The following is a 221,085-nucleotide window of genomic DNA, read 5'->3' as shown; positions in this document are numbered from 1 at the left end:
TCCATTTGTAACGGAAGCAAAACGCAAGCACACGCGAGCCTTTGGCCATCAAGGCGACTGACTTGGTGGGCCAGTGGGTGTCGTGGCGGAGAAGGTTAGATAGTTAGATGGGTGGGCAAGGCTTCGGCCCGCTCTCTATCCCCCAGCGTCTGTTTTATTCGACTTCTCTGCTCTGTCATCTTTCGACAGTGTCTCTATTACATACAAACATATGTACACTTCTTCGGCGGAGTCTTTGTTTTTCTCTGGAAACTCCCTCTTTCCCTCTGTATCTTTTTCCTTAGTATCACCAGACAACAGTCGCTTCTTCCCTTCTAACTCCCGCCACCATATCATTGTGTTCTTCTTCACCATTACTCCCTCCTCCCCTCCTTTGACTCTTGCTCTTCACCAGACCACTATCGCATGCCTCTGACCTGACACTTCTTCCCCACTATAAGCATCATATCATCCTCATCTTCTCTCTTTATGCTGTTGCTGGTTCTCCCTCTTCCGTCTCGCTCTTTGTGATTGTTTTTCGTTATTTTATTATTACATACATATGTACATATGTATGTATGTATGTATGTAAAAAGTGAGTGGCCTCAGGCCCAACGTTCATTGTTGTGGAGGAGACGACACAATTTTCTTTAGAGTCTTGATCAACGTTTTATAGTTGCGGCCATGTACGTACGTACGTATGTAATTAGCCAAAGCGGGATATCTGGTCAATAGTTTCACTTTGAATTTAGGCTAAGTAGATAGAACACACACAGAGGCAGACACATGTACAGAGTAGCACAGGTAGTGTGAGAGCGAGTGGGAGGTAAAGAGCAATTGCCTCATTGCGAAAACAGAAAGAATGAACAAATCAAAACAAAACCAAAATCAGTATCAAAGCAAAGCCTCAAAGCAACCATTCACCCCTACTCTACCCCCTCGTCTAACACATTGACAATATACAGTTTTAGAATGTTTCCCCAACAACAATTCTGAGGTCAGTTTTGGCAGCCATGAGAGTGGTGTGAGTCCAGTGCGCCAGTGTTCGTGTGTGTGTGAGTGTGTGCTCTCACACAAAGAGACAATGCAAATTTGCACTCAAACAAAGAGACAAACAAAGATGAGTAAGAGCGAACGAGCAAGAGAGTTCATGAGTGTGTTCGTTTTGAGTGGGGTGGTGTGTTTACACGATCTTTGTACTACGAGTATTAAGGCGGAGAAGGATGATTGTTACCGTTATTTATGGGGCGACACACTCATCAAATGGTGCTCCCCAATCGTGTTGTTTATCAGGAAATTAAATTCCCCTGAAAAGGGGGAAACACCATAACACTCTCTCTCTCTCTCTGGCTTATCTCTCTCTCTCCCTCACTCGCCGTCTTTGTCTTTTGCATTTCTTGCAGTACAAGATCAATTCAAATTACGTAATTAAGCAACAAGCAAACAACCAATTAAATATTTATTGCTTCCAATTTTCTTTCCGATAACAAAAAAACTAACACGAACTGAAGCAAAAAAAAAATTGAAATGAAACAGAAATGAGAAGATAAATACAATGAAAAGCCACACACACACACTATCATACATTAAGGCACGCGGCTATTACCTGCGTGGCGACAGCGTTGACGTTGACGTTCGACGACGTCGGCGCTGAGAAATCACCGCGATTAATTTGGCGTTTTTTTTGTTTTTATTTGCTCAGAGGTATTCTCTTCGTATACATATGTATGTACATATTTATGAATGTACATCATTTCTGTGATATACTCGTAGGGGTACTTCAATTTTAACCAGATTTTTGTAACGCAAGTTCGAATAACCAACCCACAAAATTCGGGCACTTCCCCAAAGTGGACACCAGTACAAAACCCGTATATATGTACAGTACATATATAAATACATATGTACATAGATGTGCAAGTTCATACAACAAATATGTCGCAGCTGGGATCTTTGCGGACTATATGCCACACAATATAAGAGGTCTTCTTGTGTTTTTTGTATATTCTTTATACGCTAATATACTTTTAATATAGAATAAGCACATGGGTAAACGGATACAAAAACATAAATATTCATAACGTATATCATAATTGACCTCACATTCGAAAAATGTTCAATTAGGGTATTCAAGGTGCGACGTGCAACTTTTTTTCTTTGCATTCGCTAAGAAGTCGATATATGGACAAGAGATATGGAAAATATGATGCGCAAAAATAAACTTAAAAGTGTAAAAGTAAACGAAGTGCAAGAATTAACATTAATGCATAAATAGTGGTCTGTTTTCCTCTCTTATCTATTTGTTTGCCATCTCTCATGTCGAGTGAAAAAACGAGAAGGAACGTGTGAGTCGCTTCTGTGGACGTGACTCTACTTTTATACCCGTACTCAGTATATAAATTTGTGAGCTTATGTAGAAATTTAAAATATTTTACATTTCTTACATTTTTTTGCTACATATGCTATCTACATCTACAATGTCGATTACACATCTAAAATGTAGATTCTTTATACAGAATGTAGATTCTACATCTTTTCTGCGAAAGGTCCCGCACTGCAGCGTCAGCAGCGCCGGATGAGGTGGGGGAAGCACCTGAAAATTAATTTCTTCATTCTGGCTATAAAAAATATCCGATCTGATCCAGATTCGGCATCCTGGTAGATATGGTCATTCTCTACGATACTGCGCTTTTAGTTTTCTCGTTACTTCAAAATTGTGGATGCCAAAGATTTTTTGTCCTTTGTGAAGGCGAAAGAGGGCGTGGAATAATTTGGAAACAAACTTGACTCAGTGTGATATCACATGAGCCTGGAAACAAAATTTGGACGGATGGACGGACTATCGTTTCGTTCTCTGCGTTACACACATCCACTTTTACCGCATCTCTAATATACCCCTTAACACTTTTTGAGTACGGGTATAATACTCGTATAATCATATGTTTAATATGTTAGTTATATGTACATATCTATGTATACATGCAGGTTACATAAATCGCAAGATTGCATGCATACCGACTGTGTATTGAGTATAAAAATAGAGCCGCGGCCTTGCCTCGGCTCACTACATTTCCGCTCGTTGCTATTGTTTTTGTATTTTTGTCACATCATTGGTAAGCAGGGTTGAGTGAAAATTAAACTGTTGCAGCGGCAGGGATGACTGTGATGTTTTATTTGCTTCAGCTTTGGCCGCTACCAACTCTCACTCACTCTTTCTCTTTCTGTAAGGCAGCCGCTCTTTTTTTTGGCTATGAGCGCGTGCTCTCTTTGTGGGTGACAACGGTCTTGCATTGGTAGCAAACCCAGCGCTTGGGGAGTACAGTGGGATCTATGCGATAAAAAACGCTTTTAATTGGGATAAATATATATTGTATGATATGTAAATTATATGTAAGTATGTATATGTGCTTTACAATGCTACATAGGTTCATGTACTTCTACTTATTATATCTGTTGTGCCAGTCTACTAGCTCATCCATATCCATATCAGCCCAATATCTCGCCCAATGTGTACTTACATATATCTTCGATTTATTTTGTATTTTCTTGTTTAGATTTATTATTTTAATTTGGAAGCATTAACAGATTAGGAGGATTAGCCAGTGACTGCTTCAAAACGTATACGTACATATCTACATACATACATATGTATTTATGTATGTATGTACATACCCATTGTCGAACCATAAATGTGTACTGGTAAAGGTGTTAAGACTTAACGTAAAACATCCCCAAGAAGAACCCTAGACTACAGCCCTCTAATACTTTCCCTAAAGTGTGGCAGCAGCTTTGTTTGAGTTCTGTTCGACTTGGTTCGGCTCCATTCCACTGTGCTTCATGTGAATGAACGTATAAAAAGTGAGAGCGTCGCCTGCTTTTGCTGGCTCAGGCCGCATAAACGAAAATCAATGACTCCATTGCGCCCGGCTCTCGTCTGTCTCCCTCGTTGGCCTGCTGTGCCATCTCCGACTTCTTTTGCTCCCTGCTCTGCTGCCGCTGCGGTGGGCCTTCCTCTGCAGCCCACTGGCAGCAGTTCTGCTGCTGCTGCGGCGGCCGGCCTCGATGCGTCCCAAGTAGACCCCAAAAGCAGTGCTTCTCGTCGTATAAGCAAGTGATAAATGCTTAGCGTCAGCGGCAGCGTCGTCAGCCTGCGCATGTATGTATGTACATACGTACATATGTATCTCCGTACTTATGTATGTACATATTTCCACAGACATAGATACATATCCATACATACATAGATTTGTATATGTCTGTGCATTTGGCTGCATTAAGAAATGACTTTTGTGTGTTGGAGCATTGTTAGATTCGACTCTATTTTAAGTTGATTTCGGTTTGTTTTTTTTACTTGGTATGATATTGCTTATGCACTCGCAAACTCACAAAAACACACACAGTCTCACTCAGGCAGTGGCGTCAGCAGCGCTGCTTTGGGTTTCTTCATTTTCTCTTCATTTGTCGTTGCCATTTTTACAATCGTTTTTTGTTTGTTTGTTGCTTCTGCCTCTAACTGGCCTCTTCTTGGTGTTGCTTTGGATGTTGTCAAGGGTATCGACCAAGAGGTGGTTGATTGTTGGTGTATATTGTTGCATTGTCCACACAAATACCCTTCCTTCAGGACAGAGCCATGCGATTGCTCGATTACGAGGATTATTATGTACATGCCTATCGTAAAACATATGTAAGATATTACTGGCTACCATTCAGTCTACTATGAGTCTGATATCCTTAGGAATATATTTCAAGATTATGGTACGAGCTACCCGGAGCCAGAACATGCAACACATGTTCCAGTAACGCAAGGCATCACAGAATCTATTCAAAAGGAAAGAAGGATAACGTAACCTAATACAATTTAATATAACGGTTAAGCTGCCAGCATTTGCATTTCTTTCTGCCTGTTCTCGCTGTCACTCTCGGGCTCTTTGTGGTTTATGCCTTTAACATTGATACGTACCGCAGATAAACGAACACACACACACACACCCATGCAAGCAGAGAGTGTCTTGAGCTTGGTAGGGGGCCGGAGACAGTTGGGGTAAGTTTGTAATTAATTGCGGCCTTGCCAGACACCCTCTTACCCATCCACCCACTCAGGGCAGCTGCCTCCCTCGGACACCATGTGAGAAAGCAGACGCCAACAGTTTGTTTTCTTTTCTCTCACTCTCTCTGTTGGTCTGTTGGGTGAAGGAGAGTGGTCGAGGGGGCACTGCTGCGCCTAGTCCAATGCTCCACACTCGCACTCACCACCGCCCGTTCGTGCTTGTTCGTGTGCTGTCCAAAAACGGACAAAGCAGCGGCCGAAGCAGAGACCGAAGCAGAGAAAGCGCGCTAGTTACAGTTACAGAGAGCCAGAGCCAAAGACAAAGGCAATGGTTCGCTTAACGGTAATTATGCTGGCAGTGGACGAACTTTTTTTTTGGGTTGTGGAGAGGGGTGTGACGCGACGTTAATTGAGTGGGATGAGCAGACTCTAAATGTGTAGTGTATCGCATACCTCAGCACACTTTCTTTTCAATCCGATTGCCCTGTAAAGTAACGTACATACATATTCAATTAATTGAGAGGCGAGGATTGTGTCTGTTGTATGCCCCTTGAAGGGCGACCTATTAGTGTGACCAGAAGTTGGTAACGGAAGCAGTTTCGGAGCTATAAACGATATGCATGCATCGATGTACATACATACATACATATGTATGTATGCATGTGCATAGTCCTGTTCAGTATCAACTGTTGTGTAGCCACGTCTTTCAGTCCATTGTCCAGTTGCAAAACGGAAATTCTAAATTTAAAAAAATTAACTGATAGCTTTACATCAGTGGTCGGCACCCGACCCTGCCATTGACATGTCTTACGTGTGTTTTTGTGCGTAAATCGGAACAAAAAACTTCGGAAAATTTTATGGTATTGTATGTATATACAGTATATACATATATGTATGTACATATGATCAAAAAACCGTTCCTGTGAAAATTTTACCAGGTCGTAGGATCGGTCCGATTTTGTACTCCTCACTCCGTGTGACTTATGTACAGATATTGTTTCTGTTTCATGCTGTGACGCTTCTCCCTCTCTCTCGTCGACTACTTCTGTATTGTGTTCAAAGTGCTGTCGTCTACTGCTGCTCCTCTTTCTCTTTCTGTTTGCTATTCGTTCGCTTCAAAGTCGAACAAATGAAATGAGCGAAAAAAAGATCAACAACGAAACGCAAAGCGAAGAGCAAAGCCAATACCAGCAGCAAACGCAACAACGCGGACAACAACAGGTTTAAACTACGCAAACGGAGCAAATTACAATAACAGAAGCTGCCGACGCGACATTAACGAGAGCCGGCAGCGACGCAAACGTCGACGTCGACGTCAACTCCAACTCCAGCTACAAATAAAACTACAACTACAACAAAGGTGATAACAGACAAAAAAAAGTAAGGCTGACAAGTAAATACCCATGCAGATACATTCATATGTACATGTACATATGTGTATAGTTTATACTTATGTTCAAACAATTTCTATAGTGTATCGGATTTTGAAGCTTCGTTGAAAAAATCTGATCAAACTCATAGTACCATAACCCCTGCAAGAGTATAACAAAAATCACAGTCAGAGCCCAATGACGTAGTCGGAGGAGAGTCAGTAAAGGCGGATAATAAAATGAAAACACACACATACGTGCATGCATACAGAGTGTGTATGTGTGTACGTGCGAGTGTGTCTTGAAATTGCCCCGAACGATGAGTCCGAATTGTTGCCAAACGAAAACCAAGTTGACAATAAATTGGAGCACTAGCACTCCACTCACAAGGGAATCTGCACACACACGTCTACATATATCCCTCCATCGCACATTGGGCCAGACAGCCGATATTTTGGCATAAATTCGAAAAATTCTTAGAAAAATATCTCATTTTAAATGGTACATTTTCATAGTGCACACCTTGGCTAGAATAAAAGGGTATATATTTTTGATTTTAATGCTGCACTGAAATTTTTGCAGTCCATCAAAGTCAGATGTTCGGTTAATTACAAGTTGGTATACGAAAGGCGGGAATCTCTTTCTTAACTTTGTGAGCTTGTAAGTTTTGTAAATTTTAAGAATAGGTGAATGTAAAATATGGAACGTAAAGGCCCCCCGGCCTTATTTCTTATGTCGAAATTTTATATAAAAACGTTTTTTTTATATGAGTCATTTTGTTTTTGGCGCGTATTAATTTGGGTCTTCCAAAATTTGACAAAACTTAACCAACTTGCCTGTCTATTGTGACTAACAACTAATACCGCGGCAGCTAGCGGCAAAATCGAACTACATATATCAAATTAAAGTATGAAGTGTATATTTACAAATGTCTTGTAAATTATTGGCGACCGGTTTGCGACCGTAATACTTTTACGGGTATTTTCATCTTGTAGGTTAGGTTGAACTTTTGTATGAAACGCTGCTCAATATTTGGATTGATAGAATTAAAAGGATTGCATTGATTCAAGCTTGATATTTTACAAGCTGAAGACGTATTTTTACCTCAAGAACGGATTAAAATGATAAAAGAAGTAAAAATACCTATCTTTGAAAATTAAATCCAAAGGAGCCAGCAAAAATGCGGTGAACTATGAAAAATTTTAGGATATAATAATCACAATCAAATAATCAGGTTAATAATAATGCAATATTCAACAAAAATAACTAATAAAAAGTGCACCTTATATGGGCGGTGGGAGTGGGCGGGGGCGTGGTCGGTTCGGTTCGAAATTAATCTCAGTTTTGATATACATACATACATATATCACTAGAATCAACTGTACCTAGTTTCAAGTCTCTAACTTAATTTTTCGAATTTATGCTAAAATTTTGGCTTTCTGGCCCAATGTGCATCGGTATATTTGCATATGTAAATATGTACATATTTATATTTACATATTTACTATAACGGAAACACAGTAGGACAAATACGTATCTAAACCTACAATCAAAAAATATAATGTGTAAAAACAACCAATTAATATCCGAATTATCTTCACAAGCGGTACCAATACATACATACATATGTATGTATGTATGTACATTTTCTGCATAGGCAAATGAAAAAACCCTGAAACATACTTATGTATGTATGTATGTGCATATTCGGTAAAAGAAGGAAGGCTAGCGATTCAGATGCCCATTGTTTTTATGGTACATATATACATAAACAATCATATAATATAGTCAGCTGATTATGATCAAATGTGGCTGAATTACAGCTGGTAATATGGTCAGCTTTTATTCAATTTCTGTAAGGAGTACTTGTCGGGTGTGGAACACATATGTACATAGATGTATGATAATATACATATATGTAGATTAAAGACCGTATGAAGAGGTATGTATCTGTATCTTACCTCTTGCCCCTGCTACCACCCACACACAACTTGCTTGACAGAGTGGGGAAACGTATTGATAGGCCACTTGTGATGTCATCACAGGCGAGACGGCCATTTGAAAGAAAAAAAAAACGAAATGCACAGAATGAAGAGAGGATCTGTAAAAGCTGACATCACTTAGCCGAAGAGCGGATAGTGGCAGGGGGAACCACACAAATAGCGATATTAACATTGGCCAAGGCATAATGAGTGCATGTTAGATCTTGCTTATTGAAACAAATTGTTTTAATTGCTTATTTAATATGCAGACAGCAACAATGAAGAGAGCAGCGTAACAAAAACAGAAAAAATGAACGGAGCGGAGCCCCGCAGCGAAAAATGCACACACAACAGCAAAATGGAATTTCCGAAAATCATAAGAGAGACCACAACAGCCGACGGACGCCGAGGTCGCTGGCGTCGCTTCCCTAACAAACGAGCGTCGACCTGTATTCGCGCGGGCTTTTTACGTTTGGATTTTTATTCCCGGTCTTTAAGGGAAATAAGGGTATATTCGATTTGTACAGATGTATGTAACAACAAGGACTGTATGCCAATTAGTTCGTAAAAAGAAAAAGAGAGAGAGAGATATATTCAACGTACGGTGCGGTATGGAAACAGATAGAATATTAGTCACTACATAACTCTCGAGCTGGCTCTCTTCATGTTTCCCCCATCACATCTCAATTTTTGATAGAAATGCGCTGTAGGCTTTGCATATGTCCCGGTAATAAATATCGGGTGTTTGCGCATAAAAAGTTAAGCTACATACATAAATCATTAGTTTACAGTTTAATTGCTGACCAAGTACTGGGTATTAATGATGTCGCGACACATGTGCCGCGACTCACAACGTCCCGTCTGGTTTTCTCTCTTTCTGCGTTCTATGCCCTTCTCTTCCGTCTTCGTTCCCGCACTGCTTTGATGTTTGTATGTTTGCGGGGTGCCCCCTTGGCCTAAAGAAAGTGAATACATGTGCATACCTGTGCCTCCGTCTGGCTTGCGGGTATGTGTGTGTGTGTATAGTTGGTAGACACCTTCCTCCAGTACCAAAATACCAGAAATGTAGGGAATCCACCCCACCGCTTGGATTATCTTCAATAAGTGGTTCAGAGTCGAAAATCATAAACCTATGTATGTATGTACATATGTATGTATGTATGTACCTTTATATTTGTATGCTTTTAAATATGTAAATATCCGCAGCAAAAGTGAGTTGTAAGAGCTAAGAGTAATCAAAATTTATGTGCAGATTCCCGTGTGACATCACACTGAAAACCGATGTCGCTTAAACGTAAATCAAATGTGCACCGTTAAAGGATACATAAATATTTACAAGATGATCCTAATTGAAAAGTTTATCTATTCATTTTAAATATTTCTCTTAAATATGTATATTGTACATACATATATACATACAAATATAAAATCAAACTGATATCTTACTCAATGTAGATTTTGGCTTATTTCGCTTAACAGAACTAACAGCTGATCCAAAAGCAAATTCAAAACAAATTCTGGCAATGCGATTATATGTAGTTGTTCTTAGATACAAATTTCGATGGGTCCATCGATCAGCCATGGGTAAATGGTAGCCTGTAATCGATTGCAAATAGTGGCAGGGGGGAATCCACGAGCAAGTGGTCATAAAGGAGCAATCTCTAACCTCCATGCCGCAGGAGGTGGAGCTGGAACTGCAACGGCATGCCACTGCAATACATACACACACATGAAAGCCTGTGTATGTATATGCTGCCACTTGTATACGCGTATACGTACATGCATGTTTCTGTGTGTGTGTTTGAGTTTGTGGCATCTTTGTATTGCTGCTGTTGTTGTCAGACATCTCCGTCTTCGTTTCGGGCTTGGAGCGGGGTGTGAAGCAAGGGCAGCGCCAGGCCAACACACAGTCAACAGCTGGCGGCCAAAGCGGCTTTATGGCCATTAAAGCCATAAAAAAGCATTGAAGATGGGAAGAAGTCAGTCGGCTGGCAGGCTGCCAAGCCAAGGCAATGAAAATTGAACAGCGCCAAAGGCAGAGCCAGAGCCAAAGCCAAAGAGCACCAAAAAAAACGAGCGCCAAAGGCAAAGCCAAAGAGCAGTAAAAACACCGCGCACATTCAGCCAAAGAGCGGCGCAAAGAAAGAAGAAAAGAGAGGGAAAGAGAGAGAGAGCCAGCGAGAGCGTATAATTTTATTTGATTTGCGAAGGGTTCGTTCTGCTGCTTAAGAGTGTGTGTGAGAGTGGGAGTGGATTGGATCGGTGTGGCGACAGCGACGAGCCACAGCGGCCTCTTAACGGACAAGCATGTGGCGCTTCCACTCACTCCCTCCCGCCCCCACCCTCTTCTCCACACTCCATTGGATTTTGCGTGTGTTTTGCTTTGGTTTTTTCTTCTTTATTTTCGTATTTTGTTTTATTAGCACTTGCGTGTGCTGCCATTTAGCGCATTTAATTTAATAATTAAGTTGCTGATGAAGACAACGCGGACTCTCTTACGGTCTCTGCTCTACAGATGTGTGTGTGTGTGTGTGGTGTGTCTGCGGGCCAGTGTGAGAGAGTTGTAGGGCATCCAAAAGACAACAGAAATTGAACAGCAATACGTGACATTGAAAATGCTACGCTGGGAATACACATAGATACATAAATACACACATGCATGTGTACATGTGTACATATCCATGCATTTTGTTGCTGTTGATGTTTCTACATTTGCTTGTGCACAGCTGTGTGTGTTCGTTTAATAGGCTAAGTTTATTTCGTGGGGATCTACAACAAAACAAAATTGGGTCTTTCTTTAAAAAAATATGCACATTTGCAAATGTACATACATAAGCAGAAAAATTCCACATTACGGAAAAGTTACCACAGCCGGTAAGAATTGGTTGAAACAACAATACATATGTACATACTTTTCTACTCATAAAAGTCCATTCATAGATATATGTATATGTACATATGGGTACATACATAGATATGTATCCAAATGTATGTGCTCAGGTGCAGGCTTAAATGAGTTTATTTCAACATAAATATGCACATAGACGTACATATGTATTTGAAACATTTACAGTGGCCACAAAACATTGATAAAATGCGAGTCGAAAAAAGAGCCCCAAGGCCCGCAGGCGGAAAGAAAGAAATAAAACCAAACTATGTTACATACCATAAGAAAATCAATCTTAAGATGGGGGAAGCTTCAAATACCCTGCCAGGGCGATTAGTCAACCGATTGAGCTTCAATTTGGGAAGCTACATATGTACATATGTACATTATCTAATCATTGGTTATTATCGATTATCTTCAGAGCTAAATTATTTCCCAAATATTAATCTCAAAAAGAGCAACAGCTCTACTGTTTATATGTATTTAAATTTGAATAAAAGAGGTTTATCGACACTAAGTTTCAGCACGAAGTTCAGCCTAACATACATACATATGTTCATGTGTACATACATACATACGTATGTATGTATTTAGTTTTTCCTGTCAATAGGTTTTCAAACCTACATAACCTACATAAACCTACGCATTCTGAAAGAAGATGCACATAGTATTTGAATATATACAAAGACGTACATACTTATACATATATGTACCTAGATGGGTCAAAAAGAATCATCATCGTCTCTGCAGGGTATAAAAGGCCCAAAAAACCAAAGACCCGTAATTGAAATTCAGCTCAGCTGATAGCAGTGCTGCAGTCATTGCAATGTTCGATGCGATGCGATCGAGCCGAACCAGACAGAGCACACCGAGACGAACCGAACATGCTTGATTGATGGTCTCACACTGTGTGAGGAAGAGATACATACATACATATGTTTGTATGTATGATTGTGCTGTCCATATGTGTAGGTAGATAGGGGGCTAGGGCTAGTGCAGGAAGGTTTGGATTGCTTCCAGCACGGTCATATCTATGTACATATGTATGTATGTACGTACATATGCACAAATGTATATCCGGCCAATGCCCCAAATACTTTGCGTCTATAATAAACCTAACCTTGAATCATTTTCAACCTTTAAATCGCATATCAAACAAATATTATGAGGCTAGTGCCCCAAAAAATGTATCTACATACATGTGTATGTTGATAATATATGTAAGTGTATGGGTGCATGTGTGTGTATCTCTATCTCTATCTGACATTGACTTTAAAGTGCTGACTGAGTCAAAATATTTGGTTAGCGGTTAATCGCACGCCACTCCACTTCCCGCGGTTCGCTAAGAGATTGTGCATGGGGTCGGTCGGACTGTCAGTCAGAGCCCGAAGGTGTCCCATCGCTGATACCCCGTATTCCCTATTCCCCTTTTACGGATATAAGCACACACACAAGCAAAAACACTCGCAAATGTACATTGACTTGGCAGATGGCGGTCGTAGCGCATAATCCAATATTGGTCAGGGGTTGGTCATATTGTCGCTCATACTAACTTTGCTGCGAAAAATGAAATAGCATGAGCGCAATAATCAAAATTAGTTTTCGTAGACTTCGCTAGACACGTCAGTCGAATAACTCGGGCACTATTTGTGAAAAGATTATGTTTTCAAACACACACAGCCAGCCAAGCCAGCAAAATTGGATCTTAAAAGTGTAAGAATCGATAGTTTCTGCCTGCTCCCAACTCAACTGGAAAGCAAAGTTCACGGATATATACATACGTACATATGTGTGTATGTTTATATGTATGTACATATGATTCTCTCGCCTGCATGATTTTCCCAAAAAGTTGTCTCTGTTTTTGCAGTTAGTCAGTTAGGTTAGCAAAGTCTAATGTCATATCACCATCTTGAGGGGACAGGGTAACAATTATCTTGTCAAATATCTTAGTTGGGTGGTTATTTTGCACACACAAACGCACACACACACACTCGCATACTTCACTGCGCCACCTCCACCCGTACTATTTCACTCTTTTTACGGTTACACGTGCGCTGTCGTTTCGCCCCTCCCTCCTTCACCATCAACGAACGACCGATGTTCGTTGGTTAGCCTCGGACCAAAACCCGAAACAGAGCGCAACATTTTGCTCGCTCCCGCTCTTGCTTGCTCGTTCTCTGCTCTCCACGACAAAACTTTTTCCGATTTGAGTGCTTTGGCTGCAATAGTCACTGGACACCCTTTCCTTTTGAGAATGTAAGCGGCCATGAGTTAATTGTACTCCATATGTACATGTAAATATGTATTTAAGTATGGACTGATATTAAAATGAACACACATCAATTAAACAATTAACTACTTAATAGTATGAAAGAGAAAGAGAAATTCCTTTTCATATTATTTGGCTGAGAACACTCGAACACTGGGCTTCTTGTGTGGGCACATTGAACTTAAAACTATACCAAACTATATTAAATGGATTCATTGGACGGGAAAAGATTCGAATTAAAAGAGCATCCAATTTTGAGTGTCGAACTTGACTCGATTTTCTTCTCTCTTTATTTTATTGCGGTTTTGCATTTAGAAATTGATGATGAAGCCGCTTGGCGCGCGTGGGCGTGTGTGTGTAACTGAGTCTACATACATATACATATGTATGTGCACATGCACATGTGGTATGGTGCGTGTGGGAAACGTTTTTCCTTTTAAATTGAAACTGTAACACAAAATGTTGTGTGTGCGCCCCTTTTCTTCTCTTTCATTCTCTTTTATTTCTATTGCCCTTTTCCCTCTGCCGCGTGTTCGGTTATTGGCGTGAACCAAACATTTTACGGTTTTCTGTTTTGGCTTTCGAGTGTCTCTAAATGCGTTATTCGAATGATTTTTATTAGCTTCTCTCCCCAAGGGGCACCAGGCCCACAACAACCTACTCCTAACAGGTTTCGCAAAACGCATTTTTCATTTTGTTGCAGTACGGTACGTGTCGTATTAACAATAACGAAAAACAGCAACAATTGAGATGAGCAAGAGAAATGCCGGAAGTAAAACGAAGACGGGAGCAGCGCTGCATGTGTCTCTGTTTGCGCCTCGCTCTTCTGATGAGCAACGTCGTTGTTGTTGTTTTTTTGTCAATTTTCATTTCAATTTCAAAGATCAACAAATTATTGCTCTCTGCCTGCGGCTCTGTCCCTGCCACTGCTTTTGCCTCTATCTCTGCCCGCAGCGCACAGCTGCGACTGGAATTCCTCTGCTTCAGCTGGCTGCGATGTCCACATCCATTCATACATACATATGTACACACATACATGCATAAATACGTTTATGTGTGTGTGTGTACGGGTCGAAAACAAAGTAATTTTTGTTTAAACATAAACAAATTCAATTTTTCTCGCATTGAGCGTCTGTTGATTTTATTTTGTTTTTGGGAATTTCAGAATTGCTCAAGATCAGCTTTAGACTGGAATTGAGCGACATGGAGTGGGGGGGAATTATAGAATCAATAAAGAAAACCTCTCCACGAGGTTAAAACCTAGTGACGAAAGCATATCATATGTACATATATTTGTACATAGTACGTACAGTAGCTCAAATCTGAAATTTCAAACTTCAAAGTGCTATAACTTTTAAACCCTTTCAAATAACAATGAAAATCAGATGTACATATGTATGTATGTATGTATACTGAAATAGAAATATACATAAATACATACATACATATGTATGTATATGTAAATTAAATAATTTAAACTACCTTACGTTTTTTAAATATTCGTTCTTATTTAGCATTTCCCCCCATATTGTGTATAACCTTTGACTTTTAAAGTCATTAGATTGAATGAACTCTTTTTAAGAATCAATTTCCTATTAACGTATACATACCTATATACATAATACATAAATACAAGGTATATATGTATGGACAAATGTAATTTCTTAAAATGGCTTTTATTTTTAAATTTTTTTGCATTTGGGTCAAAACCTGTTGACAAAGAACTCGCGCACGCATACCCCACGCACAGTGACGGGTCTAAATGGGTTAAATACAATTCCAATACAAAAAAAAGCAATGGAGAGGGGAAAAAGAGAGGAGCAGGAAATAAACTAATAAAATTAAGCAGCAAAAGTATGACAACAACCACAAAAGAAACCGCTAAGTTACAACAACACAAAGTCACTCATACGAACATACATACATAAGTACAGATCTGTGTACATACATACATATGCACGTGCGACGATTATCTTGAAATAAGACCATAGCACACGCACACACAAACACATACTCCAACACGAGTCCATACACATGTACATTGTATGTATGTACGTACATAATACAGACAAGACACAAAGTTAAACGGCCGCGCAACAATGACGACGCTAACGCCACCGTAGACGTCAACGTCGCTGCCAATGTCCCACAAAGTCATTGCGCCTGAGAGCCAAAAGAGGCGGAGGCTCCTCTCCTCTCACCCAACAATCCACAAGCCACCGCTACACGCACAAACAAGGGCGGAAGCTAGCCGACGGCCAACAGCAAAGAGTGAGAAACATACATACAAAACGGCCAGGCCAGGCAAGAGAACGAAAGCAGTACAAGCAAAGCAAAGAGAGCCCCAGACAGCTAAAGAGACGACAACGACGAGGTCAAACACACAAACAATTGAAGGAACATATTTTTTTTGCTTTTCGGCCGCGTGGGAGCTGCTGTTGCTGCTTGGTGCGGCGCTGACGACTAGCGTCTGAAAGTGTGACGAACCATACGTTTGCTGATGAGGTTTTCAGCTTCCCATTTGGTTATTACTTTTTTATTTGCTTATTGCTTGCTCCTGCGGCCAAAAAATAAAGTAAAAGAGAGCGCATTAACAGCACAGCGCCCTTAACTTCACACAGTTCCCCGTCTGTGTGTGTGTGTGTTTGTGCAATTATACTGGTTTTCGCCCGACAATCAAATGTTGCTTAAGCCAAGAGCCGCCGCGTGTCCCTGCTTTGTATAAGTTTTTTGTGTGTGTGTCTGAGGAGTGCCATGAATATGTTTGTGCCTCCCTGTCCATCCACCAGCAAACACTGCCTGCTGTGTCATCACCTATGCACCAGCCTCAGCTGCAGCCACAGCCACTGCCTCTGCCTCTGCCCTATGCCGTAGCCGCTCCTTCTACCCACTCTACCATCTTCTCTTGCATTCGAGGTCTCTGTAAAACTTAAACGAATTTTGCACGCTCGTCTCGTTATGTTTCGAACATGGTTTTGTCTGCTGCTTCCGGCTCCCTCTGTGCATTTGGAGGTGAATAGGGGTATTCGGTTACTCTGTCTAATCACAAGACCAAGCTTCAAGATGGTCAGGTGCCCAAATTCTCCTCTCTTTCCTAAGCGAAAAAGAGAGAAAAACTTTCTGAAGCTTCGACAGCAGTTATCATCCATTTCGTCTCATAATTAATAATCAACGTTTTCTGTATCAAGCCCTCCTCCAGCTACATACATACATATGTATATACTGACGCTGTCGACACCCCCCGCTATTCCATGTCGATGACTGCACTCCCTGGCTGAACACCCTACCCTATCACTGAATACACCGCCCCAACCGACTATGACTCTGTCTATACAGTATGTATGTATGTATGAATGTTTGTATGTATGTGTTTCGCACTCTCTTCGTCGCTCTCTGCTGGCTACACTCGGTACAAAATGTATCTGTACACGTGCTCAGCAGCAAAATTTGTTGGTCCATGGCTCGGTGTTGTTGGGTAAAATATGTACATAAATATATACATAAATTATATACATACTTATGTAAATATATGTATATTCTTCTAAGCCTTAGAATCTATGGATTCTTAGATTCATTATCTAAGGAATCTTAGAATGTGTGCAGACTCCTGTGATATCACACCAAAACAAATGTAGTTGTTTCTTATAGCCAGAATGAAGAAAACAATTTACTGTGGCTGACTCCCCTGCCCTGCCACACCATCGCTCTCTCACACAACGATCGGATTATAAATCATTGGTGGAAAGTGAGAGAAATAGAATAGAATATTACATAGCTAGAGAATCGGATAAAATATAATACTCATATAGGGTATTTGTAGGTCTAATTTTCGACGGGTGTACGATTACATACTGGGCCAAGTGTATGCTTGTGTGTATCCGTTTTGACAGCCACGTCGAGGCAGTAAAATAAAGGGCCAAAGCGGGCAAACAATACAAGCGATGACTGCGAAGAGGGGAGTAGTAAAGAGGGTGGGTGCGATGGAGTATTTTGTTTGATGGGACTGGGGAGGGGTTGCTTGTACCGGTCGGTTGGTTGGGTGGGGGCTAGTGGCGGAGGGTTGTCATTTGTGTGTGCCTCAAACCGGGCAGCAATTAAGCAGGGATTATGTTAAAGAGAGAGGCACCCCCCGCAGACCAAGTGGGTTGAGTTGGGTGGGGTATGGTGGGGTGTGGTGTGGTGTGCTGCGGTGATCTTTGGTCAATGCTATTAGCTTAGCTAGAGGGAAATCCTAAAATGTTCCCATTGTCAATCGTCTTCGATATATGTACATGAAAGGAAGGCTATCGTTCAAGATAGACTGTTCCTATGCGTATAGTCATTCGACTTTGATCTTAATTTCTTGAGCTATGTAAAAAGAATACGATAAAACCACAACTCATTACGTGTGGTTGTATTATGTCTAGATAACCCAAAGATTATCTCACAATTACAAGTGTAATATTTACCTATGTACCTATACCAAGCCGTTGTTGAAAGTTTTGCACTACGTGCAGAAAAAAAACATGTCCCCAAATGTATCAAATTTTCAATGTTTTGAGGATCTGACAATGTAAGCACTAGATATCTGCGTTCACTCACAATATGTATACATACATATGTATATGTATGCATATGTACATATACATATGTAAGTAACCCCAATATAATGCATTCGAATTGAATTGAGTGAGTCCGGTGCACACAGTGAAACGAGTTTATATATGAATGCGAGTGGGTTTTTAGTCTCACAGCATTTTGCATTTAGTGATACATATGTATGTACATATGTATGTATGTATGTCTGTATGTATGTACATGAGTTACAATGATGCAGTGCACAAAGCGAAATGAAAGAAATGGCAAAGGCCAAAGACATTCGATTTGCTTAAATTATTGCATGGCCACTTTTTTAATTTTTTCATAGCCACATTAATTTTTGTTCTTTTCTTTCCTTTTGACCTTTGCCGTTGTTATTTTTCTGCACAAATGTACATACATATATATATAGGTATGTATGTATGTAAATGCATATATGGCAAAACAAAAATTACATAAGTGCATTCGAATAATTCGAAAAGAACCCCTCATTCTCAATCATTCGTGCTTCTTCGCTCAAACATTGTGCATCCGAGTCGTTTTTAAAAAAATGAAGGTAATTTACAGTCCAACTCAAATGTTCGTTATTTTAGCATAAGCAGGCCGTCAGCCATTCGGGTGATACAGGGGGACTAACGGATAAGGACTGTCTCGCCATTACTGTACCCTCGGACTAGGGGTAGGGGCGTTTCGGGTCAGGGCTTGCCCTGATCCAATGCGGCCTTTCTCCTTTCTAAACAAAATTCATTAAACGGTTTGGTTCGTTGAGTAATAATGATGTTTCATAGTGTTATTAGTGCTATTTTTCTTGCTGTGCCATTTCGCACTTTTTTCTGGATAATGGATACTGACAATGTTTTGAAACAATAAAGACTGTTTCATATACCAGTGCTATCTATAAATATAGATTTAGTTTGTTTTGGAATATGTTGATCAATTCTTAATTGAAGTGTAGCAGTGCGGAGTAGCATTAACTATATTTAATTCATTACCTCCAGCACCTATTCATCATCATAATACCCGCAGGGTAGAGTGAAACTGCGCATTCTGGTAAGTCATCGAGACAGTTCCCATAGCCGCACAAAGTTCTTGCACACAACAATCATAAGATGGCTCTCTCCATAAAGTTATACCTCACATATGTATGTATGTATGTATGTAGTCCGACAAACACTGCGACGGTGGGTGTCTGGCTTTGGGGAATATCACTGTACATACATATATGTATGTACAACGTGTACATATGTATGTATGTATATTCAGACACCGATACCAAGGATAATCTCTCGGCAACTCTCTCCGCCTCTGTTTCTGTTTCTGCTTCTCCTTATTTATCTACTTCTCCTTCTGCTGCTTCTTCTTCTTCTTATCTTACATGTGCAGCTGTTCCCGTTTAGTCAATCGTCAATCACAGGTAGTCAAAGACACAGCACACAGCACGCACACACACATGGAGTGGCACAATCGTCAGCTGTTATCACTGCACTGCACTGCATTCGAGAGACACGCAGGAGCAGAACAGAACGTAACATAACATGGAATTGAGCGCTGACAGTGTGGGGGGGAGACAATGCAACAACTGTTATGGCAAGATCAGACCCTGCTCCCCTCGCTCAGAGACAAGCACTCGGAAGTCGTCGGGCCGAACCGATCCCAACCTCGCAACAAGCACTGAGAAAGGTAAGAAAAAAAAGAGAGAGGTAAAGCATCGGACTCCAAAGCGAAGAGAGTGGATGTGTCGGTCGAGGGTAAAGAGAGCCTGCCGAGAGCCGAAGCATGGCCAGCGACTACGACTGCGACCGAGGCCGAGGTTGTGTGTATTCGACGTCATAAATTTCAAATGCTATCAGCTGTTATAAATTCATACAGCTGCTGCATGCAGGCAGCATCTCACTCTCCCCTCGCTATACATCTTTCCCTTCTCCACACACTCCCCTCTCCACCTTTTGGCACACACAAGCACAAAGTGTCATTGTCGCTGTGGTCGCTCTGGGGGGTTGCTCAGAAACCAATTAAAGTGGAAAAACGCATTTCGTTTCGTTTGCCGACGACTCTGACGCTAAGGCTGACAGCGACAGCGACAGCGACAGCGACGTCGGCGCAGACGCTGATGCTTCTTATCGCCGTTGATGAAATCATTTTCGGCTTGTGATTTTTTAATTGAAAATCACTTTCAATCAGCCCAAAAATGTAGTACTCAACCTTTGAAATGATATCGCTTAGATTTCGGTTTGTATATTTCGGATTATGGGAATTTTTTTTGTGTGCTGGAAACGCCCCTCTGTCCGGACTATTTGCTACGGAGGGAAAACCTCGATCAAGAGAAATGCTTGTCCGACCATGAGAAATATCTCCCCAAGAGAGCTCTCACATTTGGAAAGTCCAGCAACGGACACACTATAACACATGTACATACATATGTACTATGTACGTTAGCATCGGATGACAATATCATAAGTAGCTACCAATACAGCGATTTAATTAAAAATGTAACTATGTGTACATATGTAGGTACATATTTATGTATCTATTAGGTATCTAAATCTGCTCAGCACTTATAGCGTTTTATTTATGGTATATACGGAATTTTTAAGTTTGTTTAAAAATTAGGTAACGCTCCCTCTTCCGCATTTCCAACGATTTATATAAGGGCTGAAACACTTTTTCGTAAATCCTCAAAACGTAAATTCATTTATTAAAATTTATTTTCATGCAGAGCTTCATACGTACACTTTCGGAGCTACAGGAGACTAGGCAGAAAACCATAAAGGGGGACGAGAAAGATGTCCATCCGAGACATAGGATAACATTACTTTCATTTCGTGTAGAAAACTCTTTTTTAATTAGTAATCTACCACGTACCTAATATTCTACGTCAAGTTTAACCTTAAGGCCGTAAATCGGGGTCGGGCTATGATGATGCTACAGCAAAGTCGTAACTTATAATTTGATGTACTAGAAATAGATGCACGCTAATGTACTTGCTGCACATGTCCGACCAAAGGAAGCTGTCCGCTTAGAGTGCAGTGGAGCAGGCACTCTGCATGCATTAAAAGTTTCCCGTTCGCACTAAATCAATTGAAATGCCTGGAAATAATATCACCCCACTCGTGTCCACAAATTCTAGGCATCACATACATACATACCAACATATACATGGATGCACTGCACTACTTACCCGTCTAACGGGACGCACTTAAACTAATTAAGCCCCGTGATTGCCGGCCAACCAGAAAGAGCAGAGGGGTAAAATGGAAAGCGGCAGGGGAGGGTGATTGAATTAGTGTGCGTGTGTGCGCGCTGGAGGTAGAAAGAACTCCCAGGCGTTATGATAGCCTACACGAAAACAAAAGCCCTGTAAACGTTTTTGCAGAGCTTCTGCATTAAAATCCCGATGGAGGATACAGCCTTCGATATATGTACATATACATACATATGTACATGCATATGTCCTATACTTAACAGTAAAAGAATTTTATCTAATTTGCGTTTCTAACTAGTAAAAGTCCTCTTCAGGGTACAAATTGTATTTCTCTGCGCTGTAAAAATCCGAAAATCATATACCCCTACCTGCGGAGGTCGCATCGCACTGTAGTTAAGAAGAGAACAAGAAGATACTCAATATATTGGGGCGAACTTTCCTGCAGAAAGTATGCCTCCAACTCCTCCTTCGCCTTCTACTCCAACTCCAACTCCAGTTTTGGTTGGTACAGGGTGCAATGGTAATAATGATGAGGATAATAAAAGCCTTCTTGCTGTTGTGCTGATGGTCCTCTATGGCGCAGTGGCTTAGCCTCACTGAGTTCTCTTGCTACCGCTCCATTTGCGTTTAAATTTGTCTTTGCCTGACAGGACAGGCGCGACGCAGAGTTGCCGTCGACATCTCCCGCTGCTTCCATGTTATTCTACTGCGTTGCTGGCAATCTAGGACACAAATGCGTTGTACTCATCAGGGATGGCCTGTGGGAGGGTGAGAAAAAACTGCCCTGGGTGGAAGGGGATGTCGTGGACATCTATCCGTATGTGGCTTCGCAGCAAACTGATTCCATTAGATAAACGATTACGAATTGATCCGGGCCTATACCAACGGAATCGGAAGAGTTTATTGAGGATCGGGATCTGAATCTATCCAATCTGAATCGATTGAGATCGAAATGCCCTTGGCAAGATTATGTGAAATAATTGTTGGTGCCGAGGCTATTATGGAGAGTTACAGCATTTAGTCTTGTATTCCGGGGAAAGTAAGACTACACTGAGGCAGGAGGTATGACCCGATATGACCCGGTTAAATGTGATTTTCGAAGGTTTGGTCAAACGGCTACACGTTTAGATGTTTATTGGAAGATTTTTATAAGCAAAAAGGCGTCTTATTAACGCGCCCATGCGAATAAAAAAAGTTTTTAAGTTAAAATAAATTTGGAAAAAATTATCTCAATATCTCCCATACGAATAAAAACGAGAAGGAACGTGTGAGTCGCTTCTGGGGAAGCGACTCTACTTATACCCGCGTACTCAGTAGCATGGGAAAAGCAACAGAACATTAATTTCTTCATTCTGGCTTAAAATTGACCAATCTTAATTAGATTGCCTCTAGATATGGTAATATTCTACGATACTGCGTTTTTAGTTTTATCGTATCTTTATAATTGTGGCTGCCACAGATTTTCCTTTGTCCTTTGTCGGGGCGGAAGGGGCCGGGCGAAATTTTGAAATCACTTGTAACAGTGTGATAGACTATGAGTCTCTGAGATCTAGGCGCTCATCAAGACGGACAGACGGACGGACAGACAGACATGGCTATATCAACTCGGCTATTATACATGCTGATCAAGAATATATATCCGTTATGGGGTCGGAAACGTTTCCTTCTCTGCGTTACACACATCCACTTTTGCCACAAATCTAATATACCCCTTAAATCTTTTTGGGTACGGTTATAAAAATCGAGTTTCTCGGCAAGGTTATTGTTCCTGCAACTCCTTCAGTTTTGTTTTGGCTCGTTCCGTACGCGGTTTTTTTTTCAGCTCAGTTCGGGATCTCTTTGGTCTTCTCTAAAATCCTCTCCCCCCATCCAATTGCTTACCATTCAATCTCTCCTCCATTCACTCATTTTTCCTTGCCTGCGACACCTATTGTTGGTCGCTGCAGGGGAAAACATGTCCCGGCAGGCATACACACACATACATACATATGTACATACCACGTATTCCGCTGTGATAGCTGTCGAGTGGGTCGATTTGCTTTCAAATTGAAATGGTAAAAATATGGATGTAATTATTGCCACCCTTAAATGATGATGGGAACAACAAATGAGTTCGTTCATCTGCTTGTTCTGTTCTTTATAACCATGCGGTAGGTATTTTGAGCTTGACGTGATCTTTGCAACTCAGAGGAGGAAACATAATGCTTCTAAATAACTTAGCAAATATGATAACAAATCGGATGATAATATATACATTTTTATGTATGCATGTACGGCTATTTTCGTGTACATAGTATGTTGTTATATTATGTATGCTCTTAGTATTGGCACTACTACTATATGTACACACTTTCCACTTCTATCCTGATATTATAGACATTTGACATACAATTTCATTACTTCAAAGTTAATCTGAAAAATCCTGTTATTAGAAAAAGTTAATTAACTTCCCGATAACCTGAAATCCTGTTATTAGAAAAAGTGAATTAACTTTCTGATCACAGCCACTACCTACTGCACCTACCACGGAAGGACAGTAGGATGCTGGTGGCACATGCAGTCAAACTAGGCATCATCAACAGTGGCATGATGAATCTGGAGCTATAGAAACCCTTGAACATCTAATCTGTAAATGCCCGGCTCTCTCACGAGCAAGAAACAAATACCTTGGCGCCCCGGTGCTTTTTTCGGTATTTTATACTGATATACTGATTCTTAATAAAAGTTCAGCCCAAGACTATCTAACAATCTTAAAAACATCCCAGGTGACCAACGCCCACCGGCTTATTTTTATACCCGTACTCAAAAAGAGTTATATTGTAGAGTATAGTAGAGAGTATATTGTACTTGTGGTAAAAGTGGAAGTCTGCAATGCAGAGAAGGAAACGTTTCCGACACCATAAAGTGTATACATACATATATTCTTGGTCAGCATTAATAGCCGAGTCCATATAGCCATGCCTGTCTGTATGTCTGTCCGTCTTGATGAGCGCCTATTTCTCAGAGACTATAAGAGCAACCTATAAGAGCAACATAAGAGCAACCAAATTTTGTTACCAGACTCATGTGATAGCACACTGCTACAAGTGTATTTCAAAATTTCGCCCCGTCCACTTCCGCCCCCACAAAGAACAAAAATCTGTGGCAGCCACAATTTTAAAGATAACACTAAAAACGCAGTATCGTATCTGAATCATAATTATAGCCAGAATGAAGAAATTGATTTTCAGTTGCTTCCCTCACCTCCTCCAGCAAGTGACCCGCTACTCATTCTCTCTCTCGCTCGCACACACTCTGCCCTGTGCAATGCGCGACCTTTGCGGAGAAGATGTAGAATCTACATTGTGCATGTATAATTTACATTTTAGATGTGGAATCGACATTGTAAATGTAGATGTAGATAACTGATGTAAAATGTTAATCATAAGATCATAAGCTTACAAATTTATATGCTGACTGAGTACGGGTATAAGAGTAGAGTTCCTTCGCGTTTAACTTACATTTATTAGCCCAGGAATTTTGTAACGTACCGACAGTAACGTATGTACACATGTATGTACATGCCACCGCGAATTGAATAAAAAAAACAGGAAAGGTTTTTATATTTAATGACTGACAATTGGCACTCAATATTTTATATATATATGTATTTGTATGCAAAACTGAAGCAAGGGTGACGTTTGTAGATAGTTGATAGTTGTTGATCCGCATAAGCTTAACGATTCCTTTTAGATCCTTTTCGCTTTGTAGATTTAATTATTATATTACATATGTATGTATGTCTAATACTAATTACCTTTTTCTTATTTAATTACTAATACTTACTAATATAGTACATATGCACAAACCTTTACCTGTGATATAGTATTGCCCCTCTGCACCGCTCCAGCGACAATGCCCACCCTTGCCGGGCGTCTGTGTCATCTCGTCACCCTGTTCTTCTTCTTGTTATTCTTCCTCCGCCTCTTCCTTGGCTCTACTTTCACCTTTTTATTATCTTTTGTAAAACGAGTTTTAAAACCGAAAATAGAATTCAACACACGTCAAATTGATTTTCATCTATTTTACATACAAAATAAGAAAGAAAACAAAATAAGATGTTAAATAAAGCGAATTATGTACAGACATATGTATACATACATATGTATGTACGTATTGGGAAAAGTTAACTAAAGGGAAATTCTTTGTGCATGCATACATATGTATGTATGTATGAACATACTTTAATGGAAAGATGGAGAGAGAAATGTCAAGCGACACGTTCGTCTGCCGCCATCTGGGTGTGTGTGCGTGCGTATCGGGCCGTGTACGTTGCCATTCCGTTCTCACATCCCTCTTTCAGGCACAGGCCTCACTCACACGCGTGGCGTCCGTCCTTCCTAGTTTGCATGCGGAACGCTCTTAGGCGACGGCCTCCTCTCCCTCCCTCTTAAGCACACACCACACCACTCCGCTCACTTATTCACAGCAGAGCGGAATCAATCAGCAGAAGAGGTGGGAGAGCGGACTTGAACTCATGTTCGGGCTGGGCTCTCTCGTTATCTTTAAGAAAACTAAAAGATTATTGGGATTAGCCTTGTCGCATGTGTGAGCTCTGCTTGATGTGTGTCACACCTCTTCCCCTTTTAGCTTTTCTCTTGTTGTTGCTTTTGTAATGATTATTCTCCCTCCTGCTGTTACCCTCAGAGTAGACTATATTGTAATTATGCAAATATATGTATGTATGTACATACATATGTATGAAGGGGCTTGAAGTTGACATTTTCCGACGCCAATCAAGTATGGTACAATTATGCATTCAAACGGGTATTTATTCGTTCCCCCCTTGTGACCAAGCCTATCTAAAATCTAAAGTTCAGATTTCTTTCCCATTGTTCTTTTATTGGGACAAAGTCAAAATCCATCACGTATCCTCAAAACCTCTGCTGATTGATATTTTAGTTCAAAACCGCACTGAAAGTAAGTCGAACAATCAAAATTTGATACATGCATATGTATGTATGTATGTATATTACATTTTATTAAAGATTTTTCTCTATTCATAAAAATATAATTTTAATTTTCTACTTTGGTAGTCTAATAAAAATTAACTTTAGCTAAAAAGGCGAAGATATTATTCATACAGTATTCAGGTACTTAAATTAATATTCGAATATTACAGCTTCAGCCCTAATGATGTCTGTGCATAATTTTCGCCAAGGTGTTGGTGTCCTATGCACTAATTTGTTTCCGATCAGGTTAAAGATTCCTTCAATGAAATTTAGCGGATGTACATACATACATACATATGTATGTACATGAGTATGTATTAGAGTAGCAGGTATCTTTTAGTCGGAATGTCGACTACTCCTCCTTCGCTATGATAATAATGTTCTTGTTGTTTTTGTTACACTTCTTCTCCTGTTCTGCTGCTGCTCCTGCTGTTGTCTTGATGGCCCTCCCTCCTCATCGCTGTTCCCGTTGTTATTCTGACTGTGAGTGCGAGTGAGAGATTTGATTTGATGGCAACAATCCCATTTCCCATTTCCCATTCCCATAGCAACTTGTTGGCCTTTGTCTGTAAACACACAAAAACACACACATACACACGCATACAAATGCGAGAGTTTGGGTTGGGTTGGGCATTTTTTTTCCTGTCTTTCAGCTGTTCAAAGATTGTTAAATATCAAAGGAAACTTCCACTGAAGGAACTGTGTGTTTCTCTGCTCCTATTGAAGATACATATTTTTTTGTGTATATATATATATGTATGTACATGCATACAGTTTTAGGTGTAGGGTGAAATATAAACGTGGAGTGGGGCGGTTGGAGGTCCAAGCTAAGATGAGTAGAAAACATTTTGGACCCCTCATCATAACCCCTTATATTTGTCAGGTGGCACATTCATGTGTGTACATATGTATGTACATTTTTGACGAAATCTAGTTTTTAAAAAGGGTTACAAATGAGTCCAACTCAATCTGCAGCAATACGACATATTTCACTTTAAAAGTATTAAATTCTTATTATTTTCGTTGCCAAATTTGCGCACAACCATTGACATATAGAACAAAAGCTGAAGATCTAGCAGTGTCCAAGGCAGGAGGCAATGTAAAAGTATTGATCCAAGCAGTGGGCGCAGCTGTGCGAAAGTGCGGGCAACCTGTCATGTGCATAAGTCTCAAAATTGCTCGCTACATGGATGCCTTTGTAAAAGACATATCTGGGACAAAGGGGCGAATTTTTTAGCATAAGATATTTTTATAGCCGTGCTCAAAGAGTTAAGGGGTTTATTCGATTTGTGGTCGCAGAGAGGGAGACCTTTAGCTAGAATTATTTGTATATTACCATTCAACTAAAAAAAATCATTTGTGGCAAACAACATTATGGGATAATATTTTTAATTTTAGGGTAATTATTTTAAACACGTTATACTCTTTTTTTATAATATTTTAAAACATAACATTGCTAAAAATACTTCCAGTATTTGTTTTTAAAACATTCAAAGCCAAAGAAAATAATTAAAAGATATACAAAAAATTAAATTGTTTTTTCTTGCTTATTAAATGTATGTACATACGTATGTATGTATAAGCCCAAAAAAATTAAGCAAAATAGGCATTAAAGTTACCAAAAAGAAGTTATTATTTTTTGTGCATCGTTTTACTTTCCGTTCTTACCTCTATCTTGACGCTTTTCGGACTCCATTTCAAAGTTGCATTTCCTAATCTCCCTGCATATTGTTCACCATACTGTTTATATCCATTATCCTCGACTTGGTCCCTGTAGGCTCAGATTCAATCCATCGTCAACGCCATCATCATCCGTTCAGCCTGTGACGCTCTCCTGATAATAGACTGACGATGGTCTTATCGGGTGCACGCCCACTCTTGGACAGACACACACACACACACTTACACATTTACATATGTATGTACATAGGCAAGCGAGAAGGTGTGTGGGACACATTTCACTCAAAAACTTATCTGGCACAATTGAATAATTTCTGGCAATGACTAGTGTAAAGTCGACACGACATTTCCGCTGTGGCCCAACATGACTTTTTCTGATAAATTTTGGGTTTTTAATTTTTTTTAAGATTTTGGTTTTTTAAAATCTGGTATTTTTATTTAGTTGTTTTTTAAAGAATTTTTTAAAATCTGGTTGTTTTTTTTTTTCAGAGGTAGTGCTTCTATTCTTTACATAACCTTCTTCTATCTGGTAAAATTTCGGGAAAAAATGCCGCAAAAAAATTATCAAATTTTAATTTGAAAGCTTAATATCTTCCAGACGTTAAGCTGCAGCTACAAAGTGTGTGGGTCGGATTTATGCTGCATTTGTCAGCTTTTCAGAACTGCAAATTCTACCAGATATAACCAGGTATAAGATACTTAAGTTATGTGAAAAATAGAAAAAAACATTAAAAAAAATACCATAAAATAAACCAGAATTCTTTAAAAAATTTAAATCCCAAAATCGATCAGAAAACGTAATTTTGGGCCACAGCGGGAAAAAAGTTAAATTTTGTAGTCTTTTATTATCACCAGTCAATTTTTCCTTTTTTCAACATAATTTCTGCTCACCTACATATGTACATATGTATGTACATATTTATGTATTTAGTTGTTAATAGCACGCAATTCTGAAAAGCTGATTATTCTAATCAGCTAACAATTGGCTCTTAAACTTACCGTCTGGGACTTACGTATCTATGAATGTAAATACATGCATACATATGTACATATGCGTTGTTTGAGGTATCGTGTTTAATAATATTGTAACTTGCTTGAATTTCTTGCATAATGTAACCACACCGCTCACACACCCAAGGCCCTATCAACAAATGTTCCTCCAGTCAAATTTTTACCTTTGATTCTACGATGAAAGTGTGTGGAAGAATCAGTCGGCAGGTGTGCTACTTCTCTTTCTTCTGGCAGTCGTGTTGCTGTCCCTTCGCTTCTTCCTTTGTTTTTGGCACTTCTACATATGTAGGTACATATGTACATACATAGTTGTACATTAAGCAGAAAGAGATCCAGAAGTAGCGCTGGAATTTTATCTATGTTTGTACATATGTATAACGATGGAGCCAGAAAAAAGAAAACCAAAAGAAATGTAATTTCATTCTGGCAGTGCAAAAGCAGTGGCAGAGAAAGCAAATGCTGAGGACAGCAGCATCAGTAGAGGCGATAAACAGCAGCAGATACATACATAAATATGTATGTACATACATATGGATGTGTTTGACAATGAACCTTTAATAACCCGTCAAGAGGACGCTGAACGCATGCACGTCCCCATAAATCGAAGTGGAATGAGGTTACAATGCGGGAGAAGGTGGTTGAATAAAAAGGGACTACACACAGAGCGCCCCTATCCACAAAAAACATAGCAAGATAAATTAATAGGATGGGGGGTTGGGGGAAAGGACAGGACAGAGACAGAAAGAGAGAAGGACCGGCGACAGACGTCGCTGGTTTCAAAGTTGGCAGCAAGAAGAGAGCGTAGCGCGTGGAGTGCAGAGAGCGACGAAGCCACAGACAAAGCTGGTCAGCCGGCTCACTCTCGCAAACACACACACACACACACACGCACACGCACGCATATGAAGAACAGCGAATGCTTGGTGTGTTAAGCGTTACAGTTACATACATACATACATATGTATGTATTTATATTTCCCTATAAGCCAAATTATAAAAATATCGGGATACTATGCATGCTGGTAGGCAAAGTCGTTGTGCAGGCGAATATTAATCATTTTAGAGAGCTGTAGAACGAATATTTACAAGGGTATTAAAGTTCGGTAACCGCATCTAACATTCCATCAACATTGCTGTGCAACTGCTGTTCATTCAGTCTATTTACATGTACATACATATGTGGTTTGCTGATGCAGCGCTGCTTGACTAATGGTGGGGATGTAAAGTGTCTCCATTTATATACATATGTATGTACATAATTCGCGGTGATAAGTTGCACCTAGGAAACGATTAAACTAGGTAAATTAAAAAACTTGACTATGCTTTCATAATACAAAATACAAATACACGGCAACGTCATTCTGACGCCAGTAACGCCAGAATGACGAGTATGATGCTGAAAACTTCTTTCTCTACAAAGAACCTCTGGTGGAATCAGAACAAATCCAATATGGCAGGCAGTGTTGGTTGCAAAATTGGAGCATCATTTTTTGTAGTTTTCCTTAGCAGCCTCACGAAATTTTAAAAGAGCAAAATGAATATACACTCAAACGAACACGCACACACACACAGAAAGGGAGAGAGAGAGACACGGAGAACATCTGCTTTGGAAAGATGAAAAAACTTTCCACGCTCCAAAAAGGAGGCAAGCGAAATGAGCAGAAATATTTTTGTGTTTCCTTCACGCACTTTACTTCAACGTTCTGCTCATCATCGTCCTGTGATGGAGGGTGGTACGGCCAAAGATGTTGACCCTGTATGGATTTCATTGCGGGTAGTTGAACCGCATTTGTGGCGACCGACCCTGCGAATGAGCCTTGACCCCCTCTTAAATGGGGGCAATGATCTGAATTGCTCCAAGGGAAATTCAAGAGGAGCCAGAAGGGCATTGAATTGGGGCTATCATGTGGAGGGGGTATGTGTGTGAGGATATGACCTGATTTGAATTTGCCGTGTTAAAGAAACGTTAATTGCTGCACTTAAGTGGATATACATATGTACTTGTACATATGTATGTGTGTACATATGTCATATCATACATATGTATATGTATGTAGGTAAGTAGGATCTGATTCAAGCATACATTATAAAAGCAATGAAAACTTTCGAAGGAAACACTCGAAACGGTCATTAAAGAAATAAACTCATGGATGTTTTTGATAGTTACCACAAAATTTCTATACAAACAAAAAATAGATGTACATACATACATACATATGTATGTATGCAGATACAAATGGGCATTTTCCAGATATCGCATTGAATATTCGTATGCATTGGAAATGAAAAAAGTCGAAACAAAACGGATTTGTACTCAAACTTATAAGTCTTATTGGCCATATAATTAGTAGAAATAGGGATAAAGGGGAATTAGGCGATTTCAAAAATATAAAAAAAACACGGACACGCACAGGACAAAACGAGAGGTTTTTTTTGCGGCCAACGATTTAAGTGCTGATTTCAGTGAAACCTAAGGCAATATTTTAATTTCCCAACTCTTTTTTTTCATAACTATAATATGTAAGTCATTAAAAACAAGAAGGTGGAATGCAATCGCTAAGTGATTTCCTCTGTTTACTAATGCTTACATTCAAGGCTTTCTAAAAAGATTTCACTTGTTCAATTTGCAGTACTGGAAATGTCTCAAAAAGAGTTTTGGACACTTCTATTTCAATGAGCACAGCTGTACATATTTTCACATCGCATTCCAATTGAAATATAATTTCATTAAATATAAGTAGACAAACATGCCCTCCAGTATATCTGAACAACATCAACATTCCACAAACCACCGAAGTAACATATGTACCTTGGTGTTCATCTGGATAGAAGGCTTACTTGGCGTAAACACATCGAAGCAAAAAGAAATCTACTTAAATTTAAAGCTAGTAATCTACATAGGCTAATAAACACCCGTTCACCACTAAAACTGGAGTACAAAGTAATTTTGTACAATGCAGTTCTCAAACCCATCTAGACATACGGCTCCGAGCTATGGGGAAATGCTTGCGTCAGTACTTTAGAAATAATCCAGAGAGCTCAATCGAAGATACATACATACGGAATGAAAATATCCATAAAGACCTAAATGTAGGATCAGTTAAAGATGAAATTGCCAAAGTGAAAGCAAAGTATCAGACCAAGCTTTAAGCCCATCCTAATAGACTGCGCAAGTCTTTAAGTTGGCACACAAGCCATACACGACTCCGGCGAAGAGACCTCCCCACCCAGCAATAATACCTAGCTAGGGACGTACTCTAAATAATTAAGTGTAATTAATTAAATAAATATATTAGGCTAAGATTTGTATACTTGTCGAAAGTCTCTAATAGGGAAGATTCGATAAATAAAATCCCGTAATAAAAAAAAAAAAATTTAAGTATATGGAAATGGGATTTTATTGACTTTTAATTTTTTTGTAAAATGGCCGAAACAAAGATTATGTCCAGTTTGTTTTTAAATCCGCTGAACCGTTGCTAATTATCGGATTATGAATTTTTTACAAATACTAATCTGCAGATGTTTTTAAACAGAGATTAAATAAATTTATTTTCTGAGTAAAACAAGAAGTGTCCTAAGTGAGGGGAAGTTGTAGATAACTTATGTATACATGCATACATACAGCTGTGGTCATTGAAATAGTAGTGCCGCACCTCACCACTTTCAGGACTGTTTTTGAGACACTTCCAATATTCCAAAGTCAACATGTAATACCTTTTTGGAAAGCGATATATGCACGCGGTATAACCCTAAAGAAATCCTATTGCATTTGCATTCCATCTTCATGTTTCACATGACTTAAGAAAAATTCCCATAAAATCTGCTGTTCATAGAAATAGTAGTGCTGGGTGTAAATATTTAACAAAAATAAAAAAAAAACACAACAAATTAATTTAAAAAAGTCACTATCAGTAAGTTTATTTCAGCGATTAAATATTTTGGAGCTTAAAAGGAATCATTGCTTGGAGCAGAAAAGGAGACTTACGAGCTAGACTAAAAACTGAAGTCAGGCGGCATTATGGAACTGAAAACTAGGATTTTTCCACTCTCACTATTGTACTTAACCCAATTAACTATAAGAAGCAGGCTGAAAATCGATTTTGTATGCAAAAAACTTATCTTTTATGGGATGGTCGGCGATGGTTGAAGGCAAGACCATACCTTCAATATTCTCAAAATTTATGAAAAATATTTTAAATCGCTCTGCCAGTGACGTGACAGTTCGTAGACGGTTGATTAAACATTATTTGAATGCAAGAATTTTCAGAAAGCTCCGCGTTTGGGTCTGAGAGTACATGGGTGCACGACTTCAGGTTGGAAAAACGCATGTGGAATGGCCTGTGTCACAGTGACAAAAATACTTTTTACTGATGATAGTAAAGTTGTATTATTTGGTAAGATAGACTCCAGATAAAAAATTATGAAAAAAATAGCATTGGGCATGCTGGGCTGAGCCCTATGAGGCCAAGCTCATATGAAGTGGTACCGCCTATTCTGGCGTTTGAGTATTGACCAAAACGTTTTATGTAGGCAATCTTTATATTACATAAAATTCATATATATGAGTTGAAAAATGGCTCTCAAAAAAATCTTTCTACAGGATATGTGGATATGTGAGGTCGGTGTAAGGCCGTAACTAAAATAAAATTGATTTAAAACTAGATATAAAACCTCAAGAAACATGAAGAATCTGAAATATAGGTTCTAAATTAAGTTTCGTTGTTTTTTTTTTTCTAAAAAAAAATCTACTATATCTATGAAGAGAAGATTTCATGGGTAGTTGTCTAATTTATTTTGTTATCTATTGTTTACATTCCTGTCTATTCAAAAAGATATTACATGTAGAATTTGAAATACTGGAAGTGTATTAAAAACAGTCCTGAAAGTGGTGAGGTGCAGCACTACTATTTCAAAGACCACAGCTGTATATATGTATGTATGTAATTAAAAAAAAATATAATCATTATACATAAAACACTGTGTACCCAACTGATAATTTTCCTAGTCCAAAGCTGTGGACCTAGTGTATACCTTTTTAAATTTACTGGCACCCGTTAGCATTATGAACCGAATGAATATCCATACATTTGTACCTGTTCCTTCCACCGGCATGCATTACCCGCGTCCCTTATAAAATATGCAGTTCAACTGATGTTATCGCCGCCCTACAATCACCGTTGTCTTAAAATGACCGATTGCTGAGCCACATTTCTTTGAAAACATTAAGCAAAATTAAAACCGTGGTCAAATCTCCGGGTATAGACTATTCGGCTCCGCAAGCAAGTCAGCTGTGTTGAGAGCGGTATTTGGAATAATGCCACGCGTCGAAGATACTCCTTATTTGCGTGGGTCCAGACCTAAGAGTGCTGTCTAGTGGTCACGAATGACAAATATAGCGAAACCCAAAATAATATTAATCCAAAAGCAACATACTCGTATGTAAATATAAACACCTGCGATAACTTAAAGGCGCGGTCGTAGTTTGACCAATCAAGCCTAACTTAAAAGCAGTTTCGTGACCGGATTAACGTGGATTAATGTAACTAGTAACGCAGGATTAAAGTGGTTTAATGTATTTAGTAACGCAGGATTTTTCATATAATCTAAGACGGGTATGGCCTTTAATTATGAATTAAATATATTGTTCCCGAAGGAGTGCCCGTTTGGATCTAAATGCAATAGTATTTTTTATAAAGATCGGAAATGAAAGTTTTTATATTTTATCTATAATACTTTTGTCTTGATAGAAATTCGCTCATTTATGGATAAACACTATAGATATATGTTTGGATTAAAAATCCGATAACCTCCTTTAAACAGCCATCCCCAAACTGTCTTAACAGCATGGTTGACTTACACAGTTTGAGCGCTATGGATTGGGACATTATCCAGTTGAAAACGACACTTCAGTGTAGCGGGAAGATTACCTTAGCTGTAAACCATTGTAAGATAATATAGTATATATTACATTCAAATGACAGTTGAAAAAATTCTGCTAACAAGGTTCAACTTATTTAACCTGATAATGACTTAAAATACCCAGAAAAGCCCTCGCTTGGACATTGATTTTACTTTCTTGAATCGAGGTTTTTCGCACGGCCAACTGTCCAACTGGATATAAATCTCATCGAAATCTTATGCTGGAATACCAAATACATTGTTGCATACCAAAATGTTAAACAAAATAAAAATTTAAAAAGCGGTTATTAAATAGTTACTAAATATATTAGCCTTGGCAAAAGACCAAATATAGCCGGCCGGTAAAAAATCGCAATGAAAACTTCAAATTAATTAAATCTCAATTAATATAAATACTTAAAATAATAAATAAACAATAAAAGTTATGGAAATCTATTTTTATTTGTTTTTAGTTGTTTTTTTGAATTTTCTAAAACACTACACATACACATATTTTATGGGATGGTTATGACAGACTAAACGGCAGTGGAACTATGTATGGACATTTCCATTGGTTTTAGATGGCCAAGTCCAGGCTATTATCATTTGCTCAATTCGGATATCTAGAGTGTCTCAAAAAGCCGATTTGAAAAAACCACCACCTTTGGAAATTCTATACGAACCTAATTGCCCAACTGTATGTACTTCAAAAATTTTCGGGACTAAACACCAGGTGTTGCCAAATGCAGCAACGGCTATAACTTAAACGCAAAGTGAGACAAAGTTCCCGAGGATGTTCGCCGCGTCACTTGCAATGTATTGCAAAAGCGCTTAATGCAAGTCAAAACCAGATGATACGTTTGAAATCGGTGCGAAATTTGCCACGAAACTATACGAACTCGTCTGATTATCAATAATATCGACACAAAGGTGAAAGTGATATAATTAAGTAGCGTATTCTTTTTTTCAGAATTTTAGAAAAATGTTGCATCAAGAAGTCAATATCGGAAATTTTCAAAATGTCGCTTAGGATTATTTTGGAACATGTGTCGCTATTGATACTTAATTATATATATATATATATATATCCAGACAGATACATGATATCCCTGTGCTCTTTCAGAACCGGGAATGAAAAGAATTTCATTTTAAAACAAATGAATTTACATATATATCAATCAAATTGTTTACAACACTTACAACGGTATATTTAGCTTAGTTCTAGACAATTTCTGATACATTTAACTTTCTCGATTCGCCTTCCTCGAAGCAGCCCATATCGGCCCTGTACAAGATGCGATTGATTTGGAACTGAACTGTGTGCTTGGTGCGAGTGGAATAATTCCCAAACTTGTTACCCAGATATTGAAGAAAGAAAGCGTCGTCCCCAGAGAGGGTCGTGGACGGTCCGAGAGCTAAAGAGGAAGTCGCTTGAGCAGAAGGTGAGCTGGTCATCGTCAAGGTCGCTGCAACGGGCGGCTGTGACTGGTTTAGTGACTGTGAGTAGCGCACCTCATCGTCATCGATCAGTTGGTCGTCTGACTGATCTACATCCACTATATCTGGTACCTCCGACTTCCCAATGAAGATGCTCTCGAACTGTTGACTGGAGAGCCTGCTGCTAGAGGCGTCCTCATATTCGTCGCCCGTTTCCATGGTGGTGGTCATTATCGAGGCAGGTTCCTGCAAAGAAATTATAAAGAAATTATAAAGAAGAGGTTTTTTCCTACGTATGAAACATACAATTGTGTTGAATAAGGGTTGTCCAGCGCCGCACGTCAACTTTCAAAACTCTTTTTAAGATAGTCTAGTCTTTCAAATTGAACAAGTGATACCTTTACGGAAAGCCTGGAATGTAGGCATTGGATAACCGAAGAAACCCCGTTACATTTGCTTCCATCTTCTTGTTTTACATGACAAAATGATCCCATAAAAAATGCTGTTCAATGAAATAGTAGTGTTTTTATGATAATTAAAAAAAACAACAAAATGAGGTTAAAAAATCATAACTCGTTCTTCATGTTTCTTGAGCTTTAATTTGTAGTTTTTTATCAATTTGGTTTTCATTGAACTTAAACAAGCCGTATATGGGTCATTAATCTCTTCCCAACGCTTCAAAATGATTTCCGGGATAATCCATGAACCACTTGCTAAAACTTGGCTCTGGTTCACGGATTTGCAGTTGCAACAATGTATTTGGTATTCCAGCATAAGACTTCATGAGATTTATATCTAGTTGGACAGTTGGCCTTGGAAAAACGTCAATCTTTTCCGATAAAAATCAATTCCTAGCGAGCTTTTCTGGGTATTTTAAGTCATTATCCTGTTAAAAGATCCTTTTAACATGAATTTTTCAACTATAATTTGAATTTAATGTATTCTAAAGTATACCTAATACACAGTTTCGCTCAAAACCATACTATACTCAAACGCCAGGCTAGAAAGTACTAGCTTATATGAGCTGGGCCCCTAGGCTGCCTTCCATGCCCAATGCTATTTTTTTCATGATTTTAAGTGGTAATTGAATTTCTTGAATGCCAAACATATTCTTTTGAGTCTATCTTACATATAATACAACTTTACTATCATCAGTCAAAAGTATTTTTTTCACTGTGACACAGGCCATTCCACTGCGTTTTTCCAAACTGAAGTCGTGCACCCATGTACTCTTAGACCCAAACGCGGAGCTTTCTGGAACTTCTTGCATTCAAATAATGTGTAATCAACCGTCTACGAACTGTCACATCACTGACAGATCGATTACAAATTTTTTTCATAGTTTTTAAGGATATTCAAGGCCTGGTCTTGCCTTCGACCGTCCCGACCATCCTCTAAAATATAAATTTTTCGCATACAAAATCGATTTTCAGTCTACTTTTTTTAGTTAATTGGGTTAAATACAATAGTGAGAGTGCATACAACTTAATTTTCAATTCCCCCGCCTTAAGTTTTTAGTCTAACTCTTAAGTATCCTCTTCTGGACCGAGCAATGATTTCTTTAACGCTTCAAAATCAAAAGTACCGCTATGTCCAAAACTTTCTTTCATCAAATTATTCAATCACCAAATTGAGTTACGGATGGTGACTTATTTAGATTAATTTGCTTTGTTTTTTCATTTTAAAAAATTAATTTAACCCAGCACTACTATTTCATTGAACAGAATATATCATGGGTAGTTATCTAAAGTCATGAAAAACAAGAAGATGGAATGCAAATGTAACGGGGTTTCTTCGGTTATCCCGTACATTCCAGGCTTTCGTGGTCAGGTATCAGCAGGTTCCTTTGAAAGACTAGAACTATCAAAAAGAGTTTTCGGGGTAGTGAGTGCGGCACTACTATTTCATTGACTGTTGCTGACCGTGCAGCCGCTGCACCGGTGCAGCCAACAGCGACGACAGTAGTTTTCCTATAAGAAAGATGATTCTCGATAAAAGTTATTATAGTTATCTCCAATAAGAAGGATGATTCTTGATAATTATCTCCTATAAGAAAGATGATTCCTGATTAAAAATCAAGCCTATCTTACATATTCCACTATCTGAAAAAAATATTAAAACAAATGGCACTATCTCGGCCAACGGTATGTCTTTTAAATTTTATTAACAAAATAAATCTGTATCCCGGGCATATCCCCTGCGACTTTGGGTAGAATTAAACCACTTGTAATAGACATCAATGCACAGGCACACCCGTGAAAATACCTTGGCTTCAGGCAACTATCTTGAAAACGTAAAAAGTTGGGCCCTTGGTATATGCTTTATTATTCATTGATCTAGCTGGTGATAAATGAAGCTGTGACAAACAGATTATCAAATTCCTTGTATTTTTATGCAATTATTTCGTTCAATAAATATTTTTTTTACAATATCGTATGTACACTTGCTGCGTCTAAGCCCATAAAAACATAGCGCGCGAAAGCATCGTATGTTTAAAAATCCTAGTTTTTTTTAGAACACGGCGCCATTCCGTTATTGGCAACAATTAAGTTGAAATTCGTTTTTGTAGCTGAAACAATACAACCTTAAAGAGTTTTACCTTTATTTTCCCATTCTAAGATGAGTAATCTAAAAAAAACTTATCCTGTAAAGTTTGGTTTTTTCACATACGATATTTTCGCGAAAATGCGCCGATATCTGCATAAGTTGCCATCCAGGTTCTGCTCGACGTCTTACCATTCTGATCATTAGTTTTTTAGCTTCGGAGGAAAACTGAAACATGGAAGACAACGGCACGGTAAGGGCCTCTTGAACGCCAGCATAGTTATCCGTATCGGCCGGCGACTGGTTCATGCGATTATGGCGTAACTGCCTCATCTCCATGAGCTCCGCGTATGTGTGGTGGTGCTTCCGTTTAAGATGGCGCATAAGGTTCTCCGAATGCTTGCCGGCCATGTCGAAAAGGCACTGTAAGCAGGTGCTCTTCCGCGTGTCCTCGTTGTATACGAAGTATTTACTAACAGGGTTCGAGTACTTTTTTGGCATTTTATCGGATCAAAACGGGCGACGCGTTGCATTCTATACGACGCTCGAATACTGAATAAAGCAGTCTCAGTTGAGCAAAAACAAAAACACAGACACGGGAAGAGAGCTGAAAACAGCGTAAACCAGAAACAGAACCGAACCGAAACCAATTTGCCTCTCATACTCGTACTCTGAGAATGGTTCAGTGGCGGTTCAGAGAGCGACGTAACACATGGACATACAAATAACGTAAACCGGTTTCAGACTGTCAGGGCTGTGTGCGAAAAACTAATCAGATCTTGTTGTTGCCGCAGAGGTTTATACTCGATTTTAGTCGGTTTTTACTCTCAATTTATGACGCTTCGCTACTTCTGTTGCCCCTGCCTTGGTTTTGTCTACCTACTACCTACTCCATAATCAGAGCTCAAGGGTATATGATATTCATTTGAATTTACGTAATAGCGTGAATAAAGTGTTTTCGGGTTAAAAATATGGTTGATGGAAAAAGTAAAAATATACATGTAAAACAAATACAGCCGAGGTTCGAAAATTAGCACCCCCACAATTTAGAATTAGAACCGGCCATTTAAGTGCCTGTCGTTCTAATTTCTAAGAGATTTTTTTGTTACCTGCACAGTTTTGCATTTTTCTCTGAATTTTAATAAAGAAAAATTGTTTTGTCTAAAAATGAAAACTTTTCAGATATTGGAATCACCCCAGGAACAAAGTGGTTATAATTTCTGAGCTTCAATTGTACCGTTAATGCACTAAACTATGCGTTTAATAAGACATGAGAAATGACAACATTGAACATTGAAAACGGTCCGTTCTGCATGTACATACATTTAGGTATTAGCGTTGTATTTATGGGTAGGAGCTTTCTTATATCTAAAATATCGCTAACGAAATACGCAATTCTTTGTTTTCGACTAACGTGATGTGACTGCAGCACTTGGTTGACGTTAATAATGTTAATTGTGTGAAAGCATGCATAGACGAAGTTTTACTTACTATAGTTAGATCCGATTTGTTTCGACTGCGATTCAAGTGCTTCCTATTCTCGACTGGAGGATTGCGCGGCGGCCGATCCGGTATGTGCTGGGGGTGAAAGTTCTTGTAGTGACGCCGCACATTACCGGAGAGGTAAATGAGTGTCTTGTCGCAGATCCGGCAACGGCAGCGCTTTCCATCCGGCTGCAAATTAACCAGTGTTCGCGTGTCCATAATCGGTGTTCGTCCCATCCTTGTTATCGCTGTAACTGTAACTGTAACCAAAATCAATTATTAATGACGTATATATAATGGGTATAACCCTTTTATTATATAAACACATTTTACATCACCAATTAAATCATTCCCATGCGAAGCTGGATCACACAAACATACATAATGTACATATGTGTATTTAACTTTGTTAACAACAAACATGTCGTTTCGTAAGCTTATTCTCAATGCATTTTGGCTGTCCTACATTCTACATTGTAGATGTAGAATCTACATTGTAGATCTATAATCCAAATTTCATATGTAGAATAAACATGTAGCAAAAAAAAGTAAAATATAAAATATTTTAAAATTCTACATTAATCATAAGCTCACAAATTTATATACTGACTGAGTACGGGTATAAAAGTAGAGTCGCCGACCATAGAAGCAACAATCTTTTTTTTGGCTCAGCATAATTTACGTAGTAAAATCCATTGCATTTATATCGATATCATTAATATCGTCATCAATCAATGCACTACTCTACAAAACCGAATTTTACCACATATACTTTTTCTGATAGATTTGGGGTTTTAAAATTGTTTAATATATTATGTTTTTTTTAGTATTAAATAGTTTCTAAATTTCAATATTATTTGAAAAAATCGAAATTCATAGTTTAAAAATATATATTTAACAAAAAAAAATTTTAATTTCTTTTTTTGGTAGCAAAGAACCAACAAAGAATTAAATAAGGATGTGTCCGATTAAAAAAAAAAATTTGGTCAAAGTACATACCTCATACTTTTTTTTCGTGATTTTATAACTATCTAAAAGGGGGGGGGGGGGGGGGGGGGGGGGGGGGGGGGGGGGGGGGGGGGGGGGGGGGGGGGGGGCGGCGGGGGCCCACCCCACCACCAGTAACTGAACTAGCTTATATTTTTTGCAAACGTGGCATGAACTTTGTACGTCCACTGTGTCAATTTGAAATATAAATCAGTTTTATTTTTAAAAAAGAGGACAACAAAAGAACAACCATTTCGATACATAGTTTTTTTTTCTTGAAGTTGACATTTTTGGTAGCTCTGTCTTTCTCTCTGTTTCCAAAGAGTACTCGAAAAGTCAACAACAAATCTGTTTGGAGAACGGTATACAAATGAGTGCTTAAGATGTTTAAGGTACGTCAAAGAGGGAGCAGGACTGCATAGAACATTTTTCGTGTTGTAATTGAGGGATCTCACAAAAATTTTAAATTATTTCATTGTTCAATAAGCGTATGATAAAACGAACTTGTAACGTAAAACTTACGTAACTTACATATATTAGCTTGAATTGAAAGTTAAATATAATGGTGGTTTTGAAGTTGAGGTGGGATGCTTCTTGAAAAGTTTCATAATACTCTGTTTATTTTATAGAACATGTGGAGCAGAATATCGAAAACATATGTTTATCGGCGTTGAGAAGTGGAGTGGTAGCCAGGAGCGACATTATTCTCAATATTATGATTATTACAACTGTTGATTTCCGACAAAGTTTTATTTTTTGGTAAATTGTTCCTAAGACGGCTATAATGTAATTTTGTCAACCTTTGGTTCCTTCTAGGGTTAATTTGATCAGTTGTGCCAACACAATAATTTGCTTCACACAAAGCGAGGGCAAAAAGTACAGTTTTGATTGCACTGCGAGAGAGCGAGTGTGAGAGAGAGAGAGCCATTTGGCTCCAAGTGCGACACGTTTGGTGCATTGGAAAAATGACGCTTGCCTCTTGCTTTACTGTCTTACAGCGTTTCTTTTGTCTGTGATTGTTATTTATCATTTTCACTCGGGTTTTAAACATAGACCGACCTGAGTTATTCGTTTTTCCTGTGCCTTGGGGTTGTGGCAAAACGACTTCCGGATGCAGCCGCTGGTAATGCCGCTTGATGTTGCTCCGCAAACAGCCAGCGAGGGTCCTATCGCAAAGCACGCAGCGGCAGAAGTTCTTATCGGGGAATATTACCACCAAGTTGGTTACGTCAATGGTGCGCGGACGTCCCATGTAGTCTCAGAGTTAAGTTTAACAAGTGAACTAAACGCGAACTCGAACGCGAATGCAGACTGCCGCACCAATCGGAACGAGCAAAACGAGACGAAACGAACGCCGGTACGAAACACCCGGCCACTCTCTTTCGGGGCGCTCTTTGTTGTCGGAGCTCTCTTCCAGCGAGATGGAACGATGGAAACTGTTTCGAGCACGTGTGAGAAATCAGAGTGTCTTTCTGTTCAAACGAGTTTTTAATGCTCTCTGTGCGGGCAACGCGAGAGGCTCTGAGAAAAAGCCTTGTATGGCGACGCAGTTTCTATTAGTAAGAAACACAGCTAAATACAAGCGATTAAAATGAACTACTCGCGAATATTTCACGCAGCTCGTGGAAACATGACGTGTAGGCACTTTTTGTTTTTCAGGGTAGAAAAGGGGAAATATATACACATGTATAGATGTATGTAACACCCGGTTAAAGTCTCCATGCTCATACAACTGTGCATGTATTGATAGTGTTGAAAGACTGTAGATGGCATTCTGGTGCAGCTAATGAAGAAACTATTCTTATTCTCTTCAGCCTCTTCTCTTTTGCCCACACGAACACACACACACACACACTCAATCAAACAAATACAAATTCAGATCCACCCTGGAATTTGTACCCAAAAACCTTAACTACGCATAAAAGAGCAGTATGAAATGAAACAAGAAAGGGTGGGGAGGTGCGGCCGAGGTAGACGATTGATACTCTAGCAGATCGATCGTTCGTATGTCAGCATACAAGGGACAGGCATTATTTTTTTAAAGTTATGTTTTAATCAACTTATCCGCTTTTACTGGCAGAAGGAACATACATATGTATATTTGATACATATGTACATTTTCCTTGTTATACCCGTACTTCAAGAGTTGAGGGGTATATTAGATTTGTGGTAAAAGGGGATGTATACAACGCAGAGAAGGAAATGTTTGAGACCCCAAGAAGTATATGTATGTACATATGTACATATTCTTGATCAGCATCATTAGACGAGTCGATATAGCATACATATGTATGTATATAGTTTGTTTGTCTGTCCGACCGTCTTTTTTGTCGCCTTGATCTCAGAGACAATAAGCTAGAGCTAGAGCCACCAAATTTTGATTCCAGACTCATGTGACATCACACTGCTACAATTTCGCTCCCGCCTCCATCCGGCGCTGCTGACGCTACTTATTCTCTTTCTCGCTCGCGCACACTCTGCCCTGTGAAGTGCGCGATCTTTCGCGGAAAAGATGTAGAATATAAATTGTAGATGTAGAATATACATTTTAGATGTAGAATCGTCATTTAAGTGTAGAATATGAATTGTACAGGGTGGCTATAAATAGCTGTCGCACTTGATTAAACTTTAAAGCGATACCACTAAAAATCAAACATGCTCAGACTTTCAACTATTATGAATTATTATTCTTACATTTGTTGGGAATTGAATTCACATAGTTATTATTTTGACCAGTTGATATTTAAAGCTTTTGAGCTGTAGAAGTAAAACTAGCCTTTGTTCAGAATTTAAATTTGCAAGGAAAACGAGAAGGAACGTGTGAGTCGCTTCTGGGGACGCGACTCTTCTTATACCCGTACTCAGACAGTATATAAGTTATTGAGCTTATGATTTATGTAGAATTAAAAAAAATTTTCATTTTTTTTGCTACATCTGTTATCTAAATCTACAATGTTATTATACATCTAACATGTATGTACATTAGGCTGGGCCAATTTTTTTTTCGAAATTCAAACGGGACACCCCCTAGTTTTGTTACAAGGCATTTAATAGTAATTTACATGTTTTTATTTTTATTTTTTAGAGGTTGCTACCGAGTTTTAAAAAAAAATTTTTGCTGAATGAGTTGGATAATTGGTGAAATCTATTGCATATATATTGATACCATTCATATCGTCATTAATCAGTTATTGGCAGTAAAAAACCTGCACAAGTTTTGGCGAACTAGTTTACTAAATATATCAACCTCAGCTGAACTTCTTGATATTCACCAATCGTTAATTTTTTAACAGTAACTAAAAAAAAAATAAAAATACCTTATTATCAATATGAACTAGTTTCTAAGTTTCAATATTATTTGAAAAAACCGACGAATTCAATTTTTTTTAATGTATATATACCCAAAAAATTTTATTTTCTTTCCGTGGTAGCAACCCCCAAACATTAAACCAAAAATTTGAAAAAAATTTTATAATTTTATTGAATAACAAAGAATAGAATTGGGGGTGTCCCCTTAAAAAACGAAAAAAACCGTTTTTGCTCAAATTTTGGCCCAGCCTAATGTACATGTACCATTTAAATTCTACATCTCCGCTAGAGGGCGCTCGCGTACATAACGAGGCAGAGTGTGCGAGCGAGAAAGAGAATTAGTAACGGGTCTCTTGCTGTAGGAGGCGGGGGAAGCAACTGAAAGTGGCTATATCGACTCGGCTATTGATGCTGATCAAGAATATATATACTTTATGGGGTCGGATACGTTTCCTTCTCTGCGTTGCACACATCCACTTTTTCCACAAATACAATATACCCCTTAACTCTTTTTTGAGTACGAGTATAATTAAAAATAGTTGCGCAAGCATTATTTTAATACAAACCAGTTTTTATTTATTAATATATAGTTAACTAAGTACATTAAAATTTATAAAAAAACTTATTAGTTATTTTAAAATTTTGTTATTTTAATTTTGTCAGTCATCAACTTACAAAAATTTCCGCAGGCGTATGTACATATGTACCATGGCAGCCCTATACCCTAATTGATACCGATCCGTGTTTAAGAGTTTTAAATTCTTCCAATTGGTGTTTATTGGTCTTCGCAATATGCTGAGTACCACAAAATCAGGGTAGAAAGTATTACATTTGTTTACAGGCTATGTTGCATGGTCCCAAGCGACTAGCATCATCTTTGGTAGGTATGTATGTACATCCGGCTTCGATAGACAAGGAACTTTTCGTGGTCTCTTGGACTTAAGATATTTACATAGAAAGCTACACGTATAATTCATATTAAAAAAGGGTTTGCCTTCATGGAACATTTTTATTTCCGCCGTCACAAAGAAATTGGGGACGCCACACAGATTTTCCTCCTTTGTGGGCCGGGGCGAAATTTTGAATTACACTTGAAACAGTGTGATATAAAATGAGTCTGGAAACAAAATGTTGATGCTCTAGCTCTTATAGTCTCTGAGATCTAGGCGCTCAACAAGACGAACGGACGGACGGAAAGACAAACCCCTTAACTCTTCAAGTACGGGTATAAAAGGACGATACATATTTTTTTCGACCTGAAAGATGTGGAATTTGTGCTTTAAAATTATGTTAATTGCTGTTCACTGCAAAAAGAGAAAAGGTCGAACAATTTGGCATAAATGTAAATTTTTTGTGTTCAATATTTGAATGAGTTAAAAAAAAAAAATGTCCCTAAAAAGTTCATGTCTAAAAACAATACCATACCATACAACAAACATTTTTTTAGATGCCAAAGTTAAAGAAACATTCAAAATTATAGAAAACTTCAACATTGAGTCGCTATATCTTCAAATATATATTCCTGTAAAATGTAATAAATTTTTGTTGTCAACCTATTACGTTTTGTGGATATCCGGCGCTGCAGGTTTTGAGCAAAAATTATGAGAGTGCAAGCAGTCAGCAAATTGCGGTTCTTGAAATATTAAAAAAAATGTTGGGATGAATTGCAAATTCTAAGTATGAGGAAGTAATCTACTCATCTTGGCCTACAACCTCATTTTTGTCTCGTGCAAATTAAAAATTGATTGTCGCACAATCAAATGGTATTAATACTTTTTGCTCATTTTAGTTCGATTTCGGGAAATTTTACATTTTCCAGGTTTCTATGAGCTTGAGGTTTGGATCAACAACAAACGCGAAGCAGACGCTGTAAAATTTTATATTTTAGAAAATATTGATGAAAACTATATCACTGAAGGCCAATCCATTTCAATTTGAAAGGAACTGAATAATTTATATCCTTTGTAAACAACCACTTACCGAAATGCAATCGTATATTGGAGCGATTCAAATAAAATCGCAATCAATCAATAAAATATATATTCTATAAGCTCAAGTATATATTTAAGTATTTTTATTATTATTAATGGTATAAACCAATTTTGTATAATAAATACGGCTTAAATGGCTTTTTGTTTGTATGGGGACGGAAAGAAGGTGTGGTCCAAAAGAGTAAATTTGTTTTCCTAAATTCTAGTTTAGTCTAACGTTTAGAATAAATGCCAAAATGTTGGAGTTATTTTCCATAGTGCATAGTTTTCCACGCACACATTCACATGATTTGCAGTGCGTTTGTGTACGGATTCCATGGATTCCACGGATACGGTGAGCGGCAGCGGAGCAACAGTGCCCTTTCCTATACCCATTCTATAGGGCCATGCCGAGCCCTTCTAGTATTCCAAATTGAACAAGAGATACAAATCCTGTTTCATTTGCATATCATCTTCATGTTTTTAAGACTTCAGAAAAATACCCATGACAACTGCTGCTTCATAGAAATGTTAGTGTATAGTAATAAACACTAGTAGTACACAAATATTAAGTAGTATTTTTTCTTATTTCCTAATGTAAGAAACGTCATCAGATAAATGCAAAAAGACTGAAAATATTTTTCAATAGTTTTCAAACTTGAGAGAAATGAATTATCGCATATCTTAGTGTGGTTAATTTAGTTCCAGGAATTCGGCGCAGGACTCAAGTGCTGCCCGAAGATTTATTTCGCTGATGTGATGTCGGCACGAAAAGTATAAGAGGTTTCGCTCTAATAGTGGATGTAGGAGGGTGTCTAATGGATTTGGGAGGGTCAACCGAGCCATCTCCCACTGCTGCCATCTGAGATGGAAAGCAATTTAATTGTAAAAATATATACCAAATAACTAAATAAATCGTTACAATATTGAAAGATAAAGCGAAGGGCGGAAATTCTATATTTGAATACAAGCAATTGGTATACAAATGTACACTTAACTATAGTTATAGCTACTATGCACATACATATATCATGATAGCTATCACTTGTTGGCTTTTGTGTAATAGTTATAGTTGTTGAGCTCATTTATTGATTCTTTTCTCTTGTTCCCCTTGGACATTACACACATATGTATGTATGTACATACATATGTTACATTTCAGTTTTTAAGATTTATTCCCATTCATTTGGGTTTCATTTCACAAGCTCTAAAATCAAATTCGTTTTTTGGGGCTGAGTGAAATGAGAGCTGCTTTGGTGCCTTCAAACGACTCCTCCATATGCGTGATGAAACAACGTGGCCAACTCTTACTTGTGTGGGTGGAATTTTCCCTGTCGGTTTCTGTTTGTCGAGCTCCTTTTGGGGTTGAATTTATCCTTATAAGACTTCTGTTGACTAGCCAGCTCCTTTTCCCCGCCCCCACTCTCTCACTCTCTCTCTGTCTCTCTTTGAAGACTGTTTGGAAAAGTCCTCCAAACAAGGGTTTTGCCTTACAACCCCTCGTGCACCCCTCCTGTAACTGGTGTGGGGTTGGGCAGCTGTGGGTTGGTTGGGTCGCTAAGATTTAGCTGATGTTCTAAGGCTTCGCTGGGAAGAATGAAAAACGTGTGGGAAATGTTCAAGCCCGGACTTTAAACCTAAAGCCGGCTAAGTTAGTCTGGTGTCGCTTATCCTTCCAACCTGCCCTCACCGCTCACCCCACACCCACTGCTGCTCTTCCGTTTCGACCCAGACATTGTGCCCTATACGTTGGGTACTTAAGACTAATTGTTCTCTGGGAAAACTATAGGTAACCAAGATTAGTATTTATATTTTCTGAGGCTAATTACTAAAACAAGTTGCGTATCGGTCATACTGCGTGCACGAACAGGAATGAATTATCCATCGGACGGCTGCAAGAGAGAAAACTTAAGAGTTCTCACAGTCGTGTGGAAACGTCTCAGAGCGTAGTAGTCCATTTTTACATTTTCCAGCAACATCAAATTCTCAAATGCCTATTCGACAGGACGGCACTCTGTAAGTCTAGTATAGTGCCAACCGTTGACGAGATAGTCGGTCCAAAATATAGAAATTTTTGTATTCTTTTGAAAAATCGAAAACAAAAAACAAAATTAATAAAATCCATCGAAATTAATCAAAATTGGGAGGCTGAAGCTGATTTAGAGCTACAAATTTGAGATACAAATTCATTGTGCGCGATTCAGTAATGGCCCAACGGGGTAAACTCGGCCAGTGGCTTCGGCACTCGTTCTCGAGTCTGAAGCGGGTCTTTCAGGGAGATCTGTCTATCAAGGGCCGAGTGCAACGACCTTCTACTGAGGTAGGTGATACAGCTCTTATCTTGCCGCGAAAATGATTTCCAAGGGGCTCTACCCCAAAACAGGTCAACACTCAATCGCCGTCGGGAGAAGAAAAGCCCAGCCCCGTCGTTGAAGAGCCAACAGTGCCAGTGCCAGCACCAGTCCAAGGAATATCATTTGTTCAGAATCTGTTTCGCAAGGCCAATGCAGATGAGGTGTCCGACAAGGTGACGGTTGCAAATGCAATGCCGTTTGCAGAAATAAGTCCGGCCATACCCGCGTGCCGAGAGGATTTCAAAATGCTTTCTGCCCCAAAAGAGGCTTCGAGCAGTAAATCGCCATCGACAAGTAACAGGGACAAAACTGAAGCTGTAGCGGTTTCAACAGTTTCCTCAGTAGACCTTTTGGTGGACTTCTTCGACTCCAAGTATGGCACACGAACTGTCGAAAAAGATTCAATGGAAAGCGCAATTACAACAGCAATTCCAAGGGATCCCCATCCCGAAGGGGAAAATAAAAAAGCGAATTCCGATGTGTGGGAAAACGAACGCGCACGCCGCACTGCACACGCCGATCGCAGGCTCCAATTGAAAAGGATTGCTCAGTCAAAGAAAATCTGCCTGTCGAAAGGATTGCCCGAGAAAGACGAATTAGTGCAGAAGACCCTGGATGAAAGTGGGAAGTCCTCGAAAGCTGGCTTCAGTCGATCCATCTACTACAAGCGGCTCGGCCCCAAGCAATAGTTCGTCAGCAGTGAAAATATCCAAATTCTAGTCAAAATTAATTCAAAAGAAGTGGAGTAGCCCTGAGATTGGCTAGAACTCTGTTCTTTTACCTTCCATCGTTTCTTTTAATTCCATTTTCTTTGTCTTTTCGGTTTCAATTCAATTCAAGGCAAGTAAAAGTTAAGGCTACAGCAAAAGTAAGTAACAGGAGGAAAAGCAGTTGCTTCAGTACGCGTAGATGTGAGGCCTGGGACCCTTGGGGAAATCGTCAGAAAGGTTCATCCTTGGACTGCGGTGAGCGGTAAATACTCTTCCTTTGACCCTAAAATTTTACCAATGATTTTGTCTGCAAACAGGCAGCTGGACCGAAAAATCTACTGGAATCTGCAGTAAGAAAGTGAGCTGCACTGGAAGTGGAGGTAGATTTAATCAATTTATGCCGAACAGCAGATATATTTGCTCCCTACAGGCAAAATATCATCTGCATCGACCACTCCAGAAGATGGACTCAACCAAGCAATAGCAATAGGTACCGAAAGGCAATTGGAGTCGACCAATCCAAGTATCTGCGTACAAATTCAGTTTCGGTTAATTTCCAGAGGGTTTATCGGTAGTGGGCCAAGTATTAAATATGTGAAATTCAATCAAAACTCTTTTAGTGGTCAGCTCTTTTGTGCTAGTATGGAGGCTCGGAGGGATTCCCTTGTGTGTCAGATTTGCACCATCATTAAAATCCTCATCGTCAGCGTTTGTAATCTAATTTGCAATCATCATCCCCCCAAGCCCCCATCCCCATTCAGCCCGGGTGTCCAGCCCGAGTGTGGGAAGCCGAATAGGGTGGCAGGATAGAATGAGCACGTGGATGGAGGAGGAATCCCTTAAATTTTGCATGAACCCAACCCTCATCCGAGCACCCGAACACCCGAACCCCAACTCAAACCTAACCCAAGCCATGACAATCTTCTTGAATGCCACTCCGAATGGCTGTCCCGTTTTATGGGCCATAAAGCCAACAATAGAGGCGTCAAATGAAGGGTGGCAGCGGAGTGTGTTCTGACATGAACTCCACGAGTATCTCCGTATCAACTCGAAATAAAGGTTGTCTAGGAAAGTTTCAAGTGGTTCCGTTTCGGTTTCGGTTTCGGTTGCGGCAAAGAAGCGGAAATTGAAATGAGCTGAGGAATCAATAATATATCAATTTGAACTGCATTTGCACAAGAGAAATCGGATGGTCCATGGAGAAGAGGTTGTTTCAAAGTAGACCCTAATTAGCATATTCACATTCACCTCAGGTTGACCCTATCCTCTCTCTCAATCAAGTACAGGTGCAGTCGAAGTACATAATAAGTAAGAGTATATTTACGATTATTTGTATAAACGAATATCAGACGGATGTGTCCATAACAAAGTGGGCATTTTCCTAGACGGATTTCTCGCATTCGCATGTTTATTTTTACAAAGTGCAATTAGAGCGTAGTTTAAATTAATGGAATATACTAGGTGTACGTGTAATCTATGTGGTTTTAGATGCTGGTGCTTTTCTGGATGCTGTTGCTGCTGGTGCTGCTGGTGCTGCTGGTGCTGCTGGTGCTGCTGGTGCTGCTGGTGCTACTGGTGCTACAGGTGCTGGTGCTGGTGCTGAACAGTATCTGGATACTGTTTCAATATTTATGTATGCAGCTATGCAGCTATGCCCAGCTTGAAAGGGTATCTGGTGGCTAGTGCTAGATTTTTCTTTCAGTTTTCACTTTCGGGGGGAGCGCAGTACTGCTTGAGCTCCGTGTAGTTGCACGGACGACTGCAACAATCGTGGGTGGGACCGTTCTGCAGTGGCCTGTAGAATATCTCGTCGGGAGAGAACCGCTTGGTGCGACGCCCAAAGCTGTTGGCTGTTCGATGGTAAACGCATTGATTATTTGATCTTAGTAGGACTCTCAGGGTCTCGGCGGGAACTCATGGAAACTTACGATAGGCATCGGCCAGCGAGCGTGTGCGATTTCTGCAGATAAGTTGTATGGACTCGGCCAGGATGTCGGCACAGCGCGTGCGCACCCCACCATCCTCCGTGGTCACGGACACGGGACTCGCCTCGGACAGGGAGTTAGACAGCGACAGGGCCAGCATGACTGCGGCCAGCACTACGATAAGCTTAGACGTTGCCACTGCGAGAATCATCTGCAAAGGAAGAAGGGTTAGGGGTAATACTAGAAACACATTTCTCAAGAGTTCCCCATGCTTCCATCCAGGACTACTACCAAACCATTTTCCCTGTAAAGAATTCTTAGATATCAAGACTACTTGTAAACTCCAGCTTGCTTTTGAGCTTCAACTATGGAACTATGTTTGGCTTACACCTGTTCCAAAAGTTTATATTCGTCAAGTCTGTCATCCGCAATGCTTTTCCGGGTACCTCCACAGATATCGCTCGGTACCACCCGCTTCTCGGTGTTTGGGATGGGACCCCAGCTCCTCGTTTATCAGTGTCAAATATTATTGTATTTTTCAACTCAGATGTTTTTGTCTGGCGCTGGGTCGAGGCTTGGTCTGGGGGCTGGGGGCTGAGGCCTGATCTGGGGCTGAGGCTGGGGATGGCCAGGAAATATTTACATAAACTTCAGTGTTTAAAAATAAACCCAGTCTGCCTCTGAAGCGGCTTATCATTTGGAACATGAGTTCCTTTTATACACAATCAGCAACGGGAGGGAGCCATGGGAGAGACGGGGGCGAGAGGCATGCCCCATGCGGCTTTGTTTTTGTTTGCTTTTGAGAATCAGCTTCCAGCCGCCAGACCCGACCCTATATATAGTATGTGGTTCAATGTTTTCCACTTCTTTCGCGTTCGCGTACACTGCACCGAGTGGGAAATAAACAAGAGGCGGTCATCCTGTCCTGTCACACAGTTATCGTATTGCTGCACCCAATCCACCACTCGCATATACGAATCGAAGCTTATGGAATTTCGATGGTTTGTTCGGCTGGATTGATCTCGAATCCATTTCGGATTTCAATTGAATCTTGATCGGCCTGTCGGTAAAGATGAGTGTTCCTCGAATATCAATAAGAGTCGATGGCAAATGGATCGATAAGGCTTTCAATTCATTTCCAGCATGGGATCATTTTTCAAGAAATTTTTCATTGATTCTAAGGAATCTCGATTGAGTCACTCACGGAAGAATTTGACTCTATCTCTTGATCATATCATGTTCAGATCAAGTTCGCAGAGCTACCCATGAAGTGGATGACCAAGCCTAGGCTTAACTAAGCTTGGTGTAGGTTAGGTTAGGTATGACTAGGACTAGGACTAGGACTGACTAGGAATCAAAGTCAGATGATAGATGCGTCGTCCGTCTGTTCTCTAATAGAATGGACAACCATTAACCCACGAATCCATTATTCTTCTCAGGTATTAATCCACATTACTATAAAGCCACCCCAACAAAAGTAATCCTGGTTGTTTTTACTCACGTTTGCATGCTGCGTGTCCTGGGCGTGGATAGAGTATAGTATTCTCCTTGTCTGGACCTTGCCTTATGTTGTTATGCACGTAGATATATGTATGTATTGTGGATATACGTAGGGTATATATATATGTGTGTGTGTGTGTGGTGTGTGTGGTGTGTGTGTGTGTATATTGTATTTTGTGTATATGCGTGCACTCTCTAGAGTTCTGTCGTAGTATCACTTGCCTAAGGAACTTTCTTTTTGGTAATTTGCAGGTTAATTATTTTGCAATCACACCGTTTCAAAATCACAATCAATTGACGAAAACAGAAAACAAAACAAAACAAAACAAAATCGTTAACACTAACGTTTATCTTTTTTTGGGGAGTTCCCTATGTGTTTTGGGGGTTTAGTTATGGGGTTGTGTTACGTGCAAAAAAAAAAAAAACCGAAAATAGTTGGGGAAGCTTCCGTTGTGCGGAAAGGAAAGAACACGATTGCGCACCGAAGCGGATCGACAGGGATCTGAGCTGTCTTTCACTGAGCTTTCGGGATCGATAGGCGATTGGTGCGAGCGTCTGGGCCGCGGCTGGGGCAATCGAACTGTACTCGGGGGGTGACACGGGCTTCTGCTTCTGCTTCGGCTGCTGCTGCTGATGTGCTTGAGTGCTGCTGCTGCTGCTGCAGTTGTTGTTGTTGCATCTCGTGTGGCGTCGTGTCCCTGAGCAGAATTCGATTTGAGTGCGAAATGCGGCCGACGCTGACGTTGCCGTTGCCGTTGCCGTTGCGCTACGATGACGTTTCACGTTGCGTCTGGGCTTGCAGTTGGATGTGGATTTGGATGTTGAATCTCAAAAGTGGGGCGCGCCTTGGCCGGCCCGAGCCAACTCAATGTCCGGCCAATGAGTGATGTTCGATGCTCGATGCTCGATGTTCGGTTGCTCGTCATGTGCGCTCTCTCTCAGCCTTTCCTCTCGCTCTGTCCACTCAGGCTGCTCGCATTTTGTGATGGCTCCTTGGCGTTCTATCTGTCCCGTCCCGCCTCTGTTTCCGTGTATGGCCCGCAAGCTGCGCCTGCTCCGTACGATCCGTTCGATCCGTTCGCTTCGTTCGCTTGCCGCCCTTGCACCCTTTGGCGTTGCCGCTGATTTTGGGCTATCGCTTTCCTTATCACCAGCCAGCGCGCTTTTGTCAAATAAACAGCTGTTGGTCGCGCGCGACACTGACGAAAGCGAATTTCGAATCGAAACTGCTTTACACTTCTCTCTGATCTGCAGGCTGCTCTCAATGGGTTTGTTTGCCCGAGTTTGTGGTTGTGTGGCTGTGGAATTGTTGCTTATTTTTAGACATCAGTGCGCTATAATTAGACTGCGATTGGAAGCTGTTTGCGCTGCTGCTGTTTGGCAGTTATCTCTCTTTGTCCCACTCGTTTACTCTCGCTCTCTCTCTTTTAGTGTGTGTGTCGCTTTCGCTCTCTAGTTTGGCCACTTCCTGCCGTTGGCTTTGCAGTTGCTGTTGCTGTCACGCATCCACATCCACTCCATCCAATTGAGTGCCTGTGTGTATGTGTGTGTGTGTTCCAGTTGTTCGAAGCTTACACTGCACCAAAAAATAAGTGTGTTATAAATGTTCAAATGCTACACTCCCTGACACTCCAATTGCTCCAATTGTTCGAAGCGAAGCAAGCCCCTCAGTGACTTCAATTAAGTGAGTGCGTTCAAAGCTTTCTTTCACTGCCTCAAATTGAGTGTGTTCTAATTAATTGTGTCTCTCACTTCCGCTTATTTAGCCTGCTCTTCGTTTCACTTTCGTTGCACATTCGCCTGGATTCCAGTTAGCTCCGCTCTGCGTTTTTTGTGGAATCGGTTCGCGATTGAGAGGAATCTGATCGGATTGGATTGCTCACGTTCTTCGTTGTTTCACAGCCAAATTGAAAAAGAACCGTTTAAGTGCGGCCAGCGCTCCGCGAAGCCGAAGCCGAAGCCCCGCTCTTGCTTGCCGTCGTCGGCAAGTCGTATTCGTTCCATTCGTTCGCGTTCGGGTGTGTTTCTTATGAACGGTACACGAGGAGTCCAAGGTATACTCTATTCGTGGAGAGGCATGCAACAGGCATAAGGCATAAATATATGTACATACATACATATGTACACATGTGATTCCCCTCAAATAATTATGATTGTTAGCTTCTAACGGACTGAATGCCTGAATGGGATAAATCCCATTGAGAACCACCAGAACGAGTATACTCGTACATACATATGTACATACATATATACGTATGTATGTGCTTACGTACGTTCAGTGGGTATCCCTATGTTCGTAATATGCAGTTAAATGCAGTTACAGTTACACTGCTTCCGGGCCCATGGCTATACATATGTAAGTGCACGTGAAAGCCACGGTCCAGGGAAGCGGCCCAAGCGAACCCCCGTTTTAAGCGTGGAGCCGCATGTTTTGGTACAAAACAAAATAAAGTAAACAAAAGTTATGAAAGAAAACAAATTTCTGGCCATGACACATCCATCCAATCAACTTTGGGTCACTGTGGTGCCACTGTATCTGTATGGGCGGGATTGTGAGTGTTCAGCATTAAGTACGGCCGGGTACACTGACAGTAACATTCACGAGATTGCCTTTGAGCGAAGTATGTACATACATGTAAGTGGTGTCTGTGTGCGTGCCGTTCCCATGTGCGTGTGTGCGTTATCTGGCTGAGAATGACAAATGCAAACAGCAGCCACAGAAACAGCAACAGCAACAGCAACATTAACAGAAGCAAATAGAGTGAATTCATCGGAACAACATCATCCCTGCCGATGATATGTCAACGTTCTACATGTAGCACTCGTAATTGCCACATTTTGGGTATAATTATTTGTACCTCCTTCAAGGAATCTACTTAGGTCAAAAACATTTTTTAAGTAAAGTGCATCAGTATCGATCTAACCAGTCTTTTGGTTTCTTTATTATACATACAGATGTATGTACCTATGTATATGTACATATTTGAGTTGTATTTTTGATTGGAATTCGCTTCACTGATTGTGGACTGTGAACCGCAGTTATTTTCGATGAGACTGGCAGGGGAGACTGGAGCGCCTGTACGAGATTATTACAGATAATTGGCACGGGCATTCCTTCCTGACGGTCTGGTCTGGTCCTTGGTCTAGGGTTATGGCATGGCATCTGGCTGGGGTCCCATGTGTATACGTATACCCCACATATTCTACGGGCGATCTGGGGTCTTGGGCTTCGTCAGATAATGTCTGTCGATAAGACTTGTTGATGTTCTTGTTGCTTTGGCGTTGGCGCTGCCGTGACTGCGGCTACGACTTCGACTGCGCCTGCAACTCCGAGTGCAGCGTGGAGAAGGCGGCGGAGCAGCATCAGAAGATGAAGAACGGAAACCAACGGGGCATCGTCGCATCGGAGGGCGTGGAGCGTGAGGCGTGGGGCGTAACGCTGTGAAAAAACCGTAAACAACGGCAACGTGTAGTCGACGTGATCTAGTTTTCATTCGAAATAAAAGATCCCTATTTTTAGCATTAATCTCTCTCGCGAGGAAAACAACAGAGAGCGAACGAGAGTTGCTCCGTTCTAAGTCATCTGGAGAGATAAGCCAGCCGTCTTGGGATCTGGCACTTCGTTTCGATGGGGATGGGTATGGTGGCAGCGGGGAGGGTTACTTTGGAGGGACGCAGATGAGGGATGATGGCATACGCAATGCGGTGCAAAGTCCAAGGTGGGATGGCCCACGGAGGAGGCACGCCGCGTCAGGGTCAACGGATGATTGGTCTATTGGGATTTATCGATCAAAGCTGCACAATATCGATAGGAGGGTCGATAGCTGACGATAACTGAATGACACGCTTACAGGTTTTTGCTTCATTAGCTTCACAGTGTATACCTATATAAATAATCGATTAATCGATTAAGTCCCGCTTTATACGCTTATCGTTCGTAGATTGTATAACAAATGTTATCCTACATATATGATAGGATAAGAGCCAACAAAGGACAGCATTTGGGACCCTCATCGAAGGCCGTCTGTGTCCCAAATCGATGACTTGCGAATTATCGATAGCCAACACAACGATGCGATCACAATGAAGAACCAGAGCGAGCTCCCTTGGTTTTTTCCTCTATTCATGCCCCAGCGCCTGGCGATAAGCCACTTGTGGGAGGCCCCACTGAGCTGGCTGGACTCCACTTATACTTCTCCCTTGCCGCCCACAACCTCCCCTCCCCCGCCGAATGGATGATCGATCGAGCAAATATTGTTTACTTGTGCTAAAATTGGATCTCCATTGATTGACATGTGCGGCAGGCGGGCGCCAACAACAATCCAGCTCAGACGCAGATTATTGACCCAGAAGCGTGGAGGAGGTGATGGCTCAGCCTCAGCCTCTGTTTCTGGCTCTGCCTCTTGCTCTGCTGGTGTTTGTTGTTGATGAAACGCCTAGACATCGGCGACAACAGTCCACAATCTTAATTATAGCAACCAAAACAGAAACAACAGCAAAAACCCATCGGGTGGGTTCCCAGTAGAGCAAACTGAACTTTGCAATTAAGTTGCAAGTTCCATAAAATTGAATGGAAATACCTCAAAGTAAATTTAGTGCGTACTCTGCTCATCGGAGTTCAGTTGGGTGGCGCAAATCCTTCATATGATATCATAGGAATTTTATCGGAGGCACGTACATACATATGTACGTATATGTATGCGGGTATGTGATATCTTTCTTACGAATTTACTCGAACCTTAATTCCAGCGAATGCTCAATTTTCGTGAATGTTTATTTGAGCAACCACAACAAATGTAGTACAGAAGCTCGTATAATAAAATAAATATAATAAAATAATACTCATAGTTTTGTATTTAAGAAATAAATTCAGCAACTAAAAGAGCAGTCCATGGCAAACGGAAATAGTTCATAAATTAAAAAAATGAATACGATTCGTTAGATGCTTTGTACCGTCACCGAAACCGCCCCATATAGATCTTAGATCCTCACCTTTGTACGAGTATTCCGATTCCGATTCCAATCCAGTATTTGCGTTTATTTTCCCGCGAGCGATACGAATAAGTACCAAATTATCACCCGATGTCAATAAACTGTCCCAAGCGACCCACAACGCGACCTGTCCCCAGCAACAACAGGATAGCGATATATGTGTGTATGTACATACATATGTATGTATATATATATACAGACCACCAGCGGGCATAGACACACATTTTTGTGGGTCCAAATGGCTTTGAACCATTCGGCCTGACGGGGGTGGTGTGGAATGAAATGGGATGTGAATGAGGCTGAGACTGAGACTGGGAATGAGACTGGGGATGGGGAGGCGAACTGTTTCCAATGAACTGCAATCGGTTAAGAGGCCTCAAGGTCAATGTCTGGCCCAAAAAAACAATTGCAGAGCTGGAGAGGAGCCAGAGTCAGAGATGGCAAAAAACAGTGACGACAAACTTCTCCAAGTGGGTTGATGGTACATATTCAAAGTCCTTGAGCTTCATTCCATAGCCAACTCTGTACACCGGACACCGGATCAATGATGATAAATGATTCTATTCCTGAATAGAAAGAAAGAATTCTTTAAAAGAATTCACAGAATATCTTTAGATATATTAAATAATGCCAAAAAAAAAAAAGAAAAATACTCAAGGTTTCCGCTCTCCTTAGACAGGATCTATTTATTTTGTTAGTTTTGTTCTAATACTTAGTTCTTTGGGATTGATTTAAAATCTACAACAAATGGCACATCATTGAACAGGTGAATAGCCATTAGATGGCCCCCTTAGTTAGGGTATTCAGGATTCATTCTTTGGCTCATTTTATTCGAACTGATGTTGGCTCGCTTGCCAACAGGAATCAGTAGGAATCAGTGGGAATCAGTGACCCAGAAACGGACCCAATGCCATGCCCATCTCTAATCTGTAGCGAGTGCGGCCAATGGCTCCGCTCAGTCTCCGCCGTGGCGCAGGCTGGGATTCGGGGCCTGGACTACGGGGGACCTGTCTGAACTCTGTCTGGGCGAGGCGCGGCCTTGAACACGCCCACCACACGGCCACCGCCTGGGGCCGTTGCACTCTCGCTTTGTGTGGTGCTTCGTGTGGCATGGCAGAGAGCGAGCGGGTGCGGTTGCGGGTGCGTGTGTCCTGTTAACCTTTCACCTCTCAGCATTCTCCAGCATTTTCCGCGAATTGTTGCCCCCGCCCCCCACACGCACTGAATTCGCTGCGCCAGCAGGCAGGCCAGCGATTCCACAGCGACCGAATCACTTGAGCGGCGCGTGGACGTGGACTCAAGTAAACAGAATCGACTATATAATATTTATATTCAAATTCATATCTGGGAATTCATGTGTGCGATTAGGAGCACGATTTCAAATGGAAATAAAATATAAACAAATAATAAATGAGAAATAAAAAACTTTAGCCGCATTTCCAACGAATTCATTAATCATTCATTAATAATTGAGGAAAAAATAACAAATGCGGCAGATCGGATATACAAAATGGGATTCCTACAAGGCAAACTCGGTAATCGGATACAGTGCGTTTCATGGCTTCAGTACTATGCAAAGCCGCATGCAGCGCATATCGGAAAGGGAGTTTGATTGAACATAAAAAAACAGTAATTAAATAAATAAAGCAGGTGTTAAGTCTAACAATGGTGTCACTTATTAATGCTTCAATAAAGGTTTTCGTATACGTTTCAGCATAAAATACTCGCAGCATTCCCAGCTTACATTTTCGAAGCTACTTTTTTGTGCACTTCAACTGAAGTGCGTGGATGATTTACAAATATATGTATATGTATATAAATATATATGTATATATTCACATGAAATGCACTTACATACAAAACGCAATGTGCACATGCACATTTGTGTAGGGCAGACTACTTAGTCGCAATAATAATTAATTAAAATTGATTTTCGCGCGATTAGCCTCAGAGTGTCGGCAGAGTGCAGCCCCAATCCCAGGATGGGAGCAGAAGGGTGAGCAGTTTATGGCAGTTGCCAAATAACAAATAAATAACATCATGGGGCTCGTGTCAATAGTAATCAACACTTTTCATGCGGAATTTATTATGGAAGCCTTGTTTCTTTTGGTTAATTTGAAATGGAATCGGTTCTCGATGCCTCTGATGCCGCCCCTCTTTCTGCTAAACGTCTTTTGAATTTTTGAAACTAGTATCTGGCTGGGTCAAAGATTGTTGCAGGATGTGTCGTCACGGGAGAGTGCATATCGACAGCACAATTTCAATTGTGCCCCCGAGCTTCTCATGAATTTTGATTCTTAATTGGGCGTAGCTTCCTGAAGTGTGTGCATTCACGCGAAATTTTGGACGCCGACCAGCCCGACTGTACCCCCGAGCAGCATGTGGATAGACTTTTTCCTAGTTGACACCTGGTGGGCGTGGTGGAGGAGACGTCGGTCGAATGTTGGAGGGACCATAGCCGGGCTGATTGCCAGCATTGAAGACTTCCATGGTCAGATGTTTGGCCAAGAACTGGGCCACAAATTCCGCGGAACCTCGGTTTCGGTAAGCGGAAGCTTTGCGGTTACGCTTCTCCAGTGCCTCCAGGGCCAGCCAAATGATGGGCTGACTGACGGGCTCGTCGACTGCCGAGCGCGGCATGGTGAAGTTGCTCCGACGGCGGACCGAGTAACCTCTATCGTAAGCCTGAAAAAAGAACTCCTCATCTGGCTCCGACTCGCTCAAGTCTGGAGGGGAAATGGAAGTGGAAGATGAAAGAGCTGTAGTCGGGACCGTATTACCTGGATCTTACCTAAATCCTGCTCCGCAGGAGGCTGCTGATTGTTTGGCTCGACTCGGTCCAACATATTGGACGGATTCTCACGCCCGGCCATTTCAAGGGCTATCATTCGGGGGTGTCGCGAGATATGACCGGAACGGTGGTGCATCTCCCAGCGAGCTCGAATTTGTCCCGGGAACTGAGCTTGGCCCGGGCGCTGGCTCTGAGCCTCGTCTTCTGTTCGTATGCTGACTGCACTGGGTGACCACAGTGTTAAAAGTGCTCGGATCATGTGGTCGGCGTATCTAATTGGGGTCCGTTGTGAAAAAATGAAACTATATTTTTAAAGGGGGCGAAAAACAAGTAAACGAGAAATATTAACACGAAAGAAAGCAGTTCTATTACAAAGGAGACCGCACACCCAATGGCTCCTGTGTATTTCATATTTTATTTCCCATTCAAATACAAACTCAAATCCCGCCTAGACTCAGCGCCATCTGTGGTGCTGCGCTGGGACTAACTAAAGCTAGTGTGCGGCGGTGGCGCTGCCCTGCTGTCTGTCGATAACAACACTGGTCACAGCTGGTAGCTCTACAGCACTGGCGACCCAGCTGATGCACGGCGAACGAAGCGGCAAATGCAAAACAAAAACAAAAGCCAATAAAAAATACGAGCAGGGAATTCATCCACTGATAATTATATTCTTGTTGGTGTCCAAGTGTTTGTGGGCATTTAATCCGTAGAGAAATCAATCAATGGGTGTGTAAGTATGTCTCCATATAACTAAATACATACATATACAGGTATATAGTATATGTATAAGGTTAAGTGCATGTTTTAGTACGTGCTGGCGTGTAGCAGACTGTTTATTATCAGTAACGTGCCATCGAAGTCACAAATTTAGATACTTTTAGGCTCTTCGTTGGACTGTCGTTAGAAGTTAATCCAGCCAAAGCTTGAGGAACGAGCCGAAACCGGAATTCGACATGGAATTGTGAACAATTGAAGGGGAAATGAACCTAAATTACAATAGAAACGCAAAGCAGCTATTATATTATACTACATATGTAATTCCACTCGAACTGGCAAAACTAGTAGTAACCGCCACAATGTTTGTGATGCCCTTGTTCCTAGTTTCTTCTACCTTATCGTCGGGACTGATAGATCGTTTATGGTCAGTCGGTGATGCAATACATGTACATAACAGTAAGCTCTGGCAACAGGTGAACCCCTCTACATGCTGGGGCATGCTGCATTCCACGAAGGTTGCCCCCTTAAATGCAAACCGGTATGGAGCAAGTGTGACTGGCTGCGGTGCGGGGTGTGGTAGGTGTGGCGGGGCTTTGCTGTACTGTGTGCTTGTGTGGTGAGGCGTGGTTCGTGCAAAGAAGGTTCAAGAGTTTTGCCTGGAAGTGAAGTGCGACGGCGGCAAGGTCGAGTCGTTTCGTTAGCCGCACACCGACACATAAAAACCTGGTCGAGAGTGGAGCACACGCACACTGAAACGCAGTGCATGTTGTACACATGTACGTACATGTTTGCACATGTCTGTAAGCTTGTGTGTGCGTCGAACACTGCTGCGATAGAGCCCCAATGTTTCCACTATCGAAGTTGTGCGGCATACGCGGTTCGCAGTCCACGCTCGACAGACGTGCGCTTGTTCTCTCTTTGTTTCTCTCAGCCAACGTTCTTGCTCTCGCCTCGAACATCGCCGCCGCCTGGTGTCTGACGCCTGTTGCCTGCTGCCTGTTTCCTGTCACCATCGCCCATCGCCCATCTCCCATCCCCACCAATCATCGTCATCTCATCTTTATCTTTTTGGCGAACCTGTTGCACGCACGCTCTCCACTCTCTCTCATTTTCTGAATTTTGCTGTTGTTCTGTTCGTCCGTACTTCTCCATGTGAACTGGAACTGGAAGCAGGAGTGTTTGTGGATGAACCGAAGATAGGTGAGTGGAAGAGGAGACGCCAGATGACTAGCGACTACTCAAAAATGAGTGCATACCCGCGCACATATCTTAGTTGCCAAAAGATATCAGAAACGACCGGAACTTGGGCGGTTTTCGGGCAGCGACTATCAAGAATCTTTTCGCAACCACAAAAAAAACCCGAATGACTCAGCGCCGAATCGAGCAGAAATGGTTTCGTTTCCACAAATGAATACTTATAAATTAATATGTATGTACATATGTATGATGTATCCATGCAATTGTGTGAACTATAATCAACTGATAATGATAGTAGTAAGCTGCATTAATAACAAGTTACGCTAGCTGTTAAACGAAGGAAAGGCCTTGAGCAGGAACTAATCATAAAGTGTACTTTCAGGTGGCAGCCCTACTATCGTCAAGCTCTGAACTTGACCAGAACGATCATTCTGAGGCACACCGTCCAACCCAGATCACTCGCGCCGATCAGCTTGCCAATAGTCACCGAGAACAAGCATCAAAGGCACCTGCAGGGCCGCCGTCGCATACACACAATGGGATCCATTAACTGCAAGGAGTACAAAACGACAGGCAATGTCACGCCGAAAAAGGAACAATCCACAGGTATGTATACATATGTACATCCCGATTTAAATATGCAATTATGTATGATCCCTAGTGTTGCGATTTACGTACATATTTACGCACAGAAGTGTGACACAACACTGCGAATTCAAACAAGTTTCTATCAAAAGGATTGAGTGTTTCTTTGGCAGATATGTACATATGTATGTACATATGTGAGTGCTTATAGTGTTCCGATCTTGGGATTTTCTATCTATGTATTCACATACAGACATACAAACATATTTACATTCATATAATCCAATCTTGCCGACCATGGCAGGGGGGAAAGTCATGTTCCTTTCCCCACTCACACAAGGTCTATTTGAGCCGATTCGAAACCGACAAGACAATAATGGTCTCAATGGAATGAGTGCCGTGCCTCAGTGGAAGTGGAAGTGGAGAGCGCAGTTTTATTTTTTTTTTCCCGGCCTTTCCCATAACCGTTTGCGGTCTCCAGCTGTTAGTGACTGTTATCGGCATTCCGTCTGCCTCTGCCCGCTTCCCGCCATCTCTTTGCGGACTAGCTTACATCGTCACCCGCGACGTCAGCGGTCGTCATTCGTGCTATTCGCCTGCCTGCTGACGGTCGGTCACCCCCCCCAGCAGAGCTCGAGCTCACATCAGAGAGAAGAGAAAACCTACAGCTTTTTGCAAATCCTTGAACAGCCAGAACTTTCAGTTCGTGTGTCTAATAATTTTCGGTAAAATGTTTGCCATTCTTCTCGTGCAATAATTATTGTTTTTGCTTGCTTCTCTTGTTGTTTTCGGTGTTACAAACTGTTTATTTTCTTGCTGCCATCTGAGTCATGCTGGTTAGACAAGGCCAACCGGTTTGTGTGGGTCAGCAGCCAGTGTGTGTGTGTGCGTTGGTTCGTGTGTGTGTGTGCGAGAGTGAGAGAGCGTGTCGGTAGAAAACGAAAAATCTAAAATCATTCCTAATTAGAGACATTGGCATATTAATGTGGCAAAGGGGCATAGACGCGTACAGTGCAGCGAAGAAGTTCACGAACAAGTGCGCAATTTCAGGGATAGGATTGGAAGACCAAAGTATCCTCTCTCCACACTTATGTATACGTATCTTGGGTACTCATTGCAAGAAGTTGAAAAGAAACGGACGAGTAGAAACAGATATTTGTATATAGCGGGGAAATATCCAAATAGGGAACAATTTAGGGAAAAGGTACGTTAGGGCTACGTAGAGAATGTTACTGGCTGCATCCCTGGAAATTTCCCTGTGCTATGAAGGAATTTTTGATGATCAAAACTTGAAAGGGCAGCCCTAAAAGGTCATCCCTTATTCAGCCCACTGTAAATGGAACCTACATATATTTAAATATGTTTGACCTTCCGGGGCTGAGAGCAGAGAGAGAACAGAAGCTTCTTTCCACTAGCTCGCAATGTTTCAGTATTTGATCGGTCGACTTTTCGCACTGATGATGACATGGATGACTGGAGGATTCCCTTTCTTGCGTGCAAGCGTATCATATCATCAATCCCCAATTGAAACCCAGGCCAGCGTGGGCCCAAATTAGCGAGTCACGGAGGCCCCTAATCAAATTGCGAGCGACTTTATGGCTGGGCGAGGTATCACCAGAGATATCGAGCGACAACTCGTACCCGTAATAGATATGCAGGACACACCCGAACCCGATGTGACGATAAGACGATAAGAGTACGAGGGGATTTCAAGTACAACCATATCTGAGTGGAACAAGTGGAGTTGGAGTTGAACACACGCTTACAGGTGTTTTTGCTGGTTTCTCCCGCTCTTTTTTATTGTTGATGACGTAGCACAGTGGCGATGACATTGGAGTAGGTTAGATGAGTCAGTGTGTGGAGTGCTGGGGTGTTGGGGTCATGGGGCGTCTGTTTCTGTTGCCAAGTTCCGGTCTGTTGTGGTCGGGAAAATTCAGGCAATCAATCAGCTGGCTTGGGGGGGCAATCCAAACGATTATCTATACGTATCGATCCTGATGCTTCTTTGGGCTCTTCGTCGCGGACAGGAGTTCCAGTCGGCTGATGGCATTGTCCAGAAATTTGCGCTGCTCTTGCAGCTGCGGCAAGAGCTCCTCGGCGGTCAGTACCTGAAGCTTGGCGGCGGATGATCCCGATCCAGATCCTGAGGCGGATTTCTCCGACTCGGTCCAACGGTTACGCAGGCCAGCGGCCGACGGTCGGAGCATGTCCAGGACCCGCTTGATTATGGAGGGACTACCCTGCTGCTGGGTCTGGTGTTGGTGCTGGTTCTGGTGCTGGTTCTGCCCCTGCTGCTTATGGTCCTGTCCATTGTCAGTGGCTATGGTGCCCTGTGGAAACTCCGGCATTGTGAGCAACGGTGTCCAAAAGAACGAGCCGAGGCCGGAGGGGGCCGGGGTTGCTGGTGAACTGCTGCTAGTCGGGTGGCTGTCCAGCTGCTTGCCTTGCTGCGCGGCAAAGCGTTCGTCCAGACGCTCCAGATGATGCTTGAGGTCGTCCAGCTTGTGCTGCAGATGCTCAAAGTCGGCGGTCAGATTGATGGCCAGCCGCTGGGTGCTGCTGCTCTCCTCCGAGGGGCTGTAGTTGGAGTTTGCCCCGTCAGCTCCATGGGCCGCCTCCAGGTGGTCGATTTGCAGCCGCAGCTGCTGGTCCCGCAACTGAAGATCGTCGAGCAGCAGCTGCGTCTCCGTGCCCAGCGGCTGCTCTATGTAGATGCGCTCGATCTCCCCCAGAAGCCTTTCCCTGTGACTGCGAAGCGACTGTAGCTCCAGCTGCTGCACAGTATCGCAGGAAGACAGGCCGAGGCACAAGGCCAGGGCCAGGGCCACCAGGGCGACGACGAGTTCTGAACACGGCCAAGACATTTTAGAGACTGAGGAGTCGATCCCATACCAGCCGCTTTCTACCTGAGCATCTGGCATAGCAGGCAGAGCAGGCATAGCACCTACTGACTTTCCCCCATGCCCTGCCCTGCCCTGCCCCTGTCCCATTGTTCAGTTGGAAACTGGAAAACTAGAAAATTTTTTAAGTGCTTCATTTTCTGATTTGTGAACAGATCCGTTATCTGCCGTCGTTAATTTCTTCTTCTTCTCTTTCTGTGTTTGTGTCTCTGTCTCCGTCTCTCAGGTGGCGCCGTGGGTTCCTATCAGTCCAAGTGCAACAGCAGCAGCGACAGCAGCAAAGACGCGAGTATGCCAGTCAATGCCAATCAGCCGGATGCGGATGGCGTCGAGTACACGGACCCCGTGGCCGTGTGCAACGTGTCCGACCTGAAGGAGAACGAGATGAAGCAGGTGGACTTCGACGAGGACACGCGCGTCCTGCTGGTCAAGCAAAACGGCCGCCTGCAGGCGGTGGGGGCCAAGTGCACCCATTTCGGGGCGCCCCTGAACACTGGCGCCCTCAGTCAGGGCCGTGTGCGCTGCCCCTGGCATGGGGCCTGCTTTAACCTGGAGACGGGCGACATTGAGGACTTCCCCGGCCTCGATTCGCTGCCCTGCTACAACGTGCAGGTCAGCTCCGAGGGGCAGGTGATGCTGCGGGCCAAGCGGGCCGATCTGGCGAAGAGTAAGCGGGTCAAGAACATGGTAGCGCGCAAGCCGGAGGATCAGCGCTGCTTCATTGTGGTGGGCGGCGGACCCTCGGGTGCCGTTTGCGCGGAAACGCTGCGTCAGGAGGGCTTCACTGGCCGCCTGATTCTCGTGAGCCGCGAGAACTACTTGCCCTACGATCGCGTCAAGATCTCCAAGGCCATGAACCTGGACATCGAGCAGCTGCGGTTCCGCGACGAGGAGTTCTACAAGCAGCACGACATCGAGGTGTGGCTCGGCGTCGGAGCCAGCAAGCTGGACACGGCCCAAAAGGAGCTGCACTGCACAAATGGCTACGTGGTGAAGTACGACAAGATCTACATTGCCACCGGCTGCTCCTCCTTCAAGCCCCCCATTCCGGGCGCCAATCTGAACAACGTGAAGACCATCCGTGAGCTGGACGACACAAAGAGCATCATCGCAGCAGTCAGCGAGGCGACTCGCGTTGTCTGTCTGGGCGCCAGCTTCATTGCCCTGGAGGCGGCCGCCTCGCTGGTCTCCAAGGTGGCCAGCGTGACCGTGGTGGGGCGGGACAAAGTTCCGCTCAAGGCGGCCTTCGGGGAGCTGATCGGACAGCGTGTGGCCCAGCTGTTCGAGGAGAACAAAGTTACCATGCGCATGGAGAGCGGCATCACCGAGATCATTGGCGACGACGACGGCAATGTGGCGGAGGTGCAGCTGGCGGACGAAACGCGCATACCGTGCGATCTCCTCATCCTCGGCACCGGCTCCACGCTCAATACCCAGTTTCTGGCCAAGTCCGGCGTGCGGATTAATCGAAACGGCTCTGTGGACGTCACCGACTTCCTGGAGTCGAATGTTCCCGATGTGTATGTGGGCGGCGACATTGCCAATGCTCACATCCATGGGCTGGCCCACGATCGCGTCAACATCGGCCACTACCAGCTGGCGCAGTACCATGGACGCATCGCTGCCATCAACATGTGTGGCTCCGTGAAGAAGCTGGAGGCGGTTCCGTTCTTCTTTACGATGCTATTTGGCAAGGGCATCCGCTACGCCGGCCACGGCTCCTACAAGGATGTCATCATCGACGGCAGTCTCGAGGATCTCAAGTTCGTGGCCTACTTCGTCAACGAGGCCGATACGGTTACGGCTGTGGCGTCGGTTGGCCGCGATCCCATTGTGGCCCAGTTCGCTGAGCTGATCTCGCAGGGAAAGTGCCTGGGTCGCGGCCACATCGAGAATGTCGAGAACCGCGAGGCCTGGACGGCCAAACTCCTGGAGCCGCTGCCTCTGGTGCGCTAGAGGTAGAGCAGCCAGGAGCAGCTTCCAGCCCCCAACAGCTCTCTGGAGCCCCCCGCTGGCCGCTGGCCGCTGGCCTCTGCCTGTGTCTGTGCCTGTGGCATGCAACTGCAAACTGCAAGAGATTTGTCTTTATATTTTCTATGCAATCGTTGAGGTGTTCGGTGAATGCCTGTACACGTTCGTCATGTATGTACATGTAAATGCATACATAACATACATACATACATACATACATATGTTCTGGAGTTACGCTAAATTTGTTGAGTTTTGTACACTACCGCCGGTGGTCCATTGGCTGGGCCCAGGACCAAAATCAAATCACTTTTTCCTTGCCTTAATCAAAGCGAACATGCAACAGTCATTGTCAGTGTAGATTCACATATATTAATATCCCCATTTGCTACTTGTAAACAACACCACCCCACCCAACCAACAACCCACCCCCCCACTGTAACCCAATCTACCTGAACAACGTTCGAATTTGAAATTCCAAAATTAAAGTATTAAATACAATGTAGACGCAACAAAAGCAAAGGCCAATTGCCTACCGATGGGGGGAGGCGCCTGTGGGCGTGGAGCCTGCTCCATGATAACTTGTTGAAGCTAAAGCCAAGCGGGTAAGGTTTAATCAAAATCAGTAGGAGAGACGAATCAGTCTGTCCCTGAACGACAAGTTGGTCTGTATTGTATACATAAGTGCATAAGTGCAGGATTCAGTGTAATCCTGCTTAGCAGACCATGGAAAGGACAGCCGACTGCAGTCTGTGAGGATTATTTGTTTCAGATATTAACGGTTGTTGGTCATGGATCAACAACATCGGGTCCCGTGCAGCACTGTTTCGTCGATAAAAACGGTCTCTATCGATAGTTGTGCTACTATCGGCCACGAGATGGCAACGCTGGTCTTCAAATATCCAAAAGGTGGCAACTGTTTACGCGGAGCCTGTGTGAAAGAAAAATTGCAATTTTTTCCCAATTCACACACACACCACACCACACACAGACACACGCACTACACCAAAAAAGAAAAACAGGCGAAAAACGCCCAATAAATTCGTGTCGGCAGAAGAAGTGCGGCAGCACAGAGAGTGCAACTCCAAACGCAAACGCAAACCGAAACGGGCACCAGCGAGAGCCAAGCATCCAACTGCACTGTAACCGGGACGGACGGACGGGGCCACAGCGACATTCCAGCCGAGCTGCGACCGAGCACAGCACCAAGAAGAAGAAGAAGAAGAGGAGGGAGGCCAATTTACGTTTATCAATTATGAATTTCCTGGGCTTTGGCCAGTCAGCCGAGATAGAGATTGTCTTCGATGGCGCCGAGCACAAGACTGCCGAGGTCAAGGGTGAGGACGGCAAGGTGGAGAAGATGCTGCTCTTCTACGACGGCGAAACAGTGTCCGGCAAGGTGAGAACGGAAGAGGGAGCACAGGAGGCAGCCACTGGGCAGGGCACAGTCGGTTGTGGTTGTTGTGCAGATGCGGAGGGGAGGCGTTGCCTTGGCTAGCTTTTATCGGCATCGCTTGTTCACTCACACACTCACTCACTCAGTCCAGCAACTAACTCAGTTCTTTCCTCTTTCCACTATCTGTATTTCTGTATCGTTTTCCGCACTGTCGCTCGCGGCATTATCTAGGTGAACGTGACGCTGAAGAAGCCGGGCAGCAAGCTGGAGCACCAGGGCATCAAGATCGAGTTCATCGGACAGATTGAGCTGTTCTACGACCGGGGCACCCACCACGAGTTCAAGTGTCTGGCCAAGGCACTGGCGCGTCCCGGGGATCTCATCCAAAACAACAGCTATCCGTTCGACTTCCCGAACGTGGAGAAGCAGTTTGAGGTGTATGCCGGGTCCAATGTAAGGCTGCGCTACTTCCTGCGCGCCACCATCGTGCGTCGGATCAGCGACATCACGCGCGAGGTGGACATCGCCGTGCACACGCTCTGCAGCTACCCGGAGATGAACAACCCCATCAAGATGGAGGTGGGCATCGAGGACTGCCTGCACATTGAGTTTGAGTACAACAAGAGCAAGTACCACCTGCGGGACACAATCATCGGCAAGATCTACTTCCTGCTCGTCCGCATCAAGATCAAGCACATGGAGATAGCGATCATCAAGCGCGAGTCCACCGGGACCGGCCCGAACATGTTCAACGAGAACGAAACCATCGCCAAGTACGAGATCATGGATGGGGCGCCGGTCAAGGGCGAGAGCATACCCATTCGGGTCTTTCTCGCCGGCTACAATCTGACGCCCACCATGCGCGACATCAACAAGAAGTTCTCCGTCAAGTATTTCCTCAACCTGGTGCTGATGGACACTGAGGATCGTCGCTACTTCAAGCAGCAGGAGATCACCCTGTGGCGCAAGGCGGACATTCCCCGCTACCACGTCGCCCAGCATCAGCAGCAGCAACACCAGCAGCATCAGCACGTGCCGCTGCATGCGCCGCCACATCTGGTGAGTGGCCCTGCGGCACCCACAGTCGCCCCCTCCCTCATCAGCACCAGCACGGACAGCGGCGAGGGTGCGGCCACAGCCGGATCTGGCATTGGCCTTGGCGTCGGCGACGGGGTGGCCAGCACCGAATCGAAAATGGGCCTATTCACCAGGGAGAGCCCCAACCAGGAGTTTAGCCAGCAGCAGCTAGACTCCCCACTGCCCAACTCGCCGCCGTTGACGCCGCTGAACGAGAGCCCGGCCGAAAGAGAGGTCCGAGTGGAGCCAGCGTCAACGCCAACGCCTACGCCGGCGGCTGAATCTGATCCAATTGCAGTTTCAGCTTCAGCGACATCGGCACCAACACCAGCACCTGAACGAGGGATGGGCGATGGTGCCGCAGCGGCCACTGCAAGTGCCTCGCCCATTGCAATGCTGTCCAGCTCGCCGCCACCGCTCCCGTTGCAGCTGCCCCGTTCGGATGGAGGTGCGGAAACAGCGATGCAGGATGCCCCGGGCGATGGGCTGGATCTGGATGGCGAGCCCACTGACGATGCCGAAGTCACGTACCCGGCGGCTGCGAAAAAGGTCAGCGCTTCGCCTCTGGCCGCCGATTGAGAAATATGCGTGGATGGATTGCCACGCACCGGATCGGATCGGACCGGATCGGGCTGGGAGTCGGAGTCGGAGTCAGAGTCGGACTCAGCTTGTAGTGGAATGGAGGAGCAGGCAGAACTATTTACGTATATTAATCGTAGACAGCAGAAGTAATAGCAGCAGCAGCGGTAGCAGTAGCAGCAGCTGCGGCAGCAACAGCAGCAACAACAGCAACAAAACAAGCATACATGCATCTATTTTTTTAAAGTTAATTTAAAATTGTTACAAAATGTTTTATCGAGGTTATGCGCATCATTTACACCAAATCAACCAACAAAATAATCAAACGAAAAGCGAAGCATAGAAAAAGGAAGAGGAAACCCAGATAGAAGCGTAGAAAGAAAAGAAAGAAAGAAAGAATGAATGAAGGAATGAAACCTCGTAGCTACATATGTATATCCCCATTCTCTTTCGATGTTAGAGATAAATTCTATTGGTAATATTGCTAGAAACGATTGATGTTGAACCTGGAGGAGAGATCAGCGCTTGTTAACAGACAAACCCCCGGACTTAAGTAGCACCCAACCCCACCCATCCGCCATCCCACCCCGAACTACATATATATATATACATATATGGATCCGAATCCGATGCCATTTTCCCATCCCAACTCTGATCATTCCCTCACAGTTCGTTCCCACAGCGTTTGGGCGTTTGGAAAATCTGATTTTTCAATAAGAGACATACATACATGTTGAAAGTGCTTTCTAAAAGTGAGAATCCCTGAAATTGTGCATTAAAGTAATCAAAGAAACGAACTCTAATACAACAAAATATCACCAACACACACTTGCAATAAATTTATAGTCGGATCTTGGGAGCGGAGCTGCTGGGTGGACGAGCAGAGCAGAAGGAATTTGAGCTGAGGGCGACGTAGAAATGATGAAAAATGTTACATGCCTTGCATATGTACATAACATACATATATAAATATATACATACATATACACACACATTAAAATGCAATTTATCGAATAAAAATGACACCAAGAAGAGCTCTAAACACGAAATCGACAGAGACAAGACTACATATACTACATATGTGCATACACATGTATGTATGTCTGTTCCGGTGTGCTTTGGAGAAGGCGTGCTTCTTCGCCATCAGCTGTTGTAGATAAACGCAAGGGGGATGACGGGATGATACAATTAAGCTAGGTTTCACATCTGTTCCTCTATAATATCTGCCTTAAAATATCCTGTGATTCGATGCGCTCCAGAAAGAATTTCCAAATATAAATGTCCCAACAAAATGCTGAAGAATATTGTAAATCATGTGAAAACTTCTGCAGGAACAGTCGCCACATACTATGGAACCCTCAATGGGGAGGGGCTGCGATGCACCACCATGCAGAAGCTCCTCGCTGCGCTTGCCACGAAGCCAGTATAATTACATAATTTCCATATACATAATCTATATTTACTTTATAATTAATTTAATGCATCTTGAGGGTGGAACATGTCGGTCTTAAGCTAGTCCCAGGTCTCCTTGACCTTCAGGTGATTCAGACGCTCCTCGATGGTCACATGCGGCTTCATCTTGCGCATCGTCTGCTCATCCGTCCACTTGGCCACCAGCTTATCGCGTTTCTGCAGTTCCTTGGCATGGCCAGATGATTGCTCCTGCATAGATTGAGAGAGTGAGTTTGTGTCTGGCTGAGATTGAAAGATGCTGTTTGTTCACTCACCAGCGTCAGGTAGGGATGCCGCAGCAGGAACATGATGTGCTCCTGTCGCTCGTATTCCTGGGTGAGCGTGTCCATGGCCCGCTTGCTGACCGGCTTTACCAGACGGCGCTTCCCGCGGAATATATGTCCAGGCACAGTTTTCTTAAAGAAGTTTATCAATGTCAGGTGCATTTTGCGGGGCTGCTTCGAGTGTTTTAGTTTATTTCTGGAGAAAATTATGCAGCACGTTAATATTTCTGTTGCACAAGCGTCAAACAGCTGATGGATCTATCGGTCTATCGATGGCTAATGTTTTCAAAGAAATTTTCCTAGCATTGCGTTAATTTCAATGAAAGATGATTCATTTATTAATATTAATGTGGTTTTTCCTTTGTTTCGTCTATTGTTTTGATGTTATTAAAGAAATTAAACTGTCAAGCATCTGAAACTACTTTTACAGCACTGAGACGGTAGCGATAACCATAACAAGTGGTAATCGGGCAATTGCCGGTAGTAAAGTTACCGAACCGCACCATTTCGGCCATTCGATCAGGCCATTTAGTTGACTATAACGTACATCAAGCAATTTCGATTTGAGTAAAATGAACTTTGCACGCCTGCGGTTCCTAAGGAGCCTTTGCCAGCCGCGCCAACACTTTCAGACACAATGGCAAGGCCAGCGATGGATGACCACAATCACCAAGCCGCCAGCAGCAGTTACAGAGGAAACGGACGCTGCCACAAAGAAGCCTCAATCAGCGACGGTCCAGGGCCCATCACCCAGGGTGAAGCCAATGCCTTTGGTGGAAGAGCGACTGGAGTCGATACTGTCGCCCATTAGGACGCGCATAATGCGCAAGAAGCGGCTGGCCACCGACGAGCTGTCCGCCCTGGGATTCCTCAACACACGCGGCTATACCACGGCCGAAGAGTACAATCTAGAGGCGTTACAGGCGGCCCTCAAGGAGCAGAATCTGTACGAGACAAAGCGCTTCTTCTCCACCGACAACCTGGATGTGGAGCAGAACGTGCTGTTCGTGGCGGCCAAGTACCCGACGGGACAGCAGCCACGCGAGATATTCTTCTTTCGCGAGGGGTCCGTTGTCTTCTGGAACTGCAGCGACATCGAGATGAACAACGTGCTGAATTTTCTGCGCTCCTTCGAGCGGGAGTCGTACGTTAGTGCCCTGGTCCACGGGGAAAGCGAAGTGATGCCCTACACCTACATCCCGTCAGCGGCCGTCGATGTGGAGGGCGACCTGGTGGCGGAGAGCAGCGACTTCAATGCCACCTCTCGCGCCTTCTTCCAGAAGGGCAAGTTCTTCGTGACGGGCGACAGAGACAGCTTCCTGTACAAGTACACATTCTCCAATGCGATGGCTCAGTCGATCAAGCTGGGCATGTGGGAGGCGACGCTGGACCGCTACATCGACTCGATTGAGCACCTGACGGAGGACCTTAAGCGGGGCCGACGGCTGCGCATCTCTCGGGCGGCCATGCTCCGCAAGACAGGCGAGCTGTTCGCCCTGCGCCACGTGATCAACCTGTCGTCGGACCTATTGGATGCTCCCGATTTCTACTGGGACAGGGAGGAGCTGGAGGGACTCTATCTGCAGGTGTGCTCCTACTTTAGCATTTCGCGCCGCACCAAGGTGATGAACGAGAAGATCAGCCACTGCGTGGAGCTGGCCGAGCTGGTCTCCCACAATCTCAATGACGCCCACCACATCCGACTCGAGTGGATGATCATCATCCTGATCATGGTAGAGGTGGGATTCGAAATTTTGCATTTCATTAGCGACAAGGGCGAAAAGCAGCAATCCCTGGAAGTTGTCCCACTCTCCAGTCAGTTAGTCCCTAAGTAGCGTGTATGCTGATTGGAATAGACTCGTTTGTTGTTTTTATAATATATTACTTGTATTTTCGCCAAAATATAAATATGTTAAATTAAATTAACCGTCTCTTTCCTTTCTATCGACAAGTAGCTTTGGCGTTTGCCAACACTGCTTATCGATACAGAGTGCAGAGTGACTCGGTTCTGTTCTTCGTTCAGTAGTTCTTACCGACAATCGGCAATATAAAAATATAAGAAAGTTCCCAAGGAACTCTGTTGAAATCAGCTCAAAATTATTATCTTTTTCCATTGTGGTTTCCATAGTCTTTAAATGTTAATTATTTAAAACAGAGAAAAGAGTGCAAAAAGAACGAACCGAACCACATGCTCGCAGCTCAAAGAACCAGTCCTTTGAACAGTTGCGAACCAGCTGAGCCACCTCCGCGTTTTGGCGGCATTTGTGCGCAGTAAGGAAAAGCAGGAAGAGACTGAAACCTGAGACGATGGAAAACGCACTCTTCGCCAATGTGCAAAAGCTGTACGATCACAGGCTTTACGAGTCCGTCATCCCAGCGGTAACCACATCCTGGAAAGTCCATCCATACCAGCATATTCATTTTCTTGTGAATCCCCAGGCAAGCCTGTTGAACACTTTGCTGCAGAACGATCGCAATGTGGCCACGCTGGAGATGGAGTACCAGGTAATGCTCTACCTGGCCAATGCCCACTACAAGGAGCGCCACTTCCGCCTGGCCTACCAGCAGCTGGAGTCTGTGCTGCACACACGCCGCACCATGCAGCGGTACAAGAGCGCTTGCCTGACGGCCATCGAGATTATGAACAACCAGTTCACGGACGTGGAGCTGCGCTACCGCCTGGCCGTGTGCTACAAGGAAGTGGGGGAGCCAGGTAAGGCTATCAGCACTCTTCTCGCATTGCCAGCAAGAACGCGCACGCCGCGCATCAACATGCTGCTGGGCCGGCTGCACCACCACGCCTCGGCGGGCAGCAAGGGCAAGGCCGACGCCGTGATGGCCTACAAGGATGTGCTCAAGGAGTGTCCCATGTCGCTGAAATCCATCGAGGCCCTGCTCGAGCTGGGTGTGGATGGCATCGAGGTCAACTCCCTGGTGATGAATGGTGAGTGCGCTGCTGCAATCCAGTGCAGTCCCACTATAATCCACTACAATCCTATCTCCGTTTCTGCCTCAGCTGCTTCTGCTCCCCGGAACATCGATTGGCTGAGCACCTGGATCAAAGCGCTGGCCCAGATGTACGGCTGCAAGCATCTGGAAGCGGCCAAGACCTTTCAGCAGCTGAACGATTCCACAAGGCTCCGCAGAAACGAGCATCTGCTGGTGGAGATCGGGCGGTGCCTGTACTACTACGGCAACCATATCCAGGCAGAGCAGTACCTAAGCACAGCGGTCATGGCCTATCCCTACAATATGGAGGCCATCAGCCTGCTGTCCGTTGTGTATGAGCTGAACGAGCAGAGCGCCATCGAGCAGGAGAAGCTCTTCACCCAGGTGAGCTCCGATCGGGAGTTCAGCCCGGCCCACTGGTTCGTCCACGGCCAGAAAATGTACAGCGACGCCAAGTACCAGCGGGGTCTCACCTTTGTTGAGCGCTGTCTCGATATGGATCCGCGTCACGTCGAGGGCCATTTGTTGCGGGGCAATCTCCTCATCTCGCTGCAGCGATACCGCGAGGCCATCGAGGCGTTTCGCAACGCGCAGGGACTGGCCCCATATCGCTTCGAGGTCTACAAGGGGCTGTTCCACTGCTATGTGGCCCAAAAGCGCTTCAAGGAGGCGCAGACCATGTGCGTCTGGGCTATACGCAGCTTCCGCACCTCACCGCGCAGCTACACGGTGAGTGGAGGAGGAGGATCAGTATCTCATCCGGATCGGATCGAATCGGATCGTCTTGGAATCAAACCTCCATTGTGTGCGTCTCATTTATTCATTTACAGATGTTCGGACGAACGCTCTTCCACTCAACCAATCCGGTGGCCAAAAGGAGTGCCAAAAAGTTTGTGGAGAGGTCGCTGAAGATCGACTCCAGCTACACTCCGGCCGTGGCCCTGATGGCCGAGATCTGTCAGTATGAGGGCGCCACCAAGGCGGCCATCAAGCTGCTGGAGAAGCAGGTGATCAACTACCCGAATCAGAATCTCTACACCCTCCTGGGCGACATACTGCGCATCGAAAAGGAGCCGATCAAGGCTCTGGACTACTATTATCGGGCCCTGAGGTGAGTAGGAAAGCGGCCGAAAAGCCACCGCCAGATTGGTCTGTAATCGATTTCCCTTCCAGCGTGGACTCTAACTGCGTGCGGGCCATAAATGGAATTAATTCTCTAAAGCTGGGGGGCTCAATAGGAGCCAAAGGAGAAGCCACAGCCACAGAGACAGGCAGAGGAGATGGCAGCAATGGAATGACCACGCCCACGCCAACGGACACGCCCAACCCGGAGTGGCAGAGCGTCAACTGCGATGAACCTTTGGAGACGTCTTCCGAATCTGGGGCGAGCCACAATAATGGCGAAGCGGCTGCCACGTCGGAGCCCTTTTGGATGGATGCCGATGTAGAGATGCTCAACAACGAGTGATCCAACACCTCGCCCACATCCCACATAACTAGTTAAGCATTTATTTCTGAATGTTAATCATAATTTTAAGGCTTAAGAAATTGTTTAATTGTAAGTCCACCCAGGAAATGATCAGTGTTTTGAATTTGCACTTCGTTGTGCGGGGCAACAGCTGGAACTAGTTCCGAAGATCACTTAAGCACACTGGCACGCATGCATCAGCTGTGAGCTCAATCGATGAATCAAAAGTCGCGGGCTATGATCTAAGGACATAAAAGAACAGAAAAATATTGTCGATTTGCGCTGACCTTAGATACATAGATCCGTTAATGATATATGCATATGCCACCAAAATATCCATATTAATATTTTCGACAGTCCAAAACTATGTTACCCACAAATATATTATCAACCAAAGAGTAGATGTCGATATATCGCAGCTCTATCATTCAACGAGAAAATGAGCTCTCTCTCTCTTGGTTTTGCCTTCAATGGGAATTCCCAATTGGAAATTTTTTCGCGCGCAAAGCGGACGGAATCACCGAATCAAATCCCAATTTATCGTTGAACGTTCAACGTCTGCATGCAGTTTCCGCTATGCGACCGACTTGCCAACGGCATTTTTTGTGTTGTGAATTTTTTTGAGTTTTTTTTTTTTGGCAAAAGTACCCGCCACCCGTGCAAACGAAATATTTTCAAAACAGTTATTCCGCGCTAGTCGAAAGTCGAGCTACAATCTACACAGTCGTGTAGCTCCCGAACCGCGTTCTGAATGGACATGTGCCCGAAATTCGAATTCTAAAATCGAAAACCCCAAAATTTTTTGTGCATATTAAACAACAATATACAGTACTATATTGATACACATGTTTATATTAATATGATTTAATTTTATTCGGTTTCGACACCATTTTTGTTGTAATTATTGTTCGTGTGAAAGTTCGCTCAGAAAATAAACAATTTGCATAAATTTACTCAGAGATATCTGAGATCTACGAGTATTAGAGGTTGGTTCAATTCTTTAACAACTTTAAGCACACATATTTTATATTGCAATAATTTATCACAGTATTATTCATTTCCGTTCCGAATGGCGTCAGCCTAGCAGTCCACTTTATCCTTATCCAAGTTTGTGGAGGGTTTTATATTTTGTCCATGGGCTTGCGACTACTTATACAACTTTATCGGCTTCACCATTAAAGTAAATCTTAATGTACATCAATGATCCACGGGATTTCCATATGATCTACGTGTACCAGTGTAACAGGATTACTAATAAAGCCTTTTTTCAGATTTCTGATAAATGACCAAAATCGTAATTCCATATCATGCAATCAAAGGAACAATAGAACTGCCCGATGTTGTGCCTTATCAGTTAGGCTTACCATTTATCATCACTTACTATTTCGCGTTTTCGCAAGCGACGAAAGCGAATGGAGTGTCAGAAAAGATGTGATGCAACGAAAGCTACGAGTAGTATATTGCGATTAGTTGAGTTGATTCTTTTTTTTTGGTCGGTAAAGAAATGATCAGAACAGAAGAGAAGAGCACACGCACACGAATACGCCAGAGATTACTGGGCACAATCTGGACGAAGGGAGGGGAGGGGGGCTTGTGGTGGTGTCGGGACTGTGCCTCAATATCAACATCGAGCGCAAGCAAAGCAATATGTTAATATGTAGTGCTTTTATCAACACAAAACAGAAAAGTTCTATCTCCATACACGCACTTGTTGATTGGTTTGCTGGCTCTTATTTATGTACATATACATATGTGTGCACTGTTGTTGTACTGTTGCTGAGGGTACGCTGATTCTGCCAGATTCCTGCATGCAGCTCAGAAAAAAACATGCATACAGATGTACATATGTAAAAATGTAGTTATGTATTCTTGATAAGCGTCAACAAGGCGTCATTTCCGTGTGTCCGATTCATTCCAAGCTAAGAGCCACCAAAAGATAATTCGAACAGAAAATTACCAAACTACATATGTATGTATGTACATATATGAATGTAGATTCCATACCAATGATCGCTCTCCAAGCGTATCCAGAAGCTTCGGCCTTCAAAGACACCCTTCCCTTTTTTTGGCTCTTTACTTTCGTTGCAATTTCCCTAGCCAGTTTGAGTGTGAATTTTGTAGAACTTGGCGGATACGCAGATTCGTCATGTCAACAAAAAATGGTATGGTGCAGAGTTCTCAGTAGGGTTCGGGGCTGTCTTTGGGTTCTGCTTATTTGGGCTGTGTTGTGGGGTGACTCGTGCGACGGGAGTTCCAGGAAATTGAATGATGAATAAAATTAAAATCTGCTGCATGCCATAAATTTACTACACCCGCTCATTCGCTCATCGGTCGGTCGCCCCTCAAGATTTTTGTTTGTTAATTGAAAGCAATAATCCATAATACTGGGCAGGATCCCACATGCATCCACATATGTACATACATACATATGTATGCTTATGCATATGTGTTTTTGTGTTTGTGTGTCAACAAACAATTTACAGCTGTTTACGCCTGTTGGACGCTCTCGAAGAGAGCGCAGAGAGGAATCGAGGGAAAGAGAGCATTGCAGTTTAGTTGAAATTCGATTTGAGACGCAGTAAATGCGTGAAACTGATAAGAAGAGAGACTTTCCGCTGCACTCTCCCGCAGTGGAACGAATTTGCTGATAAATACATACATATGTACATTTGTACATACATATGGAGAAAAGAGCTGGGTACCACAGTCCCGCTGCTTCCATATGCTCTGCAGGGCATGGGAAACGCATGCGCCCTCCATTAAAAACACCTCCCGAACCCTTCTCTCCCGCAGATAGCGTTTTTGGATAACAATAATATTCAGGAAGAGTCTCGAAATCAATGCACAGTGGTTGTCGCAGCGAAACCACTGACTAAAGTGTAACATTTGATGACAATTTGCCAAACAGTTATACTCCCTGTTAAATGATTCGAGGATTTTCACTGTCCTTAAAGAGTTGATCAAATAACATATGTATGTATTTTCATATGTTTTTTAAAACTCATTCTTCTTTGGTATGAAAATATGTGTGCCCAAAGTTTTCTTTTCGCTGTTGATTCGCTGTTTGACTCGTTCACATTCCACTGTGGGAACACAATTATTACTGCTTCATTTTGCATATTCACGAATGTATTTGATCGCTTATGTGGTAGGTTAGAGCCTTAGTTTAGTTTTGACTGGAAATTCTCGATCCACTGGGAACAGTGAGAAACTTAAAATTTACTTGGTCCAAAATCGCAGGCGCTCCACTCTGCGCCCGCACGTACATGGGTCCAACTATTGCAAAAGTGCTCTCTGGTGCTCCTGTGTTGCGGCCTCTCTTCCAATAGTTGGGCCTAGGACTTGCGCGGAAGCTGAACAGAAGAACATTTGCAGCCCAGGAGCAGCAGCAGCAACCCTCTTGTTTGGTGTGGCTGAGATGTCGCCGTCAGTCCTATGGTCGCCGCGTGCTGCCGTGTAGCGGATTCCCGGAGTCGCTGTGTTGCGGTACTTCGTGTCGCGCGGTCTACGTCCTGGGCGCACATCCACTTCCCCGGCTAATTTATTTTACCTTTCCGTGTCGGCTTTTGGTTCTTCTTCGGTTTTCGGCTTTATGGGTTTCCTTTACTTTTCTGCAATGTGTTTTTTTGTTTTGTTTTGTGATGTGATGTGAATAGGCAATAACAGACGCTGACTGCGCTGCAACTACTCCTGCTGCTGGCGTTTTGGCACATTTACCGTTATAATAACGTGCTTCCTTGTCTGGACTCCGAAATTTCGGAGCCAGTGCCGACGCTGTCACTGTCGCTCTCGCTGACTCCACGGCTGCCACCGCAGCCACCTCTCTGTGTCGCTGTTCGGGTCGCGTGCAGAAAAGTAAGCGCAGAATAAACCGTAAATATTAGTGCTGTTTTTTTTTGTTTTATTAATTTTTGCCAGTATTGTGTTGCCAGTGTGTGCAGGGTGTATGCGTGTGGGAGGGTGGCAAGCATCGATTTGCGTGTCGCGCATTCAAAACAGCCACATTCAAAAATCAAAATCGAATCAAAGTTAACGGGAAAACAAAAGAAATCAAATGCCATAAATGCGATTTCCTTTGATGGAAATGTAAGAGATAGAGAGAGAGAGAGGCACATAGAAAAAACACAAAAATAATGAAAATTATTATTATTATTAGCCAGAGTTTTTATTGGAAAACTATCGTGGCATCTGTCTATTCATAGCTACATACTATTGTACATACATTTGTACACATATATGTACATACATATGTATATAAGGTCTGGTATAGTCATCTCGTGTCCTCTTTGTCGGAATGTGCAGCAAGCAGCAGACCATCGTTTTCGTGTGTGGCGTGTCCTTGTCCCACAAGAGAAGGTTTCTATACCGTACACGGCATACCCTAGATGGGGGAATAATGGGTATGGTAAACCCTCTATCAAAGCGAACGGAGCATCAGTTAAGAGAAATGGCAGCTGTCCGCTACTATCAGAACTTTCACAGGACAAGAGCCACAGGAAGGCAAAATTAAAGGAAATTAGTCATCAAAACTAGAATGAAGATACATATAAGATAATAAATACATATGTATGGTATAGGTATATATGGATAATCTATATAATGGTATTGGTCTGTGATACAGATCGAGTCAATCGATACGCTAGGGTACTAAGTGATTCGACTACTTTCAGTGTTGCATTTGCTTGGTCCAAACATGTGGCGCATTTAATTAAAATTCCACATGCAACAGAACCCCGATAACAGCCCCACCCATCCCGAACGAACTCCAAACTCTGGCAATAATAATACTCGAGCTGAAGTTCATCTGAAGTTTCCACTTACAAACAGAAAAACGGATAAATGACACATCACAAATAACGAGGTACATATGGCTATCCATATGTATGAACAAATTGTGGGTGTAATTTATACATCCATAAATTATACATACATATGTATATTTCTGCATTGCATTTACAGACAAAATAACTGAGGGATCATCAGACGAAGAACCACCTAGGGACCACGACATAGACCTGTTATATGATAATTATCGTAGAACTTTACAACTGTATCGATAAGGAAGCAAATCCATGAACAAAGAGAGATATTCCCTTTGCTGTAGAAAGAGATAAGATAGCAATGTTGACTGCAGGGAAACTATAGCAATGTAGCTATAAATACATACTAGCGAAAACTTGGAGTGTCGACGAATAAGGAGGTATCCTTAAAATGATATTGAGCACATAGAGTCCGTACCTAAGGAAAGCAAATTGAGAAACATCGCGAAAATTGTTCTACAAATACATTTGCGTAATAAATTTAGCTTTGGGAGAATGTTCCCAAAGACTTTTAGTCATCTTAAGCCAAATAGAATTCAATGAGAATGGGAGCTCTGTGACAATGAGACTTCCTTTGTTGGCCAAACTATTTGAAGGCCTTTTAGGGAGAATTCCAATGAGTCAGATCCCGAGTACTGCCGCCCTCCCACCCACCTGGTGCCCATGGGGCACCTCCTCGTTTGAGGTGTTTTGTTGCCTGGAGATTGAGTCACGTCAGCTGTTTCGTGGCAGAGAGAGGTCTGACCTTGATGACCGCATGCGCGGGCATTCGTCACGCACTCCTTGTGTCCTCCCCCTCGCTGAGAGCAGAGGCGAGGAGAGGGAGTTGCCGAAAAGGTCAGCGCAATAAGCGCAATATTTTATGCTCGTATGTGGCATTGACCTTGCCCAATTCCCAAGTACCTGCAGTTTGTAGCCACATCGTGGAAACTTCTTGAGAACCGCGGGCTCTTTCGTGGGAAAATAGTCGAGCGAGCCACCAACGCAGAAGGTGTCGTCAATTTACGGCCCCTGGGAGGTGGTCTGTGATGATTGACTCACCGCCAGGGACACCTTAGGACCACCTAGTACCCATAGAGGGCAACAGGCACAGCACACCCAATGGTGAGGATTGGTCTTTCGGTGGAGTGGAGTTTCATTCCGTTCCGTTTCGTGTGATGTGATGTGTTCTGTTTTGCTGTGGATGCGGATATTTCGTGTTTGACGTTTGTTATTTTGTGGTTCTCTTTTGCACTTCCGCTTGTCAAACATTTGTCAGCTTTTAGCTTATTGCCAACTTCTGTACCCACCGATGCCACTCTCTGTCTCCCGCTCCCGCTCCCAATGTCTATGTCTATGTGCGATTGCGAAACAAACCTACACCGAATCTGAATCTGAATGGGAATAGGAATCTGTATCTGAATAGGAGACTGAAACCGGGACGGAGTCAGGTCCGTCTGGTCCGTCTGTAGAGCCCACCTTTGGCGGCGGGCCTCTCGGGCGGGTTTTAGTTGTTTCTTTTCGCTCATTTCATCGCATATTTACGTAGGCCATTCGAGCCAAGTTAACGCCTTTATTTATTGACTTATTTGTTTAGACCACCACCTCTACCTACCTCTCTCTCCGTCTCTCTCTCTCTCTACCATTCGGTACGGCGGGGTACAGTGCGGTACAGCGCGGCACAGTGCGGTGCGTGTGTGTCGCTCACTCACGTTTCAATGACAAAAAGCAAATAAAACTCCATTTACCGTTTTCCTACTTACGTTTCTGGTGATGTCACACACTCGCCACACGGGCCCACCATCACATCGTATTATAGATTCATATAGCAGTACCATATACCCGACCATCAAGCGTCTATCCATCATCCACATATGCACATTGTACATATGTAAACGACAGTTTTTCATTCTCGATTTCCTTTCAGCTGGGGAAAATCACCAGAGAAGAATCAGAAAACGGAAAACGGAAAACGAACAACTTCGAGTGACATCAACACATAAAATCGGTAAGTTAAGAGAGTTGTTTATAAGTTTATTGGGTACTGTTATCTATAGTCTAAATGATAAAGGATCGGTCCAGCACAACTTGATTAGGGATCAGGTATGGATTTCTTACGGTAGTGCAGTTGCTCGCCACCTGATTAGTGATTGTGATGCATCAGCAAAGGAGCATACTAATGGTACGATGCATTTTCTTGATCCACATCATGGTGTAGCTGAATACTCCGCTTTTACGAAGCAAATATGCTTCGAACGTATATTACGATACGTTCTGAGTCGATTTTATTTACAACGGCGCGCATACATGATGCATGAGGCATGATACATTCTGCTGGTGCGCCAGGCTTTCTTTCGAATTTCCCCAAGAATCAGTGATAAGGAACAGTCAGTCCTTCTATTAAATGTCTTATTCCAGAGAAAAAGAATCCTCCAAGAGCATAGCATCTCTGAACACCACATTCTGCAGATAGCTGAACGCTTGGCGAAGATCTGCCACGATCTAGATTCTAGAAAGAAATGCGCCCACCGCACCGCACTTTAATCACTTTAATTCTGGGAAAGCGTTCCGCTGTCGTGGCATGAATCACGCCATTCTGTGGCATCGTGCTCGTATCTTGGCGTTGATAAAAATACAAGTGGTTTCGTCATACTCGACCAAGATGACGACGCCGCCACCGCCGCCTCGTTTTACTATAAACCAAATATTTTTTGGGGGATTATGTCGTAGGTCAGGGAATCAGAATGTGCGAATGAAACGAATGCCCGTTCGAGTGGTTATGAATGGGCAGAGCGCCAAAAGAAATGCGTGACTCACAGGCGCGGATGGCGGACTGCATTTTCAGTTTCACTTATCGAGAGTTTATGTTTATCGCCTCAATTGGAATTCAATTCAGCAGCGAGCCCACAGCAAACGCTTGACGAATCGATAAATCGGGAAAACGTGGCGCAAAATTCATTCACTGATCGCCAAAAGTGACAATCGATCGCCCTATGGATCGACGGATGGATGGATGGGTCCGGAGGCCGGAAAGTTGATTCGTCATAGCCAGAGAGACCCGCCGTCTTCCCTCAGTACGAGCATATTTCAATATTATTTATGATTATCCACTGCACGATCGTACGGCTGCCAGTTCCTCCGCCCAAAATGGACATCACAAGCGACACAGACGCACAGTGCCACCCCCACGTGTCTCCACGACCACTTCCATTCGGGCAGCTTATTTATTTATTTCGAGGGAGGAAGAAGAGTGTGTTTGCTGATCGCCAAAGGGTCACGAAAACGAGCAGGGAGAGTGAGAATCGATCATTGGATCAGCTGACAGTTGATCAAACAGAGATATCACGGATCGGATACAATCGGATGGAAGAACTATCTGAGATAAATAGAGAATGTTGCCTGTAGGACTGTAAACTATCAAAGTTCTCGGAACGATCGTCATATTTCATAACAAGGCAAGATAAAAGAAAAGGGGAATGAAAAAACAAGGCTTATCATTTGTCAGGCAGGAATTAGATCCATGGAATGGTATTTCGACTGCTTCTGCTCCTGGCACAGCCCAGGTGGAATGTAATGATGCATGATCTTCTGGATCTTCAGCTATATTAAATCAGCGTTCTGGAATATGTAATCACTGAAGATTATTAGCATGGCCCTGATAAGTGGAATTTTATTACTCTACTCAATAGTCTTGAGTCCATAGGCCTCTTGTCTCGTGTTCGTCGCAGCCACTGCACATATTTCAATTAATTTCAAACAGAGACGCATCAATGTTAGTCTCATCTGCATCTCCAGCCAGCATCTTCAGCCACTTCACTTGGAGAGAAGGAGATTCCCAGGCCGGGCGCCTTGTGAATTTAGTTGTTCGCGCACGCAATTTGCTGGCTGGTCGGCTGATATGTTGAGGCTTTGTGGTCATGAACCCGAAATGTAGTTGCCATTTTATTTGTTTATTAATTGCTGAACCCCAACTCCGGGCCTCGCATATGGCATGCTGCCTCGCCAGCGCTTGATGGATGATGTGGCTCCATCTTCGTCTCCATGTTTCCATGTTTCGCCGTCATGTGGGCTGTGGGTGAAATGAAACCATTGAAGTTGTCTGCCGACACTGAGGCGGTTTGTCCCTGATGACAATGAAATGCTTAAGTTTCACTTGGTGCTACAGCCGCATGTGGAGTCCCATCCACTTTAACCGAGCACCGAGTGCCATGCGATTTCATATAGTGATCCACGAGACCAATATTTCTCCACAGATTCTTCAAGCAGTGAAAGCAAAGACTTTGAGGATTGTATGATCCATGATCTGCGCACTGAAAATTAATATTTTTTCTCCTGTATAAGATACTATGGCCCGATCCAGAGATCCTCGAAGATCTTCGCCATCCCTTAACCGCCTGATCTTCAAGTTATATCTCTGATTAGATCAGTGATCATTGCCTGATCTTCTACGAGCTTGCTCCTCTTCTTCTGAGGATTATCTCTGGAATATCCTCAGTTTTGATCCAAAATTCGATAGAGATCCGAACCGATCCGATCCGAGATTTGGCATCACCTTTTCCCATCTCAAAGCAGGCGTGAAATCATTGCTATTATGATGGTTGTTATTCTTTTTGCTCAGTTACAGCTACGAGCATTATTATCAAATTAACGCGACGTTTCACAGGCCAGGCCCATTATTTACTATTTACCAGTGGAGTTACCAGTTGCCAGTGGAGAGGAGTTTGGGGGTGCGGAGTGCCAGAAGCCGATTAAATGCTCTCGACGATTGTCGCCTATTAACAAAATCAACTCGGATGCGGGCCGATGGTCTGATGGCCCTAATCAAAAATGTATTTATGAGATACGGCGACACACACACACACACACACGTGTGTGGAATATCTACATTGTTTGTATACTGTTTAGTGGGTCAGGGGTACAAGCGGTGCGTACTTAAATTTCATTACATTTAATGGCATTTAGTCATCAAGGGATTTTCGTTGTGTTTCTGACTGTACGCCGCTTGACGGAATGATGAATGATGGCGACAACCAAACGATCGAGAGTCCGACTGTGATCCAGTGTCCAGTGTTCAGTGTTCAGTGATCAATGATCAGTGGATCAGCGAATGCCAAATAGTTGCGCAGGCGCTCCACCATCCCACAGATGAACCAAAAACCTGATGTGCCGCAAAGGTGAAGACAAATTGGGCAGCTTACATCATGGACTAGCACTCGTGAACTCGTGTATCGTATGTGTGTGTGTGTTTTTTTTTTTTTGGCATATCCGAAATTATGAATCGCGCAAATGCTGGCGGCGGGCAATTAAGAATTTCTGTCTTTACCTTTGGCTTGGCCTTTAGTTTTGAGTTTCTGTTTGTGTCTGGGTGGGCGCGAATGCCATCGCGAGTGTGTGCTTTGTGGCTCATTAAGTGGCTCAAATGGCAAAACTGTTGGCCGGAACAAGCCGAAAACCAAGACATGAAATCGTACGGGTAAACTCAAGCCAAGAATCATTATGTCAATGTCAGATGTATCTCCTCTCTCCATTTGTCTAATTTGTTGTTTGAATTAACTCATGCCTCGCCTCATGCCTCAGACACAGACACGAGAGACCTCTGCACTTGAGACTCCCCTCCGATTCTATTCTCGGAGGTTTTGCAATCTCCTCGTTTGAGTGTGTCAAGTGTCGGTTCGACTCTGTTCTCTTTTTCAATTTGTTGTGTGAACCTTTCCTTTTCCCAGGCTGCAGGGAATTCCCCTTCCCATCCCATCCCATCCCATCCCATTCTATTCCCCATTGTTCTCTGATCTCGAGTGATCTCCCTGATTTGGCTGATCATTTGGGAAAAGGATCACCGCCAGGGACTGGCATTCCTATGACTTGGCACTCCTCTACTCCCGAAACGATCGATCATCCAGGATGCGATCTCATGCGATCCCCATACGATATTGAAAATTGTGTGCTTGAGTGTGTGTGTGTTTCTTTAATTACTATTACTATCTTGTGTGCATAATTTGTGACCAAATTTACCAACTTCTCCGAGATGTGTTTGGATTTCCGACGGGGATCGGTGATGGGTGATCGGAGATCGGAGATCTTTGTGCGCCATGTCTGTGTATGTGTGTGTGTGTGTTTGGGCCATATGGAAACGATCGCCTAGCTCCAGGGTATAATTTTTTGTGGGCTGCGTGTTCGTCATTCCCCTGATTGGCTGATGTGCTCGTAAAAGCGTAAGAGCGTGCCTCGTGCCTTGTGCCTTGTGCCTGGTGCCCCACCTCCTCCAACAAGCAGAGATCATGCAACTTTTATGATCGCTTTAATGTGGCTGCTCCTCTTCTCTTCTCTCTACTCTGCTCTGCCCTGGAGCTGGACGGATACCTTGATTGACCGAACATTAGATGGATCATTTAATTTAAACTATTTATGGATATTTTATGGGGTGCGATTTGCATTGGCCAACTTTCCATTTGACAAAATGAAACTTAAGCTGCTGCTGCTGCTGCCCCTCAATCTCAATGGGTTTTAATGAATGGGATTCCGCTTAACGATCTGACGAATGATGGGGAGATCGCAGAGTGGGTTGCGATGAAGGGAGATCCAACGAAAAGGATAGAATGCAGGAAGACTTGGCGAATGGAGAATATTAGCGAAGGGAAGCGCTTCCTCCCCCTTCCCACTTCGACTGGAACTCTGACTTCCGGTGCAGGCGCCATTATCTATCCCATGTGCCACAGGGCAAACACAGGCCATATGGTGACATGAATCAAAGGCAAATACTCGAAACTGAGGCCCAGTCCCGGCACCAGTTACTAGTCACAATTCCCCCGCAGTGTGCGAGTATCTTCCTAACCAAAGAGTTATTTTTTATCTTATCTAATGTGTTTACGTACGATTTTAGTTCGATTTTGATATGGGTAGCGTTTGGCTCATTGGGGAAGTTGTGTTTACCAGACGACGACGACGCTGACTGCTCTGCTCGGCTCCTCAATAAATAAATACGGGTGATACGAGATCGCGAACGCGAACGCCAACTAGAACGAGTATCTGGGAACAGAGTTTACGAGTTCATATAGCCAGATGTGTGTGGATATACTCCGGGCACGAGTGCCCGAGTGCCCGAGTGAGTGGTGTAGCCGTACAGTGAGTGAGTACACGGTTAGCCCAATTGTTGATTCTGCTTTCGAAGAAGATCTCCATCATTTGCAAAGAGTCCGTCCAAACAAAAAATAACAACTTTATTTCTAGCTGTATCTGTATCTGTATCTGAATCTGACTGTATGTGTATGTTTTTTATTGTGTTTACACTTGACTCCATCACGCTGCCATCGTGATGCTGGAATGGGAGTGGGGACTGTGGACTGTGCACTGGGGATTGGATCGTGTTGAAAAGTCTTTGCAATTAGCACGCTTTCAGCGCATACCAAGCACATACTTTTGGGTCAAGGTTAGTAGCCCATCCCCAGCCACAGCCCCAACTAATGCCGCTGTGGCTACAGCACCCAGCACCGACTAGACCCGATCAGCCCTAGTCCATGCCCATTAGCCATCATAGAAATCTATCTATCTATGTACATACATACATACATACATATGTATGTACGTATGTACATATGTATTTTTCTTTCCATCCATTCATCCATCTAGCTGTTTTCGTATTTGTTTCTTGCCTGCATTTGTTGGATCTTGTTGCGCTCCGTGGGCGTAAACACACGGCAAACAACTTCATCCGTGGAGTCTCGGAATACGACGATCGAGAGTGGAGATCCCAGCCAGACAAGAAGCTGCGCTGTTATTTCTTTTTTCAAGTCATTGTGGACCACAAAGTGAGCGAAAAATCGCCAGAAATGTTTATGGAATGCTTATAAAATGCAGAAGCCCCTGGAAGTCGAAGCATCGCCTGGAGACAGTCTCTGGTTCCCACTGAGATGATTCAATGTATAAGCCAAAAGTCGTTTGAGTCCGTAATGGAAGGAACCGTCCTTAAAACAGTTCCACCAGCAGCAGAAGTCTCATTGGGATCGAAACTAGTGTGTCCGTTCGCTTAGGGGAATTTGTACTGCGAGCCAACGTCATTCGCATCATTCAACAGAAAGGCAACACTGTTAACTGTTATGCTACATGCTCACATACATATATTCATGTGTACATTTGTATATCCAAATATTCAAATGATATATCTTCTAAGTTCCTCAGAAACGAAGGCCGCTTCGTCCCCAATTTGGTTTCCCTTCCGTGGTTTCTCTTTAATTCTCTCTGGGATGATGGCGGCTTGGCTCTCAATTCAATTCAATTGAATTCATTCAAGAGAGCTCGGCGAATCCGTAATTGGAAGAGCACGAAGACACAGACGAAGATAGAGAGAGCGAGAACTGAGAACTGAGAGAGGGAAATAAGGATGGACATGGAAATGCAAATGGATGTGGAACTTAAAGTCAAAGCCGCAGTCGGAGGCCTAACCCCCATATAAAATGATTGTGAATGGCAATTCTCACAAGATGCACATACATATGTACATATACTATATACTTTATAAATCTATATATACAGATATGTATATAGGGGATATACATATGCATGTACATATGTATGTGCATCCCCCTACTTTGCCCTCTTCTACTTTCATATTTTGTATGCTTCACAGTTCCCTGGTTCCCTGGCTCCCGGGTTCCCGGGTTCCTTTTCTGCTCTTGTGACGTTAATTAGAACGATGCACCATACAAGGGGGCTGCTGCTGGTGCTGTCGGAGGGACTGCTGCCGGGAGGATGGGGCATTGCAGTAGGGTGAGGAGCAACACCAGCAGCAGAAACAGAAGCAGCAGCAGCGGCTTCTGTTGGATTAACGGCACACGTGTCCGCATCTTGCGCTTATTTATTACCTTTCAGCACCGACCAAAAGAATTTTCCCTTTTCTTCTTGATGATTTTTTTCTTTATTTTACACATTTTTCCGATTTGATACCCTCTCTCTGTCTGTGGGCCCAGTGGCTATGCTTGACTACGAGTAAGTGGGGGAGTAGGCCTATACATGTGTACGTACGTACATTATTTATATGACCTAAAGAGTATTCTAGGAGCTTAGCAATATCATTTATCAAAGCTTGGGCAATAATTAATAAGCAGATGAAAGAAGTCATCTATATTCAAATTTCTCTCTCATTCTCTTCTTGAATATTCACCGAAACTCCTTCGTGAAGTAAATTGCGGGAAAAGGGTAACTACTCGTACAGTCGGTGCACAGTGTGCCATTCGGCCATTTCGGCTTGTTAAATTAATAACTTCTGAACAAATAGAGATATTTTTTAATGAAATTGACTTTGTTTAAGATAAAAAACTTTTACCAACTTAGTCTGCTGGAGTACATGATGCAATAATGTCTCATTTTCTTCTTCATTTTATTATATTAATATTTATATTTTATTATACCCGTACTCGAGTAGAAAAGGGTTATATTAGATTTGTGGTCAAAGTGGATGCGTGTAACGCACAGAAGGAAACATTTCCGACCCCACCCAACTACCTTCCAGCGCTACTCAATTTCTCACTATCGCTTGCACAGTCTGCCTCTTTCAGTGTGCGCCCTCTGGCGGAGGTGTAAGAAGAGAGATAGCAAAAAAATCGAAACAGATAAAATATTTCATAGTTCTGCGCATAAATCAAACGCTCACTTATGTACATATACACGGACTGAGTAAAAACGTAGAGTCGCGGCCACTGAAGCGACTCACCACGTTCCCTCTCGCTTTAAAAATAAAAACTGTTTTATTCTTTTATTCCACCTTTTGCTACCTCTTTTCGATTGAGGCCTCACTGTGCGTCGTGGCATGTCCCCCCCTTATTTTCCACTCCTTTCTTTCACGCTCGTTTCTAATGAATTGCATGTCGAGAAAACGATGCTGCAGACATCGTTCAATGCTCTCTTTCTCTGTCTCTTTGTCTCTACCGCTCCCTCCTTCGGGGCGGCGGCGTCGGCCCCGGCCCCGGCCGAATTCTTTCTTCTTCCGTGGTGCATTCCTTTCGTGCCAAAATAAAATGAAAATAAAAATACAACTTTTGTTGAAAGGTGGCACCCGGGGAGATGGCAGGAGCAGGCAAAGGCACAGGCAAAGGCATAGGCACAGGGCAGGCGATCCACTGAAGCGAAAAGTATAAATTGCTTTGCCCTGGAAAATGTCCGCAGACACACACACATGCACACATGCACACATGCACACATAAATATTTTCCAATTGAGCAGACTATGCAGTTTATTGGTTTTCACTTTTCAGCCCTTAAGCACTGCCCTTCTGCCACCCCATCTATCCCTCCTACCCAAACGATGCCATCGCATCCTCATTCCATTCCATTCCATTCCATTCGATTCGATTCCTTTCCATCCCACCTCATCTCACAGTTCAGATCTATGCTGCCCCTTGGGTCTTTCTACATACATACATACATACATACATTGCTGTTGCAATTGCATTTATGCGGAATGGGGGATGTGGGGGATATGGATACAATTTCAAACAGCTTGTGGGGAGCCTTATTCTTATTTGTTCCAATTACCGGAAATGATCGCTTAACGCCGTTTGGCTGCGCCCCTCACTTGTCGGGCATAGCGGATTTTCTGGTAGTTCTGAAATTAGACCAAATTTAGTACGGAATTAACTGGGATAGCCCTTTTCTTTGCCACGAGGATATTTTCCACGTGTGTTTTTTACGCAAAACCCAATTTTGATTTTAGTCTCTTGGGAATATCATATCTGTTCGTATATATGTATGTATGTATGTATGTACAACTTTTCTGCACCCCAATTTGATGTCTGAATCGGTTTAATTGCTATATTGGATAGGTACTATTCACGTGTGCGGGATTTAAAATAATTAATTGAGATTGAATGGGAGGTTGTTTTCCATCTCTGACTTGAGCATCGATTGGCATTTTCCTTTTTATTTATGTTTGTTTGTCTGGTTGCAGCCCCTCGCAAACCCTGCGTCCCCCTTTGGCTGCTGCTGCTGCTGCTGCTCCGCCACTTGGTGGAGTTGGCCAAGTCTTGTTGGCCCTGAATGAGCCGAATGCCATTTGGCTTCAAAATCATTTACTAAAACAGTTTGAATTATTAGTGACTGCAACTTTGACAGCGTCTGGGGTCTGGCTGGGGTCTGGCTGGGGTCTGCAGTGCGTTTTAACATTAATTAACAAGGCGAGCGGCGGGCTGGTGGGAGGGGGGTGACCGGTTTTGGGGTCAGTAATGGGTTAATGTGAGTTTGTTGTCGCAGATTTGTTTAATTACGAGTCTGCGCCCCGTCGAGGCGGTGGGTGTTCGTGCGGCGCGGTGCGGTGCCACATTGAAGGGGGGCTACGTGGTAGCAGGGGGTGTGGTAATGCAGGGAGGTGGGGTGGGGTGACTGCTTCAAATTCGTTGCGCATGCGCAGCTCAAGAACGGCAGCCGCAGCAACAACAAGTTGCAGCAACTGTCAATGTCGTTGCAACAACAACTGTGAGTTACCTTTGACAAAATGCCGACACTGTACTTCCCCTTCCCCTACCCCTACCCCTCTCGAATATTGCCGGTTTAAGACCTGCCCCCCTCCCCACCCCACGTAACCGTCTGAAGTCCACAAGTCTTTCGATTCGTTTCAAATTGCAAAAAAAAATCAACATACTCAAAGTGCATTAAACACACACACACACACACCTGCAGAGCGAGAGAGAGATATAAAGATAAATTAAAAAATAAGTATATACATATGTACATATGTACATATATGTATGTACATATGCATGTATTCATGTACTACAGTGAAAACTCTCTGCAGCGAAGAGCCAAGGTTAGGGGTTGTAGTTGTAAAAACAGTTGATATTCTTTTGTATATTTACACATTGAATAGTCAAAATAGTCCAACGAAAGATCGTTCCAAATACAGAAATAAAATAAAATAAAATAATTTCAAACTTATATCGAATATTTATAAACGAGATATGAGAATATCTTTACTCTGGGTGGTGCTTGCCTTCGGTAGGTATATCATCGCATCCCACAGACTGCACACAACGAGAGCGTTAATTCAAGTCTTGTCCTGTGGAGTATTACGTATATTACTGCGTATTACGGGTATACGGAATGTGTCCGCTCGCCTATGGGAAATTTCCACTGCGAGTCAATTCCGTCCATAAATAAATTTAAACTGATGAAGTTTATTGTTTGTATTTTATTCTGATGTCATCTAATGCCAACTGACTGTGGTTTGCTGGGTGACGAGGCCTATTCCCGATATTTGCGATATCAGTGTCTATATAGCCTAAGAAGGTGCAATGCAAGATGTCCGCTCGAGGCACCAATCACTGTACCATCGTTCAGATTTATGTTTGTTATCAATATAAAAAGCATTTTTCCTTCTGCCTCTTCCAATCGCATTTGCATTGGCGCATAAAATTTGCATAAATAATTCCATTTGTGCGACGGCAAGTGAATAATATGCACAGCAGCAGCAGCAACAACAGCAGCAGCAGCAGCAACAGCAGCAGCAACAGCGACTCAAAACTAAAGTGAGTGCAATAAAAGTGATATGCAGCACCCCTCATTAATCCCCCCGCAATCCCCCCCACAAGAGACACACACTCTGCCCTGCTGGATGCCCATGCCCCCCCCTTTGCAGCGGCAGTGGCAGTGGCAACGACTCCATCCGGTTGCAGTGGCATGGGGCAAGGCCCTCAAGTGTGTTTGTGTCTTCATTTTGGTGGGGGGCAAACGTTGACAGATATTGAATTTGGGGTGGGAGTGCTAGGCCATGGAGGTGCCATGACGATGAGGAAAAATCATTGCCAGACATTGGCCCAAAGGGGAGATGGAGATCCCATGGGGTTGGGGTTGGGGTTGGGGTTGGCATACGGGGTCTCCCTTAGATCTTGCTGCGCTTCTCGTCAGTTGTCATTGGGCTCCTTATGGACTCCCTCTTTTCTATGACACTTACATTTTAATTGGAAAATACCCTTCTACATAGCTGCTTTTTCTTCAGATTCGCACCGCAGAGTAGGAAGCATTTCCGACCCTAAAAAGTACAGAAATATATTCTCGATCGTGCATACATAATGCATCTACTGAAAATGCCATCCATGAATGTGAATGCCACGCATCGCGATGCTTTGAATTTTAAAGAGATGGTGGAACATATTTTTTTTTATCGGAATAGATGCTTGCAAGATCTATCCATCGAGTCCCTATATCTTTTAGTTGCCCCTGAACGATTACGTTGATTTCCCATACGGACATATGCGATGCTACTGCCATTCACGTGTGCTTCAGGCTGCATGCCATGACGCCGCCTCTTTGCTTATTTGGTATCCCTTTTATCCGCTGATAGCTTCCCCCTTTTTGCCTTTTTGATTCGTTCTGCTATGTAAATTAACAGTAACTTTTCCCCCACTCCCACCTCAGGTCACGCCTCATTTTGAGGGCATTGCGAATTCTTTGTCCACATTTATCGCTGCGCAGTTCGTTTGGCCCATTCCCATTCCCGTTCCCGTTCCTCCTATTCCCATTACCGGGAACCAGATTATGCCACCAGTAGCGAAATGCTTTACCAGTTAACTACCCCTTCGAGTGGATTCAAATACTATATATAAGAGAGTACATACATATGTACATATGTACTAATAATTTCCATAGCAATATTCATCTGGGCAGTCGCTAAGTGCTTCTGTGGCTCGCTCGGGCAATTAATCGATTAGCCAGCCAGCCAGCCGGGCGGGCGGGCGTTCGTACACATTTATTTCGCATTTCTTCCATTCAGAGCAGAGCCAGTCTGCCCCACCGCTCCGGACCCTGTCGGGATAGTGGCGCCGACGCTGTTGTCGCCTCTCCTGTCACCGCATTAACGATCGCCCGGCAATTTGCCAGTGAAATATGACGGAACAATATGATACTCGTAATAATGCACTGGGCGTTGGTCAGCGAATATCGATATGGATATGGTGCCCATGGCTGTGCCTGTGCCTCGGGTGCCTCGGAGAATGCGCGTTTTGCATGCGAATGCCAGATGATCGAATGCCTGAATGCCTGAGTGCCTGAATGCCTGAAGTGCTCGATGGTCAACGCGGAAATGCCAAGTCGTAGCTATGGTAGCGAATGCCAAAGATCGATCTGGAGCAGAAGCAGAAGCAGAAAACTCTCGCAGACAGAACCCACGAACTGAGAAGATTTGCCATAGATCGATGCCTCAAGTTCCAATGAACTCTGCTCCATTGTGGATCACCCAACGAACTGCTACAACAGTTCCCCTTTGCAGATGCAACATACATACATACGAGTACATACGAGTACATACGAGTACATACGAGTACATACGAGTACATACGAGTACATACGAGTACATACGAGTACATAAGGGTGCTATAGTTTTCAATGGAATTACTAATCAGACGTGAGCTCGATCGGGCAGATCAGTTATAAAGAGCACATTGTGCGTGGTTAGGCCCAGTTAGGCCGATGATCATGCCAATTGATGATCAAGCTCCTCTAAGTGACAGCAATTGTCAATCTCTTCGAGTCAGATCAATGATCGAGGGCTGTATCTGAGGGATCCACGATTAAGGCGAACTTATTCTGCGATCACAGATATATATAGCTTTAAGCGATTTACAATCTGATGGATATCATTAATTAAGCCATTGATCTTTAAACGGATGTTGTGTGTCAATATTCCAATGACGAACAATCTCCAATTGGATCTTCTCGTAATTATCCCCCCCCCCATTGGTAATTGCTCCCCTCTCAATGGACACAAGTTCATGTCGCGTCGCTCGGAGTGCTGTCGGAGTGTTGTCCGAGTGTGTGTCAAAGTTGAGATGATAATGCGATCATCTTGTATAATGATCGTGCAATGGACTCGATTTCGGTCCGCGCCGAAGACCTCATCAAAACCTAATTGATTGTTTTCCCTCCTTCTAACCTTCTGCCCATCTACTCTTCTGCTCACCTGCTGTGTTTTTCATGTTTTCATTTCTTGGTGTGGTTGGTGTGGTTGGTGTGGTTGGAGGGGGGAAGGTCTCTCTTTTGACATTTTTGTAGGTCCACTTTAAATTTAAATTTCGAAATCGAAATTGAAACTGAAACTGAAACTGGCCCAAGATCTCTGTGTTTTTTGGTGTCTGTCTGGGTATCCGTTGTGCTGTTTTCATGTTCGGTCGCTCATTGGTCTGGGCCATTTGACAAGCTCTTCGGCATTCACATTCACACTGTCGCTCGCTGTTTGATTGCTGGATCATTATCAAGTATGGCTACGGGGGTTAATGATGATGATCATCATCATCATCATCATCAGATCGATTTTGGTGTCGCAGCCCAGGCCAGCACGCACTCTGATCAATTTTAATTGCTCCAACTCTCCCAACGGTCGAGTACTCCTCCTTGAGGGCTTGAGTCGTTAATTAATTTAAAACGTTTCACACAAAATCGAAAGTAAATTCATTTTCAATTTCGTCGTTTGCACAATTATTGAAGTGCGCACCATGCGCATGCGCAGCACTCTGTATCTGTGTATCTGTGTGTAAATGTATCTCTATCTGCTTCGCTTCACTATCTGTGTCCGCCTCGTCTCCCCTCTGACCCTGGCCAATCGATTTGTCACTGGAAAGCCCAGAAGATCTCTCTCAAAGATCGCCGATAGCCGATCGCTGTTTGTGTTTGTGTTTGTGGCTGGCTGCTTGCTCTGACTAAAAAAAGACAAACACTAATTAATTGTTCTAAATATGAGACAGAAATATCTAGCAGAGGCCGCCTCAGAGGAGGTCGAGGAAGGGACAGAGACGGAGACGGAGACGCAGACGGAGACAGATATAGATATAGAGACTGCAGCCAGAGATGAAAGACCTCTAATATTTGTTTGCGTTGTCTCGGTTTGCTTTGGAGCAGCAAGGTTAGCCATAAATAGCCCTGGGCATGAGACTCCAAAATAGCCCAGGCGGAGCCGAGGCGCGGCTCAGCAGCTACTCCCAGTTGAGAACTCAGGGCAGAGAACACACTCTTTGGGGAAACTTGCTGTAAAGGGCTGCCTGCCCACTGTAAGGGGCAGCTTCACATATGGGAGAATATACATACATATATAGTAAAAGTTAATGAAAATATATTTCATAGGTGCTTCTGGGAGAGGTTATCCCTCATGGGTCGCTCTCCGATATTTCGGGTGGGAACTGTTCGGATCTTTGGGCAGAACATTATTGGTGGGGCATGTTTAAAGGAGAGTGGCACCAGCGCATAGACGAGTCTTTGAGCCTGAAGATGCATGTGTTTCGACGGGTAATGATGATCAATGGAACTAATAAACAACAACAAACAGTCAGTCGACAACAAAACGCCCAACACTCATGCCGGAAATTGTAGAACGTGTTTATGCCACAATTTCAAGTTGTTAAGCCACGCACAGACGACAGACAATGCGTCAGACGAATACGACAACGAAAACGACTACGACTACGGCGGCAATGACAACGACAACGACAACAAAGCTGCGCGACATGCGTGCCAAAGCAGATGTACAGATGCACAGATACACAGATACACAAATCCATGGCTGCAACGGAATGCATATACATATATACATACATATATCCCAGAGAATGCGAATGAGCAGGAGAAGGAGAAGGAGAAGAATAGAGGAACAACCGTTGCAGCACCCTGAGAAGATCTCTAGTCAAGGGTTTCCTTCATACCTTCACACCTCTGCCTCTTTCTCTGTCTCTGCCTCTGCCACTCTCTCTCTCTCCCCCCCCATCCCCTCCTTTTGCACTCAGGTGCGATTGCTAGAAAGCGAAACTATCTCACAGATACTACTCTCATGTATGTGCGACTTGCCACTACCACTACCACTGCCACGCTCACGCATCCCACTTCAAGGGGAGTGAAGTGCTACGAACTGAACTCGATTCGAGTTCTTCATTCATAAATTCTTCATTCAGATTTGGTACGTTCGGATCGGATCGGATGGGATGGGATGGGAGATCGCTTCATCTGCAGATCACGTGCCTGCTATCAAACACATCGCATGAGCACTGTACGGTCAGTGGAGAGTGTGGAGCGGGGAGTGGGGAGTGGGGATTGGGGAGTACCCTCGTACTCGTACTCATACTCGTATGTAGTTGGTAGTTGATTGAACCGATTCGTAATAACGTGGCCAGACTCACGATCGAATTGAGTTGTTTATGGAGGTGGCACGCTGACATCAACGCCTCAAACTCCACCGCCCAGGCCCAGCCCTCAGGCCCCTGTTCTCGCCTCTCGCCTCTCGCCTCCCTAAGACCAATGCAAAGTCCAAGTCCAACTCGATGTCCGTGTCGAAGTTTGGTTTGTTTTCCTGGTCGTTCGCTGCATAAATTGGAGTGATCCATTGCCGTGCGTGCTGCATATCAATTATTACTTGCTTACGAGTGTATTCCCCCCAAAGAAGTTCTCTGGGGCCTACCTACAGTGCGTCTCGCCACTGTAGGACATGCAGGTTTGGCATTTGGTACCGCTTAAAGGGCCAGGCAAGCTATCTCTGACAAATATGTAGACTTTATTTATACCTATACATAATTAGCCTACAGCTCCCAGAGAACTCGCATCCCCTAAGATGTGCTCCAGTTGAGGTCCATACCCTGTTCACCGTGGCCTGGTTCGGTTCCTCGGCGGACGCATTGTGCGTTTTGGCCATTTGGCACTGACCCCGTTACACTGTTGCTCATATGCTCAGATGCTCGGATCGGATCGGCTCAGATGGCTGGCAGCAATCAGGCCGTAAATGGTTAATTAACAACAACGCATAACTCTCACCTGGCCAAAGCAGCAACCATAGGAATGGGAATGGGAATGAAAATGGAAATGGAGGTGGAGACAAAGACAGAGACAGAGACAAGAGGCTTTATGGACATTCTCCAATTATGTGCAGGGGTCCAGATCCAGTTCAAGTTCCCCTTCTAGTTCTAGTTCTACATAGTACTAGTTTTAATTGTCGGTGGTCTGGTCTGGGGATTTGCTTTTGCTGTTTCTGTTGCTGTTGCTCTTGCTATTGCTCTTGGCCTCGGTTTCCATTTCAATCTAGATGACTTTTGTTCTTGGGTTCTGTTTGTTCTCTGGCATTGTCACTGGAGATGAAGATGTTGGCAATTGTGTCACACCTCTTGGCCACCATAGGAGTGTCTCTTGTCTTCTCTTGTCGTGTCTTGTCTCCGGTCGCATGGCCAATGTCAATTGTCATTAGATATTCGTCTGCTCCGTCCTCAGGGCGGACAGCTCCCACCACCCCAATGGCATTGGTCACGCTCTGTCAATCCAGCGGCTGATGGGAGCCCAGAACTGGGCTGTAACCCTAACCTCATTACTGGGACCTTATTCTAAATAAACTCAAGATGTAATGCCCGTTAGCGCTGGCGGAAGATGTAGATTTAAATTACAGATGGACATATTTCGAATATATTAAATTGATTCCAAATTAAACAGAAAGTCATAATCAAAAACATATTTACGTATGTATGTATGTACATGTGTTCGCTTCCAGGAATTTAGATACTACATACATATGCATCCCATATTCCTTAGTCGTATTGGAGGGTTCGATTGATTCCCACTTCCCGAGAACTTTCCAAACCAAAAAGGCTCATCTCAAAATGGAATAATTTATGAGTTTATAAGGCATAGATATGTTCATACATACATATGTATGTTGTACATACATAAATCTTGTGGTTTGCATATAGAAATTACCGAACGAATCGGACAGCATTTCTGCATAAATACTGAAAAATTACCTTTTTGCGGATTCTTTGAAAAGGTCTCTCGGCATCACCTCCACAGTCTTACCCCCCTCTACCTTTACCTCTACCTCTACCCATCGCCCTTTGGAGATGGCGACGGCATTAAGCCTGATTAGGCAGCACTTCACCCAAAGCCAATGCCAAAGCCCAAGTCGGGTCGGACCGGACCGGATCGGATCGGACCCGTCCAGAAAGAAAGCAACAGCAACAATAACGAGAGAGAGAAAAAACGTTAAGTGACGGCGAGGCGACCAAAGAAAACAAAAGTAAACCCGACACAAGTTCAAGGTCAAGAGCAGAGCAGAGCAGAGCAAAAGCTGCGCTTCACACACACACACTCACGCGTGCCCAGGCAAACGAAAGGTGAACGCAAGCGATGGAGAGGAGAGAGCAAGTGAGCGGGTCAGTGGCTGCCTGGCTGCCTGGCTGCCTGGCTTGAGATGTGCAGCTGCGTGAGGAGAGAAGTTCGCAGTCAGCAGAGGCAGCAGCAGCAGCACCGCCACCATAACGACAAGAAATGAAGGTTAGTTTCGTGGGTCGATGCCTTTGATACCCTTTCAGTTTCTTCATTTTTGCATGCACAGAGGATAAGAAGGGACGCTGCGTTGCGTGTCCAACATCTGATCAGAATCATAAAACCCTCTGCCAGGGTATAAAGACAACAAATGAAATGACTGAGAAAAGCAGCACAGCATCTTGGATGATACGCCGGCAGCAGCGCAGTCGTCGTCGTCGTCGTCATCGTCGTTGCTTTTTTGTGGCCATGGCTAATGAAAGTCAGAAAACGACAGAAGAACAGAAAGACACAAAGCCAGACAGGCGAGGCTTCGAGGCCGAGACGAACATTAGAAGTGGCGAGGTAGAAAAATGCTTGCAGTCGCCGGCTTTGTTCCGTTCCTCTCATGCGGTCTGCTACTGCTTCTCTCCTGGTCGCCTCTGCTCTCAGCTTCCTGCAGTCTGTTGCTTTACACTCCTACACTCTGCAGCCACTGAACCACTCTCTACCGCTCTCCTTGTATACCCTTCCCGCTGCAAACTTCTAATTCCATTAGTATTACGTCACTAAGAGCGTATGCATATATGTATGTAGGTATGTCTACATACATCTACTAGAATAGTTTTCTAAGGTGGGGGTATTTAAGACTTTGATAGTGCAAAAGCATTTATGGCTGCTGCTCAACGTAATCCCCCCCATTGACTGATGGATATCACCCGATAAGATTTCTAAGCAGTTCAATTTTTGGCTGGCTTCCACTTCCACTACAGTTGGGTTCTCTATCTGACTCTCTTTGGGTAGGTCATTGCAGTGGTCGCTGGTGACAAACCCAAGTCTCCTCCCCCCCTCTCGCTCTCACTCTCACTCACTCACCTCTAAGGCAACCCACACTGCGCGATTCCGACGGCGACTGCGCAAATGACTTTGAGTTCGAGTCTCAGGCTGCAAGCCACGGACTATTTCTATACCCCTGACGAGGGTGTTATGATAGCTTTGCAGACCCTTTGTTGTGATACGCAAAGAATATACATATGTACAGACAGACAGACATATGTATATATGATCTGATCATCCATAATTAGAAACTTGCTTATTTCTGCAGATAATTTAATTTAACAAACTGACGTTTAATGTTTTATTGCCATATGTATTTCAGTGAAAAATAATTAAAATTAGCAGACGGAACTGTAAGGGTATGAAGCGCTTCGATCCGTAAAAATGTTTGCGCTGCCACTGTCGCCGTCGCTGCCGCTGCCGTTTTTGTTGCTTTTGTCATTTAAAGTCTAATCAAAACATTTGAAGTTACTTAAGAAGCCTACGCAGACTTAAGTTGCGTTTCTTGTTTCGAATTCGAATTCTTAACTTGTCGCAGCTTTGTCTTTGTTCGCGTCTGTCTGTCCCACCATTCTCTATCTCTGCCTGCCTGTCTCCGCTGCTGCTGCTGCTGCTGCTGCTGCTGCTGCTGCTGTTGATGCTGCTGCTGCTGCTGCTCTGTCACTGTCTGTTTTTTTTGTTTTTTGCCTGCTGTCTGCTGTTACAGTCGGAGGCTAAATACATTGTAAATTAGGTTTCTGCGACATTTATATGAGCAAAAAAAGGAACGTCTTTAAAATGCCCTCTACTCCACTGATAGTTGGAAAATCATTTGCTACAAATTTGAGAGTGTAATGCCAGGAAAAGATTCGACTTTTAGCCATGGAAAGATCATCGTTATTTGGATCTTAATTCCATGTGTGTACGAGTAAGTGTACAAGCCAGTCGATTCGACGAATATTTCTCAACATTTTGGTTAGAATATTAGAATATATTTAAGCAGGCATACACATATGTATGTATATATTAGTTATAGGTGTATTCATTTGAGAAAAATGTAAGACGTTTATCCCTAAAAGTTAACATACCTCAGCACTTCTTCTATAATCTGATCTTCCTTTGATTATGTATTATGTATGTAACATTTGAACACCTTACATACATATATCATATCTTTTAGGCGATATATGTACATATGTATGTATGTACATATGTATGTATTGTACAAAGACAAGTTATGGTGTTCTTGAGTTGTGTGGAGCTAAGTTTGCTGTTTTTTCTTGTTTTTCTTTTGTTTGTGTTTTTTTTTTTTTTGTTGGTCGTTGGTGTTTTCTTTGCCCTTTCAAATGATACAACAGCTTCGGTAGGCTACCATATGGCGGCCGGGTGATTGGAAGTTTGATCTACTTAGGGCCAGACATGAAAAAGAGCGACTTGTACATACATACATACATACATACATACATACATATGTATGTACATACATATACTACGAGTGCTGTGCATGTATTGGTTTGGGCTAAATTGCGCTGGCTTTCAGCTGCCTGGGTGAGTCAGTTTTGTCTGAACTTTAGTTCTGGCGCCGTGCCAATGGATTGCCGTACTCCCTCTTAGTCAGCCGCAACCCCACTCCCACTCTCCACCAGAGTGGAGCTAGTCCAAGGTCGTCGTCCTCCTACACACGCTTCTCACTCCATCAAAGGCCCAGAGCCAGCAACATCAGCGACATCAGCGCCCATCACCCATTCTTACGAGTAGTAAATGCAAATTATAGACATACATACATGTACACACATAACTATACTTACAGTGAACGCTCGCGGAGACGAACACCCGTCCAAGGAGACATCCATCTGCGAGAGATGCGCCATCCCTTTGTTTGATCCTCAATTGATTCGCACGAAAATCTGTCTGCAGGAGAGACAGACTGCACCGCACCAAGAGAGCTTATCCTGAGCGTTCCACATTCTGTGGATCCACACTAAAGAAAAGTCATTGGACAGGGACGAAAGCTTTTAAAATGAATTTCTCTTTGACTCGACATGAACAATGGGAGATGTGAACTCCATGGAACTGTCCATCCGGACGGATTTTACTGTTACTTAACTTCTCCGATGGCAAACTACAAAATGGCGTTGCCTGTTGTCCTTTTGTGTCGCTCTCTCTATTGATTTTGCTGCGAATGCCGAAATGAGAGACAGAGCTGGGACAGAACTTCGCCAAGTGCATTTACCCTACTCGTAATGCGCCGCCAAGATATGGCGAGGGGTGGGTGGGTGCGGGGGGGCTAGAGTGGGGCATTTATGGTGACGATGACAGTGATGATGCCTGATGACTGACGCCTGACGCCTGATGGTTGATGCTAGGAGATGATGACAATGCCAGAGAGGAGGAGAGGGAGACTCTTTCCATATGGCAATGCATCAAGAGACAAAAGAAGAGGAGATGCAGGTGGAGCATGAGGAGGAGCCATAAAAGGAGGCAAACAATCATGTGTGTGTTTGTCTGTGTCTGTGTGTGTGTGTGTGTGTGTGCATGCAAAAGAGTGACTGGGAGAGGGAGGTGGCGAGGGAACTCCATTCAAGTGCTGTTACCATTGTTGGCTCAATGGCTGAAAATGGATAGATAATAACTTGTGAAAATAGCATTTGCACTTGGACGAGATTTGAAATTGTTGCTCCATTGAATGGGGAGCACTCGCACTCATACTGGCACTCATATGGAGAGCAGAGCTGCATCCCCGGGGGATTTATGCTGTCAAAATCATGGTCCATGGTCCATGGTTCATGGGTGATTTTTGTTGTTTTTGCTGTTGTTGCTGTTGTTGTCTTCGGCACTGAAATGTCTGACAGAGGCGAGTGCATCAAGTTGAGGCCTGGCAATGCTGCGCCATGGAGCGAGTGCTGGACTGAGTGTGGGGTGGGGTGTGGGAATGTTGCTGCTCGAAATGAAATCGTTTCGATTGTCGCTTCAAGTGTCATTGAACGTTTGGGTGGCAAGAAAAGGGAGATACCTACGAGTACGAGCTGGGAAGCGAGGCGGGTGTGAGAGATGTGGAGTGGAGTGGCGTGGAGTGTAGTACCCCTCCCCCCACACTTGAAACCAAATGCGACTTGCATTTCTTTCTCATTGGATCTATCGCGTATGTATATCGATACTCCCCCACCCACCCCCTAGGCACCCGTCCAATGCTTCCATGCATTGTGAAACTTTATCGCATGGCCATGGCCCCCACACCACACTACAACGATCCCCCATCCCAGCCCCAACTCTATCGGCTGGCATGGCGTTTGTAATTGTTAATTGAAAAAGTCAACAGCAGCAGCGGGGCAAAGAAAATGGAATTCGTTGCTTTTATAACATATTTTCCATACGGTCTCTCGATCACTTTTACTGTCATTCAGCAATTCACACATTTCGAGGTGTAAATGAAAATGGAAATCGAAATGGAAATGGAAATGGAGGAAAGCCAGCAACACCGTTGTTCGCCCCCCTCCCCACCCCACGCGAAAACTTTCGCCTAGGGCTAAAGTGGAAGAGTAGAAAAGTAGGAAAGAAAATTAGGATTAAAGAACAATCAACGAAGTTAAGGAGTAAAGAAAGAAGGAATATACATATGTACATGTGTGTATGTAGAACTGAGTAAAAAGGGAAATGGGAATGTAATGAAATAAGTAAACTACAAAAAATGCATTTATTTGCATATAAAACTGTGTTTTAGATGGCTAACCGATTCCTACTTGAAAGGATTTCGTTGTCCCACAGGCACCCATTCCAGAAGCGAAGCATTCCTTTCCCAATTAAAAATCTTAGATTTTATAAATACTTATTTATGTGCATACAAAATGTAAAGCATCCCATGGTGATTATGTTTTTAATGTAAGAAACAGAATTAAAAGGATCATCACAGAGCATCATCAGGAGCTGCAGCTGCAACAGCAGAAGGACTTTCGGCTGGGAAGGCTTCTAGTCGGTTCGCTAAGGGACAATTCCGCACTATGTATAATGATGCCAAAGAGAAAGAGAGAGTCTGCATACAATGTATAATATACATATGTATGTAGCATGTAGCATGTATGGGGGGTACATTACAGTGGGAGTGACGCTGCAGTGGTCTCAGCTTCAAATGAGCAAATCGGCAATTGCCGAAAAAACATTTTGAGGCGAATGCAAATGCAATTACCGGGGGAGCTCTAGCAGAGGAGCTGGAATGGTAATGGGAAGGGGAATGGGAATGGTAATGGGAAGGGGAATGGGAATGGGAAGGGGAATGGGACGGGCCTTATAAGCGAAATGATGTCGACGCATCCTATGCTATTTATACGAATCTGTTTGCTTGGCGTTTTTGGATTTTTTAATTAAATTCACTTTCAAAAATACCGCTAATCAGTCGAACAAAAGGCCGACCCGGCGAACATTTGCATATTTGTTTGTCTCGAATGAAAATGGCAACAAAATAAAGAAATATCCCAGCAGCAGCAACAACAACAACAAAATCACATAAAGTTGCGATGTCTTTGCTGTCATTCTCTCCCTCCCCCTCAGCAGGGGGCGTGGCTGTGAATAGATTGAATAGATTGATCGATCTAGGCAAACAAATACGAATGTATGTACATATACATATGTATGTTGCATGTATGTGTGTGTGTTTGCATATGGTATGAATATTTTGCAAGTCGATGTAAAAGTGAAATTCCAGCAGCGCCATCCGCGAGATGAGATGCGGATTTGTCAGACCCCCTCAGGGGGGGCTACAATTTCCAATCAGCTGACTCCATTCCGCCGCTGACGACCATTCATCGATTGCCCATCATCATCATCAATGGCACCAAATTAGCCAATATAGCCATGGATTTTGTTGTGTGGTCGACTCCACGGATCCATCCGTGGATCGCCGATCGCCGATCGCGGATTTCGGAACGCGAATCTCAGGTGGGAGAGTTGGGAGAGCTCATTTCGAGCACATGTACATAGATATGTACATATGTAAACGGTGCGCCTTAATTAAGACCAACCTCATCGGCGAATGAGTGTTACGCAAGTGGCTAATGTTGTTACAGCCAAAGCGAAGCAATGCGAGACCCAAAAGAAAAAATTCGAATGCTCTTCCCATTCCCATTCCCTTGCAGCTCTTTTTCGGGACTGTAATACGTAGTCCAGATCAATCTGCACAGATCTCTCGCCCCATTCCGTGGGAGTCTGTCATATGTTCTTCTCTTTAGAAGTTCCATCCGTCAGGAACCAGAAGCATCTACGAATATTCCTATTAGATCTACTGATTCTGATTATTAGATCTACTAGAAACTTTATTCCTTTGCTCCTTCCACAGTGTAGATTAAATTATTCCTTGCTTGAGCCAATTAGGGTCCAATGTTCGGACTTCAATTCCCTCTACCATATAATATCCACCACTAATTCCCTTCCTCTTCTTAAATCACTGATACTAAAATACCTTTCCCGTAATTAGTACTATTTCTTGGCTATCTTTGCATCTTTAGCTCTTTGAGTTGTGTTTAGCTCTAATTTTCCTCGAATTTTAGTGTAACACCTGTCTTTCCTGCATGCTCGCGATCAGTTCGGTCGCGCGTCATGCGGCAGCGCCCCTCGGTCGGTTGGGCGGGAGGCTTCGGTTTGGTGTCGCATGGGCCACTTCATGGTGCAGTCATTGCATATCAACGTCCAGACATTCCTCCAAAAAAATCGGATAGCATCGACTGATAATTCCAATTCCAACGCAACACCAATGCCTTTTTATTGGATTTGGCTAGGGCCGTTCGCCTATGGGAAATTTACACAGCGCATCGACGTTATCCAAGCGATTCGATGCCGGAATGTGCCAGAATCAGCTGCTAATGAGACTCGTATGTTTGGTTTCCTTGGAGCAGCTTTTGCTGGTGGTATTGGGGCTTACAATTTACATACTCGTTTGCCTCCCATTTACTATTAATCTATAGTATATTCCTTGCAAAATATTCCCCAATTTCTCAGCCAGCTCTTTCGTCATTTCATTTCTGTTTACTATCTGTTCCATTCCCTCAAAAGTAGTCCCATATGTCTCATAGACCTTCTCTTTAATTATCGAACCTGTTCGCTCCATCTTCCGCAAGGCCTGTCTCTCTCCTTCCAGTCCTTCTCCATCGACCTGGCTGAGGTTAATCCCTTCGATAAACGCCTAGATAGGCCATGCGTTTTACGACTATTCCGCCAAGGGCCGTGCCGTGGCCTTGTGGGCCCCAGTCCCTTCCCTACCTTTAGAGATGGATCCAACGCTTCGTCGATGGATTCCCATAATGGGGATGGCAATTGGGAGACAGGCGACATTAATCTCGTCGAGCTGTTCCCAAGTGAAGTTCACAGTTCAATTGCGTTTACCGCTAATTAGTGGCCGGAATTGGAATTGAAATTGGAAGTGGGACTGCAGTTGGGGCACGCCGCACTGAGCGCTGGGGTGTGAGCCATTAACCTGGCGCCCAATGGCTGGCCACCTTTTAGCCATGTCTTGAGGTTTCTGCCGTGTCTGCGAATGGGAATGGACTGGGGAATGGGGCATGGGGCATTGTGCATGGGTCTCTCGCTGCTGGATTTGTTGGGGTTTTTTCAAGTAACCGACGACTGCCGCGAGTCACTTTTATGTTTTATTTATTGATTTTATTTGTATAACTTTTGCAGTTGTTGCTGCCGCTGTTGCTGTCGCTGCCGCTGTCGCTGTTGCTGGCGGCAACGTTATTGTTGCTGCGGTTTTGCGTCCCATAATTATGTCAGCTGCAGTGGCACAATCATAAATTTTCGCTCTTTTTCCGCTGTTTTTCAGTGCTGGGATGGGGCAGGGCGGGGGGCTATAACAGTGTAGTATATTATGGTACTACGGTTGAAATGTCTGCAAAATATTTGAAATTTATGATCTACTTGATGCCAAACCGATTTCATATCGTACATATATACATATGTACATATACATGAATCATGTTAGGGATTGGGGGGGATCGACATTGCCAGGTTACACCCAAAGGAACACACTCTAATGCCAGTCTCCTATCTACATCTCTTTGCAGAAGCCGAAATAACCGAACTATCCGAACCGAATCGAGCCGCGATGCTGTGGCATCCACTGAATAGCGAGAATCCTACGTAACACTGCTGCATCCGAAGCCGAAGCGAAAGCCAAACCGCAACAGAAGTTTCCATTTCATCGAGCGAGGGATTACTGCCGCAGGAAGAGGAGACCATAGCCCGACCCCACACACCGCCCACACACCGCACACCATGGCCATGTTGGAGGCACGGCCGTACAGGCCCTTCAAGTCCAGCGAGGAGTATCTGGAGGCCATGAAGGAGGATCTCGCCGAGTGGCTGAGCACTCTGTATCCCGAGCTGAGCATCAATGCCGAGAACTTTATGGATCGGCTCGACACGGGCGTGGCCCTCTGCAAGGTAAGTCGCCAGTCATCCGAGTGGGCGGGTGAGTGCATAGGGGGGAGGCATAGTGGTTAGGCCGTAAAAAAAAAAACTCACACTTTTCAAAGTGTTAAAAGCCCAACGGATTTCCATTTCATCTTTTATGCTTCCATCACTAAAAAGCTTCTTCTTCGCCTCCCCACTCCTCTCCACTCCAGGCGGCGGGAAACGGGGTCACTGGGGGTTCATTGAGCCTGAAGTTGCTCTGCTTTGCTCTGTCTTTGCATTTGCTTCTGCCTTTCCTTGTTGGGGCATCCTTGCGAATGGAAATGAGCCACTGAATGGGCTCTGTGGCACTGGGGGTGACACAGGTGGCATTCAGTTGAGCACAAATGCGAAATAATGTCTAAAGGAACAGGCAGGCGGACAAATGGTCGTGGGAAAAGTCTAATAAATGCAAAGGAAAAACGCGGCAAGGGCCGCGGCTCTACGCTTATACCCGATACTCAGCCACTATAAATGAATGTAATCTTGTGATCTACGTAACCTATACAATATGCATATTTTATACGTAATTATACGGAAGCGCCGAGTGTTAATTCTAGCACTTCGTTTATCCACTTTCCATCTAATGATCCATTTGATTACAATTTTAGAATATTTTATCTGCTTCCATTTTTCCGCTGCTCCACCGCTCCGTTACTGCTGGGTCTTTGCGTATCGGATACGTAGTAGTATTAACAGAACAGATTCAATAATCAGGGCGTGGCAGGAATAGGGGAAGAAGGAAAGTCCATAAATAGAGCATATAATATTCTCGGAGAAGGTTCTCGGAGAAGACAGTTTCCAAATCTATTTTTGGGGCAATCTTCCGGCATCGGACACCATAGCCGTACAGTCCCTTCTCAATCCGCTGATGCCCAGTACCAGATTGGGATCTGGGATAAGTGACGGTCAGGCCATCGGCTCTCTACATGAAGGGAGAGGATCGCTCGCATCAAGTATGGGAACCCGAGCCGCGGAGAGTCCCTGAACTTGGTCTGTGCCCAGGAGGAGAATCTTCCGGACTGCTTCGAAGCGCAAAACTAAAATAAATGAAGCCGTTGAATTAGCATTGAATCGATGTCGTGGTCCTGTGAGCCACCATTGAATCATTCGAGGCATTCCCAGATGATCGGCATCGCCATCTCGGGCGTGTTCGGTTGTCTCGCTTCGGTCTTGGTTTTGGTTTTTGGTTTTGGCTTCGTCTGTCTTTGGTTTGCTTTGGCTCTTTCTCGGTGTGGTTTGGCTTGGTTTGGTTTGGTTTGGTTTGGTTGGGTGGCACATGCCATAAACACAACCCCTGCACTGCACTGCACTGCATTGCTTTGCCGTGCCCCCTGTGATTGCGGCGCTGAGTGGCGCCAGTAGCACCCGACATCGTCACGCTGGAGGCCAATAGCAAGACCTCAACCCGTAGACAATTTGTCTTTGCTTGTTGTTGTCGATGTTGCAGTTGCAGTTGTTGTTGCTCTTTTTGCAGCAGTTGTTGTCAGACAGACGTTGTGGATTTGTATCGGCAACGAGATCGCAGAAGCAGCCGCAGCCGCAGCAGCAGCAGCCTCATCGTGTGGTTGCCCTCTTTGGGGTCTCCTGCTGGGAGGCAGCATTGTTGTGGCAGATGCCGCCTCGATGGTTTCTGGTTTTTTTTCCCTATATTTTTCGGAGTGTGCTTCGTCTGGGTCCACCCCACCGTTCGCTCCTCACAAGTAAAAACGTGTAAGCGCTGGCACGAGGTGGCACTGCATCGCTGTCTGTGGCCGGCCGAGGAGGAGCCATGGCAGAACATTGCAGATTGCCAGAATGGCCATCAATTAGTGTTCGCCGGTGTCGTCGTCGTGGAGTTCCGTTCCTGTTGCCACTCTGTGCCCGTGTCGCGCTCCGTATGCTCTTCCCCAAAGCCCACAAACAATTATTTGGCTTCCTCCGGACAATCGATGAGGGATCAGTGAAGGCTTCCCTTTACTATGCCATTTTTCTCGGAGTATGCTCGCTCGTTCCTTCGACCAGGACTCTTTTGTAGGACGTCTAGTGGCCTGTACCGAAGCTCTCCGCTACGAGCGCTATTACCGGCAACGTCTTGCCTCTGCTCCGCCCCGGACGATTGCTCGATGTGGTGATGGATGTGCGTGCAGCATAATCATAAAGTTGCTTTGATCTTCTGTCTGTGCTGTCTTGAAATAAATGAAATGACTCAGACACGGGCATAAATTTTGCATAAGCACGGGCAGCGGGCAGCGGGCAGCGAGCAGCGGGACAGATCGGAACGGATCGGGACGGATCGGGACGGATCGGGAACTGTTCGGTGGAGCTGGGGCTGCCGGAAATGTCACAGGCATAAATATAATTTTTGATAATTGTGTGTGTCGCGAAGCGTTAATGGAACTTTAATTGAAACTCAACGACAGAACCGCGAGCCGAGAACCCAGCTGCAGGAAGGAACTGAACTGAACTGAACTGCAGAAGAGCTGCACAAAGGGTGGTGGGGTGGGGTGGAGTCGTGCAAAAAGCAAATCTCCTTGAACGGTCCGCTATTCGGATACAGCGATTTGATGTTGCTGTTGCTGTTGATGTCTTCATCGTCTGGACAAGACTCGTAATTTGGGCTTGATGGCCACATCAGCAGCACCATCTCCACCGTCTAGCACTCCACTTGACTCCGACTGCACTGAGAGAAAAGTGGAGCAAGTGAAGCGATTCATAAGTGCACGCAAACGGAGGGCAATTAAATAGAATTAACTTGGATTTAAGCATAGAGATATTAAAATTTAAATTTGAGGGCCTTTTTCTCTCGGTGTACGCGCCCGGAGGCCAATTAGCCAAAGGAGATCGTTAGTCGTCTCCGGCGACTGGCGGTCATTAGCGAATTGTCTTAACGATCTGTACAGCCAATTGCCTGCCAATTTATCTAGTTAATTATACGAATTTTCTATAGTTAGAATAGCCGTCTCCTTCCATTCCATTCCATTCCATTCCATTCCATTCCATTCCAACTAAATATGAATATGAATATGTATATGTATATAAATATGCATTTGACAGTCTATCAGCAGTCTCTGTACATTTCTGCGTATCCGCCACCCCAAGATGATTGCCCAACTTTGTTTTTTTTTCCGTGTGTGTGTGTGTGTGTGTGTGTGTGTGTGTGTGTGTGTTTGTGTGTGTGTTCGCTTGATTTTTTTTCTTTTTCTCTTCTGTGTTTTGTTTGGCTTTCGTTGTCGGCGACTAATTGAATTTGATAAAAACGCCAGCGAATGCTTTTAATTGACCAAACACTCACTCACACACTCGCCAATTATCCGTTGATAACCGAACGGGGGCAGATAATGCGTTTCCCCAGTTCCAGTTCCAGTCGCAGTTACAGTTCCAGCTATCCGCTTCGATTAAATAACGCTTATGGCGTTGGAGTGGAGTGCGCCCCACTCCATTTCCACTTCCGCAACACTCGAATGTCGAATGCCGAAACTCACTCCGTCTCCGTGTCCGTGTCCGCGCACACAGCACACAATGGTCCACAATGGCAATGCGAGTGCTCTCTCTCTCTCTGTCTCTCTCTAATCAAGCGATGGATGGGCATGGGCCCAATTGAAAGCCGTTGCCCAAAGGCAGCCTGGCTTGGTCTGGCCTGGCCTGCTTCGCTTGCAATGCGTTCCAGGTGGAACTCCGGCTAGAAATGTGTACATGGATCCCTTATTTATTCGCTGATAGTCCGAAAAATGACGCTTCAAATTGCTGTGCACAAAATACAAAAGTACAGACAAATAGAACATTTTGCAACACTTGAAAGTGGTTCACTGACTCACCAGCTCACTCACGGGTTCAAAAAGCTCACATCACAGACGCCGCGAGGAGCGTACCAGTTCCGAAAATATTTGCCAGCTTGCAGCTTAAAAAACGCAATTGCAAGAGACGCAACTCTCTGCAACTCCAGAGATACTACAGAGTCGCAATTAAGTAAAGCCGATTCTCTGCATAAAAGAACAGACGATCTTCTGTTCGACGTTGGGAAACCAAAGAAGAAGCCAGGCAAACGGAGGTTGCTGGAAAACACTAGAGTTCACACGCAAAATATAAGCGAAACTTCGAGATGAACTCCAGAGGTGATTGGCAGCGCCCCAGGCACAGCCCGAAGGCTCGCGAGGAGCAGCGCAACGGGAGGGTCGGCACGGGACACGGAAGAGCCAGGGAGGTGAACCAGAAATATGGCCAAAAGCGTTGCCAAGAGGAGATGACGCTTCAAAGTCCCGGGGCCAGGAGGAAGCCCAATTGGTCCCCCCGTATCGGCACCCAACAACGTGAGGGGCAGCGTCGCCAAGAGAATTTGCAACGCAGGTCAACGCACAAGCTCCTGCAAGGGGTTAATGGCGATGTGAACATCGGCACTCGCACTCGGTGCCGCTCTCGTTCTCGTTCCCGCTCTCGTTTCCGTTCACGTGGAAGAGTTGAGCATAATCCGTTTAGGAGCACTGCGAGGGACCAGCAGCAGGCAAAGGTACGCAGCCAGGAGCCGCAACTCAGGCGCAGATTATTCGAAGAAGAAGGGGCCCACGAGCCGGTCGCAAGGCGTTCACTGGTTGATTCCCGTGAGCTCGAAAGGCGATCGATGAGCGAGCGTGGCAAAGACAACCGACGTCCAAGGCTCATGAGCGCCATTGGCACGTGCAGCCGTGTCCGTGGTGGCAGCAAGAAACGGGTGGGGGATGCCAACAGCAGCCCTGAACGTTCCACGGCGGGTAGACCGCACCGCAGGAGCCGCAGTCGTGTCCGCAGTGCCACCAAAGAACGATTACGAGACGCCGACAGCAATGTGTGGCGCTTCAAAGTCTCTGAGCTCAACCTACGCACCCAGGGCCTAGAGGTCGGCTCGCCCATTTCCATCTCCAGCAGCTCGCAGCGCAGCAACTCGGGGGCCAGCAGCCCAGCGAAGGCTGCCTCCAACTGTGTCCCGGCCGCGGAGGCGAGCCCCCACCTTTCCAGTTGCGGCAGCCTGGCTCGCAGCAGCCGCAAACGAGTCCGTGGTGGGACCATGCCACGCGATCTGGCCGCAGACAGCTCTTCCTCCAGCAGCGGCAGCCCGAACTCGTCCGTCGAACGCGCGACGAAGCGTCCACGGCACAGGAGCCCCGAGGCTGTGCGCCCAGCACAGCAGACGGACCAGAGCGAGGAGCTGGAGATCTACCGCAGGCGTTGCGGCATCGCCATCAAGCGCATCAGCAGCTCTGCTCACAGGCCGCTGCCCATGCCGCTGAGGGGCATTAGGGAGACGCCCTTCAGCGGCCACTTGCGCGGAATGCTGGAGCAGCGCGGCGTCTTCGAGTCGACCATCGTGCAGTCGCAGACCTGGCCCGTGGTCTTCGAGGGCAGCAGCCTGGTGGGAGTGACCCATAGACGGTGCGGCAACGGCAAGAGCCTGGCGTACGTGCTGGCCGGCATCCACCACGTCCTGGGCCGGCGGCCGCTGCCCCTCAACGGGGGGCCCATCGCCCTGATCGTCGTGCCCGGCCGCGAAGTGGCCCTGAAAATAGCGAAGACGGTGAGTGCGTACGCCGCGCCCCCAGAGATTCGCGCCCTCTGCTTGGTCGGGAGCGAGGAGGGAAAGCCGCAGAACTACGACGATCAGGCCGGCTTCGCGCTGATGGTGAGCACCCCCAGCGATCTGATGCGCAGCCTGGAGGACCCGGACCCCCGCCTCAAGCTGAGCCTGCGCCAGTGCACCTACCTTGTGGTGGACGGCGCCGACCGCATGCTGGCCTCGGGATTCGGGGAGCAGCTATGCCGCATCCTCGGCCAGGCACACGACGACGTGCAGCTGCTTGTGTGGACGGTCGACTGGTCGCCAGCCCTCAAGCTCTTCATCCGACGCACGATGCGCGACTACGTGAAGATTGTGTTCGGGCGACCGGAGGCGGAGGAGAGAGTCGTGGTCCCCGCACGCCACCGCGTGGAGATAGTCCGGCAGGAGGAGAAGGAGGACATGCTGTTCGGCCTTCTGGATCGTCTGAGCAAGGCCGAAGGCAACATCCTCATCCACACCAAAAGCCAGAGCGACGTCACCCATCTGGTCGCCTGCATCGGCCGCTGCATGCCCTGTCTGGGCCTGCACGCCGGCAAGAGCCAGCTGGAGCGGGCGCAGGTCTTCCGCGACCTCCGCACCAAGACGTCCACCATCCTCGTGGTCACCCACGTGAGGTGGCGCGGATTCGAGCTGCCGGACTTCAAGTATGTCATCAACTACGACTTCCCCGTGTCCATGGGCCAGTTCACTCATCTCCTGAGTCGCGCCGGCACCACCGGGGAGACCATCTCGTACATCACGCGGGACGACGGCCGCCAGGCCGGCCGCCTGGTCGACTTTATGCGCGCGGTGGGGGAGGAGATCGACCCCCGCCTCCTAGACCTGGCGAAGGACTACACGGCCCGTCATAATCCGCATACCAGTCGTCGCATCGACTATGCTGATTAACCGACCGATCGATGCCACGCCACTGAATAAAGACCTTCGTCGGATGCCATGCCATCCATGACCAATAATTCGGCTATCCCGAGGGAAATCGGCTGCAGGGCACAGCAGGGAATTAGTTACAGGCTAAGAAAAGCTACAGGCTCCGAGCCACATAAAGTAGGACTAGGAGTAGGAGTAGGAATAGCCACCGAGGGATTGCAGAAGTCTGAAGCCAAGGAAACTGACAGTCGCTGAAGGATTCCTTTGGCTATTGGCTGGGGCTCTGCCGAATGACGATCTTTGCCTGCTGTCTGATACACATAATGTACATATTATACATATGGGTCACGTCACTCCTGGCTCCATTGATTGCTGAAGTTATTCGGCTGTTGTGCCAAAAGCAAATGCAAATGAATCAAAATTCATTAGTGCTGAATTTATTGTGTGATCGAATATCTCCCTCGGTTCCCCATCGGGTGGGTTGATTGCGCTGCAAAGGGGGGTGTAGTGTACAATGTACAATGTACATGTGTATATCGCTGCCCAAATGCTGTCCGAGTGGCCAGTGGCCAGTGGCCAACACAGGTGGCTGACAGCACAGGGGCTACAGCTGAGCCGTCGCGTCTCGTCGGGCCGTGAGGTGGGGGTGGTACAGGGACTGGCTCTGGCTCTGGATCTGTGGCTGTGGCTGGAGGTGAGGCCAGGCCGTGTCTAATCCGATTTTGACTTTATTAACGCTGCAATTTGTACCGACCAGTCTGGCAGTCTGGACGGGAACTGCAGTCAGAGACAGAGCCAGAGCCAGCGCCAGCGCCAGAGACAAAATGCAAAAACTCCTAGCGATTATTATTTATTGCTGCGAGTGCTGGCCCCAGCAATCCCCCCATCCCCCCGCCACAAATTGTATGCTAATCGCTTGGACCCAAGCGGACCCAGCCAATTGGCAGCTGTCTGAAGTGGACCTCGGCATGGACCTGGACCTGGACCCGAAGCTGAAGCTGAAGCTGGACATGGACATGGACCCGGTGCCATTTGATTGTTTTGCCTTTGTGTGTGTGTGTGTGTGTGTGTGTGTGTGTGTCGTGTCAGTGTGTCTGATTTATGGAGTGTCGCTGACTAATTTGAACTCTTCGGGGGCGTTTGTCCGGGAGTTGGCAAATGCCCATTCTAGGGATGGGAGAGCGTGACCAGAACTCGCCGAAGCACTCACGATCTGTGTGCCATTGGGCGTCGAATCGATCTCTAAATTTAGAATTCTGCCTCTGCCTATAAGCGGAAAAGGTCAGAGGAAAAGCGAGCTCGTGGCAGCCGGGTGGCCGGGGGGCCGGGAGAAGTCTGCGTCATTCAGTCAGCACCAAAAAGGAAATCGATAGAACAATCGTTCGATTCGATTCCATCTACAGAGTGATTCAACGCTGGCTTTGGCTCTGACGCTGGCTCTGGCTCTGACTCTGGCCACACTCCATTTGCTTTCACCGACCAAACACGAGATTGAGAGGCATGTGTGCTCCATGTACTACTCCACAGACCACTACAAGTGCCAGCCGGGTGGGAGGGGAACTGAAACTAGGCTTGGACTTGGACTTCAAAAGGCAAGGCCGCCTCCTCCCGGGTCGCCTGTTCCCACGCAGCCGTGATGCGTGGCTGGCTGGCTGGCTGATGGACTCCGGTGATGCCACCAATTGTCGGCAGTCGGCCGGCGACAGCCAGTGCCAAAACAGTAACGATGGCAACAAAGGCAACAAAGCATTTCGCATCCACAAATATTGCGAATCGAAAAACCAAAAACCAAAAACCAAATATGAAAAGCCGCACAGCAAACAGCAACCCAACAGAAAGCAGAGACACTGCGGCCCGTCCGTGTGGGTTGTCGTGTCAACGTCGTCAATGTGCCAAGTCCAGACCCCAAATCACAAAACTCAAAGCCCCAAAGACAAGCAAAGCAAAGCCAAGTCAAGCCAAGCCAAGATCTTGGAGTCACGTTTGCTTAATAAAATTAATATTTACATATGTTCCGTATTTACACACAACAAATGCCCCCAACCTCAGCCCCAACCACAGCCTCATCGCCAACCCAACGACGACGCAGACTCCAACTTTGCCTCCGTTTTGTTTGGCCAAAAGTGGACAAATAACCAAATACACTCGGCCAGATCCAGACGCGGCATGGCCAGGCAATTTGCACGATCGGAGCGGAGATCCCCAGCAAGCCAGCGCCAGCACGCACCATAATTCGTCCGTGATGATATCTCTCTCTCTCTGTCGTGATCAGATTTCCGTGATCCGTGATCCGTGATCCGTGATCTGTGATCCGTGATCCATTGGAGAAACTTAAAACGAGCGAGGAATGAGGTAAACTGTGTGATTCATTCAATGTCCGATTTGGTAAAGGACTCGCACGGAAGTCTGGGCATCCAGCCAAGGAGAGCCAGAGAGATTGACATTGAGGAAACAAATCTCCACAGTTCCTTCGACAGCTGTTAGACGAATGTCACAGTCGAATGCAGATCGTTCAAGATCAGTTTCCCGAACACAATTATGATCTTAGTTCTGAGATACTTATGCAAGAGCTACTTTAGCTGTGTCTCACTGTGAATCTTGGCTGGAAAGACTCGTAAGTCTATATTGAGAGTCGCCCTAATGTTTATTGTATGTGTGTACAGAAATCGCTAATGGATCTGCTGTCCAAGAACTGAGATCTTAGTATCCAAGCCATAAACTCGACATTTTTTGGCCCGTTTCTCTATTTTTTTGGCTGTCCCAAGCAGGAAACACACCAAATCGGACAAATTGGACAAGCGCGACAAACAGATCTCGACATTTGTAGCTTGTTCTGACTCCGGCTCTGCCTCTGCCTCAGACTCTGAGTCGGTGTCTGTTTCCATTTCGATGTATTTCTGTTTCTATTTCTTCTAGTTTCGGTTTCGGCTTGGGTCTCTTTATCTCTCTCCATCTGTAAATCCATCTGTATCTGTATCTGTATCTCTTGATGTTGTTTGTGGTGCTGGTTCTGGTGCTGTGCCAGTCTCGCTCTCACTTTTGGGGGCAAATACTTACTCGAGCACATGGACATGGACTCTAATTTGGCCAGAGTCTAAATTCAAGTTTATAACTAAATATGCGCCAACTAATAGGTACAACTCATTGTGGGTCGCTCTCGGACTAGGGGTGGTGGGGTCTCTCTCTCTCTCTCTGTCTGTCTCTGTCTCTGGTTCTGTCTCTCTGTCTCCGGCTAACCTCGATTGCGTTTGCCACATTTTTAACAACTTCACCCACATTCAAAATTCGTTTTGGCTTTGGCCCCAGCGACAACAACAACAGCAACAACAACACCAAAACCAGTTCAGTTCGGTTCGGTTCAGCTTTTGGTTTTTGGCATCGAATCTTTTGCCAGCTTTGGCTATAACCAAATAGCCGCCTAACTATAGAAATACTTCTGCTCTGGTTATTATTACAGCCAAACCTTAACGCCTCATTAGCCCTGTGGGGGGTTAAGTGTGCCAAAGGGTGTGACACACTAACAAACCTATGTGGAAGCAGATTTATGTTTACCCATTCAAGTTTTGGGCTGTTTCCTGAGAGCTGCTCATTTCGAATGGTGGAGGGATCCTGCAATTGCAGCTCATCGGAATAATACTCAGAATATTGTGTTCAAAATTGGCCAAGACATCAAGTAACCATAGCTCACCGATTGATGCTGGTCAAGAACATATGTCGGTATATACATACATACATATGTACATTACCCTATTAAGTGGGTAATATTATAATACCCCCGCAAGGTTATATCAAATAATACATCCGTATGGTGGGGAAGCGGGTGGGGCTAATGAGCTTTGGGCCCATGCCATGAGCATTATTACCTTTTGCATTCGTTCGGAACCAAGCGGAAGTTTCCGTTTCTGTTTCTGCTTTTTCCCTGCAATCGTCATCGGTAATCGCATTCTGAGTGATCTCATCGAGAATTATCGATGCTGCTGATCGGATCGGATCGGATCGTATCTCCTCGCCGATGGCCCCATGGTCGCGGCGGTTTCCCACACACCGAAAGAGATGGCATGGCGACGGAGCAAAAAACTTTTGTTCAATCTAGAAATACTCGTAGAGAACAGCAAGAAGCAAACAGCAAACAACAGACAGACTAAACAAAAAAAAACAGAAAGCCTTCTATGGGCATTATGGAAATACCGTTAATCGTCGCCAGGCCAAGATCAAAAGACCTCCGAGCAGGTGAGCGATTGTCGCTCTCAGATCGATGGATCGATCATTGTGGTTGCTGTTGTTGATTCGCCTGTTGCGGCTTTTTCGGCTGTTGTTCGGTTGTGCAGAAATCATTTGCAAGCGAATACATTGATCGATCTATCATTGCCAAAGCCATATACGAGCCATATACATATGTACATATGTATGTACATATGTAAGTGTGTATGCATGTATGATGTGGGTAGAGGAAGTCGTCGTCGTCGCCGCTGAGAACCTTGAACCCCAGAGAGACAACAGACACAAAAGACACAAAAGAAACGTTTGAAATATGATTTTGAATGGGCCGTGGACAGTTGCTGATTTTGATTGAGCTCTGAGCGGAGTGGGGACACGGAGTCGGAGTCGGATTCGGAGTAGGAGTAGGAGTGGGGCGTGGGGCACCAAGTGGCGATGAACTCAGTTGAAACGAACCGAACTTAGATGAGTGCGGAGCAGAGAGCTGCTAAGAGCTGCTTAAAGCGGGAAGCGAAAAGCGGAGTTGCTTTGTGGGACCAATCGATGACGGCAATCATCGACAATGCGAAAACAGTTTGAAATCCGCTTAGCAGACCATCAGCACAATGTCTGTGTGCCTGTGTGTGTGTGTGTTCTATGTAATTGCACAAATCAACTATTGTGCGTTATTTATTTATTTCAATTTGGCCTTTTGTATACCCTTGCAGAGAGTATTAATAATTGTGAGTAGATGAGTGCAAAGCAGAACAGGAAGAACAGATCCATCCCCACAAAGGAGTACATACTAATACTATAACTATAACTACATGTATTGTTGTTGATCAGTGTTGCTCCGTTACATCTCCGTATTACCATCCCACCGCCAATAGACGAGGAAGACAAAACATACAAATACGTGTCCAAATTTGTTAAAAATCAAATGATTAAATATGTGGTATATACATATGTACATACATGTACATATACATATGTACATATGTGTGTATACAGATCTGGAAGGGTATACAAAGTTGCAGCGTCTTTATCGAAAAATTTTTTGTGCAAGTTTTATTTTCGCAATGTCATTTTATTTATTTGTGTTTTTTTCGGCGCGCTTTAATTTTTTTTTATATTTAATTTGCCTTTTGCGGAAGCAAAAAAATAGCTTTGCACTGACTGCGTCGCTGTCGCTGCTGCTGCTGCTGCCTCTGTCGGCGCCTCCACAGCGCCCGTGCTTACCGCTCAGCCGTTACGGTTATAATGCGACAGAGCTTTTTTTTGCAATTGCTTTTAGCAGTCATGTAATGTTATTAACGCCATATTGACACACATTTTGTAGCAGGTCAGGCGGGGCTGGTGGGCTGGCTGGTGGGCGGAGAAAACTGCAAGAGGGGAGGGGTCGGAAATGTAAGCTAATTACGTGACGGCAAAAACGTAACGCATGCAGAGAGCAGAGTACCTGCACCTGCAAGCCTCTCCTCCCTAGCACACACCTCCGCCTCCGCCCTCTCATAGACTTCTTTCCTTGGGCGTCTTCTTCCTCTGCCATCTGCCCACCCATCATACATACATGTATGTACATCATACATCGCATCAACGTCATCAACGTCACGTACACGCGACGTGGGGGGGCGTGGCCAGATTGAGTGGCGGTGGCCCACAGGTCGACCCACTTTCGTCTCTCTCTGGCCCTCGCTCTCGAGCAGCGCGAAAGAAGAAGGAATACTAATAGGAGGAGGCGAGATGCAAACGGATCAGGAGAAGGAAAAGGAGAAGGAGAAGGGGCCGAGAAAGAGCAAGAGCGAGGCTAAAGTCACGTTAATTGCTTCAACACTTGACTCTGAAGATGCGGATGCGGATGCGGATGCGAATGGGCATACGGATGCGTATTGGGGACTGTGTACCGGGGACTGGGATATGGAGAGCTTTAAGTTCTTTGGCATTTATTTGCTGGCAAAATATCGCTCCTCCATCGATACACTACCATTATCGCCCATAAAAATCCACTGGCACGTGCCGCACTGTTGATGCAAGAAAGTTTTGATGTCATAATACCAATTTGCACCGCCCCATCCCTCTTCCATCCACTTGCACTCTCCATCTCCATCCTCCCTGCAGCATCAGTCGAATTTCGAAAGTGAAAAGGTGACGCTGCCGCTGCTGTGGGGGGATTATCAAATATGCATTTGCGTCCGTCCGTGCGTCTGTCTGTCTATGCCGCTGCCGCTGTCTATGCATTATTCAGAAGAAGACACAGCACAAACATTTCAGAGTGCTCCCCTCTCTCACACGAACCCACAGTCGCAGTCACACGAACACGAACACAGAAACACACCAAGCGAGGCAGCCAGGCAGGCGAGGCTTCGGTTCTAAGCGAAGCGACGATGCTCTGCGCTGCTGCTGCTGCTGCTGCTGGCAGCGACCAAAGGGAAACGAAAGGTTTAGCATAGAAGGAAGACTTGCTCGAGTGCCCAAAGCCTTTGGTTTGATACCCTTGCAGGTACATACATATGTATGTACATATGTACATCGGTTAGGCGTTTGTCGTTGCGCTGGCCACTTCTACACGGGGGTAGCGGAAACATCAGAAATCAGAAAGAGCAAGCAACTAATCAAATGAGCTGAATCGAATACGCTTGCTTCCTTCTTCGCGTTGCACCCATAATACCCTCCGCGAGGCAAGGGTATCATAATGCTGTTCGTGGGCAGCGCAGAAGCAGAAGATGATGATGGGTGGGGTGGGGGAGGGGGGGATGCATTTGACGCCTCTGGGTAGCCAAAATGTATCGTGGGCGTCGCTGTCCCAGTTGCCGTCGCCGTCGCCGTCGCTGCTTACCTTGCAAGATGATAAGAGCCGAAGATGAATGACGATGATGTAGTGGGGGAACCATCGGGTGAGAAGATCGACGCAGCGATACCCTAACGTAGGGCCACCCAGAAAAGGACAAATCTACTGAAATATTTAGTTCCCCTTGTTCCCTTGCTGTGGCCAGAACTGATGTGCATATTTACAATTGGACTGTTACCTCTGTCACGCCCCTGCACCACCCTACTCCCCATTCCGCAACAGCAGCGACGTCAGCAGAAGAGCAGCGTCATGGATGTGGTTGCTGATGCTGTTGCTGCTGCTGCTGCTGGGAATGCCCTTTTTTGGGGCTAGGGTATTATGGAAAGGTGAAACAATAAACACCAAATAAAGCATTTGTCAGATATCCATAAAAGAAGAAGCGTGAAGGGGAGTGGGAGGGGGAGGGGAAGGAGAAGCAGAAATAATAATATTGTTTAAATATTAAATTATTACAAAAAAATGTGCATAAATGAATATGGAATGATGCAAATGCAAATGGAAATGGAAATGCATGACACGTCGAGACACGATTGCCGCCAGTGCTGGCAGCAGCAGCAGCAGCCAGCGCAGTGCACTGCAGCGCATCGTATCGCCTCGAATATGGGATTCGGGCTGTGGGGATCTCGGATCTCGGATTGCGGATGATATAACCTCAAACGTCAAATGTGCCAATGGCAAATTGTTGTGGCAGTTTGGCACGAAAGGGGTTTGGGAGGGGGTGAACTTTTCAGAATTAAAGTAGGGACACCTCCTCTCTCACCTCTTTCCGCCCTTGTGATGGCCGAATATTCTGTATTCGCGTCAATACTGGACGGAGGATGTGCAAGTACACCCTCTGGAGGGTGTACTGTACATACACGCAAGTGAATGAACCCAAAAAATTCAGTCTCGCCCGGCTCTAGTCGCCCTCTGTCCTGAATTTCGACCGTTCGACAAAAAGAGCAGAGAAAACAACACAAAAAACCTATCGAAATATCGTCGCAACGTTGATCGTTCAACGACCGATGGGGGCTGTGGGCCTTGGGGGGCTGCCCAAAAATGTCGTGCTATATTCTTGGGAAGCTTAAATATAACCATTTTGCAGTTTTGTATTTTTATCTTGCTGAAATTCTGCTGTGTCTGTGCTCATTGGGTATTTTGTGCTCCTCGTTGTTGCAGCACGCGAACTATGTGCGGCAGGCGGCAGAGGACTATCTGGCCCGGCGACAGGCGCGCAACAAATCGATGACCCGCTCGATGACATCCGGCCTGGCCGGACCGATCCTGGCCCTGGGCAACATCCACTACCTGCTGACGGCCAAGAGCGGCACCTTCTTTGCCCGCGACAATGTCTCCAACTTCATAACTTGGTGCAGGTGAGTGCATCTGTAGCTGCAATCGATACTCACTTCAAATTCTCAAATCGATAATCCCTGCAGAAAGAGCCTCAAGATCATCGAGTGCCTGCTGTTCGAAACGGACGATCTGATCATGCGCAAGAATGAGAAGCACGTGATCCTCTGCCTCCTGGAGGTGGCCCGACGCGGGGCCAAGTTTGGTACGTAGTCTGGGGATCTAGGATCGTCCCCCAATGGATGTTTTATTCTCTCCGTCTCTCTCTCTCTTTGAACAGGAATGCTGGCCCCCATGCTGGTGCAGATGGAGCGACAAATCGATAGGGAGATCGCCGCCGACATCAAGGCCAGTGGCGTCGCCAACTCCTCGGACAGCGGCACACAGACGGAGGCAGTCGCCTCCAGCTCGACACTGAGCAGCACGGCCACATCCACGACAGTAACGACCACGACTGTGGGCTCGGAGACGGATCTGTACGACGACAGCGACGACTCGGAGAACGAAGACGATGCCGATGAGAATCCCATGCTGATGTACGGTCCCCAGCCCCAGATAATCACCAACGATCTGAAGAGTCTCGACGAGATGGTGAGTGCGACGTACCTACTCTTGCGACAATCTGTGCCCAAATGTGCAGCAAGTCCCTTCAGTGTGAACGGAATTGCTCTTCGCACAGACCCCTCCTCTCCGGAGACCCCCCTACATTAGGGTGTAGAGCTACGAGACGCCTCTTCCCTGGTTTCCCGTTTGGTTTGCCTTTAGGTTTTCTGTGGCGGGGCTATCCATGGGTCTTGTGTCCCAGTCCCAGTCCCAGTAACAGTTCCTGTTCCAGTGCCAGTGCCAGTGTCCACTTCTTTGGGGTTTTCTCTTTTAGCATGTACAAATACACATACATACACACATGTACATACATATGTATGTGTGTGTGTGTATGTATGTGTGTGTATGTATGTATGTGTGTACATATTTACATTTTGTTCATGGCCCAACTCACGATTGTTTTGCCTTGCGACCGTATCGACCGTTGTTGTTGTTGTTGTTGTTGCAACTTTTCTCAGGTCCATTTTTAGCCATGGCTAAGTTTCCAGTTAGGAACTTGGCCCAAAAGCAGCTAAACAAAAGCCAACCGAAAACCAATCTAAGGTAATCTGCAGTGGGATTTTCGTTGGGTGTCTGCCGGGCAGATTGTAGGGGATGGATGGGATGCCAATTTAGGGGGGGGGGCAGACAGACAATGTCCCATCTCCAGCAATCCAACAATCCAACAAACAGTGCGGCGCGGCGGCAGTCCGTCTGCCATGTTGAGATGTCAAATTAATTTGACAAGATGTTCCCCAATGGCGTCGTCGCTGACGATGTGCCAACAACAATTACAACAATTGCGATTGTCAATGTAATTGCAAGTGTGACGACAGCAGCAGCAGCAGCAGCGGCGGCAGCGGCAGCCTCCGCCGTAGCAACAAAGGATGAGGATGGATGGGGGATATACATAGGTGGAAAGATGCAGGACTGGCGCAATGGAAATCACCGACGTCCAAACTAATGAAAGCCATGCAAACATTTCCTCACGCCGCCAGCAACAGCAGCAGCAACAGCAGCATGAACAACATCTAGCAACGATCGACAGCTGGGGGATGGATAGATGGTCTTGGCGTGGACATGGACATGAAGCAGCGCCACAAGCTGCCCGGGCGATCCACCATCCTCCATCCTCTCGACTCGATCATGGCAGAGTGGAGTCAGCCAATCTATTTGTGCAGCAGCCACAGCCGCTGCTATCGGAGGTAGCCACAGCAGCCAAATCAGCAAATACCCTCAACAACTTGTCGAAAATCAAATGATGTGCCACCAACAGCAGCAGCAGCAACAGCAGCAACAGCAGCAGCCACAACTGAGCAAAAGGAAAAGAAAGAGGGAGAAAAAGCAAACCAGCCACGATCATTTGTCGACTCGACGCTGGGGACTCAGACTGGGGCTTTGGCACGTCCGCATCGCTGTCTGTCCCCGGCCTGTTGTCCGCTGTCCGCTGTCTGCGGCAGTCAGTTGCTGCCGTGAATGTTGGTGGCATGCGATTTATGGTTAGGCCAGGATCACATCGCCCCATCGCCATGGCCAGCTAATCTCGTATGCGTCAGAGTCACGCCGATCCTCGATCTCTGGCAGAGATGCGAGATTCCCTCCTTCCCTCCCCAGGCTTCCGCTCTCCCCCACAGCCACAAAGATTTATTGTCAGCAGCTCCACCTAAGCACGCATTCAGAGCTGCCGAAGGAGTTGCAAAAGTTCAAAGGTGCAAATGCGTTGCTCTCCCATCCCTCCCTCTCCATCCTCTTCCGTGCTCTGTCCTCTATGCCGCCCATCCATCTGTCTGGTCTTGCAACAAACTACAGTAGCAATGGGCTCAGCGAAAGAGCTGGATCCAGGCTCCAGACCTCAGAGCCCAGAGTCGAAGTCGGAGTCGGGCCAAGTCGTCATTTGTTGTTTGTCCGCTGCCGCCAGCTGGGACGGACAGAGCTCAGGCTGATGCTGCTGCTGCTGCTGTTGCTGTTGTTCAAAGCCCAGGCTGGGGCACAGTCTGGCTCCCATGGACTGCTTGCCTCTCCCTAGGGCAAGGGTAGCCCCTCTGCCGACCGCTCCGCGGATCATTTGTTTGTTGGACAATGGCAGCGCGTGAATTTATGCAGTGAAAAACTATTTGGTGACCCCGATGATCGTCATCGCTCGTCGCTCGTCGCTCGTCGCTGGATCAGCATCAGCTTAAGCTTCAGCCTCAGCCTCAGTATCAGCATCAGCTCCAACTGCAGTAGTCGGTCAGGCAGTCAGTCCGACTACTGGGGTCAGGCTTATGCAATGCCGAGGGTCAGCGTCAGCCCAGGAGGAGGTTGCCGGGCGGCAGTAGGGTGGTGGGTGGTGGGTGGCGGGTGGCAGGGCAGTGAACATACTGACAGACTCGATTTACGGTACAGTGCTGCCTGCCACCCAGAACATTACGGCTACAGTATTCGATGGGCCTGGGGGGCGAATTCTCGTCGAATTATGGTCAGGGCCAGAGCCCAGAGCAAGTTATGTTATCGTGGCTACGATAAGCTACGATATTTGGCATATCGATACGTGAAGAATCGAATCAGTAATCGATTGAGGATGTCATGTACAGCGATAAGTATCGCATACAGCTTTCGCCCATCGAAGGGTTCATAGCACAAAGTACCCTTTGCTCGTAGATCTTTTCCCTGTCCCTGTACCTGTTCAGCCCATATACTAATGCTTGTATTTGATTCGTTTGCAGGTAAGAGATCTTGTGGAGAAGTGCACATGCCCCTCACAGTTTCCCATGGTCCGCGTGTCCGAGGGCAAGTATCGCATCGGCGACACCAAAGTCCTCATCTTCGTGCGGGTGAGTATTCGTGGCTGGCAGAGATGCGGGCAGTGCAGGAGGGGAGTCGCTTATGTTCTGGGGCCACTTTCAGATACTGCGCTCCCATGTGATGGTGCGCGTGGGAGGCGGATGGGACACCCTGTCCCACTACCTGGACAAGCACGACCCCTGCCGGTGCAGGGCCCAGCACCGCAGCTCGGTGGCCGCCCGCCTCATCCCCCGACAGTCGCCCAACCACAATCCGAGCAACGGCATCGAGCTGCACAAGGCTCAGGTGATATTCGAGCGGTGAGTGGTTCGAACTTTGCAGCCTCCAATGATACGATTATTTACTCCATTTCGCTGCACTCCCTCCACCCAGTTCACCGCCCGCTGCGCGACGCGTGTTCAACAGTCCAAACTGCAACGGGGGAGGAGCTGGAGGAGCAACCACAGCAGCAACAGCAGCAGGAGGAGTGGGAGGAGGAGCTGCACAAGTGGGCCAGGCCCAACAGAACGGCAACAGTCTCTCCCCGAATCCGGGCAAGTACCGGAGTCGCAGTCCGACACCTCAGCGTAAATTCCTCAACGGTATCCAGAGCAACGGAATCGTGGCAGCCACTGGCTCCTGCGGCACGGCCGCCGCTCCAGAGCAGCAGCTGCTGGGCTCGCCTGGGCTGGCCAGGCGCTCCATGTCGCCAAGCCCCCGGCGGCTGATCGACATGCGCAAGAAGCAGAGCTCCCTGGACTCATACAGCAGCGGGCCCAAGTCGCTGCCTGGCGGCTACAGCTGCTCCCTGGAGGAGGCCGGCGGGGGGGCGGTGACTGCCCCTTCGTCTGGAGGAGCCCCGGAGCAGAGCGGCTCGAGCAAGTTCGAGAACATCAGCGACAACGGGAGCGAGATCAGCGACGAGGGCTACCGCAGCCTGGGGGTGATCCAGTCGAGTGCCCAGAAGCGCGAGTCACTGCACAGTCAGGCCTCTATGGATGACGCTGAAACCAATGGTGAGTCCACAGCCTCAGCTCCTTACCCGTACCTTACCCCTCTAAGCACCGAATCCCCCTTCCACCCTTCCGCAGCGCGTCTCGATCAGACGTCCAGCGACTCGCAGATCTCGCAGATCTCGCCCTCGGATGAGCCGCCGGAGAAGGCGGCTGCGGATACACTAGGGGAGGAGGACATGAATGGGCTAGGAGCTCGACGCGGATGCGGACGTAGACGGGGACGGAGACGGGGACGTGGAGCAGGACTACTCCGTGTGCGATGGCCCCCAGTCGCTGCCGGCCATCCTCAGTCTGCCGAAGGTGGCGGACAAGTTCGAGCAGTCGGGCGTATTCATCACCGACGACGAGATTACCGTTGACATGGCCAAGAGCCCGCCCTCCCCCAAGCTGGCGGTGCAACAGTCTCCGGCGCTGCTCAGCAAAATCCCCCGCTCGCCTTTGGCCCAGCGCCGGCGCAGCATCGACAACAGCACCTGCGGCGGCGCTGGCGGCAGCCTCCAGGATCTGAGCACCCGCTCCTCCGTCGGCGGCGGCCCACCCGCTGGCTTCAGTCGCAAGCAGCCCGTGTACCGCTCCATGCGCACCCGGGCCACAGCGGGCTCGACGCCCACGCCCACGCCTCCGCCGCGCGCCTCTCGGCAGGCCTCGCAGCTGCCGACGGTGCGGGATGTGACGAACACATGGAGCGGACGCACTGCAGCCGCCCCCAGCAGCTGCAAGCGGCGGCCGCAGTGCACTCCAGAAAGCTTTGTGGCCCCCGCTACGTTCGAGCGGACCGGCAAGGGGCGATCCTCGCAGATCCTGTACGACAGCAACGGAAGGAGGGTGCGCGGCGGATGCACCAGCTCCCTGACCACTTCCCCGGTAAAGAACCACGCCTCGTCCCCGCTGGCGCAGCAGCTGCTCGAGGCGGCCAGCAGTGCCAAGAACGATGCCCAGATCCTCGAGAAGATGAAGACACTTCTCTCCCGATATGCGGCCGGCAATCAGGCAAATTCTGGGACAGTAGCAGCACCCACTGCAGTGGGAGCTGCCAAGTCCCTCTCCAATGGCAAGAAGACGCCCGTGTACGAGGACTTCACCACGGCGTGGGTTCACAGCAATGGCAACCTGGAGCGCTCCGAGAGCTGCTCGCCCCCGGCCAAGGCCCGTTCCAAACGCAGCTCCGCGGCCAGCTCATGCGACAGCAATCACTCCACCACTGTGGCGGCAGCGGGAGCAAGGGCGGCAACGGGTGCGGGTGCGGGAGCGGGTGCGGGAGCAGCCACCGTGGTATCGCCCAGACGGGAGAGGGGTATGTCCAAAATCCCGGCTCCGGTGCGCCATCATACAGAGCTTTACTAGCAGCGCCTGAGGACGCCAAGCGTCCGTGTCAGCGCTCACGTCCGTGCCCGTGTCCGTGTCCGTGTCCGTGCCCGTTCAACCGCCTCCAGCGCCAAGGTCCGACTGCCTTCGATCGTTTTCTAAAAACCTCCCAAACAATAAGCAGACGATGGGATGCGGAGCAGCATAGTGGAATGGTATGGAAAGGAAAGGAAAAGGAAGAAGGAAGAAAGAAAGAAAGAAAAGTAAAGAAAGGACTGGGTTGGGTTGGGGTTGGGTTTAGTCCATAAGTTAGGTTAGAGCCAAGCTGGAATTGTCGCTGCTGCTGATGCTGCTGCTGATGCTGCTGCTGTGTGTGTGTGTGTTTGTATGTGTGCAGAGCAGAGGATGGAAGGTAGAAGTGGAAGTGGGATGGAATGAAGGGTCGAAGGACCCGAGGTTCCGCTCGGGGATGCTAACCCAAAGTGAAATCAATTTGCAGGCCATAGAATAGTTAAAATGTTCAAGCTAGGATCAGGATAAGGATCGCAATCAATCAGTTAGGGGGGGGCGGCGAAACCAGACCTATCTCATTGACAGACAGGGCACATTGATGCCCACGCCCGGTCACGAACCGAACCACAGAGCCCCAAGTCAGCACAGCCCATCCCTTCTTTTTATAAACTAAATCTCTTCCACGTACTTTCGTGCGATACTCACGCGTGCGATATATGTACATACATATGTACACACGTATAGTCCCGTAAAATCCTTAAACTCTAATCAGACACATCAGACCTGTAAGCTCCGTCTATGTATCTCTCTTTATGCTATATGTATTCGTCTTTGTCTTTCCGTATTGCATAGATTTGTCTCTTGGGATGGTATGAATCGGATTCGGTCTGTGCTGAAATGGGGGGATCTAAGATATATATGTATATGTATAATCGTATTCGTACAACAATTAATGCAAAACAATACAAGACTCGAGTAAAGTTTTAAATGAATTTTTTGGTCTAGGAATAGCTGAAACTTTTAATCCAAATATATATAATACAAATATATCGAATACAGCAAATCTACACAGCAAACACAAATACCATACATACATATACCTACATATATGTATATGTACCTATAGATACCATATACATACCACACACGCATACATAGTTTTCTAGAAATTTTTAAAGGAGATATCTATCCGCATAGGAGCAGGCAATCCAATCTTCTAATTCGATTCGTAGGGACACATTTACATACTATATAGAAAAGAAAGAAACATTTATTTTTGTACGCTAGCAGGGGATCCATACCGGGATCCTCGGATCGATAGATCATTGTGTGAGTGCTGAGGCAAGCCGAAAGCTTTTAGAAAACTTCACTTTTACAGCATAGATATACAGATATATTATGTACAGACATATATACATATATATATAGTATATGTATATACATAACTACATATAGACACATACAAATGGAGATGTCATTGGAGGAATAAAGTCCCTAAATAATTTGTGGGCCTTTGGGCTCACACGATGCACACGGAAAACTCTTCCACAGCACACACAGCCACACACACACGGCATAACTATACAGTGCGTTTCAAGGCTGTAAGACACGTGCTGGACTGGACTGGATTCGTTCAAAGTTCGTTGGAAAGCGGCAACAATTCTCAGCTTAAAATCCTTCTTTAGCGGGGATCGGTGCAGTCCCGTACATTCCTACACATTTGAAACGCACTGTATCTACACACATGCACATGCACACTCGCATACACAGATACAAAACATATAAAACAACGGTCACAAAATGACAGAATATGACAGAGGAGAGTATCGGTGAGCGGGTACGGATGGATGGATGGATGAGGATTGGAGGTCTTCCCCAGGAATTATATCAAACAAGATGCATATGCATATATGTATACATGCATATTATGATTATTTTTTTTTTTGTTTTAAATAGCAAAGTTAACATTTAGTTTAGTACATCGTACCTATGGCATTAACAATGTAGATTATAATTGTGTTTTCCTATTGCCCACACACACACACACACACACACATGTTGTATAGTTTTTACATACATATGTACTCGGATAATTATCGGCCTTAATAACACACAGAACATTGGATTCGTAGTTATTTTTCATTTTCGCCGCTTGGTTTGGTTTGCGTTCTTCAGCTTTGTAATAGACAGACACCAAATGAATTTACGTTTGAATTGGAATGGATCGATACCAATTCTCGTACTATAGGATCTAGAGGAGGGCGCGCGCGAGCAGCGCATCGCTACCAAACTAATGAGTAATTGTTTAACAAAGAGCATAGTAACAATTTAATTGTTTCCACACACACACACACACACACACACACACACAACAAATATATGCATGTATATTTGGCAGATTGATCCCCGGGTGTGCAAGTAATTATAGATAATCCGATGGGCGGGAGGAAGACCCTCCCCTCGCTCCGCCACAGTACGCAAATTCAAATTCAAATTCAAATGCATCGCGGGGGCGTTCGAACATTATTTTGGGCAAAACATGCATACATAACCAAACATACACACATATGTATGTATATATGTATGTATGTACATATATAGTATACACAGATATGTACTATAATGATAATGATATATCCGAGAAACATATAAAATGTATTTTAAATACAGCTAATGTGTAATTATCAATTCATTTCGAAAGCAAACTAACTATTACAAATGGAATAGATTAGACCACGGAGAGTGTGTTGTACTCTAGCGAACAGCAGCAACAATTGATTTTAATCACAAGAATTTAATTAATAAACGCCTATATACAAATATATAAACCAACAGGCAACGCACAAGCCAAGGCTTTCAATCCACAACTTAATTCCCACACTCGGGGACTTTATTTATCCTCAAATTGTAAGTAAGTATCTGTAAGTGTGTATGTATGTACATATGTACCTACTACTATGTATGCATCTACGGAAAGCAGAGAGTGCCCACCTCTATATATATATATATATGTATATAAATATATGTGGGTATGTATATATTGTATGTACATATAAAAGCCGCCCTTGCAGCAGTACGAAAATATAATTGGGTGTTTGTATGTTGTTTATTGCGGCTCGTAGTTAGAGTGGAGCGGAGCAATGGACAGACGACAGGCGTGGGTGCAGCCTTATAGGCCCTAAAGGTCGCCGAGTGCGTCGAGACCACCTCCGCCAAACTCCTTGCCCATGCGCGACTTCTCCTGACTCTCGGTCCAGGCCTTGGCAATCATCTGCTTCGTCTTGGAGTCGCCGTCGTTGTACATCTTCTTCATGATGTTGACCAACGCTGACTCTGGATTCTCGGTGTCCTTGGTCATTTCGGTATCCTGCTTCTGCTTGAGGCGCTTCTGAATGGAGGTGAGCACATCCCAGTTCACGCCCTCCTCGGCCTTCTTAAGATAGATGGCTACCATGTCGGTCTTGATCTTACGATAGCTTTTATCCACATCAATCGCGTGCAGAAGATTGTTCACCGACAGACCAAAGTCTTTGCCGCTGAGGTCGCGCACATGGAGCTGCAGCGAAGTCTCGGTATAGTTGACGGTGACCGCCTCTTCGGTGCAGCCCTGCACGCCATTCAGTGTGATGAAGAGCTTGACAAATTTGGCACTCTGGTCCCATCCGTAGTCAGTAAGCTCATGCAGATATCTGTGTGGGAGGAGGAATATTCAGCACAAGGAATAGCTTGTCTCAAATTGAGGCCTTTGTACCTTTTAGCATCGCTCGAGCCAGAAGCCTGGCGCTCGGCGGCCAGACGTGCCTTCATCTCCAGATTGACAATCTCGCGCTCCACCTCTGCCTTTCCTGTGGTGAGCACACCTTTGACGCGGGCGCTTTTTGCCTGTTCCAGCAATGCAGCAAACTCGGCCGCATCGGATTTTAGCTATTTTTATGGGTGGTGGCGAATGAGAGTTAATTTCACGTGGAAAACGGTTAACGACTGAAGAGTTATTTTGCTCACCTGTTCCATCGACATCGCACAATTTATTAAATATTGCTTTACTTAAGAGATAATTTGGAATTTTGTTGGAAATTTCGAGCAACTTCACTAAACTGACGCCGGCGCCTTTTTGTTAAGAATGTGCCAGAAAATGACAAACGCCTCGTAAAGCACATTGGCTGTCATCGATTAATATCGTTTGTATTCGCTCATATCGATGGAGTCGGAGACACAGCTATTCATAGTATATTCTGTTTTCGATCAGTTGGCAGTTCTCCGTACCTAACGGTGCTCTTCCAGTCATCGTCTCGTCCCGATATTAGTGTCTGGTCTATATGTCGTCTTACTAAAAGGTTAAATTCTTCGCACATCGACATTTTTGTGAAACATGAGTCTGGAAGACGAAAGCTTTCCCGCTGACGAGCTGTTCGAACATCTAAACTGCGTGGGCACAGGTGCTCCACGTCAGTTCAAGAGTCAGTTTGACGAACACGATCAGCCAGAGGCATTTGAGCGCAATCCGGCGCCATTTTTAACCAGCGACTGCTCTGATGAGAGTTCGTTCATTGATGCCGTCAACAAGAGCGCCAAGACCTGTGTCAGTGACCCGGTGGGCCGGGACCAGGGCGAAGAAGAGGTAGACAAAGGTAAGCAATCACGAGCTTAATCCTTCAGCTCCGTTCCCACTTATCGTTGTGGTTGATGCAGATTTTGCGGAGTCAGCGCTAGCGAACGGTAATTCCAAAGTTCAGATGGGCAGTTCCCGGAACAGCAAGTCTGTCTCCTACCAGGACATTCACTCGGCGCACACAAAGCGGCGCTACCAGCACGTCACTAGCAAAGTGGCAAAGTACATAGCGGACATCCAAGCCGAGGACCAGCAGCGTCGCAATGCGATCAAGAAGTTCCAGCGCCACAGCTCCATGCCGGAGTATTTGACGCCCACATCCAGTGCGCGCGGGGCCCACTTCAGTGTGGACGAGCTGCACAATCTGGACGAGTCTCTGGATAACAGCAGTGCGGGAAACATGACCGATAGCAAGACACCCAACGACAGCTACGAGCGCCTCACCGAGATGGAGCGCCTGCAGAATGACAAGGAGGACCTGAAAGTCGTAAAAGAGCGCCTGGAGGACGAGAAGTTGCAGCTGCAGTCCTACAATGACTTTCTGCAGACCAAGCTGGACGATAAGGCTATGGAGAACTTGCAGCTGCGGCGCAACATTGATGCCTTGCGCATCGATCTGACCGACTGCCAAGAGAAGTTGAAACGCAATCAACATTACTCGCTCCGCCCCCCCAACTTCTGTCCGCATGCGAGCGTCCCCAAGGCCACGCAAACCGACCAGGAGTTGCTCTCATTTGCCCTTGCAGACAGCGCTACGCCCCTCCCCGACTCCAATCCGAAAAATCTCACCTACGACAGCAGTGCCGGTTCCATTGAGGTGGCCCTGCTGAGCGTGGCCCCTGCCGCCCGCAAGCCCAATCCCGGAAAGCCGAAAAAGAACATCCAGCCGCTCTCACTGGACTTCAGCAACGACAGCACCGAAGCAGAGCCAAATGGAAATGGTAAGTACTCTCGAAAGTCATTCCAGCCTTGCTATTACGTCTCTCCCCTCTTTACTCTTCCTCCCAGTCGGTGCCTCCACGGGTCACTCATCCTCCCGAGCCGTCACCTCCAGACTGGCCGCGGCCCCTAACAACTCTGAGAGCAGCCACCCAAGCAGTAACGACTCGGCCATCGAGGTGGAGGCCCTCGATTTGCGCTCACCGTACCATCGCCAGCCCCAGGGCAGCATCTACCCGCCGATGCAAGATTGGGTTCACAGCGACGGCATCTACTATTTCGATAATCGCAACAATCGCGTCATCGAGGTTCGGTCTATTAATATAAGTCAGAATATGAGCTCCAATCCAGATGAATCCGGAACCAGCGAAAGAAACCTCCTGGACCAGTCCCACGTGCAGCTCCGGCACAAGAGAACTTCCATGGGCTCGCGCATTCTGCGTCTCTTTGGGCCTTGTGTCCGCTGCACAGACGCGAACCAATCGGTCAACGCCAGTAGTGCCACCTACACCATTGGCCTGCCCTTGCTGCGCGAGGAATACAGCGGTCGCCACACCCACGCCGAACGCTGATCTATATACAAATACTATGTGTCGTTTTGCTTTCTTTCGTTTTAATTATTGTATCCAAATTTATAATTTTATGTTGCGTAAGGTCTCCTTAATGTAGCCCACTCTTTTAGCCGCCTGATTGGCGAGAGTATCCCGTAGTCCACAATATGTATATCCATGTAATCCAAGTTGAAATTCCAGTTTAAATATATGTATATTTTCGAATATTCGGATGGTTTATATTTACAGCTCGTTGGCAGTCCCGTTTCGTCAACATAATCGATATCAGCATCAGCTGGCGCGCCTGGTGCCTATCGATAGCCGATAAGTGCGAAATGCAAATGCAAGCAAATTCTGCTCGGTGCCACCGCAGAAAATACCTAAAAACGAAAGCCGGACGGGAACGTTGCGTTGCCGCCAACGCTGCGCAAATTAATTAGATAATAGACAAAGTGCGGCCTCAGTAGATGTTTCCAGTCTCGCAAACGCTGAAAATCGGCCAAAGCCAAACACCACCAAGTCGCAAACGTCACGGGCGAGACGCCACCGCTGAAGAAGAGTGGGCAGTGAACGAAGGGTGGCCCAGGCGGCAGCCCGAGCCGGGGACGGGGACGACAACAATCGGAAGCTGAAACTGAAGCACATCCAGAGACGAGACAAGTAAGTAGGTCCAACAAAATTGTGCCGCACGGCAGGCGGCACGAGACATGTCAGTTGCAATTGAAGCTCTCGACAATTCGGTCAAAAATTTATTGTGTGCACAGAAACACATTAGAGTAGTAGAGCACCCACTAGGCCCGAACCGTTTTAATTCTCGAACAAAATTTTCAGTACACAAATATTTGGAGCACAACCGAGAGATTCCTTCTCTAGACACCAAAACACTAGACACTGGAAAATACTTGAAAAACGGCAGCGCTGGACGTCGCAATCCCCCAAGCATACACGCACGCGTCGAACACATACACACACTCTCTGGGAGGGCTCTTTGCGAAAAAGCTCGTCTCATCCCGCAGCCCGATGGACTAAGTCGATGAACAGCAACAGCAGCAGCCCACTATTGCCACAATAAGGTACTCCCCCCAACCCAGCCCAGTACAGCCACAGACCCAGTAGTTAAACCCTGCAATGGCGGAGCGCTTCATCAAGCACGAGCCGATGGCCGTGCACCAGCAGCATGTACAGCACGCGCAGCATGTCCAGCATAACCGCAAATCAAAGCAGAACACAATCCAGTTTTACTCGGGTACCAGTCCCATCGTCCTGGTTAGCAGTGGCGCCGGAATTGGTATTCACGCCAGGCAGGCGGCTCGCCTGGATACGCCGGCTAGAGTCAGAAACCCAGTGACAAAACTGCAGAAGCAGCTCAGCCACAACGCCAACAGTAATGATAGCGGGCTAGCCGTGAAATCTGTCCCCACCCAGCCCCTTGTGGAGCAGCACAGCTCCACGCAGCCCACTGTGGAGCAAAACGGAGCGCCCGTGGTGGAGCAGCAATTGCCGTCTGCAGAGAAAGCAGGAGCTGTAGGGGGAGCCGTAGTTGCAGCTGAAGCCGCACCGACATCGAGAGCGGAACTCGATATGGCCACTGGCGTCAGATTGATGAAGCTGCGAAACAAAAGCGAAGGTATGTACGGCGGAGCTGTCTCTTTGCCATAATTTTTGTGGGGTTGCTCTCGGTTGCTTGGGAGAGCTTTAGTGCGCATTTCCGAATCTATTTTCGGGCACAGCCTCCTCCCGGTGTGGTGCGGGCGTTGGCGACGTGTAAATGAGTGGGACCTGTAGAATGTGTGTGGGCCTGGATTAAAAATCCCCACTCTTGTTTCTCTCTCCCCCACAGATGCCATTACTGACTTGCTGACGCGCATCCCGGACGTCGGCCACCTGTTTGACGTACAGAGCCGGATTGGCAACGGCACCTTCAGCACCGTTCTGCTGGCCACGCTCAAGCGAGAGGCGAATCTGCCGGAAAGCATGCGGCGCAAGTTCGCCATCAAGCACCACATACCCACCAGCCATCCCGACCGGATTATGAAGGAGCTCCAGTGCATGACCAAAATGGGGTAGGTCCCAGCAGAATTGCCTCACCGCCACAAACACACACACACACACTACCTACCCACCCACTCAACACCCACGTTGTATCCACATATGGGGGGGTGGGATATATAGGTATAATGTCCCTAGCCCTGGCTGGCCCTGCCACCCAGTGTGGTGGGTTGGTGTTCGTTTTCGTCCTCGCTTGCGTCAGACGTCGGTAATCGACGTCAGCCGGTAACCGCCAGCCGTCGCTTCGCAATCTACGTCATTGCAATTTATTTAAGTTGGCAGCCCGAACGAACGGGCGAGAGACGAAACGAAACGAAACGAATGAACGTTTATTGCACTTTCACACACCATTCACGTGCTCACTTACAGTTACAGTGCTGGGCACTCTGTCTGTTTGTCCGTCCGTCTCGGTCTTGCCCTGCCCTCGCCATCGCCATCGCTCTAGCCGTTGCTCTCGTTGGCTCGTGCAATGGACAAAAATTGTGAATCAATTAAATTGATGGGAACATTTGCATATCCTAGACTCCCAGCAACCGATTATTGATTCAATAGCCATTGCGAGCAGCGGCAGCAGCAGCTGCTGCTGCTTTGAGATTAGATTAGACCTAACGTTTCGATGGCTAAAGGCCCGACGCATACCCAATCCGTTCCATACCGGTTCGAACCGACTGGCGCAAGGGTATCTCGTCGACGGCTGGGACTGGGGATGGTCGGGTGAGCTGACGCTGACCCAATACCAATACCCATACCGCTCATTGAGAGCGCACTAGTTGATAGTGTGCACAAGAGGGCCGAGTCAAAGTGGTCGCGTGGGTGGACGGCCAGTGTCCGTTGCGATGACTCCAAACGCTGTACGGCCGGCTACATATGTACATACACATGTACGTGCATGACATTAGCCGGCTGCCTGCCTCCTCCTCATTTTCCTTCCTAAGCAGCCGACCCACGGCGATTTTTGTCTATTCAAGTAATTTGCGCAAATTCCTTAGCCCCAATTGCGTCACAACGACGATAATTATGACTAGTCATGCCGTTTGCTCGCGTATTCCCATCGCTCATCGCTGTGTGACGTCGACGCGCTTCCACCGACAGGCAACGCACACTGAGAGAGAGAGAGAGTGGGAGAGGGAGAGAGTGTTTGTGTTTGTTTGGGAAGGTTGTGTGGGCGTTTTTGTTTTGTTATTTGCATGCAAACAGATGCAGAGCAGAGTCAAGGGTGTGCTAGAGCAGATGGAGCGATATATTGGATATAGTCCCTAATCTACTGCCATCTCCCTCTTTTTCATTGACAGCGGAATGGACAACGTCGTCGGAATCCACTGCTGCATGCGATGTGACGCCTCAGCAGCCTTCGTGATGCCCTACATGCCACACGACCGATTCCATGACTTCTACACCAAAATGGACGTGGCGGAGATCCGGCTGTACATGCGCAACCTGCTGGTGGCACTGCGCCACGTCCACAAGTTCAACGTCATCCACCGGGACGTAAAGCCTAGCAACTTCTTGTACAACCGGCGTCGCCGCGAGTTCCTTCTGGTGGACTTTGGGCTGGCCCAACATGTCAATCCTGCGGTCTCGGCCACGGGCACGGCCGCAGGACAGCTGGAGCAGCGCAACCGCCACCCTGGAGGGGCTGGTGGTCCAAACAGCAAGCGCTTTAGAGACAGGGAGACGGAGGCACTGCAGACAACAGCTGCTGCTGCTGCTGGCGCTGCAGCGGTGGCCGCAGTCGATGCTGGCCTGGGGGGAGCAGTCAAACGCATGCGGCTGAACGAGGAGGGCGGCTGGGGCAAGATGCCGCTCAAGCCGGTCAACGAGATTGCCCATGCCCAGAACGAGTCGAAAGAGGTTGTCTCTCAGGCACCAGAGGCACAGCTGTCCACACAGCACACCAACCAGCAACAGCAGCACATGCAGCCTGAACAGACACCAAGCTCTGCCACGGGCACGGGCACAGGCACAGTCGCGGGCACCGGCAGCAAGTACAACACAAACCGAAGCGCCACTGGATCCACGAACAGCGCCAAGTGCTTCTGCTTCGCCAACCCGTCGGTGTGCCTCAACTGCCTAATGAAGAAGGAGGTGCACGCTTCGCGGGCTGGCACCCCTGGCTACCGTCCACCCGAGGTGCTGCTCAAGTACGCGGACCAGACCACGGCCGTGGATGTGTGGTCCGTCGGCGTGATCTTCCTCTCGCTAATGTCATCGGTTTATCCGTTTTTCAAGGCGCCCAACGACTACATAGCCCTGGCCGAGATAGTCACCATCTTCGGCGACCAAGAAATACGCAAGACGGCCTTGGCACTCGAGCGCATGGTCACCCTCAGCCAGCGTTGCCGTCCGCTAAATTTACGCAAGCTGTGCCTGCGCTTTCGCAACCGAGCCATCTTCAGCGATGCCAAGATGCTAAAGAAGTACGAAGCCCCCGACGGGCAGTGCGAGGTCTGCAAGAACTGCGACCAGTACTTCTTCAACTGCCTGTGCGAGGAGAGTGACTACCTGACCGAACCGCTGGAGCCCTACGAGGTCTTCCCGGCCTCCGCCTACGACCTGCTGGAGCGCCTCCTCGAGGTCAATCCGCACAAGCGCATCACCGCCTCCGAGGCCCTGCAGCATTCCTTCTTCAGCTGCCAGGGACAGGGTCAGAATTTCCAGTCGGGTGGGGATCAGCAAGTCGCCAGCACGCCGCGCAAGGCCCGAACTGCTTCCGCCAGGCAGATGACGCGTCGCCGTTTCACCAATAGAGCCGTCTCAATGGGCATACAGCCGCTGCAGCAGCTAGAGATAGAGCAACAGCTGCTGTATCCCGCCAAACTGGAGGAGCTCCAGACGGTGCTCAACAAGCTGTAAAGCTAGTCGTTGCCTGTACATTGTATATAGCCTATACACCCCCTCCTTATCACGCACCATACAATATCTGTACATACAGCAATCATCTCAGCTTGTTCGCTGTCCAGGGCGCGCATCCAACGCAACAAGCACCTTAGCTCAGCCCCACATCCGCCGACCCGGCCACATATACTTACCTCAAATTTGCTTCTCATTTGAATTTGAAAAGCCGTCTATCATATACTCAACTCAAACTCAAACAAAGGAAACCAAAAAGAAAGCATGCATACTATACATACACACACACACACACACACACACACATACACACATATATATATATATTTATAGCAAAGTGTTAACCATGAACAATAGGAAAGGAATACCAAAAATTGAAAAGGAAATGATAAAAGTGAAATATTTTAAAGGAATACAATAAATAGAATATAAAGTTTATACACAAATACATATATGTGGTAGCAGAGTATTTGCAACGCACCCCTCCCCGTGATCAACAGCGACAGCATCCAGCCTCCAGAAGGATGCTCACGCAACCCCCCTCATTTGGATTTGGCATGAACTCTGTACTCTATATGTATATTTTGTTGCATAGTTCGAAAAGTTATAGATTACCCCTCCATCTATGTATATCAAGCACCCTATACATATGTACATACATATATATATATATAAAGAAGAGAATATATTTATACGATGAAATTTTACCGCTCAACAATTGTAACTACCATTTAGGGGGCGGATCATCCCAGTTGGGTTATATTTAATGTCGCGTTTCCAAGTGCTCATATTTATTACATTTCGTCAACAGCTTCTTAGGTTTGCTAAGTTTCCATCTTTTGGGGTCTGCTGCGCGTCGCCCTGTCCGGATTTGTGCCTGGTGTCGAATCGGCGTCTGTGGTTTCAAGTTTCTCCTCAACTTTGATGCGTTTGCCGGCGATGACCTCCTCCTTTGTGGGCTGTGTTTCCATGCCCCGCTTCTTGGCCTTCTGAAAGCTGCCACGTCCAGCGGCACGCTCCGACTCCTCGATGCTGTACGGCTCTATTTCAAGGGCCTTGAGGCGGCGCTTGTGAACTTTGGTGCGAAAGTGCGCCTGCATGGCTGTGTCATCGATGAAGTACTTGGCGCAGTGCACACAGTAAAACTGGGCAAAGCCGGGCTTCTCCAGGTCCACGTTTTGATTGATTAGCTCGCCGCTGCGGGTGCGCAGATCGTCATCAATCTGGTCCAGATCGCGGCGGCGGTTGCGGACGCGCCAGCGACGCTGCAGGTGCGTATCGCCATAGTGCATCTTCTTACGCTTCGTTACCATTCCCATATTGAGGCTGTTTTATTCACTTTTTGTAGTGCGAAAGGCGAAATAGATATTTGTTTTGATTTCGTTCTAGCCTGCACGTGTTTTTGTTATTGCCTGCTCGTATGGACAGGAACGGATGCTAAGGGCTGAATAAGGAGTGCGAAAGGCCTGAAAAAGTATTAGAAGAATAATGATATGTAAGATAAAGAGTAAATGTGTTTGTTATTCACACCTGCTTTGCCAATAACAACGTTTTCGTTAATTTACTACGCAAAAACATTCGCCCCGCTAGTCGCTGGTGATGGAAGGAGCCACGATAGTGCTGATATATCGATAGATCGAGACAGCGGACTGGTCACACTTCGACTGCAACTATTTTATCTATTAATTTATTTAAAGTTTACTATTAAACCAACAAATAACCGTGTTGATGATGCAATTGAACACAATTGGCAATTCCTTTTTCAATGGGTTTATTTCTAACATTAAATGTACCCATTGCAGATCTTTGTGTGTCATTTTTTAGTGCCATTTTGTGCAGTAAGTATCGCGGTTTTGAATAATAAAACATATGTTTTCAATTAATTTATCAACAATCGTACGAACAAGTTGTCTGCGGGCGGACGTCGTGCGTATATTGTTTTATCAAAACGGCAAAGACAACAAGTAAGCCATTACAGTAGAATAAACAAAAGAGCTGGACAATTGCAGCAGCTTGATAATGTGCAAACAATTCTTAATCCATCGATACGCATACAACGGCAATGTGCTCACACGCACATGTGTGATTAAATAACACAAAAATGAAGCTGTATTCGTGGAAATAGCTCGCGTTTATTTAATAATTATCGTAACTAGATGGATGTTGTCGCAGAGGCCAACGGGGGCGTTGTCAACTAGTGGAAATCGTGATGCAGCCGGACCACTTTATGTGATGGCTACGGGGGGGGCTATTGCCTGTGCTACTATTCCAAGGGAGGCTCTCCCACCCACTGGAATTTAAAGCTAAGCATATGTACACACATACATATGTCTATAATATTTATGTTGAACGATAAAATGATATGTGCATGCTGCTGGAAATTTACTGAACAGTTGCTGCACTAATCTCGTGCGGGGTCTTTCCTCACACATTTTGCTGACAAAGACTGTGGTTTGTGGATTTTTTAATTGTTGATATTGTTTTAGCCACACATTCCGCTGAATCGGTACGTTGTTGCCGGCTTTCTCGCAGAATTGGCAGCATTAAAACAACATCCAGAATTTCATACCAGCTGCTGTAAGTATAGCGCCCACAACTACAGTTACAATTACAGCAAAGCTCTTATCGATAATCAAAGACGGAACGAAACGTTTGCATGCCGATTACGATTATCAGTGCTGCGATCACTTATCAGTGATTCGCCATTGAACCGTTATGCGTAAAACTACACACGCATGCGTGCGCTTGTGATTTCTTCGTTTCTTTTGATTGATTTAAATTTTAGATCGCAACTCGCTCTGACATAACATTCTTGCCCTCCTCTTTCTCGTTTCCCATTTCCCTGCTGCTCCATTTGCATCAACCGAAAATAATCGCCGTAGCTGCTGTCTCTGCATGCCTCGCTCTCTATTGCCTTGTCTCTGTCTCGTTTTATCTTTATGCTCGATTCCATGACATTTCGCAAAGCGATTGCAACGGTACAAGAGATCAAATGTGTATGTGTGTGTGTGTGTTGTGTTGTGCTTGGTTTTATGATATGGAAATGAAAAAATGTATGTAAGTTTGTGTGACTGTCGGGAAGTCTTGCAACATTCATTAATTTACTCTGCCATCAGCTGACGCAACGATGATAATTCCTGGGTATGGAAGAGATACATACATATGTACATATGTATGTACTTGACAGCGAGAGTCTGCGAGGGAATAAGGAACCGGTTTCACCCGTCTCCACCTCTGTCTATGTTTATTAAACCTATTCCAATATCTATGGAGTTGGACCCCGACAAAGCGAAGCTCTACGAACTATTGTGGAAATTCAAGTAACCAATTGTTGTGGAGCTGCACTCTTTTGGAGTGCGCTGATTTCGTTATCCCTCTCTAAAAATACCGTTAAAGCTCTCTTTCTCTCTATGACACTCAATTTCCCTTTCATTTTGCAGTCTTTGTCTGGGCCAAATCGAAAGCAAACCAAACCAAACGATACAATCCAATCCAACCAGTTGGGCCGGTCAGCGGACCACGACATTCCAAGGCTAGCCTCCGTCCAGCATTCCCAAACATATCACATACAGATGCTCAAAGCAAAATCATAGCATTCATTGCCCTCACCGTCCTCCAAAGTGCAATTGTCAGTTCAATTATGCTCCATTGAGATTTTCCCAGTGAGGCCTCGCGCGCACTTTAGCTGAAAGGGAAGCTGAAAGAGGAGCCGAAACTTGGGTGTGCACACTGTCGGCTGAGTTGAAAAATGATCTGGGGATGAGGATCGGACCACTACATCATATCGCGGCCCTAGTAACGTAGATATTGATGGTAGATATCAGCACTCGGCTTGCTGATAAAAACAAACATGCTTAATCGATCAAACAAAGCTGAACGGATCTGGCCTAGCTCTCAAACTTGTCAGCACAGCTAAGTCAGCAATGTGCGCACTTGTACAAGTGCAGTGAGTTTGCTTCTTTCTGAGATTTTACAATGTTACGACTACAGTGTGCGCGAGACCTAAGAATCTCCATATTTAAGATGAGATTTGAACGGGTTTTCCCCATTTAATCACTCCTTACACTCGTCTACAATCCAATTATAAAAGCATGAGCGAGAGAGATAGATGGAGAGCAAGTTGTCTAAGTACGTGGCTGTCATTTTCCCAGAATCTTACAGTCTACATATGTATGTATTATGTATGTATGGCCTGCAAGTTCCCAGATCTGGGTTTTTCAACGGTACCCACTTCGAGTGTAATAGCATGGAGCTTTGATTGCAACCACCACTTCCTTCGCGCTCGATATCAGCCAAATTTGCGGTAAACTTACACTCCCGGCATTGTCATCATTCCAATCAGATAGTTTCCCATGTCTGCGGTGGCCTGGAACATTTTTAATTTTTTACTGATTGCGGAAGGGCTAAGCCTTATCATAGTTGCTGCTTTTGCTTCTGCTGCTCCGATATGGAGGCACAGCAGACCGCAGACGCAGGCCCAGAAACACAGGCAGCCGAATAATGGGGTGAACCGCAATGCAAAATACGCGTAAACGAAATAAAAAGAGCAACGAGTCGAGAATTTCTGTGCCTGTGTCTGTTTCTGTTGCGTGCTACCATTTCAGAACCAGAGCATAAGCCCTTCGATACGTTGGCCGGACGGACTCAAGAAACGTCTGGAGCTAAAAGAGCCTGCCAAGCGGTGAGCAGGTATAGAATTCTCTCTATCTCTGTCTATCTTCATCTTCCGATATGGTTGTTTCGAAGGGGGTCTCGGAGCAAGGTCAAAAATAACTCGGCCAAAGCTGAACCACCCTCCATCTCCCGTTGGGAGGTATGTACGTGGAGTTATGCCAGACATTTCCATTTCGCATCGCATTCGAGTCCCACACAAAAGAAGTCGACGGGTGAATGGGAATGGGAAAGGGAATGGAAATGGAAATGGGAAAGGGAGGCAGTCGCTAACAAGAGATTGTCTTTCTAATTGAAATCTGAGTGAATGCGATTTGGGTTGGGTCGACAAACACGTGTCGTGTCGAATCAGTTTTAATGGCAAAATAATTCAGGTACGCAACTTTCTCTCCGGCACCGCAGGCAATAAGCGCAGATCAACGATAATCCACGATCAGAGCCACAGAAAAAATGGACCACGCCCATCACAGTTCGCCCAACGTTGGTAAGTACTCGGGGATAGGGGGAAACCCAAAGCGGTGAAATGTTAATGTAATCGCTTGTTCGAACAGATCATTCCATGCACCACGACCACGCTGGCATGCACCACGACCACAGCGGGATGGACAGCATCAGCCCCACCACCACCACCAGCACCGATCCCACGAGCCACGACATGCATGCGGGACACCATCACAGCGGCGGCGGTGGGGGCACGGGCACTGGCATGGAGCATATGATGTCCATGGCGGTAAGCAACGCATCCCGTGATGTGGCTTGAAACCCCGATTGATCTCCCTCTTGATCTGCTTGGGGATAGTTCCACTTTGGCTACAACGAGACGATCCTCTTCTCTTGGTGGCACATCGATACGGTGGCCGGTCTGATTGGGTCGATGATCGCCATCTTCCTGCTGGCCCTGCTGTACGAGGGGCTCAAGTACTACCGCGAGTATCTGTTCTGGAAGACGTATAACCTGCTCGAGTACCGCCCGGTGAAGGGTCCCCAGCACAATCCGGAGGCACCGCACCTGCCCTCCGCAGCGGCGGCTGCCCCATCCCCAGTACAGTGAGTACAATCCCGAGATTGGCTTCCGTGTTCCGCTGCCTGTTCTGTACATATATTTGTCTCTCCCGGGAATACCCCCGCGAAAGCGGTCTTCCAATGGTTATCGCATGCTTGATCTTTGTGCCCTGCTTTGTGGCCTCTGTTCTTGTACTTGTTGTAAATATTAATTTTAATGCTTTCTTCTTCTTTCTCGTTTTTGTTTTCGTTGCCGTTATCGTTACCGTTACCGTTAAACCCGTAAACGGTTACCGTTTTGCTCCCGCTCTTGTGGGTACCATCATCCGCATCCGCAACCACATCCACACATCACCATTATCCGTACCGCACCACGCGCCGCCGTTCTCCATTTGTAAATTCAATCCGCCAAACACGCTCATTCCGACCGCTTTCCCATTAAACGTAATCGCTGATTGAACTGTGATATATTGTATTCCAAATCTGTAACTGTACCTGTATCTGTATCCGTACCTGCATCTGTTTACTTGATCCGCGAACCCGAATCCGAATCCGAATACGAATCTGCAACTGTGACACGCTTCAATCGATCTTTTAGATACGTTGGCGAAGTTGTGCACAAGCAACCGTAAGTATCGCTGTTTCAGCCCTTTTCCAGTGCAATTTCTATAATTATTTAATTCTACCATCTTAAGTTTATTATGTATCGTATTACCCAGAGCTACATATGTTTACACATTTCACGCCTGGGGCTGACTCAGACGTCTACGTCTGTCCGATTGTCGATCGCCAGCACTTCATCAGAAGTGCAACGATGGCTAACCGAACGAGCGGACACACCTGTTTCCATCCCAGTTGATTAAGCCCACCCGTATTGGGTGACACGTCTGCCACAGATTGTGCCAGACTGTAATATGTAAATACGTATGACACATACACCAGTAAAGTGCACACACAGTAAAATTAGAATGTACGATAGGAGGCCAGCCTTAAACGTAGTCCTAACCCTAGTCTAGTGTAGATTAGCTGAACAACGACACATCGAAGGACGAACTGAACTGAACCCGCTCGAATATCGATCCCCTTTCTGTTCCGTTCTGTGCTATTCCGTTCCGTTTTGTTTTCGTTTCTGTTTCTGTTTCAGTTCTTGCCTGTCATCCTGAGCTTCTTTTCATCTTTTGTCCTTCCATTTTGATGTGATATCTAACTGCGACTATCCCTTCCATAGACCCTCGATGCTTTCGGTCAACCATCTGTACCAAACGCTGCTTCACATCCTGCAGGTGACGCTCTCCTTCCTGCTCATGCTGATCTTCATGACCTACAACGTCTGGCTTTGCCTGATGGTGGTGCTGGGCGCGGCAGTGGGCTACTTCCTCTTCTGCTGGAAGAAGTCCGTCATCGTGGATGTGACTGAGCACTGTCACTAGCAGCGGACCAGCCCGGACCGGGGCAGTCTCCGGTGTCTCACTCAGGAGGAGGAGCTGCCCGCAATCTAGATGGATGGATGGATGGTGCTAGGCTGGAAGGCCCGGAAGCTCTCACACATGCACATAAAGACACACTCACGCCCTACGCCCTGTCCTGCTCCTTGCTACTACTCTTTAGGTATTAGTCGAACTCTGGCCAGTGCTTGAACACTGCCTAACACTGGCACACTCGTTTCCAGCCAGGGCTGGGCAACACATTGTCCAAAACTGCCGCACTCTTACCCCTGGACTACTTTGAGGACAACTGTACAATTTCCTAGAAACTCAAAAGAAAACTGAACATTTAATCAGCGCATAGCCTTTCGAAGAGGATTTAAATGGATGTAGGGTAAAGATTAAGTTGAAAGTTGAAAATTGAACAAATTTTTCAGAACAAGAATTTAGAGAGCAAAGTGAAAAAAACTGTAGATACGCGCAAAATCAAGGCAATAATTTGTACAGAACTCATTCGATATTTTTTCGTAAAAATAACAACATACACAGATAATTCATAAAGTTTCCAATCCTGCGCCCCCAAACAAATATTTTTTATCAATCTTATTATTATACCATTTTGTATGCATATTATATTATTATGATCAATCTTATTATTTGGTAATAAAATCAATTTTTTTTTAATACCATTTCGTTGCGTTTGGTTCGTTTTGTTTGGTATCCTAAAAGACATTTTGTAAAAATATCCTCGATACTATACTATATATGTATGTACATGTGTTGGAAGTCCAATAATATCTTTAGGTGGCACAGGGTGTCCTTGACAACGATTCCTTCTGCATGCATTTATGTGCTCTACTCGATAGCCGGCGTTGTATTCAAGAACAAACTGTATTTTATAGGAAAATTCAATTCAGTGAGTTATTAAGTGGGAACTCAATTTCATCCCGCATTCCCTAAAGCAGCCCCTCAAGTCAGTTCGACTCGAAAGCCAAACCAGATCACAAATTTCTCTCGCTCACTCTGTCTGCTTTTCCCCTAAGCTGCTTTAGCCTGAAGTCTGGTGAAGTACTACCATAATTGACTGTACATATGCAACATAAGATATTCGATAGCTTGCTGCGAATGCGAAACTTTCTTCAATTCGAAATTTCAAAGCTCTATGAAGTTTACGAATGGACCTGTAAATATGTGAGCCGTACAGCTGTTCATGTTTCCATACACCATACACTTACATGCATATGTACACTCCTCCAGCTGATGATCGGTGTGCATTAATAGAAATAGATACATGCGTACGTATATTGTAGATGTTAAAAATATATAGCAAATACATACAGTAAAAAATGGCAAACAAATTTATAAATATGACTATTATTATTAACATTAAGTCCACCACGTATATGTATGTACATATATACATAAATAAATATACATCAAATATATTGTTAAAAAAAAGTAAGCTGTCATTGGATTCGGTGAAAACCTAGAAATGGGTGAACGAAAAGAAAACAACAGATTGGGGATTCGTTTTGATCTTTATTAGAAAATTATTGCGAGTCTCACTATTTAGAATGTTGTATCCTTACTCATAGCATACGTAAATCATACTTAAAAACATCTTTACATGACTACAGGCGTTCGATCGATAGATAGATAGATAAATAATTATTGATTCGTTAGGCTCTACATAATTGTCCTCAAACTCGATCTTTCCTCTAGGGACAGGAATAGGGATGCGCTTAGCCACGGAGAGATGGGGATTCAATTGAATTGATTAGTTTGCAAAATGGTCGTAACCAAAATGGGGAAAAGGAGTTAGTTGGGAAAGGCGCTCCAGCATTCACAAGCGCACCAGATCGGGCAGGTCGGAGGGGAAAGGGCTTTAAGCCTATGGACTCACTCCATAGTAGATCATGGGTCATGGGGTTCTGGTTCCGCCTGTGAAGGCTAGTCGTTATGTACATATCATTTATATATTTTTTGAATTAAGAGTTAAAGTGTGCACCCTATAGGCAGGGACGCTGATATTGTGGAAGATGCGTGGTAGGGATCAGTGAACGGGGGTCAGAGTCGAGGGCTATATATAGTTATAGATGAGACAAATAGAAATTCACCTCGTATGTCACATGCCTAATAATGTTCTACGCGTGTCCCTCTCTTCCGGTATCAGAGAATGGTGGAGAGTTGATCGTGGATTGCATCCAATTCAATTTGTAGATGGAGCGACGCGCGGCCTTGTCTGTCGTGAAGAAACATTTATGTGGGGGAGGTGTGGCATAGAAGTTACCTGGTGGGTTCTTCTTTCTATCTATATATATCTCTCTCTTTCACTTTTTCTTTCTCTCTCTCTCTCTCTCTCTTTCTTGACCCCAGATCCATATCCAAAGCCAGATCCAGATCCAGAGTATTCCGAATGTTCCTCCGGCTCCTGGAATGTTTGAGAAAGAGTTGTGTGAGTCGGAGTGAGCATTTGATCGGCGATTGATAGAAAGAGGGTTGTAGATTGGACAATTGGATTGGTGATCAGTTGATCAGGTTTTTATGACATACATATGTATATCCATATAATTTTATAGATATGTAATGTTTGTGTGTGTGTGTGTGTATCGGGACGGAAAAAAATAATGCAACTCTGAAGGCTTTACAGCTATGGGGGGAGGAAGTGGTTTGTGGGGTATTTTCTGATCACGTACACGCACACACACACACACACACATATAGTTGTACACTTGGATATCTTTTGCAATTATTCACTGGTCAAGGGCTTATTAGCACATTAAGTATTACTTATGTAGGTAGGTAGGTAGGTACATATGTATATTATCAAGGTCTAGGGTCAGTCACAATTTACCTGTGGATGAGTGTGGGGGGAAACTTGAGCATACGATACATACATACATACAAACACATGTATATACGATAACATATGTATATGGCACTCTGGATATGGTACACATAGAGGATGTTTGCTTTCCCTTTCTCCTGCTCTGTTTCTGTCTCTGTCGCTGTCGCTGTCGCTCTGCACTGTTCGCTGTCTCCCTCTGCCTACCATCGCACGCATTGGGGCACGCTTCATTGATTGATTCATTAGATTTTCATTTTCATATTGATTTGCATTTGATTTGATTTGATGTGATTTGATGTGATTCGTCAGTGCAATTACCTCGTGTGTTGGTGTTCTTCTAAAGATTCCACCCTTTTGGAGGGAATACTTTTCTTGGGGATGGATACCTTGGGTATAAGTATGTATGTGGAACCAGGGGCGGATGGATTAGGGCTCTTGGATTAGCTGCACTCTTTGGTATGGAGAGCACAAGCACAACGGCGGCATTAAGGGAAGAACAAACATGAAGCATCAGGCGCTAAGTACGTAAATAGATACATACATACATACATACATACGACGGCAAGCCGAAGTATTCTCTCGAGTACCCTTTCCAATTGGATGTGAACATGCGATAATATTTAAGTAGAAGGATGGAATGCAATGGAATCGAATCGAATGGTATCGAATCATCTCAAAGGGTTCTGTTTCAGCTTCGGGCTCGGTTTCGGTTTCGGTTCCGGTTCAAATACGAATACAGGAAAGGGCATCAAGGGCACACATAAATGTCCAGGAATGTTCGGTCTCTCATTAATCTGCTTGTGCGTCTCCTGCTCTCGGGAAGGGGACTACGACTACATACCTCCGAGGGACGACGACCCACACAATGCTCCATATTCAGCTCTAGCACATGCAATCCGTTTCTCAATATATATACATATATTTATATGTATACATATATATATATAATATGTATAAACATTCATATGGTTGTGTGTGTGTGTGTGTGTGTGTTGTGTGTGTGTGTGTGCGAGTGTTTGCGGTGGAGTGGGGATTGCATGAGATGCGTGGGTGGGTGAGTGAATCTGTATCTGTTGGGTTAGTTAAGCGCAAAGTAGAGATAACGGAATGACTTTGTAAATACCTGTTTCAGTTACTGTTTTGGTTTCGGCCAAAAGTCAGCCAAACATCCTAAATATTTGTATGTACATTTTGTATCTGTCTGGCGAGCACTCTTTCAGTCACACATATGTATGTATGTACATATGTAGGTACATACATATGCATAGAGATTGCTCGTACTGTCCGCTACAAACAGATGCCCGCCCTCTCAGCTAACTAAATCCTTAACCTATTCTCTAATAAAGCAGTGCAACGTAGTCCTGTTTTTCATTTATTCTATGAGTAGATACATTTATGTACACACGTACGATCTGGCAGATAGATGATCACCATGGCCAATCCCAGTCAATATAATCTATTCGTGGGGATAGAGTTTGATGTTTATCTCCATTTTCAATTAATCTATAAAACGAAATATTCACACCTCATCTTACTCCCTACTTCTATATACATGTACATACGTACAGCTGTTGTCAAAATAATAGTAGTGCCAATATGACTTTTCATATATCCCAAAAAAAGGAATTACGAGCACTTCCCCGTAATAATTTTAGATCTTTTAGAGACTACCTTAATTGCAAATTGTAATAATAGAAAACAACTCTGAATAAGCCATCAACATTTTTAGAAAAAAATTAAAATGTTTAAGTACCTCCAAAATGCAAGACTACGGTCTAAAAAAAATTGTCTAAGAATGTTCTTTATACCCAATATAACAACTGTATATTCGCAGTTAGCTTTAAGCTTTATTTGAGTAGCCTATGTTAGCTCTATCGTCTGCACGACGCTTTGGCATGGAGCTAACTCAATTTTGCTATCTTTCTACAGAAATCGTCCTCCAGGACCTTTGTAAAACGTCCCAAAGCTGATTGTGTTATTTATTAGACTTTTGCTCTCATATGTATAACATCATAAATTCTCTATTAGACTGAGATTCACTCCAATAAATTTACTGTATTGGCAGCGAACCACTCTTTGGCAACTTTGCGGCTGTCCTTCGGATCTTTTTTCTCCTCGGACGTCCAAATTAGTTGCATATCCTCAGACGCATAAGGTAGAATAATTTCGGTCGATATTTGAATGTATAAATGACGATCCAATATGTTTTTAACACACATAATGGTCGAATTCCGTATCTGGAAAATCTCGCCCAAAACATTGTTTACGGAAGCAGTTTTCAGAAAACCGTGGTTGTCTTAGATACTAACGAGATACCAGGCTACAAAAAACAAAACAATTTTAAACTAGTTCGAATATAAAATATTCTTCCACTTTTACACTGGTCAATTTGGGTATTCCACAGTAAACATTTTTTCCTATGGCTTCGTGTCATTATATTAAAATCTTAATCGCTTCTTCTAATGGTTTCGGTACTAGTTTCAAAATTAAACATTTTTTTAATGCTGCAGCAGGAGCAAAATGGTCGCACCTCACCTGTCGTAATGGTTGGTCTACTGATATTTTGTCGAATAACTTCTTTGATCGCGTGTTTTGCTTTATGGTTCTTATTTATTATCATTTCTGATCATAATAGCTAAACAACCAATAGTGATTATCATCTCGAAATATTACTTTCCTACTGAAACGAGTCCTTTAAGCACGAAGCTTTCTCCGCCCTAGAGTGTTTGCCACGCCCCACGACACCGGTACCAAATGACCAAAAACGAAACTAAAAAAGCTTGAAACTGTTAAATAAACCATTCATGTTTTGTTTAAAAACAAAAGTTTTGCATAAAATTCTGTAGATTTCATAATTTTCGGTAGCACTACTATTATTTTGACCGCAACTGTAGATATGTATGCACATCTACATTGATGTATGTATGATCCTCTCTTCCCAGTATTGAATGAACAAATATATGGGGGGGATAGCTCAAGTATTTCAACATCCGTTTCTGTACAATTCCCATTCCCATTCAATCAAGAGTGAAAATATTCGACGGTTTCTCTCTCTCTCTCTCTCCCTTCCCTATCCTGCTAAATCTATACTTCACATGTCATCTCAGTTCGGTTCTGACTTTACAATTCATCACAACAGTGCTCAAGGCTCCTCTTTCTATGGTGTAAATGTCGTACTTGGATTCTGCCTGTCTGGCGCGGTCTTTGTTTCTGGTTCAGTTTCACAATGGAGAGTGGAGAGTTACATAGTTATTCTGGTATGTATGCGTACACGGGAATCATTTATGTATATTTAAACAATATAGAGCTTGTGGTATTTCTACGGTGTGAAGTGGTACGGTACGGTACGGTAGGTGATACCGGGAGTAGCAAGTGTTCGACTCACCTCATTGGCCTTGCTCTGGCAAGGATCTGATCTCGCCTGCCAGTTCAGTTCACTCTCATTCACTCTGAATCTGTTTCTTTTTTACTGTTCTGATACATGTTACTTGAAATTTTGTTAATTATTTTTGGGGTACCTCGATGGTGGTGTTTCTTCTTCGGTTTCAGTTTCGATTTCGGCTGCAGCAGCAATGGGGAAGAGACGTAAACTCGGGCACATTGCTTGCTTGTGCTTGCTGTGGATGCGCGGATGCGTTGGGTACATTGGGTTAGCTACAAGGACCGCGGATACTGCTGAGCTCGTGTTGGTTTTCTCGGATTTTGGTGTGCTTCTGCATCTTCTTCTTCTTCTTCTGCTTCTGGCCTAGAGTTTCAGCTTAAGTGCTAACCGTCTCAACGTTTTTGGTCTCTAGTAGCGGCTGCGGCTGCGACTGCGACCGTGTCGCTCGCGGCTGTCGTGCCGATAGTGGCTGTGGTTGTGGTGCCTGCTCCGGTTGCTGTTGTTGCTGTTGCTCCCACTGCGCGAGTACGAGTGGCCGTGGTGCGACTTGTGGTGATCTGAAAGCAATAAAATATTCAGATGATCCAGAAATACAAAGACGTCGAGGCTCCCAGGCTTCACTGAGACTCAGACTCCGTTCGAGTCAGAGTGAGAGCCCCGCTCGCTCACTTACGATGTCGCCTGTCTGAGGTCTGGCGGTTCTGGACATAGTCGCGACTGCGCTCCCGATAGTCGCGCGGCTCGCTGATGGATGGCCATCGGAAAAGAGAGACAGAACAGAATAATGGTTAGTACTATGGCAGGCTGATGAACAGTCAGTGCGGAATCTGGTTACCGTCTATTGTCGTATGAGTTAAAGCGCTGGCCCCGACCCTCGCGCCGTCTTCGTTCCTCCTGCTCGCGTTCCTGCTCGCGCTCCTGGTCGCGCTCCTTCTGCCGCTCGTCGTTGATTTCTGCCACCGCGTTGCGCACCTTAGAGTAGCCCAGGTGCTGTTTTCCCATCAGATGGTCTTCAATGCGCTGCTGAGCATCGCCCACAATCAGAAAGGCGCCGCAGATCTCGCACACCTTCATCTGTTTCTCGGGCAGGGCTTCGTGCGACCAATTTGACTGCGACTTGTTGTCTGTATTGTCTGACTTGTTCTCCCCATCTGCTCCTGGGCCTGCTCCACTTCCAGTTGCCTCTGGGACCATTTCGGTTGGGGAGGCTGCTACTGCTATTGCCGCGGCTGCTGCTGCTTCGTCGGCCAAATCAGTGGCGGCTGGGTTTGGGGTTGTGGTTGGGGTGCTGTCATGGATCGCTGGGACATCGCTGAAGCTTGTCCCGGGACTGGGCATGGGATCGTCCGCACTAGTCGGGTCCGGGGCAATCATCTTGCTGTTTGCCTTTCGGCTGGCATCGTACTGCTGCAACAGTTGCTCCTTCTCCTCCTTGACCTCCTCGCAGAGCGTCATCAGATCTTGGGCCTGGTCAACATCACCGCGGATGCCAGCCTCTTCGGCTTCCGCCAACAGCTTGCTGATGCGGGCATTCAGAGTGTTCAACTGGTCCTGATGCTTGCTCAGTTGTAGCGACGGCGGCGGCTGATCGCGCTGCATTAGCTGCAGACGCTGCTTACCCTTTTGGATCTTTCTGTCCACGTCGTGCAGCATCACGTTGCAGAAGCGAAGGAACTCATCCTCGTACTGGCGCTTCCGTGCAGGACGCGCCTCCTCGTAGAGATGTTTGGCCTCCTCGTCGTGAATGCGGGCGCAGGGGCCGAGATCGGCACGTGTGTTGATGAAGAGATCGTGCGGGCAGAACTTTACGTTGTAGAACTGACAAAACTGCAATGAATACACATGTAGAAGGAATAACGTCTGCAAGGTCAGCCAGGCCCCACCACATATATAAATACATATACATATGTATACATATATATATATTACACATGAGCGGGGATGACTGGATATGATATTGTAGCCGGCAGCGAAGAGGCGCATCCATAGCACGAATGCGAGTGGAAAGTCTAATGCTGCAGGCAGCGCACACTCACCTCCGGATCCTCCCAGTTCACCTTGAGTCCTGCCTCCGAAGGATGCAAGTTCCGATTGCGGCCCATTAGCTCATCGAGCATTTGTCTGGCAGCGTCCACCATTTTCGGTATCTTCCCTGGTGGACAGGGCCAATGACTGTGGGATCGTAGGCGGGAAGGGGGCAGGTGGTGGCAAGATAGATTAAGTACTTGGGGCAGGTAATGTGGCCTCCGTTTCAATTTGACCGAAAGTCGTGATCTCTCCCCCCGCGCTGCACAATATTTCCCAGTTTTTTTTATCAGAGAATCAATAAATTTGACGTCTCCACAGTGTGACCGCGGATTTGTCGATATAATATACCGCCTGAACCCTCAGAAATATACCAAAATATTAATTAAATCCTAGGGACGGTACTATTGAATAGTCTGGCCGACTCTGTGGCAGCCTCGTGCGCGTAATAGCACGAAATTGGCGGCGTTGCCACTCATTGCGCATGCCAAAGCGAGGCTGTCAGAAAACGGCGCCAAAATTGGCAAAAAAAAAAAAACTCGCAGCTGTAAACATTAGTGATCATCGCATCGCATCTGAGATTTGTTGCGTTTGAATTTAGTTTACACAAATACAGAGCTAAGTTTTGAGTAGAACCATGGATGTTGCAGATGCACAGATCGGTCAGCTTCGCGTCAAAGATGAGGTGGGCATACGCACACAGAAACTATTTCAAGATTTCCTCGAAGAGTTCAAGGAGGATGGCGAAATCAAGTATACACGTCCCGCCGCCAATCTGGAGTCGCCCGATCGCTGCACCCTCGAGGTGAGCTTCGAAGATGTGGAGAAGTACGACCAGAACCTAGCCACGGCCATCATCGAGGAGTACTACCACGTCTACCCGTTCCTCTGCCAGTCGGTATCCAACTACGTAAAAGATCGCATCGGCCTCAAGACGAACAAGGACTGCTATGTGGCCTTCACGGAGGTGCCGACGCGCCACAAGGTGCGTGATCTGACCACTTCGAAGATTGGCACCCTCATCCGCATTTCCGGCCAGGTGGTGCGCACGCATCCCGTCCACCCGGAGCTCGTTTCGGGCACCTTCATGTGCCTGGACTGCCAGACCGAGATCCGCAACGTGGAGCAGCAGTTCAAGTTCACCAATCCCACCATCTGCCGCAATCCCGTTTGCTCCAACCGCCGCCGCTTCATGCTCGATGTGGAGAAGAGCCTCTTCCTCGACTTTCAGAAGATCCGTATCCAGGAGACGCAGGCGGAGCTGCCCCGCGGCTGCATTCCGCGTGCAGTTGAGATTATTCTGCGCTCCGAGCTCGTGGAGACCGTCCAGGCTGGCGATCGCTACGACTTCACTGGCACTCTCATCGTGGTACCCGATGTCAGTGTGCTGGCAATGCCCGGCACCAAGGCCGAGTCCGGCTCCCGACACAAGCCCGGAGAGGGTATGGAGGGAGTCACCGGATTGAAGGCCCTGGGCATGCGAGAGCTCAACTATCGCATGGCCTTCCTGGCCTGCAGCGTCCAGGCTACCACGGCGCGCTTCGGTGGCACAGATCTGCCGATGTCTGAGGTCACCGCCGAGGACATGAAGAAGCAGATGACGGACGCCGAGTGGCACAAGATCTACGAGATGTCCAAGGACCGCAACCTGTACCAGAACCTGATCACCTGCCTCTTCCCCTCCATCTACGGCAACGACGAGGTGAAGCGTGGCATTCTGCTACAGCTGTTCGGAGGCGTGGCCAAGACCACCATAGAGAAGACCTCGCTCCGTGGCGACGTCAACGTCTGCATTGTCGGCGATCCCAGCACGGCCAAGTCGCAGTTCCTCAAGCAGGTGTCGGACTTCTCACCACGCGCCATCTACACTTCGGGGAAGGCCTCATCGGCGGCTGGTCTGACAGCCGCGGTGGTGCGCGACGAGGAGAGTTTCGACTTTGTGATCGAGGCGGGCGCCCTTATGTTGGCCGACAACGGCATCTGCTGCATCGACGAATTTGACAAGATGGACTTGCGCGACCAGGTGGCCATACACGAGGCCATGGAGCAACAGACGATCTCGATTGCCCGCGCCGGAGTCCGGGCCACGCTGAATGCCCGCACCTCGATCCTGGCCGCTGCCAATCCCATCAATGGCCGCTACGACCGTTCCAAGAGCCTGCAGCAGAACATCCAGCTGTCGGCCCCGATCATGTCTCGCTTCGATTTGTTCTTTATCCTGGTCGACGAGTGCAACGAGGTGGTGGACTATGCCATTGCCCGGAAGATTGTGGACCTCCACTCGAACATAGAAGAGTCGGTGGAGCGGGCCTACAGCCGCGAAGAGGTGCTGCGCTACGTGACCTTCGCTCGCCAGTTTAAGCCGATCATCGGCCAGGAGGCCGGCAAGATGCTGGTGGAGAACTACGGCCATCTGCGGCAGCGCGATACGGGCACCGCCGGCCGTAGCACCTGGCGGATCACCGTCCGTCAGCTGGAGTCTATGATCCGGCTGAGCGAGGCCATGGCCAAGCTGGAGTGCTCGAATCGAGTGCTGGAGCGGCACGTCAAGGAGGCCTTCCGTTTGCTGAACAAGTCGATCATCCGCGTGGAGCAGCCCGACATCCACTTGGACGATGACGAGGATCTGGACGTGGACGATGGCATTCAGGATGATATGGACATGGAGAACAACGGGGCTGCGGCCAACACTGATGCCGATGCCTTGGACACTTCCGGCGCCGCCACTGTCCAGAAGAAGTTCACCCTCTCCTTCGAGGACTACAAGAACCTATCCACAATGCTGGTGCTGCACATGCGTGGCGAGGAGGCCCGCTGCGAGGTTGAGGGCAGCGACTCTGGCATGAAGCGCAGTGATGTGGTCACCTGGTATCTGGAACAGGTCGCCGACCAGATCGAGTCAGAGGACGAGCTCATCTCGCGCAAGAACCTCATCGAGAAGCTGATCGATCGCCTCATTTACCACGACCAGGTAATCATTCCCCTCAAGACATCCAACCTGTCCAGGATCAAGGGCCCGGCCGAGGAGCAAGTGGACAATGATCCCCTCCTAGTGGTCCATCCCAACTACGTCGTCGAGTAACTCTCTCCACCCACATCCATCATCATACTCGTAACTAGTTTTTAGAATCGTGTTTTCTCTTCCGTATTTTCCGTATTTTGTTGCACCCATTTCTTATATATGGGTTAGATATGTAGCTCTGTAAGTTACTCTGAAGCACACTGTTAAGTTTAGCTCTAAGTTTTCACCATTTTCATTAGCTACTGGTCGTCCTGTGTCATCCAGGGTGGTCGAATTGCAAACCAGTTCTTGAATTTTTGTTTCTGCCTAATAAACGTTCACCAACAATTAATTTTGATAGCCTCGTCGCTAATTTCCAAGAAACATGCATATGCATGTTCGTACACATTCGAATTCGGGGATTGGTTTCTTTTCAGTTTAATTTTACAGATGCATGGATAAATTGCCTATGAAGTAGAAGGGACTGAGCACCGCAGAGCCGGCGACCGGGCGAGTAAATCCCCCAAACAGTTACTTCTCAAAGGTGTAGTGCTTGACGCCATCAGCCGGATATTGCTTGGCGGCCACGGGACGATACATTTTCTTGTCCTCCAGCCAGTAGTAGAGGGCCAGGCAGCCGGACATGACGCCCACAAAGCTCAAGACGTAGTACGAGGTGCTATAGCGGGGCTGCTCGGCCTGTGAGTAGCGGTCTTCGCTGTACAAGTCATGATCCGCCGAGATCTGGAAAAGGTATAATGCAAATTTATAGATATTGTCAATGTTTTCCCGCCAATGTGACTACTCACGGGCTCGTGGAGGTTGCGCTTGTGCTCGGGATAGTCCCAGGGATAGTAGCTATCCTTATTCTCCACACCTAGGCCGCCGCCAACCTTCGGGTAGTCGCCATAGCCCAAGCCGTCGTCGGCATAGGGCTTGTACTCTTCTGGCAGAAGATAGTACTTTTTGGCGGCTGCCTCACGCTCTTTCTCTGTCTTTGGGAATGGGGCTGGCTTATAGTCCTTGTTCCATCCAGCCACTATGCAATGAGAACGAAAGTACGGCTGTAGTGTAGTCTTTCACAGCGTACAAAAGTTACGTAAACAAAACAGAATGCCGGACCCACAGATGTCACATTTTTTGGCCTAGGGAAAACTTACTGCTGCGCACCATCTGGCGGGCCAGGGCGGGATTAGCCGCACACAATTTATGTGCCAGGCACACAGACTTCACAAACGCCGACATTTCGAGCTCCTTTCAAAAAATGTAAAGTTTTTCTCTTTCCTACAGCGATTGGAACAGTAGACACAGCTCAGCTGTTCTGGAGATGGGATTCGTGCCGATAGTTTTCTGCACGCTGTAGATGGTCTCGTGCTGATAAGCCTCCTCGGTGAGGCGCGTATTCCACTACACTTAAATTTGAGACTGTGTGACCAGCAATAGAAACCTAGCAGGCAGTGAGAGTGAGAGGCATGTATAATTGTGTTGCAATCGAATTGATGTTTGAATTTTTACTTTTTGAAAAGTCCGATTCAGTTTGAAGTACTAGCAAAGGAAACGTTTTGGGACGTTTCGCTTGTATTAAGTGATACATATGCATATATATTGAACTAGTAGACCCGCGCGCTTCGCCGCTTACTAAATTCATTTAATATTTAGGAATTCATCGATATAAACAAACAAAAGCAACAAATATACTTACACAAATTGCAATTTTTTCAGAAAACAATTTTTCATACAAAAAGGAATAAAAAACAAAATCTATCATTAAATCAAACACACATTTTTAGACCAAATTTTAGATTTTTGTTTGATTAATTTTTACTTTTCGAGAGACCTATTTATAAAAAAGTAAAAACTTTTGTATAGAAAAAATGCCACATACTCTGGCTATCATTTAAAAAACCGCATGCAATTTGGTGCACGCGTTGCGGAGATAGCCGCTTACACGCAATTTTTTTCTACAAATTTATAGTATAGTTAGGTATTTATATAGCCATTCTGTCTGTCCATCTTCTTTGTTGCCTAGCTCTCAGAGACTATAAGAGCTAGATTTCACACTGAAAAGGTATATTTAAAACTTTCAATGTTTCAACTTCTTCCTTTTTAAAGCCATAGTTTTTTCCAGGAATAAGAAAAGAGGCGATATATCTTGTAATAAATATTCCTTCAGAAATATCTACATACGAGCTCAGATTTGTACAGTGGTCTTGAAAAACACTTTTGGTGCCAGCCACACGGTTTCTTCACCTGGTTAGAACATGATTGATGTCGAATTACAATTTCTAAAGTTATGCTTAGTTTAATTCTTGCAGAGTACAGTTTTAACAATGGCATCAAAAACACGAATAGTACTGAACAATTCACAACCCAGAAGAGCCACTCCCAACTCTTCTCTTACAGATTTAAGGGCACAAATATATTTCTTTTCTCTCTCTCACACTGCAACCTTTTCCCACAATGTTTTTATATTTTGTCTCAGGGCCTGAACTTGTAGTGTAGTGCGAATACGATCACAAAAGCCTAGGGAGACGGATTCCTCATATAAAATGTAAACAAATGTACCCAAACGACATGTGATGGCGAAAAGTTCGCTTGCTTTTTCCTTACACCAGTATACAGCGTGAAATTTGCATAGATTTTAATAAATAAATAAAACAATTATTAGATTTAAATAATTATGATATCGATAGTCGCCAGCACTATCGGAAAATTACACCCCGCGCACTGTTTTTTTGTTGTTGTTGTTGTGGTTGGCTCGTCTGAAGAAACAGCAGCACCTGGGGAGGCGAAAGTGATAAAGCAGCGGCAATATTTTCAAAAATATCAAACATTAAATATATTCGAAAAGATGGTTCTACCTTTACTACAACGCTCCACGCTTCGCGGCGTGCAACAGTTAACCCAGCCATGGGCCGCGACTGCCTTCAGCCTGAGAATGGTAAGGATCCGATGGGTCGGCAATTTGGCGTGCCGTGCTGCATAGCCCTCCTGCTTATGTAACTTCGCTGGCCAAAAAGAAGTCCAGCGCTGCCACTGGCAGATTGTAATCCGAAGTTGTGGGTGGAAATCTGAAATCGCAAAAAAAAACCGCTTACCTGCGTTTCGTAATCGCCCCTGTGGGCGCTGATACTATGGAAGTCACTGCCTCCAGGCCCTGGAATAGCCTGAAGAAGTTTAACGAAAACAGTTTCCCAATTGGAAACATTCTGCCACTTGTGGATTGCAAATGCCGGTAGTGCAGTCCGACTTGGTCCCAATTGGAAGGCAGTCTGATACCTTGTGGACTCCGTTCACTTGGACTCCAATTGGCATATTGATTTTTTACACACTACATAATTGTTCGCTCTGTGGTGGTTCTCGTTCCACTCTTTCGCACTTCAAAATGAAAAATAAAGCAGCAACAACTTGTAAAACGAGTTGTAAGCGAGAGAACAAATTTAGCAATGAAATTCGCTGACAATTCTAGTTTCGGCAATTCAATTCAATGCAAACCGGTTAATTGTGTATTTTAAAGTAATCCAGTGCCGACACGTGCTATACCCTCACTGTTCCATGTGTTCCACATGCGATAATCCTGATAACTGTTAATAATGATGAAGAACTTGGGCATAGATTCCACACATACAGACACACACAACGCCCATACATACCCAACTCATGAAAGTACATGTACATATGTATGTGTGTCTGTGTGTGTGTGCTATGTGCCAAAGTAAAGACTCAGCTGATTAGCAAAGTGCCCCCATGCCGGGCAGAGTCTTCACTCGCCACCACCACCCGGCGCCAACCTCCCTTTCAATCCATGGCCGCGCACTGCTTGAGAGCGCTGTCTGGAATTTCGCGCTCCGACAAGGTTTTATGGTCCCACCTTATCTGCTCTCAGCCAGTAGGAACAGTACATCAGCAGCAGCATCAGCAATCACAGCAATTTAGAGTCCGAGTGCTCGCCATTTGATTCAAACAACTTATCTCCTTCGCAATGGTCAGAGCAACCCTCACTCCCCACGAATTCATCCAATGGTATTGACGTCAGAGTAAACTTATATTATTTCCAATCCCTCCAGGCCTCCCAGGAGTTCCGAGTGGAAAGCGACACGTTCGGAGAGCTGAAGGTGCCGGCGGACAAGTATTATGGCGCCCAGACGATGCGCTCTCAGATCAACTTCCCCATTGGAGGGACCACAGAGCGTATGCCAGTAGGTCTTACACCCAGCCATCTCTTACTCTTTTTCCCCCCATTTCTCCACTATAAATCTTGATTTCATTTCACAGAAACCTGTGGTGCAGGCAATGGGCATCCTGAAGAAGGCCGCAGCCGAAGTGAACAAGGAATTCGGACTGGACACCAAGGTGAGCGAGGCCATCTCAAAGGCCGCCGATGATGTGATCTCGGGCAAGCTGTACGACGATCACTTCCCCCTCGTGATCTGGCAGACGGGCTCTGGCACCCAGAGCAACATGAATGTCAACGAGGTGAGTCTCTCCGATCTTTTGCCATTTTTAATGCCCAATAGACCAGTTTTCCTATCCTCACTGCTATAGAAAATTCATGACAATTATTCCGCAGGTGATCAGCAATCGTGCTATTGAGCTGCTGGGCGGCAAGCTGGGATCCAAGACTCCCGTGCATCCAAACGATCACGTGAACAAGTCGCAGAGCTCCAATGACACCTTCCCCACGGCCATTCACATCTCCGTAGCCCTGCAGCTAAACAACAACCTGAAGCCGGCCATCAAGACACTGCACGACGCGTTGGCCGCCAAGTCGAAGGAGTTCAAGGACATCATCAAGATCGGTCGCACCCACACCATGGACGCCGTCCCACTGACGCTCGGCCAGGAATTCAGCGGCTATGCCCAGCAGCTGGCCTACGCCCAGGATCGTATCGATGCCTGCCTGCCGCGCGTCTATGAGCTGGCGCTCGGCGGCACAGCCGTCGGCACTGGCCTTAACACCCGCAAGGGATTCGCCGAGAAGTGCGCCGCCAAGATCGCCCAGCTGACCAGCCTGCCCTTCGTGACGGCGCCCAACAAATTCGAGGCTCTAGCCGCCCGCGACGCCATGGTGGAGGTGCACGGGGTACTCAACACGATTGCCGTGAGCCTCATGAAGATTGCCAACGACATCCGCTTCCTGGGCTCGGGTCCTCGCTGCGGCCTGGGCGAGCTCTCCCTGCCCGAAAACGAGCCCGGCAGCTCCATTATGCCTGGCAAGGTGAATCCCACGCAGTGCGAGTCCCTCACCATGTTGTCCGCCCAGGTCATGGGCAACCAGGTGGCTGTAACCATCGGTGGCGCCAACGGACACTTTGAGCTGAATGTGTTCAAGCCCCTAATAGTGTCCAATGTGCTGCGCTCCATTCGCTTGCTCTGTAAGTACATACATATATAGATATCTTGTTCCAATCTTTTGCTTATTCCCGTACGGTGCACTGCCATTTCATTTCCATCCGTTTCCAGCCGACGGCAGTCGCACCTTCACCGCCAATTGCGTGAACGGCATCCAGGCCAATCGCGAGAACATTGCCAAGATCATGAACGAGTCCCTGATGCTTGTGACGGCCCTCAACCCGCACATCGGCTACGACAAGGCGGCCAAGATCGCCAAGACGGCACACAAGAACGGAACCACCCTCAAGGAGGAGGCCATCAACCTGGGTTACCTCACCGAGCAGCAGTTCAACGACTGGGTCAAGCCCGAAGAAATGCTGGGACCCAAGTAGGCACTCGATGCTACTTTTGAGTCCTCTTTCTGAACTCTGTGTTTTTTTTGTTCGATTCACCAGTCGCAATAAATCGGTTGTCGAATAGACTTCGAAATTTCCTAAAAATTAAGTTCAACTTTTATAAACCAAAAAAAATGTTGCCCGTTTCCCGCATGCTGGTGGTCGGCAAGTACTTCTCCCGCGGCCTCAGGGTCTCCGCGAGCCTCAGTGGCAAGGATGTATGTTCGATGGAGTACATTGATTGGGATTTGGCTAAGACTTGTTGGCATTTCAGGGTAAAAAGGGAAAGTCCAAAGAGGGAAAGTTCCGGATGGAGAAGGACACCTTTGGGGAGCTGAAGGTGCCGTCCGAAATGTTGTTCGGGGCACAGACGATGCGTTCCAAGATCAACTTTCCCATTGGCGACATTGGGGAACGCATGCCGGTAGCTATGACCACCCCAAACGAAGTCCTCTAGAGTCATCCCACAGCTAACGTTTCGACTCCCGCATTGCGCCGATCCACAGATGCCAGTGATCCAGGCCATGGGCATACTTAAAAAGGCCTGTGCCGAGGTGAACAAGGATTACGGACTGGATGGCAAAATATCGGACGCCGTCTCCTGTGCCTGCGACGACGTCATCTCGGGCAAGTTCTACAAGCGGGGCCACTTCCCGCTGGTCATTTGGCAGACCGGCTCCGGCACCCAGACCAACATGAATACAAACGAGGTGACCACACATCATCTTTGGGCAACGCCCTGATCAGCCCCAACTGGCACTCCTTGTTCCCCGCAGGTCATCAGCAACGCAGCCATCAAGGCGATGGGCGGCGAGCTGGGCTCCAAGAAGCCAGTGCATCCCAATGACCATGTAAACAAGTCGCAGAGCTCCAACGACACCTTTCCTGCTGCCATCCACATCAGCGTGGGCATGGAACTGAACGAGCGCCTCATACCATCGTTGACTCATTTGCGGGATGCTATTAAGTGCAAGTCGGAGGACTTTAAGGACATAATCAAGATTGGGCGCACCCATCTGATGGACGCCGTGCCTCTGACCCTGGGTCAGGAGTTCAGCGGCTACGCCCAGCAGCTCACCTATGGGCTTGACAGGATCAATGCGTGCCTGCCGCGCGTCTACGAGCTGGCCCTTGGCGGCACAGCCGTCGGCACTGGTCTCAACACCCACAAGGGATTCGCCGAGAAGGTATCCAAGCGCATTGCCGACCTCACATGTCTCCCCTTCGTTAAGGCTCCCAACTTCTTCGAGGCTCTAGCCGCCCGCGACGCCATGGTGGAGGTGCACGGAGCACTCAACACAATTGCTGTCAGCCTGATGAAGATTGCGAATGATATCCGCCTGCTGGGCTCGGGTCCGCGCTGCGGCCTGGGCGAGCTCATGCTGCCGGAGAACGAGCCGGGCAGCTCGATTATGCCTGGCAAGGTAAATCCCACTCAGTGCGAGTCCATGACTATGATCTGTGCCCAGGTGATGGGCAACCAGGTGGCCGTAACCATCGGTGGCGCCAACGGACACTTTGAGTTGAATGTGTTCAAGCCGCTGATCGTGTCCAATGTTCTACGCTCTATACGTTTGCTGGGTGAGTACTTAACCATTGAGTACTAAGGGGGTGCCTCCAACTCATTTATTTGTCCTCCGCCTGTGCTTGCAGCCGATGGGAGCAAGAATTTCAGCAAGAACTGCGTGGAGGGCATCAAGCCGAACAATGAGCGCATTGCGAAGATCATGAACGAGTCTCTGATGCTGGTGACGGCCCTGAATCCGCACATTGGCTACGACAAGGCGGCAGCAATTGCCAAGACGGCGCACAACAATGGAACCACCCTAAAGGAGGAGGCCCTTAAGGCTGGCGTCACCGAGGAGCAGTTCAAGGAGTGGGTCGATCCCAAGAAGATGCTGGGCCCCAAATAGTTTTAATTTATTCTCATTAAATTTATCCGTTAGCTCCAATAAAGCTCACTTGCAATATTTTCGATACTTTCTCTGTGTCATCCATCCCATCTCTATGGCCATTCATTGTCGATAGATATTGCAGCCCTGGTACTGCCAGCGACAGCTGTATTTGTGTTTGTGAGTTTTTCTTTGTCCCTATCGCAATATTATTGCTTCGAAGAGAACCCAAATCCGGGAGAATCCGAAAATATAAAAACAACCTGTGTCTTCATCATTGTCAGCAACGTTTTTTCACCCAGTGCACCGATTCAGTGAGTCTAGGTCTGTACTCGATTATCTAACGACAATATCGATGTATTAGGAAATTTTGGCTTTGACTATGTACATATGTACGTTGTATTTGCTTTCGAACAGACCAGAGTCAGAGTGCGGTGATTCTAGTAGGCATAACAACAGACAACAGATATTTCAGGCAGGCAAGGGGATTTGAAAATTTACAGTCGAACTAAAAAGAAAATTCTATCTAGCACCACACCATAAGAAAATTTGAAAGCTTCGTTTCGCCACCAAGTTGATTACCTTTTCCAACCTTTTTTTCGGTATTGCAATTGGTTCATGGTTAATTTTACGACGCAAAAATATAAAACACACACACACTCCAGACTGCAGCAGCTGTTTGCAGGCGAGCGATATCGATCACACGCACCCTCAACCTACATATATGAGCAACATTGCGTTACCATCGTACCCTTAATAAATTAAATTGAGAAGGGCAGGTGCGTGGTGCGAGGCGACAAACACAGAGACGGACGCCCCCGCAGGCGTAAAATAAAATAAAAGGTGAGCTCATACCGGTGGGAATTCAATGTTCAACCGATCTCATCCATTGCTGTTCGCAGGCAGTAATCCGGCCGTAGGGAAAAATGTCTGTGAGACTGTTGACAGTGCGACTGATCAAACATGGTCGCTACATTCTGCGCAGCTATTGTCACCGTGATATACACGCCAACATTTTGGAACCAAACCCTTTGAAAACACGCAGCAAGCGAGGCTTTCCCCTACCATCCTCCGCCGCCAATGTAGCTCGGGTAAGTCCAGGAGTACAAAGCGAACTTGCATTCATGGTAACCCATTTTATCCGCTCCTGCAGAACGCACCACAGCAGGTAGCCAGGTCAGCACCACCGCCGGCCAGTGTCTTGCCCCGCAATGGCGTCCCTCCCGGTGGGAGTGGGCTGTTTCGCATCGGGCAGCATGCACGCAAGCTCTTCATCGACAACATATTGAGTCGCGTGACCACTAACTACTCCGAGGAGCTCCGCCAGCGGGCCACACGTAAACTATTCTATGGCGACTCGGCTCCTTTCTTTGCTCTAATTGGAGTGAGCCTCGCTACCGGATCGGGGGTTCTCAGCAAGGAAGATGAGCTCGAGGGCGTTTGTTGGGAGATACGCGAGGCTGCTAGCCGCCTGCAGACCGCATGGAACAAGGACGATATCTCTGAGACCCTCAACAGCAACTTCACTATCGACGACCTCGAAGTAGGATCGCCCATAGCCAAAGGCTGTGCGGCAGTTGTCTACGCGGCTAACTTCAAGAAGGGCCAAAGTACACCTGCCTCAGATCGTGGCAATCCTGAAGTGCCCCCAATTACATCTGTGCATTCTGCAGCAAATGCGTCGACTGCCTGGCGTCATGAGATGATGTCGCCGCTGCAGAATATGTCCCGGTTTGTGCATAATTTTGGCGGCTCTGTGGACAACATCTTGAACTATAGCCAGCCCTCGGCGGCGACCGATTTTGTGGGCGCTCTGAAGCGAGAACAGGAGCGCGAGTCCGTCCCAGAGGATCAATCCCAGCCTGCAGGCTTGTCCACTGCCTACAATATGGTAAAGCCCGATGAAAATATCTCGTGTCTGACCTGCATTGAATTATTTTAATATGTTGCCCGAACAGAACCCACTGGTGGATACCAAACTGGAAAGCTCCATCGACACCTATCCCCTGGCCCTCAAGATGATGTTCAACTACGACATCCAGAGCAACGCCCTGTCTATACTGCGCGCCATGTACAAGGAGACGGTACCGGCCCGCCAACGCCAAATGAACACGGCAGCCGAGGAGTGGGAGCGCCTGCTGCAGAACCAGACCCTTGTGCTGCCACCGCACCCGAATATCGTGTGCATGTTCGGCTTCTTCTGCGACGAGGTGCGCAACTTTCCCGACGGTCATCTGCTCTACCCGATCGCCCAGCCTCAACGGATCAATCCACAGGGCTATGGCCGGAATATGTCTCTGTATTTGCTTATGAAGCGCTACGACCACAGCCTGCGCGGCCTGCTCGATAACCAGGAATTGAGCACACGCACTCGCATCCTGTTGCTGGCGCAAATGCTGGAGGCTGTCACCCACCTCAGCCGCCACGGGGTGGCCCATCGCGATCTAAAGTCCGACAATGTGCTTATCGAGCTCCAAGATGACGAGTCGCCCGTGCTGGTTCTATCCGACTTTGGCTGCTGCTTGGCGGACAAGGTCCATGGCCTAAGGCTGCCTTATGTTTCTCACGACGTCGACAAGGGCGGCAATGCTGCATTAATGGCGCCAGAGATTTTTAACACGATGCCGGGTCCGTTTGCGGTGCTAAACTATGGCAAGGCCGACCTGTGGGCCTGTGGTGCCCTGGCCTACGAGATATTCGGTATGCGCAATCCCTTTTACTCAAGCAGCGGAGGCCTCGCCCACGAGCGCGGAGAGCTCACGTACTCGCTACGGAACAGCGACTACAAGCAAGAGCAGCTGCCGCCCATGACCGATTCGTGCCCGCCGCTGCTGCAGCATCTGGTCTACAACATCCTCAATCCCAACCCGTCCAAGCGTGTCAGTCCGGACATTGCAGCCAACGTGGTCCAACTCTTCCTCTGGGCGCCCTCGAACTGGCTCAAGGCAGGCGGCATGCCCAACAGCTCCGAGGTGAGTCTGCCTCAGTCTCTTGCTTAATCACTCAATCAAATACCGATAATAACATTGTATCGGTAATTCTTGTCTCATGCAGATCCTTCAATGGCTGCTCTCGCTCACCACGAAGATAATGTGTGAGGGACGCCCCCCCCTCCACCTGGGCACCGGAAACATGAAGATGGACGGAGGCATCATCGGAGCCAGCACGGGCGGACGAAGAGCCTACGTGGAATATCTGCTGATCTGCAGCTTCCTGGCGCGCGCTCGCCTGCGTCGCGTTCGCGGCGCCCTCAACTGGATCCAGAACGTGGTGGCCCCGTAGGCCCCCGCGTATGCAGATGTTTCGTTTACTTGTTACTCTGAGAAAATCAAATGGAAAAGCGTGTGATACCTATATTTTACATATGTATTTATAAACAATTCGAAATTAACCGCACGCCCATAATCCCCTCTATTGGACGTCTGTCCCCAAGCTGGTGATCAGGCCCATCAGGTCCTGGCTTTGGTCCAGGAACATCTTTATCTCGGCATAGTTCTCTCGACGCGGGCTCATGTCGATGAGGTTGATATGACCGCCGTTGCACTGAACTGTCACAGATTGCTTGCCGTCAAAATCGAATTTGTAGAAAGTCTTCGAGTTGGCGTCGAGTATGGGCATTAATGTGCAGCCAAGATTATCGAGGTTCTGCACTATGCAGGCGAAGGCGTCCCCCACATGTTTCTCTTTACCTGAAGATCAGACGGCTAATATTGTAAGGGGTTTATGTGAACTTTTTTTGCTTGTAACCTACCCAAAAACTGTATGCGCATTTGGAGCGCTTGCTCTTCCAGCTGGGCTTCCTGGTGGTCTTTGATCAGCTTCAATGTGCGCTCGTTGAAGGCTGTGGATGACTCTGGCCAGGACTTGACCTGTTCGATGTTCTCATTGGTATCGTTCACGAATTTTATAATATGCTTGTGAGCCCCCTGGATTCTGTTTAGCTCTTGCTTCAGCGATTTTGTGTTGATGTCTTTCATTTTGAATCGGCAATTGTGTTGGTCGATCATGAACGAACACCCAAAAAGAACTATTCATAGGAGTGAACGAACTGTTATTCAGTTCACGATAATAGTTCTTTTTTGTTCACCAACTGAAAAGATGTTAATCGATTTTGGAATTCAGTCTGGAATTTCTAGCTTGCTTAATTTTATACCCGGTACTCATTTTTTTTTATTTATAAGGAGATAAAAAACATAATTTAGCTGATCTGAGTACTAGGCTTAGGGAGGTACTGCTGATAAATTTTCGGTTGAGCGAAATTTTTATCGTTTCCATACGAATATCATCCCTGATTCGGTAGGCTTGAAATTATCGAAATATGAACATAATTTACATTTATTGTTTTAAGTGTCAAGATGAACGCTGCTAACGCACATTTTGTGGTCATAGAAAGAGCAGGTAGCCATGTGCATTAGTCCATCGTCTTCGGGCAAACTTGGATCCCAGTCGGCGCCATAACAAATGCTCGAATGTTCGTCGTATGTGCCAAGCACCGTTATTGCCGAATCCTTCAGATCGAGTCGAACGACGCTAAAGTTCTTGTACATGCAGGCGGCCAGGATGACATCCTGTCGATTGGGATGCGGCTTGAGGCGCCAGATGCCACCCCCCAGATTCACTTCGGCCAGCGAGCGTTTCATGGCGCGCGTGTCGAAGAGACGCAGCTGCTCGTCATAGCTGCCCGTGAGTAGGTGGTGCTCGTGCTGCGGATGGCTAAGTAGGCAAGTAACGCCTGCCTGGTGCGCCCTATTCGTCCACACACGCTGTTCCGTGCGCAAATCATGGGCCAGGAGGAGGCAATCGTCGCCACCACTGTACACGCGATGCGGTGTCCAGCGGTCAAGCGCACAGGTCCAGGCTTCAAAGCCGTGCGCATTCCATGCGCTCAGGACGAACAGCTTTCCCTGCGGGGTGTAGCGCAAAAGGTTAATGTTTCCTTTCGAGTCTGAGACTACTAGCTGCACTGCATCTCCATCACGCTGCCAGTCCAGGGCCAGAGCCAGTGGGAGCCTCAGCAGTTGACTCTGCAGCCGTCACACCTAGGCACGTGCGTCTTTGCAGCTGCTTTTCATTCGCCAGCAGTTCGTAGATTTCTACCTCTCCCAAGGCGTTGGCTGTGGCCAGAAGTGGGCCACTGTCGCTGCTCCATGCTGGTAGCCACTTCATGTCCAGTATGGCCGCCGTCTCAATGCTCTGCAGACGCTCCAGTGCTCCACTCCCTGCCTCAAAGTGGTAGAGGTAAACGCGTCCCTTGCGTGGGCGGTCCTTGGTGGTGGCTTCGTCGTCCTCCATTTGAACCAGCTGGTAGGTTCCGCAGGCAAAGTAGTGGGCATGCTGATCATCCTGGGCACACCACTCCACCGAATCGGCTGAATATTCTGTGTCCACGCTGTGCAATGTTTTGAACCTGGCCATTTTTAGAGCTGGCAAAGAGTTCGAATCGATTTCGATTTTGTGACGGCTATCGATAGACCCCATACACCCAGCACTTCAAAAATTTGCATTTCTTATTAGATTTATTTGTATTTTTTGCTAATTTAAAAAATTAATAATTAATACATACATCTACTTAGTGATCTGGTTACGCGCTACATAATCTGGATTAGGATTAGTTGATCTCTCTTCACATTTAGCTGTGCCCTGGGCTCGTGCAGCACCTTTTCTCTGTACGATAGTCTAGTCGTGAGTGCACTGCAGGGCGCGCTGCTCCCTCCCACGATGATTAAATATCCTGAGGAGATTGAATTCCTCTCCACATCTGCTCTGCTTTCGGGGGCGTCAGTTTCCTTTTGATTGAGATAGGGGTTGCGGGTGATTGGTAATTGTGGTTTATGCTTTAACCAAAACCAAGCATCCTTGGGTAAACATATACATATCCGCTCGTCTTGTCAGTCCCTTCCACTTTTTACACGGACAAACACAAAATTCCACAACGAAAAAAAAACACTCTTATTCCTAGCTATAGACACTGTTTCGCACGGACATCTCCGTCTTGCGGAGCCCCATGGACGTAGCGATCGACAGGTTAAGCGAACCCTAGCTTGGATGGCCGGGTCCACCGCACCTCATTCAACCTCTCTACGCCACTGCATACCGCTTGGATCGATCGCTTCTCTAGCGATTCATGGCGCGACTGTGGCGCCTTCTCGACTCTCATTTGGTCTTCATCACGATGATCGGCTCGAGTATCTTCAGCATGTCGTTGTTCTCGGGTGCCCCGGTGCCATTGCCACCACCACCGCCAGCATTGGATCCACCACCGGGACCAGAACCTCCTACTGTCACTCCTGCACCGCCGCTGGCAGCGGCATAATCCTTAACAGTCTGCAGCTTGCTGTAGCCTTGCTGGTGCTGGCCGAGGGTCACCAGGCGGTGCTGCTGATTGAGAACGATGGCCTCATGATGGGGATTGTGCTGCTGTAGGTTGCCGGCAATCTGCTGGATCTCGTGCTGCTGCAGCTGAAGGGTCGCAAGTTCGTCGTTGGAGCCATCTCCGTCCAGCTGCGAGTCCGACTTGACCACCGTCACGAAACTGTCGCCGGACCCAACGCCTACTCCGTCATCCGTCTCATAGAGTTGTTCCGAGGTCTCCTCCTCCGTCTTGGCACGGAACTCGCCGCTGGCAGAGCTGCTGCGCGGCGTGTGGCTGCGCATGCGTCGCATCCGAGCGTATTCGGCCTGTTTGGAGAGCCGCTCCTTGCGCTCATCGTTATTTTCAGTGGCCCGAATCTGGGCGCGCTTCAAGCGTGCCCGCTCGCTCAATTTCTGCAGTCGCACGGCGCGCTGTTCTGGCGTCTCGTTCGCCCGCACTGCCCGCTGGTGGGCTGCCATCTTGTCCAGGCGTAGGCGCTTCTCATCCTCTGTCTCGTACTTGTTGGGGCCACTGCGTCGTGGCGTGCCCGGCGACCTGTTGTCCCCGTCTGCCGTGGAATGTACATGTATGTGGGGCAGTGACCCTCCAAGATCCTGCTGTTGCGTTGGCTGGGAGAGGGGCCGGCCCCGCCTTGGAGTGGTGCTCAACTGGGGGACGGCGAGCATCTGGTTTAGCTCCTGCTCCAGCATTGTGTTTACCTTCAGCTGCTCCTCGCCGCCCGAGTGGCTCACCATTACGTTCTTTCTCGGCCTTCCGCGACCAACCGTCGCCACGATCTGCTCCTGCGACTGCTGGGGTTGCTGCTGCTGATGGCCCAGGCTTGTGACGGTCAGCGTGGGGTTGGTGGAGGTCGCCGTGAGAATGTTGTACTGGCCCGTCGAAGTGGGACTGCTCCCGCCGCTGGCACTGGCAAAGTGGACCGGGGTGAAGGGCGGCGGCACTGCGCTTGGCCCGATTCCCAGCTGGAAGCCATTGTGGTACATGGGGTAGTAGGCGGTTGTGGTGGTGGTCCCACCGGCTCCCCCCGTTGACACAGCCCCAACCCCGGCCGCGCTCACGTTCGACGTCGTCACGGTGGTGCTGGCTGTATTGGTATTACTTGGAAAGGTGGCCAGGTAGGGGAACTGGTTGTAGAGGGGCGTTGCTTGTCCCGCCGACTTGAGGACCTTCTGCTGCTGGTCGCCCCCGCTGGTGGTCATGATTACCTTGGCCTCATTTTGTCCCAGACTAACAGACCCGCTGTTCTCGCTGGTCCCGCTCGCTCCTGTGGAGGACACCGTTACCGTTCCAGGTGGTGCATTGTTGCCATTGGCCGACTGTCAATTTTCGTATGATTGTCGGTCCAAGGGGGACAATAAACGGAGAGAGAGAGAGAGAAAAAGAGATAGAAAGTGAGGTTAGATCAGCTGCCTTGATCACTGCTTGGTAAAGTTGAATGAATGAGAGAGAGATGGTAATGATATTGGCGACGATGAAGCAACGCGAACACACAGACGCACACACACACACACACACACATAAACACGCGCGAACACCCGTCGAGCAGCGGGAGAGAACAACTGTTAGAAAAGCCACTAAAGGACATTTATCCTGCATTTCTTTCGTTTCCTTCGTGGAAATTCAAAATCGAATTAAAAGACACTTTTTTTAGATTTGGTTCTTGTTGGTAAAAGTTTCTTGATTTGTTTCCATTTTCATTACATCTCTTCTACATTATCTACACTCTAAATTGTTAATTAATTAATTTTAGACTGTTCTTACAACCCCGCTCCCACCGGTCAGAGTTTATGTTTGTGTGCCTGTGTGTGAGGTGAAAGCGAACAAAAATGACCAGAACAAGTAACCAACAACAGTTAAAAAACATTAACAAAACGAAAAAAACGTGTCAAATTTGGCGAGGGTTGAAATGGGCGTTGGGTCGGATGGCCCATTCCCATTCCCGTTAAGGAACAAAAAAAAGCAACTCTGACTCCTGCAGCAGCTCTGCCCGTCCGACTGTCTGTCTTTCTCGGTCTGTCTGTCTGTCTGTCGTGTATTCAATTCAGTCTGTGTGCATTGAGCTCGAGCTTGAACTCGAATTCAATTTTGAATTCGATCTTTGACTGTTGCTTGTGGTCTGTGCTGCGGTGTGTGTGGGGGGAGCTATCGACGACGGTATCGATCTACCCGATCTCTGCTATGGCTGCTGCATACGCACCTGAAGTTCCTGCTTCTTGGCGTACTTGTGCGGATACAGTTCCAACGGACCGGAAGCAATGCTGAAGTGCGGTACGTGCGCCTGCAACAGCTTGGGTCCCTTGCCCGGGTCCTCGCCGTAGATCTGCTGAACGAATATGCTGCCCTGATCGCCGCCACTCTCCAAAAGAGTGGCCGTCACCTGCTGTTGCTGCTGGCCGGCAATGGCGTACCGCTGCTGCACCTGCTGCTGCTGTTGGAGCTGTTGCTGCTGCGCCTGCTGTTGGAGCTGCTGTTGCTGCTGTTGGGGGGTTTGAGGCTCCTGCTTGAGTTGCATGGGCGGACGAGCGATGCCATGGGCGATGAACATGCCCTGGCCGTTGAACGCCTCATAGGTGATGGCCGAGATCGAGTGCTGCATCTGCTGCAGGTCCTCGCCGACAGCCTGGGGCGTGCTGGCACTGCTTCCGGGTCCTGCTCCAGTGCCGGGTGCGGGCGTGCTCGATGCCTGAGGGGCGGATACCGTCGTAACGTTTGCCTGGTTTAAATTAATATTATGTTCATTATTACAATTGGCTGCCGCCGCTGCGGCGGCTGCTGCTGCTGCTGCAACAGCCAACACCTGCTGTTGCTGCTGTTGTTGTTGCTGCTGCTGCTGGGCGGTCGTCGTTGCCGTTGACGATGAGGAGGACGTCGTCGTAACCACCACCGACGACACGGCACCGTGCACATGCTTCAATATCTTTTTCTTTTCTCTGACCTTTTTGGCGTAGTCGTTCAGCTTTCTCAGTCTTTCCTTGCGCTCCTCCGTTGACTCGTTGGCGATCCGCTGGCGCGCCCGTGCCGCCATCTCGGCCAGCCGCAGTTTCCGCTGGTCGGACGACTCGCTGGCCCTGTACATGCGCATCCGCTCGGCCAGCTTGGACAGTCGCTTCGACCGCTGATCGGGGGACTCCATGGCCCGGCGCAGCCTCTGTCGCGCCGCATTTCTTACCAACCGCATCGCCCGTTCAATCTCCGACTCGTTCTGGCGCCTCTGCCGGTTCGCCTCCGCATTGCGCAGCAGCCGCTTCCGGTACTCGTCTTCGCTCTCTCGCTGTCGTCGCTCGCGCATTCTCTCAGCATTTCTGGCCAGGCGGCGCTGGCGGGCCTCGGGGCTCTCGTTCCAGCGCTGTTGATGCGTCGACGTTCCGGTGATTGAGGCGGAGCTGGCACTGACGCTTGACGTGGGCCCTAACGGCGTGGGCGGCGGCTGCTGCTTCAATGACAGGGGTTGCTGGTGTGTGTAGGCGGCGGGTAAACTGAGCTGCAGCTGCTGGTGCTGGAACTGCAGCTGATCCTGCTGCTGCTGGAGATGATGCTGCTGCTGTTGTTGGAACTGGTGCTGCTGATGATGCTGTTGCTGCTGAACTTGTTGCTGCTGTTGCTGCTGCTGCTGCTGCTGGAGCTGTTGCTGGTGATGGGTGGAGAGGGGTACCAACAGCGCTGAGGGATGCTCAATGAGTAGACGTGCATTGGGTCCATTGATAGCCAGCACATGGGTGGCGTACTGCTGCTGCTGCTGGGGATGCTGCTGCTGCTGTTGGTGATGGTCAAGTGTGGGCTCTATTTTTATCCCATTGGGATCTGGTTCCATTATTGGTCAAAGCCGGAACAACAATCGAAATTGTCGTCTCCCTAGTCAACAGTGCTTTTGATGGTGCGGCTCCTGGCAAATGTATTTGGACTTGGATTTTGATTTCGGTTTGATCTTCTCGCGACTGCTCCTGAGATGCCTCATCTAACGGCCGTAACTTGGTGAGTGCTCTCTTTTTCTCTATCTCTCTCACACTCTATCTATCTATATCTTTTGTGCTCTACTTCTTCCTCTGTGTTTGTTTTGTTTGTCGTTTCCGATTTTTGTCGTTATATAAAGAAATATGTGTGCGTCCGCTCTCTCTCTCTCGGTTTCCTACTCATCGCTCTGCCAGCCAGTTGTTGATTTCTCTTTCCGCTTCTTTCACCTCTTTTGCGCATTTGTCTCGTCCGCCTGTCAATCAATTCGCAATACCTTTCGAAACGATGATCGTCCTCCTCCTTACTTTACTTCCAATAAGATCTATCGTTGTAGCACATGCAAATATGACGAGAATACAAAATATATCTTTCATGGGGGAATAAAGTTTTGGGGGACAGACGGACTTGCGTCTGCGATAGCTTGATTGCGCACCTTTCGCACCCAGCGTCGACTTCCGATTTTGCGTAATTGCACGGTGAATGATAGCTAGGCGCGCGCGCCTTTTTGTGCGATAATTGGTATATTTTTGCTCTTTTCGGTTTTTCTCTTTCCGCTTCTTTCTTTCTTTCTCAGTACTAGTTGGTGCGTGCCGCGGAAGCTTCTTCTTCTTCTTCGATTGTGAGTGACAATTGGCGCCGCCGCTGACTGCCAGTGACTTCCAATCCAAGTGGTGGGGCTTCCAGTACTTCCAATCGATTTTTCACATGATTATGTGTATATGTACAGCCGCACACACACACACACATACACTCTCCCATGCACGCATACACCATCAACTGGCGTCTGTACTCGTGTGTGTGTATTTTTTCTGTCTATTTTGCATGTGTTTCGAATACAAAAATGTATTCTGTTAGTTTCCACTGATTTAGGTATTGCGTTAATAAAAGAACAACTCAAGCGTTATGTTGTTCACTAGCCGATGATTGGCTGGCTGTCATCCGGCATTTCATCTATAAAATTGCACATCTGCTAGGGCTCTCAGCCGCAGATTACTGGCTTTATTCAGGGGCCGTCTCTTTTCCACATTTCGCATTGCGACGGCTAACAATTCTCGGTACTTTTTTGGTTTACTTTTGGATCGTTTAAGAACAACGGAACGGGGCGAAAAACGCGCAAAATTTCCGGCTAAAACGCGCAGTCAAATGCAGCGCTGCGTCAACACAACACATATTAAAAAATGACCACAATCGGATGGGAGTGTGTGTGCGCGTGTCTGTATGTGTATATGAGAGTCGATTCGAAGATCTGGCAATTCCATTCCAGCCAAACACAGTACAGATATTGGATGACGGCTATCGATAGATTGGCGCGCAATCGCTTAACTTATCGCACACCACTGTGGCGCAATCATACGATTCTACTAATGCTTATTTAATTTCCTATTTCATTATAAAAGATTATTTTATGAAACACCCCGCCACAAGGGGCATTTTCAGGCTGTTAATTGCTAAACGCTACATTTAAAAATTGTGAATTCAATTTTATTCAAGTATATTCGTTTTGTTTTCTCATATCTCTTTTGTTGTTGTCTGTGTTTGTGTTGTTCTCTTGAGTGTATATGTATATTGCATGTTACAATACGCAACAAAATGTATTTAATCTTAAGTTTACAATAAAACAATTGCTAAAAATATTAAGACACAAAAACAAGGAAAACCAATTTGAAATTTCGACTAGAACTTAATTGTTACCTTTATTAATAATATAATGTTAATATATCATTGTTTTTTTGTTTTGTTTTTTTTTTTTGTCTGTAATATCCTTTAGTTCAAAGGAAACTTACATTATTTTTGTTTGTTTCTGAGAATTTGGGCTTTTGGGTGTGGATTGTGGGAGAGGGTGTGTTTGTGGATAATGTGGAAAGATTGCGTGCTATAACAAAAATTGCGTTATACATAATGCCTGGCAACGGATCATTTGTACAGCTGTGTGTATCCACATATGCCCCAGTCAAGTGTGTATGCATATGCGGTCCTTATGTGCCCGTCAATGTCCGTTTTGGGTTACATGGTTACACACTACAACACACATATGGGGGTTGGTTGTTCTGATGGCGTCTCAAGCGCTAGGGTGCCTCACGAGAGTCGCCGTGTGCCAATGTGAACGAGGCCAGCCACAACTGCCATGATGGGACTGGGACTGACTCCACTAGAGTTTCTCTAGTCGGTTAATCGTTACAAATGCGTCTGCATTGTAAAGGGGGTAATTCTTACACAGCTGAAATGTATTGCTTTACCTTATTGCAGCTAGATCCGATCAATATATCAGTCTGAATGACAAAACATTATTTAGCCTCCCCCCGCCACCTGTTAGAAGTTTAGGAGACACTCCTACCACTAATATGGCGGTGACACTTGTTGCCTCTGCCCTACCCTCCTGCCTCTTGAGCACCACCTTTGGACGACATCCATCCTTCCCGATTGCCATTCTCAAATATTTATGTACAGTTCAGTGAGGTGAGGAACCCTAATATGTTTTCATTGTAGGGTTGAAGCTCCTTCTGGCTTTTTCGTGCGTGTCTGTGTGTGTGTGTGTGTGAGTATGTGAGCTTTTGAGTGACGTGACACATACATTTATGTGTATGTATGCATGCATGGGTATGTTCGTGTGTGTCTGTGTGCTTATGTGTATACATAGCTACATATGTGTGTATGTGTATATATGTATTTATATATCGTACGAATATAATGCATGCATTATAAAAATACTTTACTTTTTACTTTACTTCATCATGTTAAATGTTAACTTAAAAAAAAAATTGCCGGCCCTATATCTATGTAAATGTGCCACCGTCGTATTCCATATCATATTCAGATCCTGCCATCCATCCGCCTCCTGTTTTCTCACTTTCCTTTTGGACTCCCAACTGGTTTCTGGTCTCTCTTCTAATCCTGGTTTTCTCTCGCTCTACATACATATGTATACAATATATATAATTTATAGATGTCTAAAACGACGCCGATGATCCTCTACAGCACTGAATCCGCTCAACCGCTCTCTCCATCTCTCTCCTTCCCACTGCTTATCTTTCTCTGTGTTTTCTTCTTTGTCTGGAGCCAGCTCCAAAGGTTTGCCGTGCACTGATTGCACCGCTTTTACACAGCTTGTCCCACTGCACTTGCACTGCTTCCCCAGCTGATCCTCTCCAGACCTGTCTGTCTGCGTATGTGTGTATTTGTGTGTGTTTACCTCAGTTTCTGTGTGTGTGTGTGTGTGTGGGTGTGTAGTTTTAGTAGCCCTTAAGCCGATCCGCTAGCGGCGGCTTTATGACCTTGGGCGCACTGGCCCTCGCCACCCGCATCCGCTCCGCCGCCTTCGCCAGTCGCTTTTTCCGCTCGTCGGACGTCTCGCTGGCCCGTCGCAGACGCTGCCTGGCGGCGTTCTTCATCAGTCTTAGGGTTCTTTGTACTTCGTTTTCGTTCTGGCGACGGACGCGATTCGCCTCGGCATTCTTGGCCAACCGGAGGCGGTACTCCGCCTCCGACTCCTTCGAACGCTTGTCCCGCATCCGAGCCGCGTTCCGTTCCAGGCGGCGCTCACGGGCCTCGATCGATTCGTTGCTGCGCCGACGGGCCGCCTTTTGGGCGCGCGACGATTGCGACAGATGGCCACCGCCAACGCCGAGCCCGACTCCAAGGATCCCACCAGCACCACCACCGTTACCACTTGGGCCGCCGACAACGACAACTCCCGTGGAGAGATGATGGTGCAGGGGATGCGGCGTCTGCTGGTGCTGCCCGCCAACGTTCTGTTCCTGCGAATGCTGCTGCTGCTGCTGTTGCTGGTGGGGATTGCCCGCCTGCTGCTGCTGCTGCTGGAAGGTGTTCTCCAAATTCAGGACAGCCGCAACGCTGGCAACGCTGTTCCCCGCCGAACCCGAACCGGATCCCGCGCCCGCTCCTGGTGTGGTTCCTGCACCGCTCCCACTACTGGCTGTGGCAGCGACAGACACGGAGACGGAGGTTGTGGCAGAGGCTGCGGCTGCGGCGGCCGCTGCGGTTGTGCTGTAGTTGTTGTACTCTATGAGGCCCCGGTTCGAGGGGTAGAGATGGTGCATGGGACTCTCATAGCTGAGGTACTCCGGCTTGATGAAGAAGGGGTCGCGAGCGGTGAGCGGCGCCGTCGGCGAGTTGAGGAAGTACAAACGGCTATGGTGGTCTGTGGTTATGCTCCCTCCGCCTCCCACACCCGCGGACATCGAGGGATTGTGCGCTGGGCCGCGACTCTTCCGTTGCGTCGTTGGGGATTGGATTTGATTCAATTGGATAGCGATGACAATGTTGATGGCGCTCTCTGCTCCCGATTTCGGTCACGCTCCCAGCTGCCAGCTGCTGAGATTTATTTCGTTTCTTCGTTTTTGGATTTTGCAAATTTTTATGCCGATTTGCGGCCGCGTTTTGCGAAAGCACAATTAACTGGCTAAAAAAATGTGGCGAGTAAACAACAAAAGCGACATAACTAATCAATATGGAAAAAAACTTCCAAATTCTGGTTGGAAGCGCACCTTCCACGACACTTTCGGCTCTGGCCTGCGCGCTGTACACACACACGCACACTCACACACACCACCACGCATGCACCGTATTCGTGTGGAAGTTTTGTTGGCGCTCGCTTCCAGTGGATCCCAGGGTGGAGAGCTTTCCATTGGTCAAAATATCGTTACAGCCGGCATGAGTTGCACAGGGCTGCAATACGTAATATGGCAACGCTGGCACTAGGCGCGCACCTATCGCTGGTTTCTATTACATTTGAAGGTGCTGTTATCGTTAGTGCTTATGCTGGGCATAGATACTTTTAAATTTTATACACACTACAGATCTGATATTACTTAAAATAAGACCTAGCGAAACGAAATTGAACATGTAAACATGTAGGAAAACTATCAATATGTATGTACATTAGAGTGGGGAAAGTGAAAATTTGAATAAATTTGTTAGAAAGTTGTGTTCAGGCATTCAAAAACGAAGGCTACCAAGTTTTTTTTTTAAATCGCTTAACGTTTGAATACGTTAACGTATTCGCTCCTGGCCAAGTTAGCCAAAATTTGGGTATATGTTTAACTCAGGAGTCTATACTAATCAAAAAAAACCTTTGATAGACCGTGAGTTATAAAGAATTGAAGTGCAAAAACTAACTGGTGGTTCTTCTATTGTTATTTTTTTAGGGAAATTCCAAGTTTCAAATTTTTATGAAAATTTTGTATGGGCAAAACTGAACTTTTTTTGTTTTTGCCCTGATCTTCAGATCTAATTTTGAGGATTGTTTAAATACAAATTATTTATAAAAAATGGCACAAGCTCAATTGCCCTAGTAATGGTGTCAAATTCGTGTCAATACATCAATAAGTCATTCATTTTATTTCACTTTTGAAATTTAATAGCTTTTTCACCCTAGGTGCCGATTCCTATCGATATCTGAATAGACGCAATGAAGCAGAAAAGGCGTTCACATTGGCAGACGTGACAGCAGATTTCGGTGCTTGATGACAAGGAAAATAAACAAATTTTGAGAAATCAACAGAATTTAGCAAGACGATATATTTTTATACCCGTACTCAAAAAGAGTTAAGGGGTATATTGTATTTGTGCTAAAAGTGGATGTGTGTAACGCAGTATCGTAGAGAATGACCATATCTACCAGACTGCCGAATCTGAATCAGATCGGATCATAACTATAGCCAGAATTAATTTTCAGTTGCCTCCCCCCGGCTTCTCCTGCAAGAAACCCGCTACTCATTCTCTTTTTCTCTCGCACACTCTGATTCGTTATGAACGCGAGCGTCTTCTAGCGCTCTACATTTTAGATGTAGAATATACAAAGTAGATGTAGATAACAGATGTAGCAAAAAAATGCAATATGTAACATTTTTGTTTTAAATTCAATAATTCTAAAAAATCATAAGCTCAAAAATGTATATACTGACTGAGTACGGGTATAAGTAGAGTCGCTTCCCCAGAACCGACTCACACGTTCCTTCTCGTTATTTATTATTTTTAGACATTTCTTTGTATAGTTTGTGGGAGTTCTTCTTCTAACCATGAAAACCATAGAAGTTCTTCTCCAGCAGTATCTTAATGGCCCCAGAGGTCACAATAATGTCGTATGATAATAATAATAATAATAATCATTTTAAAGCATTTTATTTAAGGGTTTTATGTATATTTTTATTTTCTCGCACAACCATAGCATATTTGCTCCAAAATTTGATTTTTGATCTACATATTTTTGTTGCTATTATGGTATACAACATTTCGTACTCCATAAAAAGTTTGTTGTTATGTAGCAAATGTGTAGTTACCGTGTAGTTACCATGTAAAAAAGGAAAATCTTGGATAACCTTCTCTGTTTATACCTTAGTTTTAAGGAATCCAGTAAAAGGGAGTTATTAATATTATCCAACTCATTTAGCGCACAAAAAATACTGACATTTTTCGCTCTCAATTCGTGGTGGTTTTTCAAAATTTTCTCTCTTTTCCGAGGTGAAGAGAGCGTTTTCGTGGTGACTTTCCCCTCCTTTTCGTGGTGTGAGCCACATGTATCTTACGGGAACAGTAGCAACAATGAATCTCCTTCATCGTTATTATTAATGATATGATTTAAAAAATTATATATGGATATTTTTTTGGTACTCAGCGGACTTGTGAAGAACAATATTCGGCACTTTTTTCTTGTTTCATGGTCGCGCGAACATTTTTTTGGACTTTGCCTAGAAAACTGCCCCAAATGTTTACAGAAAATTTCGAACGATTTGATTGGTTGAAAGTTGAAAACGCGTAAGATAAACCGTTACTTTTTTAACGGATTTTTATTTCGAAAAGTATTTTTTTGGGTACAAAAAGAACATATTTATTATTGATGATAGGCCGTCGGCTAAGTGGAGGCCCAATTGCGTGGATCTGGCGGGGATTTATATGGCCAAATGAATCTGGCGTACTCCCAAGATAAATATAAATGTACGATTCACATTTTCCCTCAATTAATTGGCTTGATATGAAAATAATTTTTCCAATAAATACTGAAACTGTACCTAAATTTCAACCTTTTTCATTGGTTGGTGCTGATTATTTGGAACGTAGATTCATTGTTGCGACGTTCCGACGCGTTCTCGTAAGATACATTTGATTTGTATGGAAAAAAATTCCAGCAGCACGGAAATGAATTGGCAGCATTGTTCTGCAACCTTGGCACGGAATGAGCAACAATCTGCATACCTTGGGAAAATAGATATTATGGACTTGAGATATTGTTTGTAATTTCAGGCTCCAATTAATGCAGAAACTACTCAGTCTCTGTTTTAAAGATATTAACGAAATTTTGCAGCTCACGGGTACAAATTATAGGTATCAGAACCGGGATAAATGTATATATAAAACACAAAACATATGCATTAATAGGTAAAAAAACATGTCAATCTAGGATAAAATCATAAATAATGTTTCAATAGAGCTTGAAACAAAACATTTAACATCAATTAAAAGAAATAAGGTATACAAAAGTACATACTCATAGAAGAACTTGGTGACCAGCAACACTGACGTCACATTTAGTCAACATTTACGTTTTATGCTTTGGCCGTTTTTGTTGGAACCCTATTATCTAAACAATCCAATGAAAAAAAGTTCCGAAAACTAGCCAATCCTGAACAAAATTGATTGAGGAATTGGATAAAATAATTTTTTTAGGGCTGAGAGGGCCAACTATCTAGTAATATTAAACTGAATATCAAAATTGACGAATTTTATATCACAAAATATCGTGGTATGGCAGCCCGCAGCAACTACGAATTGCACGAGTCTGGCAACGCCACAAAACGACGTCACATACGTTATATGTTGTTTTTGTTTGAACCTTAATATGTAAAAAATCCAATAAAAAGGACTTCTGAAAACTTGCCATTCTTGTAGAAAATTTATGTATCTATCGGATAAAATTATTTGTTTAGGGCTGAGAGGGCCAACTAGCTGGTAATATTAAACGGAATATCAAAATCGAGGAATATCAACGTTGAATGTTTTGAAACAAAACAATCGATCTTATCGTGATAGTATCGAGCTACAGTCGTTGCGCTTTTGATATGTTTGGATTGGCTGCTATAAAATACGAAGACACATTTGTAAACAAATCGACAGGTGGCATCTAATTTTTACAATGGACAAGTTCCTAAAAGATTTCAATGGTTTTTAAATAATTATTTGAGCCCGATACTATGCGCACCTTTGATAGTCGCAAAACCGTCGATAGTAGAGACTAGCAGTAAAATATCGATACTATCGATAGTGGCTCACACTTTAACCGCAGAAATGAGTCCGGAGAGCGTTTTGAGTGCTCTCTTTCGACTGGGTCATGGCAAGGTATGGCCCCAGTATTAATACGGTCAAACTTTTTTTACGGGCCTCGTAAGGACCTCACCCTAGCCCTGACGGAATAAATATACCATGTTTGAGCCAAAGCACAAAATCCCGCACGGTGAGTTATGTGGTGAGGTGGGTATTTTTCTTGAAAGCTCTGAATTTTGTGACGTCATACGTCACACCTCATACCTTATCCTTGCGGCGCAACCAAAAGTTCAACTTCAAGTTCGAACGTCGTGTAACGTCGCTTTGGCCGTTTTAGTTTAAACCCTATTATGTAAAGAATTAAATGAAAAGGAGTTCTGAAAACTTGCCAATCTTGTAGAAAATTTATGTATCTATAGGATAAAATTATTTTTTTTTGGCTGAGAGGGCCAACTAGCTAGTAATTTTAAACGGAATATCAAAATCTAGGAATATCAACATTGAATGTTTTGAAAAAACAAAAACAAACAGCAAAATATCGATACTGTCGATAGTGCCCTCGATGGTTTGACACTCACACCTCTTGAACTGCGCGAACGTGTTGCGCGCGTCGAATAATATTTTCTCGTTTGGCTCTGTCTCGCCGCGGGTCCATTAAAAACAAAAACTAAACTAGACTAGTAGCAGCAACAATATGTTATGTGTGTTTCATGTTGCCGGAGCGTACTTTTTTTGCGGTTGCACATACGCTTGCATACACTAGTGCGGCAAAAATAACGGTGTGTTAGCAGCGCGCGTGTGACGGGATTTCAGTCCCCGGGAGTTTCCCCCGCCGTCTGTTCCTGTTCTTTTTGTTTGTTTTTTGACAGTGTGCTTTTACCGTTAGCCGACAAATTCAATTCTTAGAAAAGGCAACGGAAAAGCTGAGAAAAATAAGTAAAAGAAGTGGATGTAAGATGAATTAGTAAGGAAAGAACAAATATGAATAGTAAAACGGAACGAAGAACGATGGTTGGTCAAAAATTTATATAAGCATACAGCATAATTTACTATCCACAAACACACACACACACACACAATGAGAGAGAAACGCTCCTAAAACGACGAACAATAAAAAGTACTAATAAATTCAATTTTACACATTCCATTTTTTTGATTCTGTTGTGTGTGAAAAACTATAAGATAGAGAGAGAGAGAGAAACCAACGGCAAATAACAAAAATCATAGACTACGAACTACGAAGCAAAAGCAGAGGAAGAAGCCGAGTAAAGATAAATACACAGCAATTTCCACTAAATAAAGGTATGTGCGACTTTATTATTATTAACTATACAAAACACACACACGTACATATGAACATATGTATATGTATTACGAAGAGAGACGGAGAGTGCGAAAGAGATGGCTGTATATCATTATTAGTTTAACTCTTCAATTTATGATTGTTATTATTATGGCTTTGGCCTCTCACTCATTCACTCACTCGCTCCTTGTGCCGCTCTCATTGCCACCCACCCCTCCCCTTGGTCAACGTTGTATGACATTCCGTTGCTCTGCTCTCCGCACATGTTGTATGCTCTCTCTCCCTCTCTCATTCCTGCCTCTCTTTCCAACACTATCTCTCTCACTCTTTCATAGTTCTTGTTGCCTTTCCTATTAACTACTATGTATGTTGTTCACTTGAGAGCACTGGAATAGTTACGTTAAATCAGTGCGTTAACTCTATATGAAAGTATGTGTGTGCAAGTGCATGTGTGTGTGTGTGAATGATTACGATTTTGATACCCTTTGAAAAGGCTACCACGATTTTCACAATTTGCCAGCTACCAATAAATGTAAGACTCTTTTACATACAATTTAATGAAGTAATGAACAAAATTTCCAGGGGGCTTAAACATGGCTTACAAATCACATTATGATACACGTCTTAGACCAGATGCTATTTATAGCTTAGATGCTATGTCACATCTGCATGAATAAATGTATAACTCTTTAATAGATTCTAGATAGTACAAAAATAATTCTACCAGATTAAGTCTGTATAAAATCTCCATATTAATACATATCGTAAAATAGGTCTCTTAGTCTCTATTATGTAATATTCTGAAATATTCTGAGGTATTGTTAGCGAAAAAATCTTCACTTTTAAAATAGCTTTGATATGGATAGATAGTAGGGCTACATTTAATCCAAATCGTATCGTATTGTAACAAAAGCTCCTTACGAAAAAAAATTAGTCTTATTTGGACTTAAAAACTGTTTTTCTCAAAGGGTATGTTAGGGTTCGGCGCGATGTATCTTCGAAGATAGTCTTTCATTCTGGTTAAATACAATGCCTACGAGAATGCTTAAGAAATACTCGTATACTTACATACATATTTAAGCGCAATTGTATGTGTACCTGTGTGCGTGCGGGTGTTTATTGTTCTTTCGTATTTGAACAACCTCTTGATAAAATAGAGAACAACAACCATATGCAATGTACAGTCGCTTAGGTTAAATATACAATACATATATATGTACATATGTATATATGTACATATGCATGCTTATATCTGTAAGTGCCTCTATCCATGTGTTTGTGTTGTGTGTGCTTTGTACATACATAAATTGAATGAAGTGAAATTTTCTGGGGTATTGTTAGCGAAAATTTCTTCACTTTTAAAATAGCTTGGAAATAAATCGAAGTAGAAACAAAGCAGCCACGAAAACCGTTACTGATCACAGCTCGATAAGTTTTCGGTTTTACCGATACTTTACTTAACTCACTTATGCAACATGTGGGGGCTGGATATGGATATGGGGAGGGGGTCAAGCATGTCCGCGATCAAGTCCAGGAAAATTAATTATCTGTCGATGGAAGATTTGCTGCTGAATGTTTTTCTCATTAGTACTCATAAGTACGCCTAGTACCCGGAAAACACAAACACATACCATATGTATGTACATTCGTAAAGTAAGTAAGACGAATAAAATAACGATTAATACTAGAACAACAACGGATGGTGTATTTAATTTTAATTTTATAATTCATATACTTTAATAGTTTATAAAGAGATAAAAATCCACATTTCCCATTTCTTTCCTAGAAGTATTGATTTATCCAATGTTGGCCACATCAGTCGCCAATCCCACAATGAATAAAATCATAGTTGTTTAGCCTTTTAGTCCTAATAACAGTTCAAAAGATCTGTTTTTAGCAATCAGCTTAAGTGATCGCATTTTTCCCTGTCTTCCTGTCCCTGCAGTGTGGGTAAGCACTCGAGAAAGATAGAAAGCCCATCTGAAGACATTTATAACTTATTTACAGAACTTTTCTTGATCCTGCTTGATCAAACAGCACCACTTCTTGAACGCAATCGATGTAGAGCTTACCATTACATTTCCAGTACTTAAAAATGATTCGGCTTGACTTTCTAGTACCGAGTACCGGTTTTCTCGAGGAAAACCCATTCCCATGGCGTTCCATTCCATCCCATTACTGATTCTGATCCGTATGCCAATCCGATGTATCTAAAGGTTAAATAGTCGTTTTAGCTGCAGTTATTGTCCTGCTTGCCCTCTTAGTTTTCGTTAGAACCTCTGTGAGGGAATTCCCTTTTTCAGCACGGCTCCTGATCCTCCTGCTGATCCCTTCGCCCGACTCACACTCCAATTTTTTGCGGCTGGTATTTGCAAAGAAAAAAAAGCCACCAAACAGACGTCAACCCATGTTGGTCGCGCGCTGCACATATTTGTTAACATTACCATATCCCATTCCCCCGCCCCCATATACTTGTAGCATACACCAAATCCCATTTCCAAGCCCTCAGCTCCGACTCCGACTCCGATTCCAACTCTGCCTCCACCTCTGACTCAGAAACAACAGCAATGATGCTGGCACACACCTATTTATGTTCCCGCACACACACTTGAACGGAGAGAGAGAGCGGAGAGCGATATGCATATGTAACTATGCGAGAGTATCATTAAATGCAGATCTCTATAAAAGCATAAAAATGGTAAAAAAAAGGAGCACAGCGCGAGTAAGCAGTTGAAGAAGCAGAGAAGTAACATGTTGGTTTTTATTTTGTTTCTGTGCGCTGCTTGCGTTCGAAGTTCGAACCACAATACTTGGTACATGTGCAGGCCCACTCGAACACAATCACACGCAAGCACACACTCATACATATGTACTTATGCATGTATGCATTACAAAAGCCAAGCAACAATCCATAATAATCTTCCCGTAATTTATAGTCCAAGACAATTTATGTAATTTACAAATACCAAAAACGAAAGAGACGGCAATGGAGAAGGCTAGCACAGCAAGCAGTGAACGACGAATGGGAGCCGAACAAGAGCGCATGCAACGTTGTTTGCTGGTGGTGGTGGTGGTGGCGCTGCTGCTGCTGCTGCAGCCGCTGCCGCTGCCACTAGCGATAATAACAATAACGAAAAATGCAATAAAACGAGAGAAACAACAACGTAAGCGACACACGGCAATAGCAATAACAGCTACAACGTACTAAATAAACAATTCAACAAATTTGATCCGAGGCAAACACACACACACACGCAGATAAAAATGCATATGAAGAAAAAAATATGTATGGCCATATGTACATATGTATGTGTGTGCAAGCAGAGGGAAAAAAATGAATAAAAATACGACAACCAACCGTAAGTGCAGCAACAGCAACAACAACTTCAGCCAGGCAGCAGCGCTGCGACTGCATTAACAACCTGCAAACAGCGACTGCTTTGACTGCGCAGCGGCGACGGCGACGGCGGCGGCGCGTATACAGAAAATGTCGTTTCTTTCGTAGATTTTATTCGTTATTGTTATTGCTATTTTTGCTTTTGTGTTGTTTGCTTCTCAGGTCTTGTGAACGCATAAAATAACCAAGAAATAGTCCGAAAGGTATGACTAGTTGATACCCTATCTAATTAATATCCAGATGGTTGAAAGACGAGTTTCATGTGAGATTTGAACAGCTTTCTTATCATACATAGCTTTCGAAGATTAATATGAGCGTTAGGAAGCGTTAAGAACAAAACCGTCGTTTCAAGAAATAATAACAAAAGCGTTAAAATTAATTATGTACATACATATGCGTTTGTCTGCTTCCCGCTGTCAACTAGAGAAACGCCTATAGATATTCATTTAATAACGGCTCTTGCATACATATGCATAGACTATCAAATTAAGTAACAGTTTCCTTTTATTTCAGTTTAGATTCTAAACTTAAGAATGTGGCTTCAGTGCATATGTACATATGTATGTACATACGTGCATAAATATATAAAAAAGATTACTCTTCGACAAAAAAAAAATCGTTTCCGATTCCTTAAACTATGTACAAAATGTCCTGGAAATTGTTATTCACTATTTGAGTGAGTCAATGGGCTTGAATCTGGCTGCATGAGTATGATATATGTAGAAGAGCTGTATCAGGAATTTGTGAAGTTTGTAGGTGCAGTGGATGGGGGAGGACTAGAGATCTGCAGTTTTCAAATGTTCGCGTGTGTATTGTCTATAAAATACTTGAGAAAATGTACAACTTGAACCCATAAACTCGCACACACACACACGCACACTCATACACGGACACAGAAGTAATTGCATTTATTGCACGTGCTCTCCTTTTCTCTCTCTTTCTGGCTCTTAACCTCTCTTTGCTCTCTCTTGGTCTCCGTCTTTCTCTATTTCTCCCAGTTGAGCCAAGAACGAAATGTAAAGCGATACAAATATTTCTCAAGTTGTAAACTTTTCTATGCTGCAGTTCCTTGTGGCTTCCGCCCCCTTTCCTCCCGGCCGTATGAAAAGCCAGGCATCCTCTGCTCCAGCACCCGCCCCCCATTTGCCATCAATCAAGCAGCGAGCTTTTGTGGTAGGAGTGAAACAGGGAGAGGGATAGTGAGATAGAGATGGGGAGCTCTCTCTTTCAAGCAGAGTTATATTTTTGCCAGTGCGCGAGTGAGACGGGACGAAGAGAGACAGAGCAGAGTGCATCATGCTGCATATGAAACTTGTCTTGTTCTTGCCAGCCAGCCAGCCAGCCCGCCAGCCCGCCAGCCCGCTCGTTCTTGTTCTGCTTCTTCTGCGCGATGCTTTCTGCTGCTGCTTGCGTCTGCTTGGTTCTTGGCTTGCATCTTTGGCTTATCTTTTACGGTTCTGCCATTGCCAGAGCCAAGTTTTTCATCTAGTTTTTGTCTTTCGTTTTGCTTTACCAAGCATCTTTTTCTTGGTTCCAGTTCTCTGTGCTGTGCATCTTTCTCTTTCTCTCTCTCTCTCTCTCTCCGCCCACACGCATCTCCATTTGTGGAAGCGGTTGGTTAACTTTGGGTCTGGTTTCTCTATTGAGGATATTCCTTTAACCGCATCATCATTCTCAGCATCATCGTCGCCAGTCTTATCCTCAAAATTTGATTGTCAGCTTTATGCGGAGCGAATTTCTCATCTTCTTGCACGCACTTCCGCTGTTTGTTTGTTCTGCAGAAATCGTATTAATTTCAAAATTTGTGTTTATTTATTTTGTATTCTCTGCGGGGCGATATAAATCCATCCCCCTTTATTCATAATATACAATATGAATATACATATGTACATACATATGTATGAACTTGCATGCACACGTATAATTTAATTTTGCGGTCATTATTAGATACTCGTTCATATGTACATATGTATGTATGAATGTCTGTATACATCGTGGTATACGTTTCGAAATCGATGCGTCAGACTGGTCTTGTGTCCTGGAAATAGAGAAGTACATATGTATGCACATGCATACTCGTAATTGTATGTGCATGTTTGAGTGTGCATTTCCTCACACAGATCCATAGGAAAACAACTATAATCACCAGATTCCCTTGTGTGTGTGAGTGTGTGTGTCTTCTTCCGGAGTTATTGTTATTACAAGTACACGTAAACTTATTGTTCACGTCGCATATTGTCGTGAGCTTGTAATTACCAAGTCGCCTCGCCCCCGGAACCAGCCCGGCAACTGAACCATCCCCTCCCCACCTTTCTCTAGTTTGGCTGCCATTCCATCATCTTCCCACTAAATGTAATACTTTTGCACATATGTACATACATATGTACGTACATTTGTAAATATATGTATGTAAGTACGAAGGTTTATTAGAGGATATTGTACATACGGCTGCAATCATGTAGCAGAGCCGCACCTCACCACTTTCAGGACTTTTTTTGAGACACTTTCAGTCTTTCAAAGTCTATAGAACGGCAAGGAATGTTAGCATTAGAACCCAATTCCTACGCCATAGCGTCACATGGATGCGCGACTGAGGTTACCAACAAAGCATGTGGGCTGGCCTGTGTCACAGTGACGAAAAATACTTTTGTATTTAATGGTAAGATAGACTCCAAAGTATATGTTTGGCATCAGCAGAACTCCGATTACCACCCAATGTCATGAAACAAATATCATTGGGCATGCTTGGCTGAGCTCTATGGGGACCATCTAATTTGAACCAGTACCTTATGGTTTGAAGTTGGAGTATTGAGAAAAACTATGTATGCAGATATACTTGAGAATACTTTACAATCCTTTTCCAGTTGAAAATTGCATTTAAAACGCATCTTTCAACACTATAATGACCTGAAAAATTCACAAAAGCTAGCTGGGAACTGGTAGTTATCGCAAAAGATCGACGTTTTGCCATGTTCAACTCACTCCAAGTCCCTGCATCTTAATCTCATCGATATCTTATGGGGTATACATATCTGCATATCTGGTGCACTCTTATTGCAAATTTTGTTTGGTGTCTAATAATCACACTCTTATCACTCCCTTCTTTCTTTTTGGGCTGAACAGACTGAATTGAATGAGTCACTAGAAAAAGCACTAGAAAAAAAGTCAATGAAATAGTCGTGCCGCACCTCATCACTTACAAAACTCTTTCTGAGATATTTCCAGTTATCCAAATTTAACATTTGATACCTTTACGGAGAGCCTGGAATGTAAGCATTGGAAATTGTTTTTCATGACTTCAGACAACTACCCACCCATGATATCTGCAGTTCAATGAAATAATAGTGCTGGGTTAAATTAATTTTTAAAAATGAAAAAACAAAGCGAATTAATTTAAATTAGTCACCATCCGTAAGCTCAATTTAGATATCGAATAATTTTATGAAAAAAAGTTTTGGACATAGCGGTACTTTTGATTTTGGAGCGTTGAAGAAATCATAGCTCGGCCCAGAAGAGGAGACCTAAGAGTTAGACTAAAAACTTAAGGCAGGAGGCATAATGGAATTGAAAACTAAGTTGTATGCACTCTCACTATTTTATTTAATCCAATTGACTATAAGTAGTAGACTGAAAATCCATTTTGTATTCAAAAACCTCTCTTTTAGAGGATGGTCGGCGATGGTCGAAGGCAAGACCAGGCCTTCAATATCCTCAAAAATTATGAACAAAATTTTAAATCGTTCTGTCAGTGATATGACAGTTTGTAGACGGTTGATTACGCATTATTTGAATGCAAGAAGTCCCAGAAAGCTCCGCATTTGGGTCTGAGAGTACATGGGTGCACGACTTTAGGTTGGAAAACTGCATGTGGAATGGCCTGTATCACAGTTATTTGTCACTTTTGACTGATGATAGTAAAGTTGTATTATATGGTAAGATAGACTCAAAAGGATATGTTTGGCATCCACAGAAATACGATTACCACCCAAAATGATGAAGAAAATAGCATTGGGAAAAGATCGACGTTTTGAAATATTCAGCTTAGTCACCGGATCTTAATCTAATCAAAATACATTGTTGCAACTGAAAATCCATCGACCAGAGCCAAGTTTTAGCAAGTGGTTCAAGGATTATTGGCTCAAATCCTATTGATGAGTTGGCAAGAGATTAATGACCCATGTCCGGCCGGTGCAAGTTCCCAATGAAAATCAAATTGATTAAAAACTTAATATTAAAGCTTAAGTATTATAAAGAAAAAAAAACATATGTTTTCATTTGAGTTTCGATGTTTTTTTCGATTTTCTAAAAAACACTACTATTTCATTGAACAGCATATTTCATGGGTATTCGGCTAACATGCCGTTAAACAAGAATATGGAACTCAAATGAATGGATATTTCTTCGGTTATCTTGTGCTAACATTCCAGTCTATTTAAAAAGGTATCATGTGTTCAATTAGGATAACTGGAAGTGTCTCAAAAAGTGTTTTGAAAGTGATGAGGTGCGGCACTACTATTTCATTGAAAACAACTGTATGTGTGTATGTTAAAGTTGAAGTGCCTATTAGATCAATACAAGTACATATTAGAGCCCTGCACTAATTCACAATAAGTCGAGTTAACAGTCAGGAATCACACTGTCAACAGTATCCAAACACCATGCTTTTTTTTCACACTATCATTTGAATTCATTTTGTTCCCTTCATAGCTGACTCATTGATTCAAGGCAATGACTCCTTGTGACTCGTGTGATTTCGTATGACTCGCACTCACACTGTAAAGTATGTACGTAGGCTGCTATGTAAGTTTCTGGCCTAGGTAACTTTTAGCCTGATAAGGACCCAATCGTCATTTGCATTAAAAGTTTAGTATATTCTGGGAAAATAACTTTTTATTGTAAGGCCTCGTTTGATATCGATTAACGATAAACGATAATATTCATCCCAGGAAAAATTGAAATTAACACACAAAAATGTCTGTGTCATGATTTTCTACCATATTTTATGTGAATTTTTAAGCCAACAATGATTAGATCACCAAAGTGACCTTTTTATCGATGAAGCACCATGCGTTGCCAATGTAAAAAACTGGTAATGTGAATTCAACCGTGGACGTCCTTTGCTGCAGGACGAATTTCGTAAAGTCGTTTAAAATTAGTTGTGCCACAAAATATCGATGCTGTGCGCGAAATGATTTAGCAAGATCGTCATTTCACATGTCATGTCACACAGTGTGAGATTTGGAGTACAGAGGAAGTTCGAAACCTGTGGCTATAATTTCTGGAATAATTTTTGTATTGCCCACACAGTTTTGCCTTTTTGGTTGAAGTAAAAATAAAAATAACACGTAATATACACGCAATTACTATCCACAATTCTCGCTGTTCGGAACATTAAAAACAATGAACCCATCATCACCAAAATCAGGGATCTAATCTCCACAAACCTCAAAAAAATCAAACTCATGTGGACACCGGGACATGCAGGAATCAAGGGAAACGAATTAGCAGATACTAGCAACAACATCTCCACTAAAACTTCACAATACATTTAACAAGAAAGACATAAACAACATTGTCAATACGACAAGCAAATAAGCACTAAAAAGACTCTGGAATGAATACAGCCACCACTACAAAGCAATAGATCCGAGGAAAAAGTCAATTTAAATACCAATAACAATAAACAGGAATCACGCTATCAACTACACCAGATTTTGACTAGGACACACGAAATTAACCCACCCATATTTGCCCATATTGCAACACACTTACTATAGACCATTTCACCAATTGCCAATATATCCTTAACTAATAACCTCCCTACAAATTCTTACCCCAAAAAAAATGCTCGCAGAGGTCAACACAAAAAACATAGACAACTTTACAAAACTCATATCTAAATTAAGAAACACCCCAGGAACCAACTGGTTCTAGTTTCATTAATAAGATTTTCCATGATCACTTCGTGGTAACAAAGGTGTCTTCGCGTTAGATCCCACACAATTTAAAAATCGGCCAAAAAGATGCTCGTGTCGTTTGGGGTAAGAAAATTATACAAAAATACGATCATGGTGGTTTAAAAGCTGTGTTTAATATCTACACAGATGAAGAATCATGGATATATAAATATGAGCCCGAAAAAAACCAGTAATCGACGGTATGGATTTTTTAAAGCGAGTCAAATACCACAAACATTTTCGAAACGAACCATTTTAAGTCAAGTGGTAGCCTGAAACTGGTCAACAACTACTGGACATAACGAAACTTTTTCGATAGAGAAAAGTAGGATGATCAATTCTGAGTGGTAAATAACCATTTCTTGGCCGGAAGGAAATACTTTAATATCACAATCAATAAAGTTTTTGAGCACCCAAAACATCAAATCAAGGGGTTATCTGCCCTTCTGATCTAATAAAATCTTTTTGTTCCCAGCCATAAAGAAAAATTGAGTGGCCAACGTTTTTTAACGCCGAAAGGGGCTCATTAGTTATGTTTTAGAGATACTTTCTTCTGAGTGCCGAAAGTGGTAAAAAGTGGTTCATATGTTTCAATTTTTAAAAACTACGCTTTAAAAACAATAAGAACCAATAAGATTTGTCTATACCAGTCTAAACCAGTCCTTCGACTGACAGCACTGTGGATCAGAAGTTATGAATTTGTTTCATCTTGTCTCTGTTTTTGACTAGAGAGATCTTGAAGTCTAATGGAATAACACCATTATCACTTGCAAGCGATGCTCTCAAAAATTAGTATTATATGTGAGCATCAATAAATCGTCTTTATTTTCCTGAATTTATGGATTCATTCGTACGATAAGGAATGTGGAAAAAGCCTTTGGGTAGAACATAGCGTTTACACTGATTCTCATACCTATTCTCATATCAATTCTATGATTTGTATTAATATTTATGTACATTTGTATGTATGTACATATGTGCAAAGTGATAAGAGTATTTTAGCAAGCGAGGGTTGAGCCTATTTTTAACATTATCAGAAAGCAATCTGTTTTGCAATTATAATGTTTTCGAGCACGATATTCCTTTGAAATATTACGCAATTTTTTCCTAAAATCCTTGCGACTTATAGTCTCCTGCAAACCATTCGAAATCTGTTGAAATTCCATAAAAATCCCAACTTCATTAAAAATAATAAAAATATAAAACTTACATTAACCAGCGTGGCCTGGCCCCTTGCCCCTATTCGTCAATTGACAGCTAGAGAATTTAATACTGTTGAAATAGTGAGGTGAAACAATCAAGTTTTGTGCTGATTTCCCCATGATAATGCATTGAATTTATCTGGATGAATACTTGAACTGTTTTTCCATTAGCAATGATCGCGCCCACCCACCCAATACAGTTTCACCATAGATGTATATATGTAATGTTAGCCTGATGAACCCAATTTGTTATGCAAGGCCAGAGCAGGAGAGCAGTGCAGTGCTCAAGCAGGGCATGAAGTGACCCTGATCCCCTCCTAGTGAGTCTGCTGCTTCATGGATGTGCTGTGCTCTTGCTCAAAGAATCACAAATCTCTAAGAATTCTTGTGCTTCTTTTATTATTTGAAATACTTTCTAAGTCAACGACAGCATTTTAAATTGTATCTAGTACTCTCACACACACACACACACACATGTGTGCACATCCACACGCATACACACATTCACACAGATACATTGTCATCCGCGCTCTGCGAAAAATTTTGCTGAAACTCTTCAAATTCTGCTTCTTCAGCATGTTCTTGTTCTTCTGCTAGTTTTCTGTGTATCTCTGTAAGTGTGTGTGACTGTGTGTTCTATTCCATTCTCGTCCGCAAATATTCTCACAAATATTCCCTCCACCCAACCCCTCCCATGGCCCCTCCACACCCATCCCACTTACACCCCCCATGACTGCTGGGTAGGTTCGTGCGGTGTATAAATTTTCTGTGGAACTGTACAATAGCTAAAATAATCATAAAAAAAAAGAAAAAGAAATAACAAAGTTTTTAAGTCCGTGTGTATGTGTGTGTGAGTCGGTTCGGCTCGGAGGTAAACCAACAAAAGCAGTGCACACAGATATGTACATGCATACATACATACATACATACATATTTATATGTATGTACGTATGCATCTGTACATGTAGCTTTGCATGAATATGTGGGATAGTAAGTGTAAGTAGCGTGTATTTGCTTTTCTTGTCGACTGCTTCTTCTTCTTTTGCTTGCTCTTACTGCTTTTGTTGTTTCTGTCGTTCTCTTTAATAGTCGTAGAGTCGTTCGCTGTCGTCGGCTCTCTGCTACGGCGGCTCGTCGTGGGGTTGGTGGGCTGCTGCTGCTGCGCCGCTGCCGCCACTACGACTGCGGCTGCGGCTTTGACTTCAACACTCGGTATCTCTATCTCTCTCTCTTGCTTTTTGAATCTAAAGTTTCGTTCTACCCTTTCCAGAGAATATTATGACTTTGAGCAAATGTTTGCCACGGAGAGAAGGAAGCACATGCGATGCTTTCCTGTTTAAACTTTAAAGTTTAAAGCCACACACAGCAATTTTGCAAATACTAATATATGTATATATGTTTATTATCTATGCATCTATCTATGTACATATGTATTTACATGCATATTTAATATTTTTGTCAATAACTCTCCAAAAGTTAATACGAATCTCCCAGAGAAACGATTGACCTGCAAAGGGCATTAAAAGCTTCGACCTCCAAAGCTAAACATTTTTGTTGCTTTTTATTTTTTTCTGGAAAATTGAAGCAGTAGCAAAATATCTCGAGTTTCTTGACTTTTCTGTTGTGCTACCTCCTCTCTCCATAACCTGCTGTGGTTCTCTTTCTGCTGGGCTTTTCCTCTCTTGCCTACGCACTGGCCTCTCTATCTCTCCTTCTCTCATAAGTCATGCATTTTCTTACCTCTTGTGGTTGTTGCTGTCTTTGTTTTTGGTGTATTTTTTCATACATACATAGATATGTGTAAAACCGCGAATACGCGACGGTTAGATCTCTCTCCCCTCCCCATCACCCCACCTCGCGTCACTATTTTCATTGTCTCGTCTTTATATGGGTTCAATTTTATTTAATTTCATTTTAAACTTTTAACAATGTCTGGGCTCTGGCTCTGCCTGTGACCATGTCGGTGCCTGTGACTTGGAATGGTAATTGATAGTGTCGGGCAGAGAGGTGGAGCGGAGTGTGGTGCAGGGATAGAGAGCGGAGGCATGTAGCTCCATATGCGGGCCACTTACAAACCTGGAACTTATTCATAAGTATCTCTGTGTGTAGATTTTGCTTGGTTTTAGTGTCTTGGGAGGTGCAGATCGACGGCACAGAGGTGTGTTACATGGTGTGGTATATTGAGGTGAGGTAGGGAGCAAAAGTATCGATCAAATATACCGATTACCATATTTTCAGTTATGAATCTATGTGTAATGCTGGCCTATAGCCTGTTATTGTAATATATGTACCAATAAACCATAAAAGTACCTTCACCTTAAATTTAACCGTAAATAACCACCATGGTTGGGAAAGCAGTGCGGTGTGGGTGGAGGAAGCAAGCAGGAGTGTTGCAACTACTTCTTGCAACTCGTTGTTCAAATATGTATTGCAAATTGGTTCCAGTTTCCAGGTCTCTCTTCCCCCCTTCCACAATTCCTTGCATCTTTTTTCTTTTTCTACTTCTTCTACATCCTTTTTCCCATACAGATTCCGATTGCAAAGAGATCGTTCGCAAGAGATCAAAAAGGAAAAGAAAAAAGATTTCAATTTGCCAACTCATGTGCCTGGGATATGTATGCATGTGTGTATGTATGTATGCACATATGCAAGTATGTACATGTACATTCGTATTGCCTATCCCCATCCCCATCCCCCCCTAGAGCCACTTTCCGCAACGTTCCACTATTTTTGTAACTGGTTGTGAATTTTTGCATTCCTGAACTTGAATTTGTTCCACGCATTTTCTATTTCCGTTCATTCACCTTGTACGCTTTATGAAAAGAGAAAGAGAGAGAGAGAGAGAACTTTGGAAGAATGGATGGAGAAGCAGAAGACTTGGCTGAGAGGAAGGACGAGAATAGAAGCTTGAATTTATCGCATCGCGTGTAATGGAAAGAACAATGGATTGAGAAGAAGAATATTGGTTGAAATGGTAATAAAACATCGACAGTTCGATGACTTGTTTTGTTTTATTTGGAATTCTTCGCAAGGTTGAGAGTAAAAAGATGAAGGGGGAAGATTATAGCGGAACGCTGTTAACGAATTAAAAAGATCGAATGACGATCTGGATATCTGTAATTAATGTCTATTTATTTTAAGGATATTTTATGTACATACATATGTATATGTACATACATACATAGAAGTACAGCAAGAATAGTTTGATGGTTATGGATTGTATTATGGAAGAAGGAACATTAGTAGTTCGATGACTTGTTAAGATTAATTGATCGAATTGATTCTAATGACATCGATTTTAAAAGTTCACTTGATTTTTCAACTAGTTTACCCACTCCCACTCCCTCTCCCTCACGCACAATCAGAATACGTGCACAGTGGGATAGAGAGAGAGAGAGAGGAACAGAGAAAATGAATTATCGTACTTTTATGTACAAATGTATGTAATGTGCTTTGTGTTACCTGTGGTTCTGTCTCATAGATATAGAGGTTTATTTCATTTCATTTCGTTTCGTTACGATTTTTCTATTATTATTTGTTTGTGTCTCTCTTGTCATTGTGTATGTCTTTCTTTGTGTGTGTGTGTGTGAATGTTATTTTTTAGTTTCGACTTGTTTTCTTTTGTGTAATTTTATTTTCGTGTCCGTGTGTATAGCTGTGTGCTAGTGTGTGTGTATCAAGTTCATAAACTTTTTGTATGCGGCAACGGCAGTAAGAATTGCTTTTTGTTTTTTCTGGAATCAACACAATAAATATGTACATACGTATGTATGTATGTATGTATGTAAGGGGAGTAAAAGAGAAGCAGCGAGTGTGGTTGTCACTGTTCTGTGTGTGTGTGTGTGTGTGTACATACATACATACATACATACATAAGTATGTGGGCATATTTCTTAGTTGTTAACTTTTTATTTAGTTTTCTTTTACGTTTTGTGTTTCCATCCTACTTTAAAGTCAGCCCCATTCCCTCCCCTCGCCATTTTGAGCTCATATCATATTCTGTTTTGTGCACACTTTTTGTTCGTTTCATTATTAATAAATAGTTTTCTTTCATTTCAGTTTACAATCCACTGCCAGGCAATCCAGTCGGGACCATTGGCTCCATCAATCTGTTCTTCTGCGCCACTTGTTGCTCCTCCTCTACTTACCACCCAGACCACGCAGCATCGTGCAGAGAGAGGCGTCTGTCGCGTGAGGGTGACAACTCTGGCATGCAGTTGGCTGGTAGCTGGTCACACTCCAACTCTTCCGTTCGAACAGCTGACGTCGACCCCACCCCCACCAGCAGTATCACCGTTAATCTGAAAAGGAGACGGAGCCGGAACCGGGGCCTGGGACTGGGACTGGGACTGGAGTACATTCACCATGGACGACGAGCTATGTCGTATCTGCATCGGGTCTCACGCGAGCGGCAGTCCCATGCAAATGATTTCAATATTTGGCGAGGACTCGCTCTGGCAGAAGATAACCACACTGGCCGACGTCCAGGTGAGAGCAGACTAGAATTTTCTGTTTATTTTTTGTTTGAACCGAGAGAGCTCGTAAACTTTGTAAATTGAACGATAATGTGAGTGTTAATAAGGGGACAGAGAGTACGAAATGTTTGGATAGACGCCACAAAAATCTATTGTTTATATGTATTTGTTGGTTTGTTTTTTTGTGTTTATTGACTAGGAGAAAATTAAAGAAAACCTAACCAACCTTCCTGTCTATTGTTTTTAACAGTTTATCTTTCGCAACTTATATTTACTTACGTCTATTAAACTGCTTGCGTCCGTTGGCGACCGTTATACTTGTATGGGTATTTTCATTTTTTAGGTTAGGTTGCATTTTTTTTTTTCATAAAACGCTGCTTATTATTTGAAAAAAATTAATGTATTGATTCGAGCTTGATATTAATAAAATTTATGTCGTATATTTAACTCAAGAGCAGAGTAAAATTAGTAAATATCTTGGAAAATGCTATTTAAAGTGCATTTTCAATGGCTATTATCGAAAACATCCATATACATGTATACATACTCGTACATATGAATATATGTTTAAATACTCATCGAATAATCACGTCAAGGATATAAATTTCGGTATATACCTTGCGCTTGGGGTAGAGTTAGAGGCAGAAATGATGTAGTCCTGGTCCCAGCCCCACTGCAGGTAGCCACAAAGTGAGCCCCAAAAATCGCAATTGAATTATCTGCATTAAGGGCATCCATTGTATGTACGTATGTATGTACATATGTATATGTGTACGTGCGTAACTCAAGATTATGTGCAATGAAAATGGCTCACCTTCGTGGAATATAAAAAATCCAAAGAAAACCAAATACTGGGAAGATATTTACCAACTGTTTTTTTTTATTATTCATTCATATTAATTTTCACATGTACCTAAATACATACATACATACATACATACATATGTATGTACATTGATGTGTATATATACACATATATTTTGACATCAGTTTTCATGGCTTGTATTTCTTATGCTCTACTCGACCCTCTCGTTCTCACTCCACCAACATCACATTTTGGTCATTCTTGTTTATTTGTTTCGTTTTGATTTCGGTTTGGATCTGGGGTTGGGTTCGGCTTTGATTTCGTCTTTGCTTATTTTATAGAATTTCCTGTGTTTTTTTTATTATCTATACATGTATGTATGTATGTATGTATGTATGTATATGTATACAATTTTTTCAATCAAATATTTCTCAATTTTTCGTCTTGTGACTTGAAACTGTTTTGCCGCTTATACTAAAGTTTCGTATTTCTTCGTTTCGTTTCGTTTCGTTTCTTTGGCTTCGGCTTTTGTAAAATAATTTACCGTTTGAATTGCTATTTGTGTTGGCTCTTATTTTTCCCCTTCTTCTTCTTCTGCACACACAACACACACACGCGTACAAATGCATGTACATATTTCTTTGGTATTTTGTTTTTGCCTTTGTTGTTTGTATGTATTATTCATATGTTTGGTTTAATTCCAAACATTTTTCTTTTCGAAGAGAGCCATGCCTGCTCCCGTCTTCTCTCGCTCTTCTTGTTCTTCGGCCTCCCCTCTCTTGTTTCCTACTCTGCGTTAGAGTTGACTCCCAGCTTAGACGTTCGTTGGCCCCGTCCATTGGGTGGGGTGGCTTACACGCTAATACACACATGCACTCATACATAGTATGTATGTGCATGTGCTGTTTGGTGTGGTGTGGGGTGGGGTGGGAAGGGAAGGGAATGGGCGTGGAACGTAGTGTCTCCTGTCCCGAATGGGGATTCATTGAAATTTATTTTTCATTCTCATATTTCTGTTTTATTTGTGCAATTTTACACCACTACACTACCGTTATATTTGGTATACGAAAATGTCCTAACGCCTTGCACTCCCCCCACCGATCGGTCTGGCAACGTTCTAGCATTTCGGAAATGGGCTGGCATTCCTTCTTAGAAGATCGGCCGAGGTCTGAGCTGTGAGCCGCTGCACTTTGGAAAGTTTTGATCAGTTGCTTGATTTGTTTTCCATTCCACCTATTTACAGATCACCAAGAACGACACATTGCCGCAGCAGGTCTGCGTGGAGTGCGCCAAGACCGCAATCTCGGCCTGCCTGTTCAAGAAGAAGTGCGAGGATGCGGACAACTTCTACCGCCAGCAACTGCTGCTGAAGAAGATCGACGGCGCGGAGAGGCAGAAGACGGGGGGAGCAGACAACCGAAAAGAGGATGCCGGAGGGGATCGGGCCAAGAGCAGAGGCTGCAGCACTGCCAGCAGCAGTGGCACCGCCAGCGGCAGTGGCAGTGGCAGTGCCACCGGGAGCGGAAGCAGCTCCTCCAGCAGCAGCTCCGACGATGACGAAGAGGAGGACAATGACAACGCAAATGGCAATGACGATGACAATGACAATGACAATGACAATGATAATAATAACAGGAGCGTAGCTGGGGAGGCGGAGACGGGTCTACAGAATGGTCATGGGCATGGCATTAATGGGCACCTGGTCGGAGATCCTAATGACGAGGATGAGGAGCAGGAGCAGGAGGAACAGCAGTTTGACCTGGATGATGGGCAGAGGCCTCTGCTCGATGACGAGCAGCAGGATCAGTCAGGCATTGAACTCAGCAATGGGGTTGGGGTGCTGCTGGGGGATGGGGAAGAGGACTTGGAGGTGATGAACCATGAAGAGTCCCCCGACCACCACGACGATGGCGAGATACCCGTCCACGACGGTCACCCCAAGGAGCCGTTCGACTTCAACTCCATACGCCTGATGCAGGAGTACATGCAGCACCAGATGAACAAGTTTCCCAACGGTGGCGCGGGCTTGCCAGGCCACGACCTAGATCTCGACCACCAGCACGAAGTGGATGAGGACGACGATGACGAGGAGATGACACTGCCACTGATTCCCGAAATCGAGCTGATTACGCCCGGCGATGATTCTATGATCGGCCCAGACGCCGCCGACCACTCGGAGGCCATTGGGGCAGCCAATGAGGCTGGACAGGTAATGCGCGGGCAAGGATTCCAGTGTCCGCACTGCTACCAGACCTTCGACATGAAACAGATCCTTAAGGCGCACATGCAGAGCGTACACGGCGCTCCGGGGCCCGTCTACGAGTGCAGCAATTGCCGCAAGACCTACTTCTACAAGCGGTTCCTGGAGAAGCACATCCGACGCGGTCGCTGCGTCAAGAAGCGGCGCAACCAAACGTAAGTGGCAGCCACGTGCTCTTCGAATTCCGGTAGTAACCTGCCTCTCTGCGTCTCTCTCTGGTTTTAGTCGGCCCATGCAATGTTCGGACTGCCATGTCCTCTTCCCCACGGGCCACCATCTGGGCTGGCACAAGCGCACCGGCTGTCCCTCCAAGGCGGCCAAGATGTGAGTGGTTCCCCAATCGCCTGTGCCACCTGTACTGACCCCCGTTTCTCTTTGTACCCTTGTACCCGCAGGCCCCTGCAGCAGCTCTTTAAGCAGAACATTGTGCAGTTTAACAACTTCCCCAAGCGGGTCCCAGCCACTGGAGGAGGAGGTGGAGGGGGAGGAGGAGCCGGGGCAGGAGCAGGAGCAGGAGCAGGGGCAGGGCCAGCACGTAAGCCCACGGCTCCGGATCTTCACGTGAACAACCGCAAGTGAGTGCCACAGGTTCTCTGACATTACCATTACCTGACTATATTTTGCCGATACCTTTCAGGCTGGGCTTGGTTAATAAGCGGAAGGGGCGGACCCGCATCAAGCTAGACGCCAAGAAGATCGCCCTGGCCAAGCAGCTGATCCTGCGCGAGGCCACCACCACGGTGATCGCCAACGAGCTGAACATCTCGCGCACTTTTGCCTGGCGTCTGCGCAAGAGCCTCGTCAACGGAGTCAGTCTGCACGAGCGTGTGGTGGACCAGGCCGCTGAGGAGCAGCTCCATCAGCACCAGCAGCATGTCCAGGCGCTCCAGCAGCAGGAAGAAGCTGCAGTCGCTGCAGCAGCTGCAATCGCGGCAGCAGCTGAGCGGGAACGGGAGCATCAGCATCTGAGTCTGCCCTATGGCCACCTTGGCCTGGGCCTGATCAAGGAGGAGCGGCAGGATAGCGAGGACGAGGAGCAGCAGCAGCTCCACCCTCAGCATCAGCATCAGCACCAGCACCAGCTCCACAGCTCGCTGGTCTTAGGCGACGAGTGTGGGGCGGATGAGATTGGTGCAGAGGAGACGGCCGGCTACATGGGCGACGAGGATGCCGTGTGCAGCCTGCTCCACAATGGCTACGATATGCGCGCCCAGCTGGAAGACCCCGATCCAGACTCTGATCCCGTCGAGCACGACTCCTACGAGGGCAACGAGAACGAGCGTCATTCCAATGCTGGCGGGGCCAACTCTGTCTTGCTCCCGCCTCCGCCGTTGGCCCTGGCTCCAGTCCAGGTGCCAGTGCATGTGCCCTCGCGACCCACTGTCGAGGTCTACAAGCGTCTGCTGGCCGAGTCGCCACATTTTCCACACATCGTCAACGCCCAGCAGTTGCAGCTACACCAGCAGCAACAGCATCGGGAGCAGCTACAGCATCAGCAGAAGCCAGCCCACAATGGAGCAATGCCGTTGCTCACCCGCTATCCGCCCGCCGTCATGTAAGTCACAATTTTGCATCTGGAGCACAAGATGTGAAGAGCACGCAGAAAGAAGGGGCAGAAGAAATCATATAATGGAAGAGAAGTAGAAGAAAAGCAAGCATCCCGAGTAGTAGAAACGGATAGATTTCATCTGAAGCGTCTCTTGGGTGGCAGCAGAGCCAGCCGTACCTCTGCATCTCTTTAAAAGCAGTTCTAGAAAGCAGTGCATACCAAGCAAGCAGTTAACGCCGAAAAGAGAGACTCGAAGCTCATTAAGTTCATTGCCTTGCCATGCTAGACCGACATACTAGGGTAATGGCTGTGGAGCTTTACGCGAAACGAAATGAGAGTTAGACTGTCGTTACAAGATGGTATGGTATGGACTGCCAAAGATTCTATGACGTCAAATAAATAACAAGGCAAGCAGTGCAATTCCACCAAACTCAGATCAGGGAGTGCAGCTAAATTCCTTTTCAGGATAAGCTGCTGGAGAGAAGCATCTTGTGCCAAAAATGATTATGTTAAGTAGGCACTTCCCTTCAAATTTACCTAAATACAAGCATATCTACATATGCACAACCATATAAGAAGAACCTGCAGAGTAGAGCTGGGTAAAGAGTGTTCAAGAGTAGCTTCAAGAGTGAACCAGTCAGTTGCTCACTTTTAAGTGAGTGAACAACTCACTCACTTTGCTCAGTTGCTCACTTGTTCACTCAGTTGCTCACTCACTTGTTCAGTTGTTCCCTGTTCAAGATTAGTCTGCGATACACAAGACAAAGTTACTTTGCAGATCTTAAACTTGGCCTTTTGGTCGTCCAAATGCTCAAAATGATCCCAAATCGATCTTAATTTGCGTTTAAGAGACATATTTAGTGTTTTGTATTAAAATTTGCGAATTCACAGCAAAGACGAGACGCTATAAGAAAAGTTGCCACACAGTTCATGGATACAATGCCCCCGTGTTGACGATTAAGCCCCTTTTTCCAACAAAATTTAACCGTTAAACAAGTGAACCGAATATATATCTGAACAAGTGAACAACTAAGTGAACAAGTGAGCAAGTGAGAAACTGAACAAAAATATAGTGAACATGTTGAGTTCACTCAGTGAAGTGAAGAGCTTATTTTTGTTCACTCGCTCATGAGCAACGCAACTCTACTGCAGAGCACATAATACATATACTTGTCAGAAGAAATAGAAGAAGATAGTTTTAGGATGCAACTAATTTTCAATGTCTAGTGTAGCTGGTGTGCTAAGGCGACTTTCCCCTTCGAATTTAATTCTAATTATAATTTCCCTCTTCCCGGTGCAGCCATGCCCTCCCCGTGAACCTGTCCCTACGCTCCATGGCCCACATGAACAGCAACGAGAGGTGAGTCCACAGTGCAGTTCCGTGAGGTATTCCCGCTTATAAATCCTTTCTACATCCCTGCAGCAATGGCAGCAACAGCAGCAACACCCCCGTCGCCGTCCTCGCGCCCCATGCAGGCGCGACTGCAACGCCAGCGTCAGCCTCAACTTCAACTTCAACAGCGACAGGGTCGGGATCTGGTTCTGGTTCTGGCTCTGCAAAGAAGCCGCGCAAGCCGAACGTCTTCATCGATGACGAGAAGTACGCCATGGCCAAACTGCTGGTAGCCCAGAATTCCTCGACCATGGAGATAGCCCGAGCGCTCAACGTATCGCAGATGACGGCCTGGAAGGTGCGCGATGCTATACTAAAAGGCGTGCCCCTCTCCTATCGTAACAAGCGCACCGACGGACGCCTTTCAGCGCTCGGCGACGAGTCGCGCGTAGCGGAGCTGCCCTCTGCCAAGGAGCATCAGGCCCAGCAGTTGGCCCAGGAGCAGGAACTACAACAGGCACACCAGCGTCAGCAGGCACTGCAGCAGGCCCAGCAAGAGCGGCAGGAGCGCCAGAAGGGGCTGCAGCAGGAAATGCAGCGGCAACAACAGCAGCAGCAGCTTGAGCAGATGGAGCGCATTAAGCAGCAGCGCCAACGGCAGGAGTTGATCCGCCAGCAACAGCAGCAGCAGCAGCAACAACAACAACAGCAGTTGCGTCATCAGACGACAGCGGACACATCACACTTTCAACAGCAGCAGCAGCGACAGCTTCCACCACCGAAGCTGCCGCTTCCGCGTCGCCGCCTAAAGGCCGCCGAACGGGAGCTACGGGACAAGAATATCACCCGGGAGATACTCGAACTGATCGAGGAGGATAGCAACATCCAGTACTGGAAAGTGTCGGCTCGCCTGGCCGAAAAGGGCATCAACATTTCGCCGTCGTCCGTCTGCCAGAAGCTCAAGTCGATGGGTATTCATCGTCGCTGGAAGCCAGGCGACAAGCCCTCCATGCTGGCCATCAGCCAGATAAAAGCGGCCACAGTGGCAGCGGCGCTGGCAGTCGGAGGAGTAGGAATGGGCGTGGGTGCCAGCAGTGGAGGGAGTGGCGGCCATAACTTTGGCGGAGTCGATGATGGATACGAGCAGCAGCAATTCGATATGGGCGGACCACACTTTCTCAGTGCCTTCACGCGATGAATGAATAGAGAACAGGCGCAGGCCATCACCTGGCACCTCCTGGCATTCTCTGTGCACCGCCCCCGCACCGCCTGGCACAACTGCACCGCGCCCCATAATTTTAGGTATTATAAATCTTGGATAGATCGGCACAATTTGTATTTTTTATAAAGTATTTGGGGGAGGAGGGCAGGAATGCTCTCTGCAACATGAAATTGTATTCAATATGAGATATACATAGTTATACATATGCATATGTATATATGTGCATATGTATATGCATAGGTATAGGTAGAACTAGATATATATACATATGTATATACAAAATATATGCTAAGCATTCCTAGAATGTCGCACACCCACTGATTCACACACAGCCACACTTGTGCACATGGCGTGTTCATTCCAGGGAAACCATTTCCGCGCTTCATGTGTTTTTCCAGGCAGCTTCCTCTTCTACAGAGAGACACACATTTAGTTGTTAGTTTTGATCATATATTATTTATATTCATTGATTGCATGTCCCCCCCGTTTGTGGGAAATGGATTCGAAGATTCGCATTGCTAATTTTGTCCATTCATCAGTGGACTTCGCCTCCGCACGCATGCAGTTTATTCAGTACTGAACTTAAATTTAGTTAAATTAATGTATCAAGCAACTAAACGCAAGTAAACAACAGAAAGCAGAACAGACAGCAGCACAACAGGAAACAGAACAAAGCAAATGAAGCAGAACAAACAGCAGCAAGAGACAAGAGCAGGAGAGTTAATATACATATAAAGCGGAGCATGAGAAAGCTAGCAATATAAGTGCAATTAAAACAAACAAAAACTAACTAAAGATAGGAACACAGATAAATGTATCTTAAAGATAATAGCCAGGGTGACAAGAGGGAAAAAAGGGGGAGGAAGGAAAAGAGGAGAATCCATACAAATTCATTAATTTTGGCTAACCTGAAATAAATCCTTGAGCTCTACTTTTTAAATTTATCAAACCGTATCTAAAACTCGTTCGAAAAAATAGTTTGAAAATCGATCTACTCATAATTTATCGATGATTAATGTGAATTGCAACCCCCATGCGATGGCCATCACTGACTAAAGTCCGCTGCTTGCTGTACGATAGACTTAGCTATGTGTCCTATCTGAGAGACGAAGATAGCATTACGTGGACCAAAAATGTATGAGTTAGTTTGGAGTTTAGTTGATCTACTCTAGATTGTTACATTGCATACATAAGTTGGTTAAAATAATCAGGTTGACCGGCTGGAAGGCTGGAAGTCATCGTTTCGCCACAAACAATGCCCGGTTTTACCGTTTGCAAAAGCCATGCTCTTCTTTTCAATAAGGCAAATTTTCAAGTTTATCCTCTGAAGAATGGCATGCACCCTCCTCTTATTTACGTCAAAACATTGATCAAACAACGCACTGCAGAATATCAGACGTACTAAATACTCGCATGAACTTGAAAAAAGTTTCAGATTGAACAAAAAAGAAAATCAGATCTTAAAAATCTATGCCACTGGCGTCTTCATTTTGTAAAACTCTTTTTTCAAGTGTATGTACATACAATCCATAGACTTCCTCTCAAACGCCTTTCTCCACTTCGGGCACTCCACTTTGTGTGGCTAGAAATTAGAAATTAGAGCAAAAAGGACACCATCTACTTGACCAGTACAAAGTACACAAAGCACTCCTGCAACACACAGTGTAACCAGATCAACTGCACTAGCTGGTGTGAAAATTCGGCATTTCCATGAAACACTTTAATGTAGTGAATTCCGTGGTTTTTATATAACTCCATGGAATAATTGTGATTCCTTTCAAAAGCACCCTTGTTTAATTCTGGATACTGGTCCTGGATCATGTGTAACACCTAAATAAAATACATTCTATATAGCAGTATTCCCTATTGTATTGGAGTTTTCAAATATTTCAATTTGAGTAGAGAACATCATGTAAAACCTGATTTGCAGCAAAGATGAACTTTATTAACGATACGATAACGGTGATTAGGATTTATATAAAATATATATATATTGTTTGGCCTTTTTTAATGAACTAATTGAATATCTACTAGCTCGCAGAGAAGAGTACTCTAAACCTATTGCTGATCATGGTTCCTCTTCCTTTGCCCCCCCCCTATCGAACAAGACATAATAACAATGTTAATATTTATAGCCAATTATTAGTTAAAAGAGTAAAACCACCACAAAAGAACAAAGCAAGACGAGAGTCGTAGAACGAAAGGAGCGTCAGGAGAAAACAGATTATAGCAAAACTCAGATCCTGTATTTATTTACAGCAAAGCTTAAAATTTATATATATTTTAAACATTTTTTGTTACGGAAGAATATGCATTTTGCTGCGATTTATTTTGTACAACATATACGAAAGAAAAAGAGATAGATAGATAGAGAGAGAGAGATAGGAAACTAGAGAAAGGAAGCAACAGAGAGAGAGAGAGAGAGAGAGAGAGAGTGATAGCATTGAAGAGTGGTTCATATATATTTATGTTGACATATTTTTGTAAAATTTGAAACTGTAATTGCTTTTAGCACAGTCATCAGCAATAAATCAATCAATGACTCGATCAAGATCAATGAATGATTCCCTCCCACACACACATGCATGTATACACGCATAGTATTTTATATAGACAGTATGTACTATTTACATATTTACATATATGTGTATATGTCTATTAAAACAACACTACACATAATATCTATTTATGTGCAACTAAATTAATGAATTTTTGTTTTTTTTTTTATTATATATATTTATTAGTGGAAGCTCGTAAAATTATGATTAAAAACAATTATATTGCGTGTTTTTGTTTTGTATAAAATGCAAAAGTGAAAACGTACATACATACATATATGTTAATGATATATACATACATACATAAATATGTATGAATTATATGTATATTTAGAGTCGAGTATATGTAAGGATCCACTGGAAGCATCATCAACAAATAGAACTGACGTGCCTATGTAGCGATTAAATCACACACATACCCCACACCCAACCACACACCCACACCCACCCCCACATACACAAAACCCCCACACCGAAACAAAACTGATGTAATGCATTAATAATCATTCCAAAATGTCATATAAATGAAATGAAACAAAAAACAATATATTTGTATACATGAATCTAGCAGAATATATATGATGAAACATGCCTCCATATATACCTATGTATATTTTTTATTAAATATTCCATTTCAAAAGATTTGCGTTTTGCTTGGACCAAAAATGGTGTCCCCAATGTATTGGCGCAACCGCAGCATCCCATCCACCGCCCACCAAACAGCAGTCGGCCAGTCAGAGAGGCGGCCACACAGTAAATAAAGTTCTACCAAATAAAAGGATGAAAACGGGCATGAATGTATTGGAGGTAGGGTGTTCTCAAAAAGATAGTTTGGAGGGAAAATAGAGAAATTTGAGTGCCAAATTGTATGTGCAAATAGAATCCGTAGATTGATTTTTTTTCACCTCTCCACAGATTTTACAGAAATTTTAGCTCAAAATCAATAAAAGAGGGGTTTTTGTAGACGATAATTTCAGAGCTTTATATAATATATTTCTGGACTTAGAACCATTATCTCTTCGATTAATTATCACAAAAAAAATATCTTAAGTCTGCCAGACTTTGACCACTCTTCAAAGCCCATATAAGCCCCTCGACAGATACAAAACTTAATTGAATTTCAGTCTGCACGTGAAATTTGATTGCAACTGAAGCGAAATTAAGTACGGAAATGGCGCGATCAAATATAAATATGCTCCTCTTATGGTGAACTTTTTCCCTGGCAACGATGATGATGCATTTAAATTGAAGCTGAGATGATGATGGAGTCGAAACAAAAGCCTCGAACTGTCGGACAGGTGGCAGGTCCATGGATCCCGCCGCTGGCCTCTAGCGTAAAGGACGGGGCACTGACAGGCAGCAGCAGCTCCCATATTATGAGCACATTTTAAGTATACAAATTCTCGCATTCTCATATGTTTATGACATAATGACAGCCGACCGAGCGACCGTTCATTCCGGAGCAGCAGGAGGAATCCCACATATTAAACATCCGCCATGTATGCGCACTGGCGATGCGAGTGGAGGGGAGTTCCAGGAGCAGATCCCAGACAGGAGCTGACGCTGTAGCTGGGATGCCGCTGAGAAACTTTCTGACAGCTATGAGTGGGATTCAAATGTAATCAACAATTTTTAAACTCCACCACACACCGCCCATTGCTTCAGGTTTATTACACCCGAAACCCTAAGAGTCCACACAGCCCGAGATACGTTTACGTGCGTGGCCAGGAGCCCAGGACCATTCATAGTGTCAGACTTTTTCTTGGGGCTTAGTCGCATAAAAATTCAACCTCAGGGCACGAGCATCAAAATCACTTTCTGATTTCCATCATTTCTCCCGGTCTCCGGTCTCAGTCTTATTCTGCATAATAAAATAATAATTTATGTCCGCGTCCACCATTCGCCGACGCGTCGTTTCGGAGTGGCAGCTCCACTGAGGAACTGTTTCAGCTCACTGCAGTTGAGCGTGTGCAAGTTGTGTAGGGCGAATTGAAAAGTATTCAGGATGTTCGAGAGCTACTCAAGAGATCTGTCTAATCAGGCCCCTCAGATTGTAAGCCCCTCGGATTGGACCACGGAATGTTCTTAATTGACAAATAAGTGGTTGAATTGGTTGCATGGCAATGCTCGACATGCACTATGAAGAAATATACAGACGTATGTACATTAGAGTCGGCCGAAAGTGTTAATTTTTTTTTTAAAAGGTCAGGCTAAAAAAGGTTAATGTTTGACTATTGTACATTGACGTCAAAATTCTGTTTTACCCATGCACAGTGGGCGCTCCCAACGCCGGGGGGGGGAGGGCGTTGCAGGGGGGGGGGGGGGGGGGGAGCGGGGGGGGGGGGGGGGGCCCGCCAGCAAAATTTTCAAAGTGTGAAACTTTGAAAGTTTCCTTAAAACAGAACCATACTAGACTGACAAATAGTTTCTGCTTGTTAATTTGGGATAACTTGCGGTACATTATCGGTTTTTGTTTTTGAGCATAGGTTCGTAAACTAAACCAATTCCCAAATTTTGGCTCGTTCTAACATTTTTTATGAAAAAACAAAACTTTGATAATATCTGAAAAAAACCATGTCCGACCGACAATTGGATTTTTATACCCGTACTCAAAAAAGAGTTAAGGGGTATATTAGATTTGTGGTAAAAATGGATGTGTGTAACGCAGAGAAGGAAACGTTTCCGACCCCATAAAGTATATATGTATATTCTTGATCAGCATCAATAGCCGAGTCGATATAGCCGTGTCTGTCTGTCCGTCTATCTGTCTGTCTGTCTGTCTTTCTGTCCGTCCGTCTTGTTGAGCGCCTAGATCTCAGAGACTATAAGAGCTATGGCAACCAAATTTGGTTTCCGGGCTCATGTGATATCACACTGCTACAAATGTATTTCAAAATTTCGCCCCGCCCCCACAAAGGACGAAAATCTTTGTCACATTTTTAAATATACGATAAAACTAAAAACGCAGTATCGTAGAGAATGCCCATATCTACCAGATTGCCGAATCTGAATTAGATCGGATCATAAATATAGCCAGAATGAAGAAATTGATTTTTATTTGTTTCCCCCGCCCCCTCCTGCCAACGACCAAGCTACTCATTTTCCTTCTCGCTCGCACACTCGCCGCGTTCAGTGCGCGAGCGACCCCTAGCGGAGGAGATGTAGAATATACATAATATATGTAGATATATGTAGATAATAGATGCAGCAAAATAATTTAATATGTAAAATTTTTTTTAATTTTAAAATTCTAAAAAATTATAAGCTCAAAAATGTATATACTGACTGAGTACGGGTATAAGTAGAGTCGCGTCCCCAGAAGCGACTCACACGTTCCTTCTCGTTTCACTTTAATTCCTTATACTTTTTTTTTTATATAGGCTCCTAATTTAAACATATACCCCAAACCTTTAAGTGCGCGAGGGTCAAACGATAACCGATTTTCAAATATTGCTTAAGTTCAATATAATTGGGACTTTCGGCTCATTCTAGTGTACATATACTATTGATCCTATCGGGAAACCATTAATTCGGTCCCTTCCAATGTCAAGTCAAGTACAAGCTAATTGAGGCGATTCTTCTCACCTGCGGTCCCAAGAAAACCCCCCTTGGGGAGTCCCCCATTAATATACCCGAATTTAATATCCGCTTTTCCATTGGGGACTTCGGGGTTTTTTCGATTCAAAAAGACAGAGAGGTTTGTTGGATATGCTAGCCAATCGGTTCCCGCATACTGATGAGTGGATCGCCTATGTGATGTGGTCTGAGTGAAGCTTAGACTATGGAGAGGGAAACTTAATGAATATTGTTCTGAGCAGATACTTGTAGTTGAAGATGAAGAGAGAGATTCTGATGAGTAATGGCATATTTACGAGCGAATATTTGAGCTTTTATCTTACGGATTCCTGGATAATTTAGATTTCCTCCACGTAGCTTAGCACCCAAGTGCCCCAGGCTGCGGCGCTCATCATTCCTCTAGCTCTCTCTCTCTGTCTCACTTTCTGGTTATGTGCATTTTTCTCTCATGCTTCGCGTATGAGTAAGAGGGATTTTCCAGCAGATGTCATGCATATAATTGCAGATGCCCTAACCCAAAAGGAGTGATGCTTGATTGCTGCACCTCGCATACAATAGAATTTATGTACATTTCAAAGGTAAAAAGGTGAACTGCAGACGGCGAAAGGAATAAGCCATACCCGTATTGAAAATACCAAAAAACATTTAATTCATCTTCAATGTTTTTCTCATATTGATTTGCATTATTTATTTATGTAAAAACTAATACTTGGGCTAGAACTGTGGGCAATGCTTCGAATGCGTTCACCATGGCGTATGAGTGATATTTTACTGGGACTGTTTTTTTCTCATTTTTCACACGTGTGGGGCTGAGATGAAACTATTTTACCTGCTCAGGCACATCTGACTTCCTATCCATGGATATCAGGGTATTCAGGTGTCTCATGTCATGCTTGACGAGCTTCTCGGGCCCATTGAGTAATTAATAGTTAATACCTGTTCGCTTATTCTGTCTGGCATGCCCCTGATATTGTTGTGTGTATAACTCCCCCAGATCTCCCACCCCCATCACATGCAATGCAATTGCCTGAGAGCCGCTGAGGGCCTGGAACGATGACGACAATGCCCAGCGCATCATCGATACGATTCCACACCGTTCCAAACAATGGACAGCCGCGAGAAGATTCTATAAAATGAAACACAATCAACGGATCCACGATTAGTTGGTCAGCGGCTTCATCCAGTTAAGCAGAACAGAACAGAGCGAAACCAAATCGTACGAAACTTGTGAGGAGGAGCCGAAACAGCAACTGAAACTACAATAGAAACTACAATGAGGCACTGGAAGCTACTCGGCTGCTGGGTGCTGATCCTAGCCATCTGCGTGGGTCTTGTCCAGCCCTCGCTGCTCCAGCTTAAGAAGAAGATCCTCTTCGGCCATGGTGGCGGCGGCAACGGCGGAGGAGGCGGGGGCTGGGGCGGTGGTGGTGGTGGAGGCTGGAGCGGTGGTGGTGGTGGAGGCTGGAGCGGAGGCAATAGTGATCATGGAGGAGGGGGCCGAACAGGTGGCAGCCTCATCGATGTCTATGTGGTGAAGCCAGTCTACAGCGGCGGCGGAGGCCACGGAGGAAGCGGCGGACAGCAGTGGGGCGGTGGTGGCAATGGCGGCGGACAGCAGTGGGGCGGAGGTCATCCTTCCAGTGGCGGCAGTGGATCGTTTGCCAGCAGCAGCGCCAATGCCAACAGCTACAGCTACGGAGGAGGCGGCGGAGGCAACAACGGCGGCTGCAACTCGTGCGGCGGAGGAGGTGGAGGTGGAGGCAGTGGCAGCAATGCCTATGCCAAGGCCTCGGCCAATGCCTACGCAGGCAGCTGGTAGAATTCGGGATTGAGGATTCAGAAATAAGGCCAGGATTCAGGCCAGTGAATCCGTTCCCTTTATTTTTTTTGTCTAATATGTAAGCTGCTTGTGAATAAAGATATTGAAAAGCAAAGTGAAGTGAAGATCGGCAAATGGAGGACCACGCATCCGACCATGAGCACCATGACATCCGTATCCTGCAATTTCCATTGGATATTCCTAAAAACCGATCGATTGGATTGAGTCCAGTTGGGTGAAACAAGGACACAAAAATTACATAGAACACGAGAAGTCAGAAAAGGAGAACAATTAGAAGGTCCAGCATCCAGCAGAAACAAATTGGAAATAATTTAATAATCCATAGAAAACAAAAAAAAAATGACAGAATGGGAATTGAAATACGGGGGAAGCTTACGAAAATTAATAATGGATACATGCAATACGAATTTAGACACATACTGCAGTGGGGATATACAAATATATACATACATACACATGCGTATATATATATAGGAATTAAATCTGATGGGGAAAGAACAAATCGATGGAGTGGACTGAGGACCAGGATCAGCAGGAGCAGGCCCACACCGAGATGTCGGATTCCATCAAACTTGTTTCTCCTCGCAATGTGTTGTGCGCTCCTCCAGCCCCTCTGCTTACACTCTGTGTGCCGCTCCCGCTCCCTGACAACCCCGTAGCTTTTTCTCGTTTTCGCAAAAGTTAATAGTGACCATGCCCACATATCTGCTCGAAACCAGTTTTCCTTCTCTCTGCTCTCTTGCTCTCTCTCCTCTTTCTCTCTCTATCTCTATCTCTGTTTGCCTTTTCTGACTTTTGGCTGCGTAAAAATGTAAACAAGAAAAAGGAAAACAAAATAAACAATGAATAAAAATACTAGCGAAAAACCAAAAAACCGAAACATCGAAAAACGTGTTCGAAAATGCTGAAACAACTTTTAAAATTGGTGAAAGATGCATAAATATGTATGTATGTGGTAGTATGCTTATTTCTTTACTCTTTTCCGTCTGACTTGGTGCGTGGGAGAATCGAGTTTGAGCAACTGTCATGTGAACTGGAGAAGATCAATATCCGTCATTGAGGATTAGAGGATCAATGATGTACGAGTACGATCTTCCGTAGATCACTTGAACGTACGTAAACAGAACCACTCTACCTTCAATATGTACATACCCTGTAGTACTGGGCACTAGTTCGGTGGTGGTGATATGACCCGTCCCTAACAGACCACCACTACCCACTGGCCAAACCCTAAGCAATGCTATTCTTCATTTCCACTTTTACTCGCAATGTCCTAGGGCATGGGGACCAGCGACACCACATCGGTTACCCCCGAACTAGTGAAATGGGTACCCATCTGGTAGGTAGCAAACCCCATCTAAGGGGCAGTGAAATTGGTGCCCTACTAAGGGGTAGAAAAACTCGTGCAGTTGACAATTTCATTTATTTTATTTTTCTTATTTCCTTCTTTTTAAATTTCAGTATTTTCAGTTATTAGTATCAATTATTTGTATGTTGCAACTGTAGATTTTATATTTTTGAAATGTCTTTTTTTTTGCAGCTGAAGAGCTCTTCTTAGTTGTATTTCCGCTGTACAGTCCCTGCCTCTACAGTTATAGCATCTATAAATATAAAATTCAAATCCGTCTACTGGTGAGACGTTGCAGCCCCATCGATCTAGTTCGCTGGGTGGTACGCGGTGGGTTGTAAATTATACAGAGTAAAATTATTTTCTACTCTTTGAGTGGTTCGGCGTTCGCTTACCATAGGGTTACTTCGGTGGGTACCCATGTACGGACTAGCGTACTAGGTAGTTCGACAGCATCAATCGCCACCGCCAGTACTACAGGGTACATATGTAAATACACATGTTTACATACAGAGGAGCCTCTTCAATAGGAATTCCGCGTAATGGGGCTGGATAACTTACATACTACATATATGTATGTACATATGAATGTATGTAAAATTGAACGTGGAGAAGCTTTGGCGAAGCAATAGATAGTCCATGGGGTATCATTTGAAGGTTATTGCCGGATAATTGAACTACGATCTGTCATGGATCAGTTGAGCGTAGACGGAAATCGTTTCGAGCCTGGAAATTCATTCTCATTAATTCAAATTTCCCATAAGCGAAAAGGCTCATTCGATACGAAAAGCACGAGCAGAGAACATTCACGACGACTGATTTACTTTAAGTACATAACTCCAAAACTCATGCACTTCATCAATATACATACATAGATGTCAAATGTCCATTAAAGTAAGGTAGGAAAGTCTGTCTGCCAGTACCGTTTGATGCTTAGTTTTCAGAGCATTATAGCCATATGACATTGGACTTTGCTAACTGACTACTGCTGCGGCAGAATTTATCGAAAATTTTACTTTGCGGATACAATTTTGCTGGCTAGGTGTCAGGGTTCTGCTGGAAAACATCATTGTGTTTCAAGTAGTGCTTCAGCTGTTCTACTAAAAGCCATTAGAGGTGTCTAGAGACGGCTACGAACAGAAATGGAACAGCATTTTGGCTCTAGTGCTATCCCTCTCTACGCAGCAAAGTTGTCTAAGTCTAATGTCATATGGCTATTAGCAAGAGCAGCAGCATTTTGCGCAGGCAGACTCCTATGATATCACACTGAATTAAGGCAAATGTGAAATGTTCACCACGCCCCTTCCGCATCAAATCCCAACAATCTGGGACAGATATGAGAATATCGAATACGTAAAATTCTCTGGATGTGGAGCTTTAACAACAGAACTCCACTCTCGATGCTTGAACAATGGAAGACTGCACTGCACTGTCTGTTCCTTGTTTTACTATACTGGTTTTTTTTTTTAAGATGATGCTCCTTTCAGCTGACCCCAATAGACTCCATAGACACAAATTGTTTTTGTTAGCCTCAAGGCAGTTCCCTGCCTCAATAATACCCTCCATGGAATCACCATAAAATAGTTTTCGCAAACTTATATTCGGTATTTTGACGAAGATCATCTCTTTGCAATGCTCTCTTAAGAACATTGTCATATCTTGGTGTGAACACCAAATCCAAGCCATTTAAATACATACATTCGAGTATATAGATAGTCAAGAGAGAACGCCTCGAGGCCTAATCATCATAGCATTTAACATTTCGATATGGTAGTGCTCTTCGCTACCGAGTTTCTTTCGTTGCAATTTGATTTGAAAGGTTATTGATCGATTCGCATCCCAGATTCTTGACAACTTCTTCACCTTCTTCCCCCGTCACACTCCCATCCCATCTCATCCTCCGTCAGTGGCCCCGGGCCAGCAGCTGCAGATGAGCCGGATTCCTCTTCCATCTACTGGAAAAACTCGTTTCTGGTTTTCCTCGAGCGTTGAGTCGAAACGTGGCCTCCTTGTCCCCTCCTTGTCCCCCCCCTCCCCCCTTGTCTCCCCACTGCCCCACTGCACACTTTTGAGAAAGAGGGATCATTGAGTTTTCATCTCCTCTTTTCTCTCCTTATCTCTATCTCTCACTTTTGTTTGGATAAAGTGAGCTTTTCCTTAAATTGGTAACAGGTTTTTGGTCAACTTAGCCAATTGCAAGTCCCCGAGCATTCCCTCTGCTCCTTGCCTCCACGGAGTGCAGAAAGTTTTTCTTGCAAACGCATTCCGGGAGACACATACTATGGAGGGGAGAGACAGAGAGAGAGAGAGAGAGTGAGCAGTGGAGTGGGGTGCAGGGAGGTGTCGTGAGTGTCACCACTTTGTTACCGTACCCAGTTCCGTTCCCATTTCTATTCCCATTCCCGTTGCCGTTCCAGGCCATTGGAC

General features: G+C 45.1%; 27 protein-coding genes across 39 annotated transcripts; 14 read left to right on the top strand and 13 right to left on the bottom strand.

The window, feature by feature from the left end:
• Positions 1 to 36,040: 36,040 nt before the first annotated feature.
• LOC111071860 lies at positions 36,041 to 42,655 on the bottom strand. Of its 2 annotated transcripts, XM_022363394.2 has the most exons (3): positions 42,407 to 42,655; positions 40,367 to 40,620; positions 36,041 to 36,577 (listed from the first exon to the last, which is right to left on the bottom strand). In XM_022363394.2, exons 1-3 carry the CDS (start codon positions 42,597 to 42,599, stop codon positions 36,116 to 36,118), a joined length of 909 nt encoding a protein of 302 aa, XP_022219086.1. In that variant the 5' UTR covers positions 42,600 to 42,655; the 3' UTR covers positions 36,041 to 36,115. The 2 variants fall into 2 exon arrangements, with proteins under 2 accessions (XP_022219086.1, XP_022219087.1); XM_022363395.2 differs by lacking the exons at positions 40,367 to 40,620; positions 42,407 to 42,655 and adding an exon at positions 39,068 to 39,423.
• Positions 42,656 to 48,650: 5,995 nt separating this feature from the next.
• LOC111071849 lies at positions 48,651 to 49,898 on the top strand. The gene is made up of 2 exons (XM_022363381.2): positions 48,651 to 48,946; positions 49,010 to 49,898. The coding sequence occupies exons 1-2, from the start codon at positions 48,833 to 48,835 to the stop codon at positions 49,667 to 49,669; spliced, it is 774 nt and encodes a 257-aa protein (XP_022219073.2). The 5' UTR covers positions 48,651 to 48,832; the 3' UTR covers positions 49,670 to 49,898.
• A 1,168-nt stretch (positions 49,899 to 51,066) lies between these two features.
• LOC111071851 (probable insulin-like peptide 6) lies at positions 51,067 to 55,028 on the bottom strand. The gene is made up of 3 exons (XM_022363382.2): positions 53,117 to 55,028; positions 51,619 to 51,826; positions 51,067 to 51,540 (listed from the first exon to the last, which is right to left on the bottom strand). Exons 2-3 carry the CDS (start codon positions 51,824 to 51,826, stop codon positions 51,389 to 51,391), a joined length of 360 nt encoding a protein of 119 aa, XP_022219074.1. The 5' UTR covers positions 53,117 to 55,028; the 3' UTR covers positions 51,067 to 51,388.
• A 5,120-nt stretch (positions 55,029 to 60,148) lies between these two features.
• LOC111071845 lies at positions 60,149 to 61,295 on the bottom strand. Its single transcript, XM_041596142.1, has 2 exons — positions 60,904 to 61,295; positions 60,149 to 60,838 (listed from the first exon to the last, which is right to left on the bottom strand). Exons 1-2 carry the CDS (start codon positions 61,155 to 61,157, stop codon positions 60,505 to 60,507), a joined length of 588 nt encoding a protein of 195 aa, XP_041452076.1. The 5' UTR covers positions 61,158 to 61,295; the 3' UTR covers positions 60,149 to 60,504.
• Positions 61,296 to 61,519: 224 nt separating this feature from the next.
• LOC111071881 (apoptosis-inducing factor 3) lies at positions 61,520 to 68,766 on the top strand. 4 transcript variants are annotated; one of them, XM_022363420.2, is made up of 3 exons: positions 61,520 to 61,628; positions 63,195 to 63,418; positions 66,524 to 68,766. In XM_022363420.2, exons 1-3 carry the CDS (start codon positions 61,621 to 61,623, stop codon positions 68,251 to 68,253), a joined length of 1,962 nt encoding a protein of 653 aa, XP_022219112.2. In that variant the 5' UTR covers positions 61,520 to 61,620; the 3' UTR covers positions 68,254 to 68,766. The 4 variants fall into 4 exon arrangements, with proteins under 4 accessions (XP_022219112.2, XP_022219115.1, XP_022219114.2 ...); XM_022363423.2 differs by lacking the exon at positions 61,520 to 61,628 and adding an exon at positions 62,609 to 62,815; XM_022363422.2 differs by lacking the exon at positions 61,520 to 61,628 and adding an exon at positions 62,937 to 63,044.
• On the bottom strand, positions 65,107 to 66,381 carry LOC111071886. The gene has a single exon (XM_022363429.2). It carries the CDS (start codon positions 66,334 to 66,336, stop codon positions 65,377 to 65,379), a length of 960 nt encoding a protein of 319 aa, XP_022219121.1. The 5' UTR covers positions 66,337 to 66,381; the 3' UTR covers positions 65,107 to 65,376.
• A 393-nt stretch (positions 68,767 to 69,159) lies between the features above and the next one.
• Positions 69,160 to 72,595, top strand: LOC111071884 (vacuolar protein sorting-associated protein 26). Its single transcript, XM_022363427.2, has 2 exons — positions 69,160 to 69,664; positions 69,893 to 72,595. The coding sequence occupies exons 1-2, from the start codon at positions 69,521 to 69,523 to the stop codon at positions 71,315 to 71,317; spliced, it is 1,569 nt and encodes a 522-aa protein (XP_022219119.2). The 5' UTR covers positions 69,160 to 69,520; the 3' UTR covers positions 71,318 to 72,595.
• A 159-nt stretch (positions 72,596 to 72,754) lies between these two features.
• LOC111071891 (ribosomal protein 63, mitochondrial) lies at positions 72,755 to 73,406 on the bottom strand. Its single transcript, XM_022363437.2, has 2 exons — positions 73,045 to 73,406; positions 72,755 to 72,979 (listed from the first exon to the last, which is right to left on the bottom strand). The coding sequence occupies exons 1-2, from the start codon at positions 73,213 to 73,215 to the stop codon at positions 72,830 to 72,832; spliced, it is 321 nt and encodes a 106-aa protein (XP_022219129.2). The 5' UTR covers positions 73,216 to 73,406; the 3' UTR covers positions 72,755 to 72,829.
• Positions 73,407 to 73,505: 99 nt separating this feature from the next.
• LOC111071885 (required for meiotic nuclear division protein 1 homolog) lies at positions 73,506 to 74,967 on the top strand. Its single transcript, XM_022363428.2, has one exon. The coding sequence runs from the start codon at positions 73,626 to 73,628 to the stop codon at positions 74,886 to 74,888; it is 1,263 nt and encodes a 420-aa protein (XP_022219120.1). The 5' UTR covers positions 73,506 to 73,625; the 3' UTR covers positions 74,889 to 74,967.
• Positions 74,968 to 75,148: 181 nt separating this feature from the next.
• LOC111071882 (anaphase-promoting complex subunit 7) lies at positions 75,149 to 77,578 on the top strand. The gene is made up of 5 exons (XM_022363425.2): positions 75,149 to 75,432; positions 75,493 to 75,997; positions 76,070 to 76,731; positions 76,833 to 77,113; positions 77,176 to 77,578. Exons 1-5 carry the CDS (start codon positions 75,361 to 75,363, stop codon positions 77,468 to 77,470), a joined length of 1,815 nt encoding a protein of 604 aa, XP_022219117.2. The 5' UTR covers positions 75,149 to 75,360; the 3' UTR covers positions 77,471 to 77,578.
• Positions 77,579 to 77,997: 419 nt separating this feature from the next.
• On the top strand, positions 77,998 to 133,101 carry LOC111071878 (GAS2-like protein pickled eggs). Of its 2 annotated transcripts, XM_041596160.1 has the most exons (11): positions 77,998 to 78,456; positions 84,197 to 84,277; positions 109,382 to 109,760; positions 124,409 to 124,605; positions 124,669 to 124,787; positions 124,863 to 125,173; positions 127,870 to 127,977; positions 128,051 to 128,247; positions 128,321 to 128,943; positions 129,019 to 129,129; positions 129,161 to 133,101. In XM_041596160.1, exons 3-11 carry the CDS (start codon positions 109,593 to 109,595, stop codon positions 130,285 to 130,287), a joined length of 2,961 nt encoding a protein of 986 aa, XP_041452094.1. In that variant the 5' UTR covers positions 77,998 to 78,456; positions 84,197 to 84,277; positions 109,382 to 109,592; the 3' UTR covers positions 130,288 to 133,101. The 2 variants fall into 2 exon arrangements, with proteins under 2 accessions (XP_041452094.1, XP_022219109.2); XM_022363417.2 differs by lacking the exon at positions 77,998 to 78,456 and adding an exon at positions 81,112 to 81,325 and having other exon boundaries at positions 129,019 to 129,385.
• LOC111071888 (calcyclin-binding protein) lies at positions 133,035 to 134,390 on the bottom strand. Its single transcript, XM_022363430.2, has 3 exons — positions 134,263 to 134,390; positions 134,012 to 134,184; positions 133,035 to 133,949 (listed from the first exon to the last, which is right to left on the bottom strand). Exons 1-3 carry the CDS (start codon positions 134,275 to 134,277, stop codon positions 133,439 to 133,441), a joined length of 699 nt encoding a protein of 232 aa, XP_022219122.1. The 5' UTR covers positions 134,278 to 134,390; the 3' UTR covers positions 133,035 to 133,438.
• A 182-nt stretch (positions 134,391 to 134,572) lies between these two features.
• On the top strand, positions 134,573 to 136,581 carry LOC111071883 (protein swallow). The gene is made up of 3 exons (XM_022363426.2): positions 134,573 to 134,888; positions 134,950 to 135,810; positions 135,878 to 136,581. The coding sequence occupies exons 1-3, from the start codon at positions 134,630 to 134,632 to the stop codon at positions 136,378 to 136,380; spliced, it is 1,623 nt and encodes a 540-aa protein (XP_022219118.2). The 5' UTR covers positions 134,573 to 134,629; the 3' UTR covers positions 136,381 to 136,581.
• A 116-nt stretch (positions 136,582 to 136,697) lies between these two features.
• LOC111071880 (cell division cycle 7-related protein kinase) lies at positions 136,698 to 141,941 on the top strand. 2 transcript variants are annotated; one of them, XM_022363418.2, is made up of 4 exons: positions 136,698 to 137,019; positions 137,191 to 137,986; positions 138,200 to 138,422; positions 139,701 to 141,941. In XM_022363418.2, the coding sequence occupies exons 2-4, from the start codon at positions 137,488 to 137,490 to the stop codon at positions 141,259 to 141,261; spliced, it is 2,283 nt and encodes a 760-aa protein (XP_022219110.2). In that variant the 5' UTR covers positions 136,698 to 137,019; positions 137,191 to 137,487; the 3' UTR covers positions 141,262 to 141,941. The 2 variants fall into 2 exon arrangements, with proteins under 2 accessions (XP_022219110.2, XP_022219111.2); XM_022363419.2 differs by lacking the exon at positions 136,698 to 137,019 and having other exon boundaries at positions 137,077 to 137,986.
• LOC111071890 (zinc finger protein 593 homolog) lies at positions 141,925 to 142,695 on the bottom strand. The gene has a single exon (XM_022363436.2). It carries the CDS (start codon positions 142,575 to 142,577, stop codon positions 142,083 to 142,085), a length of 495 nt encoding a protein of 164 aa, XP_022219128.1. The 5' UTR covers positions 142,578 to 142,695; the 3' UTR covers positions 141,925 to 142,082.
• Positions 142,696 to 142,986: 291 nt separating this feature from the next.
• LOC111071889 (high affinity copper uptake protein 1) lies at positions 142,987 to 149,005 on the top strand. Of its 4 annotated transcripts, XR_005968583.1 has the most exons (7): positions 143,120 to 143,222; positions 146,332 to 146,413; positions 146,481 to 146,659; positions 146,729 to 146,976; positions 147,530 to 147,559; positions 148,160 to 148,539; positions 148,601 to 149,005. XR_005968583.1 is itself a non-coding variant. In XM_022363434.2 (6 exons), exons 2-6 carry the CDS (start codon positions 146,380 to 146,382, stop codon positions 148,359 to 148,361), a joined length of 693 nt encoding a protein of 230 aa, XP_022219126.1. In that variant the 5' UTR covers positions 142,987 to 143,096; positions 146,332 to 146,379; the 3' UTR covers positions 148,362 to 148,583. The 4 variants fall into 4 exon arrangements, 3 of the variants coding, with proteins under 3 accessions (XP_022219126.1, XP_022219123.1, XP_022219127.1); XM_022363434.2 differs by lacking the exons at positions 143,120 to 143,222; positions 148,601 to 149,005 and adding an exon at positions 142,987 to 143,096 and having other exon boundaries at positions 148,160 to 148,583; XM_022363431.2 differs by lacking the exon at positions 148,601 to 149,005 and having other exon boundaries at positions 148,160 to 148,583.
• A 1,686-nt stretch (positions 149,006 to 150,691) lies between these two features.
• Positions 150,692 to 156,951, bottom strand: LOC111071841 (luc7-like protein 3). Of its 2 annotated transcripts, XR_005968582.1 has the most exons (5): positions 156,622 to 156,951; positions 155,421 to 156,412; positions 155,259 to 155,329; positions 154,589 to 155,142; positions 150,692 to 150,786 (listed from the first exon to the last, which is right to left on the bottom strand). XR_005968582.1 is itself a non-coding variant. In XM_022363372.2 (4 exons), exons 1-4 carry the CDS (start codon positions 156,721 to 156,723, stop codon positions 154,994 to 154,996), a joined length of 1,314 nt encoding a protein of 437 aa, XP_022219064.2. In that variant the 5' UTR covers positions 156,724 to 156,951; the 3' UTR covers positions 153,169 to 154,993. The 2 variants fall into 2 exon arrangements, 1 of the variants encoding a protein (XP_022219064.2); XM_022363372.2 differs by lacking the exon at positions 150,692 to 150,786 and having other exon boundaries at positions 153,169 to 155,142.
• Positions 156,952 to 157,108: 157 nt separating this feature from the next.
• On the top strand, positions 157,109 to 159,957 carry LOC111071847 (DNA replication licensing factor Mcm6). The gene has a single exon (XM_022363379.2). The coding sequence runs from the start codon at positions 157,248 to 157,250 to the stop codon at positions 159,690 to 159,692; it is 2,445 nt and encodes an 814-aa protein (XP_022219071.1). The 5' UTR covers positions 157,109 to 157,247; the 3' UTR covers positions 159,693 to 159,957.
• Positions 159,958 to 160,025: 68 nt separating this feature from the next.
• On the bottom strand, positions 160,026 to 160,937 carry LOC111071848 (NADH dehydrogenase [ubiquinone] 1 beta subcomplex subunit 8, mitochondrial). The gene is made up of 3 exons (XM_022363380.1): positions 160,772 to 160,937; positions 160,421 to 160,650; positions 160,026 to 160,355 (listed from the first exon to the last, which is right to left on the bottom strand). The coding sequence occupies exons 1-3, from the start codon at positions 160,854 to 160,856 to the stop codon at positions 160,143 to 160,145; spliced, it is 528 nt and encodes a 175-aa protein (XP_022219072.1). The 5' UTR covers positions 160,857 to 160,937; the 3' UTR covers positions 160,026 to 160,142.
• A 1,421-nt stretch (positions 160,938 to 162,358) lies between these two features.
• On the top strand, positions 162,359 to 165,445 carry LOC111071855 (fumarate hydratase, mitochondrial-like). Of its 2 annotated transcripts, none has more exons than XM_022363389.2 (5): positions 162,359 to 162,552; positions 163,679 to 163,810; positions 163,887 to 164,087; positions 164,182 to 164,986; positions 165,075 to 165,445. In XM_022363389.2, the coding sequence occupies exons 1-5, from the start codon at positions 162,463 to 162,465 to the stop codon at positions 165,335 to 165,337; spliced, it is 1,491 nt and encodes a 496-aa protein (XP_022219081.1). In that variant the 5' UTR covers positions 162,359 to 162,462; the 3' UTR covers positions 165,338 to 165,445. The 2 variants fall into 2 exon arrangements, with proteins under 2 accessions (XP_022219081.1, XP_022219082.1); XM_022363390.2 differs by lacking the exon at positions 162,359 to 162,552 and adding an exon at positions 163,499 to 163,596.
• A 22-nt stretch (positions 165,446 to 165,467) lies between these two features.
• Positions 165,468 to 167,310, top strand: LOC111071854 (probable fumarate hydratase, mitochondrial). The gene is made up of 5 exons (XM_022363388.2): positions 165,468 to 165,558; positions 165,615 to 165,764; positions 165,847 to 166,050; positions 166,117 to 166,921; positions 166,994 to 167,310. Exons 1-5 carry the CDS (start codon positions 165,475 to 165,477, stop codon positions 167,251 to 167,253), a joined length of 1,503 nt encoding a protein of 500 aa, XP_022219080.1. The 5' UTR covers positions 165,468 to 165,474; the 3' UTR covers positions 167,254 to 167,310.
• A 109-nt stretch (positions 167,311 to 167,419) lies between these two features.
• Positions 167,420 to 170,625, top strand: LOC111071853. The gene is made up of 6 exons (XM_022363387.2): positions 167,420 to 167,556; positions 167,898 to 168,075; positions 168,135 to 168,323; positions 168,386 to 169,123; positions 169,191 to 170,204; positions 170,287 to 170,625. Exons 3-6 carry the CDS (start codon positions 168,159 to 168,161, stop codon positions 170,512 to 170,514), a joined length of 2,145 nt encoding a protein of 714 aa, XP_022219079.1. The 5' UTR covers positions 167,420 to 167,556; positions 167,898 to 168,075; positions 168,135 to 168,158; the 3' UTR covers positions 170,515 to 170,625.
• Positions 170,572 to 171,260, bottom strand: LOC111071858. Its single transcript, XM_022363393.1, has 2 exons — positions 170,984 to 171,260; positions 170,572 to 170,921 (listed from the first exon to the last, which is right to left on the bottom strand). Exons 1-2 carry the CDS (start codon positions 171,237 to 171,239, stop codon positions 170,644 to 170,646), a joined length of 534 nt encoding a protein of 177 aa, XP_022219085.1. The 5' UTR covers positions 171,240 to 171,260; the 3' UTR covers positions 170,572 to 170,643.
• A 289-nt stretch (positions 171,261 to 171,549) lies between these two features.
• Positions 171,550 to 172,681, bottom strand: LOC111071856 (diphthine methyltransferase). Its single transcript, XM_022363391.2, is given in 2 exon segments — positions 171,550 to 172,238; positions 172,240 to 172,681. Coding segments are annotated over 2 exon segments (1,071 nt in total). The 5' UTR covers positions 172,648 to 172,681; the 3' UTR covers positions 171,550 to 171,575.
• A 51-nt stretch (positions 172,682 to 172,732) lies between these two features.
• On the bottom strand, positions 172,733 to 178,741 carry LOC111071852 (histone-lysine N-methyltransferase 2D). Of its 2 annotated transcripts, none has more exons than XM_022363384.2 (3): positions 177,990 to 178,741; positions 175,803 to 177,878; positions 172,733 to 174,921 (listed from the first exon to the last, which is right to left on the bottom strand). In XM_022363384.2, exons 2-3 carry the CDS (start codon positions 177,414 to 177,416, stop codon positions 173,386 to 173,388), a joined length of 3,150 nt encoding a protein of 1,049 aa, XP_022219076.1. In that variant the 5' UTR covers positions 177,417 to 177,878; positions 177,990 to 178,741; the 3' UTR covers positions 172,733 to 173,385. The 2 variants fall into 2 exon arrangements, with proteins under 2 accessions (XP_022219076.1, XP_022219078.1); XM_022363386.2 differs by having other exon boundaries at positions 175,803 to 176,318; positions 176,541 to 178,740.
• Positions 178,742 to 179,096: 355 nt separating this feature from the next.
• Positions 179,097 to 182,092, bottom strand: LOC111071857 (probable serine/threonine-protein kinase mps1). Its single transcript, XM_022363392.2, has one exon. It carries the CDS (start codon positions 181,753 to 181,755, stop codon positions 180,787 to 180,789), a length of 969 nt encoding a protein of 322 aa, XP_022219084.1. The 5' UTR covers positions 181,756 to 182,092; the 3' UTR covers positions 179,097 to 180,786.
• A 19,937-nt stretch (positions 182,093 to 202,029) lies between these two features.
• LOC111071892 lies at positions 202,030 to 210,408 on the top strand. Its single transcript, XM_022363438.2, has 7 exons — positions 202,030 to 202,180; positions 204,216 to 205,387; positions 205,458 to 205,556; positions 205,628 to 205,807; positions 205,870 to 206,787; positions 208,082 to 208,141; positions 208,205 to 210,408. The coding sequence occupies exons 1-7, from the start codon at positions 202,058 to 202,060 to the stop codon at positions 209,310 to 209,312; spliced, it is 3,660 nt and encodes a 1,219-aa protein (XP_022219130.2). The 5' UTR covers positions 202,030 to 202,057; the 3' UTR covers positions 209,313 to 210,408.
• Positions 210,409 to 221,085: the final 10,677 nt, after the last annotated feature.

The sequence above is a fragment of the Drosophila obscura genome, unplaced genomic scaffold (genome assembly GCF_018151105.1).
Source record: "Drosophila obscura isolate BZ-5 IFL unplaced genomic scaffold, ASM1815110v1 contig_96, whole genome shotgun sequence".
Taxonomy (NCBI): Eukaryota; Metazoa; Arthropoda; class Insecta; order Diptera; family Drosophilidae; genus Drosophila; species Drosophila obscura.
The sequence above is the reverse complement of the archived record's forward strand: the minus strand, read 5'-3'. Positions and strand labels throughout refer to the sequence as shown.

What these genes read in the sequence shown, in the direction of transcription:
- LOC111071860 (XM_022363394.2), bottom strand. Translation starts at nt 42,599, where the DNA reads ATGGGACGTCCGCGCACCATTGACGTAACCAACTTGGTGGTAATATTC. An exon ending in AGGAAAAACGAATAACTCAG is followed by an intron (nt 40,621 to 42,406) that starts GTCGGTCTATGT and finishes TTTTGGTTACAG; the next exon opens with TTACAGTTACAGCGATAACA. An exon ending in ACAAATCGGATCTAACTATA is followed by an intron (nt 36,578 to 40,366) that starts GTAAGTAAAACT and finishes ATTTCTTTGCAG; the next exon opens with GAACCTGCCTCGATAATGAC.
- LOC111071849 (XM_022363381.2), top strand. Translation starts at nt 48,833, where the DNA reads ATGGCCCAACGGGGTAAACTCGGCCAGTGGCTTCGGCACTCGTTCTCG. An exon ending in TGCAACGACCTTCTACTGAG is followed by an intron (nt 48,947 to 49,009) that starts GTAGGTGATACA and finishes ACCCCAAAACAG; the next exon opens with GTCAACACTCAATCGCCGTC.
- LOC111071851 (XM_022363382.2), bottom strand. Translation starts at nt 51,826, where the DNA reads ATGATTCTCGCAGTGGCAACGTCTAAGCTTATCGTAGTGCTGGCCGCA. An exon ending in CTCGCTGGCCGATGCCTATC is followed by an intron (nt 51,541 to 51,618) that starts GTAAGTTTCCAT and finishes ACCATCGAACAG; the next exon opens with CCAACAGCTTTGGGCGTCGC.
- LOC111071845 (XM_041596142.1), bottom strand. Translation starts at nt 61,157, where the DNA reads ATGATCCGAGCACTTTTAACACTGTGGTCACCCAGTGCAGTCAGCATA. An exon ending in CAGCCTCCTGCGGAGCAGGA is followed by an intron (nt 60,839 to 60,903) that starts TTTAGGTAAGAT and finishes TTCCATTTCCCC; the next exon opens with TCCAGACTTGAGCGAGTCGG.
- LOC111071881 (XM_022363420.2), top strand. An exon ending in GAAAAAGGAACAATCCACAG is followed by an intron (nt 63,419 to 66,523) that starts GTATGTATACAT and finishes TCCGTCTCTCAG; the next exon opens with GTGGCGCCGTGGGTTCCTAT.
- LOC111071886 (XM_022363429.2), bottom strand. Translation starts at nt 66,336, where the DNA reads ATGCCTGCTCTGCCTGCTATGCCAGATGCTCAGGTAGAAAGCGGCTGG.
- LOC111071884 (XM_022363427.2), top strand. Translation starts at nt 69,521, where the DNA reads ATGAATTTCCTGGGCTTTGGCCAGTCAGCCGAGATAGAGATTGTCTTC. An exon ending in GCGAAACAGTGTCCGGCAAG is followed by an intron (nt 69,665 to 69,892) that starts GTGAGAACGGAA and finishes GGCATTATCTAG; the next exon opens with GTGAACGTGACGCTGAAGAA.
- LOC111071891 (XM_022363437.2), bottom strand. Translation starts at nt 73,215, where the DNA reads ATGCACCTGACATTGATAAACTTCTTTAAGAAAACTGTGCCTGGACAT. An exon ending in GGCATCCCTACCTGACGCTG is followed by an intron (nt 72,980 to 73,044) that starts GTGAGTGAACAA and finishes CAATCTATGCAG; the next exon opens with GAGCAATCATCTGGCCATGC.
- LOC111071885 (XM_022363428.2), top strand. Translation starts at nt 73,626, where the DNA reads ATGAACTTTGCACGCCTGCGGTTCCTAAGGAGCCTTTGCCAGCCGCGC.
- LOC111071882 (XM_022363425.2), top strand. Translation starts at nt 75,361, where the DNA reads ATGGAAAACGCACTCTTCGCCAATGTGCAAAAGCTGTACGATCACAGG. An exon ending in CAACTCCCTGGTGATGAATG is followed by an intron (nt 75,998 to 76,069) that starts GTGAGTGCGCTG and finishes TTTCTGCCTCAG; the next exon opens with CTGCTTCTGCTCCCCGGAAC. An exon ending in TACTATTATCGGGCCCTGAG is followed by an intron (nt 77,114 to 77,175) that starts GTGAGTAGGAAA and finishes TTTCCCTTCCAG; the next exon opens with CGTGGACTCTAACTGCGTGC.
- LOC111071878 (XM_041596160.1), top strand. Translation starts at nt 109,593, where the DNA reads ATGGCCATGTTGGAGGCACGGCCGTACAGGCCCTTCAAGTCCAGCGAG. An exon ending in CCGACGCGGGGCCAAGTTTG is followed by an intron (nt 124,788 to 124,862) that starts GTACGTAGTCTG and finishes CTCTTTGAACAG; the next exon opens with GAATGCTGGCCCCCATGCTG. An exon ending in GGAGGAGGACATGAATGGGC is followed by an intron (nt 129,130 to 129,160) that starts TAGGAGCTCGAC and finishes CGGACGTAGACG; the next exon opens with GGGACGGAGACGGGGACGTG.
- LOC111071888 (XM_022363430.2), bottom strand. An exon ending in GGCTCGAGCGATGCTAAAAG is followed by an intron (nt 133,950 to 134,011) that starts GTACAAAGGCCT and finishes CCTCCCACACAG; the next exon opens with ATATCTGCATGAGCTTACTG.
- LOC111071883 (XM_022363426.2), top strand. Translation starts at nt 134,630, where the DNA reads ATGAGTCTGGAAGACGAAAGCTTTCCCGCTGACGAGCTGTTCGAACAT. An exon ending in CGAAGAAGAGGTAGACAAAG is followed by an intron (nt 134,889 to 134,949) that starts GTAAGCAATCAC and finishes TGGTTGATGCAG; the next exon opens with ATTTTGCGGAGTCAGCGCTA. An exon ending in AGCAGAGCCAAATGGAAATG is followed by an intron (nt 135,811 to 135,877) that starts GTAAGTACTCTC and finishes TCTTCCTCCCAG; the next exon opens with TCGGTGCCTCCACGGGTCAC.
- LOC111071880 (XM_022363418.2), top strand. Translation starts at nt 137,488, where the DNA reads ATGGCGGAGCGCTTCATCAAGCACGAGCCGATGGCCGTGCACCAGCAG. An exon ending in GCTGCGAAACAAAAGCGAAG is followed by an intron (nt 137,987 to 138,199) that starts GTATGTACGGCG and finishes TCTCCCCCACAG; the next exon opens with ATGCCATTACTGACTTGCTG. An exon ending in CAGTGCATGACCAAAATGGG is followed by an intron (nt 138,423 to 139,700) that starts GTAGGTCCCAGC and finishes TTTCATTGACAG; the next exon opens with CGGAATGGACAACGTCGTCG.
- LOC111071890 (XM_022363436.2), bottom strand. Translation starts at nt 142,577, where the DNA reads ATGGGAATGGTAACGAAGCGTAAGAAGATGCACTATGGCGATACGCAC.
- LOC111071889 (XM_022363434.2), top strand. Translation starts at nt 146,380, where the DNA reads ATGGACCACGCCCATCACAGTTCGCCCAACGTTG. An exon ending in GCTGCCCCATCCCCAGTACA is followed by an intron (nt 146,977 to 147,529) that starts GTGAGTACAATC and finishes TCGATCTTTTAG; the next exon opens with ATACGTTGGCGAAGTTGTGC. An exon ending in GAAGTTGTGCACAAGCAACC is followed by an intron (nt 147,560 to 148,159) that starts GTAAGTATCGCT and finishes TCCCTTCCATAG; the next exon opens with ACCCTCGATGCTTTCGGTCA.
- LOC111071841 (XM_022363372.2), bottom strand. Translation starts at nt 156,723, where the DNA reads ATGGTGGACGCTGCCAGACAAATGCTCGATGAGCTAATGGGCCGCAAT. An exon ending in TGAACTGGGAGGATCCGGAG is followed by an intron (nt 156,413 to 156,621) that starts GTGAGTGTGCGC and finishes TATTCATTGCAG; the next exon opens with TTTTGTCAGTTCTACAACGT. An exon ending in GACCTCAGACAGGCGACATC is followed by an intron (nt 155,143 to 155,258) that starts GTAAGTGAGCGA and finishes TATTGCTTTCAG; the next exon opens with ATCACCACAAGTCGCACCAC.
- LOC111071847 (XM_022363379.2), top strand. Translation starts at nt 157,248, where the DNA reads ATGGATGTTGCAGATGCACAGATCGGTCAGCTTCGCGTCAAAGATGAG.
- LOC111071848 (XM_022363380.1), bottom strand. Translation starts at nt 160,856, where the DNA reads ATGTCGGCGTTTGTGAAGTCTGTGTGCCTGGCACATAAATTGTGTGCG. An exon ending in CCGCCAGATGGTGCGCAGCA is followed by an intron (nt 160,651 to 160,771) that starts GTAAGTTTTCCC and finishes CTCATTGCATAG; the next exon opens with TGGCTGGATGGAACAAGGAC. An exon ending in AGCGCAACCTCCACGAGCCC is followed by an intron (nt 160,356 to 160,420) that starts GTGAGTAGTCAC and finishes TACCTTTTCCAG; the next exon opens with ATCTCGGCGGATCATGACTT.
- LOC111071855 (XM_022363389.2), top strand. Translation starts at nt 162,463, where the DNA reads ATGGTTCTACCTTTACTACAACGCTCCACGCTTCGCGGCGTGCAACAG. An exon ending in GCAACATGAATGTCAACGAG is followed by an intron (nt 164,088 to 164,181) that starts GTGAGTCTCTCC and finishes ATTATTCCGCAG; the next exon opens with GTGATCAGCAATCGTGCTAT. An exon ending in GCGCTCCATTCGCTTGCTCT is followed by an intron (nt 164,987 to 165,074) that starts GTAAGTACATAC and finishes ATCCGTTTCCAG; the next exon opens with CCGACGGCAGTCGCACCTTC.
- LOC111071854 (XM_022363388.2), top strand. Translation starts at nt 165,475, where the DNA reads ATGTTGCCCGTTTCCCGCATGCTGGTGGTCGGCAAGTACTTCTCCCGC. An exon ending in ACATTGGGGAACGCATGCCG is followed by an intron (nt 165,765 to 165,846) that starts GTAGCTATGACC and finishes GCCGATCCACAG; the next exon opens with ATGCCAGTGATCCAGGCCAT. An exon ending in CCAACATGAATACAAACGAG is followed by an intron (nt 166,051 to 166,116) that starts GTGACCACACAT and finishes TGTTCCCCGCAG; the next exon opens with GTCATCAGCAACGCAGCCAT.
- LOC111071853 (XM_022363387.2), top strand. Translation starts at nt 168,159, where the DNA reads ATGTCTGTGAGACTGTTGACAGTGCGACTGATCAAACATGGTCGCTAC. An exon ending in CCGCCGCCAATGTAGCTCGG is followed by an intron (nt 168,324 to 168,385) that starts GTAAGTCCAGGA and finishes CCGCTCCTGCAG; the next exon opens with AACGCACCACAGCAGGTAGC. An exon ending in GCATGCCCAACAGCTCCGAG is followed by an intron (nt 170,205 to 170,286) that starts GTGAGTCTGCCT and finishes TGTCTCATGCAG; the next exon opens with ATCCTTCAATGGCTGCTCTC.
- LOC111071858 (XM_022363393.1), bottom strand. Translation starts at nt 171,239, where the DNA reads ATGATCGACCAACACAATTGCCGATTCAAAATGAAAGACATCAACACA. An exon ending in AATGCGCATACAGTTTTTGG is followed by an intron (nt 170,922 to 170,983) that starts GTAGGTTACAAG and finishes TCTGATCTTCAG; the next exon opens with GTAAAGAGAAACATGTGGGG.
- LOC111071852 (XM_022363384.2), bottom strand. Translation starts at nt 177,416, where the DNA reads ATGGAACCAGATCCCAATGGGATAAAAATAGAGCCCACACTTGACCAT. An exon ending in CCAAGAAGCAGGAACTTCAG is followed by an intron (nt 174,922 to 175,802) that starts GTGCGTATGCAG and finishes GAAAATTGACAG; the next exon opens with TCGGCCAATGGCAACAATGC.
- LOC111071857 (XM_022363392.2), bottom strand. Translation starts at nt 181,755, where the DNA reads ATGTCCGCGGGTGTGGGAGGCGGAGGGAGCATAACCACAGACCACCAT.
- LOC111071892 (XM_022363438.2), top strand. Translation starts at nt 202,058, where the DNA reads ATGGACGACGAGCTATGTCGTATCTGCATCGGGTCTCACGCGAGCGGC. An exon ending in CCCTCCAAGGCGGCCAAGAT is followed by an intron (nt 205,557 to 205,627) that starts GTGAGTGGTTCC and finishes TTGTACCCGCAG; the next exon opens with GCCCCTGCAGCAGCTCTTTA. An exon ending in CGCTATCCGCCCGCCGTCAT is followed by an intron (nt 206,788 to 208,081) that starts GTAAGTCACAAT and finishes TTCCCGGTGCAG; the next exon opens with CCATGCCCTCCCCGTGAACC.